The sequence below is a fragment of the Mya arenaria genome, chromosome 5, assembly GCF_026914265.1.
Source record: "Mya arenaria isolate MELC-2E11 chromosome 5, ASM2691426v1".
Classification (NCBI taxonomy): Eukaryota; Metazoa; Mollusca; class Bivalvia; order Myida; family Myidae; genus Mya; species Mya arenaria.
Genome location: NC_069126.1, coordinates 53,118,827 through 53,350,414, shown reverse-complemented (window position 1 = coordinate 53,350,414; position 231,588 = coordinate 53,118,827). Strand labels below are relative to the sequence as shown.

The 231,588-nt window shown below is 33.8% G+C and overlaps 2 protein-coding genes across 2 annotated transcripts; both read left to right on the top strand.

Annotated features, from left to right (window-relative positions):
• The first annotated feature begins 33,317 nt into the window (after nucleotides 1-33,317).
• Nucleotides 33,318-175,325, top strand: LOC128233699 (hemicentin-1-like). The gene is made up of 17 exons (XM_052947503.1): nucleotides 33,318-33,513; nucleotides 70,432-70,752; nucleotides 88,143-88,451; nucleotides 88,868-89,134; nucleotides 91,959-92,231; nucleotides 151,076-151,348; nucleotides 152,231-152,506; nucleotides 154,523-154,795; nucleotides 155,930-156,235; nucleotides 168,098-168,430; nucleotides 168,541-168,864; nucleotides 170,421-170,570; nucleotides 172,051-172,072; nucleotides 173,269-173,361; nucleotides 174,059-174,074; nucleotides 174,255-174,334; nucleotides 174,801-175,325. The coding sequence occupies exons 1-16, from the start codon at nucleotides 33,453-33,455 to the stop codon at nucleotides 174,288-174,290; spliced, it is 3,333 nt and encodes a 1,110-aa protein (XP_052803463.1). The 5' UTR covers nucleotides 33,318-33,452; the 3' UTR covers nucleotides 174,291-174,334; nucleotides 174,801-175,325.
• A 30,536-nt stretch (nucleotides 175,326-205,861) lies between these two features.
• Nucleotides 205,862-226,494, top strand: LOC128235789 (hemicentin-2-like). Its single transcript, XM_052950585.1, has 13 exons — nucleotides 205,862-205,865; nucleotides 206,096-206,368; nucleotides 207,467-207,676; nucleotides 208,278-208,550; nucleotides 209,145-209,450; nucleotides 219,701-220,033; nucleotides 220,144-220,467; nucleotides 222,187-222,342; nucleotides 223,350-223,371; nucleotides 224,915-225,003; nucleotides 225,717-225,732; nucleotides 225,908-225,987; nucleotides 226,439-226,494. The coding sequence occupies exons 1-13, from the start codon at nucleotides 205,862-205,864 to the stop codon at nucleotides 226,492-226,494; spliced, it is 2,142 nt and encodes a 713-aa protein (XP_052806545.1).
• Nucleotides 226,495-231,588: the final 5,094 nt, after the last annotated feature.

The window sequence follows — 231,588 nt, the reverse complement described above, 5'->3', positions numbered from 1 at the left end:
GTGCCACCATTACTGCCTACCACTCCACTGGAGGCGCCACCATCACTGCCTTCCACTCCACTGGAGGCGCCACCATCAATGCCTACCACTCCACTGAAGGCGCCGCCATCAATGCCTTCCACTCAACTGGTGGCGCCACCATCACTGCATTCCACCCTACTAGAGGTGCCACCATCAACTGACTTTCACTCAACAAGAAGCGCCACCATCACTGCCTTCCACTCCACTTGAGGCGCCACCATCACCGCCTTCCAATCCACTGGAGGCACAAACATCACTGCCTTCCACTCCACTGGAGGCTCCACCATCACTGCCAACACTCCACTGGAGGCGCCACTATCACTGCCTTCCACTCCACTGGAGGTGCCATTGACACTGCCTTTTACTCCACTGGAGGTTTCACCATCAACTGGCTTCCGATCCACAGGAAGCGCCACCATCACTGCCTACCACTCCACTGGAGGCGCCACCATCAATGCCTACCACTCCAATGGTGGAGCCACCATCACTGCATTCCACTCTACTGGAGGCGCCACCATCAACTGGCTTCCACTGAACAGGAAGCGCCACCATCACTGCCTTCCACTTCACTGGAGGCTCCACCATCAATGCCTTCCACTCCACTTGGGGTGCCACCATTACTGCCTTCCACTCCACTTGAGACGCCAACATCACTGCCTTTCACTCCACTGGAGGCGCCAACATCAATGCCTTCCACTCCACTTTGGGTGCCACCATCAGTGCCTTCCACTTCACTGGGGGCGCCAACATCAATGCCTACCACTCCACTGGAGGCGCCACCATCACGGCCTTTCACTCCACTTGGGGTACGACCGACACTGCCTTCCACTCCACTGGATGCGCCAACATCACTGCCTTCCACTTCGTTCGAAGCGCCACCATCACCTCCGTTCAATCTACCAAGATTGCCACGGTTGTTCAGTGCGTTAGACGCCTTTACGGCCGCAAACATCATCACGTGGAAAGTTTCGGTAATATGGCGACAGAATACTTAGAAGTGAGAAGCAGGAGGAGGAGAAAGATTGAACTGTGTGTACGTTCTATTTGTATCATTATCATTATTACTTTTATTGTTTATTACTCACACTCTTCTCCTTATTGCTTTTATTTTGCGTGATATAAAATATATGTAAGAATATTATTACTCCTTTAAAAAAAAATCTACATAGTCAATACGTCCCCAACATATTTATGTGATAAATTTAAGATATGAATATAAACTGCTCCACGCTGTAAGAGGCTGATTATGTAATGAATAATCCAGGCCATAAACAATTATTTATTAAAATCAATACTAAATGCAACATTAAATTTTCGGGACGTTCTTGGGGACGTTTTGACCTAAATGATACTTTTGACCATAGGACAGTTTGCCCTGGGGACGTTCTTACTGAAAGTTTTATTTATATCACTTACCGGCCTGGTTGCAGTGACAATTTTGCTAGAGCTATAAAGGTCATTTTTCTATGGCAATGTCCTTATACTTATGTTGTTAAACTCATCTCGAACCGTAAACTTTCTTCTGGAGATAGCTACAGTTTACACACACATTCGCACTGAGCGCCCTACCAGTCTTTGGGGACTGAAAAACTCCACGCACAGGCATACTGGGGACCTTGCACACCTACAACTGTGGACAATACACACAACTATATAGTTATTTAATATTACGTACTTTATTAATTCCAATACTCGGGGTATATAGATTACACCGTTAGATTGTTAGTCTTATTTTTTTATTTATTGTAAATTTTATGTATTTATTGTTCTCTGTGAAAACCGTACAGCTACTGAGAACAGTTTATCTAAAACGCACGACTGCAGTGCCTTCTATTGATAGACTTCTTTTCGAAATCGTTTCTTATACACTAAACTGCCAGCACATTTCTGTGGACATTGTTAGAATTATTTTGAAAGAAAAATGTTGTTTAAAAGCAATTTATTTTGTATGGTGGAACAATACAGAATAAGGGATACATTATGGAGGGATTCTAATATCATTTTACTGTGTTACTTCTACAAAACATTGAGTGATTCTTTAAAACCGACGTGTTTGCGACAATAACCACTTGGCGTTGAATGCTCTTTCTTCTGCAATCCTTGTCATGAGAAATGTCAGATTGATAAGGAGGTTTCATCAACGCTTAATATTGCAGTTATTTCCCACAAATCGGCAAATGGCAACATCACCGAACACCGACTTTTATCGTTTGTTGACTGTAAGCAATGGACTCGATATTTGCATGAACCTAAGTATAATCAGTTCTTTTAGTCATGCAAAAAGTTAAATTATGTTTTTTTCCAATTTTAATATAATCAGTACTTGCTTTAACTCGTACCTGCAGCTTTAAATTTAAAAGAAATTATGTTGCACTAAGTCAGCCATTTTCTTTAGAAAATCTGCGCATGCGCACAATATTGGAGTGTGTTAGCCTAAGAAACAAAAAATACAACAAAGCAAAAATCAACACACAAATTTACGCACCGGACGACAAACAGTACCAACATATCAAATCATTTTATTTCACGTTTCAGATCAAATGAATCAATTCTAGAGAGATTTAAGCTGGAGAAGAGTGAGCACATCCTCACTTTGACATCGAATCGTCATTCGTTGCTGATTTTACTAATTCGAGTGTCATATCCTTGCAACCTCACTCACTCGCTCGCTCGCTCGCTCGCTCGCTCGCTCGCTCACTCACTCACTCACTCACTCACTCACTCACTCACTCACTCACTCACTCACTCACTCACTCACTCACTATCACACTGTATATGTGTTTATTATTAAGAAAAAGCAGTTTTTGCCTTCGACGAAATAGCTTGATGGATTGTAAACGTCAATTAAAAACTACTACTCTGTATTAAACAAGTATGCAATGAATATTAATGAACTTGTTTAAAAAACACAATTGTGTTCATTTAAACGTATGAGAGTTAATCTCTAGTTTTGTTCATATAATGTGTAAACCAGAATGGTTTTGATGATGGGTACACTGGTAATACTATATACTGCATTAAGAAATGCAGAAATCGTATAATCGATAACTATAAAAATATTATCTAGATAGTAAAAAAAGCGCAGAACAATCTAGTCAGATACAGTATGAGTAACTTTACTACAAGGTCACTTCTTACACAAACCGCAGTATAGTAATTTGAACACATAGTCAAATTTACCACAATGAATTCGATTTATTAATCTGTCTGAAATGTTTTTGTACAACTATAGTGATGGCTATACAATATCATAAATGAAAACGCAATGCCATATTTCAACATCATATACTAGGGCTATTGAAGATATGAAGGAATCTTGCGATATATGTGATGTGTTTAATTAAGTATTACTTATGGTGGCTGATTACGCCAATTTCGTATGTCGTACGGGAGACATGCGCAAACCTTTATCAAAAGTACCGCTGTAACGCTGTACATATATCTTATTGTAATGTTTCCTTTCGTTTCAAAATAAACAAAACCACTTTGGAAATACATTTTCTAGATCTGATCAAGCGTCTGGACAGTGAACTGGTACATCTCATTTCACATACAATACTCAAATGACATGAAATACATAAATGATATATTAAATGTGTTCTATACCATAACTTATATTCTGATAGATATGAAAATAACTTACAAACTATAGTCATATTAGAACAAACGCTCAAAATTCAAATACTTGTATTTAATATAAAATAAACAATCTTGTTGACTATAACGCACATACGCAACGTACATTAATAGTTTCTATATTTAGCTATGTCTTGTCAGTTTCACTGATCTGCGCTGAATAACCAGCTTGGCAAAAACACAAATTCCCCGTGTACACTTTAATAACTCCACACATATATTTTATTCGTTAATTTTTTACATTTAAGATAAACACTACAAATCACATTACAGTCCCTAACTAAAAGACTGTCGTTCACGAACGTTATCGTTAATACAAGCATGCATTGCACTTTTACTTAGCCACCGACCATGTCTTTATGTCCTAATGTCTTTAATGCCATAGTTTGCTTTAACAATGACACCATCCTGATGTTAACGAATGGAGACAGTGTATGTATCTTCTACATGAGGCTTAGAAGCATCCAGAAAAAAATGTCTAAGATAAGTGTATGTCATATTCTTATTAATCGCTCTAGTTCGTTAAACATAAATTGCAAAACAAATAGTAAGTATTCGACAGATAAGCTTTGCAACAGGACACATCAGGTTTTGCAAGCATGCCACAAGCACCATCACGCTATTTATCAAAGTTCCCACTATGAATATGACCATTTAAGAAAAGAAAGATACAATGTCACATACATGAATGTTAAATAACTCAGAACTTCTTAAAATACCTCCAAATACTACCCAAAAAGCGCGAAAAATATAATGATTTTCAAAAGTCTACAATCTATCATACATTCCATTTAATATATTTATATTTATTGGTCTTTTTTTGTGTTTTGACTTTGACCAAGAACGTTTTGCTAACTCCAAAAATATTAACTACTAATTAAGAACCCGTAAGAAAATCTAAAGCGAACATTTCATGAAATCATTATATAAAATAAAATGCCATATTAACAGGACTAGTTTATACTTTTTGAATCAAAGAAGCTAAAAAAGTACAACTATCAGAGGATTAGCTGGTAAACTGTTCATACTCTTAAACCGTTACACATCGCCCATTTTATGAAAAGCATGAAAGCACCATAGTATTACGTGACTGGCGAAGCAGGTCCGGGAGCAGGTACACTGTCCTCGCCAAAACGTCCGTCAGTTTGTCCACATCTTTATCATGAATCTTTAAACATAAATACAAATGAAAATAACAAGAACTTTCAAAATACCACTGGTTGTGTACGAATTGTTTTCATGAACATGACAACTAATTAAACACTTATGATTAATGTCATAGTTTAAACAAGATCATGCTCGTAAAAACATATGTTAAACTTCAAAACATAAGGCATTTGGACTTAGTACACAGTAGCCTTCAATAAGTCCATAGTTTTATTATTGTCTTGTTCAATATTTGTTCTGAAAAAACTTATTCTTATTTAACACGAATAATCTCGTCTGATCTTCGGAGTAGTCCTTCTTGTTTTGACTGTTGAAACTGGTTAAGATATTGCTTGTCTCCTATGCAGTAACCTCCACTACTGTAGCGAATATGTTAGCCATCACAAAATGTTCGCCAAACATGTGTAAATGTGATTTAAAAATATGCTTATATTTTATCAACGTGTTTTACGACCCGAACCTCAAGCATTCATCTTCGAAACTTAAAAGTGTTTATCCTTTACTACGAAGAGGGACAATATAAGCATATTACATACATATATTAAATAAACGAACACAAACATGCAAGCAAGAAGCAGGACGAAACAATATTAATAATTTCATTCCTAATACTTAGAACGTATAATTGACTAAAGATAATGACATTCAAGACATGAGTTATGAAATTATTATTAATTGCGTGATGAGCTACACTTTTGTAAAAACAACACACATTGCAGTAGTATTTTGGGTATATATGCATACGAACGAACTGAAGTATGCAACAAGAGCTATTGTTGCTAAATTAACGCCGGAGTGATACACAAGCTTTTGCCGAATGGTTGCGACGACACAGGTGAAGTATTGATTGTAACGGCGTATATTTTGAAAAGATTTGATACACTTTGTGTCGTGTGACAACGGTGGCGTTCTGTGATGATATTACTGCGCGCTGTGGTATGTACATGTGTATATGTTATCGTACAGCAGCAGTGGTAATACGGACGGATCGGATTTTGATGAAATCTCGTGTATTAAATCAGTACATGTAGTTCTGCGTTATATTCACTGCGTTTGTATCTAACATCTAACATTTTGCGAACGCAAAACTAATAGTCTACATATTTTTGAATGGCCCTCGTACTACTTATTTATGAATGTAAAACTATCATTCAGTTAGTACGGCAGTCGGTCAATGTAACTAAGCACAACTGTCTAAGAGTGTACACGAATATCGTCAATGCTTTTAGCTAAGGCTCCTAATCCCTGACAATTAGTTAACCGAGAAAATGGCTCCTGATCAAAGAATCATTTGGAATAGGCGCATTCTTCAATAAATTATGATTTTTTAGCTTATTATGTTACGAAGTATTAAGTTTATACACATTTGAATAGAAAGTTCACAAATAACATCACGGACTTAAAAGTGAAGGTTCGTGATAGCATACATATATTCACCCATTTCATGGATAGGGCAGAACATGGAAAAAATATATACCGTCATGAAAAGTGAATTATAAAAAATAATCACGTGTGCATAAGTTTAAACATACACACCGAAAAAAACACACTTTCTTCTTTAATTGGGAGTGAACTAAATTTTTATGAAGTTTGTCACAAAGTCAACCTTATTTAATGTACCTAGTAACAATAAGGGAGTAATCTCTAACCTATTTGATTAACTTAAAGACATGAAGTGAACACACCAGGAAGTGGAGGTTAGCATGTTATTTTTTAAAGTATGTAATATGTTCGTGCATCTAGGTCCACAAGACCTCAGGCAAGGATATTAAATAATCGCAAATCTAACGCAGTTGTATATAATATCATTGTTTAAGATTGCACACAACGTCACAAGTTAAAACGCCGATGGAATACACGGATACACATTGTATTTTCTTAATTAATCTGCAGTGTACATAAAATTAATAAGCAATAATATAAAGATATTTATACATTCCAAATTGATTCTCCATCCCCAGCAGCTGTTACTTTGTGGAAATCTCCAACTGCTGTTTTCTTTAACTTCTGTATTCTCCACACTGTGTAAAATGGTTGAATATACGAAAATGTACTGAATCCCGTACACCCAACGTGTACGGTAAGTGTACGGGATGTTAAATATACGGGTTCGGACCCGTATATTCATAAATCTCGCATATGTTGAGTATACGGGATTCGATGTATGAGCGTGTACTAACCCGTACATCAGTGTTATAATAAAAAAAAATGAATTCTGTAAACAATTTAGGTCTTTGGGTGTTTAATTTAATAGTATACATGATATGAACGACATTTATACCATTGACTTAAAAAATCACAGTTACGTATGAAACCGGATGGTGTCAGTAAAAATCACCCTTGTAGAAAATGAATGCTTTAATGGGTTTCGACAGCTTTTGGTGAAATTAAAAATGGTCTGAATGATAACAAATAAATACTAGTAAATTGGACAATACTGAGTTGATTGACTTACAACAAGTACTTAAATTATTTTGATGGGTGTACGGCACCGTACATCTCCGTATATCTTGAGTGTACGGGCATGTACGGTCTCCGTACATGTTGAAAATACGGGAAATTATGTTCTTCTGTACATTCATCGTGTACGGGATTATACCATTCCCGTACACGATGAATATACGGGCGTGTACAATTCCCGTATATTATGGATGTACGGAAATATATCAGTTCCCGTACACGCTGAGTGTACGGAAAAGTAACAATTCCCGTACGCTATGGATATACGGAAATGTACTCTTTCCCGTACACCCATGTTATAAAATAGTTTTGAATTTTGTAATCAAGTAAAGTAATTTGGTGTGTTTTTGAGAGCATATATGATATGAACAACATTTAAACCATTGACTGGTATACATTTTTCCGTGTTAAGTAGAGAAACAGCAATGTGTTAGCAAGGGTCACGTTGTGTAGGAAATGTAAGGCTTTTATGGTTTTAACAGCCTTTGATGAAATTACAGCGACATGGTAATGATAAAAAAATTAGATTCGGCAATGCTGGTAGGGTTGATTTACGGCAATTACTAAAGATATTTTGATGAATGAACGGCACCGTACATCTCCGTATATCTTAAGCGGACGGACATGTATGGTCTCCGTACATGTTGAGTGTACGGAAATTCATGCTCTTTCGTACCCTTTGAGAGTACGGGATTATACCATTCCCTTACACGATGAATATACGGGAGTTTACATTTCCCGTATATTATGGATGTACGGTAATATACAAGTTCCCGTAAACGCTGAGTGTACGGAAAAGTAACAATTCCCGTACACTATAAATATACGGAAATGTACTGTTTACCGTTCACCCATGCTTTAAAATTGTTTTGAATTTTGTAATCAAGTAAGGTTAATTGTTCTTTCATTTGACAGAATATATGATCCATGTATGAACAACATTTATACCATTGACTTGCAGAGTATATGTAAGTAAGAGTCACGTTTTGTTGAAATTGTAAATGCTTTTTTGGTTTGAACAGCCTTAAGTTTGATGAAATTAAAGCGACATCTTTATGATACAGAAGAATAAAATTTGACAATGCTTAGTGGTGTGTTTTAACAGCCGTTGAAGAAATTGCAATGACATCTATATGATACAAAATAATTGAATTCGACAATGCTGGGTGGATAAATTCACGGCTAGGGCCCGGGAATGTTTAGTTTCCCGTACATGATGAATATACTGGCGTGTACAAATCCCGTACATTAAGGGTGTTCGGAAATATACAAGTAACATTACCCGTTAAAAACGGAAACACGGACATGTTGTGTTTCCCGTACATGCTTAGTGTTTAGTTTCCCCGTATATGCTGAATATATCAATGGGGCATATAGGTTATGAGTGGAGGGGTTCACTCCTTAATGTTAGGACTAACAGTGAAACTGCGTTCCCTCGAACAAGCGGTCGTTCGAGAACCGGCGTTCCCTCGAGGTCGGAGCTTGGTCCCGAACTTTTTCCTTCTATTTTCATGTAAAATATACCCACGCTGCATCGAAACCTAATTATGTCGAGCAGTCGAGCAATATCCTCTGTCCCAAGTACACAAATCGTGCACATAAACTTATGGCTTCCTCGAGGTCATAATTTCACACTTTTTCCCGAACGCGTGTTCCAAAATAAACAAACATTTGCTAGGTGTTAAAAAATTCACAAGTTGTAAAAATTGCAATGACAGTTGAAACGCAATTTGATAAGGTGTGAAAACCCGTTAATTACTGTTAACGCATGACCGATATTAGTTGATATGGGCATTTGAGATGATAATTATGAGAAGTTAATGACGAGAAGTTAATTGTGAGAAATGTAAATGAGTAATAAGAATATGAATAAACACTACCATGTCGATCTAACATCGGAAGCTATGAAAATCATTGAAAGGTGGCACCTTATATATTTAAGAAGTGTCATCACTGTCTTTTTCTCGGGTACTTTTCAATTAGTGCATGTCGCGCGGAGATCATTTGTTTTCATAACCGCATGGCCAGTGGGTCATAAATCTACGAAACACAAATTAATTTCATCGAAGCTGCGGAAAATATTATTATCATATTATGCATGAATTGAATAATGGTAAATAAATAAATGAATGAATGAATGAATGAATGAATGAATGAATGAATAATAAATAAATAAATAAATAAATAAATAAATAAATAAATAAATAAATAAATAAATAAATAAATAAATAAATAAATAAATAAATAAATAAATAAATAAATAAATAAATAAATAAATAAATAAATAAATAAATAAATAATGATAAAATAAGATCAAAAGAGACCGATTACTTATTAAACACAACAAAAATATACATTAATTTCATGTTTTCTAATTGCATTTAATTAAAATTGCATTAAGTTATAATTTTGAAGAAACCAGATTTGTTTTGATCTTAATTTTATTGAAAATGGCTCTAATTGTTAGCTTACTTTCTTTATAGTTTGATTCCTATTATGAACTTCCTTTTCATTAAAAGTAGTTTACCCTAATCCTCTCATTAGTATGAGGGAGTTGAAATAAAGATGCTCTTTAAAGATTGACAATTTCAACAATTTTTTAAGTTTGGTCTCATCTGATGAATTTGGCATCAATGCCTTCATTTCAGTCATATAAGACACCTCACAGAATAACAGATGTCAACTGTTTTGAAAACTGCCGAAATAAAAAAAATAAAAACGTTTGTATTATTTTAACGCTTTTAGCCTTAAAACATCAATTTTCAAACCTAAATATGAACAATGTTGATCTGATCATTTGTCAGCAGTCTTATATCACTGAATTCCAGAATATTACGCAAAATTGGCTCATTCCAAGACAAAAAAGTAGTCAAAACGGTCAATCTGTGAAAGAGCAGTTTTAATACTCAGTTCTTATTATGTATGTAAAAGAAATGCGGAGGAAGTCAAAATCAATGTAATTGTGTTAATGTCAGTGTTTTTGGCTCTCGTTATTTGTTTAATCTTTCTCTCAATCATAAAGAACTCATTTGTAATAAATATTTAGAAAAAAACGTATTATACTACTGAAGTGCAGATTGTCGGAGGTCATGGCGGATAACAAAGGGCGACTGATAAGGCACGCCTTATTTGGACGCTGATTGGTCAGTCGGGTATTGGCCGGCTAGTTGGACTGACGGCCCGCGTTATGTCAATTAGTGACATGATCATTTGCTTTGAAAAACCACATGGCCAGTGGGTCATAAAACTATACGAAATACAACTAAAACACACACATTTCTAAATCTTATTAATTAATTCGACAGACTGCGGGAAATTTAATAACCGAATAAAATATAAATAGAAATAATGAAAAATAAATACATATGAAAAATAAATACATATAAAAATAGCCAGCTTCCTTATCACACTAATTATTGTATTTAAACAATTGTGACAACTGACTTGAAGAATGCTGATAAAATCCGCTCTGATGTCATATATAAAATAAGAGGCATCTGTTTTTAAAGAAATTAGACTGAATACTTATTAAAATAAAGAACAATAATTATTAGTTTCAAGTTTGCATGGTTTTCATTGATAGCGGTTGACTGATTGGTATGAGGGAGTTGCAATAAAGATGCCCTATCTTTAAAGTTGCACTCTCTTAAGTTTGACAATTGTTACTTATTTACGTTTTGTCTCAGAATCAGCTTAATTTGGCTTTTAGCCATACAACATCATTTTTTCTTTTTTGCTATGCATATTTATGCGACTAAGATAATTTCAATTTACGCTGATATAATAATAATAATAATAATAATAATGATAATAATAATAATAATAATAATAATAATAATAATAATAATAATAATTAAACCATTCCAGAGCGTATAAGCAATAGCCAATCGTAACAGCGGGATGCAGAAAGCGCGAGAATCGATATCATCTGTGTCATTACATGAGCCAAATAGCAACAAGGAAGAATACCCAACAATAATGAGGTAAGACTACGAGCTAGCATATTATAAGATATAATTGTTATTTTTTTTTGAAGGGACACCGATTATTAGTTAGTTATTATATCTGTAAACCGTGCATAGGTATTTATAATTCAAACGTGAACCATTGAACAACCGGATAAACTTTAATTCTGATGAAATGTGGGCTTGGTATTTTAATTAAGGTACAGCATTGTGAGCTTAAAATATCTTTTAATTAGAATAAATGCACATCAGTATTAAGATGGCAATCTAAAAGGTTTGACTTTTGACATTAGATAATTATTGGCTCGCTGGTACAATTTTGAGGGGAAACAAAATAATATATATGTATGCCTTTATGAATTAATACAAGCTATGTATTGAATTTACTTTGATTAAATATTAGTTGGCATACATTGACAATTTTTCATAGAAATGTCATGTACAACACAGGTTTATGTTTATGTATTATCATCACATCTGGGAATGGACTGGATGAAATTTTTAGAGCTGCACTCTCTCAGATTGACCGTTTTGACATAACATATTTTGTCTCAGATTTAGCAAACTTTTGTATAAATTCCTTCAATTCAAGCACAAAGATCACAGTCAATTGCTAAAAAACTGCCAAAGATTACAGTTTTTAATGCTTTGAGAGTGCATTTTTAACAAGTCTAGACTTAGACATATATAGGTTGTGTCACATTTTCTAATGGTTTTTCTATCACGGGGTTTTCTAACTTCATAGTGAAGAATTTGCCATATTGCTGCATTATATCAAATCTGCATTTCAAATGTCTGTACGCCATAAGCTTGTTGTGTCTGTATAATTTATTTTTCCAGTGACCTGATGTCCACGCGCAATTTGACCTAATGCCTGAAGCCAAGAAATTGCGGAATGGAACTCATATTAGTAGTGTAATGTTTTCTGGATGTTTGTTTTAAATGTTGTTTGACAAGACAGTGGAATTTTAATCATACAGCATTTTGTTTGAGCAAATGCTACAATGAAATGATTATGTGAAGGCAGATCTAGAATGACATTAAACATTGATTACTCAAACATGATATTTTTAAATCTTATGAATTTATATAAATAGTAGTTTTTCCTATGTCTATAAATAATGTTTTATAAAAAACAGCATGTATTTCTTATTTCTTATCATTCGTGTCTAAAACAGTCTAACCCTTTTTTTGTCCATCCCGTATAAGGTCCGTACATTCATCCGTGTACGGGTCCGTATTCCAATCCCGTACATGTTGCGTGTACGGAATCCTATATCCATCCCGTACACGGGTCCGTATATTCATTCCGTACACGTTGCGTGTACGGGGTCCGTATATCCATCCCGTTCACGTTGCGTGTACGGGCTCCGTATATTCATCCCGTACACGTTTCGTGTACGGGGTCCGTATATCCATCCCGTACACGTTGCGTGTACGGAGTCCTATATCCATCCCGTACACGTTTTGTGTACGGGGTCCGTCTATCCATCCCATACACGTTGCATGTACGGGGTCCGTATATTCATCCCGTACACGTTGCATGTACGGGGTCCGTATATTCATCCCGTACACGTTGCATGTACGGGGTCCGTATATCCATCCCGTATACGTTGTATGGTGTCCGTATATCCATCCCGTATACGTTGTATGACGTCCGTATATCCATCCCGTACACGTTGCATGTACGGGGTCCGTATATCAATCCCGTTCACGTTGAATATACCGGGTCCGTACATCCATCCCGTACACGTTGCATGTACGGGGTCCGTATATCCATCCCGTATACGTTGGATGGTGTCCGTATATCCATCCTGTATACGTTGTATGACGTCCGTATATCCATCCCGTACACGTTGCATGTACGGGGTCCGTATATCAATCCCGTACACGTTGAATGTAGGGGGTCCGTACATCCATCCCGTACACGATGCATGTACGGGGTCCGTATATCCATATATATTTTGCTAAAACATTCTATGGATAAAATGTGCATTTCTTCAAAAACACGCTAAATAACATAAAAATATTGCACAGTTTTTTTTCGAAATTAAAATATCTCCGTATATCCAAAGATACGGGAACGGATATACGGAAGTCCGTACACGTGGTGTTCCGTATACGTATTAATATACGGGATCCGTACACGTTGGATATACGGGTCCGAACACGCCCGTATATATAAGATGTACGGGACCGTTCTTTCCCGTATATTCATCCTATTTCCGCAGTGCCACTTAGTGGCTTTTCTCAATATAAATTGACTGTAGAATTCTCCAATACAGATATTTACCCAATTGGAGAGCCATTTTTACAAGTTCATTTTTTTTCAATATTTATATGTTTAATAATCATGTACAAAAACCTAAATAGAAATATAACTATCTGTTCCAAATTCAAATAATTGATTATTTTCCAAATATTGAGTTTTTCCCTAATTTCGGCTGATGGAAAATTCTACAATGGAGTTTGCTAAAACACCGCGGCGGAACTCCAATTGGTGGCCAACGGGAAAATTTATTTTCTATTTTTTTATATTAAATTTTTCATACTTCTTAAAACACGTTTTTGAATTTTATTGAAAATATTTTATATTTACAGTGTAAACTAACTTTTTGCCACTTGTAAAGATGATATCATACATTATAAAAATAAGCTTGCAAATAAACGGGTCATACAAACTTATACCGGATGCTGCTACATATAATAATTAGTTTCATCCAAAATCGATTTGACATGTTTATACCATTTAAATGTGTAATGTATTGATAAGTCATTGACCTATAACATACAAAGCTTAGTTTGTCATCATCAACAGTGATTATTGTTCTCCTGAAATAAATCATTGTTGCTTTAATTTAAATTTCTAAAGGATAGATGCCGGTTTCACCATAAAGCGTATATGGCGGTATACTTTGTCTGGTTTTGGTTATTCTGAGAATAAAAGACAGATGAATAGTTTCAATCACACAGAGGTTTTCATACCCCCAGATTTCAGAGGCATAGCGAAGAATTGGTAACACTGTGTTATCGAATAGTTATGAGGCAGCGTCCGATGGTTGTTTTTAGTTAAAAATAGTTTTCATAAAATATACAAGCTGTTTCAGTTAAAAAAAAGTTGAATGTAAACTATTAAAACGCGTTTCCATAAATGTATTGTTGTATTATGTTGTGCTGTATTTAACAATATAGTATAACTTTTGTCTTTTCAGGTCACTGAGTAATCCAAGGTTTCAGGCATCAAGAATATGCTTATGGTCAGTCTTCAAGATACTCATCCCAAGCATTTCACTGTGAATAAGGAGATTGTGACAGAACAGAACTTACCAAGATACCCTGCAGATACCAGACCAAGCAGACAATAGTCTACAAATATACGACACAGACACTGCAATTCCTTGCACATTCGAACACAGAATAAGACTTCAAACTGTTTCATAGGCAGTGAGGCATTTGTGTTTACCTCATAAGTTGAATTTGTTTTAAGTTTGAGGTTGCATTGAAAAGGCCATTAACATTTGAGTTTCCAAAAATATATATTTATACAGTGTCAACTGTGATATCCATTTGTACATATCTTCCACCAAGCATTTAAACAATTTTTAATTATAAAGGAAAATTTAATTGAAACATTTATTGAATCCAATAATAATTTATAAACCGCACATTACCATGGTTGTTCATGTAATATTGCAATGTGTTTAATTTCAATTAAACGTTCATACTTTTTTATCATTGAAATTAAGTGCAGGTTTTGATATTTCCGAATACAAATAAATTGTTGTTGTTTTTTACTTTGAATGGCGCATCTTGAAAAACACACATTTGGTGCTTAAAGTGTTTACTCCAGTGTATGTCATAACATAATATAAAAAGTAGATACTATTTGCATGAAACTCTGAACATATGACCACTTTGAAAATCTGCACCACTTATTAAGATACGTTTTTGTTAAATGAAGTGTTTTGATGAGACGAGCTTTTAAAATACCTTGTATCATCATCATCAATCATCAACAACACCTACGCATCATCATCTCGGCATGATCATTGTCATCATCGTCACATAATGAATAGGATCATTGGCGTTGTAGCATCACCATAATAATAATCATAATATTCGTCATCGTCGCCGCATTATTATTGTCGTCGTTATCGCATCATCATTACCACTATCATCACCTTAATCGTCGTAGTCCTTGTATTATTACTTTTTATATCAACATCGTTGTGTCGTCGCATCGTCGTTACTATCATCATCATCATCATCATCATCATCATCATCATCATCATCATCATCATCATCATCATCATCATCATCAAATTAAAATTCACGTCTTATGGTTTAAATTTTATCAAAATGGATTGTGTTATCATTGGAATACTTCGAATTGCCTTGACGTCGGCATAGGAATTCAAGAGTGTCGAAGATGGAAATGGCTGCCCAAGGTTTTTCGGGATGTCAGAACTTTAACTTCAAAGAAGAAAATCCATCAGGTGTTGTGTTTCCTATAGAGGCTTGTGTACATTTAAAGAAATTCATTATTATTGCAAAAAGAAACCACAAACCAAACATACAGGTTTTAAAGCGGATATGTTAAAGACGCTTTTACCTACTTCGATTCTCTGAAGAAGACAATTCATGTAAATATGTGTACCTTTATTCAGACGTCAATTGAATTTCCGACACTGTTGAAATACTACCAGTTTCATATGGCCAACTTACTTTTTATCAGCATTTTACAAGTTTGTATGTCACTAATACGAAGAAGATCACTCAGTCGTGCTATTCTATAAAGATACATGATAGCTTTTTATCGATATGCTTACTTTTATGTGGCGATGTTCACCCATGTCCAGGACCTGCTAATGGAAGTGATATCTCTGACAATTACAAGGTATTTACCAAACGTGGCCTTCATTTTTATTCATGCTAATGTGCGAAGTCTCCTGCCAAAATTGGATGAAATTCGGATTATCTCACGTCAAACAAAAGCAGCATGTAAATGTGTCACAGAAACTTGGCTGGACGACACGGTTTCGGATGCTGAAGTTTCACTTGATAATTACTCAGTTCAACGAAAAGATAGAAATCGACACGGTGGTGGAGTACTAATTTATATACGCAAAGACTTTGCTTTTTGCAGCCAAAATACAAACCTATCCTGTGTGGAGTTGTATAAAGAACACACAATCAAACAAACATTTTTGGTCTTCTAGACAGTTTTTGTTCATCAACTAGTCATTTTTTCTGAGTATGAAACAATTTTGTTAAGCGATTTTAATACTGATGTCACTAAGACGTCAAAACCATGCACATGCTTTCAGTTCTTTTATTGATATGTTTAATTTTACACAACTAATACATGATTTAACAAGGATATGTAGTACAACATCCTCTACTATAGATTTGATATTAGTGTCAGATCCGAATAATATTTCACAATCTGGAGTTATTGAAACAAGTTTCAGTGATCACAGCATCATATTTTGTTCGCGAAAGGTTTCTAAGTCATTTATTGGTTCGCATAATAATATTACAACACGATCCATGAAAAACTATAGTAAAGTAGTAAAGATGAGTTTCAAGGAAACTTGTTAGCTGCTGATTGGACAAGTATTATTATTTCTGATAACGCTTCTGAAGCTTTGGAAGTTTAAAAAAATACTTTTATATTAGTTGTTAACAATATTGCACCAGTTAAACAACTGCGTTTTAAACAAAGAACGGAACCATTGATAAATTCTGATATCCTAAATGCAATAAAACAGAGGGACTCAGCTTTTGAACAGTATCGAAAAGTCAGAAGTGATGGAAATTATAGTACTTTTAAAGCATTACGTAACAACACACAGTATTTGATTGATTCATCCAAGGAAAGTTTTTTCACTGAGACTCTGGAAGAAAACAAAAATGATTCAAAGGCTATGTGGTCTATTCTTAAAAATCTTGGCTTAACTTCTAAGAAAGGGTTATGTTCTTCAAGTTCCAATATTTGTCTTAATATTGGTGGTGATATTTGCTTTGATAAGAAAACGATTGCCGACTCTTTTAACTCATTATATACCACAGATGCCTCTAAGCTTGTTGACATATTACCAGTTTGTGTAAATAAGTTTGGAAAATCTTTTGTGACAAAATTTTATTCCAATTTAAGCGTGTTGTTAAATAGCTTTTCTTTTTCATTAGTTTTTGAAAATCAGATTTTGAAATATTTATCTCAGATAAGTGCTAATAAGGCTACAGGTTAAGGTATTTCCTTTCGTTTTTTAAAAGATGGAGCTTCTATTATTTCCGAACCTCTTGCTCATGTCATAAATTTATCCCTTATTCAAGGTGTCGTATCAGATGATCTTAAATCAGCTTGAGTAGTTCCCATATTTAAAAAGAATGACAAAACTTCTGCAGGTAACTACTGCCTGGTTTCTATTCTAAGTATTGTATCAAAGATCTATGAAAGGTTGTATATGACCAAGTTGAATCATACTTCAAAGTAAACAAGTTATTGTATACATTTCAGTCTGGGTTTAGAAGTGGCTACTCAACAGATACATGTCTAATTCATTTAACAGATTTCATAAGGATGGAAATAAACAAAGGTCACGTAGTAGGTATGATTCTGTTAGACCTCCAAAAGGCTTTCGATACAGTCGACCAATCCATCCTTCTTATGAAGCTTCGATCAGCAGGCCTTGGTGATGACATTTTAAGATGGTTTGAATCCTATCTTTTAGATAGAAAGCAACTAGTTGATGTATCCAGTACACAATCTACTACTTCTACTATTACATGTGGAGTTCCTCAGGGTTCCATATTAGACCCTCTTTTATTTTTGCTTTATGTTAACGATATGTCAGCCGTGGTTAAAACAAGCTCTTGTTATACGCTGATGATTCTGGCATACTTGTCTCAGGTAAATGTAAGTTTTCTGCGGAAACGTCGTTGAAAGATGACCTGCATCTTGTCAGTCAATGGTTGGTTGATAATAAGTTGTCACTTCATTTAGGCAAAACTGAGTCAATTTTATTTGGGTCTAAACATAAAATAAGGTCAAACTCAACACTTGATACTACATGAAATGGTACCACTATTGAACCAACTTCTGCTGTTAAATATCTTGGCTCAACTATTGATCAGACCCTTTATTTTCCTTCCATGGCTCGTTCCATATTAAAGAGGCAAATGCGATTTAAAATAACTATATCGAAAGAAAGGTTACCTTACACAACACACCAAGAAACTCCTTGTCATGGCCTTAATTCAATGCCATTTTGATTATGCCTGTTCTATGTGGTATCATGGTCTGACCAAGTTACTTAAAACCAAGCTCCAAACCACAAAATATACTTATAAGGTTTGTTTTGGATCTTGATTCACGATCACGGTCTCACATTGGTCCAGAACATTTAAATTACTCAACTGGTTACCTGTCAACAAACGTGTAGACCAGATTATTTTGGGTCATGTCTTTAGAATAAAAAGGCATAGCGCCAAACTATAAGGGAGACAATTTCTTCTTCCAAGATACTGTACACACACACATAGGACAAGGTTATGTCAGAAAGGGGCTTATGCTGTTCCAGAGGTCAAAGCTTTTGGGTTAAAGTCCTTTTTACTTTCTGGTATTTCCTTATGGAACAAGTTGCCATCTTGTATCGCACAGACAAAGAAATTACCTGTTTTAAATTGCTGGTAAAGAATCGTTTTTTAGATAATATGGCATAATTAGTTATGCTATTAAAAGTTTTTTTTTTCATTTATTAATTCAAATATTTTCAGTAAAGGAACTATTTTAACTTAAGCTCGCAATTTACTTAATTTTAAGTACTACATTCTGTCATATTCATACTATAATGTGATAATTATATATAACTTTCTCATCTTATAACTTTATGTTACTATATTATGTAAAGTGACTGTGATACATCTACGGCAATATTTATTTTAATGCATAATGATTAACTTTTAATATATTTGTGCAATATCGATTAAAGCTATATTATTACTTAAATATGCAAAACCTTCCTATGCCATGCCACTAAAACAAAGGATCACAATGGAAATAATAGTTTTCTCATTTTTGTGTCACCCTTGGTTCGGTGTGCCTGCCATGGCTATTGATAATATCATGTATGTATAATGTTATTTACTATACATGTTTTTTTTATTTTAAATGTCTATATATGTGTATTCCTTACTGAAATAAATCATCTATAATCTATCTATCAGCATGCTGCACGTTTGTATTTACTTTACAGAGCATTCATAATACCCGTACTTTAATAATTCACATATGAAATACGATTTTAAACTATAATGACTTTAAAATTAACAGCATGAAACCAATCGTATTTAATTGTTGTCCAACTTTCATCAAAATTACACAAAGTTTTCTAGGGAGTGTCCGGTTTCCCGGTAGAAACATAATCATATCCATCATTCTGTAAAAGTAGTCACTAGCAAGCACCCATTTTGATGTCGTATTCTTAGAACAAGAGCGTCTAGAATTTTCCACAAGTACCCCAACGTATAAGACTTATTAAAAATATCTTTGGCGTTTACCAAGTGCCATTTAACCGGGTATATGTTTAAACTTTTGCTACTGAGCTTGTTTCTGTAGTTTTTCGCATAAATATTTATACTAAATTATGAGGCGGAGTCCGATTGTTGCATCACCCACCCACAACCTTAAAAAAATATTATTATTATTATTATTATTATTATTATTATTATTATTATTATTATTATTATTATTATTATTATTAAAAAAGGCAGATGAGCAGGTTAAGGTTAATATGACGTGACGTCATTTCACTTCAGACTGTGTCACTCGCGTTAACGCTGTACTTTATCGTTATTGTTTCCGCACGACCGGATAGTTTACGAGACGTTTCTGAAACGCCATTATGATTATCGTTAAGTTGGTCGTTATAATGGTCGTAAATTTACGAATATGGCAGATCGTAAAATGTATCTGAAATGCACCCTAGATTACTCATTTATAAAGGGGATAAAGATTATCGAACTTTATTTATCTCCTTACCTCGTACCCATATTACAGGGAAACGAACAAGTTACACAAGCAGTTGTACTAACACATGAATTAAAGTTTAAGTACATAGATAGCAAGACTCTTTTTTATTATTATCTTATACACCTAGCTTTTGAAGTGATTGAAATAGTTTTACGTGATTAATTGTGTCAAAAGCTTTACGGAAGTCAACATATAAACTGTAAACGAAATATATTATCAACCGTGGAATAATTTCAACGAAACCCAGCTTGACATTTATCGATCTTATTAATTTGCCCAGCCCAATTGTAGAGTCCTTTATTAATAACTCCAAACAAAAATCTTATATCTCGTACATGGTATTCGTATATACCACGGTAGTCTCCTGTTACAGTATGTGACCAAGATTCATGAACACTCCTGTTGACAAAATCTTATGGAATTGTAACAAGAGAAATGGTCCTATATCAGAACATGCATATAAAATTGAGACGGAATTCCATCTAACCCTCAGCTTTTATTATTTACTAGTTTGGAAACAGTGATTCTACCTTAGATAATGTACAAGGATTATTAAGTTGGATAGCACTTTTGTCTATAAAAGTATGTACATTTCCACTATTTGGATCAACCAATACTGCATCTTCATCATATAGAAGACTCTGAAATAATCGTGCCAATCATTTGAAGCAATACTAAACACAGTTTTCAGATTTCTTTGTACCAAATTACAATTACTTCCAAAATGATGTAGGGGTTTGCTCTGTTTACCAATTTAAATCTATTCTTACATTGATAATCGTATTGTTTCACATATCAGCAGTTTTTAAACGCTATGTACCTATCTTTATATATTTTAATTTCATTGCTACTACATTATTAGAATGATGAAATGCACGTAGTGCAGTGTTTTTGAATTGTTTAAGTTGATAGTATTCTTCCCACAATGGAGGTTGGTCGGTCACATATTTAATTTTGCTTTTTAACTATTTCAAGCATCATATTATACTTTTGTTAGTTCTTCTGTGCATTGATTTATACCATCGTCAATTGACTGTAAAATAAGAGCATTACGAGAATGCAATACGTTACGTATGTTTTCTATAAAGGTAACACACAAATTATTTTGCAGCTGATATCGATCATTAGTCGCATTCATGCTATCCGCCATAATCGTAGTCTGCGAGTTTCCTCGGACTTCAGGTTTAACGCACATGAGATTGGTAAAGTATCCGAGTCATCTGCATTTAACAGTTTAAAATATGAAATATATTGAAAAAGATCAGAGGATGCTATCATATAATCGACTGTACTAATACCATCATTTGAAAAACATGTAAATTATCCGTTTAAATCGCTCGGAAATCTACCATTTAGAATATAAACGTCAAAAATGCAACACAAAATATCTACTGCTTTTCCAAAATTATTCCCCGAATCATATCCTTACTGTTTTATGGGATTTCAAAATAACTTCCCTCATTTTCTACATCGCCGAATACATATTTAAGATTATCCCTGGGTATACAATCTAAGAAATCATTAAAGTCACTTTATAATAATAATATAGTATCTGCATTATGGTGTCTTATGCTCAAACAATTGTAATATGCCATTTTTATCAGTTTTCCTATCATATAATTATTATGTGGAACCCTCTGGCGAAACATATTATGCGAAATACGTACAAATATCATTACATTGTTATAATGACGATAAGTTGACATGTAAAACAACTCAAAATTCTTAAATATGCGTTTTAATATTTTCAATTCATACAAATACAAATACATTTGTATAGCGCAAAAGTATTGTTCAATACTAGTATTCGATTGCGCTTCACACATTTCATGCGCTATTTTACACAAGACTATATACAGTCATTTACACATAAAATCTGGTAGACTCTTTAATTATAAAACTGTCCAAACAAATAAGTGTTCAGTTCCTTTCTAAAAGTAGGTTCACTTTTAATGTGTTGTATGTCTCTAGGCAGAGCATTCCCCAATTTTGGCCCAACCGCAGCAAGTGATCTGTCAGCAATTCTGGTTCTGGTTGTTTGAACAATAAATTGATTGTCATCAGAAGATCTTAGTCTTTATTTACCCTGAACAAGGTTTAACAAATACCTCAAATAAGATGGAGCTGTTCCCTGCATGAATTTTAAACATAATTCTTGCTCTCACAGGTAGCCAGTTAAGGGATTTGAGGACATAGTTGGATGACCGTATGGTGTGTTGGTTGCTGCTTGGTTCTAAACTTTCTGAAGTCTGTTAATCTGAAAGTCAGGGATTTTCGTAAATAATCCATTGCAAAAGTCAATATGAGAATGAATAAGCCCGTTCACCATTATCTCTGTTGATTTTTGTGAAAGGTGTTTTCGAATTTCTTTCAGATTTCTAAGCTGAGCATGCGCAATCTGACATTTCTTTCTGATATGCATGTCAAAATTAAGAGTACTTTCTATATGTACACCCAAATCTCTGACATTATTAACACATTTTACTGATGATCCACCAACACTCACACTTGAAATGTTAAGTTTTGCTAGCTGATGTTTAGTGCCATACATGATAATTTCTGTTTTTGAGTTATTCATTTCCAACTTAAAATTTTTCATCCACACAATTATATCATTGAGACAATCATTTAGCTGTTCAAGCACATTCGCCTCATTTTGTGCATTTCCAGCTTGAATTCTGAAAGCAATTTTATGATAATCAGCATACCCATAAAGTCCAGCTGGGTATTGTTGTACAACTTTGTTCAGAGCAGCAATATACATGGTAAAATAACAGGGCCTGCACAGGACCCCTGTGGTACACCGAACTGCAGCGTTGTTGGAAGATGCGTTCTCAACAATAACTTTCATTGTCCTTTCAGTTAAATAGGAATTTATCTAGTTCAATGGATTACATTTGATGCCAAAGTCTTCCTGAAGAATTCGAAGAACAATTGGATTATCCACTGTATCATAAGTTGCACTGAGGTCAATCATGACAATGATAGTAACTTTATTGTTGTCAAAAGCATCCAATAAATCGCAATACATTTTCATCATGGCAGATTCTACACCATGGCCCTTTCTGTAAGCGCTTTGATATGACGGAAGAAGTCTGTTTACTTCGATGTGATGAGTAATTTGTTGTAAGGCAGAATTCTCAAGGATCTTTGATATAAACGACAAGTTTGACACAGGCCGATACTTTTTAAGTAGAGGCTTTATATTTATTTATAACGAGAATGATTAATAAATACACTTATTTGCCCGCTATTAAGTTTAGCATTCGCTATCATACATCTATCACTATCAAAATGAAGATATGAATCTAAAAACATATCGAATTCGCCTGTTATCATACTTCATGTTTCACATAAACAAATTATATCAAATGAACTTAAAACCGCTTTACACTGATTTTATCATTACATTTCTTTAGTCCACCAATATTCCACGTGACAATGTTTACTTGTGTGGTTCCACGTGAGTACGTATTGGTTTGCCTCGGCCTAATTCCTAGTCCGTGGTCGAATCGGATAAAATATCATCATCGTTTTTTTCCGTTAAATCGCTGATTGGTGTTGATGGACTACGTGCCCGAAACGTCACGGTCTTCGCGCCGAGTCGTAGCCAATGGTCTGCCCGCATCGAGAAAGGGTTCATCCCCATGTGGTGATCTAGCACGTGGTCTTGAATGAGCTTTTACCAATGAAAACAATCTGATTACTGTTATCATCGTATTTTTAAATAGAATCATTCACATACAACTTGTCATAACAAACGGACGCATATATGTTCTGCTGGCGTTCATGGATCATTCGCTACACGAGTATCCGCCGGTGTCTTTTAACACGATCACTATGGTCCTGTTGTGCTAGATATTGTGGACTGCGCATACCTTTGAAAACAGCGCTTGCTTTGTCAATAATAGTTTGACAGTCCTTGAATTTAATGAAGCTGCTATAAATGTACATGATCTCGGGTCCTTTGATTTAACTCTATGCACACAGTCAATCTCAAACTGTTTAGCTTGCTGACCACAATTTAATGTCGTTTTAAGAAAATACCTCAGTTTTTGTTCTGTAGTATCCCATCTCTCGTTAATATTTCCTGAAATGCCAGTGAATCAGAGGTTATTGCGTCGTGATTGATTTTCAATTTGCTTTCTCTGTAATTCAGACATCCGATTAGGTTTATGTTATCCTGTTTTAATTCATGAAATACGTTTTTAGTTGCTATACCGTAGTAAGAACGTCATCGATGTTGCGATAAATTGCATTAATGTCACTAGAGGCACGTTCGTTCTGAGTGATGATGTCGCTTTTCATTGTTTTAAGGAAAAGAAAAATGTCACTAGGCAGACCTTTATCATTACCCTGTATGATGTGCAAAGGTTCATGTGAACTGTTAACGTTGGGGTTCCAGGCTAATGGTGCCTGCGCTGTTGTATTAGTGGTGTATGCCGATATATGTCGTTGCCGCATCTCCACAATGGGTGTTTCCTTGGATGGTCTGAGGCTTCGGGGCGACTCCCCTTGAGACACTTCCTGCTGGCAACTTGCGGCAGCTCTTCCTGATCCCCTGTTCTGTTTTGTTGCAGCTCGCCGGGTACCATCGGTTTTAGGAGGGCCAGGGTTGGATTCAATGTCACCACATTCCAGTAATATATCCAAGATTCACGTGGCTAACCACGTTATTTTCAGTTTCACAAGGCCACTTGAAAGAACTAAGACCTTAATACTCCTCACACATTTGTTGGGCTGTGTAAAACATCCAATCCGTATACGCCATTGAAAACGAATCAAAGGGACACAACTCATAACAAAAATATTAAAGCAGTAATAGGTGTGTTGTTTTTACAATCATCTTGTTTTTGTTTTTGAAAATAGGTTTGATAATTGCTAGTGAACACACTTAGGTATTATACCCGTTGTTAAATACTGTTAAAATCTTTTAATACAGATGCAACATTAGGTAGAATGTACTCTTTTTGTACTCGGTTAGTATCCCGTCTAACTTATAAGAACCTTTTCGATTGTTTAAATTTTGGAAACATTTTAATGTTGCACTTCGTGAAAAAGGGGCTTTGATGGTCTCACTCTTTTTCGATTGGATTAAGGGAGGCAACTGCTCCTTGCTTGTGCTAGTTTCCGCGTTCAATGATTTAAAATAATTATATAATTATGTTAGTGGAGGTGCATGGCTTCTATTTTAAGTATTACAGAGTTAAGATATTACCAATATGACTTTGGTGTATTTCGTTTAAGAATTCTTAGTTTATTTGAGGCGTTAAATTTATACCTTTTAATGAAATGTTCATTATTTTTTTTTAAGTTCTTACTTTCAATATCTACCCTTTATATATTTTTTTTATATTATACCTTATTTGGTCTTATCAGTATTGTACCTTTTGTGCACTTTATTATAGTTTACCGTGCATTTCGGCATTTCCAACCAAACTAGAGCTTGTCCTGTGAGCTGTTTTTTGGCACTTTGATTCGCATGTGTAGGGAAAAGATGTGTGGGAACCTTCAGAGAATAATTGTGCGATGTCAATGTTGTAATTGCATTAAGATCCGTTTGGGACGGTTGATCTTTAGTATCCAATGTTTGCATAATATTGTTAAGTTGTATGTTGTCAATATTGTTTATAAACTGGTCTATATTGTTCGCATTACATTAAGGATTAGAGTAATTAAAATAATCTTGGTTTAGATTGTAGCCATCGTCTTTTTCCCCTGAGATCACTTTCTTTTATTGCCGAACAATTATTTCTGATTGCAATAGACAATGACCATCAGAATGTTATTCATCTGTTGACAACAGTTCAACATTATATATAAAAGGAAATAGTTTGATACTACTTATCGTGTAATCAATTACCGAGTTGACTATATCTCTATATAGGTAGATTATTGTTTTTGTAAATTTCTAAAAGTTTGAACTCATGTTATTTGTTTTTGTGTTGTTTTTTTATACTTGGAGAGCCGATGATTATCGCCGTAATTATTTTCAAATTCATTATATAAATGTTTTGTTTCATCATCAAAGCTGAATAATTCCGATGAAAGAGTCATCTACAACAACAAAATCATTTTGGTTACTAGGTGTCGCGTAATGCGACTAAAATGTTGAGTATAAATGGTTAAAGCAACATAATCTCTTTTACAGTATAAAGATTAATATATTTCATTAAACTAACATTGATTTGAAAATACATATATTCAATGTAACATTTAATGATCACATTAGTACCGATGTTTATTCAGATCAAATGGGTAATAAAATACTAATAAGCGCATATCTTGGGCATATAAATTGTCAACAGCATATGGTTGTCTAATGTAATGTGACCATTCAAAAACAATAGTAAGAACGTAAAATGTTAGAGTTTAGGACTTTTGACAGTTTATTGTAAACATATGTATAAAGAATTGCTATTTTATACGGAATATGTCGTTTAGAAGCTATAAAAGATTTAATAAGCGTAGGTTAGTTAATATGTCTGTCAAAATATATACTATGGTGAATTTTGTGTATTGAGGTATATTCAGAGTCTTTATACTCAATCGGTGTGTGTATTAGTGAGTCGGGAGTCGAGAGTCCGAAGAGTCCGGGTAGACCGGAGTCCGGAGTGTTGGACTCACATGTTATATAGCTAGAGTTAGGTTTGTGTAAAGACATAGAGAACATTATATTGTATCTAGAATTATATTATTATATTCAGAAGGAATATCTTTATAAAGAAATAACATTTGAACAATTTTTGGTTGAATGAGTTAGAGTTCTGCTGGGTAGACACTTAGAGTTCTAGAAAGTTCTAGTACCTAATATCAATGTATCATCTAAATCTGTAAATATTTTATCAATGGCAAGAAATAATACATATTCAGAGACAAAATACAATATTTGTACATATTCCGACATTTTTCAACAAAGACTCAGATTCCTCCACTTTTTTCTACGGTATTTTTGTTTCCTGGTGAATGATAAGAATATCCATTTTGGAATATTAATTTAATCTAAAGCATCTTATGTGTTTCATACACACAGAATAAATTGTAGATTGTCACAGTTTTAACATATTCTCTATATTCACATTAACGTTTTTATCCACAAACATTCAAACAACCTGTACTCAGTCGTGTTTTCAGTCCTATTTCTTTTTATTTTTTGAGTTTATTTAATGTTGCGATATTGTTTTTTTATTGATCCATGTGTATTTTTCACGAGAGGTGTTCTGTTTGGTCGATGCTTTCAGTCCCCGTGCGCTGCTTGGTTTGCCTGCTGATAATAACCTAGATCTACCATGAGGTGTAACTTGACGGGGGACTTTTGTAGTACTCGGTTTATGAAAAATAGTGGCAATGTTTTGTAACAGGGATGGTGAACTTGGTTTAGAATTATGTTCTTGAGTGTTTCTCTATGATTCATTTATTTGTAGGAGTGCTTTGGAGAAAGTCGGACTACGCTGTGAAGTCTGCACGTTTGCGATTGCACGGTCAACCGAAGTTGAGAGGTTGAGGTGGGTATACATGTACTGTTTAGATTAGCATTGACATATAAACTGGCTGCATGTAGCTGGTCTTGTCTTTGTTGCTGTTGTTGTTGTTGTTGTTGCTGCTTCTGCTCATGTTGGTGTTGTTGTTGCTGTTGCTGTTGGTGATGTTGAGTTGCAGGCCGATGTTCAGAGATAACTTGGGACCTTTGGGGCGCGTTGTAGTACGTTGGGGGCGTCTGAAGTGGCTTGTTGGCTATACTCCAGTCTGGAAATCCATTTGCAATAGTATTGCCATTAAGGGTGACTTTTGCTGGGAATTAGAACTGGGTTTTCCTTGGGCCATGTGTATTTTGAAGGTCTGAGTAAAGGGGCAATAACATTTTCGTTTGGCTACTATTTCCCATGGATAGTCTCTGTCAATGGAGAGTCCTGTTCCCTTAAGCAGGTGTCCCTTACCCAGGATGTGATTTGCGTCATCTTTGGTACCAAACGTACATTTTATTGGACACTTTGGATTGGGTCAATTACCTTGAACCGGCCTATCATTGCTCTTAAATTTGTTCCTTTACCTTTCGACATGCATTATATCAATATCATAGTTCCCAACTCTTAATTTGTCAAAAAGCACAGCTTCTACAATTCCAAGTAAATCGTGGAATGATTCATTATCACCATGAGGATCCTCTTTACCGTTCATTATTACGTTCATCACCTTTTCTCTAACTTTATCTAAATGATACAGTTAGTGAGATGATCTATGTTATTTGATTGTTCTTGTATACTGTTTGCGTTTATTTGTGCATGGTTCGAGTTAATGCTTCGTCGGAGGCCAGTCTACTCAATGAGGATTGTATATGTCCGATATTAATTATTTTCTGAAACTCCTGTAATTGTGTAATTTGTCATATGCTGGAAGCATGGACTTCACTAATGTGTCCGGTTTACTTTCGATGCTACCTGTTGCATTTCTTGTACTTCCCTTACTTTGACTTCGGGCAGACAGCCAATGGTCGTCTTCACCTTCACTTACTCCACCCATTTCAAATATATTCTGAAGTGATATGTTGTACAAATATTTGTGCGTCCTGGGAATGTCCTTGAATTTCACCACTAACTGGATCTTTCTCGAACAAATTATCCATCACTATCAAGAGTACTTTCGAAATGTTTTTAGAGAAGTTCAGTCGAGTATTAATATATTTTCTACCTATTGCCAAACAAGGTGACTGTCCACCATATCACGTGATATCAAGACATCTTGCTCAGGATGAATTTGAGAATGCAATTAATATGGTTTGTCGCAATTATAGTGTTGATGATTTTAATAGACAGTCATTGTAGAACCATCCCTGACCGTTGTATGAGTTTAAATCAGCTGACTCTGGAAAGCTGTCTGAACTATAGAAACGCACTTATCAACATTGCTTTCGGTTATACTCCTAAGAAACCTTACTGAAAGACTCGTTAACGGTACTTCAGGAGAAATGTATGATATTGAAGAACATAGGCCAGTTGTGGGATTTACCTAGGACACTATTAAAATTCCAAAGATGAAAACTACAGGTATAAAATAAATATTTGAGCACATATACAGTTTTTCATTATATTAAAGCATTTATTTCTATATCAAACACAAATGTTTTCATCTTAAACTATATAGTTTCCATTTCACAAATGACTGTGTGCTTTCAATAGTAATGAAACGTCTAAGTGTGAAACACATGTTCTTATTTAGAATGTAAATTGATACAGACAGAAAGTTTTTTAGATATATTGTCCTCCTCATAGTTTACACTTAAATACCTGTACAAGTAGTAGACAAATTGTTATTGCATATTGTGTTTTATTTTCCAGCCCTACGATGAACAAAGACTTGACAGAGCTGACACAGTATCAACTCAAACCTGCTTAAGCATTAACTTTGCATAAAGCTCAAGCAATGACATTATCAAAATACATTTTATTTTTACTTTTAATGTATGTTTAAGAAGTTGCAAGAATCTGTCAAGTTTGAAAAATCACAAATGATGGTGTATTTTTCAATTGATCTCATCACATGTTTGATACACATATATTTCAATTTATAACTTATTATTATTACTTTTAACGAATACAGTAACTTTTAAAGATTTTTGACGTCATTTAAAGCATGTTTAGTTAAAAAAAAATGTCTTCAATTGCTTTCCATTGGTTAACAGAGGTCAATCCCCGCCAGAAGCATGCACAATTTGCTTTCCGGCCTGCACGCGCATTATATGCACAAAGAATTGCACGCTTTTTCTGGTTTCACTTTTATGGTTTAGTGGTGCCAAAAAAAATGCTTTCACTCCGGCCTTGTTCATGTCGCAGAACCTGACAATCGATTCACATTAAGACCCAATACTCGTTAATTAGGGCCTGCACGGTAAAAAAGGACAGTTACGGCATAAAGGGACTCTTGATCTTGACCAGTCTGTGTAACAGGCATTGATCTTATACATAAAATACATAAATCAACAAATATAATCTAACCTGAAGCAGTATTTTATATTTATTTTAGATTCCTGAATCAATCCTGTCACAACACGTATGACTATGGTAATAAATAGGAGGCATTCTACAAAGGCTTGATATGAAAGCCAATTTAGTTTCCAGAAAAACGTAGGGTTATGTGGACATCAATATCACAGGTATTTTTCACAAATGTCAAGGAGATGATCCTGCAAAACGTGTGCAATTACGGGACAAATCAAGATATAAGGCACGTTTGATTTAACAGTGAAGAGAACATACTATCTAGAAGACCTGAACACAGATGTGGTATCACGGGTAGAATAACCATCGCTGAAAATTTAAGCTAATATTTCTTCTAAATCATCATGGAGTTTAATTTCAATTCAAAAACCAAATATTACTTGGATCGGCTTATTTGTCAACCAAGTATCTAAATGTTTAATGACAATAAATGGATATATAAGTGAAATATAAATGATAACGATAGTACTTTTCATGCAGCTATATTTGGATGTATGAGGAACAAGAACAGGGAAGTGTTTGCATTCATTCATTCAGTACCTTTAAAGTTAATAGATAGTGAAACAGCATCCCAATATAGTGAAAAAGTTGAACAAATACATAAATATGTTTCCAAAGAAACACTGAGTATATGTCTGGCCAATAATGATATGGAAATACACCCTCTGTTATAATCAGTTGAATATTGATCCACGTTAGTGTTCTTGTAGTGCTAACACTGTGTAGGAACGGACACCGGATATAACTCAAAAAGTGATAAGTAAACAGACAACTATGCAGTTGTTTTTCTTTACCAGGGGTAAGATCTTGCTGTGTTAACGCATATCTACCGTATCCACAAATGAACATGTGTTTGATCTAATAGCTGAATGCTAAATTTGGCCTATGGTATACTTAGAAGTGCTTACAATTAACAGACCTCGTAATATGTTTCTTCAAATCTGGGATGAACACCTAAAAACTTACAGAATTTTGACAAGTATTGTTATTTTAAGGAAATTTATCGAATAATTTGAAAATCTAAATCAAAGGATTTCACAAGCATAAGCTCAACTATTTTTATTGTAAGAAATGGCAATGTAACTTTGAAACTGTTAAAGATATACCCTTAGAAAGGTTCAATATATTGTACTGGGGAAAGCCGTATTATGTACTGGGGATAGCTGTATTATGTACTGGGGATAGTTTGAAAGTTGAGAAGTGTGTGTCCTGGTGATAACACGTAAAATGGGACAAAAATTTATAGTAACGCTGTTAATATACAATATACATGTATATGTCTATTTCAAACTTTCAAATAATCTGCAAAATGTGAGAGTACAATTTGATGAGAAATTATTGAGCAAACTTTAGTTAACAATGAGTTTGATCCATGCTCTCCTAAATGAACGTATATATGCAAGCTGCGTAAATATCAGGGTTGGTCACAATGCATTCTTTCTCACTGAAGTGAACGAGCAGAGACCATTATTCTGTTCTAAGTAATACCAACATCGACCCAAGCTTAGAAAAAAGCTTTACGTGTTCCAAATATGATCACTATATCTCATTCCCTACTGTTGACTTTCTGTGTGCAAAAACCTACCTACTTGATTTACAAAGCAATACTATATATATGAATAGCAAACACCACATAAATTATACGGCCATATGTTTTGTGTTACTCAATAAATCAGATTACCGGCGTATTTCTAATATTTAGATATTGATGCTTGTGAAAAACACATCATGATTAACTAATATGTATAATGAAACAGTTTTAAGTACATACAGATACAAAAAACAACAACATGTTTTTTGCTCTCATCCCTCGATATGGACAACATCGAATAATTTCCCTCGAGCTCGCGTATAGGTAAATAGCCGTAATCATTATCACAGTCTCGTTATTCTAAATACATCGTTACTATTTTCAGTCTACTTAATAGCTATCCCCTTATTTGCTTCATCTATCCCCAGTACACTGCCAGGACATCAAAAGGTATGAATATCTTCGTAACAACAAAATATATCATATTGATATTTTACACATTACTAGATTATGTAATTACAATGAAATCGCTCGATTCAGTTTTTACTTTTATTTTAAATTTGTTGTTTTATGTTTGAAATCGTACCACATAAATGAACATTTGTGAGCGATCATGCAACTTTCGGCGAGAATTGGGCTATAATACAAAAGAGAATACACATTTCTATCACAGTCGTATATTGCACAGTATCAAGTAATTCAAAACTCTTCGATTTTGTTAAATATATAATAATAAATTTGTTTCCTCCCCCTGTTGTCAAAATCATTATTGTTTAAGTGTTAACTTGGTTCCTTTTGCCTTTTGAATGCTTTGAAATGTGCACTGCATGCACAAAATTGAAAAAGCCGTGCTCTGCATACTAGGTAAAGCACAAATGATTGAGGACTTTATATTCCTGATAAATAATTATTTGCAATGTATGCGAACATTGCAACATACGCTTCTCATAATAATAGCTTCCACTATGTATAAAGTAATTCAAAACATGTGCATGCATAAAGCATTTGCTTAAATGGTATTATCATAATATGAATTAAACATTAATGACAGTAAGCACATGTCATTAACATATACATGCAATTTTTACATTAATGCTCTTCAATACCTATATATACATGATAAAATTATATTTTAAAAAAACACGAACAACACATCACACGAACATAACATCTACCATTGATGTGCATATTTTGAACGAATCATCCAAAATTCCCGTATAATTACAACCAATCAATGCACCCGTTCGATTTTCAAATTGGATTATAAGCACCTATACCGTATCGTATTAATTGTATAAGTTATTACCTTACGGGAAGAATATTGATCATGCCAACCGTTTTACTGAAAAATTATCTAATTCACACTGGATAAAACAGTTAGTGAGGCTTTAAAATATTAAGTTATCGTAAGAACACGCACCACTGCTTTATATAGTGTTAACATAAACTACAACTTTCTATTCTCAATATCGTTCGTATTGTTGAGCAAACAAATCCCTGTTGATATGTATCGAGTAGATACATACGTGATATTATTAGCGCTTGTAAACAGCCTATGTTGAGTTAAAGTCTTCCGGGTTCTCTTCCGGGTCTTCAGTGTGGTATAAGTTTAATAGAAAAAAACGTAATATAGCTAGAGAAACATGGATTATGCTCGTGTAAGATTGAAATGTGTCATAGTTGTGATATTAAAGCTCTATTTCGGTAAGTACAATACGAACACTTTGCAAATATGTTTTTGCTGATTCAATCACAAGTTAAGTATAGTTCAAGTTAGTTTTTTGAGGTTACATATTCATTAATTTCAAATGCCAGCGAATGTCAATCAGAGATATCAAATAATGTGATAACTGAAAAGATCTCCAATTAAAACAATCTGTGATAGAAGGTGACAATTTAAAGGTGCGTTCAATGTAAAAAGGGTAACTATGCAAATATCGGCAATTGAATAACAATTGTTGCTCTCAGATTACAAACATTGTCTCTATGTTTGTATGTTCATGATGAGATGATGTTTAATAAACCTGGACCTTCAACACTAAAATCAATAAGGGTCAATTACCACCAATGACAAGTGTGCATACACACTATTTCTGTGACGCCGACGGCGCGAACGACGCGGTCTAAATAAATAATGACTATGTTTCTGTCATGCTTTTGAGACGAAATTACACAATCGTTAAGGATAAATATAATTTTCTAACATGCTTGTTTATCAATGGTGGAATTATTAAACAAAGGTTCACAAAATTATGGTTTATGAAATGTGTTAAATTTACATAGCGAATAAATATAGCTCTATTCACTTTTATCACAACCTTATAAGTCAGTATGAACATACCACGTGGTTTGTTACGTCACATTTGGTTATAACGTGAAGCCTGTAAGTTTGTTATTTTTATATCAATTTTTATAAAACATAGTGAAGGCTAACTGGAAAATTGTACACTATACTCGGTTACTGAGCGATATGTTGAGCAATTTATAGTTTTTTTTCAAAAATCGTGGGCAAATGATAACGTACAAAATATTGTTTGTAATAACGAAAAGGAAATTACGTTTCTGGTCCAAAAAGTTGTTTATATATATATATATATATATATATATATATATATATATATATATATATATATATATATATATATATATATATATATATATATATTCTCCATGTTCGTCTTAAAACAGAAGGATCGGAATGCATATTCAATCCTCAGGACATATTCATACCTATAAAATGAAGCATGCAATATATAGAAATAGTTCATGTTTATATTTTGCTATGAAGAAAAGCAAAAACTATTTAGTTATAACGAAAAGCAGTTTTTGGTGGAACGATTGCCGACCTTTCCCCTTCTTGCCATGAGCTCAAATAAAACCCGTTTTGCAATATTTGTTTGCATAGACAGTACGTATGAGCATCGGTTATGTTTTGCAGCAATTAAAAGACACATTATATGACCACTAAATGCAACCATAAATGCTTAGTATGTCACTTAATTTATTAAGCAGGACACTTTTTGATTTAAACAACACTTTGCATGTTCTGCATAAACTCGTCTGTATTGTTTTCTGAGTTTATTCGTATATAATTGTGTTTTCACTATAAACGTTACTTAAAGTAATAATCAATAAGAGCAAAATAAAGTTTGAATGATATCAAACTATCTATCATTGATAACAATATTGTTAACGTGTATTGAATTGCTTTAAGGCTTAAATATTAAATGACTAGTTTCCGTAATAACGTTGTGGGGATATCGTTAATGCCATTGACCCCATTTTAAATACTAATTATATAGCGTTAAAATCAAAACGGATAAAACAAGATAATGAATTATGTCAAGTTCAGCATGTAAACAAGTTGCTTAATTGACAAACAACAAGATAGAAAGAAGTGAACATGAAATGGTGGCTTTTGGGGAAACGTTTGAATTCGATTGCCTTGGACACAACCTAATATTTGGAAGTAACACTTTTTTTATCTTTTTTTATAAACATGAATGCAATATTTCTTTTTTAACAAAAATCATGATTAGAACAGATGATCCATGTCTTTCTTTTTGTGTTGTGTGTTGTAGTTTCGATTTATAATTTCCGACATACATTGTGCAAATAAGCAGCATTGTCTGAACACGGTCGGAAGATGGCGGTCTATTTAAAAGTATATCATTTTCAGATGAAAATATCGTGTCTTCTGCATGTTTCTGTTAAAATAAATGCAGTATTCCTTATAAGAAGTCCACAACTAACTTCCTTGTTAAAGACGGTAATGACCACAATCGGCAACATGTAATCTTCAAATTGCAAAAATAGACGGTGTAACTTGTGTGATTTTGTCACTGATGATTTGACAGTGCATTGGATTTGCTTGTGTTATATGTTTTTGAGGTATATTTTAAGAAATGCTGACAAAATACAAGCAATAATGAGATGTTCATGTATATTTATATGCCATGATTCGCGATATTTGAAGATTTGTATATATATATATATATATATATATATATATATATATATATATATATATATATATATATATATATATACACACATACATATATTCCTGTACTGTAAATTAATACGATTGTGTAAAATGTGGCACTGCTTATTTAGGAATAAGAGTGCCTCTTTAAGTAGCCCGATCGTAAATTAACCTTGTTTTAGAATTTATTTTGTAAGATTTCCTTTATTTCGAATCATGAGTTTTTTTCACAATTACGTATTTTATTTGAAAGTTTTGGGTAAAATAATTTTTCTTCAAATATATTGTGATGCAGTGACTGTTTGTGCCGTCCATTGGTCAGTACCTCAGGGTCCTAGAATGGTACGTCTAGATAGGGTCTTACATTTCAATCAAAGAAGTCATGTCTTGTCACTTCATTTCAGGAAAGAAATGCGGGATTGATGTAATTATAAGGGTATGAACGCAGTTTGGCTGCTTAAAATTTATTGAGTGCGTTCATATCGCCGATAATGACATCAATCAAGAAATTAATTACTTTGTATACGCTAATAGTTCATTAATTCATTCGTAACCGGAAACAGTTTATCAAATCACTTATTGAAACACTAATAAAAGCAGAACATTTCACATATCATTAAGATTTTGATTCTTTTTTTCGGGAACTGCTGACAAAATACAAACAATAACTCGATGAACAATTTCCATGTATATAAGTATGCCATGACACCCAACCGAACATATCCGAAAATGTTGCTTTCATCGGAAAATATTCGCGGTTTCCAAAAGGCAGTTTATTTATTGAATGGAAGTTGAGGTGTAAATACATTGTATTTTACAATAATGATTGTATTATTTTGACAATCAAGGATACATCTGAATCGAAGTAGCTCATCGTGTTGTGTAAAATAAACTACCAACATATGCTATCAATGACTTTATTTTAACCATATGTTGACTGACGCACCATTTAGAATGTATATTCTGATTGCCTCTCAAAAAGAGATATCAGTATCTTCCACACAATAAAGTTATCGTTTTCGTTTATATCTTTTCATTTAACTCGAACTAACATTGAATGGTCACAAAATGAATTGAATACTTATATTCACTCCATATAAACATATATCGTCATTCATATGTCAGCAAATTGAAAAAATGGTGATTTTCTTTTTTTGCTCGCCAGCTTTACTTCCCTAAGGCAAGGGGAGGCCGCAACTTTCTGAAAAAAGAAAACATTCAGTTTAATTAAATCATTGCGCCTCTTTATTGTGCCAATACACATGATTTTGCTTCAGTTGTTCGACATCAAGGTTTATCCCTGAAGTATCTACTTTAACATACGTGTATCAATCAATATACATTTAATCAAATTTAATAACGCAAAAATCGAAATGACAACTTTTACTTCAATGAACGTATGTTTAAATTACATTCAATTGTTTTAGGGTTTTCATTGATACACGACAAAGGTTAACTTGGTGCACTCCAAACCTACCGACGACGCATAAACTACATATTTGTAAAAAAATACCAGACAAGCTTTTGACGAACATGTAACGTGTTTCCTGATATATAAAATGAGTGACATACTAATTATATATATACGGTGACCTTAAATTGTCATATATATGTCGTTTAATTGCTGTAAAACCTAACCGATGTTCATACATACTGTATATGTGAACAAATATTCAAAACGAATTTTAATTGCGCTCATGGCAAAAAGGAGGGAGGTCGACAATTGTTCCATCAAAAACTGCTTTTCTTTATAACCAAATAGTTTTTGGGTTTCGTCATAACAAAATACAAACATTTAATATTTCTATACAGTGTATGCTTCATTTGAAGGTTTGAATATATTCTCAGGATAGAATATGCATTCCGAGACTTCCGTTTTAAGGCAAACATGGTGAATTTATATATATACAACTTTTTGGACCAGAAACGTAATTTGCTTTTCGTTATAACAAACAATATTTAGTACATTTTCAGCATTTGCCCACGATGTTTGAAAAATATATACATTGCTCAACATATTGCTCAGTAACCAAGTATAGTGTACATTTTTCCGCTAAGCCTCCACTATGTTTTATAAAAATTGATATGAAAATAACAAACTTACAGCGATAATGCTTTCTGAATCGAGCGGGCTTTTGCTTCACGTTATAACAAAATGTGACGTCACAAACCACGTTGACTAAAACTGCATGATATCAAAATTTGGGAGCAATTGACAGCAGAAGTATTGTTATTTTTTGAAATTTCAACACATACTTGCTTATAATCTTTTAACTTCCTTTCAAAGTAATGTTTGAAATCATTAATGTGACATTAACGGAAATAAGTTAGTCATAGAAATGTCTCTTCCTGTATTACTCACAATCTCCAAATATGGCATAGTGATGTTTTAAGACTCATTAAATTCCCTCAAAGATATATTAGGTTTTTTATTAATTCATTTTTTGAATTGGATGGTTAAGCTTTAAAAAGGGCCATCAATCTGACAAAGTATATGTAATAGTTATCTTACATGTCGTAAACAATAGTTTTGTTAATTATGGTATAACGTATAAAAGAAATGAAAGTAACTAAGAAAAAGGACAGACTTGTGATAACGTTTAAAAAAATATATGCTGTTTTCATGCCATCAATACGCTTAATTACCTATGTGCTCATAATTTGAATGCAATACGTCATAGTAAAGTTATATCGTATACCTGCGATCAAAAGCTGAACAACAAATTACTGTTGATTTTCATACTCTTCATGACCACAAGTTACATTACACTCTGTCAAGAAGAATATAGAAATGTATTAAAGTCTATTCAATAAAACGAGTCCCGCGAAATTGCGACCGTTTTCGAAGTATCCTGCAAAAATGTATCTGAATCTGAAATTGTTTCATGTTGATAATAAAGGTTTTGTACAAAATAAGTTCGCCTGTAGCAACAGTGCATTGTAAGAAAGGCAAACTATATATTGTAATATAGTCACCGTTGTCAGTCTTAAAGCTATATTTTTTATCTAATTGTCCGCACAAAAGCCATGTTCGGTGAGAGTCGAGTCCCTTTATAGTAGTGCGATTTGAAGGATTATTATATATAGCTATCCAACGAGACTGTCTATGCTATGTGCACTCACGATTCGAATGAGATAGCCTGTCGCTTTCCTCTTTATTTCAATTCAAAACCAAAGCGTCTCGGACGGAGCCAATCATGATTTTACAGCGTTACATGTTGTTTTGTTGATGCCACAAACTTGCTTTTATTGACTTTGAAGATAGCTGATACGATCTTCGTGCAAAGATTAGTTCACATCCGAACATATACCAGTGAGATAATCGCCGTTTGACCAAACACATGTCAATTCAATTTCGTCTGTTCTTGTACCCGATGACGCATGCCGGATATAAGGAAATAACGGAGAAGTTCCGAATAAAGTATAGTCAATGTCACGCTTAACATCTATTGGTCAAACAGGTTTAATAAACACTTACAAGAAATGCCAAACACAAAATCAAAGTTCCCGTACTCTTTGGCTATTATGGTCAGTAACTAAATCATGCAAGAACAGAGTTTAAACTGATTTGAAAAGTACGTTCATCACGAGGAGGTGGGCTTTACGCGATAACCGGGTTCATAAGTACATGCGAGGGTCTTACATAATGCCCAAACATCGAATAACCATCAGCTAACTATTAAAATATGTTACTTGTTCGTTATCATCGGATTTTGTAATAACTTTTCTTAACAATGATGAGACATTGCAAGAAACGCATGTGTGCATGTTGCAAGCCGAAGTCAAAGGTAATAATTTCTATTGTATTTCCGGGCTGAAATATGGCTGATTTTGTTTTATTACGCCCATGTACCTATTGACGAGACACTATTCAAAATCAAGGCCAGTTGGTTGTAGGTCATACCTATTTTTTAATTGTAAAATTCCATTCATTGGTGGGTGTTCACGTTTAACCACATTTATTACAATATTTTAGTGTAGCTTATCTATTCATAATAATAAAACTGCCTTACGTGTATAGTCAATGTATATAATTATGTCGTACCGAATAGGATAGACGTTGGGGTCAAAATTCAAACAAGTACAAATATCTTAAATTCTTAAACTTCATGTTACTATGACGATGTCAAATTACATATAGTCATCATTAGGGGAAATTTCCCATTTAAAATGATGTTTAAATAATTATTAATATGAGTTAAGTGAAAATCAAAAGACGCTCGGCTCATCTTAATGCAAGTGAAATTTATTATTATATTCAAGGGAAACACATATGGATTTTCGCTCATTTTGTATTATACTAGATGAACATTCGTCTTCATTCGCTTGACAGAGAAAGTACGGTATGTATTAAAATCAACGTCTCCATTTGGGGTAATATCCTAATTTCGACCGATACTTTTGCATTCTCCGGTTGCGGTTTAACGCTTAAATGACTTATTAATACATTATCCGCATACAGATGAATGTTCACCCAGAGTCGACATAGTAAGATGGTGTGTTACTATCAACGATTTAAAGGTCACAATAGGGAGAAAATGATACACGTTTTACGTTGTCAAGGCTATACATTTATACATAGAAACATTTTGAAAAAAGCGACACGCGATTAACCTAAAAATAAAACCCAAAGCCACATAATCAAGACAAATGTCCGAGCTAATTAGGTGATTTCATATTGGCCGACTTATTTGTCCTCGGTCAGATGTATTTGCCTATCAGGCTCAGGCAAACACTTCTAACCTCGAACAATTAACTGGGCCAATATGAAATCATATAATTAATAACATTTGATTATCAGTGAAATAACAACAAAGAAAATATCATTTTCACTGCAAAATAAGGAGTGAAAATATCAACTTTCAGAACTACTTTCAAAATCCATTGTAATAACTTCCCCTTAATCATAATAGAACACTCACTTTTAACAAGAAAATGTTGGCAAACAAATCTATGGAATTTAAAGAAATGTTACATAAGTTTCGAAATGTTCGAACATTTGCTTTCCTACCATAACAATCAAATTAGAGATAAAACAACTGTTCAAACATAAATAAAATGTTAAATCATCGTTCAAATGTATTTTGAACTACTGTTTGTAGGTGTAATAAGTAATACGAACTTCCCGAAAAATTCACAATAATTAACAGATTAACTGATATTGTTTTTACCCCACCCACGCCTCAAAATGTGTCAACAAACTATCGTGGTCATCACCATTACCTGGAAAACGACCTGTTTTTAAGTGAAACTGACGGTAAAAAGACTGAATATCTATGTATCATGAAACTCACTCTAAAACTATGAAAACTGTTTTTTATCCGCAATTGTTTTGCACATTCGACCTTTCAAATTTTCATTCAATAAATGGCGGCGTAGTAATTTGGTTATGTATTCATGCCCTGTTTAAAAAAAATGCTTTCGTTATTTTTTGGGACAAAGATGCACTTATAAAATTCCATTGATAACTGTTCATAAACTATTTGCGCTAAAATGAGATAATAATAAACTATAAAAAAGAATGTCGGAGAACTTTTCCTCAACAAACCGAAAAGCTACACTATTGACAGGTACACCTCCACCTATAATTGTACGTTTGGGGCGTCCCATGGGTAGCGACGTAAATGACACCCTTTTTTATAATTAAGTAAAACAAATTAAAATACTATAAAACTCGGAAAACAAGCATATAAGAAAGAGAAAATTTACTTATTTCAGTGTAAGATCGCATTTTATTTCACTCGTGATCATAGAAAGCCACTCGTGAAAAAATATTTTTCTATGACACTCGTGAAATAAAATACGATCTTACACTGAAATAAACAAATATTCTCTATTTAATTGTGTAGTTTTTAAAATGTTGACTGTCAGCAATATGATATTATCAATACCAGGTCATCAATCAAGGTCATTGACAATCATGCTCTAACAACGTAATAACAAATTTTCACGCAGTGCTGCTGCTGTCATTATTGTACTTGACATTTCGAGCATATCGTACAAGTTGACTGTGGCAAGGCGTAATTTTCGTTTAGTTTTGATATATATTAAATATATCGTTTCAAGGTATATAGACTGATCGTTTTGCAGTGAAATATAAACTAGGAAAACGTTTTTAGGAAAGTTGGACATTATTGAATGAATGATATGTATAAATCAGAAATTATATTGAACGGCATTGTGCTTATCTCATCAGAAATTGCATCAATAGAAATTTATTGATAAAAATATAATTAGTTGAGCTTTTAAGGTTTTTGATTTGTGTAAATTTTTGAATGTTATTCGTTGATACATCAGGAAATGCAAATTGTTGCAGTGTGCCATTTTGTTGCCATAATGATGCTGTATGATGTTCTATCTGTAATGATGTGCAGAATTAAATTTTAATTACTGTTAAAATGGTTTATGGGTGATATCATAAATGGCTTAATGACTTTAAATTTTTATCCCATTTACCTGGTACAATTTTCAATTTACTGCACTTTTGCGTAATGCTACTGTGATAGTCCAAATTGTTGACATAGTTGTATATTTGTTGTGCTAAAGAAAGTTTATTTAGGGCTATCCCAGTAAAACATATAAACCTTGGGGGTGGGGGTGAGGGGGGCAATTATTTAAATAGTATATGGGTGCGAGTTTTGTTTCACTTATTTGAATCCTAAATTTGCTTCTGTAAGATGGTGGTATATTTGTAAAGAGTGCCCCCACCCCCTTGGGTATATGTGTCAATGGAATAGCCCTTAAATTACTTTTAAAAAAATATGTGATATTTTTATGTTGTTATGTTAATGTCATCATTTGAAGCCAAATTTCCATGCACATGTTTAGAATATGGGTCAACTTGGGTCAAAAACTAGGTATTTAGGTAAAATCTTAAAGCTGAACTCTCACAGATTAAACCATTTGACAACTGTTTTTATTTTTTGTTTTGGAACGAGCAAATTTATTCGAATATGCATGGAAACCAATGATATAAGCCTGCTGATAAAAATCAGATCGCAGATATTTGTATTAGCTTTTAGGTTATTTGATTGAACACATCTCTGATAAGTTTTACATTTGGATCTTATCGGTTTAAAAATAGGAACAAGCCCCAATTTCAGGTTTGCAAAATTGCTTGGTCAAATAAAAAATCCGGCTTGAATGTGGCGTTGCCACATCAGCGTCTTTTTATGTTGTATGTTTACAAATGTGTTACATTTTGGTATATTACCAGAATTAAAAAAAAGAAGGATTTGTTTTGGCATTTCTTTGTTCCAATGACAATTTATATCCATTGCATATATTACACATGACTTGAATTACAGTTGATAGTAATATTTGTACAATAGAATCACTGTGATATTCAGGGCAAAAATGTACAGTCCATCGGCAACCAATAACTTCCAGGTAAAGGTCACAATACTGTATATTTGTTGTTTACTTTTACATCACTAAGTAAGTTTACAGATACATTTGTTTTATTCTTTGCAGCATTTATAAACACAAATAGATCACTAAATATTTACAATTAAAGTATAATGCTATGTTTCACACAAAAGTGTTGACAGCTCGTCGTCGCAGTTCTTGCACATGCACGACTGGTTGTCCCATCCAGGCCTCTATAGCATCTTGGCTTGGGTCCACTACTTGGGCAACGTCCAGTGTTAGACCCTAGTCCAAAAACGTATTGTGCAACCTGGCACATGCCATGAAAATTGCACACGACTTTTCAGGACTGTAACTCAACACACCGCCGGTTTTGTGGAGACATCTGTTAATTGTAAACATGAGGATGATTTTACAGAACGTTACAAGAAACAGTGTCGTCTTATAAATCATTAGTAGATGGGCGAGTGAACATGAAAAGTGCTCAAGTCTTAAATAAGGGTCAACTATAAAGTTTGTGTTCTATGAGGTCTATGGTGATAATTGGAAGGATTGAGATAACCCACCGAAACCTTCCTTTTAGGATTCCAAAACTCAATTACCATCATTCCCTTGCTCTGCGCGATGTTGTACTTTGCTTCATTAGGGGTTGTGGGATTAGCATGCGGAGTTAGCAGGCTGGTAGTTAGTGGAAAAACACTATCCGCCAGCAGCATCCCTGGCCTCTCACTCTCCATGTATTCCTGTGTAAGATAATGGACATGAAGTGAGTTTTAAAAATCAGTATGTTTCTAAGCAGAAAATAACATGTGTCGCGTACACTGTCAAAATATGTGCACCCACATGTTTGAGGCTGTTTAATATTTAAATGATAAACAAGTTCAGTAGTCGAAAGTAAAGTTCTTAGGCCTATCATGATTCTTTTTGTTTTTTCACTAACTTTCTTAACTAAAGCTGCTTTATATAAAATGTAATTTTTCAATATTTTATTGAAATAAGACAATAGTGTATGTTTACCGAAATAGGCTATCGATGATTCTCAATACATGACGTCATTGATATTGACCTTATTTTATCTGAAACTTTGATCAGTACTTTTTGGCCGTTAATATTTACATGTTTGAAGAATTTATGGTGCATTTCATTTCTTGTGGCGAGCCCTACTGATGTTTGCTGGACTCGCCTTCTGACTTTTACTTTATTTCACAATTTGGCTAATCGGATAACATGGATAATGAAGGTATGCAGTTTTTGCAATGGTTTATTTAAAATGCTGTGTCATTCTCATTTCGTTTTAAAGCCTTCATAGGCATTGAACTTCATTGCTCATATACATGATACCTGGTGTATCTTTATATTGGTCTACTTTGATGCATCATTAATAATACTTATAGTATAAAAGCATTAAGTGAATTTAAGTACTAAATGAAATTTTAAATAAAGGTACCAAAGTATAACTGACGGTCTTTTTTTTAAGTACAGTTTACCTTCGTCATATATGATACCGATCGTGACCTGTTTGTAGGGGTGAAAGGTCATTTCTTAGCTTCTCTTTCAAGTAAATAATGGCGATTCGTGAGAGTCTATACCGGTCCCCAACCTCCACATCTGACAGATGATCTAAGGATGAAATGCGATCCTTAAAAGTGCGTTGTTTTCTTCTTCTTTGATCGAAAACGAACAAAGCCGCCATATTTACGAAATTTACGAGAGCGTTTCACCTGTCGTTACTTTAACGTACCAGTTAAGATAAGTAAGTATACGAATCTTAGTAAGAAGCGGTTGCGATCGTAAATTTGACGTACGACAAACTTACGATATTCTGTGCGCGTACGATCGTTGATAATACGCCCCCTGTGTGTATATATTGGATGTCTTTCATTTAAAAGTACATTTACTATTAGCCTTTTTTGAGTTTGTCTTACACGGGTTTATGTTAAAACATTTTGCTACTGAGCTTGTTCCTGTAGTTTTTCACATAAGTATTACAATTTAATTCATGCACACATTGTTTTGAAACAACGTTCTAAAGCAACTATTGTATATAACTGATATCCGATTTTAAAATCAAGTATTAGACGTCAAAATCTAATCATTATAATTATCTGGTTTCTTAAGCTATTCACAAGTAGCACGAGGTCGTTTTGAACTGTTTTTGATTAGACGAGATTAGCTAACAATTTAAACATATTTTTCCGATTTTCCAAAATTGCATTATTTAAGTTATTAAAATAAGACTCCGCTAAAGGAATTACAATAATGTAATAAGAGATGACGGGAAAACAAAAAACAAAATTTAAAAAATAATAAGACTTTCTTGTCTAAATGAGACGGAATTTCACTAAATAATCTGACGTTTTACTAAGAACACATACACACATGTTGCGAATGATATATAGTATAAACACTATATGATACTTTATTAGAAAAAGGTGTACCTCTTATGTGTTATAAAAAACTGATGTTAAAGTTCATACAACATCTATGTCTTATACATGTATTGTAAAAGAACGATTTGTTTTACAACTGCAAATCAATCAAACAATTATGTAAAACTAACACGCCCATTTCAGTGTTTCGTTTTATACTGGGAGTTCATAACTGTTCTAGTTTAATAGCATTAACTAGTATTAGATAAATAGGCGAATATAATATGGCACCAAAATATACACAAGTAAATGCAATTGGGCCCAAAAACTGATTTTTACCTCACTGAATATGTTAAATTCTACACTTCTGGAAAAACACCCATTCAGTTTCAATTACATACAAAATTTGGCACTAACCCTAAATGTTGTACAAAAGAGTGTAGGTTCGGGATTTTCATCATACAACAAGAACAATGAATTAACAAACACATGAGTACATACAGACAAAACAGTAGTAATTTTAGATGACTCTTCTTGAAATGAACAGTACATTTGCTCTTCCAGAACACCACTTCTGATGGTTATTTATATTCAAATTGCACGAAAAAGGCTTGGACACTCTTTCATCGACGTCATTTCCGAAATTATGTAACGTGCATCGGCATATGATAAACAATAAAAAATAAGATAAGATAGCAATATATTTCACCTCGTGAAGACCAAAAGTTTATATTTTACCTGTGTATACGCCATTCATAAAATATAGTTTTTGGTGCCCACTTAGTGGAATTTATAACTATCTTAAACTAAAATGAACACATTAATTGTCTTTTATATAATTGGCAAATTTCTCTTCAGGGACCTAAGTTGAAATCTTAGATGAGAAGGCAGTAAGGTGCATGAACACTATCATATCACAGTGCAATTCACACATCATAAAGTTTGCTCTTATACAAATGGCCTCGATTTCTCAAAACATCTTATTAAGCTTAACGGGTGTATGAAACTTAATTTAATAAGCAAAATACATAATTTAATTGAATTTTGATAAACGAAAAAGAGTTTATTGTGATAACCATAAACATAATTCCTTTTCAAAATCTTATATCTCTTAAAAATAATATTTTACAAATTATAAAGAAACAAAAAGAGCACCGCCTGTGGGTGCTGAACGCTCGTCTGATTTTATCCTACATCTGATAGTGAACAGGTATTCCAAAGGTTGAAAGTGAAAGCTTTGATAGTGTGCATGTAAGTGACCCAAGCACAAACCTTAAATAATCAGACTAGCTAAAACTTACAACGTCCAAAAATACTTAAAAATCCACCTTCCCCCTATATTTCCAAATGTGCGACTCAAACACCCGTTTGATATATTAAAGGCATTTTCCATTTATTGTCTGTGATAAATATTGAAATTGATCCAACAAAAATTGAAGAAGCTATATCCAATTCTCAAAATCAACCAAAATCCATCAAAATTTATGTTTTTTACCCCAAAACACAGGCGAGACTCTGCATATTGATGATTAAATGCTAAGAAGGGTATAAGATAAACAAATTCCCAAGTTTCAAAGTGATAGCTTTGATAGTTTCTATGCAAGTGACCTAAATGCAAAACTTAACCAACGTCTCCGACATCCACGATGACAATCAAGTGACGACAATACCTTGTCATATTTTCGAAAATCAGACGAATTAAAATAGTGAGATTAGCTTAATCCTGTTTTAAGTGACTTTAAAAGTTTTGAGAAATTGGGGCCAGTTGAACACATTTTCAATATTACTGAGAAACCAAAACAGATATTAGTATGAATATTTTCTTAAATTTATGTTCGAAATGTAAATGGTCAACGGATTTTTTTTTCATTTTTATATTCAACATTTTCTTTAATCTAGAGTCTATAGAGGACAGAATACAGTTTTTCTGCTCCATCACCATTCGCAGCTGAAGATTAGCCTTTGCATCCCTTGTTGCATTACAAGAAGCTGAAATTAGAATATAAAAAAGTCATTAACTAAAGATGGCCTAATTGAATGGGTGAGACATTAAAAGAATCAAGAAGAAGTTAAATACTTAAACAGCGGTGCTCACTTAGCTTGAAGAAAATTTGTTTATGACATCGTTTACAAAAGTATCTTTGGATTAGTTTTAAACATAGACAATGACTACAAAAGCAGGTCATAGTTCTACATTGGAGACTGATTTGACATGGTTACTTTCTTATATTCTCATTGACTACATTCTGGGAAAATCGCCTTGTGAAAAGATCAATCTATTTTATTACCATGCTCAAATCATTTCACTTGAACGATCAAAACAGATTTGCATCAAACTATACTATATGTCTTTAAACCTTAATAAAATATCATGAAAACACTCACAAAACTTTCCTGGTGATGAGTGTTCTTTTGAATTTCCTACTGCTTCCTGTTTTGGTATCGTTTTTTTTTTCTTTTTCTATAAAAAATAACAAATGGTTATTGAAATGTATAGTATAACTTGAATACGTAAGAAATATTATGACTTGGCATTTGATACAAACAAATATGAAATAAGTTGAGGGAAACTTAGTAAGCAATCCTTTTGGCAAGTTTTATACTTTTTTTCTTAATTATACAATACATATATTTAATATAATGCAATGACATCATTACTAAACGTAGAATGTTAACTAAGGGGTCATTAAATTTGATAAAATATAATTCATTTTCTCTCAACTATCGTTGAATTACATTCAAAACTGGCAAAATTTTGTCATAGAATCATTGTAGAATTTAGTGTTTGGATCCTATCTTCGATTCTTGCATTGAGGTAACTCCACACTGCATCCCCCCAGGAATTCCATCCACTGACACTTTGGGAATGGTTGTCAATACCTGAAAGGTTTTAATTGTAAGAAATACCACTACAAAAAAAAGCAATTCCATTTATGAAACATATTCAACTTTTTTATAATTTATAATAATAGTTGATGCAAATAGTCTACTATTCCAACAACAAACTTTTAAAGCAATTTGTTAAAAAGAAAGAAAATGTTTCAAATATAATATAAATCTTATTTTCAGCCAAAAAATATCGCCCTGCTATATAAAATTTAGAATTTGAGCAAACTCGGAAGACATTTTACCATTGTCAACCACTGGTGCTCATGTAATGAAACATATATTTTCATATATTTCAACCCTTTATTTTATGACTTAAATTAATAAAAATAACAGTTAATTTAAGTTTATTAAAACATGCAGAATTGTCTGCGAACGTAGCATCATACCAAAAATGACACCATTGAAATTATAAAAAACATAGGGTAAGCTTCAATTCAGTATAGCAATACACTTCTAATAAATTTGAATGGATTTTTACAGTTTAAGAACAAGCACTATTTCATAGGTTTGATTCATATGTTAATATGGTAATGTTTGATTATTGTGGCCGATTATTATAATAACCATTTCCTCCCACGAATCCAGGTTTATCGTTTTAAAACCGTTGCACGTCTGCCGGGATTCTGATTTTTCTTGTTGTGCCTTCCTCTTTACATTGCTCTGTAATTTAACAAACGATAACCTATGTGATATTATAAATTATGGCAAAGTGAACAAAATACATCATATAATATCAAATTAATATAATATAAAACCTGGGAATATTCTGCAGAACAAACATTAATTTGATGGTATATTTAAATGAAGTAAATAAAGCTAAGGATACTAAGATTAGAAATATTTGAAGATAAAAGGAAAGCATTCATACACTAGTGTACTAGTTGACTTGTTAAAGCTGGACTCTAGCAGATAAACCAATTTTCAACTTTTTTATTTTTTGACTTGGAAAGGGCATTTTTTGCGTAAATATCTGCAAACCAATATTAAAAGATTGCTGACAAAAGATCAGCTCGCAGATTTGCATATTTCCGTTCGAAAACTAACGTTTTAAGGCACCATTACTAACGGTTTAAGGAAAATGCATAAACCATTATTTTTTTTAACTTAGATATTAAAATATGCGATCTATTTTTTTGTCAGCAGTCTTATATAACTGGTTTCAATGCATTTTCGCAAAAATTGGCTCTTTCCGAGACAAAAAAAAGTTGTCATAACGTTCAATCTGTGAGAGTGCAGCTTTCAAGCTGCAACCTCACAGATATACCATTTTTACAACATTTTTATTTTTTGTCTTGGAAAAGCAAATTTTTGCGAAAATATCTGCACACCAATGATACAAGATTGCTGACAAAAGATCGGATCGCAGATTTTTATATTTCCGTTCGAAAATTAATGTTTTATGGCTTAAACCGTTACATACTCTTTAAGAAAAATGCATCAAACATCAATTTTTCAAGTTATAAAAATATGCGATCTAATGTTTTGTCAGCAGTCTTATATAACTGGTTTCCATGCATTTTCGCAAAAATCAACTCGTTCTAAGACAAAAAAATAAAAAAGTTGTAAAAAACGTTTAATCTGTAGCGTGCAGATTTAATATATGTTTTTCTTTTACTTCATTGTTAATCTTTGAGATTTTTTTTGTTGTTAACAAAAGTACTAAAAGTATAAAAGTAATTTGTATAGTTTTGGGAGATTGCTTAATTTCAGTCCAATTTCCAGTAAATAAGACATACTGCAAGTCCAATGCAACCAAAATACCCACATGTTTTACATTCGATATGTTACAAGCTGTCTGCTGCACATGATGATATATGTTAAAAACATAATTTTCTATACCACATATCGCCTGTTATATTACTTTATCTAGTACCTTTATATCCGTCCACTTCTTTTTCACCTCATGGGATACTCTGAAATTTCCCCCGATACTGCTCACCCTGCTACATATCAACAAATTTAATAAATTCAATATGTACATATCAATCATAAACAGTTTGCGAGTGCGAAGTAAATGTGTTCATATATTTGATAAATTTGCCCAGCGTATATCGCCCATTTTAAACAACAAAATAATGACTTTCAAAAATTTTCTATAAAATCAATTCATACATTCAATGACAGCAATTCAATCAAAATATCGATTTTTAATTTTCACTTAAAAAAATATTACAAAATTTTAATGAAGTAAGTTATTTTGTACAAATCCACTACGAAAAATATAACTCTTGTTTCTGACTAGCCTTAAAATATCTATATATTTACAGGTGTCGATAAACAGCTTAACAAGAGAGTAATTAAACAATAGAAAAACCTGTCAGTCTCCCCAGTTCATTTTGAGTGAGTTAAAACTGGCCCGGCATAGCTCGATAAGCATATCTCTTCTTCTAGGGTCCAATTTGGCCCTCTTTTCTTATCTTTTCCACTTAAGGACATTCTCTGACAGTGTCAGTTTATACATCAAAGTGACAGCAGACAGCAGACAACAAACATCAAATAAAATACATGTACAACACTTTGAAGAGTTCGCTTACACTGCGCAAGCGTACGGTAATCGTAAGGTTACGAAATACTGATATACTTGCGACAGGTTTGATAAGACGCTCGTAACTAAAATTGTTAACCTGTCGTAAGCACTTACGATACGATTTTTCGTACGACCGTTGATAATACGCACAATCGGATGTGTTAAAAGTAACCGGCTTTTGCACGTTCCCTCGGGTCGGGTGTTTTAATCCACACAGAAAGCACATGTTTGATACTTTTTACTGAATGCCTTAACGATTTCAATGTTTAACATTTTGCGCGTAAATGCACTTGCATATTTGGTTATTGACGTGCCGCTTTTGGATATCAAATGTCGTAAAAAGTCCTTAAGTACATCGAATTTTAACAGATTGTATTTGTGTAATATAATTTGATTCGATTTTGAATATTTTTTAAGCTATTTACTTGATATTGCTTATACATTATTACATATACAAATAAATTAAATGGCGCGTTAACAATTTTTTTATAATGCTGTGGTGGGGAGGGAGGTTGGAATGCCTTTTCCAAAACGCCCAAGTGAAGACGGACGGGCATCTTGACAAAGCGGCAACATATTTGCGCACCTACGTAGTCCGAGGTCTGTCCAATTTCACAATCTCTTTATACATTTGGTCATTATAACCAGAGAACAATGGCGAAATAGCTGAGATCAACTTTCGTATTTATTGTATCCAAACGAAATAGATTGGTGCATGGTAAACGTCAATTGAAAGTCTTCTTCTCTGGGTTAAACAATTATGTTAAAAAGAAGTACATTTATTAACTTCCTGGGCAACAAATACAATTTTTGTTCGTATCCACATGTGCGAATAAATCCCTAGTTAAAGTGATATAATGTGTAAACGTGGATGAAGTTGATGACGTATACACTTGTGGCAATCCATCTTAACTGCATTGGGAACTTTGCCCTATCGTAAAAATCACACTGTAAAAAATCTCTATAGTGGCAAATAAGCGCAGAACAATCACGACCGATTATTAAAAACGTTACCACAGGGTTACTTATAAATGAAACTGCAGGTTAATAATTGCAACACATAATCAAATTTACCGAGATTTAAACGACATTTAATTCGGTCAACAATGTATTTGAACACGATAATGATGTTTATACAATTTTATAAAGGAATAAGCAATCAAATATTTCACAACGAACTAGGTTTATTCAAGAAATATGAAAGGAATCCGACGATGTATGTGATGTGTTTAATAATAAGAATTTCCTAGAAGTGTGTTTGTTTTCATATATGCCTTCCGGTATGCATGCTCAAATCTGTCTCAGACAAGACAAACCGCTGCATTTTCAGCTTTCCCAGGCATTGGTCCTTCCTCAATTTGGGAACACTCATGAATGCTTAAGAAATTTCGCATGCCTACCAAAAAGAGAAAATAGAGTAAAACGCCGTGTGGCAGGGCAAAACAAACGAAATTAAAACAATGCTAAATTACGAAAATGCCATGTTATCTCTATTAATGTTCGTGTGAGGTCCTTTCATAAGAAATTGATGAACATGTACGTGTATTTACTTTTAGTTAAATCCATAACATAACTTAGCCAGATGATCAAGTTTAAAAAGTGGTTATTTGTATAGAGACATACAAAACATTGCATATTTTGATATTCTGTATATCCACACTGTAGTTAGCATATGGCAAGTTTAATATATTTGTACATTGCTTAGATGATTTTCTTTGATTGCCACTTCATTTACTTTTTTTAACTGCACACAACGCTTTGACCTATATCTAATGATTATAAGTATCTTCCACGGCCGACAGTGTAAGATAGGTTCATCCCGAACCGAGCGTAGGGTGTTTTGCAGAAACGAGGTTTACCGGGTTTCCGCAAAACACCCTGCGCGAGGGTTGGGATGAACCTATCATTTTTTTTTCTTTTTCAAATTTGATTCAACACAAAACAACAATGCTATAATACATGAAATACACTTAATCTTTAAATGATGCCGAGATATTCGGCAAAACTATTCTAACATCTGTTTGTGACTTTATGCTTTTTTATAGAATGAGAATAGAGTGATAAATTCATTTTAAAGATATGCATAATATCGATATGTTCTCGTCTACTATCGCTGATGAAATATGCTTTATATATACTATAACCTAGAGTGGCAAATATAAGGTTTAAATAATAATATTCAGGATTAGTAATATTATATCCAAGTACAATATATTCAATCTTTCTTATATTCTAGTTTACCCCGTTTTTTGAAAAGGCATTTGAAAAGATCTGCCAAACAGAGTTGACTGCTAAACAATCTATGAAAACATCTTCATATGTCTCACACGTGTTGCAAATATTGCAGTTTGTTGAGTTAACATACCCCACTTATGCTTTATAACGTTGCACGTTGCTTAAATCTTTATATTTGAATTGTATTATTCTGTTGTCTGGTATGGCATAAATAGTTTTATAAAATAAATCCCAAGCTATTTGTTTATCAAAATAATGTTTCCAAAAGCGATGGACATGAGGCTTGATAACCTTGTCCTTAATCAAATACGAATATATATCCTTGTGTGTCAGCTGTATAAGTGATTTATTATTAATAGTAATATTTTTATTTATTGACACTCTTGATTTTTTTTATATTTCGCTAGAGGTTATTCGTAACCAATTTTTGGGGAAAACATGTTTTAAAATATTTATTTCTGATATCAAATGCTGCCTATAGCGTAATTTTTGAAAAAAAATTCCCCACAAATTACACCGTCTTCATTTAATATATCATTTACATAACATATGTCAGAATTTATCCAGTTAAAAACAAATGAGTGATTTGTTGTGAAATTTTGTTACCCCAAAGAACTTGGTTCCTGATGTCATAAAACTCTTTGGAGATTCAGGTTCAACATTTTTTAGCCTTATCCAAAGAGTAATTAAATTTCTATAAAAGGGAGATGACTGATTTCAATGCTTTTAAGACTATCTAAATTCATAGAAAAAACTAAAAACTCCTTACCAAACTTTTGCATCATATATTTAGGTATAACTTTCCAATGAGCTTTTTCTTCTGACATTAAAGATTTCACCCATTTTATTTAGTGAATGTAAGATTCTAAATCTATCATATTTAAACCACCGTTCATTTTTGCAGCAATAAGCGTCCTTCGTTTTATTTTTTCATTTTTGTTATCCCACAAAAAGCTAAATATGATTTTGTTTAATAGTTTTATCACATGATTCGGAACGACCAATGCATGAAAGGCATATGTGAATTTTGGAATAAGTAGCGATTATTATAATTTGTATTTTTCCATGAAACGTTAATTTTCTTTTTGACCAACCTTGTACTATCTCTTTGCATTGTTCTACTTTATAATCCCAATTTAAAGATGAGCACTCTCTCGGGTTGAGACCAAAATGAATTCCAAGTGCTTTTATTGGTTTATTTGACCAGTTGTTATTACCAGGTTTAATAGAAAAGTCCTTGGCTTTTCCTATCCACGTACCTTCCGTTTTAGTTTTATTAAACCTTAGTCCGGAAAAATTACCATATTCTTCAATTATTTGTAATGCATTTACAATATCATGTACAGAGTTTGCAAAAAAAGTCTAAGAGGGATGAACCTATCTTACAAGAGCGGCTATGGTAGATGCCTTTTCTCCCATCTCAGTTAAACAAAATTCAGTAAAATGTATTTTTACTGTAACTCTTTTGTGCGTAGTAAAAATAAATGCGTATGGATATGTGATAATTCGTGGTTGTCGTGGATATAGTCAAATCGGTCTTTGAATAGTTCTGAGGAGAGTGAAGCATTATTTCTTGATGGTGCGTGAAAACTTTTTATGGTGACATTTAAAGCGAGAAATATTTAATTAGCATTCTAAATATTGCCACAAGACAAGGTTTATATGATGCTTCAGACGACAGTCTTCAACAAGGGAGGTAATTACGATGTGATGACCATTAAAAAGGAGTTCCACACGGGTACTTGTTTTACCTTTGTCCGTGGGCAAGATAAGAATTTCTAGCATGGTCCAATATTTGGATCTACTTATCTGAGGTGGGAGGAAATGCTTTCTTTAGTTTCAAAATTAAACAAAAACACTTTGAAAATACATTTACTATTTATATTTGATTTAGCGTCTGGACAGTCAACTAAATTAAAAGAACGAGTATTTATGATGCACATTATATTGATTCATCTTAGAATAAAAGTCTTGATCCATACAACCAACCACGCATGTATAGGTAAACTAAAAACAAATCGTATTTACGTATTAAATCTCGTTAAAAAAACACTATATTCATTATCAAAATATTCGCACTATCACTAACTTACCGACCATGTATTTTAAAAAAGTCGGTTTTTAATACCAAAGTTTGCTATAAAAAAGTGGCATCAACATCTTCTACATAAGGCTTTCATTCATCAAAAAAAAACTCTCTTAGATTAGTGTATGACATATTCTTTTTAACTTCTTAGTTTTATAATCATATTTCGTTAAACATATATTGTAAAACAAAAAGGAAATATTTGACATATTACTTCAACTAATCAATTGCCTAACATTTTCAACTGGACATAACTTCATGTTTGTTTAAGCAAGCATGACCCAAGCGGCATCACCCCATATCTCAGTCTTACTTCTACCTTTGATTATGGACATATACTAATGAAAAATACAAGGCAACATCTATAAATGTTTAAAAATTCAGAACGTCTTAAACAAACAATGCAAATGCAACCAAAATAAAGCACAAAAAACACGTTGACTTATAATGTTTTCGAATGTGCATTATCTGGAATACAGTCCATTTTAAATATAAATTATATATAATTGGTTCTGTCTTGTTTCTGAGCCTTGACGACTCCAAAATATTGACAACTAATTAAGAATTCGTTTGGAAACCTAAACCAAACATTTGCCGAAACAATTAAAAGGAATGTAATGCCGCAATAATAGGTCTAGGAGTTTTAACTTTTTGAATCAAATAAGCTAAATAAATAGCATCTGTCAGAGTCTCTAGCGGTTAAAGTTTCCCTTCTCTCCAAACCGTTACACAACGCCCATTTATGAAAACGCATGAAAGCACCATAGATTTTGTGTCCGTACTGGGTGCACGCGACTTGCAAAGCAGGTCTGGGCGAAAGTGCACTATCTCCGCCAAGACAGCCGGCAGTTCCCAAACTTCTATTTCATGAATCGGATACAAACAACAAGTACACGAATTACGGCAATACCCTCAATTTCACTTATACAAGGTTTCTAATATAAGTCTATATAAGTGTTTATTCAATAATGTCATTTGCCATTACTGAAATCAATATTTCGTGCATGCATTCATTTGCCATTCTACCATATAACATTAAATGCTTTTTAGTCGATAATTTGTTCTATTAAAGTTCCATTTGGGCTAAAGAAACGTCAAACAAAGCTTATGTTTAACTTTGACACCCTACAATATCTCTTGCTATATCCTTTGTCATTCATGATTAACTTCAATACGTACTACAAATCGTCCAATTTCGCCACCAGTTCTCAGGAAATGCAACTTTACCTAGCAATACGGGTTCCAAAACACCGATTTTTTTGTTTGCAATTTTTGCATTATCATATGAAGCAAACAAATCAACTTATAATTTACCAATTTTCTTCTGAACTAATTTGCAAAATGACATCAGGTTTACTCAAACAATCAAAGTCTGGTAACTTAATCAAATAATCAGCATTCTTATATTTTGACCTAATATCTATTTAAAATAGAGTTGCAAACTTGAAAATACTCTTGCAAATTATCGTTTTATTGACCCTACAACATCAATGTATTTCAAACATTATCTGTATACCATTTACCATTTTGATGCATGGCAATACGTTTTAAATACAAACATGTCTATACACAGCAACTAAACCCTACAAGTGGAACATTTTTGTGGTATTTTTCTTCGACCAAATTACATGCGAAATGTACAGAATTGACCTCAGGGCTGTTATTCAATATTAGTCTTATTTGAATCTAAGAACGATGTAGCTAATCTGATTACTTGTTATTAATAGCTGACCAATAGAGTGAATGGATTCAATGTTGCATGACTATAAGACTTACTTAACTTGAATATTGCACACCACCCCATCTCCCCATAGCGAATGTCACTTGTCGCATCTGAATTTAACACTTTAGGGCCGGCCACAGTGCAAAAGTAAGTGGAGAAGCTCAACACTTAAAATGTTTCAAAAGGTCATGTGTTATCTAGTTTTGAGGAAAGTTCATGTTTAGGAGTAAATCATCATTGTTGATTGGTTAGTCCCGATAAATTTGACTCACTAACATGTTTATTTCGTGTTAAAAAAGTTCGTAAATGCTTTTTTTATTTTTACTCGAAGTGAACTCGAGTTTTTTCGTAAACAATGCTCAACTCCTAATAATCGCTTCACTTGTTGCAACGGATATATGAATTATGCTTGCTAACTATTGAACCTTAAAATGATGTTTTAATCATTATTTTATTTTGGTCCTTCAATCGACGCTTGCGTTGTGGCCAGACCTTAAATTCAGTTTTGTAACTGCTAAAAATCTTTCTTATTCATAAAGGCTTAATTGTAATCCCAATATAGCACTTGCTCTTTACTCTCATTACTGAAATACATTTATGATCCCAAGGACGGGTATTCAAATTTCAATAACGACTTTTTCTCCTCTATATAACATAATTATGTAAAAGATAACTAACGTTTAACTGGCAATATTTTCAAATGGCATAGTCGGCTTTGACAAGCTGTATGTGATTATATTTGATATATAATAACAGGATGAATTAGGCCTCTGAACGATTCTCATTACCCAGCAACAGAAATGCAAAACGTGCAGACATAAATGATATTTTCTGCTTTAGAGTATCCTACAATACTTGTAGGTTTACATTAGCAACAATTTCTGATCAATGAAACATATCTCGGCGACCTACACCTTTAAATACATAAGTGGTCAGTTTAAGTGTTTTTCATTATATCTAAGGTAAGCGACACCTAGATATCATATTCGGGTGTGCTTTCTAGATGTACGTTACATATTTTAAGCGAAATGCCATAAAACATATTCTGAATGCACTTTTTAGGAGTGTAAGGTCCTAATATAAAAGAACTGTGCTAGTAAAATTCATTGATAACCTTACTTTTTTCTATACTCCAACACCAAACTTCTTTCAACTTATAAGGTTTGTGCTTCGGTTTTTAGCAGTTTGAACAAAATATATTGACCAGTTTGCCTTCTTGGACACGCATTTGACTGTCATTGTAGGCAGAATAAAAATAAATTTCTTGCTGTCCTACTAGTGCAACAGATAGAAAGAGTGGTTTCCATAAAAAATGAGTTTCTGTAAAGCCTTTTGTGGTGACCACTAGACTTGTTCCTGTATTAATTCATATACATATTGAACGGGATTCAAAACAGACCAATTTTATTTATGATATTAAACGTTAAATCGTTAGAGATAAAATTAAATACACTCGAAATCATTTTTATTATCGACGAAAAGGTCAATTTTATCCCTCTTAGTTGACTTGATATCTAAAACAACACATCCAACTTGAGAATATTGACAATCCTGAATCCAATAAAAAAAACTGTGAAGAGTAATCGCCTGCACATAGAGATCATTTGTGCAAAGTCTTTGGAACAGCACCCAAAGGATGTTTTTTGGTCTTCTGGACAAGATAAAACGTTGTATATACAGTTTTTGTTTTATTTAAATGTAATCCTTTCGTTGCAGTTGTATCTGCGTTTTGTGCACCAGTCAATTGTATTGCTTCTCCAGGTCAGGAGGTATACCTGGTATAGCGGGGTAAATGGGCCGTGATTTTTGCCTACCAGATGGCCCCACCCTGCCGACTGAATGGGGTGGTTTTGTTTTCGCGCAGTAAATAGCATTGAATTGGGCCTTACCTAGGATGTCCCCGGTGTGTGGGGGCAATAAGCGTGGAGTTTACCAGCAGTTTGTCCCCGCAGGGCGTGAATTTTACCTGGGATTTACTGGACCGAAAGTCAAAGTCCCCGCCATTACGTGGGGACCGTGGTTACAATTGACTGGTGCATAACAATAACAATACCTGCCCTAAATACCTAATGAGAGGGATAAAGATTTTATAGGGTAATTTATTTGGAACATTTACAATGGATCAGCCCCCTTTTGCAAATTTTAAACGCCTTTGATCACTAATGAAAGCGCCGTCTGTTCCGTCACAGTTTCGGTTCTATCAATGTTTACTTTTGGTTAGATTTAAATCAAACGTCCAGTTGTGTATATTAAATTATGATGGTATATTACTGCCGTAAGATAACCTGAAAGCGTATGCGAATTATTGTTAACCACTTATTTTTCGCGATAATTATCTAGCTATGTAGTAAATATTCGCAATACAGTTTTGGTAAGATTAATATCAGAAGACTAAAAACAGGCGTGAAAGTGACAAGAACTTCCACCTATTAAGCTTTTTAGTTATACAACACTAACGGGTTAACTAGTTATGGTTTACGAATTCCACTTCACAAGTAAATTATTAACTGGTTAACTAGATAAGACTCGTATTACCAGTTACCAATGAAAGCATTCCTTTAGAAGATTTAATCTGTTCAGTTATTACATTAAAGTGTGCCCTAGGTGACACTTGAATGGTACTGGAGGTTAAACAGCTTTATTAGCATTTGGTCACAAAAAAGATATATCACACTGTTGTCTTAAACCACTGTCACACTAGGGACGCGTTCCGATGGCGTTCAAGAAAAAATAAGAACGCCGATCTGCGCACTTTGAGCATGCCCAAAACAAACGCCGTCGCTCGGCGTTCTGATAGGAGCGCATTGGGATCGCGGTGAGATTGCCGTATCAGCGCAGTTAGGGCACCTACAACGTCACAGGAGCGCCGCAGGCGCGCACAGAGGTCGCAGTGCGAACGAAATGGTTATCGGTGACGTTTGCCCGGCGATCATTCTGCAATGACAGTGCGCCCTATCGCGCTTATAAGGTGTGTCTTCGGCGCGACTACAGCGCTTACATTTTTTTCTTACTGCGCTCTTACAACAATTGTACGGAGCCGCTTCGGCGATCATTCCGCTCCCAATGCGCTTCTTTCGCGTCAATCGGCGTTTGCATGACTCTAAGCCAACCCAATACTATTTTAGGTATATATTTTTTATATCCACAAAAAACATTCATTTCATCATGACTGATGTGAATCAGCAAGCAGGGCGACTGCATGATATGCAGGACCAGCAGATACAGGTTAATGCTTTGTATCTCATTTTGAGACGACGACGGTGGGGGCCAAAAGACGTAGGAAGATTGACCATGGCTGGACGAAGGCAGACGGTTGCAGCATGATCTCAACTTGTTCGAGAGCAAGTGGAAGAATGAAGAACTGTTGGAGATATCGTTGTAGGCATTGCAAAATAATATCCTAACTATGTTCGATTCTCTGAGTAGATACGCGTTTGGAGTGTTTTAACAAAGCTGGATAAGAGCTTCCACTCAAACTACCATTTGACTAATATCAGTTCATAGAAAAGAAGTCAAGCACTAACTGATTCCCTACCAGAAATGTTTACATTCCCATTATCACCAATATTGCCATAACCGTTATCATCATCGCCGCCGTCACCAGCACCCTGTTCATCAGGAAACACAAATGTTATGCAGTACTGCAAATGTGAAAATAACGTTGATACCGGTGTATTAATAAAATTAACACTCGAAGCAAAGCGTTTGTAAACATGTTATGGGCATCACATGTGCTCTGCATTTTTAAGTTTAGAATAATGCATGCTCGGGATGAAATAATAATTACGCTCGGGATGAAGCCCTCGGGCAATTATTCTTCCCATTGAGGCAATTACAATCCAAAAACCATGGTCAACCATTTATTATCTTGTATTTGATATATGTTCTGTAATTGGTCAATGATTTGAACAGGCTTTCAAAATTAGAATTAATAATATTTTAAAAGTTTGTGGAATAATTAAGTATAATAATGATTTGATTATCATAAACCCTGATGTTTTAAAATATGAGACATAACAAATTTTTTTATGACATTAACTGTAAAAATAAGTAGTGAATTGAAATTAAAATAGCAAACCTTATCTCAGGTGTCATAAATGGTAAAACTAGTTTCACTTTCCTTGCACCGATAGCTCCGTTTAAATTCCTTTAATTTTTTGCTTGTGTAAATTATTTTCCTATTGCATTCATGTTTAGGTGTTTGTCGTCCATTTTTATTTTCGTGAAAATGACGTCTATGTGCTTGTGCTCGTCTTCTACGGGCAATTATGCAATAATCGCCCTGACGTTCCTAGATAATCACACGGGTTAATGAGAAAATAATTATTGCGGAAACGAATTTCTATAGTGAATTGTTTCTGTATAATGTAACATGTGTATTTAAGAGTGATAACAATTCAAGGTAACGTACATATGTCCCATCAATTGACGTCGTCTTTATTGACACCAGGCCGATAGCGATATGGCTACGCATACAGTGTCACTTGACCTCTTAGTAAGGGTCCTTCGACATATACGCAGAAGCCGACGATAATAGAACAAAAGTAATACTTGACTATCAGATAAAAAATGCATGGAGCATGGTAAAACACAGCAATAAAAGCAAGTATAACATTAAATTTGTGCAGTATTATTAATTGTATCCAATCATTCGCGTATAAATAATGTCTAAACTTTAAAATAACTTTTTTTTAATAACATCGGAATTTAGATACAGTAGAATAACAGTCTCCATTTTAAAACTCAAATTTTCGGAAACAAAACTTGAATTAATTTCCTTTCCGAACATCAAAAAACGACGTATGTTAAGATCCATTGACAAAATTCAATGGATTTTGCTTTTTTTTCCGTTCTCCATTTAGAGTAACATATTATATACAAGTGCAATGAATTATTATTATTGATGCAACTGCCTTAATGTTTCTCTCAATGAATATTATCGGTATGAAATGAAATGCAAACCTGTTCTTTCAAGCAAAATAGAAGTAAGAAATGACCATAGTCATTATAAATGCACAGGTTTTTATTTTCAGTTGCGTCATTTACCAAGAAAATATTCGTATATTATGTATGGTTACATTAAGACATTTGAAAAAGTATCTACTAAAATTATCTTGATATCAAACAAATGCAAACAATGCATACTTTGAGCAGCATTTGGGGAAAATGTCAGTATTTCCTTAACTGTCTACTATCTCTCAGTTATAAGAAACAGAATTTGTGTTAAATATATATAAAAAACAGCGTATTTACACTATTGTTGATATGTGCGTATTGTAGCAAGTCATGGCGGATAGCAACGGCAACTGATAAGCCCCGCCTTATCTCGGCGCTGATTGGTCAGTCGGGTATCGACCCGCTAGTTTGACTGATAGGCCTCGTCATGTTCATTGCTACCAGTTTATCATCTTACTCAGCACCGATTAAATTGGAAAAGCTCGTAAAAATCGAGGTTTGTTTATAAATTAGACGCGCTATGCGAGTAAACGTGCTACAGTGTTAATGCTCCTGGTAACCGAAGTTCGTCAAATTCAATGAATTGCCGCCATCAAAGACTTAAAACTTCCTTCCGCAAAAAAATCTTCAAAGCTATGGTTATTTGGAGTGATGTTGGAAGAGCATAAGTCTGAACTTTCCGTTTCTCTATTTATTGGTAAAGCTGGTTGGTACGGAAGCGTATATCGTATTTACTGGTGATGTGATAAACTAGTCTTGATAGTTTACCCTTGGGATAACTTTGTAAATATAAACAGGGGTATATCGCTGGATGTATTTTAGTTTGGCAGTATTTGAGTAAATGATTGACAAATAATATAACAGAAATGCTATAAATACAACTTCATTTATTCACGGCTCCTGAATACCAGCACCACCACTTATTTGTGTTGCAAATAAAATGAGTTTTTGCTACTTTCGTGGTGCAGCTGTGCCATCTGTTTACTTCTACACAAGTGGGTAGCATTTAAATTTTATTTGATTTTCTTTATTAAACGGCCATATTTTGAAATCGAAGTATGTGGAATCGTTTAATTACACTTTAACTGCATGTTGGCTACAACTTCTTTTCAATAATGTTCGAACTTTTGTGCCAGCTGCTTTTCTTCCGAATTTGACTTCTGCATATGTTGAGATCTTAGCATTTCTAGTACACTTCGTTGCACATCGTAAGAACAGATTGGCGCATGCAATAATAACTGTATGTGAAGAAGTACTTACGCTGGCACACAACAAAACTAATAAGCACTTCATAAAAAGGTAAGATGCATATATTTATTTAAGAAGTGGCGCTTATTCTTATTTTAGAATTAAACAAACATGCATTCGTGCAGTTTAAGTTTTTTTTCTGATAGACATTTATCTTTTCTGAAAGACACACATTTCTTTATTACTTTTCTGAAACTGCACCATTATATCGCTAAGTAAACAAGACTGGTTATTGATAGCATACGTAGTAATAATAATATAAGCTTCATCAATATGTCTATATGTACTTGAAACAAATATTTACCCTGGGGCATGTTACCAGAGTAGCCTTGACAAATGTTACTTACTGCCATCCTGCTCTATGCTCAGCAACCTAAAATATTGTGACTGAGGTCCACGGATAGTCCAGTGGCCGGTGGCATCGTAATACAAATACGCGCGCGTACGGACACGTTTAACAAATAATATCTCACGGTTTGAGGACTGTGGGTTCGAATCTAAGTACCGACTATTCAGATGGCACAACTCTGGACATAATTTCTTATACTAGCTTTTTTTCTTAGAACAAAAACAAACTACTAGTAAATCGCTTTTTAAGAAGAACAAACTCTTACAAGGCTTTCTGAAGATTACAAGCCGTCCATGAGTCTTTTTAACATCAATTTGTTGGCTAAACGTCTATCATTTACGCTTAAAGTGTCACTAATGTTCCCAACTGTTTTTTTGTAACTTAAGAGTTGTTAATATTTATGTTGATATATGGATTTTTTTGGTATTTTATCCACTAATTTATATGGGCGTGGGCTTTTCCTTCCGGTCTCAATCATGTCGGAGCTCTGAGTTTCTTTCTTATAACGCAAATGTTTTGAACAGCGAGGTCTTAATCATTTACTTCCAATATCTGGCCAATCTTGACGCTAAGCATGTTTCGGACGGACTTAGACTCACAAAAAAACCCGCAGAAACATCAAAATAAATGAATTCGCATTTACTGAGTCTTACGCATGATCCATGACTTCGAATCATTTATCTGATGTTGTTATTTCGGTTTATGATAATGGTTATATTTCTGTTACGCATAAAGTAATTTCTCTTATTAATTTCTCATCATTTTCTTTTAGAGTGGCCTGCGCCACGTTTGACATTTTCGCTTCAAATGAGCGACGTTGTTAGGCGATGCGTAATTTTCTTCATTTTAAAACGACGTACACGTTCGTAGACATGCCAAGATACATGTTAAAAGCTTGAAATAAATGTAACAAATCAACCAGAATAATTTATTTTCTTAAAAGAACGCCAGGCCACAAAAAGCGATTATCGCAAAATGGTTCGCAAATCAACTTAAATTACACTATGACAAGGTAAAATGCAAAATGATGAATGAAGATGTAAAAAAAGCTGCATTTGCGCTATACTCGTAATTGTATATCTGGTTACCTATAGAATCGTTACATCGTTAATGCTGCCCATGTTTTGGTTACAAATGTTATGATGGCTTTGTTTATTTCATGAACCAATCTAGTGATTAGTTTAAGTAATGGCTTTTTGTGTGATGACTTAAAATAAATGTACTTTGTTGTCTCATCTGTACATTTATAACACGATTCTGAAGACCCTCGAAATATATCCCTCACTTGAAGACGATGTATTTTTACCTTAATTTTATACGAAAAAAACAACTTATAGTAAAAAAAAATAACATGTCTGATCATTGACGCCTATAAAATGCTGTAATTTGAGCTTACCGGAACTGCTTTTTGCAAGGTCCTCTCATCGAACCCTCCCTATCCATAGCTCCACCCTTAAATCGTTCCTACGCACCTGTTATACTAAACAATAGTAGCAGTGAACTTACCTTGACCCAACACCAACAAACAGCAACGTGCAAACGATCATTTTCTAATTTTAGTAACAGTGACCCTGACCCTCACAACCCGAATGCAATCCCAAATCCACGTAAGCTTGCTTACAAACAATCACTCTTTTTATCCTAATTTTAAGTTATTGCGCGGAAACCCTTTTTCTATTAGTATCATTGACATTGACCTGATAACCCAAATGCAATCCCAAGGCACGTCTACGCATAAACTTGCTACATACAAATTTATTGAAAGTATCATAACTCAAACCACCAGTTTAACGCCAGCCCGACGAAAACTTCTTTGAAAACCTGGTTAACAGCCATTGCTGATACGTTAGATGTTACTGTTTAACCTTTTTGAAAACACCAGTGAATGCATAACAATATTGTATGCATGAAAGAAAGCTACCGATTTAGTAAACATACAAAACTCATACTTGTTACGTTATTACATTCTATGACAAAGTTAGGCTTTTTTAACACCTAAGCAGCATGAGAATGACCAACACAGTCATTTTTGGTATGAAATTATAACGACACCAAAGAACTTACTAAAACAACTATTTTTAAGGCCAATTAAGGTGTTGCCTTTAGGAACAAGAGCTGTGACTTACGTCCACTTGGCATAGTAATGGAACACTATTTCTTGAAGGGGGGGGGGGGGGTGTTAAATTGAAACCGATGCACCAAACAGCATTGCATCTGCTGACAATTTCTTATTTCAAATTGAAGTGTAATCTAGACCTTTGACCAAGAAATCACGTATTGGCCAGTCTACATCAAGATAAGTGATCAGTAACCCAACTCTTGTTTAATTATAAATTAGTAAGCATTGCTTAATTTAAGAACACCATTACCTTTAACCAGCAACACCAAAACTTATTGGTCATATCATAATCATAACCAATAGTCATACCAATCACAGAACAAAACTCATTGCAGTTATTGCCTGCAAATTGTTTCTGTAGAGTCACTATTATAACTTCACATAATACTGACTGTGGCCAATCTATGTTTTGTAACCATGAGTCTAGTCGTTCTTCACAGTGTTTCACTGTTATCATGAGTTTCATGTACAACTAACTACATAATGAAGACGAACTGAGTAAGGCAGGATTTTTCAAATATTGTGCATCTCAACTCCCATAGGTCATTCATTACTCATTCTTTTCCTAATTTTTCTTTATCCTAATAAAATGTTGGACTTTCCTTTTAATTTGATGTATGCTTCTTTGCCGAAAACATTTGCACTTGTCTGTTATGTTGTTATCATCATTGTTATTCGGAATGATACCATTTTTAATTCACTATAAAGAACAGCTTCTTCTTGCTTGGTCAATTTTGGTCTTTTCCTGGTGGTGGGTTGGGTGGGTGGTTTATGCCAAACAATTTCATCCTCGGAATCCATATCTGACTCAGCTATGTAATCAGCATCCTAGTAACTGTCATCGTCCTAATCAGGTGCTATAGATTTAAACGCATTTAACAATTGAAACACATTTGAAAAAAAAAACTTATCTCCATGATAAGTACTAAGTACTGCATTTATCAAACATTTAACTTTGGAAATGTCACAATGAATATTGGCATGCATATAAAACCATTTGTCACTCTCTGACAATTAGATGTTATCATTTTTGTATTTATATTTCTCTAGAGAAATGTCAGTTGTTAGTATACACTAAAATATTGGTTTGAGTAATCCAACCCTTAAATGAGTTGGTTCACTGAACTGATGATAATGTTAAAATTGGATGCTTGGTGAATCCTTTAAAATATGAACATTTGAAGGGTATTTGGAGTAAATCTATGGAAATAAAATGATCGTAAGTCCATCGCAAAATTAATTACAATAATTTGTAAACTTGTCCATTACTTCAACTGAAATAGGACGTAAAATGACATTTTTGCAATTTAAAAAAAACAACCTTAAAATACGTTTTTCAACACAAACCCATTCAATTGGTATAAAAAATATGGTTTCACCAAGCATAAAAAATCACATAATTGTGGGTCGAAATCCATTTACCCGGTTTCATTTATAAAATCAAAATTTAAGTCTGTATTTATAAACATTGAAACAAGCTACTAAAGCCTGTTAAGCAGAATTTCTTTTGAGAATTTATTCCTGTGCATTCCTCTGTTTAACTAGAAGTCACAGACAGCTTTCCAATCAATATCAGTAATAGCAGAGGTATGACCTTAGACAGTTTCTTTGATCAAGTCACTTCAGAAACTCTAGCGGGCCAAACCCGGAACTTTCAGACTGGTAGTCCAGGCCGACCAAAGTCAATTCAACTTATGAAGTTTCAAAATAACTTAACTGCACAATATTCAAATATTCATTTAAGAAAACTATTTTTTTAATTAGATCTTGTAAGGCTGATAATTTTGAAAAGTTATGATGTATCCTACCATTAAGATCATCAACATCGTCATCATCCATTTCAGTGGCAGCTCGATTCTGTTTGGTCATGTAAAATAGGAAAGATTTACCTATAATGTGAGGTACAACAGTGTACATAATTACCATTGATTAAAGGTTTTAATACAGCATGAACTGTCTTTTTCTAGACCTTAGGTGAATGTTGCAAACTATACTGAATCCATATAACTTTAGTAAAACATAAGGGTTTTCATTAATACTTTTCTCATTTTAGATACGACTTATTGTAAAAATGCTATTATTCCTTCTTTTCTACTCAGGTTATATACAGAATAATACGTATGTATTGGGCTTTTGAATGTTGCATTTCAATAAAAGAGGATAAAACCCCTTTTCACCTAACTTCGAATTGACGACTTTATATACAATTATTGAAGTTTAAAAATTAAAAAAAATGCTTCAAAGAAACAAAAATCAAGAGTTTGGGCATATTTCAGGTTCCGCGAGGGATTGATACAAAAAAACGACATGTAAAATTTATTTTGATAACGATAGTTTTCCAAAGTCCAGCAGCTCGACTAATCTCATTTAAAAAAGAAACGCTCCATCGTGATGTTAAAAATCAAAGTCCGTCAAATTCGACATGTACGGGAAAAACACCACACATTAATACAATAAAATGAATAACAAAACCATATCATGTTTTGTTATTCATTTAAAAATAATTCAACAGAGGTAACGTAATGTATACTTTATAACTTTTGTTAAAAGTGTGTGATGTTTCATTTTTGTAATTAAACTTTGTAAACAGAAAAGTTCGCTAACTAAAATTTGTTTTTGATTCATTCATTCATTCATAGTTTATCAAAATTGCAATAATTTTACAACCTTTAAATATACAACTTAAATAGCAGCATTTAGTCAAGCATTAATCAAATCGGAAATAATCGAATAGACATGTTTGACATCGTAATCGAATCGAACACAAAGTGAATTGTTGCAGCTCTGCATTTAACATATTGTGGTAAAAATGACGGAGGTATAAAATGTGTGTTTAAAAACTGACAGAAATACTTATGGGTGCTGATGTTGGGAGCCAATTGTCTTGACAGCTACTCACGCTTATGATTATCCAAGTTCAATAGTTATGCAAAAAGCTACAGAAAAAAGCTCAGTAGCAAAAAGTTTAAACATACACCCGGTTTAAAGGCACTTGGCAAACGCTAAAGACATAGAACATAAAAACAAAAAATCACAAACAAGAAACACGGAAGAGCAGCACAAAACTCCACAAACAGCACAGCGCATACATACTATATATATAAAACTAGGTATGTTTATCAAGGATTGTTAGGTACCGCCTTGGAACGGTCAGTAAAAAGTAAATTTACTGGGGGTTTAAACCAGTTTGTGTGCATAACCTCACTCTCAAGACCTGACAGACAGTTGACATGCATTTTTGTAGCCAACTGTATGCTAGAGTTTGGCTGACTGCATACTGCTTTAAGAGCACACTTTTTGAATGTATACCACAACTCCAGATAGCTTTGACCCCCTTGTTTGTATCGGATTTGCCACATTGTCCTCGGTTTCTCAAAAGAATGTCTAGAGACTACCATTTCAAGTGTCAGGGGGATTGAAATTATTTTGTTTTGTTTTCCAAATGTTTCTACTAGCTGAAGTCTGAAACAAGAAAACGATTAGTTCATAGTAACCTTTTCTTAATCTTCATGTGTTTTCATATATAGTTTTCATCAAGTATTTATTGTAGCGTGAATTACGGATAAATGTTTTTAAATTATATGCCATAAATATTTAGTTTCAGTGATACTTCGTGAATTTTCCAGGTGCAATAACTGTTTAAATGACAAAAACTAGATTGAGTCATGCTGTATTGCACAGTAATGAAACGTACGTTCCTGTCAAATGTATAACTATTCTTAATGTATCTACAAAACTATCCATTTTAATTCGGATGTGCCGATCAATAAATGTATCTGGTGTTTCAATATTGATTTTAATTGGATTATATAGGTCAAACCCGGCCCAAAACATGTGCAAATTGCTTGCCGCACTTAATATGAGCAATTAATGACAATCTTGTCTGTATCCCATTTTTATGATTTAGTGGTGCTCCCAAAAAAAATGCAATCATTCCGGCAAAAACAGAAGGAATCCCTTTCAGGTCATTGCCGTAGAAGATCCGTTTGAGTTTGTTCAAGAAATGTTACGGAGACTGATGTCCGATATTGTAAACGTGCATGGAACCCCAAAACATATGTTACATTCTCTAGTTTGGCCAAGGTGTGTGTTTATTATATAGTATAATTAATACATAACATGTTTAATTAGGCTTCTTGTCGTAGTTTGGAACCTTTCGCAATACCTTACTTCCTGGAAGCAATACGTTTTGACACAAATGTCTAAAGTGTTCAATAATGTATGCACTTTTTAATGTTGATAACTTTCAAATGCTGCGACAAGCAGTTGATAAGGTGCTTGAATGTAGAATCAAGGACCTGTTGGTCATATTCAGGAGCTAGGTTTATTTTTACTTTTCTAATTCTATTTTAATAATTTTATTATAAATTTCATGTCCTAACCTCTTACTTTCAAATGTTTAAAAAAATCAGAAATGTTTGTATTTTGATTGAGAACCGTATGTACCCTTTAAATCTTACAACCTATTTACAATGCCAACAATTATTGATAAATTTAAAATTAATGCAAATGTTAAGTAAGAAATTTCAAATAGTTTTAAAATAGCGTCCGATGGAGATATCGTTACGATCCACAGACTAGTGAGCGTACTATATCAATTAAGATTTTACGGCCGATTTTAATAGTTACAACACTTGATCCAAATATCGAACGTTTGTGTATAAAAAAGAATAAAAAAAGATATGCGTTGCACTGGCGTTACATATTTATAATGTTTGCAGCAAAAACGCAAACGGCTATTTTAACTTATACATATTTTATTTTACAGTTAATTGTCAAGAATGCGAGAGACTTGTTTCATTACCAGCCAAACAACCCGTGATAAGGTTCGATTTTGACTTTTCAATACCTGATTCATATGTTCGACTAGAAAAACCTAATGGCAGTCCAATCTTTCAAGCATTTTGCGGCAGTAAAACATGCTACAGTGCCGAGTACCTGAACAGCACCCTTGCCTCTACTGGCGACATCGCCACTGGAAAGTTCCACATCAAGCTCGACAGTTTTGGGGACGGACAGCAAGGAAACTACACATTTAGGACTAGCGGTGGAGAAACGGTGTTGAAATGCATCAAATTGTACTTGTTAGGTGGGTATCATACCATTTGCCTGTTAGTTCAAGAAACCGTAATTATAGTTTTTCATTATTGATGATAGGTACATTTTTAAAGTCTTACATTATACAAGGGTCTTTCAAAGAAAAGTAGCCACTGTACATAAAATAAAACAAATAGATGTCATAACCATGTGTATTCATAACACAAAAAATGTTGGAATATTTTCTCGTAATGTACCAACCATCATTCAGGTTAAACGATGTAGTTATATAGGTTATGTAGATCAAAACGGTCCGACCAAATGCCGTCATAAAGCATTGATTTTATGTGTGGCAAACACCATTCTTGAAATAAAATTAATACAATTACTTTCGTTTTTCCAAATTAGATTTTGACTTCAATAAAAATATTGATACAGTTCGTTTCTAAAATAGCATGTGTACATATCAGCCTGACACGCTTAGATAACGTTGTATATTCTTGTTATTTAAATTGCACTAAGGAATGTTGTTTTGTGGACGATAAACATGCATTTTTTTACAAATATAACGGACGAGTGCAGTTAATACATTTAAGACTAAACAATGGATAGAAACTTTATATTTAATTGTTACATTTTACGAACAAGTTAATATATTCTTGAAAACTAAAAACATAATTTAGTAGGTGTGATACATTTACCTATTTTTGGAACTGTAAAGAACTGTTTTGAACGTTATTTTTGCTTTCCAGTTTTTCATAGCATTTTTTCCAAGCAATCTTATTGAATAGGGCTCTTGGTGAGCAAACAGAAACATTATTTTCTACATATCTTGCATATCAGTATCACTTTGACATCCACTTTGAACATAATCGCTAAATGCTTTCATATACAGGTCATTCAAGAATATCGCGTTATTCTTTTTCTACAGCATTTCTTGTTTTTAGCTGATTGTGATATATGAAAGCTGACGGTAAATATTAAAACAAACACTATAAATAGGATTTTTTTTTTCAAAAAGGCGGTAGACTGCCATACAATTTGTATTTCAAATATAAGAATGAATAAATATTTGTTTAAGTAAAATTAAATACCCTTTTATTTTATTCAGCACAGAAGGGTTCATTCAAAGAAGCTGATTTCATGCTAGGAGATCAAATATTAAAGGCTATTGTTGAAATAAAAAGTTCACCGATATTTCACCAAACAAATTCTTTATCATTTTGATAAAATTCTCATTTATTACAGTGAAGAATTTGGATTCAATACTTGGTCTGAGGTTGCAAAAGCGAGGATTAATGGAGATAAAACTACATTATTTACGCGTATAATATGTCAAAATATACAATTAATGCAAGTCCTAACAAAACAACACTGGGCTTCGAAAGTGAGTGTCACTTTCGCAGTTAGGGTTTTTACAAAGCTTCGTTGAATCAAGGAGAATGGAATACTTAATTTATTTTTACTCATTTTATTCAAATTTTAAAAACAACTATACATGAATGAAGTCAATATTTACAGAACATTTTTTTTCAATTTTATGTTAAGCGAGTACCTCAACAAAGTAAACATACCGAAATACAGAAATGCTCAATATGGAATAGGCTTGTCATCACAAAGGTTAGCTGTGGAAAATTGAATGTGGAATAATCATGAATATATACCATAACACGAACGCAAATGTATTACATGCGGGTAATTGGAAGATGAATATCATTTTGTTTTGGAAATGCGCTAGTTACAAAAATATCCAGAAAAATATAAACAATGTATTTTGGCGTAATCAAAGCTTCTTAAAATTTATGCAATTGATTATTGGTGAAAGTTCAGTTGAATTAAAACATCTTGTCGTTTTTCTTTCCAAGACTTTTGAAATAAGACGCCATTAAGTAACAGGATGACGATCTTTTTCCCTTATTGATTGAAACGAATACATGTTGTCCCTCCCGTATGACACGAAATTTGTCCCTTATTATTTTATAAAACCCCAAATGATAATGATCTGCTGTTAATATTGTAAGTAGTTATTTTGTCAAAACAAGCTTGCAAATTCATTAACGTAAGTCTCATATTGTTTTTTGAAGATATTTTATAAAATTATTATCCCAGATAGAATATAGCTTTACCAGTAAATCATTATACTTGAATTGATGTTGTTTCTTTTTTGCTACGGATCTTGTCAGATTTGTCTGAACAATAAAACCTTCTGTTTCTTCGTTTCAAATTCTTAACACAATAGTTTTTTCTCTGCATATGGAATTATATTTAACTTTTTTCTGACTATCCTGTCAAATGATCAGTTTAAAACGTTCATTTAATTCTGTTTTAAAGAATATTCAACTATCTATATCAATTATAACAGACACTTTTTTATCTGTCAACTATTAGCGGTATCCAACCAGTTTGACCATACATATTGACATTTGGCGCATGTTTTCCAGTGGAAAGGAAAAATACCCGTCATAGATCTGTATAGTGTTATTTAACACCCTTACGGACTGTCAGGCGCAATATATGAATATAACAAGACAAATTTTGATGCCAACCATGAATGGCGTTGCGAATGTTTTTGAAACATGACTAAAAGGAAGCAGATGCATTAAATCAGAATGCCAAGTTTGAGGTACGTGGATATAAGCATTCTTCAGTGATTGAACAAAATCGGATTTTTAGCTTAAGGTTAGCACGATCTTGACCTTTGACCAACTGACCTAACAATAGTTACGTACTGGTAATGTTTGAGGGATCTCCACCTAGTTCGAGGTCTCTTTGTCTAAGCGTTTTTGACTAGAGCACTTGTGCCATATTTCGTAGTGATGCACACGTGATCTGCAACTTCAGGCCGCATAAAGGGGTTCACTGATGTAATGTTTGCCTACTCTGTATTTTGATTGTATGTCCGTTAGCAAATTTGAACATGGCCGAGGAGTTTCGAATGCGAATTTGAATAGATGTGACTAACAATGTACAAGAACGTGAGAAATAGTTCTCCTAACCTGGCATTCTGAAACTGATGAATGTGAATTTAATACGTGTTCAATTGAAGTTATGTATCAATAAGGTCGTCCATGGAATGATTACCATCATCACAAGAATTTATCTAATCTTACCGTTGGTAGCTTGGATAATTTGACACGAACATTACATGCAATACGAAATCGTTTGATCCCGATCGAATATGGGTCAAATGAAGTAATTTCATATTTGCATACGGATTGAGATTAGAAATTTCAAATATGCGCATAATTATTCATAAAGTTTGTTTTCTAAATGAAGCCAATGTATGACTTTGTGTATAGCACCTAGATCATGAAAATGATGGCAGTTAACTGGCGCTGAGTTCTGGCTTCGATAACTTCGATGTAGATAAACAATTGTGCTGTTTACTTTACATTAAAGTTACGGCGTAACCCTTATTACAAAGTCAACCAGAATCAACTGACTACGATGATCTCATTAAATGACTCACATTACCGTGATGACGACGACTGATTCTAATTTTATCATCGACTTCACATTGTTTAGTAAGTTGAAACCAATTGCAGTTAGGTTGAAAACAAATATAAAATAATAAAAACAATAAATATATTCCAAATTTGTTATCTGTTTAATTTCTTATCATTCAAAATAGAAAAGAAACAGCAAAATAAACTTTACATTTGTTAGATCAAATCTAGGTCATATGGGTATTTTCTGAAAATCGTGTTATCACATGATTAGATTTCAAGCACAAAGATGACCTCATTGAGGAATGTTTATAATCTATTAAGCGTGTTTTTGTTTTAAAAATATGTTTGTGAACTACATTTTACATCTGATCATTTACCCGATAACATAGTTATTTTGTCTATAAAATGCATACAAGTGAAATAACAACGTGATATAAAAATGTCACGAATTCTGTTTGGGTTTGTATGCGGCGTTCTCTTCAGCAAACACGTCTCAAAAGGTAATATATAATGTGTTCGCTGAAGTTCTTTTGCTCACTGGCGCCTTGAAAAGACTTCGGAAATATTTTCAGTGTATCATATTCATATTTACTTCATACATTGTACACATACATTGTGATAAGCTATCGCCACTGGTTAAAAGGTCTTGACTGCTAGACTTGGATTCATTCTGTTAAAAATTGTAAGGCGTTTTGTCCGTCTGAGTGAGTTTCCATGTTACACGTACAAACGAAATGAATATTGAACCTGGCGATAGTCATTGTAAATTGCCATCAAGGATTTTTCATGATGTTTAGCTTTTCTAATACATGGCTTAACATCATTTAAAAGAGCCTGGACCGCATTTTAAACTAATTTACCTGGCTTGCGCTTTCAGATTGTGGGTTTGGATGCGCAGTTGACAAATTAACTCAAACCCAACAGTGATTACCCCTACTTTATCAGGTGATGCCTTAATGGTAAGGGCAATCCGATAATTGCTTAAAGGCAGTAGTTTATAATATATAAATTATACTTGGCAACCATATAAAACAAAGAATTGAAAAAGGAAACCTGTATCAATAAATGCAAGTTAACATTAAATTAGATCATTATTAATCATTATGTAATGCGTTTTCGGTTCAGGTAGATATATATTAAAACGGTAACATAATTTATTACTTGATAACATCAAAACTTTGTAACAATTTGGAAAGAAAGCATTTATTTTGAAACTCAAATTCAGCTCGGAGTCGGATTTCATTGGTCTCTGTGTCAGGTGTTAGGTAAACAAAACATACATTAATTTCCTTATGAAATTAAGTAAATAACCACATATGTTTAGAAAAAAAATCGTTTTCTTCTTTTCGTCTTTTATTGAAAGAAACTGATGTTTTCAGTATTACTTTATCTACACATTGTACTTAATATCATTTGTGCCAGTTTACATTTCATGCACATTAAAGATGCGAATCTTAAGGTTTCATCCAAATGTAAATACCTCGCAGGGTGAAAGTTATTTGTAAAGATGGTACTCATTTAGGCTATTAGAAAGCTCTTGAAACTGCAGGCACTTGTTAAATGCAGTTTGAAACCTGGATAATTAAAAAAATCTTGGCAGCAGACGATAACGATGAAAATATTTGATAAGGCACAGGCACTATAAGATTGGTTAATTCAATAAACAACGAGTGATGCCGATACTGTTATTCGAAGAAGAACAAAATCAAAACAGTACAAAATGCACAATCTGCGAGATAGTGTGAGAATATCTCACATTTATTAATTTTAATGCGATTCAGACAATTTTCATGCGATAAATCATAAAATTCGCTCTCAAGAATTAACCAAGTCACAGTCAAAACTCACAATCAAATTTCAATATTCACCTTATAGTTTGTTTTAAGCCATTTTATGATGAAATGATCTGATTTTTAATTAGCACAATATATCCTTTGTGTTACCATACCTTATAATACATCAGCTCATTACTTTAAATGTCAATTTGTTTTATTCAATTAAATGTTAACTGACCTTCCTTGCCCCTAAAGGTATGTGAACAAGTATATAAATAATGCTTGGGATTGGACACTTTACATGTTCATTAAAGGGATACAAATTTTAAATATATAAGTATAATACATCGCACAATGTCATCCAAATTTAAACACACACATGTTCTTCCATATAAAATACATGATATTTTCTAGTTTAAGTCTATCGAACATTTTACATTTACTATATGTCATAGATAGGTGAATTTTCTGGCGAAACATATACAATGTAGACAATCACGTCTTTCATTAAATCAAACATGCTTGATTTTATATAGAGAACTACACAGTTCTCAAAATCACTCAAATTTTGAGAAATAAGACCCGATTCAACTAAGCCCGATTTAACCAAAACACTAACGCCCCCATTATTTCGAAAACAATTAGTTTGATTTGTTCTGATATGGTCAAAGTGACAAAATTGTGCAACAAATGATCAAATTCACTTTTAAAATCACTCCATGTTTCAACTATTCCTATTATGTCAAAGCTTTGTAAATATTTAATGATTTCATGATCTTTGGTGTATTTATGTGATGTTGTTAATTCGTTGAAAATCTTCTTGACTGAAACCACAGGGCGTCTCCCCTGGATGTTTGATATGTAGCCTCATGGTTAGCTATATGGTATTTGAGCCTGCTAGCTTAACCCCTTAAGTCATAGTTTCATTATTCATGTAAATACCTGGGTTTAAGAGTGTATTGTGCCAAAAACGTAACACTTTAGAGTGTAAATGTCATTTATTTTATAAAATGACGTAATATCAAAATAATGATAATATCAACTAAACAAAATTTTATTTTGCTTAAGGGGGGACAACACCCTGCCCGAAAATGAACATATGAAATTTATAAAAAATATAATAACTTTCCAATTTGAGCAACGATAACAGTACTATATTAAATCGTTAGTTAAAGTAAGAAACTAGAAGGAGTAGCGGGTGGGGGAGAGTGTTTATCTTTTTCCTCCGTGCAGAATTTCAGCAATGGCGAAGCGAGATCATGTGATCAAAACCCTCGCTAACGGTTAACGTACAATGATAATACTTGCCGATCGCTGTCTCAAACGCATTTAGCTCCTCTAAATACAATTCGAGCCTGCTATCTTAACCCCTCAAGTTCTCATTTCATAATTGATGCAAATATCAGGGTTCCAGAGTTCATTGTGCACAAAACTAACACTTGAGTGTAAATGTCATTTATTTTTATAAAATGACGTAATATCAAAATACATATTTATAGAATATGAGAACAGCACAGTGTCATCAGCAAAAAGCAATAAGAATAGTTGCAAGTCATCAATAGTAAATACATTTAGAGTATCATCTTGCATAAAACTATACATATCATTAATAAAGAAGATAAATAATAATAGTGATAAAACGTCACCCTGCTTTACACCCATATAGCTATCAATGTAGTCTGTTAGGCTACACTGTACTCTAACGCAAAATTTAACATTTTCGTACATTGATTTTAACATTTTAACAATTTTACATGAACATCCATACATAATTAAATTATACCATATACCATCTCTATAAACTAAGTCAAACGCCTTCTTAAAATCAATAAATGCATAATATAACTTCAGGTTTTCATTATTTATCATTTTGTTAATAATAGAGTTTAAGACAAATGTACAGTCTACTGTGCTTTTTCCAGAACGAAATCCATACTGAAACTCGGCTAGCAAACTGTTGCCCTAAGCCCATTTTCTGAGACAATTATCTTACAGTGCCGAACATATGTTTAAGAACATACTGGTTAAAGTGATTCCTCTATTATTAATAATAGTTATTTTCGTCATTTGGATTTCCGTTTTAGGCACTGGAACAATTATGCTCATTGACCAACTAACAGGATTTAATCGGTTATGATACATATGGTTAAACAATTTACATAATGTTGGGGCTAATATATATCTTTGCAGTCCAAGAACATTTCTAATAATAATAAATCAACACCCCACATTTTACCACGCTAATGGCTAACGAATATATTGCATGAGTTACTTCAATAATAGAAACATCTATATCTAGCTTTTCAACTACGTTCTCATCAAAATGTTCCCAAGAAAGTTCTTTATCTACTTCATAATTCGAGAAAACATTATCATTGGAAAATAACGTTTTAAAATGGTCGAAAAACACCTGTTTCCTTATACAATTTCCATTCTGTTTTAAATTTTTAATTTTATTTATTTTTTCCAAAAATGTCGTCCTTGATTTTTTTGCTAAGATATGTAACTTATTTTTCTGATCGATTTTTATTTTATTTCGCGCTCAACGTTTAGCCATATTAAATATGCGCCGATTTGCTACCATCAGCTCTCTGTTTACATGATTGTTTAGTTTTATCTCCTATTTGAAACCCTGAAATCACGCCTAGCAGATTCACAATCTTTGTTATACCACGCACTAGAGAACTTGCGTTTTTGTTTATTACTGTTGGAGCGTGTCTGTCTAGTCCGGCCAAAAATGCTAAATGATTTATCATAAAAATGTTTAGAAATGTTTTCAACGCCTGTATATACATCAACATTTAAAGACAATACATTTTTAACAATAACATCAATATTCTGAATTTCAGATTTTATGACTTCACGGAATACATTTATTTTTTCATTGTCCCAGTTAATATAATTTTTTCATATTGTTACTTTGTTCTTTTGTAATAGACATACTTGTGAGCAAGTTCATTTGTAAAGGGGTATGCGTAACACAAGATTGAAAATCATGTATAATAAAGTTATCAACAAAGGGAAAAAACTCATACAAACATAGAGCATACTCAATTAGGCTACTACCATTTCTTGACATAAATGTGAGATTACCTTCCCCTGCATCGGCACCCTAGCGACCATTAAATATGTTTTATATTGCTACTTAAACACATCTCAAGCAGTTTTAACACGGAAAAATTAATAGTATTATTCATTGAAAACCTGTATGGGATATTGCACATAAAATCGTTGTTATCATCCTTGTTTATAACATCTCGCATTTAAATCACCAATTACTGAAACAACACCAACTTCGGAGTATTTTCTAATATTTTGTTCAATTATTTTAAAAAAGCCAATATCGTGCAAAAAAATAAACACATTCGTCCATGCCCTCGTTTATATTTTGTTAATAACTTTTCCTTTTTAGGTGACAAAATTATATCACAGCCTTTTAATGTGAATTTATCATGTTTTCTTTGCCAAGTTTCACTAAAAATACAACATGATATCAAAACCATTTACAAAATTAACAAAGTCTTCATCATCCAAACAAGATTTTAACCCTTTTACATTCCATGAAAGTATAGATAAATCAGACTTTTCACTCCCGCCCTAGTCCGAGTGAATCGCTGATGAACCTTGCGTGTCTAGCCTATTGCCAATGAACAGTTTGTCTCGGACAAGCACTGCTCGTTTACCCTCCGATCGAACCTTAAGCATCGCAGGTATACGTTCTTTTCTGCGCTCTTTAACTTCTGTAGGGTACAGGTCCGACACGTTATAGTTAGATTTTCTCAGATCGACCTGTTTAAGGGCTTTTTTACAACAAAGTTTGGACGCAGTGTCCTTGAACTTCGCAACTATCGGTCGAGTTTTGCCTTGTTCAAATATGCCTATTCGGTGGGCGCGATCAGCACATGTTTACAGAATGTAAAAACCTTTGCCTCACAATTCTCAGAGACAGACAACGCATCTTTAAAAGTTGGTGGTTGATTGTTCAGAATCGCTGTTCAATTACTGGCAGGATCGGTAGTGGCATTGAGATGTTCAGTAGTTGAGACTGCTCGGCCGGATGGAGTACCCAATTCCCAGGACTGACCTTCAGGTTTACCAAAGAATAGCCTATTGTCTCTCATTGACCTACATTTGAGGTATAAAACATCATCTGTTAGCGACACATTTGCCTTGGACAGTGTTTTGTTTGAAGATTTCAAAGAAGCAACATCCTGCTTCAATGTTTCTATAGTTGATTTATTTGTAATTGTAGACATATTGACAGTATCGTATTGTTCACCTATGAATTTTTGGCATGTCTCATTATCATTAATTTTCTTATCCATTTTATCCAAACGTGATGTTATTTCATTAACAGTGGACTTGATGTCACTTAACTGACCAAGTTTCTTGTCCATAATGTCTAATCTTGTCGGTATCAAATTAAAGGCATCAGACTGTGAACTTTGAGGTAAAGATGGTAAAACAGGGTTTATGTATGATCCACTGTATGGTACACTGTACTGGTAAATAGGTGGTGTCACATAGTTCGTATTTTGACCAGGAATGTTCATAGTCTGCAGTGTACCAATACTATTACATTGAAATGGTACCTGTATGCCACTTAACTGTGCTGCAGGTGTAGTAGGTTGCTGAATAGGTTCATTTGCCGCCAGTTTGGTTTTTCTTTTAATCTCTTTGTTGTTTAATAGAGAAAATGTAATGGGCAAACGCTTATCAAGGCGTGTTCTGTGAAGTTCTATTTCTCCAAACCCTTTTAAGAATTGTTGGACTAGGAATGATCACTGATCCTCATAACCAAAGCAAGTGTTAACATACGCAATAGCAGAAATGAATGATACAAAAGTGTTTGCACTGAAGCCTTTGAAAGTTAAAGTTGACAAAAGTCCAAAAGTGGACATGACTTAAGGCAGTTTCTTCCACAAATTTGTTAATAACTCTTCCAATGAGACAAGTATAATCGTATAGTTCTTTTACGTAAGGCCATAGATAATATAGATTGGGCGTGCAAATTTATTCCGTGAGTAGTCAATCTAGGCACTGTATTGGTGTTGCTTTCAAGTGTGGAGAAGTTTGAATGCCTCCTGAAATTTAGATCGTGAAAACTGATCTGCTGGGATGTTTTTAACTCCAGTAATATGCTTAGTTTTAAAGAGTATATTGAACTTCAAACATAGCAGCATTAACTTCCTAAACTACACCATCAGTTATGGATCCCGGGCAGTTTGTTTGCTGATAACCTCGACTGTAGCAGAATTTACAGAATACAACATTATCTTGTGATTTTTCATCTTTTCACAGCAAATATGTACAGCATTAACTATTTGAAAAAAAATCCATGGTATTGATATGGTATGGTTTTAAACTATCTGGCCATTTTTGGCAAGCCATTCTGTACCGAAAACAGCGGCAAAACCTTCAGTTGATGCAGCACCAGTGTGTAAATTGAGCACGTCTGATGTTAGCCAAGCCTCATTAATAAAACATACATGATCCATTTAAAGAACTGATACGAACTAATGAAAGTAAACCACAATTCAAGGTCAGCTCTGACCTCCTTAGTCAGTCGAATAAAATGTTGAGGGCTTGTGAAATCTTTTGAGGAGATCAATACGCCTCCTACGACTCACGGTACTTAGTTCACTATGTATAATCCTTATTTTGTCATTTGGAAGTTGAGTGATCATAAGATCTGAATCGACTTCAATTCCGTATATTATTATTTTAATAGATGACCGCGTGGTTTTCTCTTGTAAATGAAAATTTCCAATGTGTGCACAAACCTCAATAACAGCATCTAAGGAATTATCTCAAATATCAGATTTACTAGAGCCTACAAAAAAATCGTCTATGACATGACTCATGACTGCACTAATTTTGCTTTCCATTTTCCACTGTATGGCATTTGTAAAACGGATGAACAATGGACAAGACATGCTAAGGCCCATAGCAAGACAAGCATCCTGAAAATACTGATTTTAACCTTGAATTGTACATGAAAATCTTAACAGTAATCTATCATCCGGTTAAAGTGGAATCAACCGGAATGCATTTTCAATATCGGACTTGGCCATTCAATCGTGGCGGCCAGATTGGTTTACCTTTTGAGCCACTGCGTTGAAACCACTGAATTGAGTCATAAGTTACCTGAGTAAATTCTTTCTCTATTGAATCATTGATGGAATGGCCTTTGGGGAAATATAAATCATGTATCAAACGGAACTTGCTGTGTTATTTTTGGGGAATACGGGCTAAAGGAGAACGTTTAGTAGTAGAAGTTTTTTTGGCAACCGGAATGCATTTTTAATATCAGACTTAGCCATTAAAGCGTGGTGGCCACATTGTATAACCTTTTCAACCATTGTGTCAGTTGAGTCATAAGCTACCTGAGTAAATTTTTTCTCTATTGAATCATTCATGGAATGGCCTTTTGGGAAAGATAAATCATGTATCAAACGGAACTTGTAGTTCTTTTTGGGAATACGGGCTAAAGGAGAACATTAAGTAGTAGGAGTTTTTTTGGAAAAAGGACCTTCAATGCGCCCATACTTAAGTTCATCTGGAATTATTCATGCTTAATTTCACATCTCGCAAGAGCAAATGGGTGATTTCGCTCAATATTGTGATAAGACATATTTTCTAATTTAAAAGGAATTCGGAAACCATGCTGAAAACCATTAACCAAAAACATATTTCTGAGACATCATATCCACTAAGATAATGCTGCAAATCACTATTTTTCATTGGTGTAGGGACCAATATTCGATGCAGAAGTTTTGTTGTTGTCAGCTTTAACTGAGTTTGGATTGTTTTGACTCTGCAGTACGTGACAACAGAACTGGGGATGACCTTTTTTGAAGGTTCTGCAAATGTTAGGGTAACGGCATGATTTGAACTTGCACCCAGCTGGCTTGTGGAATTTGAAACAGACCGATGGTTTAGGCGTAGTATTGCTACTTATCTTCCCTGCTAACATAGTGTTTTGTAGCCATAACTAATTGTTGGTAAGACCCCAAGAAAATAATTGGCTTTGTCGCAGGGCCCTAAATTGTCATAATCATAATTGTTGATTCCATGCCATAGACCCTTTCTAGATCACGGCTGGTATTCATATATGTTAGAAGTGCTGATGTCTTAGCAGAATACTTCTGCAAATACATATCAGTATATTTTGTAAATGCAGTTAACCAAGTGTTAATGGAGAGGTTATTTTTCGATGATTGTGATTTAATAGACAAAGAACCATTATAGCTTATAGTCAGACTTAATACTTTGTTGGAATAGTTCTTGCATTTCCACAAATTCAATTTTCCATATTTTACGTTTTATCTTGTCTGGCACTACCGCTGTAAGTGGTGACATACCAGGAGCAGTTGCTGTTATGGATGGCTTGTCGCTGCTAGCAGGTAGATGATCGTCCTGTTCAGGGCATTGAACAAGCAAGACTCTCTCAATAATGTCACTATTGCTTTGACTGTCTTGCCTTGTACCAGTGTCACTATTTGAAGCATCTGAGGGTATATGGACCATAGGTGTGGTTGTGACATCTTTTGATGTGTCAGTCCTAGCGAGGAAGACACGAGATTCCAGTTCGTTTATCAGCGCTGTAACAGTTTTGGCAACCATTACGTCTTCGGCAGAGCTGCTGGAGGCAGTGACCTTCTTCACTTTTTTGGAAGGTCCAGTGTGGCGACCCACACTTGGTGATTTTCGTTTTGGCCCCATGTTATCATGTGAATCAGCCTGAAAAACATATCAGACTTATTTGAGACCAAATGTAAATACAGTACATACACTCATACTATTTGTTTCACCTGCAGCAGAGCGGCCAACCCATCTGATTTAATTTTGTATATTCTCCTTTTAATACAGGAAGAAACAAGTGTAAATGGTCAATTGATGCATCATTTTGTACATTTTGCATAACAGGATATAGCCCATAACAATAATTTCACAACCGATAAGTCATAACAGGCTTAATATGTTATTATATGGTAAATGTGTCATAACCAGCTAATAATGCCATAACACGGTTAAAATGCCATAACAAACAAATCCTTAAAATTAAAATTTGTCACAATGGGCTAAAATTGCTAAATATCAGCAGGGCAATAAAATATAAAAATGCCATGACCGGCAAGCCATAGAAGGCAAAATGTGCCACACAAGCCATAACAGGATAAAAAAAGAGGTTAAAATGCCAAAAGAGGCAAACCATAACAGGCTTAAAATGCCATAAGAGACTCGCCATAATAGGCTAAAAATGCCACAGAGGCTAGCCTTTACCGGCTTAAACTGCCATAAGAGGCAAGCTATAACAGGCTACAATATGCCACAAGAGGCAAGCTATAATTGGCAAAAAAATGCCACATGAGGACAGACAGAACAGGTGGAATTTGCCATAAGGGGCTAGTCATAACTGACTAAAACTGCCATAAGAGGCAAGCCATAGCAGGCTACAATATGCTACAAGAGGCAAGCCATAATTGGCTAAAATACACAACAGGCCAGCCTTAACAGACTAAAAATGTCATAATGAAGCAACCTATAACAAGCTTAACATGCCATAACAGGCTAGAAATGCCTAACCTGGTAAGCCAAAACAGGCTTGATAATGCCGTAACAGGCAAGCCAATGAGTGGCAAAATGTGTCATAAAAGGCTAAAACATTGAAACCATAATCGAAAAGCCCTAACTGTCTAAAACGACAAACAAAATCCTGAACAACTGCTAAAAGAAAAATTTGTATTAATACATCAAAGTGTCAACAGCGAGCTACCCTTATTATACAGTCACGCAAGCTTCCGACATACTTTGGATAACATATTTTACTGGACAAATGAATGCCGTCACTACTAAAAATGACCTGATCAGAGTTCAACATTCCTCTATGCTTCCAAAAGAACACCGGTAATTGGGTAGTTTTGACCATGGCTTGAACAGCAATATTTACGTCAATGACTTTAGTATACACATGAAAAGGTTCCGTTGATCGTCTTTAAAACTGTAAAACTTCCTTGACTCCTTATCCTTTCAATAAAACAGAAGCGTAATAGTAATGTCAAGAGGAAATTAATTTGGATCCATATGTGGGTTACACAAGTCATTTGAACCAATATCAAGCAAAACCATATCTCTGTTACACATAAAACAGTCAAATGAATGAATACAGCCGGACTGACGCAACTTCAACCCAGAAACACCTTCAATTTCAATCTGCACTTTGGTATTATTAATTCCAAGATTAGATTCAACATCATTAGTTTCAATCATTGTTTGAATCGACGTACAAAGCTATTGCCAAAAATTGCATCTTGTAAAGCCATTCTTTTTTATCAAATTAAATTCGACTTTTACGTAAGCAACAAATCTAAACAAAGGAATTTGTTTTCAAACAGCTTTTTCATCGTATTGGTGCTTACTTCAAAAATATACTGGCACCAACATATATAATGTATTAGCCACAACTATTAAAACACAAATACAGCAAAAAGCTGTAAAACGTTATTTTCTTCATTGTTTATATTGTTCCTCCGTGCAGGATTTCAGCAATGGCGAAGCGCGACCACGTGATCAAAACCTACGCTTACAGTTATCGTACACTGATAATAATTGCCGATCGCTGTCTCAAACGCGTTTAGCTCCCCTAAATGTAATGTTAGTCCTGTAGTGCTTTTAACTACCTAAAAACAAGTGACTTCCTTAGCAAGGTATGACTACTTTAGCAACCAACAACCTCCATTAACAACAAATGTCTACCTAAGCAATCAATATCTTTATCATTGACCACTTACTCACTATGCAACCAATGATTCCTTAGGAATTAATGACTTTCATCGCAACCATGTTCTTCGTCAGCAGCCAATGACCTTTGTTTCAACAAATGTCTTCCTAAGAAACCACAACTATAGCAACCAATGACTTACCTTTAGCAACCAATTACCTCCATGAAAACCTTGACATTCTTAGCGACCACTTTCTCCTTTAGCAACTTATACCCTCCTTAGCAACCAACAACTTCCTTAGCAACTACCTACTTCTATAACGGCAACTAACATCCATAGCAACCGTGACTTTCCTAGCAACCTCTGACTGCCGTAGCTACAAATGATAACCTTTGCAACTACGTGCATTCATACCTTTACATATCAATCACCTCCTTAGCAAAACCTAACTTCCTTAGCCTTCCAAAGACGTCATTGGCAACCATGACTACGTTAAAAACATTAAAAACATCATTTATAGCAGCCAATGATTTAGGTTTTGAAACATTATTGATAGTTTTCGTCAACTTTCGAGGATCTAAGTTTCATTACATATTTCTTTTTTTAACAAGCTTGACTGTGGGTATAATATAGGCATGTCCGCATTCAGCTCTCTAAGTGCTTTGATGTATGCATGTTTTTTGGGAAATGTAAATCTAATTATAATGATCATTTATTGGAAATAATCTAATACACATATGTATGTATACATTTCTATGCATCTCTTTTTGAGTAAATATCACTTCAAATCAATTAGACTTACCTTTAATTTTATCACAAATATACAAGATACAACATTCAATAATTTTTATTTAAAGTCGGGTACATTAAAAAAATATAGCTGAATGAGCTATTTTCCGACATGAATAACATACAAACATAATATATCAAAACATAACAATGAGCTTGTGACCTGGAAGTTAACGCATATAGTTTAGAATAGGTAAAATACTGGAAGATGTATTTCCAAAAGCTTTTCCTTATTATATTCATGCATACAATTACACAAAATAAGATGGATTTGAGCACTGAAGACAGTGATAACATCAACTAGTGTTCTCGGTTGTATGGGTAATCCACACGCGCATGGTTCCACTAGTTGACATACCATTGTAAAATGGTCAGTTCTTTCAAGAGTATAACTTAATGGATAATTGTATGTATGAATTTAAAAAGCAAAATTGTAAGTAGAATTGTATACATGGGAATTATAAAAATCTTATAATAAATATAGCTTGAAAGGAATAATGTTTGGAAGGTGTTATTAAATGGAGGTATTGAACATATCGTATCATTTAAATACTGTTAGATTTTGCTGATATTATCAGAAATAGTAGTTTAAAAAACATGGTTTCTCCCATGTTTAGGTCAATTCCTACCCACAGGTAACCACCCAAACCTCTGCCCCGGTTACTGTTCTGATAGTATCACCACTTAGAATGTTAATATGTTGGTTTATGTTATACACCAATCAGACTCAATACAGTATGAATTTAAGCCGCAAAAATCTCTTTCGCATACTCGATTGTATACACTTATGAACATTTAATTGTTTTTCATTTTTTTTGTTTTCCGTCAATTCCAACGACCCTTTTCACAACACAAGTTTTTCTTATGGGTAAAACCAAACAGGAAGTATCTTAACTGAAATTCATGTGGTTGAAAAGCTGGCGCGTTATCGTGTGAGCCTATGTAATTGTTGGGTCACGTACAATTCCTCATGATATCATTGATAGTGTTCTATGTAATGAATGGTCTTTTCAAGTTTACCTATTTATTAAAAATTAAATTATTCTAAATAAGAAAAACGTAGTTCATAGATTTGTTGAATCAGGTTCTAAGGTTCGTAAACCAAGATTTAAAAATACCATATCCTACGGGTTCGAGGACAAGTTATTAAATACCCATTTAATGTTTCAAACGGTTTGTTATAACGGTATGAGAAAAACGTGTTTTTGGTTTCTTGATGTTTCATTTTTTCTTTAATCATTTAGACAATAGGTTGTTTTTTTATCAAACATACTATATTTTTTTTATTTTACAATAATAATGGTGGCTGGTCCATTTTGATCACGTGATTTTCCATGGTACAACACGAAGACCTATCCCAAACTGACGTTTCCACGCGACGTCAACAACCTTTTGTACATAAAGAAAAGTATAAGTTACCGATCCCAACCCAGCCCGGAGGAAAAAAGCAAAAAACCAAACGAAAAACAAACCAAACGAGTGTTACGCAATGAAAAGTATACGCGCTAAATTTTGTAAAATCGGATCCAATTACTGCTTTGTTGAACTCGCACGATGACATTTTATAAAGTGTGTGCTTATCTCGGTTTGGAAATCTTAAGTTATATTTTAAATTAAGATTTATTGTTCTAGAATTAATTATTAATTCTTTATTTGAATGAATTACATAATCCTTTTTACAATGATATTCTATCATATTCATAGGGAAACCTCGCCCGCCAAGCATACGCGCCAACAGAGAGCCGTACGAAGGCGGAACAGTGATATTGACCTGCCATAGTATATCTACAACCGACCCCCCGGGACACGGTCTGGTTATGAGTTACACTTGGACTAAGGATGGCACGAAGGTGACATCAGGAGGGAGGTTCAACCTGCTGCCCAATACAGCCGCTACGTTGACCCTCACCAAGGTTCAACGAACTGATGAGCTGTCACAGTTCACGTGCACGGCTACGGAGGAAAAGAGCCTGACATCTGACAACAGCACGGCCTTTTATCTCACTGTTTATTGTAAGGAAATAGAATGCATATACAGCTTTCAAGTAATTTTGTAAACATAAATTAATTAAATTGCACTCGCATTTAACTCATTTTACTGTTTCTTGCATGCGTTTCGATGCTTTTTAGCAGTGAAATATCAACAAAGAATGTCATTTGCGTGTAGTCCATTTAACGCAAATGTTATTGAAGATGAATTCCATTTATCTTCATTTGTCCTTTGTACCAAGACATTAGATAGAAATATACAAAACGTTACTATAAACTACGACCTAGTGTATTTAAAAGTGTAGTGTTACTATCATATCTGAAATATTTACGTTATGTACATATATTTGATGTTTTTAAATGTATTTCAATGTTAAAAGATACTATTTAGTTTACGTGAATAAAAAAGGTTCTGTTCTGTATTAAATTGTGTCATTCAGATGGTCCCGACAATATCGCCTTCAACTCGACCGGCATTTCTCAAACCCTTAACGAAGGGGATAGGTTTTCCCCGGTAGCGTGTCTGGCACACTGCAAGCCTTCCTGCACCTTCAGATGGACAAAGGGTCAAACTTCTGTAAGCAACTCGGCTGTCCAAGACCTCGGAAACGTTGGAAGCGATGACATGGGAGAATACAAGTGTACTGCTACACATTCCGTCTATACGACATATAATGACACCAAGACCTACTCAGTCACTGTCATACGTAAGCTGTAGTTTCAATTGGTTACCTGTTTTCGAAAAAAGAGTCTTAAACAACACTTATAATTCAGGTGATATCATTCGTATGAACACTTTATTACATACATACTAATTTCACAGTTATTCTATAGTGTAATGTTTTTGTTCTCAGAGATGCCATTCAGTAGGTACATTGTTCATGATGTTTGAGGAAAATGTGTACATTGTTCATGATGTTTAAGGAAGCTGAATACATTGTTTCATAATGTTTAAGGAAGCTGGGTACATTGTTCCATTAAGTGTAAGGATGCTGGGGTCGTTGTTAACGATGTTTAAGGAAGCTGGGTACATAGTTCCATGATGTTTAAGGAAGCTGGGTACATTGTTTCATGATGTTTAAGGAAGTTAGGTATATTGTTCCATGTTGTTTAAAAAAGATGTGTACATTTTTTCATGACGTTTAAGAAACCTGGGTATCATGATCGATGCAGTTTAATGAAGCTATGTTCAATGTCCCGCGATGTTTTAGGAAGTTGAGTACATTGTTTCATGTTGATTTAGGAAGCTGTAATCATTATTTCATTATGTTGAAGGAAGCTAGATAAATTGTTACATGATGTTTAAGGAAGTTGGGTTCATTGTGATGTTTAAGGAAGGTAGGTACATTGTTCCATATTGTTTAAGTAAGGTAGGTACATTGTTCCATGATGTTTTTATTAAGCTGTTGACATTGTTCGATGTAGTTTACGAAAACTGGGATTATTGTTTAAGGATGTTTCGAAAAGCTGGGTATATTGTTCCATGATTATTAAGGAAGTTGGGTACATTGTTACATGATGTTTATGAAAGCTGGATACATTGTTCCATGATGTTTAAGGAAGCTGGGAACATCGTTCCATGCTGTTTGAGAAAGGTTGTTATATTAGTCGAAAGATGTTTACCGAAGTTGTATACATTGTTCTATAATGTTTAACGAAGCAGTATACGTTGTTCCATGATGTTTAACAAATTAGTATACATTGTTACATGATGTTTAACGAAGCAGTATACAATATTCCATGATGTTTAAGAAAGCTGTGTACATTGTTTTCCTGATGTTTAAGGAAGCTGGGTACATTGTTCGATAAAAAAATAAGGAAGCTGGGATCATTATTTCATTATGTGTAAGGAAGCTGGATACTTTGTTACATGATGTTTAAGGAAGTTGGGTACATTGTGATGTTTAAGGAAGTTTGGTACATTGTGATGTTTAAGGAAGTTGGGTACATTGTTCCATATTGTTTAAGGAAGTTGGGTACATTGTTCAATGATGTTATTATTACGCAGGTTTTAATGTTTGATGAAGTTTAAGGAAGCTGGGTACATAGTTCCATGATGTTTAGAAAAGCTGGGTATTTTGTTCCATGATGATTAAGGAAGTTGGGTACGTTGTAACATGATGTTTATGGAAGCTGGATACATTGTTACATGATGTTTGTGGTAGCTTGGTACATTGTCCCATGATGTTAAAGAAGTTGTTGATGTTTAAAGTAATTATGTACATTGTTCCATGATGATTGAGGAGGTTGGACAAATTGTTCCATGATGTTTAAGGAATATGGGTATTTTGTTCCATGATGTCTAAGAAAGTTGGATAGATTGTTCCATGATTTTTAAGTAAGTTGGGTACTTTGTTCTATGATTTAAAGGAAGCTTGGTTTATAAATCCTTGTTATTTAATAAAGCTGCGTCCATTGTTCTGGGATGTATAATGAAGCTGTTTACATTGTTCCATGATGTTTAAGAAAGTTGTGTACATTTTAAATGATGTTTAAGGAACCTGATTACCTTGTTCGATGAAGTTTAAGGAAGCTATGTTCAATGCCCCGTGATGTTTTAGGAAGCTGGGTACATTGTTTCATGTTGTTTTAGGAAGCTGGGTACATTGTTCCATGCTGTTTAAGAAATGCCGGCTTAATGTTCCTTGATGTTTAAGGAAGCTGCGTCAATTGTTCTATGATGTTTAAGAAAGCTGTGTACCTTGTTCGATGAAGTTTAAAGAAGCTGATCATTATTTCAATGTGTATAAGGAAGATGGATACATTGTTACATGATCTTTAATGAAGCAGAATACATTTTTCCATGATGTTTAAGGAAGCAGTATCGTTGTTCCATGATGTTTAAGAAAGCTGTATACATTGTTTTCCTGATGTTTAAGGAAGCTGGGTACATTGTTCCATGCTGTTTAAGAAAGGTTGTTATAATTGTCCATGATGTTTAAGGAAGCTTAGTTGTTAGTTCCATGCTGTTTAAGGAAGCTGGGTACTTTGTTTCATGATGTTTAAGGAGTCTGTGTTCATTGTTGCATGATGTTTAGAGCAAGCTGGGTACTTAAATATATTCTTCTATTACAGACTATGTTCATATTAGATTTAAGTCGCTCTAAAACTAGTGGAAACTATGGAAGCCACCTTACCTGTGCTCAGCAGAAAGTAACACAAAAATTATCTCGTTAATTTTTCGACAAGAACTTTTAATTGAAGCATCGTACTTCATTACACCAAACTATTATTAAAACGGTACTAGACTGTTTTATTCCACTGACTATGGAAAAGTGATACTTCATTTCGAAAATAGTACATATATAATACTAATTCTTCATAGTTAACCAATACCAACAGGAGCGGAATCAGGCATTGACGTTTATAAGAGGGTGCTCACTTAGGATTTGCGATGGGGATTGCAAATTTGCATGCGCACCTTTCCCTGACTTAAAGCCGAAAGCACGTGGTTACCACCATTATTCTCCACCAACGTAAACTAATAATGTACATTTTGTGTAAACTAAACCGTTGAACTTTCATTTTTAGATGGTCCAGACTCAATTTCCATATTCCCGCTTACATCCTCGTATACAAGGACAGAGGGTGACATTCAAGAAGATATTACCTGCTCCACAGTGTGTCACCCGGAATGTGCGTACACTTGGTCCAAGGTCGGTACTTCCGGAGTGGTACGGAATAATTCAATCTTAAATCTTGATCAGCTAACAAGACAAGAGGCAGGGTCGTATATTTGTTCTGCTACAAACCCGATTTCATCTGCAACAAGGAATGGGTCAACTGTGGTTGTTGAGGTCATATGTAAGTCGTGCAATTGAATACGTATACTTTAATATCTTTTTATAAACATATTTGATATATACCGAGTGGGAATTTTTTATTTTGGGTGTGTTTACTTTTCGGGAGTAAGTTCACGATGATTTGTAACGGCACTGACATTTCCATCTGACGTCATTATGGAAATACGCGCGGAAAATCGTCATTTTCATTTATTGAATTAATATGAAAGTATGCGCACTTGTTTTTAGTCGGCAATAATGCCGCGAATTTTTACTACGCTCATAAATTGGTGCATATATTTCCGTATGATTTGAATAATTATAGGTAATTAATTTACATCAATATATATATGTACATCAACCGATTAGTCCAGAAACCCTGTAGCTGGAAATGCAAATAAAGAAAAAAATGCACAGAAATGACTTTTGCATTTTGGTCTTGTTAAATAATATTCTGTGTGTGGAAAATATGTATAGAAAAATCTAACGGTGTAAACTGGTTTTATGGGGTAAAAATTGTAAACAAAAGTATGAGTTTTGGATCTTGTATGTATCTAATTTTGATTTAGCAACAACAAATCCAGAATATATATATTTAAAACATTTTATACAACATCATAACATATATAATGTTTAGGAACATCATATATTGTTAAACGTGATTTTGGAGGTAAAATGTTAAAAAAAGGTAAGACAAAGTATAAATTTCTGTGATTTGTCTATATCAAAAGTAGATCTAGCAATATAAATATCTGAACAACTATAGCTCGTTCATGATATTTGATGAAATATTGAGTTTTATCAGTGAAATAACAACAGTGAAATCATCTATTTGCACTGCAAAATAAGAAGTGAAAATATCAACTTTCTGAACTACTTTCAAAATCCATTGTAGTTACTTCCCCTTGATCAAAACAGAACTCTTCACTTTGAACCAGAAAATGTTGGCAAAAAACATATTTAAAATTTAGAGAAATGTTACATAATTTTAAATAAAGATATATTTGGAAATGAACAACTTATCGTTTATTAGAAAAATGGTTATCCATTTTTTAAAACCTTTTCTTGATCTTGAACCTCAATGCTCGAGCATTTGCTTCAATACCAAACCAATTTACAGACGATAACAACTGTTCAAACATAAATAGAATGTAATATCATTGTACAGTCATTATATGACATGACCTCACACTAATTGCAACAAAATTTCTTTCAACTGGTTTATTCACCTTTATATGTCCCGAATATCATATAAAAAGTCCTAAGGAATCCAAGTGGTGGAAAGTATTGAAAAATACGAAAATCGGTGATGGCATTTTTTTTCCCGTAAGCGACCATGTTAAAAAAGGTGATTTTTGCAATCTATTTGTATGATGCCCACACTAATGATTTAGTTCTATCCACAATCTACCAGACACTTTGGTTTATATTAGATGTGAAGCTGGGTGTCGCGCATTGCATGTTTCGGTTTTATTTTCCGGTCAGCTCCTTTTTTTACACTTCGCGGATAAATTATAGTTTAAGCACGAAAAACAAGATTTACAAGATTTTCAAGACAACAACTACAACACATTTAAAAGGCAGCCATGTAAGTTCATACCTTCTGTACTTTATAAGCTGTTTTAAACTGTTGTTACAATATCTTTGTAGTTTCCTGTCATTGCATTATGTTTGAAAACATATACAAGTCCTTACAACACTTTGTATTTTTTGTGTCAATATAGCCGGATAGTCATACTTTTCGGATACATGTTCTAAGTCTCATTTTTTGAAACATATGATTAACATGTATGCCCATTTATTGTGTTTTAATATTCAACTGATAAATGTATGGTTATTTATGATAATTACTTCGTGATTTTACAAGGTTTTGATACATTTTTTTATTTTATAAATGATTTAGAAAACCTTTTTTGGAATTTCTTGAAGAAACATTACATGGTCTTCTATTTATGAGTTAATAGTTTTATTGCAGCATTCACATTATTTCCATATTTGATGATGCCAGTAATTTGCAACTCAACTAAGACAAGTCCAATGACATTTTTTTGTGAACTGACACCACACAGTATGAATAGTCATGATGTTTTTTTTATTGCAGTGCCATCACATCCTGAACAATGAGTGACTCTCAAAGGTGTGCAATTGTAAAGACCCTGCAAAGGGAGGTGAGCAGCTAACATCTACCCTGACCGTGAAGGGGGGGGGGGGTGATGCCATCAACCAAGCAAGTAAATCCCGAAATGATGACATTCATACATCCTGGAGAACTGGTTCATCAGATCTGCCGCAAGAAATATACCAGTCAACAACAAATAGCCAAAGCAATTAATGAGAAAAGACAAGTAGAAGGACAAGTCGACAAGCATGTGCGACTACGTTCAGCTGATGAAAAGGTATTTCATTATGACAGAGACTGTATGTTCTGTGGGAGGCTAGCACATGTTGGGACCAAGAGAAAGAGTTCCGATTGGACTGTATTTTCAGTGAGGACAGTTGGGTTCAAGGACATGATATTGACATCTTGTATTGAAAGAGGAGATGCATGGGCAGACAGTGAAAGGTCGTGTGTTGCATGTGCATGACCTGCATGCTGCTGACGCAGTGTATCACCAAGTGTGTAGCGTCAATTTCCGTTCAAATAAGCAAATGCCAACAGATCATCGCAGGACTACTAGCGAAACTGAGGTTAAAAAATCAAAACTTGGTCGGCACAAGAAAAGGAAAAAGTTGATGACTTTCTTGAAGTTGCGAACTTCCTTGAAGAAAATGACGACGAACAGATCACGATCAATGATCTTGTTACCCAGATGAAAAACAATCTCAAAGGCTCAGAACTTCAAGCATATGGCTACACTCATATGAAATCCAAATTAAAGGAACATTTTGGTAACAGAATCATCCAAACTGAGATTAATGGAAAGACGAATGTGCTTACCTTCAGAAGCATTGCCAAAGCGAAAGACTTTTATGCTAACAGGAAAGCTGATCCAGAAACAGAAAAGAAGCGGATTATCGAAACTGCTGCCAAACTCATCAATGATGACATCAAATCAGTGGAAACATCCCATGATGTAAATCCTGACTGTGACACACTGAAGTCTGAAGAGGATGCCATTAATTTTCTTCCGGAAAGCCTTAGGCTTCCACTAAAAGGGTCGCTTGTGGGCAAAAATGTCGTCATGAAAACTGCCTCTATTGGACAAGCAATCATGCAGGCGACCCGACCAAGAGTTATTGTGGCACAACTGCAAATTGGATTAGGAATTCAGGTTCACCACCACTTTTCATCACGCTTCTTGGTCGATACTCTTCACCAGCTTGGGTTCTGCTGCTCCTACAAAGAGGTGCAGACTTTTTTGAGCAATGCTGTAGTGTCACATAACACTAACATTCCTGGCTTCTCCGGTGAGTTCATCCAGTATGCCGCTGACAATGTGGACCACAACATTCGAACCCTCGATGGCAACAACACCTTCCATGGCATGGGGATGATTGCTGCTGTAACACCAGCTACCAAATCCACTCATCCAATCCGAGCAAATGTCACCCCTCATGACATATCCATGGCGGGTAAAGTTCCAATCCTGTTCCACAAGGAAGAAGGTCAGGGAACAGACACAGTGACGTATCAAAAGCTTGCCACTATGGAAGCACAAGACCCAACAGCAGACATGGACCTCATATGGAAGACATCCATCCTGTTTGCCTCACCAAGGCCGGCATGGTCTGGGATGATGCAGTTTGTAATGCATGGCAACCATCCAGGGAAATCATCCTTCGTCTTCCTCCCAATGATTGACATGAATCCCAGTGACGCCACATGCATCTTCTCCACACTTAAGTTTGTAAGTGAGCTTGCCCGCCGCCATCATGTCAAACCGATCATAACTTTTGATCAACCACTTTGGTGGAAAGCCCTGGTGATCATTTGTGCTGAGCCAGAAGGAAGCGACTTAAACAACATTGTCCTGAGACTTGGAGGCTTCCAAACTGAGATGAGCTTTCTGGGTGCCATTGGGCATTTAATGGCTGGATCTGGGTTGCAAGAAGTTATGGAACTCATCTATGCAACCAATGCTGTGGGGCATATGATGACGGGGAAGGCAATTTCACGGGCTGTGCGTGCACACCTCCTTGTCGACGGAGTTCTCAATGCAATGATTGCATATAATGCACTTGATGTGGCTCTCCCTCAGCAGAATGGAGAGCCAGAAGAAGTTAATGGTCTCCCTCAGCCTCGAGAGCCAGAAGATGTGGCTCTCCCTCAGCATCCTGAAGAGACAGAAGATGTGGATCTCCCTCAGCAGCCTGAAGGGCCAGAAGATTCAGATTCACAGGAAATCATTGATGTTCACATTACATCAGATGAAGATACCTTAGCTAGAGATCTAATGGGAAACCATGATATCGATGAAGTTGCTTTGCTTTATGCACATGTGATGGATGGATCATTGCCTGCCGAGGAGGCTTGTCGGGCTGATGTTTTACTCAGAATAAAGGAACTGCTCAGAAACAAAACCGATTTCCTGAAATCCTCTAGTAGGACTGCTGCCCCCTGGTTGCAGTACATGGATACGGTAGACATATTACGCAAGTTTCTGAAGGCAGAACGTACCGGAAACTGGGCACTGCATATTGCGGCAATATCAGAAATGCTTCCTTTCATGGCAGCATCTGGGCACAATCTGCATACGAAATCTGCTCGGATCTATGTACAGCAAATGTGCAAGCTACAGAAAGAACATCCAGATGTCTACCAGAAATTTGAAGAGGGATACCATGTTGTCAGAAGAAGTGATCGACTATGGGCTGGCCTCTCAGTAGATCTTATTATCGAGCAGGTGCTGATGAGGATTATGAAGACCAGTGGTGGCCTCACAAGAGGACGAGGTATGACCGAGCAGCAGCGTGTAACATGGCTTCTGGCTATGCCAGCTTGTGCTGAAGTCAACAATGCCATGCAAGAGCCAGCAGGAGTTTAATACTGGTGAGCAGAACAAGGACATGACAGTTTAATACTGGTGAGCAGAACAAGGACATGACAGATGCAAGACAAGCACGTGACATGAAGGACACACAAATAGTTCTGAACTATCTCCTTGAAAGAAAACCCTTCTGCCAAGATCCAAGCTTGCGCAGTGTCTCGACTGGGGTCCATGCACACATTTCTGTGAATGTTGATAAAGCAAAGACCATCGGGAACACCATCTTGGCCAGGGTGGATGGACACACCATTGCTGAGTACTCATTTAAAAAGAAGGATCATCAGGCAATCACCTTGAACACTCAATCATCAGTGGAAATTGGTGGCGAGGTAGTACAGGTGGATCCTCAACTTCTTTTCCAGCGACTCACAGTTGCTGCACAAGCATCACAGGATCTGGCACCAGTGTTCAAGTATTAGCTTTGCAGTCATCCACCAGCACTGTTTGACACCTCACTATTGCTTCGACAGCCACAGAAACCAGTGCTAGCTGATGCCATATGGGCACTTCTCACACCTGACATTCCAGGGATCACAGGCCAAGTTCAGTATGTGTTGGATGGTGGAGCACTTTTTCAACGCATCCCATGGACACGTGGATCTACATACAATTGCATATGCAGGTTGTACACCGAGTACGTCACGAGGAAGTATGGAGAGGCAATTGTTGTGTTTGATGGTTATGAGGGCACATCTACGAAGGACATGACGCACCAGAGACGAGCAGGTGGAAGGACTGGAGCAACCGTGACTTTTGATGCGGATATGCCTGTTACCATGAAGAAAGAAGAGTTCCGCACAAACAAGCAGCAGTTCATTAACATGCTCAGTGGTCAACTGCAGAGGAATGCCTGTCAGACTTTTCATGCCCCAGGTGATGCTGATCTCCTCATAGTACAGAAAGCAGTGGAGTCTGCCACCACAAGAAACAATGTGCTCATTGGTGACGATACAGATCTGCTCATACACCTCATCTACCATACCAACCTCGATACGCATGACCTCTTCTTCAAACCTGAGCCAAAGAAGAGCACGAAAAATCCACGTGTCTGGAACATAAAGGTTCTCAAGCAGCAGCTGGGTCCAAGTTTGTGCACTCACATGCTCTTCATGCATGCGATCCTTGGGTGTGATACGACATCCCGCCTCTATGGCATTGGTAAAGGAGCTGCCATAAAAAAAATCATAACCAGTAATGACTTCCGTCTGCAAGCTACAGTGTTTGGCACATCGTCAGCATCCACTGCAGATGTCGTGGCAGCAGGTGAGAATGTTTTTGGTGTGTTTGTACAATGGGAAGCCTGGGGAGGGACTCAACTCACTACGGTACAATCGTTTTTGTGTGAAGGTGGCAACTAGCTCTTCTTATGTTCAGCCACAAAGCCTACCACCTACATCAGCAGCAGCAAAATATCATAGTCTACGAGTGTACTACCAAGTGCAGCAGTGGAAGGGAACCGTTAATAATCTTCTGCCACAAGACTGGGGATGGAAAGAGAGTGATGGGTTGCTTTTCCCTGTCCAAACTGACTTACCACCAGCACCTCAGGAACTCCTGCAGGTCATCAGATGCAGCTGCAAGACAGATTGCAGCAACCTGGGGTGCACATGCAAGAAGCATAACATTGAGTGCTCTGTTGTATGTAGCAACTACAAAGGATCAGGGTGTGCTAATTCATTTCAGGAAACTGAATGTGAGAACAGTGAATTTGACGATCATGAAAACAGTGACTAAGCAAGCAGACAATGTCTGACATATTAACAATTTGTGTTGTCCTACTATAAAGTAAAACTGATTTTTTCTTAATATTGAAAAATATTGTTTTCAAAACAAACAACTTTTTATCATTATAATTTATTTTTGTGTTGAACATCAATGAACATATGTCAGGTCATTGTAAGTGGAAAGTCTTATCTGGGGTGGTATTCGTTATTATACTTAAGTAAATCGTATGGTCATACATGATTGATTTCATTCACTCTATTGGTCAGTTATAAATAACAAGTAATCCGATTAGCTACATCGTTCTTAGATCCATTTAAGATTAATATAGAATACCACCCCTGATGGCAATGGTCATTTCACTAATAAACCCATACCATCTTCCTATGCTAATATGTGTTTAGCTATTAATATATTGTTAGAAAGTCGTTAAATAACCTATTATAAAGTAGCAAGAACTGGTACCCAAGTAGGATTAAGAAAATTTATTTTTTAATACTTTCCACCACTTGGATTCCTTAGGACTTTTTTTGGGGTTATATATGACACTTTAATGAGTAATAAACTCTTGTCAGATATTCTGTTGCAATTTGTGGTAGGTTTGGCCCTTATTTGTCACAAAATGACTGTAATATCAATGTTCAAATGTATTTCAAACTGTTTATCGTTGCAATACGGAATACGAACTTTCCAGAAAATTCACACAACAATTTATAGATTAACTGATATTTTTTTACCCCACTCACGCCTCAAAATGTGTCCACAAACTATCGTGGTCCTCATCATTACCTGGAAAAAAGCCTGTCAGCAATCGAAACAGACTGGTCTTTGACAGTTAGATGACTGAATATCCATGTATCATGAACAACACTCTCAATCTAAGAATATTTTTTATATCGAATGATTATCCGCAATTGTTTTGCTCACACATTCGGCCTTTCAAATTTTCATTCAATAAATGACTGCGTAGGAATTTGGTTGTGTATTCATGACCCGCTTAAAATATAAGTATTTTCGTTATTTTTTGGAAGATAGATGATGCATTTATTAAACATCATTGATAACTGTTCATTAAATATTTGCACTGAAAACAAGCGAATAATATACTATAAAATAGATTATCTGAGATCTTTTTCCCAAACAAACCGGATATGGAAAATTATCAGATACGTCACCCGCTATAATTTTATCCGAGGGGCGTCCACCGGGTCGCGGCGTAAATAACGCCTTTTTCAAAAAGTGGGTAATTCAGAAAATAAATTAAAATAATGTACTGTAAAATTTCAAAAATAAGCATAACTGAAAAAGACTTGTTTTTATTTCAGTGAAAGATCGAATTTTATTTCACCAGTGTCATAGAAAATCATAATTTCACGAGTATGATATTTTGGGGTAATATGTTAAAGAAAATAAATAAAGTATGAATTTCTGTGATTTGTCTATATCAAAATTAGATCTAGCAATAGAAATACCAGAATAACTATATTTATTAGATAGTATACAGCACCGTAACACATCGATAATAATTTTTGGCTAAATCGTTAAAAAAGTATGTACATGTATGTCTGGAATACAGTGAAACTAAATTTAGTAATAAAAATTCAAGAATAACGGAATTTAATAGATAGCATACAGTACCAATACATACCTAATGTGTATGTCATTGTTTATAGCTTAATATGATATTTGGGGTAAAATGTTTAAAAATGTAAACAAAAATATGAATTTTTGGAATTTGTCCATATCAATTTTTTTTAGCAATAAATGTACTGGAATAACTTTGTTAAATACTTTTTATAAAGCACCATAACATACCTTATACATTGACACATCATCTGTTGTGAAAGGTGAGTTTTAAAAATGTTTAAAAGAAGAAATAAAGGTGATATAAATAGAAATATGACATAGACACAAAAAATCGGACGTATTAAAAGAGAATCTGGATCACAAGTGATACAGCCTATTAAAACTTGTGTAATAAAAATATAGTAATGGGCAAACATAAAACCTATGCCATTATACGGGGATTTGGCTACTGAGCTTGTTTCTGTAGCTTTTGATATAAATAATGTGTGACTCAATTAAATATCATATAGAAATTTATTATTGAGACCGTTGAACTATAATAAACCTGTATGTGATATTTAATCATGATGTCTTAGTAACTGAGCAGATGTTAATGTTGAGTGAGCAGATGTTAATGTGAAGTCTGAAAGTGTTGGAGGTCCCACAAGGGGCGGGAAAGAGTGAGATTTAAAATGCTGTTTGGATTCTGTCGCGACCTACATGCTCTGACATTAACGAAGATAGAAGCTTGTCACACTGCACTTGCTAGAAAGAAAATGTGAAGCCGATAAGAAGAGTATAACCAGTGGTGTTGCATCATATAAGGGTAATGCTAATGAAGCAAAATAGTTTGGTTAAAATTTGGTAGCAATAGTGGTTGGCAAAACTATGACAAAACACGTTCAGAAAGAAAGACACGGTTGTACTAATGAATGACAATGCCGGGGCCAGAAGTGATGATGAAGTATCAACTGTTAAGTTTTACTGTTTGCGGGTATTTTTTCAAGTTCAGGACTGAAAAGGACACACTGTTTTAAACCCGGTAGAATGGGGTTGAGAAGTAGTGAGTAACAAACTATTACATCCGATGACAACTGAAATAGCACAATTTCATGCTCATATTATGAAGTTGTACAATACGCTTGTCAAACTGGCTTCCATCCAGCATTGCGGCTACAAGAAGGTTGGAATTGATTTTGTGAGGCCTGCTCTGCATGCAAACGCTGTGGAACTGCCATCAGCGTTTAAGGTTGTGCATATCTTATGCTTCATCAAGGCACTGGCAAATTGCTACTCTAATCAAATAAAGACAGAGATTAATGTATGCAATAAATAACCAATTATACAAATTTTACAAAATATGTACAATTTCACTTTAAGTATAAAACACGGAACATACAAAAGTTACATATTTTGGGCTTGTATTCATTGTTTGTGATCAATTTACGAAAATAAAAATTTTCGTTTATGCTTTAAAAAAGACACGTTTTTATCTCAAAACCACATGTCTTGTTTAATCTGATAGATTAAAGTTTTCGAATGTTATTTTCTACGCAATGAAGCTTATGTCAGTTCTTCTAAATAGTCATTTTTGTGCCAATAATTGTTCAGTCTTTGATCCAGGTACAGGCAAATACCAGAAATTCGCATTTGTTTTATTTACGTTTTGTGTGTGTAATATTTTACATAATATTTAGCCAAATAAGCTGTTATCTTCAAAGTAAATTGTTTTTCAATATACGGCATACATTTAAAGTAAGTTTTGTGAAGGTTTATGTGTTAATTGAACAGGCAAGTGATTTTTCTATGTTTTACCCCTAAAATCGCACTGCATCCACCACAATGTGAACATACTAAATGTATGTTATACTTTAACATAATAACTTATAAATTATTAAATCTGGTTATTTTGTTGCAAATTTGACCCAGTTATTGACAAAATCCTGAAATTCTCATTTCTATCTAATGATTCAAACATTTTCAGGAAAAATCACCTTTCACATAATACGATGTTTCAATACTTAAGGTTTGTTATACTGTAACATATTACCTAAAAAGGAAGTTATTATGGCAGTTTTTTTGCAAAATTTAACTAAAGCATTTGGCAAAATCCAGATATTCTCACTTTTATTTTTTTTCAAACATTTTACCCCACAAATCTCATTTCGCACTCCAAAATGTTTCTATACTTAAGGTTTGTTATATTGTACTATAATATCTATTAATCCTAGTTATTCTGATAAATGTATTGCAACAATAATTACAATTCTTAGCAAATTCCAGAAAATCTCAATTTAATTTATTTTTTCAAACATTTTAACCAAACATTAATATTTCTCAAAATACGATGTTTTTTAACTATCTGTATATTAAATTGTATTAAAATATCTAAAACATACAGTAATTCTGGTTATCTTATTGCAAAATTATTGCAAAATTGGACACAGTTATTGGCAAATTCTAAAAATTCCCACTTTTATTTCTTGTTTCAAACATTTTACCCCAAAAACTGAATTAAGCACAATGTGATTGTTCTATAAATTTAGTATGTTAAATGCGATGCCTGATATGACACAAATCCACCACAATAAAATCCGTGTATTTTTCCCCATTGGATTTTTCCTGTGTTATTGTTCTTTCTTGAATCATTTTTTATGAGTTTTGACATATTCGACTTTGTCTTACTATAACAGAATAATCAAGCCTTACGCTTCGCAGAGCAGTAGTGTTTTTCGCAGTAAGAAAATTACTCTTTTAACATCATTTTGTAGCAAATGAAACTGCCTCTTTTTTTCTTTACTTGTCTTCATGCAGAACTAAACCATACACATTTCTTTTTATTATATTTCGTATTCTAACGTTTCGATGAACATGTTTTACCATGTTTCATAAATGAAAAATCGGAAATAATATCAGATAATGTATTAAAAGAACTATTTGTATATATTTCAACACTATAGAATTAAACATTTAAATCTTTAAACAAGTACCTTTTACCTTTGGTCAGACAATGTAATAAGTTCATTGGGTTTGGATACATCTCAGATCAATTGGCCATGTATTATATCATCTCGTTCTAAATTTGTATTCCTGACTTTCATTATAAATTCAATGGGACGGTGGTCCGAACATTCTGTAATATGCAAAACTTTCGATTGAAACGTCGAAAATAAATTATAATTAGAAAAAGCATAATCTACTACGCTGGCTCCAGCAGAATTTCTAGTACACTTTAACACGTAAAAGTACCAGGTTCAATGCGCCCATTGACAATACAAATATTACATTAGTAGGTGTTTATTTCCAAAGCTATTTAAGTGTTTAACTGCGGATAACGTGTCGTAAATTACCAGTTGTACTAATGTTATCGTCATCAGGCATGCTAACATATCTCTGCAGCTTTATATCTTCAACTTCGTCTGACCGTTGTCCTAGTCTGGTGTTAAGGTCACCAGCCAAGATTACGTCCACAAGTAGGTTATAACAATATTAGTAATGCTATCATGAAATCGATTTCAAACAAAGGAGAGAGTATTTTTTTATAAATGGATGAATCTTCGGGGTTAATGTGAGAGTCCATAATAAACTCATCATAAGTAGCTCCAATATGATATTTACATAATTTGATACACAAAAATCCTTTTTCATTCAGATCAATGTGTTCGATATTTCCAAAATACTTCTTCTTATAATATAATATATACAACTAAACCGTCAAAGGCTATTTTACCTTTCTTATTATTTACTGGTCTGGGACATGAGAAACGCTCACAATTATCTATATAAATTATCATAATTGTGTACAAATTGTGAAAAGGTCTGAGTCATCAAGTTTAGATTTGGGACACTGAACGTTTCATAGAATAATGTTTAGTTGCTTCTCAGAAAGATTCTAGCTGTTTACGGGACGGCCGTCTCGCGGTGAACACTGATGTCTATCGGCTACAGCTCGCGATGAGTTGCCGGAAGAGATATTTCCTTGGTTGCCGAAAGTTCTCTGTGCGCCACCACGGGTTGGGTTGGCGTTCGTGCGACCATTGTGTCAAAACACTTTTCCTTGACAACCATTTTGACTCAATAGATATTAACTGTGTTAATATAACGACCAATGCGATGGGCCCGATCGATCTTGAAGCTTGCGAGGGCATCTGCAATGGCAAGGTTGTGCTCACAGAAACACTTATTTTCTCAACAAAGTTTTCGTTTTTTTTTCTTTCTATGACGGTGGCTTCCTAATCGAAATTAAAAAAAAGGATTATCCCTAATATAATGCGATTTTAAGTCAATCACTTCATTTTAAGTGAGACATTTTCAGGCTTGAGGTTATCAAGCGATTTACCAATTCAATGTTTTTAAACATTTTTGCCTTCAAATTATTTTCAATATCAATACCCTTTTCATTCAGCTCGTCACATTAAATGGTATCGAAAGCTTGACTTTTCTCTAAATATTCAGCCTCTGGTCTACATTCGAAAATTTAGTTCCAGTGTCACTTATTTTTGGTTCTTCTATTTCTTTTTTTATAAATGTTTGACACATTCGTTTCAATTTGGAGAAATTGAGTTAAGCGATTTTTAATAATTTTTAGTTTGCCAATATTGTGTTGATTACTGGTGCCCTGAGAAGGACAGCATAGTGAAGCGTAAGTTTGATGGAGTTAAGTAATGAAGATGCGGTGGGTAGAACTGGTCAAACATCTGCTGCTACAGAGTCAGCAACGGCTATGGAACACACTCGGCTCCCGGAAGAGGAGTGAACGGCCCACCCTGGTCTGTCAGGGCTAACGGGGGTGACAGACGGAACATAATAATGTGTTAATACGGTTGCTCGCTTTGAGAATCCTGGGATGTTTCGTCCTTTGTTCGTTTGTTGGTTTCGCTTTTATGTTTTGCCGTTAATTAAGTTGTACAATCAAACGTCAGCTGATCATGCAGGTAGACAGGTAAAGCTCTTCTTCAAATGCCTCGAAAAAGGTTCAAATTTTGTGTTGCGTGATCATCAATTGTTTTATTGTAGTGTTATATTGATATAGCACGTACTTATTCGTTGATCGCATAAAATGGCTCCGTTAAGAGTAGATAAACTATTGACCCTTGAAGACAAACGAATGTCATGTGTCCCCAAAATATTCACGTATATCCACAAATATTGCCTTCTTCAACTAAGTAAGATGCAGATCAAAGTCAAATGAATTTATACCACATACATATCCTGTCAATGAACAGCTATAATATAAAAATACTACACAAGACAAAAGTTGCCTCTTCATATACGCTTTTACAAAAAACCATGCCGCCGTACACCGTATTGTGCACTTGTAGCAAAGACATAAACATATTATTAAACTGCGTTAAAATGTATATTTTTGATACAAAAACATATGGTTATGTTTATTCATGAACACCAAAACTATTCAGTGTATTGTATTTCAGTTTGATCCGTTTGTCAACTTAACCTCGTGTACAACAGATGTATGGCTGGACATTATAGGCTAAAAAGTCATTTTTTGAAACCTATAATATGGTTTATTTTGATTAAATGTTAACATTATAAAAATAACCATAAACACGCATACCTTAATCATTAAATGGCCTTAATTAAAAAAGTTAAAATCAAATAAACTTTTTGTGTTCATACGTATGTTCTTGGACCACGCATGAAAACTACATGTATCAACATATTTTTCCGTTTTAGTACATAAATTGTTTAATTTAAATTACATTAGAACAGCTTTGAATGAGTGTACACAAAGGATATAATCAATACCAATAATTATGAATGCGAAAAATAAGTGTGACTTCTGTTTTAAGGGGCTGTTCACTACACCTGAATTTTTTATTTTCCTTTAAGTTTGATCAACTACTCCAGCGTTTATTTCTAGTGTTGTTGTTTTTGTTTTGAAAATTAAACATAACTGTATGTAAATGAAATAAATTTACACTTTATACAAAACCGTACATAAAGTCGTGATAAGTTTGCAATATCGGGGTACTAAATTGTTTGCCAATATTTCATTCATGGAAATATATTATAGAATTCTCACATATAATTCAATTTTCAAACAGTGGCGTTATATACAACCCAGAGCATGATCAGTTATCACTTCAATTGATCGGAACGGTATATATTAAATACGATGTATTCTTTCCAGCTTAGACGTGTTATATTAACACAGACTGTAGACCACATTTGTGTGCACCAATACCATCAAATCATTGGCAAATGCATGAAAGGCACACCTAAAACTACATACATAACAACTATTTGTGTCTAACAAAGTAAATATTGTTGATGAAGATTATACTGCAACTTTTAAACAATGACACTGGCAGGTTTCCTAGTTAAATTTCATTTCATATGTATTTAAATCTGATTTTTGACAGCTTCCTCATTATTACATTTAATAAAAAAAAAACACAAATCTCACCAAGGTTGTAACAGACCACTTTGAGAGTGCATTTGTTCACACATTATATTTAGGAATAAGTGTTGGAACTTGATGATCTTGAAAACATTAAAAAATAAGACTTTTTCGATCTAGCTGATAATCACCAAAAAAAAAATGAAGTATTCGTTTTGCTTTTAGGATGAATAAAAATGGAATAAACAATTATTTAAAACGATACGTTTCTATAGAAAACATATAAAGCATCCTAAATTATGCTTGTAAGCGGTGTTTGCATTATAAAGTAGTTTAATATTGCTGTTAAAAAATGGTCAAAACGGAAAAATCTGTCAAATATTTTCTTTAATATATTCTTTACATCATTACGTTTTGGTAATTAAACATTTGAAGGATTTATAAATTGCGGTTTATCCAAAATACTGTATCACTTGCTTTGTCATTATTTCAGACATTGAGAAATTTTGAAACTGTTAAATTGATATACTTGTTTTCCTGAATTTGTGCAATTTACAAATCTGATTATTCTAACAAACATCAACTATAATACTGCCATGGTAGTTTTCTCGAGAAACCTGTTTGTATATGTATACTTTCACAAACAAAGGGTATATTTTACCCTCGAGAGTCTCTGCATCGGAATGAGTATTGTAATAACTCATGATCATAAGATACAATTAGGTCTCATATAATCGCATTAAACTTGTACGGTTGGTGTCAGGCTCGATGTAGTATGAACCAGTTACGAGCTATCCTCGGTAAAGATACGTTTTTCTCGTGGTAGATTTGGACAAACATTCCATTTTTCATGAGTATGTAAAAACATTATCTTGGATCAATTATTCGCTTACACTTATTTCATCAAGTTTGTGTTTTGGAAACAAGGTTTTACATCTATGGGGTGTTTTGATATACGTAAACATTTGTGATGTTTCAACCTGTTTTATGTTAACAATGCTTTAAAATTATTTTATTTTCAAAAAAATGTGTGACATGATTTGGATGATTATTGCGTTATTGCTTAATCTACCGAAAGGGCAAACTTCCAATTGTGACTGAAATATCAAGGGCAACATATAATACATTATTGCATATATGTTTTGTACACCTGTAAGGTAGTGCAATGCGTATGTAGATAAGGAATTTAATAAACATGACAAAACACGTTTAATAAATGCTTCAGTCAAACATAAGAATACAATTTGCATATTAATGCACAAATTAATCATATCCGTCAATTGGCCAAGAAACGACCGATATTTTCTTTTTGAAAGAGCTTTTAGTTAAAAATAGTATAGTATCTTCGATTGCAAAAATAAAGATTCGTTACCGTAGGAACTTTATGTAAAATATGGTAAGACTATGTCTTCACATTTCAATATATCAAAGTTCAAAGTTGTCGTTATTTTAAAGTATATTTAGAGTGTAAAAAGCACGGTTGTTGCTTAAGAAAGTTTATCTATTGCAAGAGTTGCATTATGTAATAGGGACTAGACACAAGATGGGTTCCAAAAACGGCAAATATGGTATTTCCTCATAAAATCCCAGAATTGTCAATACGAGCTAGTATGTGGCCGATAATACATAATCTTTTATTATTTAAAGAATAAACGCAACAATTATGTCGCCGTACACGCTGTTTCAGCTGAGTTTGCCCGTTTAAAATCGTGCGGAATAGTTCTCCCGTTCAAAAATAGCGCAGACTGTTTTTTTATCCGAGCACATTGCAAGTCATGTGATCGTTTCACAACCTAACCGGTCAATAAGCGTTTAAGCTAAATCGCAGTCATTTTCAGCAGTGTTAATCTGTTTAAAAAAATCCGTCAATCAATTTCCTCACCTGTGTTTATCTGTCGGGCTCCGTGTCTACGTTGTTTCGCAGCAGTTTTCCCCTTCCTTGCACCGTCTGTCATTTAAGGAAGTCATGCAGTGTTTGTTTTGGCAATTGAAAGTCGATAAGCATACCGTCCAAATTTACTGTGTAGACAAACCCAGTTGATTTAGAATAGGCAAGATAACTGAGAAAGATGACTGCGTCGTAAGCTATGTGATACACTAGTATGTAAAATTCAATGCGTTTTACACAACGATATCAATTTAATGCAAGTTTCTTAATGTTTTCATTTTTAGTGGCAATTGTATCGTCTGGCCCAATACATTGTTCGTGATGATTAATAGTCATTCTTGTCCTTTTAAGCTTAACTTTTCGATCTACTACATTGTTTAACAATATATATGACATATGTGACGTAAATAATTATATATATTACATACGCACCATTAATTTTTATTTATCTACTATTCACAAGCTTCCGATATTTTTTTAGCTCATCTTAGCCGTAAACTTATGTGTATCAAATGAAAAAAATGTATAATGGCATGATTTAAGAGCAAGGAAATGCTACAATTGCAAATCCACGTTACTCATATATTTAAGTAAATTAAAAACATGCAAATTTAATGCAATGTATACATAAACAAGGTTAGATGCGTTTTCATTGGCTCAGCAAAAATGCCTTACATGTATGGATCAAGTGATAGCCCTTGCGACGACCTTAGCAAATATAAACAGCATCCGGAATAAGTTTGCAAATCCGGAATTTTTGCAAACATAATTTCTTTGTTTATCACCCAATTTTTTTATTTTTGTATTTTTGAAATGGGTTCGATAACGCTAATAGGAGTTATTGTTTTGATTCCTGATAATTGCTTAAGAGTCATTTTTTCCAAACGGATTCTTATTGGGAAATAGCTTTTTCAAGGTAATCCCATTGGAAAATTGGCTCGTTTTAAACTGTGGGAGAAAATGGAACAAAATTTTTAAAATAGAAATATACTGTCTTTTAGAAATATTTTACACTAACTACATACAGGTAAAATAATTTATTCATTAAAAATGAAAAACCGATATATTAATTTAAGGCAGTTTTATGCGAATCCTCTCGTGAATACCTTTTACCAATTGGAGGATTCCCTTATTCAAGGTGGGAAAATTATGAACATAGGAAAATTCCAGTTGGAATATTTGGTTATTTTATGTGAAAATTCCAATTGGAGAAAAAAGTTCAGTTTTATAATTGGAATTTTCCAATTTGAAGGATTGGTAAATTTGTGTAATGGGAACATGTAGGAAATGGGAACAAAACAAATTATTAAACATAAGCAAAATGACACTTGTTAATGCACCAGTCAATTGTATCCACGCCCACCCCCCCCCCTCCCCCAGGTGCGGAGGTATAACGGGCATAGCCGGGGAAATGGGCCGTGTTTTAACCTCATAGGTGACTCTGCAGTACAGGGGGAATGCGTTTTGTCCTCGCGCCAAACATAGCGGGAAATGGACCTTACCTCGGGTCCAAAGGATGCGGGGGCATTTGGCGGGGATTTTACAAGCAGTTCGTCCCCGCAGGTCGGGGATTTTACCCGGGCTTGGCTGGCCCGAAAGTCAAAGTCCCCGCTTTTCTCCGGACCTGGGGAGGCCGTGGTTACAATTGACTGGTGCATAAAATAAGTTAAATGTTTTTACCTGTCAACTGTACACTAATCCTAATCCATCATCGCCGTTATACAATACAATGGTTAGCATTACGTTTAACAATCGCATTTCTTTATTTACCCTGTTTCGGATAGCACATATTTGTATTCGATTGAGAAGAGCACAAACCAAATAAAATCCATTTTTTTTTTAAATTGTCACCAGTTTCAGTTTTGTTCAAAAATCAATGTCATAAAACGCTATTCGTTAAAAACACTTGTCGTTTAGCTTGATTACATCTTGTCGTTTAACCGATCATTTGCGAGGTTAAAGGCAACTTAAATTTTGTCAAGCCTTACTTAGCATTAATACACTTCTTTTCATTATAAAGATGTGTTTTTTTTGCTGTTTTTTTTCTTGCATAATGCCAGGGTTGGCAAAAATTTGAGTCCCTTTCTGCATACATATCGCTTGAGTCCCGAGTTTCATATAAAAAGCCACATGCGAGAAGCTGCCTAAACGCGAGTACGCTGCTGAATCCACATGATTCTGACAAAAAAACAACAACATTCTAGCCAAAGTTAATGTATTTATACTCGACTATGTGTATGCTGTTACGGATATATGGACATTAAAAGATTTTATTATACAGTTCAATGGCAAAAGGACAGAACATTAGACTTACGTTAGACAACCTGAATGTTATTATGATAATTGGGGCTTACATGTATTTGTTTTAGATATAAACATCTGTCGAGTGTTTATGAAGTGATTTATTATCTAAAACTATCCATTTCAAGTTCTAATTAAAGCACCTCACAACGCCCACAATGCACAAGATTGCCACCATTGTTTTCATAAAGTTCAGGGCATGGGGCGTAACCCCTGATCCCCCATAGGAAAATAATAAATCCACACGAATAGATGGCTAACTGTGCCGCTGCCTTGAATAGTATGTTACGAACAGATCAGTTTCAGCCACAATCGATGCCTTCCTGCAATATGAAGTTGAAGATATAAATTACACTTGTTACGACATGATTATTTTTGATACAAATTATAAAGGAGTGGGAGAGGTAGTGGTTGGGGATCTATTGTATGTGAATACTAAGTTAATGTTTTTTTTTATGAGTAAAATTAAGTGAAGGAACTACTCGCATATGCTGTCATGTTTTCGTGTAATGTGCTTTATGAAACCGGTGATGATAAATCAATAGTTTTGAAATTAAAACATATCTGGCATTTTGAAAAATAAAAGTCATTCACCATGCAATGTGCCAGACCGCAAATGGTATGTTAGTGGACATATTAAAAGACAACTAAGATATCACATTTTGATCCCAGAAAGTAATATGAAAACTTGTCACTGCCATAGCTAAAAAAGTAAATGCAACGATGTAGCTCAAGGGAGTTGGTCGAAGTGCCATGTTTCAACAAGCTGGGTGACATTTAATAAAAACCTGCTGTTTCTGCTGTGAATAAAACACGATTATACTTGACTAATTACTAGAAGAAGTAACCTTCGTTCTCGCGCACCAGAGCGCTATTGCAATGCGTGTCACAGAATTGATACCCTGCGTGCTGTTAAGATTTAGCATTGTCAAAAATTTAATGAAAAGGAATTTTAGCTGATAGCTATTCCCTTAAGTTTGAAGTTGGTAAAGTCACTAAGCTTAAATAATCACCCTCAAGTTTTTTTCCTAGTCCTAATTTTGAGAGTCTACGAAAAATAATCCTGTCGGGTATCGAACCGACCACCTTTGCGATGAAAGACACAACTACATACATGCTATATTTCTGAGAGGCTTCTGAGGGGATTTTGGTCTGGATTTCAGGGGATTTTGGTCTGAATACAGGGGATTTCAATTTTGGACCAGAGGTATTTTACCGAACGAATTTTAGCACAATATCAACATTTATAATATAAGGCTAAATACAGAAATCTGAATGCGTATAATTTACTTACATTGATTTATGCTCTTATATACATACAGTAAAAGAATAAACAAGAGATATTTGTCAAACATTATGTCCCCACCTCTAAGCGCCATGTTTTCAAGAATATTTGGACAATTGAATGAAATATGCATGGACGGAAATGACAGCTGATTTGTCATTGACATAAGATGCTATTGAGGCAGTTTAAGATTATGACCATCATAATGTGAGGATAGTAAGTACAGTTTCAGATGATGACTGATAGTTGCTGATAAACATGTATTCACGCAGGGAATAGGTAACTGACATAATTTGAATGACCATTATGAATTGTAACTTTGACCTTTGTCCTCAAATCCATCCCAGGAGTCATCTTCTGGTAACCCCCATCCTATATGTCAAGTTTGAAGACCTTGGGTACAAGCATTGTCGAGTTATCACACATACAAACTTAACGTCACTGTGACCTTGACCTTTAACCCGATGCCCTATAAATCTATAGGGATATCTACTAGTCAGGCCCAACTGTCAAGTCAAGTTCGAGGGCTAGTGGTGCAGGCATTCTCCAGTTATCACTCGGACAACCTTTTCACATTCAAGGTCGCTGTGATCTTAACCTTTGACCTTTAACCGATGACTCCGCAAAACAATAGGGGTCATGTACTGGTCAGACCCATCCTCCATACAAGGTTTGATAACCATAGGTGCAGGCAATGTCGAGTAATTACTCGGAGAAGCTATGTCAACCTTTACGAACTTAATGTCACTGTGACCTTGACCTTTGGCCCGATAACCCCTTTAATCAATAGGGGCCATCTACTGGTCAGCCCCAACCTCCATGTCAAGATTGATACCAATAGGTCCAGGAATTGTCAGGTTTGCTTCCAAGGTCACTGTTACCTTGACCTTTGACAATTGGCCCCTAAAGTAATTGAGTGTCATCTACTTGTAAGACCAAACTACCAAATCCAGTTTGAGGGCCATGGGTGCAGGCATTGTCCAGTTATCACTCGGATGATTTTTTAGCGTTCAAGGTCACTGTGACCTTGACCTTTGACTCGATGAGTTCTTAAATCAATAGGGGTCATTTACCGGTCAGGCCCAACATCCAAGTCAAGATTGATGGCCATGGGTGCAGGCATTGTCCAATTATCACTCGGACAACCTTTTAGCATTCAATTACACTGTGACATTGAATTAGTCTTCGAAAGGGGACATAACAATATATTATAAAACCATCATCAATTGTCAATTCACAGCATAAACATATAAGACATCAGCATTATATAACAAAACCAGACACTTCACTTTCCACATTCACTTATTATAATAAGTAAATAATCATAGCATTGTTCAAGATAATAAAACCCTTTCACTATTCATTTTATCAGCCATGAAATAATTCCAGCAACACATTCGATTTAAAAGATTTTGGGACTTAGTCAATATGGTCTTTGATGGTACAAAAAAGCTACAGATTGTGTGTTAATTGAATTTTACATTTTACATAATTTTGTATTTAAATAATAACTCCTTCCATTTTTCTTGCTATCTGTAACATCAGATAGAACTTACTTATATCACCTATACCATTTGAACCAAGATTAAACAAACAAGGAACTGTTTCATAAGGTCAACAATTCTTTTTTTTACTTCATTAGTTGCTTCAACATACACTTCTTCTATTCATCCTCATATGAAATTCAAACAACACACAGTCATTGAATTATTCTACCTATTGACAAACAAGTTATTAAAATAGTTCATATATGCATTTATATGTATTTATTTAAAAAGCATTTGATATCAATAAAATATAGTTCTAACAAATCATGTACTGTATCAATACATGTGTAAGTAGTACGAAATGTGCAAAACAAAAGTGTACAATTTTGAGTGTACTTAAATACTTCCTAAAATTCATATATTGATTAAGCAGGTTGCTTCATAATTTGGATATAAAAATAGTGAAAAATGTATGTAAATGTATACGTTATATTTCTTTTCAAAAACTTATCACTCTTGTTTGTTTATTATTTATTTACAACCGGTTTAATTAATAAAAACATTAGCCATGCATAATTATTGTTAAAAGGTATCAGTGAGACAATGAGATTATCTACTTGAAAAGTGTCAACCCTAAATGGCCTTCAGCCAATAAACAAATACACAGGAAAATGGCCCCTATTGTCACACCAGTGCAATTAAAAAGAGATGCACAGGATGTGATTATAATGCCAAACATTCCTTAAACTAGGCCTTTAAGTCCAAGCTTCTCTAATTATTGATCCGCAATCAATAGGTGTCATCTGCACTGGTCATGATCAACGTCTTTTGTAGCCAAATACAAAACATACTCTTGTTATAAATCGGTCAAACCTTTTTTGTGTTCAAGGTCACCTTCAGCCACCCTACCAAAGTTTTTGATCCGTAGACCCAAATCTTGTCTTGTAATCAACTGGACATGGTTTGGTCCATTAAGTTTTGGGCAACGGACAAATCGCAGACCGATTGACAAATTTTTATTAAGCAATATAACCCTTACTTTATGAAAAAAACCCATAGAAATGGAAATATTAAGACCAATAAATATAAGGATGACAGTTTTTTTATAGTAATGATATGACAATTACAGCCGTTTGTACAATATTTACACATTAAAATTGTTTTATTAATTGTCGATTTGAAAATTTATATAGATGTTTATAACTTATAGAACTTAAGTTTGAATATCAGAGATCTGATTTTTTGTCAGCAGTGTTATATCACTGGTTTCTATGCATTTTCGCATAAATTGGCTCGTCCCAAGACAAAAAAAAACAAAAAACAAAACGTTCAATCTGTGGGAGTGCAGCATTAAAATATAAAAATATGTGGGGTAAAATGCCAGTTCAACAAAAAAGGCTAAACTCTGTACTTGTGTACTTACTCACTTGAAGAGAGTACTTTATAGCAAGGGATGCACCATTTTTCATATTGGTTATTCTCTCTTGTTCAATAAGAATCATTAATGGTCAAATCTTAATTCATTTTCACATGGCTTTTTGTTGGTGAATTTTCTGAACTTGTGACAATTTTTTGTACACTCATTGAAACATTTGCCCAAAATAAAGGTACAATAAGGCTGCATATATTAAGTATTGAATCTTTTACAATAAAAGATTTATTTTATATATATAGACATTTTCAGTAATTTCAAAAAGTTCTTACTATTATTTATAGTATTATTCTACATATATACACATTATTTAGTTTCAACAATATGCAAAAGTATGTACATGTAGTTGCAAATCATTAATTTGCTGTGATGCAAACAATGGGAATTCCATCAGTACCTATGAACCTCAAATCAGCCGGACAAAAATGGAGCCTTGTTACTTCCTACTGGTGTGTCTCTCCTGGAACAACTGGGCTATCCTTACCAGTTTTGTTTCTATTGGACCATGTTGGTCAGAAATTTCTGGTATGTAATCCATCAAATCCAGACTGTCCAAACTGGAATGTTGGACCAGTTTAAATACAGGTGTTATTTTTACTTCCTACTCCTTAAAAATGATTGGTTGTGACATGGAAATTCCTCAATCCAACTTCTGTAGTGACTTCATTTATTCTTTTAGGCAAATACGGTCAGTGTGAGATGTTAAGACAGTCGCTCATGTGACATCACCTTTTGTAAAGAATGTCTAGCATAGGTATGTATTGTCATCTAATGTAGCTGGCAGCCTGCTCAGAAGCTTTTCCACAGCCCCATGTGTTTGGCCAGTCAATTCCATCATCACAATTTTAATCTTAAAATAATCCCAAGAACATTATATATATGCATATTTAAAATATTATATCCGCTCCTATACACTTTACTTCTATAGGATGTTCAAACAGGCTTGATGTGACAATACCAAATGTGAAGACAAATGAATAGTGAGATACTACAAGTATATTGAAATACTCTGTCTGATTTAAAATGATTAATATAAACAGGGCAGGTGAAACTTTCTATTTGGCAAATATCGTTCTCCAATGCCATTTCTAAGCATTTTTTTAAGATTAGATTATTTAATATTTCACATCTTAACTACTCTCAGAAATTCTAACAATTAAACTAAAACTCACAAGTTACATCAAAATTCTCTTCTTAAAAAGAAGTTCAAGAGCAAAATATAGTATTCATATGTATTACAGGCTGCTTTGCATTACAGGTTAAATATTTCAGATATTTGCTTTAAACATTTTATTTTAAATTTTAAATCACCTATTTTTAGTTTTCAGTTTCCCTCTTGTTAATGTTAATGACATGTTAATATTAAAGGGGTCTCATGTGTTTTTAATATTGAACCATAGTCTAATGTTAATTGAACCAACTGTTTGTTGCACATCTATACCACTTATCTAAATTATACTTTTAAATGGATAAGCTAGAAATCTTTCTAGTATTTGGCTTCAAACTTTCAACAAGCCTAAAAACACAACGTTTGTTTCGAGCTACCAAACACTACCTACGAAAAAGTTGCCAACCTACTGTTTTATTTAGTCTGTTGATATTTTAGATTATTAGATTATGTATTTTAAAAATTTAACGCTTTATACAAAATCTTTCTTTAACACCATACTCCGATAATGAAAATAACATTCTTATATAAAGCCTAATAAGATAAAAACAAATGAAAAAAATATGGCTACCTAGTCTTCTCTACCTGTTTTCTAAAGGATGAGAGCTTAACTAAATTACTTTTTGACATAAGCGACCGCGAACCAAGGTAGTGAATGTTTAAGGTCTATGAAAAATACTTGATTTAAACGTATCTGATATTTCTTAAATTCGATATAGTGGATATTAAAACAGAGTATTCCTTGCGCAGTGTGTGGATAATTTTCTGGATAGAAATAGGTGCAAAAAAGTGTTATATCAGTGAAAATGGATACTCTAGTGAATGACATTAGTAAACAATATGACGGACCTCCCATTGTTTTCATGCGAGAAACAAGTTTGTTTAGTGAAAGAATGCCTACAAAACAAGAATGGCTAAAACATGAGGAGTTATATGAAGCACTGGCTGATGTAATTGTCTGCACCCACATTACAGGGCTACAGAGAGTTCGAGGTATGTGGCGAATAAACGTCGAAAATATCGACGATAAAGTTTCATTGCTAACTGAAGGGGTAACATTAAGGGGGAAAATGATAAAGTTGCTAAATACCAATCCCAATCGCTTAGATGGTGAGCAGACAGTTAGAATAAGAGTAAAAGATATACCACTTTCCGTTGACGATAGTGTTATACTAAGATCTCTAGTTGCAGAGAATATAGATGTTATCACTATCATTCGGGGAAACTTCGTGTCAAGTGTAAACTAACGAATTGTGAGAATGGTGATAGGCTGTGCATTGTGAAATCCATCTCGCTCTCAGCAACCCTGCCGAAGTTTATGGCTTTTGGACATTTTACGGGTCGTGTATTTCACCCCGGGCAAAATTCTGAGAACAAAGAACTTAAATGCAGAAAATGTCTAGAAACTGGGCACAAAATGATTGACTGTGAAAACGACTGGCGATGCCTTGATTGTCATCAAATTGGTCACAAAAAGGGCGAATGCGAAAGTAACCCTTCGAGCACCCCTCAACAAACGGAACACGGTGAACCGTCGAGTCCACGGGAAAAGAAGAAAAAGCAGAAAAAGGCGATTAAAGGTCAAAAGCCGATTGACGCTTTTGTAGTTATCGGAACGGATAGTAAAGAGACACCAAACAAAGGGAAAAAGCCCATTGCATCGGAACGGTCACCGCCGACTCCCGCAGAAGTCTTAAACGATGAGTCAAAGAAATCTAGACTAAAGGATTGTGAAACTCGTCTATAACTTTCCATAATACGATCACATTTGTTTAATGGACTTAGATTTTGCTTTACGACGTTATTTGTTTTATACGCATTTTGTTATGATCTATTTGATATATATAACTTATTCAAACACAACAACAGATGTTGTTTTTTACAACATATATGTTTATAATGTGATTTATATTGTCTAAATAGGAATTATTATTGCACTAGAAAATGTATTGCACTTGTGATATAATGCATTACACTACTATAAGTATTTATACTTGTATATGTGTGTATTACATTGTGTATATGTTTATGTATATGTATATGTAAGTATCTGTGTATATGTATATATATATATATATATATATATATATATGTGTGTGTGTGTATGTATAGGTATATATATATCTACTTAGGGCATTAAGGAGACCGTATATATTTTACGGCCTTAAGGAGACAATTTTTTGTTTTAAACTTTATTTTGCTTTTTTGTTGATAATTTAGTATTGAAATGATCATTTATTATGTGTACAAGATTTAGGCTTCTTAAATTGATTAACAAAAAATATACGTAATTTGCGGTCTCCTTAATAAATTGTAAGTATGTTGCAGGTTTTAAGGGGACAGGTATATATGTCGAAGGGTTTATGGAGACCAGTGTATATATTATATTATTTTTAAGGCATTAAGGGGACCATCCATATTTGATGGCATTAGGGGGACAAATTATATATATCTTTCTTTTGACAGTGAAGGCTCCCGTAACATTAAGAGACAACTTTGTAATAGTATTTTCTTATAATTGTGTGTAATAAATCCATAAACAATGACCAGTCGAAACGGGAGGACTGCAAATTTCTTAGGATATTCATCGGAAATCGTTTACAGACCATCTCATTCATTAAATGAAATTCAGCTTCAGTCACTTGGTATGTGTAACGTTTGATAAACAAAATATATAATGGCCAGGGGCAGATCCAGGAATTGTCGTTAGAAGGGGGCGTTACTAAGGGGCGTTTGCAGGAGGATTGAGGGTTACTCAATCAAGAAAGTTTTAACAATTTGTAGTCGGAAATGATGCATTATGTGCGTATTTTATTATTTTCTTCTCATATATTGACACAAAAAGTAAACTTGGACGATTTTTAAGGGAGCGCACGCCGACTGCGCCCCCTTCTCAATCCGCTAGTGAATGGTGACTTAATATTTGATATATTATGGTTAAATATAACTTTCATTTGAATTAAATAGAAACTGTAAATGCTAAATACAAGTTCTGTGCTTGTAAAAACAATAAAAAGTTTCGTCTGCACACGAATGTGTCTGTTAACGCTTGTACAGTTAGCTCATGATTAAAGAACATTGTTCATTGGGTTCATTGTGACCCATGGAAGTTTTTTTTATTAAAATCCCAACTTCCCCTTAAATTTTACTTGCCTAAAACTTTCACCTAAGTCAATCAGGGACCATAACTTGTATTAAGGATATGGAGTTATGTAACCTCATTGGGTGATGGTACTGAACAATTGTGTGAAGTATTAAGTCAATTGAATGAAGGGTATAGGACGCCTTAACCAATAGGCTACGGAGACGGTTTTAATGCATGTACTCAATTGCAGATTCAGGGGGAGTTGGTGGGATCGGTCCCAGCGCGCGCGCCGTCCCCCACCCCTTTGAATTGTCCGTTTATAATACGTTCTCAGTCAATATCGGGAAAAAATATAATATTAAGATAAAAATGCACTATTTCGGACTATAAATTAGGGGCGTTTAACCCCCACCCCGGTCCAACATTTTAAGCCATTCAATTTCTGTTCTGAGGGAGGGGCGGATGTGGAAAGATTAAGCCCATGAGTTTCACGTACCCCTTCTTAAGTCAATTCCTGGATCTGCCACTGATATCTGTAATCAGATTTGTTGTTTCATAATGTTATAGTTCCTTTTAACAGTTTAAACCTTTTATGACATCGAAATAAACAGACGCATGTTCAGTAAAAACATACTCTGTACTGTATACAACGTTCTCGTACTCCAGAGCGATGACGCTATGCATTATATTTATCATCATCTGACTGAGTACTGCCAAAACTTTTCCGTTTAAAGAGACTCTCTCATGTTTTGGCACCAAACATATTTTTTCTCGTAATGCATCTGAAAACACTTACATGTATATTTATTTTACTCCTTGGTACTGAAATTGCAGAAATAATAGTAACCAGGTTGATTTTCTTTTATACTTCAATTGCATTTTTAAAAAAACGATTAAAGTATTAAAAATTAATCTTGTTAAAGTTGGGAGCAAGCACATTGGGGTGCAGATAACACATAGAATAAAAAACGGGTCGCTTATCTGCTCGCCCACAGGGACTCATACTAAGGTGTTGAATATTTTAACCTTAATGGAAGTTATTGGTTTATCACGTGATTATGTCAATCAACTGATTGTGCAACAGCCTTTTGTTGAGTCGGGTTTGAAACGCATTTCAAAATTTTGGACTTCAAAGACTATATTTTAGCACATATCAACATTTATTGAAGGGTTTCAGCCAACAATAGCTTAGCTTTAACACTTCGTTTGATTGGCCATACTATAAAATCCAAGTAGAAGATTCATTTTCAAAACCCTTAACGCTTCGCTTATATTCACTCAAAAACTCATGTTCGAAAGATATAAAAAAAGTATGTCATAATCATATCCTCATTAGCGGCTGAGTTTCTTGATATTTAAATCTCTTATAAATTTGCCAAATAAAATTCAACATGGGTAAACATTTATAACAAATAACGTATTTTATGTATTGCAACATATTTATAAAAAGATAAAGTCAATTGAATCAAATGAACATTTTCAATGTACTTTCTTTCTCGCGGAAAGTGGACATTTCATCTTACTCCAACAAGTGTGGGGTATGGTTGATTCTCTTCGTGACTGAAATCAACTTTTTTAACACTTGGTGCATTTCAAATCTAGCCCCTTCAGATTCTTTGACGATTGCATTTCCATGGGAGATCACTGCGTAGGATAAACATACAAGTGTTGTTTAGCCACACTGTGGTTTCAATTATGTCAGGGGCGTAGCTACCCCTCTATTCATGTGGATTCATCAATGGGCTGGGGGGTTCAGGGGCGTGCCCCCTCAGAAAATTTTGAAAAAAAATAATTTAGTACTGGAAAATAACCAGTTTTAGATTCATGTAGTCAAGTTCGCATACTGCAACTTTGATTGATTTTTTTGTCAGAATCATGTGGATTCAGTCGCGTATTCACGTATAGGCGGCTACACGCCTGTATGATGTGCATATGAATGTATAATTTGGTTTAAATGATGCATTCTTAATGTAATACCTCCTTGCTGCTACACCAATAGAAACTTCATTTGATGTTAATAGTAAAAGAATTAGCACTGACGTTCCCATTTTTGTCTGGGTCATTTAAATAATAGAAAACAAATTACAAGATAAACAAATTTGTTTTGACTTCTTTATTGAACTGTATAAAAACATTGTACAAAGATATCATGACACTTTTAAACAATAAGTATGGTTGTCAATTAAACAGTATGCTAGCTTTAAAGATTTAGGCAAACCATTGGAATTTTACAGCGGTCTTAAAAGGTGTATTTAAAGCTGCAATCTCACCGATTGATCGTTTTGACTACCGGTACTCTGTTATTGTTTGTCTATAAATGGAGTATTTTTTTTGCAGAAATGTCTAGACCCAATTTTAAGTGATATAAGACTGCTGAAAAAGATCTGATTGCATTTATCATATTTATGTTAAAAAAATGATGTTTTATGGCTAAAAGCATTACAAACAATTTAATGTAAATGAAATTTCCGGCAGTTTTACCAAACATTTTTGATTGGTTTTATTGTGAATTATCTAATATGACAGAATTAAAGGAATGATAACCAAATCAGCCAATTTTGAGACAATGTTGTGTCTAAGCTGACAATCTGTAAGAGTGCAGCTTTAAATGCTGATCTAAAGCTTCATATATATACACATTGTTATATTGTCAATAACTGTTTAAAAGGTCTCATGTACTAAACAAGATAATAATTTTCATACAATATCTAAAATTGATTAAAATAAATAAAGTACCATTATATCTATTTCTTAATAGTGCCGTTTCTCATCTGACAATACCATTCAAAGCCATCATTTCAACTATGAATTTATTTTTAACTTTCAACTTTTCTATAGCATATGCAACAAAATATACCAAAAATGCAAGCCATGAACAATATGATTGTTCAACTTGCATTATCTTTGACCTTTTGATATGACCATTTTCCAGTTTTGTCTATTTGTAAGTTGTATCCTGAGGAATAAAGTATGACTGTATGAATCACAATAAAGCAACAAAAACACTAAAATTATGCCCCAACCCCTGTAATTTCTAATACAGTAGTAAAATCAAGCAATTAAACATTTAGAGCTGCACTCTCACAGATATACCGTTTTCACAACTTTTTTTGTCTTGGAATGAGTTTTTGCGTACTTATTTTCAAACCAATGATTAAAGATTATTGACAAAAGATCAGATCGCAGATTTCATATTTCCGTTCGAAAATTAATGTTACTAACGGTTTAAGAAAAGTGCATAAAACATCAATGTTTTAACTTAAATAGAAAAATCTGCGATTTGATTTTTCGCAAAAATTGGATGGTTCCAATCCAAGACATAAAATGAAAAAAGTTGTCAAAACGTCCAAAGTGTGAGCGTGCAGCTTTAACGTTTGAAAGTAACTCTGTTTGCCTTGTGCCCCTAAACAGGGTTTAGTTATATTTTATGCCCAGTGGGCTTGTCCCTGTATATTTGATTGTATGATTGCAGTAATGGATACTGGTCTAATTATCTTCTGACAATTTTTTCAACAATTTTAAAGAAACAGAAAACACATATTAAGCTCATATAACGCTGTACAATTTAATCTCATTCATTAGGTTGAGAAAAATTCCCTAAAATATTAATTGTGGGAACATATTATACTACTTACAGGATTATCATACCTCTTTTCAACCAAACAGCCAAGGATATTTCATGGATTTCAAACAGTAAAATATCATTTTATTACACTATAAGTATCTTCTATGGCCAAGAGTGCAAGACAGGGTCATCCCGACCCGAGCGTAGGGTGTTTTTCGGAAACGAGGTTTTCCTTCGGACTCCACACACATTGACCAACCCAATTGCGTTCATACCCCGATATCATGACATCAAGCCCGCAATTCATTCCTTAAATGAAGTATAAACTTAAAATGAGTACAGAGATATCTTGAAGTCCAGATTTATCGCTTACCTGAAGTTCGTAGGGCTACAATTGAGAGCTTTGCTGTAAATTGCAGGAACTGTCCCCATGAGCCTTTTGTCTGTTAGGGAAATGGTGGCTTAGGTGATTGGTGGTACCACTCTGCATTTCATATCCACACACAACACAGTGTATCTGTAAATGACATAGAATGGCCATGCACTTATGAAAGCTATGCTAGAAATACGCCGTTATGAGTGCTTCAGATGACACACAGAAATTGTGAGGCATACAATACAGCAGTACTGACATCAATGACGAAAACATATATATCTGTCATGGAGCAATGCTGGTTCTATGGCGTCAAAACCAGAGCATCTAGTTACTTTGAGCATCTATTTACCTAGAAGTAGCCTCATTAAGATCTCAAATTAACAAAAAAGTGTATCCGAAAGCTTTCAAATACTGAACGAAGTGCAACTCTGAGGCGGGCTGCGAGCAAATATTTTCAAACATCAATATAGTTACACAGGAAAATAAGAAATAGCTTTAAACTCTCTCACATTCATGGCAGAGTGTCTGATGACGGTCCAGTATGCCAACCAGGACGGACAATATGTGAAGCATGCACATTCTCACACACCTTTACAGTCCAACATTTGGTTATGGTTTCACAGTTATTTATTTACACAAACTCATAATCAATCAATCAATCAATCAATCAATGCACACCCACCTGGTACGACATCCTTTGGAAGAGATGAATCTTGCAGTCTGGTAGACGGTTGAAGACTTAACGTTATTGTCCCAAGCAGCAACTGCAATTAGATAAACATGTTGATGTTCGCACTAAAACAAAGCTTAGTATTGAGTAAAATTAAAGATTCAGCTTGTTGGCTGGGGTAACATATCTAAATCCCCAAATGGATGATCTGATCCAAGCCAACAGATCAGCGAAACACGAATTGTATTGCGTGTCCGGGGGGGGGGGGTCCCAAGGATATCTTGACGCAACTTACCATAGCTGCCTTGCGTTTTTGTTCACAAAGCCGGCACACACAGTTCATTCTCAGTTTGCATGTTGTGTACTGAAACGTTCCAGCTTTCCATGACACTCGCAATAAACCTATCCATGAATTAAAACAAATTAACAAATAACTACCAGGTAGTTATGGAAAATATTTACTTAAATTATTGATAAGTACAACTTATATTGCAGTCAAACTGGATGAAATATCAGAAAAATGTGTCCTGTTCCAAAAAGTGTGTTGCAGACAATAGTCCAAAGACCAAGAATTTAAGTGTTCAGACAGGGACAGGCAAATCTTAAAAAAATGTCAAAATTTTAAAACTTAAATAAAACTATAATTATACAAACCTTATATAAATCATGTGTAAACTTGAAAATACATACAAGAATACAATGTACACATAATCAAATGCTACCTGAGAGAATCATTTTTTTCAAGAACTACTTGAAGTGGTACTGCAACCCGCAAACATTGCGTTGTGGGCCGACACCTTTAAACCTCTTTCCTGCACATTAATTAAAGTTAAAACACGTCTTATGTTTTGTCAGTGCCAGTTTTGATGACCAGTATAAAACCAAAAGCAGTTTTTCTGCCAATATTTACCCAAATGATTTGGATGAACTCTTAACAAGAAAGTGCAGTGTACACAATCAAATAAAGTATTTAGTGTTCCAGAAATGATGAGCAATCTGAAATATGACCCCTTACATTTTTTAAATATTCACAAAGTGTTAAGTTCTAATTTAAGCAACAAAAATCACATTCAAGCAGAACAATTTCAAGCAAAAATGAACAAGAAATAGAAACCAACTGAAATTTATTGTATTTTTAAATGTTTCATCCGTGTTTGTTTGTTATCATTTTATGATTCAAATGGTAACAAAATGGTGCACATGTGAGAAGCTCTGAAGAAGAAAACTGATATTTTAATAGAAATAGTGATGAAATCACTGACATTATGTTTACTTAGCAACTAAAGCAACAGACCAACCATACCTACCAGTATGCTAATCTATATTTAACTGCTAAATTCTAAAAACCCAAAACATACAGATAAGATCTGTGGCGCAGTTGTTTACATTGTGTGATTAAAATGCATATATTTTTGTTGGTGATTAGTTTAAATCCAACTGAAGCAATCTCTTATCAATATAAACCTTAGTTCATCCAACAAATTAAATATTGGAATGTTAGAAGATTTGTTTTCAGAAGATCAGCAATAATGTTTTTTCTTTAATTGTCTCAATGAAAAATGTAATGTTCAAGTTCATACGCGCTGTTTTATCTGAGAATTTCCCTGGGTGTGAACCGCTTACTGTGTCCAAGTTATCCAAGCTGGATCTAAGACGTTACTACAATATGGGCAATTTGCTCTGCCATTTTTTATAGATAATTGTGTATTCCAAAGGTATTCTTTTGGTACATTGAACTCACGACAATATTTGAACTCCTGACGTCCAGCACCGCTGTCAGATTATCTAATCCAACCACTATGCCATTGCATGCTCTTTACTGAACGAAAGATAAATGAATACTCACAATTTTGAACAGTATTGTTTTGGTCACAGATAGCAACCTTTTAACCCCACTTAAACCTGTCTTCCCTATTTGGCAAACAGAGAAAATTTAGAAAATTTGTCATCTGATGATCCTGTAAATTTTGTGTGGATAGACTAAATACTGTTCGAATTTAGCAAATAAAAACTAACATTTTGGGTTTATTCAGTGTAGACCCTAAAATATCAATTTTGATTTATAAGAATGTAGGTTTATTCAAAAGCTCAGTACAGCTTACTTTACTTGTTAATTAAGTTATCCAATTCCTGTAAATAAATATTACTAAACTCAACTATAAAATACTGTAGAGGGGCGTGTCGTAAAGTTAGTAAAACAATCCAAATAATACAACAGTCAATTGCAGCATGGTCCTGCTAATAGCGGGGACTTTGACTTTCGGTCCAGCCAATCCCAGGTAAAATTCCAGCTCTGGACAGACAAACTGCTGGTAAAAGCCCGGTCAAATGAATTATGGTCATTTCGCAACCTTTCCATTTCGTAACCACTCATTGTTGGTCATTTCGTAACCATTGTGTTAGTCAATTCGTAACCGTTAAGAATTCGAATGGTCGTATCGTAACCGTTGACTCCTATATGAGGAATTAATTTAATACCATTTGAGTTTACAAAATAAGTTTACTGTAAGTATAAAACATTAAAAATTGACTTTGAAGTTAAATCTAGTAGTTGTATTCCTTCTTATTCCTAATAGTGTAGTGTGATTTGCCAATAAACTCTGAAACTATGACAAATAGAAACATTCAAACTAGCTATTTTTTATGTTGCGAAGGAAATATTATAAGTAGGCTGAGTATTAAATGTATTTTTTTTTTAATTCATAGATGTTTTACCATTGAGAGGAATTGTGACCTTAAGCCAATATTTTTAAATATATAGACCATATAACTTTAGACTTTTATGTTTTTTTTAAATTGTATAGAAGCATTGTAAAATGTAATGAGTATGCGCTTTTTATATGCTTATTGTATTAAACATGTGCCGATATGTTTTATTTTGTATCTTGTTATTGGAAATTAATACTTTTAGGCTTTTTTTGTCAGTTTCGGATATAAAGTATGCAGAATGGAATATGGATGAATTGACAAAAGAACAGAACAAACTTGTGTTCGTTTTAAACAATTCAAACAAATATAGTCAATGAAATAGATCAAGAATGACCCTTGATCATTTATGTAAACGTAATTTTACTCAAAAATACATCGCGATCAGTCTTAAATTATTGTTTATAAGTAAGCAAAATGTAAGAAAATAATTAACATATTTAGGTAGTATAACCAATCATTTCTAATTTACCATGATATAAATATATATATATCTAATTACTATTGAGTAACGTAAATTATTGGCTTGTTATTAGCGAGAATTTGAGTAATGTCTCCCAATTGGTGTCTTGGTTGCTGTGCCATATACATCCAGGTTCAAACAATACACTTAACGAGGTGCTAAGTGTACTATTTATCACCTTGTTAAATGGTGGTTACCATATAACCAATTGATTTCTTGACAGTTACGAATTGACTAACAGATTGGTTACGAAATAACCAAGATTAAGCGGCTACGAAATGGTAAGGTTACGAAATGACCTGATCCCCGTCAAATGCCCCTGGGGACATCCTAGGTTAGGCCCATTCCCCGTTTTCGGCGCAAAAACAATAACACCGCATTCACTCAGCACTGCCGGTCCACCTGGAAGATAATAACATGGCCCATTTCCCCTGCTATCCCCGGTATAAACAAGACCTGGGGGCCATGGTTACAATTGACTGGTGCATAACTGTGGCAGAATAAGGGAAATATTTTATTGTTGAATTTATTATCAAATATGAGAATTTAAGACACATGCAAAAAGCCACAATACGAATGGGTGATAGTGTTCGTTCTGTTCTGCTATTCATAGGTGATGGGAATGACTAATGACATGACATTGACAAACAAAATGTAAGGCATTTGTATCCTTTCGTCTTTTATTTATTAAAATCTGAGATGTTAAGGGAGCAAATCCCTTTTTAGATCGGAACTTACCAAATAATAATAAGCGACGATGTAGTGGTAAAACAGGTTTGCTAGAAATCAATCGAGTTTCTCCAATATACAAGCCAAAATTAAACCGGATGTTGATTCTAGTGATTTAGTTTCGGATTGACAAAATCCGGATAACTCATTTGCTTTTCATCCAAAGGGTGGACGATTTATACTACTGTCCAAAAGTCATAAAAATAACCGAAAAAACGTTGAATATGTATTTTAAACACTTACCAAGTTACCATTCTCTTTCCGTAAGAGATGTACGCCATACTGCATAACTGCACGGATATGGTACCACGGAGATACCCGAAAATTTCCGTTATATTCCGAATAGTTAAATTTCTGTATACTGGAAAATTTGGATGCTAATGGTACACGATTTATCGAATTTCTTGTTTCTGTTTTTTTATGGAATAAAACTTCGGGATAGTGTACAATAGGCTTTAACTAAAGTAAAACAAATAAAAAATGCTTAGTATATAGCCATTTTTGACCAAAATTATGATTTTTTCCCTGGTCGCCTTAATAGCTATTTTTATGGATACACAAATATACTCACACAAAAGTTTAAGGATATTTTTTTAATATTAAAAGAGAATAAGATTTAAAACAATGATATGATCTCGTAAATAAAGATTCAAGCTTATCAACTTACTGTCAATGGACATTTTTATTGACATTTGATACAACAAATCGGGACTGAAAATATTAAGGAGACCAATTTTTGTCGCCTTAATCCAGCGGTCCCCATAATGCCTAGTTTAATATATATATGGGCACCTTAATATCTGCAGTAGATATATATATATAATAATGCTAAAACGTAATTTTTGATCCTTTTCTTTTTATCGACTCAGGTTCATAAATTATTTTGAATTTATTAAAGTGCGCTGTATCACAAGGTGTGGCTCAGCGACACTAATATACGACCACGTGCTTTTTCCACAGATCAGTGATCTAAATAGCTAGTATGTATCTTCATAATATCGAAAAAATACTCTTGAATTAAAATATTACAAACAATAAAATAATATCATAAATGAATGATAAAATATTACACTTAATATCCCTGAATACACAGGGCCTTAGAGATAAAAGTAAAAGAGCTAGACTGCTTCAGTGGTCACTTCAACAAAATGCAGATATTTTGTTTTTACAAGAAACGCACTTCACGCAAGCGATAAACAATACGTTAAATTCAGAGTTCAAACACTGGGAATCACATCATGCATATGGTAATTCATCCAGCAGAGGTTGCTCTATAATATTAAAAGATAACTTTATCTATAAAGTCATAAATACAACATTTGACAAAACCGGTAGATATATCAGTATGAATATTGAAATCAATGAGACTATCTATACCTTAATAAATTTTTATGCTCCAAACGATAAAAAAGAACGTCATATGTTCTTTGAAAAAATATTTAAATTAGTGCAAGAGTTATCTCAGGGGTTAAACGTCATAGGTGGAGACTTTAATGATACACTAGAAATCCAAGGTAGGGTATCACGTACACACGGAAATCACAAGTCAAACGAAAATCTTCAAAAAAATATTTAATCAAACCATTTAGACGATATTTGGAGGTCATTAAATAAAACTAATTTACAATGTACGTGGAGAAGAAAAGGTAACGTTGAAAGAAGCAGAATCGACTTCTGGTTAATTGACAAAAACATAACTCCATTAGTGTATTCTACGGATATTAGGCCTTCCTTGATTAAATATACAGATCACTGAGCAATTTCATTGAAACTCAGGTCACCAAGTACACGGGGTCCTGGTTACTGGAAATTAAACAATTCTTTATTAAAAGACCTTCATTATTGTAAAAATATAGAGGCCATTATTGAACGCTCAAAAACATTAAATATCAACTCTCTGCAGACTAAATGGGAAATATGTAAACATGAAATACGAGAATATTCAATCAGTGTTTCTAAACAAATGGCAAGAAACAGAAATAATCATTTACAAAATCTTAAAAAAAAACTAAGGGAATTGCATGCAAATGACAATATCAATCACCAATCAAATGATTATGTAATACAACAGCTAGAAAATGAATTTCAAAGTATTTGTAATGAAAAAGCAAAAGGTGCTCAAATTCGATCTAGAGTAGAATATCTTGAAGAATGTGAAACTAATTCAAGTTATTTTCTTAATTTAGAAAAGTCTCGTCAAACCAGGAAAACGGTCACTTCATTAAATATAAACGGTAAAAAAATTACTTGTATAAATGAAATACTTAAAGCAGAGGTTAAGTTTTATAAAAATCTATACTCTTCTCAAGCAGTGTCGTCAAACATAGTACATTATTTTGAAAATATTGAAATAAGTCCAAAACTCACAGAGACTGATGCCGACTTATGTGAAGGTCATGTCACTCTGAACGAGTGCACGGACGCCCTTAATGATATGAAATTAAACAAAAGTCCTGGCCTCGACTGACTTACTGCGGAATTTTATAAACATTTCTGGTATACAACTGGTAATTTTTTAACGGATACTTTTAATGAATGTTTTGAGAAAGAAGAACTAACATACTCCTCAAAACAATCTATATTTTCACTTCTGTACAAAAAGGGAGACCCTGAGAGTATGGAAAATTGGAGACCAGTATCATTATTAAATATCGACTATAAAATTCTTGCAAAAACATTAGTAGCCCGACTTCAAAAAGACTTACAAAAAAATATTAGCCAAGACCAACAAAGGTACATTAATTTTTTTTATTGGAAACAACATCAGACAAATACAGGATATTATAGAGTATGCTGAACAGACAGATTTGGAAGGGGCAATAATATTTCTAGATTTTGAAAAAGCATTTGATACGGTTGAATGGCCTTTCATGATGATTTGTTTGAATAAATTTGGGTTTAAAGAAAATTTTAAACAATGGGTAAAACTTATCTATAAAAAACTTTAATTCACGCGTTACTAATAACGAATGGCAATCTAAATCTTTTAAGTTAAGTAGAGGCATTAAACAGGGATGTCCAATCTCTGCTTTGCTATTCATAATTGTTGTCGAAATTCTCTCGTTAAAAATCAAGGCTAGCGAAAATATAAAAGGCATTAAAGTATCAAAGAATGCATACATTAAGATAACACAACTTGCAGATGACACTACAGTATTTGCAAAAAATGAAAATGAAAAATGTTATTTTAAACATAATTAATGATTTTAGTCGCGTTTCCAGTTTGTATTTGAATAAATCCAAAACCAAGACAAAATGGATAGGTAAACTTAGAGGATGTAAAACTGAAAACGTTTCTGGTATCCAATTTAAAACATATATTAAAGCACTATGTGTTAACTTCGGTACGAATCTAACCCAGATGCAAAAACTGAATTGGAATAACAAGATAGAAAAAATCAAAGTAAAAATTAATCAATGAAATAAAAGAACACTGACATTTTATGGTAAATTAACGGTAATAAAATCAATTCTTATATCTAAAATATCATATATAATGCAATCCCTTTTCACACAAAAGAAGGTACTTGAAGAATTAAACACATTATTTTTTGAATTTCTCTGGTACAATAAAAGTGAGAAAATCAAAAGAACAACACTTATCGGTAATAAATTAGATGGGGGACTAGAAATGGTTGATATTTTTTACATTCTACAAAACTCTTCAAATTAAATGGGTTAAAACACTTAAGAATCAAGAAATAGCAAACTGGAAAATAATACCGCAATTATATCTTAATCAATACGGCAAGAACTTAATCATATTTAATATGAATATAGACAGCCTAAAATCTCTGCCAAAAGTAAAATTAGAACTACCACTTTTTAATAAACGTGTTTTGGACGCTTTTATTGAACTAAAAAAAACTGCTTTTGTTAATCTTCCAACATCCTTTACAGAAATAAGAATGCAAATAGTATGGGGTAATCGCTTTATTAAAGAGAATGGGAAATCCTTTGTATTTAATAACTGGATCGAATCTAATTTTATATATGTTGACGATATATTCAAAGATGGAAAGATCAATGAAGCATTTATATTAAATAGATTTAAATCAAAATCTAATTGGATATCTGAAATACACAGCTTAAAAAAGCTATTCCAACAATTTGGAAACAAACATTAAACACGCATCATTCAATAAGAGCAAACGTTAAAACAGACTGTACTATAGTATTACCGAACAATATTAAGTTCATGAATAGCACTAACAAATGCATAAAACAACTTTTAATTGGCAAGAAATCCACAAAACCATACACACACAAGTCATGGGAAACAGAATTTGATGGTACTCATATTGAATGGAATTCGGTTTATTTTGTGTTGAATAAAAAAAATATTTGATAATCGAATCAAAGAATTTAAGTTCAAATTGATTAATAGAATAAAAGCTACTAATAAAAACCTATACACCTGGAAAATAAGATCTAATCCAATGTGTTCCGTGTGTAATGAAATGGAAGATTTCGACCACTTTTTTATTCAATGTAGATATGTAGAACATTTCTTGAATGTTATAACTGGTATATTTAAGAGTTGTTATTTTGAACATTCATTAAAATCACTTCAATATATTGTTATAGGATACAAAGTATACAGTAAAAAATATAATGATATCAATATACTGCTAGCCTACATTGAATTTGCAATATATAAATCATATATGAAGAGTAATAGACGCAGTACAAATATAAGCATAATTAACATTCTTAAGGCGAGTTTAGAGACGCTTGTTTTATACTTGCACAAAAATAATGAAAATCATAATATGATATTTATTTTTTTCGAAAAGCTTAAACGTTTGTAGTAAAATGTGTTGTTGTTTTTATTGTGTTTTTTTAATTATCTTCCGTTGTTTGTTTTTTTTGCTTTTTTCTTTTCGATTGTTGCTACTATTTCGCTTTTGTAAGTAGACATCGTGAGAACTCCTATAATTTCAGTAGATATCATACTCATTAAGGACTTCTATGTTGATAAAGATTTCCTTCTAAAATGAGTTTTTGTTTTGTTGGTATTGGTTTCTTTTTTTTCTTTTCTTTTTTTTCTTTTTTGATTTTGCCTTATTTTGATACCTTTCAAATTTCCTTAATCAATCGATTTAAATAGCAATATATTATTAAATAATATGAACGACAGTATGTTTTATTTCAAGACACAAACACAAAAAGTTTTGATACTTACTAAATGTTTAAAGGTTAAATGTCTTAAATGTATTCCGATTTGATATCCATTTGAACCAATAAATGGACCATCGGAAATTGTTCCAAAAAGAAAAAAAAATTCTTTGGACCTTCTTAAAAAAATTAACAATTAAGCCACACAGTCCTGAATGAGAATGCACTTTAGAATTGCAGGGCTTATGGGCTTGTGATCATTTTGATCACTGACATGACATCATTGACATAATAAGGCGTAAAACATTCTTTGTTTCCACCCTTCCTGACCGTATATTTTATCCTTCCAATTTTGTTTTTGGTTTTTTGATCAGTATGTGTTTTTTAAGTAAAGACCTATTTTTGAGATGTTAATGGAAACTAAGAATACTTTTTTGTGGCCTATGCAACAATTTAATTAGAAGACAGTTTACACTGTATTGTCTGGGAATAGGATAATGGATCTGGAGCTGTATTCAATATTGATCTTATCCTTATCCTTAGACATGCCTCAATGATTCCATTCAGCCTATTGGTCAGCTAAATATACAGGCCAATCAAAACACTTAGATTCTAATCTTAAATCTAAGTTCAATCTAAGTTGGTTATTGAATACCGCCCTTGATATTGGTCCAAGGTATTATGGTAATTATAATTCCAGGAAGTTTATTCAAGACTCTTTGCAAGATGTGTCATGTTTGGTGTCATCAGTATGCTTGAATTATCATATTTAATATTTTAAGTTTTTTTCTCAGTTTTTAAGATCCACCTACATTGCATGTCCGTATTTATTTAAGCTCCGCCCCTTTCACTTGACCTGACATCGCCCCTTTTACTTAACTTAATCTACTTTAATCTGATTGGCTGAATGAATTTGCCTTTTAAATCTGCACTCTCACAGATTGAACGTTTTGAAAACTTCTTGGTTTTTTGTCTTGGAACGTGCCAATTTTTGCAAAAACTCATGAGAATCAGTTATATAAGAGTGCTGACAAAAAAATAGATCGCAGATTTTTACATTTAGGTTCAAAAATAGATGTTTTATGCATTTTTTTAAAACAGTTAGTAACGGTTTATGCCAAAAAACAACAATTTTCGGACGGAAATATGAAAATCTACGATCTGATTTTTTGTCAGCAATCTTATATCACTGATTTGCAGATATTTACGCATTTTTTTTTTTTTTTCCAAGACAAAAAATACAAAACTTGTAAAAATGATATATCTGTGAGAGTGCAGCTTGTAAGGCTTCCTTATTACTGACAGTATTATACAGGGAAAGCCTGGTAATTTGTGACAATCACTATCTTGTTTCTGAAAAGGCTTTGTTAATATCCTTAAGTGGTATAAAATGTTAAAAGCAAAATGTAGCATTTTACAGATTGATGTAATTGCTAATGGGCATGTTGACTTTCTCAAAATAATAACGTTAACAGAAGCTTTCTGCTTTGTGTAAGGTTTTATGAATTTAAATGTTTTGTGTTCAAGTCTCTTAAAATTAATAAATAAAAAGAACTGTCCTCCGATTCAGTAGTAGGTAGCATAAGATGTAATTTTGAAGAAACTATAATTTGTTACAAAGATGGTTTAACCAAAACCTAATGAGAATCCCACATTGATATGACATGTGTGTGCACTTAAATATCAATTAAGCATATTTGTTATCACACTCATCTGTTATATGGGGGGATTAAATTTCTGTTCACTGTTATACAGATTATGATACTCATTATCAAAATATTATCCTGATAAGTAAGTTGTTAAGTGAAAAACCTTTATTTTCTTATTTAAATTGAGACAATATTTCGGATGATATATTAAGTTTTTGAAATATTTAATACAAAAGTTATAAGTAGTCTTATTATAATTGTTGATCTTCCAAACAATTAAATTGGCATGCCTAGCATCATAAGCCATTCACAGGCTCTGATGGAATTTGTAAAAGACCATAAATAAATATTTACTTTCTTAGTGTTGACTGCGAATTGTTGCCATGCAAAAGATACTGTGCCCAATTTCTAATATTGAGTGAAACATTCTTAATATATGAAACTTATTTTCATTTGCAAAATAATTAAGATTACTTGAACTTGATTTTAAAAAAAATATGTTTTTTTTTTTTTATCCTGACTTTATATTTATTCTTAAAAACAGACTCTCAGACTCTTCCCTTTTAAATTCTAAAGTATTTAAAAGATAAAAAAAACTACATTTATACCGATAATCTATGGTGTACTGTTCCTATATATATCATTATCAAGTTTCGGGGTTAGTAGGTGACCCGATATGGGATATACGAGGCAAAGGAAACTATATGGGGTGAGAGGGAATATGGTTTCCTGCTCCCCATATATCCTACACCTATTAGCCCCGTAACGTATATATCATGTCAACAACCTGTTTACATGATTAAATGTTTCATTTATTCATCGGAATCGGAAAAAAGACACCACTTTGGTACAATATTATTTTAGAGACCCAATATGGCAAAAATATGGGGTCCTCGACAAATGGCGTTGTGTTTTTTATGTTGGAGGCGTGATAAATAATTTTGACTAAAATCCTTAATTGAAAAAAACTGGTCTGTTTTCATAATTATCTTAGTAAAGTCCAGAAAGGAACTTAATGTCCTATTTTTCATTAATTTGCTAAATATTTGAGAGATCGAAATTTAAGCCAGTTTTAAAATGAACGCTTAGTCCGTAAGATGAATCCTGTTGTTATTTGTTAACTAATTATGTGGGTAAAAGCTATACATAGCTTATGTTTTAAATGTTACATGATATCTGACAATAAACGAAATAATATTGCCATGGCTTGACTTGATCAATATAAGTTTTATAATATGATTTGCACCATTCACATTACTGTTCATATATATACATTTTGTATGTGAATCTTAGTTATGTGATAATAGATCTAAATCTAAATTTGTGATTCAATTTATTACTTCTATTTTTTAAGTCTAAACAAACGTATAACATAAATATATATATATTTATAATATATACTTCGAATCACACTATACACACAATACATATTAAAATGGATAATTGTACTCACAGTTTCTTAATTTAAGTTTATTCATCAATTTTTGCCACTCTGTCTCTGTATTATCAGCATCACACGTCAACTAAAAAAACAAAAGTATTATAACAAGAAAGGTTCAAGTAGTTATCAAATATTTGGGCTGTCATGAGAAATAATATAACAATTTACCATGACTCCTTGAAATATTTGCACAAACTAGCAAATCCGAACTCTTTAGAAGTGTTTTTTTTTGCATTCCCTGAATACCATTCTATAACCTCCTATAGAAAACAACAAAATCAATAAATTTAATAGTATTATTTTGGAAGTCTCAGAGAAGCCCTTAAAAACCCGATGAAGACAAACAACATGAACTTGCAACATGAGCAAAGTATGTCAAGTGAACAACATGCTTGACAAAAAATGAAAAAAACTCAAAAACCTCTGCCCGTTTGGCATCCAGATTTACAGGATTTGTCTTGTACCACTAGAGGTCGTGCCTCATCACCCATAAACTCCTCAACAATGATGAAAATATATATCATTTAGATGATTTATGTATCAGTACTATATAAAGTTGTACAAGTGCATATTACATCGCTATGTTCTTTGTAGACGAGTGAAAACAAATAGATCATTCATATGATGAAATTGCATAATAACAGTGAAATTTCACAATACAAATACTTATAAATTTATCAATTGAATCGACGTGAACGTATCGGTTCCCCAAAGCTGAATGCCTTTACATTAATATGCGCACGAAATACTCGTGCGTATTATAACTCGTGCTTATTAAACTCCACCTGACGGTTATTCCATTATAAACAAGGGAGAATAATTTCCTTCTTATTCTTTTTACTCAAACGTAGGAAATTATATATCCCTGAATACCATTCTATAACCTCCTATAGACAACGACAAAATCAATACTTTTCAATAGTACTATTTTGGAAGTCTCAGAGAAGCACTTGGGAAACCGATCAAATAAAAAGGACGGGAAAGCTGATATAAATCATCAATTATTCTTAATATGATGACCTTTTTTCAAATATACCCATTGTTGATTGGTAATGGCATTTTAAACTTCGGTTTACAAACTTCATGCCGAAAAAAAATATTAAAGAAATCTTTACACATATTTAGTTTTACTAGATTCACTTAAACTTCTGTCCTTAACTCCATTGTTGACAATGTACGTTTCACCAGCAGATCTTAATCAATGTTCACTATATTTCTAAATATCGTCAACATGAGTAGCAAGTGTCGGAATAAATGGAATAAATTCATCTCATATATTCGTTTAAGATATTAATGAACAGCATAATCATTTGGATACACATATCCTTCATTTCAGATCAATGAATCTGTTTTTCCACAGTAAAACTTTAAATAAGCTGGAATCATCAAAAGTCACTACACACTTGCCCTTTTAGCACTTCGTATTAATGAAAATAAATATATATATTGCAAAAGTAAAACATAAGCAGGCAAAATATATCTTCTCCCTAAACCGTAAATTAAATCCTACATTCTAACTGAAATAACTACTTCCATATTAAAGAATAACACTTGTGGCCATTCTGTAGTAGGTCCGGGGGAAAATCCACTTTGCCCGCCAAGTCTTAGATAACATAGACGTATACACAAAAATATTTCTACAAAACCATCATTTATAAGTTATTCATATTAATCAATTCGGTTAACACTCATGGCTTATGAATTATTACATTCGTATGAATCAATAAAACAAATTTTTTACATATAAACTAGTACTGATGATGACATCGTATACTTTCGCATATCATCTCTGGCGATTCCGCCATGAATCAGAAATGCCGCTTTTTATAGTTTTATAACAATATTTACATATACTAGTACTGGTGATTCCACCGTGTAGAATGTACAATATGATTCATCTCTGGCGATTCCGTCATGAATCAGAAATGACGTTTTTTATAACTTCATTTTGATATTTACATATAAACTAGTACTGCTGATTCCACCATGTACAGTGTACAATTTTATTCATCTCTGGCGATTCCGCCATGAATCAGCAATGCCGCTTTTTATTGCTTCACTTTAATATTTACATATAAACTAGTACTGGTGATTCCACCATGTACAGTGTACAATTTGATTCATCTCTGGCGTTTCCGCTATGAATCAATAATGTCGCTTTTTATAACTTCATAAAAATTTTACATATAAACTAGTACTGGTGATTCCACCGTGTGCAGTGTACCATTTTATTCATCTCTGGCGATTCCGCCTTGAATCATCAATGCCGATTTTTATAAGTTTATAACATTAGTTGCATATTTACTCGTTACTGGTGAAGCCAACGTATACTATGATAAGAATACAGCCTTGATTTATAGCAAACGATAACAGTCATTAAGTGCTAAGATTAACCATTAAGAATTTTAACTGTCGCGCGTGTTAAAAAGTACACCTTCTGCCACTCATTTATTACACACTCACTGCATCTTGGACAATGTGTAAACAAATGAGGTTGAAACTCAGTCTGTCCCTTCTTAATCATTAATAATTTACTTCATGTCATCTAAGTATTACTCTGGCGTTTCCGCCGTGAATCAGCGATGCCGCTCATATACTCTTCAGATTATTTTCCTTATTTTTGCATCAATAATGCAATCATTTTGTAGTACAGTAACATAAAGCTTTTAAATAACATAACTGTGTACAACAATCTTTAAATAACACATCTTTACTATATCATAAGAAAACTCATCAGTCTAGTAATTATAATGGCAGCCAAGCCAAATGTACTTGTTCAATTATAAAAACAATATCTGTATTTATAAGCAAATACAGAACAAATCACTGAATCTTACATAAAAAGTTTTATTTATCAGACAACGCGAAAACTTTTTCTTCTTCACAGGACATTGTGACAGGTAAACACTGAAAGTTTACCTGTCGCACCAAATTTTTACCTGTCGCAATGTTACAAACAGTATTCAGTTACATCAGCCTAAACCTTGATTTTAAGCCTCTTTTTTAAATAAGTTTTGTAATTCCCCATTCTAACAGGTTTAGATCTTTTTGGTTAGATTTGTCCTACAGTACTATAATAAATTACGAAAAAACCCAAACATCATGTAAAAAAAATCAATTTTCGGATCTTATGTCATATTTTTTTTTCTTCCCTTGCCTCCCAAAAAAAAACTCTGGTTCGTCTACCCATGGAACAGCTAGATTTTACTCTTTTAATTCATCTCTAAATTAAAGATACAGTACGGTTATAAAATGTAACGAATTGTGCTACAAGTCAAACTCAGGCACAACATTTGTGCAAAAACGAAAGTAGAGTTCTCGGAAAAAAGTCAGCTCGGTATATTAATCATCATATTTAAATTAACACGATTGCCGGGAACCACTTCGCCGAAAATAAATACCTACGGAATTTTGTAATTTCCGAACATTTCCGTAAAATAAAAGTATAACAGGATAGTACGAGCTGAAATCGGAACCTTACGCGTTTAATCGGCTTTTACGAAAACATGTCGAAATAAAGATACACGGATTAACACGCTGAATAATCATGATATAATAGTTAAAAATAACTCTGAACATTTATTTAGAAACTGAAAGTAAATTTTCCGAAAATTAAACGGTGCTGACTTTAATTTTTCACCGGACATTGTGACCGACCAAAAAAAAGTTTCGTCGGTCAACATGGATATATACCGGACATGTCCGACTGTCCGACGGACATTCGCATTGTCTGATTTATCTCTAAGTTTATTAGCAACTCAACTTATATGATATAATCAAATTAGTATTATTTTAATAAAAACTCATTTTTATTCCAAAATTTTGAATTTTACATCTCCTGAACCCAAAAATCCAGAATTATTTCCGCAAGGTGTGTAATACATTTTCACTGTTGACAAATCAAACCAACTAACCAACCACATTCACAGCCAATGAATGACAATATCATAAATATTCTTTAATAGTATGTCAACGAAACACTCACTTTCTAAGTAAAACTAGAAGCACTTAATATAAAAGTAGCTAAAATAAATTCCTCTTACACACATTTATTGATGCCTTTTTTAAACAAAAGAAAAAAATTCTGACTGATTACAGATTACGAATAAACTGAATGAACCCATAATTTCTACATTTTTCCACTGCATATTTTGAATTATCATGGAAATGCAAGTATTTGTCATTTCAAATACATACAATAAATATACTTCCAATACGAATTACCCCATGCAAGAGGATTAAAACCATGCTTTGTCCGGTACCTTCAGTAAACACGGACTTCTGCCTACTGCCCGGTACGACCTCAAATTTAACAATCAATGGAATCTATGTGAACGTTTGGGTTCCCCAAAGCTGAATGCCTTTACATTCATATGCACACGAAATACTCGTGCGTATTAAACGCCACCTGGCGGTTATTCCATTATGAACAAGGGAAGATAATTTACTTCTAATTCGTTTTACTCAAACGTAGGAAATTATATTTTTTTGAGAGATTTTGTATGAAGCATCAATTTTTGTTAATTTACCACATTAGGATTAAAATATATTGTTTTCACTGTACTTTTATATAGCTTGATTTATTTTTATAAAAGTCTTATATGTTGGTCATACTAATTGAAGGGCCTCAAATATGCTCGCATGACCTGTGACATTTTGACCTTTCAGCAGATTAGAATAATGAAATGATTTTTAAGAAATATAATTTACGAAACAGGATGAAACTTCAGAGGTGGTAAGGGTCTCTGTTTATCTATATCATGAAATTAAATTATTGTTTAAACTTTTGGTTCAGGTTACCCGACCATTACATATGGTATACTGGGGCTGACCCTACTGTTTGTATAGTCCATTGGTAAAAGAAAAGAGATTAAAAAAGAGAAAAAAAATGCAAAGTGTGTGGTTAAGGTAGCACACCTCTAACGAAAACCTCCACTTGAAACGCTTCAATTTCAATGTTTTATCCTGTATTGTTAAGCACAGGAATGACATCTTTTGTGGGTTCATGGGAGCAGTTCAAAGCAACCCAGAAGCATCTGTTTTTCTTTCCATTTCATGAGCTAACATTTTTCTACAGTATTTTCATTAAAAATAAAATAATTTTGTTTCTACACATAATAGAAATATGTGTTTGGGAATTTCAAACCCTTATTTCCTTAAACGAGAACGTAAAACATACTGTTTTTTTGCATTTTGCATAAAATTTTAATCGCTTTATATATTGCTATTTCAGTACAGTTGTATTATATTTGTTGATTTAACAGTAAATTTCTTTTAAATTTTTAAACCAGGAAATGATACACATTAAAAAATTATCAAGCTAATCTTAGTTTGAAATGATGCCCATTAGGAGTATGCTACCTTTAAAATATACATGTAGTTTAAAAAAAAAAACTTAAAAGCTTGCTATGAATATTACCTAACCGCAATTCTTCTATGCTGTTATTAAATAAGCCTAACAAAAAATAAAAATAAAACAGCTTTCCTCGCTGTTTTTGAAAAAAATATACAACCCTTACCAAACCAATTCTTTTTTTTCTTTTTGGCCTCACCATAGAAAAACTTGTGATTTATTAAATGTTCGGAATTTTTGGATTGTTTGGTTTAGACCATTAACCAGTAGGATTATGACAAAGACAGGAATCTTCGCATTTAAAAAACAACAACATAACGCCCAGTTCAAACATGAATAAACTATCATCGACTAACCATGATTCGCGGATCTAACGAGTTAATCAAAAATAATAAAGTTGAACGAAACAATGAAATAATTTAATTACTATTTTCAGACATGCCATTTATTCATCCATATTTCGACAAGTATTTAAGGGATGTGCCTTAAACAGAAATTAACATTCAATAATTTCTTTATTTTGACAATAAGACTATGGCTTATGTAAACACATATTTTAATTTTGCTTTCCCTTACTACAAGAATTTAGGTCACGTGACCGTCATTGATGCATTGTATACACAGCAGACGAAACGACCAGAGACTTTTTAAGGATGATTTGTGGAAAATATGGTTGGTTTCTATGGCAATTAATTTGGGATTAGTAAAACTACGTTGTTTGCAGTGTTAACATTTGTTTGTAGTGAATTTGTCAGTTTTTAAAGACATTTTTTTGCGAGTTTCAAAGCATCTACTCTAGGAATTAGTTCGTAGTAAAAATGACGTCATAGCCTTGCAGATACTCGCAAATCCCGTGATAACCCGGTAAAAACAAAGATGAAGATGGCCGCTAATCAAGGTTTGTCGCGATTTTAGGGACTATGACGATACATAAAAATGCGAATCATATGCATATGAAAGTGTGTATGCTAATTTTATTACTTTTTACAACTATATCAAATAAATAAACTTTAAGATAATTTTAGGGAGGACGCCCCCCCCCCCCCCACGAGCCGCTAGTAGGGATCAGAAGAGGTCTGTGTGAACGTACTTTACGAGTTGTCCTGACTGTCTATATATATCCAAAACGCAATACAAAAAATATATATGACTTACCAATGGGTGTTTGAGATATCAATTTGGCATAAATTTAGTACCATTCAACGTCCTGCAAAGCTCAATGAAACAAAACAATTCGTCTTGAACATTCGAAATTTTACAGCACATGGTATAAATTACTGTGACATGTTTGTGTTCAAAAACTCAGAAATAAACACAATGAATGCACAATTCAGGGGCGGTTCCAGGATTGACATTAGAGGGAGTGTCATGTAGGGGCGTAAAATTTGACTTTAACTTTGGCTCTATACAATTTATAGTCCAAAATGGTCCTTTGGCTGTTTTATTACTCTTAATTCCCTATGTTGAAATGAAAAAAAGTTAACTTGGACGAGAGTGAGTGTGGGTGGGGGAATGTGTGTGTTTGTCCCCCCTCCGTCTGGCCCGCTTGTGCAATTGCGAAAATAATTTTGATGTGTGAGGGATATACGTAAGCCAGGATGTTAACCATTGCTTCACTATTTATGCATGCAGATGTATGTGATGGCGTTTTGCGTGCATGTACTACCTCAAAATAGCTCAACCAGGTATGAGTTTATTGTTTAAGTTTTAGTGACTTGTAAAATGTGTTTTTTACAGAGTTTTTTTTATACGAAATAAAATGTATCAAAACATCAGCAGTGTTACAACTAAGATACTGACAACTAGAACCCTTCAACAAATGTTGATATATGCTAAAATATTGTCTTTGAAGTCAACGATTTCCAAAACCCTTGAATGAGTTCATTGTGTAGGTAAATCCAATAGATTGATAACATATTCTATTCCAAAACCGTTTAGCAAAACAGCAAAATGCTGAATCGTGATCTGTTAATTGACATTATCACGTGTTGCTTTCAAGGTATAAATGACAAAATATCTAATAAATTATGTACGAGTCCCTTTTGCTGAGTGGTAATGCTATCTTTTTTTTTCTTAACGTAACAAGCGAAGGTTCGCCCCCGATTAAAACCCTACTTTATTTTCATGCTTTCAATGTATTTTGTTCTGCAAATTTCGGTATCAGAGAGTTAACTAATTATTTCAGACACATTAGCTAGCTAACAAGAACAAATTATTTTACTGAAAATTTGTAAACTCCATTTTCACATGTACAAGATGATTCACATACAAGTATACATCATGTGTGTGTTTTTGCTTCTCTTCTATCTTGTAGGATGACTGGCTTAGATACTACAATATATAAAAGTGACACTATGGCATTACCAATATCGTTTATATTGTGATGCAAAATTCACTATCCCAATATACAGTTCGGTATTTTTCTAAAACATATCATAATCCAACTTCGATTATATTTGTGTGGGGTTGGCATTTCATGGGCACATGATGAATGTTGTCATTCGAAAATGCCTTCCAAGGTTTTTAACGGTGTTTAGCTTGGACCGTCTCAAAATCAAATAATAGAGGTTGAAAAGTCTTTGATTTAGGTGTTGAAAGGTCTACATTATATCTATTAAAATAATTCAACTAGGGGTTGAAAGTTCTTTGATATAGGGTTTGAAAAGTTCAAACAGGTAGGGGTTGAAAAGTCTTTGAAATAGGGGTTGAAAGGTCTAAGGGTTTAAAAAGTCTTCGTCTTTAGAAGGGGTTGATTAATCTTGGGGTTGAAAGGTCCTGCTCCCCTGCAGAACAGTATCTAATAATCTGAAATATTCCAGAGGGATATTGATAGCATAAGTACTTGGGCTGATAAATGGTTAGTTACCTTTAGCCCTGCAAAATCTATGTCAATTTTGTTTTCCCAAAAACGACAACCTCGTTTTTATCCCGAGTTAACTATGTATGGTCAACAAATTTCAGAAACTAACTCGCATAAACATCTTGGTTTGGTCCTTTCCAGTGACTGCATATGGCACGAGCACTTTGAGTACATTAAAAGTAAAGCCCTCAAACGCATTTGCATCATGCGAAAGCTAAAATTCCGTTTGTACAGAAAATGTCTAGAAATTATCTATTTTTCATACATTCGCCCAATTCTTGAATATGCTGATACAGTGTTGGATAATTGTACAGACTACGAAAAAAATGAACTTCAAAAGATAAAAAATGAGGCCGGTAAAATCGTCTGTGGGGCTACAAAGCTTGTATATATTTCTGTTCTTCATAAGGAACTGAGCTGGCCAACTCTTTCATAAAGACGACTCAATCACAAACTATGTCTCTTCTATAAAATGGACAACGGCCTTGTACCTGGGTATTTATCATCCCTTACACCCCAAGCTGTTGGTTCTCAGATTTTTCAACTACGCAATGCATCTAATACAAGAATACAAATACAAATACAAAGGATTTATATAGCGCAAAAATGTATAAAATATTCGGTTGCGCTGTACAATATCAGAACAAAACATCGCATACATACATACACAAAATTAGCAATAATATTAAAGAAATATTGTATGCGATATGATTTTAAAAGCACTTCGTATAGTCACTCTTGAGTTTAGTATATTTGATATAGTCATTTACACAACATTCTAATTGTTAAACCGCCCAAACAAGTATGTCTTTAGTTTTGACTTTAACTGCTTTTCATTAGCAATGTCCTTCAAATAATTTGGTAATGAGTTCCACCACTGAGGTCCAACAACTGCTAGAGATCTATCAGCAAGTTTAGTTTTTGTAGTTGGAATGTCAAAGAGATGACTTGACGAGGATGATCTCAGTCTCTGTCGGTATTGGTTTTTAGATGAAATAAACATCTCACAAAGGAACGAAGGTGCTATGCCATTAAAAACACGAAACACAGTCACAATCACTTTAAACATAATTCTGGCACGAATCGGAAGCCAGTGTAGAGATCTAAGAATCTCCACACTAGGTTGTTCGTATGTGGCACCAGTAACAATGCGTGCAGCATGATTCTGTACACGTTGTAATTTGTCCAGTTGGTAACTTGGAATACCAGTAAATAGACCATTGCAAAAGTCCAGATGTGAATGTATCAGACCATGAACGAGTATTTCTGCGGATTTCTGAGTAAGATGTTTTCTGATTGTCTTCAGATTTCTTAATTGCATATTTGCTATTTGACACTTTCTGGATATATGCTTATCAAAACTCAGAGTACTGGTCATCTGTACCCCCAAATCTCGAACAGTATCGACACAGTTGACTTCGATCCCACCAACGTTAACACTGGTTATGTTCAACTTGGACAGTTGTTGCTGTGTCCCATAGACAATTATTTCTGTTTTACTGATATTCATCTTTAGTTTGAACTCAGTCATCACAATGTCATTAAGGCAATCGTTGAGTTGTTGAAGAACGATTGTCTCACTTTCAGTATTATCAGCGCTAAATTTGAAGGCAACTTTATGGTCATCCGCGTATCCATATAGATCTGCTGGATACTTCTGCACTACTTTGTTAAGGGCAGCTATATATAGAGTAAATAGTACTGGGCCAGCACAAGAACCCTGAGGGACACCGAATCTCAATGGTTCGGTATCAGATGCCGACTGCTCAATGACAACTTTCATTGTTCTGTTGGTTAAATATTACTCAATCCATTTCAATGGGATGCCTTGGATGAAAAAGTAATCATGTAAAATTTTAAGCAGTGTTGGTACATCGATGGTGTCAAACGCGGCACTGAGGTCAATCATAACTACAATGGATACGCGGCGTTTATCAGCTGTATCTGAAAGGTCACTGTACATTTTCATCATAGCAGTTTCAACACTGTGAAATTTACGATATGCACTTTGGTAAGATGGTAGCAAGTTGTTGGATTCAATATGACAAGAAATCTGTTTCATTGCCGCTTTTTCAAGAATTTTGACAGAAAAGTAAGATTGGACACCGGCCAATAGTTTTTCAGTTCTAGAGGTAGGCCTTTCTTTTTCAAAACAGGCTTGTTAACGGCACTCTTCCATTCCTCTGGAAACACGCCAGATGATAATGACTGATTGACAATTTCAGTTATTACTGGTGATAATTTTGACAAGTGTTCTTTAAGCTTTGGTGTAGGCAAAATATCCAGTTCACATGCTGTTGATTTTGAATCTTTCACAATTTTAGTTATGTCATTCTCGCTTAATGGCTGGAATTCTGTTAAAACATGGTCACACATTTGTCCACGTAGCTTGTAATGACTTTTGAGTGTCCATATTGTCCAGTTCGTTGCGAAGTTTTGTAATTTTGTCATTGAAATACCGTAAGAAGTCATTTGCCAGGTTTACTTCGCTTGTGTGAGGTGGAAGTGGATTATCCCTTGACCGTCCCAGTAAGTCGGAAGTGACATTATACAGTCTCTTCACATTTCCCTCTGCCTCACCGATTATGTTTTGATAGAACTCATTCTTTGCCGATGCTAATGCAGCAGTATACGAGTTTCGTACATTCGTATACACCTTTTTAGTAATGTCAGACCTGTCCTTAAAGAAAATGTTCTCTATTGCCCGTTTAAACTGCTTAAGATGTTTGAAATAGCCAGAGTACCATGGATCAACATGTAATCACTCTTTCTTTGAAAGGGGCATGTTTGTCCATTATGCCAGCTGTAGACTTATAAAATTCAGAAACAAGATCATCGACCGTGGAGGATTTGTCTGTCAAATCATTCAGTTCTCCCAAATCCTCTTCTAACAGTTCATTAGATACACGCTTCCAGTTACGTGATTTTATGCTTCTTGTTACCAGTGGGGGACGAGATTGCTCTATGTTACAGGTCACAAAACAATGATCAGAAATGTAATAGTCTGTGAGTAGGTTGCTGATACTGGCAAGTTTATCTTCCTTTTTCGTGACTACTAAGTCAGTGATATGCCCACCGATATGCGTAGGTGTGTTAACATGCTGAATCAGTCCAAATGTGTTCAAACATTGAAAAAAAAATTGGTGTAACAGTTCGATGCAATGTCTATGTGAATATTGAAGTCGCCAAGGATTACCATGGACCCCGATTGCGCCGTGGCATGTTCTAGATACTCAGTAAATTCTATCATAAATGTAGCCTGAGTTACCGGGTGTTTCTCGGAATATGGTGGTCTATATATACCAACCTCGAAAAGAATGAAAGTGTGGATTGATATTTTCCATTCAACACACTCAAATGACTGAAAAACTTTGCTAGAATGTTTAGACACTTTAACATTATCTCTGTACAAGATGCCTACTCCCCCACCACTGCGATCGGGTCTGGGACTGTCATCAAAACAGTAGCCATCCTGAGAAAGTTCACCTCTAACAACATCATCACCATCAGGCCGAAGCCAAGTTTCAGTTAGCACACAAAAGTCAATATTTTCCTCAAAGATGTTCTGGAGAAGTTCAGCAGATTTATTTCTTATTGACCTTGTATTTACGGTAGCAATTTTCAATTTCCTTTGTCTATGTGAATTTTTGATAAATGTAGGGTCTAACTTAATTTGCACTAAGTTTGCCAAATGAATGCCAGCATTACACTTTGTCCTTGGCCGACCAGCTCGTTTACCTCTATATTTCAACAGATTATACTCTTTCAAAACTGATAATGTTTCTTCATTTGGTAGTATGGTCCCTCTAGGTGCAGATCTCAAATCCAATAATTGTTCTCTATTATACTGTAACAATAGGTTAGTCATTACCATGTGTGAGATGTTGTTCACAAACACTATGGATATTATGAAAGTATAAATCCAATATCTCCAATATTTATGTATTTTCAATTGTTTCAAATCAATATATCTCAATATTCCAATAATAATTCCACAAAACAAACTCAGCAACATGTTGGTCACAAGTTCATAGATATCTCTACCAAAATTCTAAACTCTAGAGTCACTCCTTTATGCAAAATTATCCAAAAGTTGAAGAGCACAAAAATTGCAGCCTACACCTGGCGCACACTATGTCAGAAATGGACAAGTTACGGTTATATCACATACTAGTTCTTACTTTTCCTCTTTCCTTCCTTCTTCTGTACGTGCATGGAATGAACTTTCTCGGGATGTGCAGGACAGCCCTTTTATTGCTTCTTTCAAGAGATCTATTTTACAATCAATCTTCAGTCTGCCCTCCTTACTATTACAACGGTAGCCGTCGCTTGCAGGTACTCCACGCTCGACTGCGTACTACTTGTAGTGCCCTTAGCTATCACCTGTTTTGCAAAAATATAATAATTTATGCTCGATGCGAATGTGGGGAAGTTGAAAGTAGCACTCATTTCTTCCTGCATTGTCTCTTGTATACGGATATTCGACAAACTTTAATTCGTGATATGTCTAGAATCACACGTGTTGACATTGATATAATTCTCAATGATGATCCCACCCTTAACAACGAGACCAACTAAAAAATCTTTAGTGTTGTTCATAACTTCTTACAAGACTAGAAACGCCTCTGATTATACTATATTCCCAGACTTGGCCCTTTCCATTAAACGGTATAGGTACCCAACTATCATCAAACTTACATATATTCTCACTCTGTCTACTTTTGTTTGCATCCATGCTCTCTTTTCTTCTTTTTGTTACCGAAATCATCATTTTTATACATAAATTCAAACGCATTCTTCCGTTCTCTTAAGATAATATTCTGCATGTTTTCATTAACAACATATACATGTAATTGAAATTGTCTAACCTTCTCATTATTCTGCATAACGTGTAACTTACTTATATATATATATATATATATTTTATTCCACATGTCTATGTATCTATATCTATATATATCTATATCTATATCTATATCTATATATATATATATATATATATATATATATATATATATATATATATATATATATATATGATAGATAGATATAGATATAGATAGATATAGATACATAGACATGTGGAATAAAATATGTTTAAATCAACACTGTCTATGAAATAACCTATTATCTCAGGTATAACATTGCATATGGTCCACCATAAATTAATTATATCTTCATTAAAAATAAAGACAATGGTACATTTTTGTACAAAGGAATCGACAACCGAAATAACGTTTGCAAAAGTAAAACTGTCATAACTTTTGTCCCAAAATGAACAAATTCTTAGTCGCTTGTAACCACGTCTTAATCGATTCAAGAAAAAGGACGTCTGAGGAATAGAAATTAGTTTAAATATATTTAAAAAATGGAATTTGTGTCACTGGTTGAGTAATAAAACTTCAGGCAATTTCTGATATTATTTTTTGTGTTATAATTCATTAATATTCTTAAATCTTATCGCTAAGACATTGGCACAGAAGTGATAGCATGGAATTGGATACAATGTCAGGACACAGGTTAACAATAAAAAAACAACAATATATTTCTAAATAAATCAATAGAAATTCTTTTAAGAGATTTAGGTAAGTGATTTTTTCCCATTAACATTGATTGCCAGAAGCTCCAATTGGAATAGGTCCATTACCAATGTTTTCCATTGGAAGATTCTAATTGGACAATTTTCCAATTGGAGTTTTCCAAATTCCTGTTTTTTCCCATATTTAATCATGGGAAAATTTACTTGGAAAAATTGGTCGACGGGATTTTTTTTCGCAAAAAATGATAAATTGTGCTGTAAACGCACTTTTTCGAGTTAACATTATAACCATTGATGATAATGATTGTTATTTATCACTTATTATATTTTGAAAAATGTGGGAGAATTTTCCAACAAAATCTGTTGGGCTGATTTTCCAATTGGAAAAAGAACTTCCAAAGGGAAAAGCATTTTTTTTCAATGGGAATCCCATTGGAAACCTTGACTTTAAATGCAAATAAAAAATTTCTAAATCAAATATCAGGAAACAAAAAATATATCTTATTAGTATCACTGAACCCATTTCAAAAATACAAAAATAAAAACACAGCATTGGGTGAAAAACAAAGAAAATACAATTCAAGATTTGCAAACTTAATCCGGATGCTGTTTATGGTGTTTTCCCATTGCACCTTTGTTTTCAGCTTGGTGATTTTAAGGACGTATTTTCCTTTTTGATAGAACTAATTACCTACTTTTTTCTCTGGTACGCGTATGTCATGCAAATGTTACCGAATTGGTATGCATATATATGCAGTCGAAATAGCGAGATGGAGGGCGACGGTATGGGATAGATAACCTGCTCCGCTTTCTGTAACCCTAATATGCGTACACCTTGTATAAACTATTTTCAATATTAATGCAGATGGTCATTCCTCTACAGCAATTTTGAAACGTAACCAGGATAGCAATAACATTCCGGAAATGTATATATATGTACACTTTTAAAATCGAGTGTACATGCCATTGCAGACGACCCTGAAACGATTTCCCTATCTTCTTCAACACAATACAACGACAAGGGATCTTTATGATTCAGTTCCTGGTTCACAGTGTGTAACCCGGAATTTTTACACCTTTACACTTTTATTAACATTTGCAAATATAATTGCAGATGGTCCTGATAAAATGTTATTATCTCCTCCTACAACCTTGTATATGAAGACAAAGGGTGAAACCCTAGGAGACATTACCTGTACAGCAAGTTGTCACCCGGAATGTGCGTACACTTGGTCGAAAGTCGGCACTACAGGAACTGTACGGAACAATGCAATCTTAAATCTTGTCCACCTACGAAGTGAAGAGGCAGGATCATACATATGTACCGCTACAAACCCAAGCACATCCGCAACACAGAATGGGCCGATGGTGGAGGTGAAGGTCATATGTAAGTGAGAATTAAACTATTCGTGGATGATATTTTTGCGACTTTGATTGAAAACTACGACTCTTTTGCAACCACATTAAAATTTATTTTAAAAATTGATGAATTAGACATAGGAAACACAGTTTATTTCACCAGATTACTTCTTTTATTAATGTCCTCTTTAAACCGAGCCTGCATGTTCGTGGAAACGAACACAAATCAGCAGGAGAACTCTTTCGGAATTGCTTCTTTAGGAAATAGAATGCTTTCCTAAGTAAGTATGATATGCTCCATATGTTACTTTCGTTTTAACACCAGTGTTTCATACGCTGCACTCAACACGCATTACTATGCTGATACAGGATCGGAAAACGAAAGTAGCTTGGTATGGATTGTTCAGTACAGCGTGCTGTACTTTCTCTTCCGTATACAGCAAACAAAATCTTCCAAACGAATAGCGGATATATTGATCACGTTTAATACATACACATATTTCAATATTTAACAAGTACTGAAAAAGGAATTCCTTACAATCGCAATGACCCAACACTATGTCAATATATTTTGATATTATATAAGAATGTTGATATGTTTGGTTGCATCACTTCGAGTTGCTTGCGTTTTGACATTATCAAATTAGAACTACCGTATTCCTGGTACAATGTTTTGTTTTCAGTCGCCATTCCAAACGAATAGAGGATATATTGATCACGTTTAATACATGCACATATTCCAATATTTAACAAGTACTGAAAAAGGAATTCCTTACAATCGCAATGACCCCACACTATGTCAATATATTGTGATATTATATAAGAGTGTTGATATATTTGGTTGTTTCACTCCTAGTTGACATTATCAAATAAGATCTACCGTATTCCTGGTACAATGTTTTGTTTCCAGTCGGCCCGAATACGGCGTCAATAAGCCCATCTGTGGTGAGTTACACAGTAAACGAGAATCAGCCCATCATCACGATAGTTTGTAGTGCCAGCTGCTATCCAAGCTGCACATATAACTGGAGAAAGACGACACCCACCCCTTCCTCCGCGTCAAACAATCACAACCTTGCACTTGGTGAGGTGACGAGGAATGAGGCAGGAACCTACCAGTGTGAGGCAACGAATCCTACATCTAATGATAGGGCAGTCAGCGTAGTGGTGAACATAAACGTCAGGTGTAAGTATTTGCATCTGATGTGTAAGTAAAATTGGCCAAATGACTGGAGGATGTAGTATCTATTTTGAAACGAATCACCTGGTAAACTATCAAGTGAGTTTTTAACATAAACTTCAAATTAAAATTCAACATGCTTTCTTATCACACGTTCGGTATTAAAAATTGCTCCTTGTTCTTAATTAAGCCTGAGAAGGGCTAGTAATCAGGTAATACTTTTCCAGGAAACATGTTTCCGGTTGAGATTAGGTCAAGACGTATTCATGACGATTATTGCAAACCAAACTTCATTAACAGTCAAAGGAATTTATTGTTGGTGTAGTGTGTATTATAAATAAACACTGTGCCATTTAATATTAAGGCTGCTGAAGAAATACTCAATCCCTAAACGAGTGTTTACTGTTACATTAATTCACATATTACTGAATATAATTTATCAAACTACTATACCAGCACATAACGTTTTTTTCTCCAAAGTCAATATTTAAGAAAATAATTATAGATTGGGTTAATACACCTTTTTATGCTCGTTGCCATCTGTAAAGGCCCGTAAAATGGTCTACAGCACGAGTGCATTGCATCATACTGGATCACTTGGATTATTTACGCATAATAACTATCGGGTAATCGATTTATCACCGATATGTTTCTACTCTAACATAAATATGTTTTGGCATCTAATTAGAACCGAATAACATTGCGCAAAAGCCACTTGGTCTGGATTGATAACTTCCATCTTTTAATACTCAGCATCAGAGAAAAGAAATGATGAACATTTTGTTGTTTATTGTAAACGACGTAATGGAAGCATCTCAGATTAGTCTTTTGTTCTGAATCAAATTGACAGAAATATCATCAGTCGGGAGGTGTTTGAATGAAATTACAAACTCTGATCGCTCAGCGTCCATTTTTATGATGACCGCCCTGAAAGTGTGAATGTTAAACAAAAAAGACGATCGTTAACGGGACGTGAATTGACTGAATAATGCACGTTTTCTACCGATGTCGCTCGGTTTTTGCTCTTTAACACACACCTATCCCAGCAAACAATTGACGTTAGTTAGACTTTGTATATTGGTTAAAAATGTTTTTAGACATCAGACTCCGACGTTGAATCAACAAACGGAGTTACGACGTTGGAACAACGTCGTGATAACGACCAAAATCAAATGTTTAATCGTGTTTACCATACTGAACATTCATTATGTAACATTCAACTCGGATTATGTACAAGTTTTTTTTTTCAAAAAATGAACAAGACTTATATCTATATCAAAATAGAGATGGTATTGAAGAGAACAATAAACATTGTCTTCTCACACAAAATAGTACGAATCGGCGCGATGCCGAATGATGACGAATCGGGTTGAATTAAATGTGCAGTTTTATTATTTAACAGTAATTGGATATTTCTCTATCGTCAATATTCGTACACCCAGGTGATCAATAATGCGGATCGAAATGGGTTCAAAATTGCGCGTGTCAAAAGGAAACGTGCATTTTCTTCTGAATTATCGAAACAACACGGTGAGAAGCTATCGAATAAACTATTTCTGCAAAGTTTTGTTCATCTGTATCAATTTAAACAATATGTTTCAAAAGAAAGAAAAACGTCTGTACAAATGCGAGACCATGCGGAAATTCCATTACAGAAACCATAGCCGCAAACAAAGGAAGCAACTTGAATAAATAAAATGATCGAATTAATTTGCATCAGTATAACGATTATTCGAGCAACTACTTGTCACATAATATGTATAACATGTATTAACTTGATAAAATACAACTAAAAACAAACTATAACCAAATCACAACGTCGGCGGTTCAATGTCTAATTGCGACATCGGACACTGACATCGTGATGTCGACGCTGATACAAAGTTGTATTTAAGTCGCCGACGTTGCGACCTAAATTCAACCTTTATCCGAGGTTGATCCAACGTCATATGTTTTCTTGGCACAACGGACCGAAAACACACATTTTATACAGTAATAACAAATACGAACTGTATTCATCAGATGGACCCGACACCGCTATATTGAGCGTATCCTCTAAGTACACAGCTTCGGAAGGCGACACTCTCCTGAACGTAACCTGCTCTTCTGACTGCTGGCCGGGCTGTTCCCACACCTGGAGAAATGTGACAAACAACGCTTTAATGTCCTGGAATGAAAGTCTGAGGTTTGTTTACGTCGATCGCTTCATGTCAGGCGAATACAGATGTGATGTTGCCAATATAAACACGACCTTAACTAAAACAGCTAGAAGTGGATTTCAGCTTCTTGTACAATGTAAGGTCCATTACTGAATCTGTTTTCTCGTTACGTTTTTAATACATTGCAAATGTGTACATAACACAAATTAAAAGAGCTCTCCTGTAATGACCAAACGACGATGTAGTTGATATAACAAAATTTCGGTTTACCCGCTACGTTGAAAAAAAGATATATACGTAAGCATCACTATGTCAAACTGTGTTCCTTGTTATATCGTTAGGCTTGAAAATATTCAAAATAACACCAATAAACACAACATTAAGAAGATCCTTGATCAACGATAAACGTCTCATCCAAATATCAAGCCGACAGTATTTTTTCTCCATTAATGTTTTTGTATCAAGGGTCGGCTGCGATGCAAAAGTCGATTGAGGGACCAAATTTTTAATGTTTTAAATATTCAACTTCTGTTTAGTTGTGAGGGTCAATATTTTACAATCATGTCTCATAAATCCGATGCAACATGAAAAGCTGTAATTAGGAGTTGAGCATTTCTTAAGAAAGAATATTTTATCAGATTTCCAATCAAAAAACGTTTTTCTCGGAAATGATTTAATACAAAAAAAATTGTTAGTCAAATTTATCGGAACTGCCCAATCAACAATGTCTTATGGCTTTGTGTTGATAAAAGCTATTCAAAAAAAGATATATGTATTTTTCTAACCCGGAAACGAATTTCATCCACGAAATTACATTATTTTCCTGAATAATTTTATTATTTGACAATATATCATCAAGATCTCTCAAGGCATTGTTGAATAGTCGGGAGCATTTTAACATAAAAACGAAGTACTAATGTCGACAGACCTTTCCGTATTAATGTGAATGCTTTTTGATACAAAATATGTTAAAATATTTTTTTGTAAAATTTGTTTAACTCCTAACTAACCAAAAACATGTCACCAAGAATAAATGTTTCACTCCCAAAAATGATCGTTCTTCAAAGCTAAAAACACATGCACTTTTAAGCGTTTTAGTTTTTGACCTTCCCCACCCACTTTTGCATCGCTGCAGGCCATTAATTTTGAGATAAATTGCGTTAGATATGTATGTAACGTATCTATGGACAAGAACATACATATTTGATAAAGATACAATCTATACTTAAGTAAGTACAATGGTAATTACATGTTTTTAAAATGTTAATAGATGCGCCTGAAGTGTCGATCGTTCAATCGGCGTCATCTTTAACGGAAGGTTCACCGCTGATCCTCACTTGCGCAGCCAATGGTTATCCACCCTTGTATACATTTACTGGCTTTAAACAGACGTTCGGAAAAACAGTGATTCCAAACAACAACACAGAAAAATCAGGCGTCCGGGATAATACTCTTGTTACGATCGCTTCTCTGTCATTGGAAGATAAGGGTCTCTATATATGCACGGTGCATAATAATGTCAAAGACATCGATGGGATTTTGATTCAGTCTGCTGCGAAACGGATAGATGTCAAAGGTTTGATGTATTTTAACTGTTATCCCTTCATCGTACAAATAGTCGTTGAATAACAGCCCATTGTACACATCTTGTTGTATTTAACAATGTTGATATAGCATCGGTTATTTTTAGTAACGAACTCGGCCAAAACTAACCAAGTACATTATAGTACATCGTAACAAAGGAATCGCTGAAGTAACACCTTATTTTTAAGTGAACATATCTAAGATAATTAAATCCATCAATAAGTATTTTCGATCTTCAGGAAGACACTAAAACTTGTTTCGAGGGTTCTTCACGTCGTTGTACTTCCAACGTCTAAACGTCCATAAATATTTTACTTTAAAATGAATCAAATAACCAATTAAACATGTCACAGAGATCATTTAATTCAATGACATAACATTCAACTTGGTGCTGACACGCAGTTAATTCAACTACGTTGTTTGATGTGAGTATTTGCATGATAGCATTCAGTTAGCAATCAGATAACAAACCGGCAAACATTATAATATAAAATAAAACACTCACATCTTTTGACGATTTTGACATTTATTAAGTGGAATTGTACGGAACTTTTTTTCAACATGCTACAATACACGATCTTGCACGTTGCAAAAAAAACAAAGCGCTGAAAGTAGTTGATGAAGGAGTGTTGTTATTTTCTGGAAATTTAAGAAAAAAATGCCAAGGCTCGTGTTTTTATATTTTCTTAGATTCAAATAATAACATAGTATTCGACACTAACCGAGTAGTCTGTATTTAGTGTTATCTCGGAAAAAAAGTTCAAAGTCTGTAAAGGGGTAGTTAAGTCACACATATTACATACCCAAAATAATTGGCCTTCTTTAAAACGTAATGGAGGAGAATACCAGCTCTCGGTTTTATTTAAGAACTGATCCCTTATGGACAACAGTTTGTATAGCAAATTACAAAATGTCATAAACATAAGGAAACTTGAATATTAAACAACAACATCTATTAAAACAATGATATTCGAATGCATGTTTACAATATGAATACAATATGAATACGTGAAAAATTAAACCGTTTTAAATGCAACTGCAATAACACATGTTTCCAGCTATTAACAAGGACGATGGTCTACTTGCAGAACTTTTCTCGCACACTTGGATAAAGGATATCAAAGACAGTGTTTAAAACAATTGTAAGGGGTTCAAGGTATTTGTGACTTAAGTGAAAGGTTGAAATTTATTTATTTTCATCAACAACAACAACAAAGACGACGACAATTACTTTAATTGCATAGACGCTCAAAATATCGTACAGCAAATGATTGCTACAATTTAAACACACACATGAGGATACCAAAACAAACCTACACAGGTTCGACATAGATAAACTACATTCCATAAACACATGTGGTATTGAAAAATCCCTACGGGAACAGTAAAAAAATAAAAATAAAACATTGAATAACGTTAAAATACATTTATTTATAATGATTAAATTTCAGGTGTTACATTCTTTATATATTGAAAATAAAACAGTTCCATATTTGCCTTATTATCACGAGTCGTTTCGTAATTGAAAAATATTAAGAATTAAAAAGTATACTATGGGAAAATAGACGGCATTACATAGCACATAAGTTTGCAAAACGACTTGTTTGTTTTGAATTCAACAGAACAAGTATGACATCCTACAGGTTACCTAATCGACAAACATTGTGATGGATTCTTAAAACAAAACATATATAAAACTTCATACAGTAAAACCAATATCTGTAATTGTTTGGCCTTAATGTTTGGTAAAAGGTGAATCGTGACAAAAAAGTACGAGGACCACGGGGTATTTCAAAAGTTTATGAATGAAATTTATAATTGGAACACTTAACAGGTTAAGATTATATTAAATTAAATCTTTATGCAAAACCACCGAAAGTTAAAAAAAAACAGAGAAAAGAACGAACTAAACAGAAAACAAATGTCGAAATGTCCACGTCGTTTGGTAGGGTTTAGAGCATCAATTAGTTGTTCGTGTACAAATGGATAAGCGAATCTCCATATTGTGATGTGATCTAGATAAAAAAGAAATCATGCATGGAATATCTACACAAAATTAAGGATATACTGATATGTAAGTGTTATTTGAAAGTTTTAATAAAATAATCGGCTAATGCACCCAACTTATTTAGAACTATAGGATTATTCGATTGCAATCATTCCCTATATTTTAATATATGTGTATGCGTACGGGAATATCGATTTATGAACTTTTATAATAACGTTGACCATTATAGTAGATATCAACACACAAGGTATTTTTATGAAGGTTTAAAACTTGAATATACGTGTAAGATATCTATAGTTAATACATGTACTGACAATCCGTTTGTGTCTTTAAAATATCAAACTGAATGTAGATAAAACAACAAAATTAAAATACATCACATGAGCATAACATATATTCGAATCAGCGCTTTTAATCATATGAACAAAATCATTCAAAGAACGCAAAATCACAGTTTTAATTCTTAGTATGTCTGTATTGCAATCATAACTTAGTATAAACTGTTTCTAAATATAATGTGCTCTGATATCCTGTCACTAATGAAGTCAGTTGTATAAATACAATAGCACATTTGACTTAAAACTATATTGACATAAATATATTCTTAAAATTTTATTAAAAGAAATAAATGGATTGTCAGTTTTGGGAACTCCAAAAAGCATAAACAATATTATTTATATAATATTATATAATTTACATCTACCCATATATTCCCTAATGACATATGCGTAACTAAGTCATGAATTAAAAAGATAACATAATAGGAGATATATGCTCCATGCTCTCATTAATACAATTTTACATTTTTCGTAAAAGTAAAAATCATATTTTTGAAGTAAATAGTTTTGCAGTTTTTCTAAACCCAGCCTGTTCCCCATATATGAATCTATAATCGTTTAAAAATATATTAAGTTTTTTTTAAATAGAGCCGTAAATAATCTACCTATACAAATTATTATAGTTATTCTCCTGTTATTGTTATTGCCAAATATATTAAGTATCATATGGGCAGATTTCCTGTAAATAAACAAACAAATCTTTCACAACTGATTCAACTCATTTCACTGCATCTTCTTAATCGCTCATTGATATATATATATATATATATATATATATATTTCTCTCCTGATTCCATCATTGAAAGTGAAGGCGGTTAACCGTTCAAGCAAATTTTCGCAATTTGACTTCAGATATTTGAAGATTCTGATTGGGATACATGCTGTAATAATGAAATACGTGTAGATATTTACACGAATTGGTTTACCAATCAACTCATGTCGTTTTGTAAGATATGTATTCTTACTAAATGTGTAACGATGCGTACACAAACTGTCCCGTGGTTCCATACTAAAATCAGAAAGGCATTACGACATAGAAGATGGGTTTACACGCAGGTGAAAAGAAAAAATCTGTATAAACACTCGTGCATTTACAATCAACAACGCAATAACATGACTCACCTTGTCAAAACTACGAAGCATGTTCATTATGAGAAACTTGCTGAAAGCTTCGCAAAACCATAACATTCTCTTCTGGAATTTTCTAAAACACTTCGTCAACCCTTCTTCTCCGTCTTGGGAGCAACCCCCATTCATTCATGGTATGGTGACTGAAAATAAGAATCCAATTCCGACAAGGCCAATCTTTTGAACACGTTTTCTTTCCAATCTTAATCTATATTGAGTGTTCCGTATAGTCATACTAGTAACATAAACACTTCTGAAGGGGAGAGTCCAACTATGCCTGACTTCGATATATCATGTCAAGATGTCATTGCTTCAATCTTTGTTCTAATAACTGGCTTACGACAGGCGATTATTCTGTAAATAGTTACTTCAAGAAATTGCAGACATAGCTCATTTCAATCGCACAATTTAAACTATTCTCTCCGCTGAGGTAAGGTACCCCGTCTTTTAGCTAAAGAATTTCCGCGAACACGTTATATATTACCTTTTGGGACATGTTCGCTGAAGAGAACGCTGTATCCAAACCCTACCAGAATTCTTTACATTTTTATGTCACGCTGTTATTTCACTTGTATGCATTGTACAGACAAAATAACTATATCCTCAGATAAATGAAGTAAAATGTAGTTCACAAACACATTTTCAAAACCAAAAAAACGCTTTATAGATAGTTGATGTATCATATTAATAAATCCGATTATAACATTCCTTAACTAGGTCATAGTTGTGTTCAAATTTAATCACGTGATAACAAGATTTTCAGAAAATATCCATTTGACCTACATTTGACCTAAAAAATGTAGTGTTTATTTTGCTGTTATTTTTTCTATTTCAAATAACTAATAACAAATTTGGAATAAATTAATTGTTTTTACTTATCAAAAGGTATTTTCAACCTAACTGCAATTGGTTTCAACTTAATGAACAATGTGAACCAGATGCTAAAAATAGAATCCATCGACGTCATCATGGTCATGTAATTGCAGAGCCATTCAAGTGCATGATCATAATCCGTTGATTTTGGTTGACTTTGGTATGGGGGTTACGCTGTAACTTTAATGTGAAGTAAACATAAAAAATATATATATCACCATTAAAGTTATGGAAGCCAAAACTACCCGTCTTTGAAACTAGCAAACGTATAAGATATACATTAGACCGCGGATCCCAAAGGCGTGGGCAATTTTCGTCCGATTTGCCTGCTAAGTATGTTCAGCAAAGTTCATGAACGTATCATAAGAATATCTTTACCTGCTTTAGAACAAACGAATACCTTACACATATTCAGTCTGGTCTCATTCCAAACCACTCCATTGTCAATCAACTTTATGTCACTCATCTCTTCTTGCTCTTTAGGAATAAAGGGCAATCTGACATTTCGTTTTCGACCGGGCTTGCCACAATGGTCAAACTACGGCAAGAAAACATTTTAGGATCACTACTTTCATGGCTTACTGATTATTATAGCGTAAGAAAGCGTTGTGTTGTTTTATCGGGCACCAAATCTGACGCTGTATCTGTAACAGCCGGAGGTCCTCACGACTCTATTCTTTGTCCGCTTTTTTCTAGTATATTTAAATAAAATTTTGCAGGCAATTAGGATTCCAATTTGCTTTTTTGCATATGATGCAAACTTATACATCATTTTTGATGACCCTTTTGCTGCAGCTGGTTTACGTTCTGACGATTTAGCAAAGATGTATACCTGGGCAAAACATTGGCTAGTTTCGAATGATAAACAAACCACTAGTTTTAATGAATAATAAACAGGTCAAGGAAGTTACTACACAAATACACTTGCAAATTCCTTCTTTCTTAACTCAATACATTGAAACTGCCCTAGGACCGCATAAAGATAGAAGACACAAACACAGGTTTACCCTATTTTACAAGATGTTTAATTCAATGACTCCGACTAACTAGTCGTCCAAGATACACCTTCCACCCGTGTTGGAGATACAATCTTCTGCCATCTCCGGAGCTCGCAAAATATTCGCAACATCCCATGCAACTATTGTCTTCCTTTTACTGTTTTTTTTCGTGAAATTCCCTTTCTAACGAAACTCGATCAGACCCATCTCTTCCAGCTTTCAAATGCTAAACAAGACCAACCAAAACTGTTCCTCAGTTTTCTTACGATGGAGATAAAAAGTAGAATGTGCAAGGGCACGCATGCATTTCAACTCTCTTAATGCGCGCTTGTTTTCTAACAATATTGTAGATAGTCCATGTAGCCTGTGTGGGAATTTAAAGACACATACCACTTTTCCTTTTCTGTCCATTTTACCGGGATATAAGAGCACTTCTACTTGACAAGTTACTAACATCAAGGCCGATGAAACTTGAACTCATTCTGTTCTTTTAAAAAAAAGCAAATGTCCAAACGAATCTTCAAATGCGTCCAAACATTTATCAAACAGACCAACAGATTTTGACTCATCAACAACATAATTTGCCCTGACTTCTACCACTTACATCTTAACATGTTATTTCTCTTTTTTTCTAAATTACTCGTATTCTGTTTAGTTCATTAAATTTTCATACTCCCTTTTCACGTTTATTCTCTCGTTATTTACTCAATTTAAGACCCCTTAACACTTTGCAATACAATTTCAATATCACTTACACTATCCAATATTGTTACTGCAATACACTTCAATTCACGTTGTTTACATCAACCGTTTTACATCTTACAAGCTTGTTAGAATGGCAGAAACAAGACATTGTATATTAAGATGTTAGTATTTCGACCAAAATTGAACATTTTCAATATAATTTAGCTTGCGTTTTCACTGATACTGGATTGATTAAGCGTAATGTTTGTAGATATTATGTTGTATTGTTTATGTGAATGAATTAATTTTCCAACCAAACAAACCAAATATAACAAAGAGCAGACTTGTAGGTATAAGACTGTGGTCTAGCGATCATATTGCGGTCAAAAGTCATTCTTTATTTTATCTTTAGCGGGTTCGAATCCAAATTCTGTCTAACTTTTTTCCAAAGAAATTCCAAAACACTTTTAAAGATGAAATAAGTTATTTATAATTACTGAGCATTAACGTTTGGTCTTTTAAATAGTGCTTTTTATGCCCCCGAAGGTGGGCATATTAAAATCGCATCGTCCGTCCGTCCGCCTGTCCGTCCGTCCGTCCATCCGTCCGTGTGTCCTGCTCAATAACTCGTGTCCGGGCTGTAACTTTCTCTTGTATGGAGATATTTTAAAATAACTTGCCACATGTGTTCAACATATGAAGAGGACGTGTCGCGTGCAAGACCCGTGTCCCTACCTCTAAGGTCACACTTTGTGTTATTCACATTGGAATGCTGCATATATAAGGACATAGAGTATAGGTTGTCTTGTCCGGGCTGTAACTTTTTCTTGTATGGACAGATTTTAAAATAACTTGCCACATGTTTTCAACATAACATACCAAGATGACGTGTCGCGTGCAAGACCCATGTCCCTACCTCTAAGGTGAAAGATACACTTAGTTGTTTATTCACAATGGAATGCTGAATATAAGGTCATAAGAGTGTAGGTTGTCAAATATGGGTGGTATTTTTTTATGTTCAGAGGCAATTTAAAATGACTTGCCATATGTATTTGACATGTAAAGGCAAGATCAACTTTTCATATACTGACCTTGTTCATAGGTCAATGTCACATTCGGGGGGCATTCGTCACATACTGTGACAGCTCTTGTTAAGTCATATTTTTACTGATAATAAAACAATACAAACTTGGCACCATGATCAAACATCTACAGAAGTTTAAATAAGCTCAATTTTTAAAAATGTATTGGAGAATGTAACAAGGATGCTCTATTTTGCCGAAAAGCGTATGTAACGCGATTAAAAATTGTATCTGGCAGTTGCTCTTTGGTCTTTGTTCATGAAAGCAAGTAAAATATCTCAGTTTCAACAGTTTAAAAAGTGCCAACATAAAGTATGTGATCGAGTCCTTTTAAACAAAGACGTGTTTTGATTTAAACTGTTTATTTTAATTATCAAAGGTTAAACATGTATAACATATTTCCGTAATGTTTGACGAACATAGCAAGTTTTTTTGTCAATTCTTCAAACTTAATAATGTTTGGGTGTTTATAAATAGTTTGGGGATCCATTTCTTTCTTGCATCGATAATTCGGGGCATGACAAAATAATAATGAAATTCATCACCGATATCTCTTTTACAATAATATTATTTCTTTTCATTTACATCAATATTTTTGCATCTTCGCATTTCAACTGGAAACTTATGGTTTGCCGATCTGATTATTGTAATTTCGATCATTAAAGAAGGATTCAGATCCTTTAAATAAACTATTCATCCTTTATTGTATACATATAAACCAGTTGTATCAACAATTTATCTGACATGTTTATACCGTTTGGAGATGTATTGTGTTGATAAAGTCATGGATTTAAGCCTTAAATTTTATTTTGTAATCATTACCGGTGAGTATCGTTCTCCGGAAATATATCATTTGTTTGTAATTGATTTTCTAGAGAATATCTACCGGTTAAAGCATGTATACTTGGGTACTTTGTTTGTTTGTTTTTATTTCTGCGTAGAAAAGACAGATGGATTTTTACGATTATACTCAGGTTTTCAAATCCCCATATTGCAGAGGCGTAGCAAACCACAAATTGTGATTTTGGTAAGCTGTTATTATAGGTAAAATAGTAAATCAATAATTTGTTTACTTCTGTGAAGTAGATCTAATGCTGTTGCATATATAAAACTTCCCGAGGTACTTAAAACATGACAATTGTGTTTTTTAATTGTTTATCTTCTAAATATTGAGCTACGAAAGACATAAATGTGTCTTTGCTGTTTCCTTTTGTTCATCTCCTAAATACAATGTTTACTTTGAGTGTTTATTTGTGTCGAATATAAGTGTTTGTGTCAATATTTACATTTAACTTAATCGCATTGAATTATGTATTAAACATATCAAATGTGATCAGGATAATCTATTTCACCTTTCTTTTGATCAATTTTACCTTTAGACAACTTTTCAGGTATATAATTCATGTATACTACACTTCTTGACTAGACCGATGCATATGTAATTTTAATAAATTACACTTAAGCGAGACCAATACTGGTTAAATATGGCATTTCAAGCTATTGCTTTATAGATGACATTTTCGATTCATTCAACCAACCGCCTTTTCTTCATACGTAGCTCAAATCAAAGGTATTCTTTCAAGGTTTTAGATATCCTTCCGGAATTAACTATACTTATCTTGCTTTTGTCCAGGTTTTTGGGTTACACCTCTTGCATTAGGTAGATCACAATTATTTTCATCAACAACATTCTAGACGTATTTGGACTCCGACATGAAAATTATATTGTTCGGTGTGTATCTATTAGCAGTGCGTCTAAATCCAGAACACCGAATGAACACATGTTAATATTCCTTGGTTACTGAGCGCATAATCAATTGAACAACCCTTAGTATTTGGGAATGAATCGTTATACATATCATTGTCAAATCTTCTATAAGCATTATAAATATCAATTGCATTGTACATATTAATCAGTTTCAAGCTATAAGTATCACATGATTCATTGAAATGTCTTATACCTAACTAAGATTGCGATGTTCCACGTTTTTTCATGGGGCCTCATGACGTCTGACAAAAAATCCACGTTTGCATTCAAATCGCCAATAGAACAAACGTGACAGTCACCAGCACCATAACACAAATAAATTTTCAATAGATTCACAGATATCAATAGAACATATTTTAAACGATCTTCCGACAGCTCGCACATACAAGCAAATGCTTATAGGCACTCTGGGAACTCAAGTTCACCTCACATCAATACTAATTTTACAGTATCGCCTTCGTCCAGTTTGAATTCAACAACATTATGTTTTTGAGAACGTTATATAAATCTGGAAATATCAACTTATTCATCAAACAAAACACATTTATAACATTAGCACAGGAGTTAAATTGTAAAAAAAAATCAACAGAAAAATAATTATTAGCATTACTGGAATGATAAGTAGAATGATCATCGAGATCACAATCAGTGAATTTGTCTCGAGTTCGAGGGACCACCACATTCCATTCAGTTTTACTCGTACTCTACAAAGATCGCAGTTTTCATAAACGTTGCATGGAAGACACGCGTTACCTTTATAAATATAAATTATTATCATCGTCTTTTATTTTGCCTATAAAACATAAACAACAAGACGCATGTAAAAAGGTTTTAATCAAGATTTATAAGTGTATAAGTTTTTATATCACCCTGTTTATTTCGTAAATATTCGATTAAGCCATGACCAAATGTATTTGAAAAATATATTCGTCTGTTCAAGGAACTGATTAAACTCTTGAAGTATACTCATCATAAGACAACAACTTTATCTTAATTCAGATTACAAACCTGATAATAATATCATGTTTATGATAACTATATTCATAATCATACCAAATAAACACACATGTAGCATAACACTGGCACTTAATAGTGAATTAACGAGTTAATGACACTCGTTTTATATTCTTCGGTCGATCAATATGAAAATAATCTATATCCCTCTTTAATTGGCCTGGATTTGGGCATGTGCTTTTCCTTTTTCAAAGGCATTAAAGGTCTATATTTCAAGACACTTGCAATATAAGATTTTAGAAAATGAACAGGTCTGGCCCTAATATCACACAAATACTCTAGTCAAATCTCAATCTCAATTTCAGCTCATTTTACCACATAAAAACATAGTATGATTATAAATCTTTCATGGTTTTATACTTGTTAAAAACTGATTTTCCAATAAAATGTGTTGATAAAAAATTATGACAATAATTCAGAGAAAACTAATTCTTATGCAAACAATATACTTGAGTAATTGTTAAAATGCATTGATTTGTACTCAAGTACTATTTTGGCCGAATATTTTTTCCCGTTGAATATAGACCAAAGGTTTTAATCAATATGTTCAATTATAGGATGCGCTTTTAAAAAGTGTAAAAACATATATTATTTTCAAAAACTTTTGATGTTGTGTTGTAAAACGAGTTGAGACTGAGATTGAGATTAGACTTAAGGTCTGTCTCTATAGTGTAACGGTCCGCTGTAGGCGGCGGATGTGCGTTACGCTTCTATGCGCTTGCTAGAAAGCTCAGCTGTCCTGTGAGGCATACTTAGTTGGTACTTCAACAATATTTCAGAGAAAACTCTGCTTTCCTGATGGTTAATATTCCGTATAAAACGGAAGTACGTTCATACCGGATGCAAACTTGGTTGGTAATATGCAAATTAGCAAAGCCTGGGCTATGTGAGAATAGAAAAGTTAGTGTATATAAAGACCAGTGGACCCCTTCAGGGTCGAGCATGCTTTTCCCTGAAGGGATCTGTTGGTGTTTGTTTCAATACGCCAGAAAGCTCGGCTATCTGGTGTTTAGTTGCAGGCGCACTTTACAATAGTATCTCCTTATAAAGTTACAGCGTATACACATTTACAATGTATCACATGTTGTACATAACCATTCTTCTTTTGGAATGTTTCTCCATCGTCTGGTCTCAATACCGAGCCGTTGTGAAGACAAATGTATTTTTTTCAGTGCTATTCTATATCTCTGAATATTAACATGGTTAAGATATGATTGTATTTCAAAAATTCCAAATACTTTATGAAATGTTGTTCTTGTTGAGTTTTCTAATCTGTCCAATTTTGAATAGAGTTTCCTTAACCCTACACTTAAAAATACGCTAATATATATTGTTTTGTTGCCAGCACCCTATGCTATCCGAACAAAATCCGAAATTGCATAACATATCATTCACCATAACTGCACAGTTGTTTTTCTAGGGTTATTCTCAATTGTTTTATATATAATACTTAGTTCGTATTTTCGTTCACTACAGAGTTATACCTTGAACCAATATCTTAGAATATTTGTCAATCGCATAGAATGAAAAAAACGGCCTAATTTCTCTATCTCCTTTTATATGATTGTTTCATATAAATTGATTTTATATATAATAGTTGAATCTCATAACATGTTTTTTTATTGTACGTACTTACCTCCCTGAAATACATATAGCAGCTTGTATAAGTGAAACATTGCAGTCGGAACGTTAGTGAATTAGTTTAAACACATTGAATTTAGTTCAATCTAGATTGATTCTGACGACTGTGTATGCAATATGTCTCCACACTGTATGAAAATGGAATGAATTGCGATTTTACGAAATCCCACATGAGAAAAGTTTAATTCCAAACGTCATTCACGCTGACGCCATGGCATATAATACCTAATTATCCAGTTCCCACAATACGTTTAAGCCCTAACTTGTAATAATAAAGCGTGCGGTTTTGTAAGGTATTTTTGTATATCTTTTTTTTTTAGTTAAACCACAGATATTTCTTGCCGAAAATCGTTTCGCAGGACAGACAAGAGGACAGGTGAACATCTCAATACCGATCTATAGCAATCCTGTGGTAAATGATTATGGTTTTCAACGATATGATGGCTTCTATGTAAATGAAGATGACAAATACGAATTTACAGACAACTATGCTTCAATCCAAACACAGTTTTATGGCACATCTGTTACTCTCCACGGACGTGTATTGCAAATGACTATTAAAAACCTTACTAAAGAAGATTTTGGATCATACACGTTTTGGCTAAAAAACGAAATTGGGAGCACGTCTGTAGCTGTAAACGTGAGTGTAAGAAGTAAGTCATTTGCTTTATATATTTCAATTGGGATACAATTGAACGTAATACTACATATAGTTTCGGTGACCTGAGCAAGACTATTTAAAAGAGCATACCTCAAATTGCAGGCATACCTTCACTACCAGTACAGTTATATATAACTGTCGTGGACAATGTGCCAGTCTTTGAATGGAGGAAAGGATTTAACGGTGGCTTTGTACAAACATTTTTGCTGCAAACCTCGCCTACATGGAATGAAAAGTTGTGGACTAATCGCACTTCTATAATAGAAACTGATACCGTCTACTTAAGTGCGACAGGTTTGTATCGGGTCAATATAACAGGATTAGAAGTTGGACATTTTGTGGCCAGACTTACGGCATACAACAAACTCGGTTATGCGGATCCTGTAAAGTTTCCACCCTTCGAGATCATAAAAATATCGGGAAAAGGTATGAACTTTTTTAAGTTTGTTAGTTCGTTGTTATTCATGTGTTGACATCGTGGCATTTGTCGCCCGACGTCGCCGGCGTACGTTTGAACATGATTACATACCACAATAATAGAACTGTTGACTTTTGCATATCGAAAAAAGTTTCCGTGTTTGACCGGATTAGAAATTTAGGGTTACAGAAATATGACTCACATCTAAAATCAACAATGTTTTGTTGTATATTTAGTGGGTTAAATACACAAGCGCCCATTTGCTTTTATATAAAGTATACTCATTTGTTAAGACAGTTATAACCTGCTACTGGTATAATTCACTCTCGAGACTTCTGGGAAGACGCAAGCACAAGGTTTGTTTTAACAGGTGTGCTCACAAGTCAACTTTTAAAAAAGATAGCTCTTTTCAAAAGCAATATAACAAAGATAGGTTACCGGAAATAAAACAAAGATAAGAAACACTAGCATTTGTCGAATAATTTAACATTCAGAGTGAAAAAACAAACATTTTCTCGTCGACCTGCGTAGTAGTTGTATTACACTCGTGTATATTGTCTAAGATAGGATGTATAGCATGATTTATGTAGGAGTGGTTTTTGGGTGATTCCTTTGGAAATTTTGCTTTTGTAAATATGTAAATGTTGTTATAATTACTCTTTCACATGAATAATTCAAACAACAGAAAAAAGGTCACACCAAAATAATTTCTGTTACACAGATTTTTGCCAAATTAAATGGAGCGAGCGAGCAAAGAAAGTACATGTTTTTCTTTTTTATAAAAATCGAGGCGAGCAAATAGCGAAAAATGTGTTTTTCTTATAATCAATATAAAGATAAATATTAACATATCTGCCCTATGACTCATTCGAACACACTCTTGTACTTTATCTTTATTGTACATTGGAAAAATATAAAAGAGTTCGAACTTGGACAAGCGGCAACTTTTCTTTTATCATTATGACAAGAATATCAGATAATGTTTGCCTTTTTAGCTTAGTTTTGTTTCATTGAGATAGCAACAAATCAACTCATTTTGAAAATTGCAATACATACTTACCGAATTTTATTGTTTGAAATAATTGACACCAAACGGTTAATATATCAACCTCAAATATAGGGTTATTTCCCTTTACAAAACAACTGTGAAATTGCCTAGAAAAGATATAATCGATTAAATTGCAGCTATTGAAAAAGCTAATTTACACCAAATAATCCAATATCCGTTGAAAATATAGCTGCGGTCTGAGATTTGTTTATTGATTTTTAAAAAAAGGTGTGGTAAATCAAAAGAACGAAAATTAATTTGGTGCGGTCTAGATAAATAATTAACATTTTTAAACACGTCATATTTTCGTAAATGTACAGGAAAGCTTAATTTCGTATACAAGAATAACGGCAACACTGAATGAAGAAGCATATGGTGGATAGTTGTTAACACTCATCAAGCAAATTAACACTGTCGCACATGTTCACTATTTAGTGTAATATCAGTAAGTGTGGGTTGTTTACCTTCAGCGATTCTAAGGCTACTTTAGAAGTTTTAACTTCATTTTTATTTCAGAAGACGTAACTCCAAACAATGCTCCTGTTATTGGCGGATTTGTTGGTGGAAGTCTTGTGGTAGTTGTTGCTGTTATCGTCCTTGTGTTCGTTCTGAAACGAAAGTACTCATTGAACTGTTCCTGTAACATGTCCGTTTCGACGAAAGAAGGTATAATATGTGTTACTCAGTATTTAGGTATGATATGTAAAATTCATAGTAAATAGCTTTAAATGACTTCCCTTCTGCGTACATGCCAAAAACATCAGCCAATCCACATATATTCATCTTAAAAGGTTTTATTATGTATAACTTTCATCATAGGTATACTGTCCTTGGGATGTTTGATGTTTTTTGGTTTGAATGACTTTAAATGCATACTTGAGAAATCAAACACTATTTAATTATAATACACAATTAAAACTAGAAGAACAAACAAACTAGCCCACCAAACAATGAGGAACATGACGAATGTCTTACATGCAATAAAAATAGAGAAACACATTGTAGAAAACAAAATTGTGTCTTCTAATAAAATTGTATTTCAATTAATTTTCTACATTTTAATATCACAGTTTAATTTGTTTAACAATTTATAGTGTTTTATGTGTATTGGTATTAGTTTTATATAGCGGCATCCAAAATCACCCTTTTTCGTACGCCGGATTCCGGTATATATTCGGCAGTATGCATGGTGCTAAGGTATGGTAAGCCAGATTCCAATAAACAGGAAACTGGATTCGAATTCGACATGAAAACAAGTCATCATCAATTGAATAATTGAAATGAATTTCATTTACAAAATATCGTAAACCTGTAACCGTTTTCTTAGACTACATGCAAACACATACTCGAGGAAGTGCCCCCCCCCCAACTCACACGTAGATAAGTTTTTATTTGGCTAATGGGAAGTGGCATATGTTCCGTGCGCATTGACCCTTCTTCAGACTCATCGCGAAGATCATTCCAAATAATATGTAATTTTGAAAAATGTTCATAATCAAACAGATCTCTAAGAAATAAAAAAAAACATGGATTAAATAATGGATAAATGCAACTCGGCCTATATATGATATCGTTTCAAATGTTCCCTTGGCAGAGATATATGTAGTCTTGTATGACATGTAGGCCCGTTCCATTCTGACTTAAGTGTTTCAACATAATCAACATGCAATTAAACTGATTTGACATAATATATAAGGGTGTGTGATATGCACATACTTTCGGTCACAAACCACATTCGCACTCTTTAATTTCTTTTCGCTCGCTTCACTCGCTAGACCTTTGTGTTATGTAAACATTATATTTTTGTTATTCGTTAATAAATATATTTTTCGATACGGAACTGTGTGCGCTGGATTTAACGTATCATGATAATTCAATTTAGGATTTTAAGACCAGCCTATATGGGGTTTTATGTGTCTTAATACGCCAAAAAAATGCTCTCAACGTATTAAAAACAACCCGGAGCCCTATAACATTTTTGGCATATGAATCTATTTTCGTCTTACTGATTCCTATCCCGAAATAAGCCATAATCCGGACTACAGCATAGGGTGTCATCCTCAGTGTCTTGTCATAGGAGTGCTCTAATTGATATATAACTGAGGCATTTAAACAATTGTGTATAAATATCTCTATTTATTTTCAGTTGTTGATTCAGCTCAAACTGGGTAAGTTTATGTATTTGTGTTGATAAAATACCTTGTACAGTCTGCGTTAAAAGTCGATCTACTGATGTCCGATTATAACCCAACATGAAGTACATGTTAAAAGGCGGTATATCTCGGCCCAATTGGATAAACAGCTATTTCAGGGTTATAAACCTTGAATTTCGTAAATGACACAAATCTTATTTTGTCCGCGCTGTAAACCGATCAGCCGATCTTCAACGAACTTTGAAAGTATGGGTATGATCAGGTTATCTCAACAAGGTTGGATAACCAGCCATGTTGCCAAACTTACTTTAGAAAATTGGCACTAAATTTCTTAAATTACACACACTTTATGTTAACCATTTTATATTCTTTCCAAACTTGGAGATTTTGTTTATTGGTAAAGAACATAGTTCTAAAATAGAAGAAGAATCCTGTAATCAGTCATTGAGACCTTTAACCGTCAGACTATTTTACAGTTGTAAAAAATGTATTCGCTCGGACAATTTTATATAGGAAAATAGGAAGTACCTTGAAATGTATGTAAATGACTGAAAAAAATTCAAATTTGGTATGTAAGAATGTTATAAATTATCTCGATTAAGTATGATAACAAGGCGGAAGGTCCATGTCAATCTAGAGTTATGATCATTTATGTAAGGGTGAAAAAGACTTGACAGTGTCCACCCTTTTACTATGGCAACATTGAAATGCCTCAAAATCATTATCAAGATATGTCATGATGTTTTGTTATGAAAAAATTACCCGCAAATAATTTAATAAAAAGCTGGAAAAGCCAAATTATACTAAAGTAATGGCAGTTGAACTGACATAAATACTTAAACTTGAAAAACAATCCCCTTGGTAATAATGTTTATGGTACAACTAGATTGAAAGTCCCATTCACCCCCAAATTATAACCCTTGAATTAGCAAATAATGTATTAGGAGTGTTTGCTTTTTAAATTCGATATGTAAATCGCTAATCATTTAACCTAGTGTCATACAAATGGGACGAACGTATTTTTCGACGCATGGAGCACTTATTCTGAGATACAGAACATGACGGCAAAGATTTTAATTTTATTTGTGCTATGCTGTTAAAATGTCACACCGACAATAACTTATATATGTAGATGGCGATTATTTGTTGGTCATTTATAAGTATTGTGTCACGATTTAAAACAAAATTTTATTTTAATCTATCTTTTCCAGCCATGACGCCGACGACCCAGGAAATGACGCTGCAGTAACGTACGAAGTTATGTCAACGAAAAACGAGACGCCAGTTTACGTTGCTCTAAGTAGGTAAACAATTCCATTGTATCTTCTTGGTATGTAACTTTCTCGTTCCAGTGGTTCTTATCTGTTAGTAGTAGCATTATTTCTCAATATACTTTATCCAGTTTTGACAAAAACGTGTTAATCAAAAAGTTAATGTTGGATGGTTCCCACCGTCTTTGTTTAGTTTTGAATGATTTATACTGATGACTCTTTGTTAGGTATCAATATCACACCATTAAGAGGATGTACTATGTATTTTGGGGTCGTCAAGGTCAAAGTCGGGGTCGCTTTTATCAAAATTAGGAAAACATATGTTGTTCACTCAATAATGTGTGTTAGGTATGTATAGAGATACTCATTTGTATGTAGCGCGATCATTAAGTTATATATCATTGATATATTAAATAATTAAAGTTAAGGTCATCTTTACTATGCGATTAGAAAAGGAGTCCTCGCAGTATTATAACTTGAGTTGAGGATGATAAATTGCAATGAAACGTAGTACGTGACAGGCCCAAGCCAAAACATAGCGCAGGAATACATTATGAGATTGAATATCAAGGCCAAGGGAACTGCTACTTGATATGGCTGCTTGTTTATTTTTTTTTTTGCAAAGGCTTACATATGTATAGTATTAATCCTGTAGGCTGATTTACGCTTAAAAATATTGTGAATAGAAGCAATCATGTTGAATTACAGTGTTTTATGTTTTTGTTTTCAGATGTTGGAAACAATGTGTAAGTAATTTAAAACAGGTTGAGACTACAAGGAAAACAATGCTTAAAGTAAAACGATGGCTAAATAAGAACTAAAGTAGTTCATTTATAGCTAATCAAAATAGTATTTAAAACAGATCGTATATATTGATTATATTCGAGTTAACTTACATATATTTTACATTCTGGAATCGCTTTCAGACCCGACAATTCGCACTTGTACACGTCGTTGGATGATTCCAAGCCAAAGTCACATATTTACTACGAGAATACTAAGAGAGGTACAAGTTAAGTATACTTATATAGATCTACTCCACAGTAAAGAGCCTGCTCTATTAAGAAGAATTAAATAGCCTTCATGACATACATATATATGAATGAAATATATTGGATGTGAAATTCTTTGGAAGCACGAACTATATTACGTAATTAAAAATGACAGTTGAAGTTTTCGTGAGATTCTCATTGGCATTTTCAGAAATGATAAGTTACATGAATGTATTATACATTACATGTTTTAATCTAATTAACTGCATAAAATGCACACAGGATACAATGTATGCAGTGCATACATATATATATAACATTATATCTTATTAAAATCGATACTTATCACTTTACTATTTGAAAACTCTAATGAAATACATAATGTCTTAGCAACATTCGAAATTATTTTGTTTTAATAAAGTATCATAGTGATGTTTTGAGATAGTTATTTGTTTCTAAATCCTTTATTGTTGTTTGCAGAGTATCCCGTCTACAACAATTCAGGGACGAAAAACACAGTACAGACAGTGCTTTGAGTTGTCAAATAACTGGAGCTCATACGAGAAATTATCTGCATTTTCTTATACCTATCTTAACCTGGAATTTATATTCTGATAATTAAATGTATTTAATAAGGAATATGTACTGATATACATAATTAACTATAAGGGAAGTAAGTTAGCTTTATGACAAACCTTTACGAAATATATCACAATAAACCGTTTGATTTGTTATTTTTATTGACGTTCATGTTAAATAAAACCAATCAGTTGTGGACGTTAACCTGTCTGGTAATCCTCATTCAGAATATAACAATTTTAATATTTGCCTTATATTTGATTAATACAAATAACATAACTGTTCATATTTGGTGTATTCGTTGTTTTATTTTAATAATGAAAGGCTTATTAGATAAATGGTGAAATAAAGACATTTTTTCAAAATATGTAGAGTACGATGTATATCTGCTATGTTATACCAAACCAATAATAAACAAAAAAACTATGACTTGTTCAAAATAATTATGTCGACTTATGAGGAGTATGGGGAAGAAGGGAATAAGTCGACGACGGCTTCTGCTTAACCTTATTTTTATTACCTGGTCTTTCACATGTATTCCAACATATTCTATAGAAAGATGGAAGGAGCTTGTTTGTACAAGAAAGTAGATAGTAATGATAATAATGTCATTTGTAATCAATGTGTAGACATATACCTAACAAATTCCAATACTATACACCGTTTATTGTTTAGTAAATGAAAAACAGAACGTTTCTGGAAAAATATAATCGACTCATTAGTAAATATCGTAGCATTTTAAACACAGATTGTAAAAGGCAGAACTTAACACACTTCTCTCACGTATCAGCCAACGCCAGTAGCGTGATATGATACTGATATTTCGATACGATGCGCTGGACATTCAATATTTGCTATGAAAAATAACTTCATTAGCATTTAATAATGCATCATTTAAACGGAATACGCATATGCATGATTATACTCTTAAATTTATTTTTTTTGGAATTTGATGACACATTTAATACGCATGTAAAATTATTAAAATGGAATGTAATAACGCGATCGAGTTTATCAATGCCATAAGTATCAAACCAAATAAATGCTAAGGAGAACGATCAAAAGCTTAACAACAAAAAAATTTCAGATTACACACGTCTTTTGACTTCCTTATTGCATTGTATTATTTGTATATTTAAAAAGCATCTCTAAGAAACAATATCGTCCAATTCAGTTTTGCCAAATTCAGTGACGGGTTAACAGCAAACGGATGTTAACAGGGAAATCGAACATCCTGGTGATGTGAAGAAATTGCTTGGTTATCGACTCTTCAATAAAAATTGCTTAGAGCAAGTTGAAAATCAAAATATCATTGCCATCTTCATGAAACATAATATTAAATACTTTTTAGAAATAAAATATCTTAGCATTAAACTGAAGTAACACAAATGAATATCATACAACTATAAAAATGTTTTTAACAAACGATACGAAACCATCAGAAATGTTAAGTGTTACATACACATCTTGTGTCTTGTCACATTAGCATTGCTGTTAATCATTTCCAACAAAAGGGCGGCTTTTTCTTTTTATCAAGTTTCAATTTCCCAACTTAAATGAAATGTTGTTTGCCGACGGGAGTCATTCTCTAGCGAAAGCTGAGTCATAGATGCACTGAAACGCTCCAGGTATTGGCATCGACAGAACGATCAGGGATTGCAGTTGGAACAAAAGTTGAGAACGGCTCAGTGACGATTGTTGAGACAACATCTTCTTCGTGCTAAAACTACAAGAAATGTTGGTATGTCATGTGTATTAAGCTGTAGATATTGCGTCAATGTCGATGAATTTGTGTGAAATACTAAAATAAAATCGCACAGACCTTACGGCCGACCCGTTTAACACGAAGAGAATAGGCTCGGAAGCTTCATGGCATGGGCTGGATCTAAAATAACTTATAATATTTATAAAAAAAATGTCATGTGTTATTCCAAATTACCCTTTTTGAAGTAAATGTGTCAAGTTTTGCAATTACTAAAAGCTATTAATATATAATTTCCGATAATAATAAGCCATACTAAGAAATTGCATCCGTTGTCTTTTACTTGTAAGCACAAGAAATTGACATATAGGTTCAATATGACCCTGTCTCATAATATGGCATAAACCATTTCATTAGTATGACAATATTCCCCTTAGCCAGATTGATGGTCAACTTCTCTTCTGTAAGTCGATCGAAGAATGCCCTGATTTTCTTAAGATAGTCATTTCATGCGTCGATGTGGAAAATCACCATATTTTAAAGCAGATGAAATATAGATGGCCAGTTCATTTTTGCAGATGGTATTATATTGAACTGATATAGACCATCATTTGTTACAAAGGCTAATAACTCCTAAGCTTGGTATTTAAGTGCAACTTGCCAGAATCCTTAAAGGAGATCACACTCAGTGACATATTACGCTTTTCCCACGTTTTTCCATGCACTGATCAATTTGTGGCATTGGAAAAGAGTCAGTTTTGGTAATATTACAGATAGATAGATTCTTTAATTCCTCCAACAATGGAGAGCATTACATAATTATAGCATACAATACATGAATATACAGTTGATATATAATCATAACATAGAAAAGAATAGGAAAATGATATGCATGACATCAATTTCAGGGTACACAACAATACAAAGAATGGGAAATAAATGACATGTCCCTACATTACACATCGTCCTGCATTTTAGATAGAGTTATGACAATGATATAAAAGGAGTGATATTTATAAGTAAAGTTAACATAGTGAAATAGATAGTTACTTTTACAAAAAAAAAACCCAAATGAACAAGACTTCAAAAGAGGGTATGTTTACACACATTGTACATGTAATTACATATGCGGTTAAAATGAGCCAGTGGCTTGCTGAGAAAATGTAAGTATCGTAGTACCGTCTTGAAAATATGTACTCGACTGTGGTCGCTGAGCGTAAAAGATCGGAAACCGGACATCATTTCTAATAATTGTTCGGAATAATGCATTTGACAAAATTCGTCATACTGATTTACTGTGAACATTAAACTTAATTTTCGCCAAAGGCACTGCCTAGTAGTATCGTTCGAACGACAAAATAACAAAACATGTTCTGAAATGAAATACGTTTGATCAGAACATAATGTGCACTTAGTAACGTAGGGTCTACTGAAAGTTTTACTTAGAGCTAGAGCCACCGTCCTGCAATATTTGAGTTGTTCGCGATATATTTGACTGAACCTCCATATAATACATGGTGATATTTCATTATTTATAGACAGAAAACCACGCAAACTGTCTTCACTCAATAGCCTTGATTGATATTCTGCGTTAGCAACTTCGTAGATATATTTCTTAACTAGGTTTTTCCACGTACACATTTCTGGAAACGTGCCATGTTCTAGATACTGGTTTACGTAAAACCAAAAAATTGTATTTGCATAATATTTTGTATATGTCGGGGAAAAATCCTGTTATTTGACTTGGATTCTCGAGGAATTCAAGAAGTCTGTATATGAATATTCGTTTAACGGTTTTCGCGGGGTCCAGTTTGCAAAGTTGTCCGAAGAACAAAAGTTTTCTTTTGTCTATTATGTAGTTAATAGATAAAATACCGATAGAGCCTAGTGCTACGTCTGATCTACATGCGCGTGAAAATCCTTGAATCGACTTAATACATTGTTTATGGACACGATTAAGGGAGTTTAGTTGTGTTATTGAAATATTGTACCAAACCTCGCAACCGTATAAAGCCTTTGGAAGTACTATCGTTTCGTACAAATGTTTCATGGTTAGGGGGTGTAGACTTTGGTCATCTGATGCCCCACAATCTGTACGACCGAAATAGGTTTTTCTTAATTTACTGCATGCATCTTCTATACTCTTATTTAAGTTCATATACTTGTCGCATAGTACCCCGAGATGCACGTAACTAACTGTCTCTTCTACACAGTCTCTTCCTAAATACCACGATCGTTCACTACATGTGAACATCGACTTTGATTCGTTAAATACAACTACTTTTGTTTTACTAGCATTATACTGATATCGTCCTTTGATTGAATTAGAATAACAAATGTTCATTAGTTCGCTCAGGCCATTTTTGCTCAGCTAGAGTAGTACCATTTCGTCGGCATGCGTTGGATAACCTACACTGGCGTCTAATATAGTCAACGAGTTCCTTTATTTCTCAATTGTGTGCATAAGATTATTAATGTAGAGGAGATACAAAAATGGACTCCAGCACTGGCCCTGTCTCGTTCCTTGTTGTATAGGGAACCATTTGGATACCCATCCTTGTGTTCGTACGCAACTATAAACGTTTTCGAACATATTAATGCAAACTTATAACAAATATGGGTTAACACCGGCATCGTATAACTTTGTAAGCAGAATTGTTAAATTAACATGATCAAACGCCTGACGAACATCAAGTGAGCATGTATACAGCTTACTATTGTTTTCTCTTGTGAAATATATGCTTTCACGAACAAGAAATGACGTCATAATACAACTAAAATGTTTTTGAAAGCCACCTTGGAGGTTATTGCACGTAAGCCAGTCTTCATCTTTCATGTCAAATAGAATTACCTTTTCATAAAGTTTCAGTACTGTATAGCACAATGATATAGCACGATAGCTATTCGGATCGCTTTTCTTTTTGTTCCCGCCTTTGTATAAAGTCGTGATTATGCCTCTTTTCATGTCAATAGGGAAAAGAGCAAATTTTGTAATATTGTAAAACAGACGTTATAATAACAGAATTGTTTTTTGTCCGCCGTATATTAAGTGTTCATAATTAATTTTGTAATAGCCACTTGCTTTTCCTTTTTTGCAAGTTTTCAAACATTGTAAAATTGCTTTTTCTGTTTGATGGAAGTCAACATAAGTTCCTACTGGCAGATTAGATTTGATGATGTTCAACCTTTCTTCACACGTTAAAAGGTGTTCATAATCAAAACTCGGATCAATGTCAGTTCTGTATAGATCAGAAAAATGTTCTTCCCAACCATTGTTTATATCTTGAGAATTATTACATCTACGGTCGCCAAATGTCATTTCAAACACTTTTTGGTTAGTTGTTGACTTGCGACGTTTGTTAATTAAGCGCCAAAACTCATTATTGTCAATTTCAGCAGCTTGATCAATCTCTGCTTCTAGTTTTTCAATATAACTTTGCGCGCGTACTCTATGTTTTCTTCTAAACAGAGCCTTTGCATTTTTGTATTCGACGTACGTATTAAATTCATCCCCCCTTGGTTGATTCTCATCTATCCATTGTTTTCGTCGAATTTGCATATTTTTATGTAAAACAGCCAAAGTCTGGTCCCAATATGGCTTTAAATATGGTTTATATCGTGGTTTGGGGATGCACTTTTTAGAAATCGTATGTAACGTTGATACAAAGGTACGATACAAATAATCAATGTCATCTGTTGTGTTAATATTCTTTTCTAACAAATTATTTAAAATTTCACTATTCTGCACGCACTCAGTATACTGAGTTATATAAGAACCTTTTATGTTCTTCCAATTTTAAATATCGGTATTAATTTTTCTCTGTACTGTTACTTGTACTTTCATGTTTATAATGATAGGACGGTGGCTTGATACATTAATACAATTATCATTTGGCATTTTACAATATACAACATTATCAACATTCTCAATTTGAATTAACATATGGTCAATAAGAGTTTCTCTCGTACTATTATATGGTACATTACTGAACTCCGCTCCTGTACAAATCGATAAACCATTTACAGCGACTAACTGGTGTCGTATCATTAAATCAACAAGTTTTTTACCCCTCGAGTCTAAGGTAATTGATGTTTGATGCCTGGAGGGGAGTTCTGTATTATAATCTCCCATAACATAAATATTGCCTCTATTTATGTAACTGCATATTATGTTTTCAATATCATCAATGCAATTATCAAATAGTGCTGTATTGTGGTTATTACAAGATATATAAACTTGAAATACAAATACATAATGCCTTGGGCTAATATTAATTTCTATGCCTATAATATACTTCGAATTAAGCACAAGCGGTGAAACAATATCATTAAATCGTTTGTTCCATAATATTGAGAGTCCTCCTTTACCAACACGTCTCTTACTTACAGTTAATAAATTTAAATCTGCCACTGAATAATGTGAAAAGTTACTGTGTATACAGCCCATAAATTGTAAATCCTTGTGAAACAACCAATGCTCAGAGACGCCGCATATGTCAATATTATTCATTGTAAGAAGTTCATTCAAATAGCTTGCACTAGACATTATACCTGTTGCGTTCCAGGTTGCTATATTTAATGTTTGTAGTGTCATGATACAAAAGAAAATGTTATTCAATACTTAACACCTCGTATTGGTTACTGTCAAAGAAGCCGTGGTTTTGGAGGTTTTCGTTTGAAGCCAGTGGTCCCCGTCGGTTTCCGGAAGTGACGTCATTTTCATGTGGGCCCTGAAACCTATTCGATCTCTGCCTGGCCCAAGGCCGACACGTTATACCACGTGGCCAGAACTCCGGGTCGTCCGTGAGAAGAGAGGCCGTATCATCGTCTTCTACGTTAACGCGCACCACGACTTTGTTGCAACGGCGGCTTGGAAATATAGCTACATGAGTAACCTTTGGGCCGGGTTTATTGATATAGTTGGCAATTTTGTCTTCGGTTATGGATGGTTTAAAACCACCTATATATAAATGTTTGGTTCGCTTTTGAACATATTTCTCGAATTCGCCATCACTGTCGCCCACATCGGTGTGCTCAGCGACGTCTGCGTCATACATTCGACGACTGTTATGTTTATTAAATGTATGGTTTCGGCGTTCTTGTATCCTAGAACGTTCATCGTTTATTACATCAAAGTTGATGTTCGGAGCCGTCGATGCAATGTCTTGATTCTGATGTTTTGGAAGTGCTCTCTTCTTGTAGGTCGTTCTGGCGGAAACACGCGTCGGGATGCGCTTTGGATCCGACCCATCACTTATTGTGTCATTTCTGCAATACGCGTTGTCGATAGGACTCTGAGGTGTTGTTGCTGTTTGACTATTTTTAGCAGTCATTTGATTGAAATTGTCTATACGCTCAGCACTGTATCTTGGTTGAGCGGGCACATCAACGTCAAAAGAAGACTGGCATCGACTGTTTTCATGACGTCTCTCTGGTTCATTGTACGTTTGGGGACAGTGTACCCTGTCGTATGTTAGTGTCGAGTTGGTGGAATTTGGTTTGTATGAAACCTTGAATATTCCCAATGGATGTTTGAATATGCGGCAACACAGCGTTTATGTTTAGAATGCTATGTTGCATAGTTTTAATACACTCCGTGTCTGAAAGTGATTTTTTTCTTACACCTGGAGCGATCATTAGAGAACCGGGAATCGAGATCTTGTAAATGTTTCGTTTGTACACGTAGCCGACATATACATTTCCGAGTTATTCATGGTTTCTTGCATTGTGTCGACAGACTTTTTAAGCGATTTAACATCTGTTGTTTTATCGTTGTCGATCGTTGCTTGCTTCTGTTTAATAAGAAGCAATTCAGCTTGTAGAGACTTAACAGTGTCTTTTAGGACCTGTACATCGGCGGCACACTAACACGTTGTCGTCCCTTGAGACGTCGGTGTTTCGAACGTCGACGGTCGTGATTTATGCTTCTTTGGGTTGCCAAGGAGTTCGGTCAATAAATGGAATTCGTCTCCCTCGATCACTGAAGTAATAGTATGTATATCACGTGCCATTTTACGCAAGCGCTGTCTCCGAGGCGCGAGTTCATTTTTCGCTTCAACTCACGATTACGTTCAAACATCTACACTCTATTCCCCGAATAAGTCCCGAAAAGGGCAGGAAAACTGCTAAATTAGAGTTTAAGAAGCACCTATATCTTTTGGTTCTCTAATAGGGTAGGTGGTTTTCAAAATCTCCTCGCTACTTCCTGAATCAGGCCTGAAAAGGGCGGGGAAAATGCCAAAGTTAAGTTTAAGAGGCTCTTGTATCTTTAAGTATACTAATACGGGTAGATGATCAAGAACTTTTTAAAGTGAAACAAATTAATCAATGAGTAAAGGTTCAAAAACAGTAAGAATACGTTTGTTTTATGATAAGCATATGTGAATTACCATATGTGTACGGGGTAGAAGCTCTTTTGCAAATTTTGAGCGTCATTTATGGGGAAAATAGTGAAATACACGCAATATTTTCATCTTACTCATCAAATAGAAAGCAAATAACACTACGCTTTTTCACAACAAGTTTTTGACACTTATTTACCATACACTCGCAACCTGAATGTGCCATGTGCAGTAAGACCGTGCAATATACTTCCAGAAATTATTTTGTTATATAAATGCATTAAACTAAACGTTATAGTAAAATAATCAATCTGCCCTGTTTTGTCAGATAAAATAATAAGACTTTATTTACATGATATAAAGATATTTTTGTTTAAAAATATACATTAATAACAAAAGTTTGAATATAAAAAGCGGAATACACCAGCATAAAGTTCATTGTATTATATCGTTGTAATAATATTAACTGAACTCTCCCTATGACATTACACCGATCGGTCAATCATAAAATGTATCAGCTCAGAAAATGCTCTTATGTTCTTAAGTTTGATGACCTCTTAGTATTGATGAAGTACAAAAGGTAGCTCTTTTAATCAGGAAGTAAATACATTATAAAGCACCTTAAATCGACCTACCACTAATGAAACTCGATTTTTAATATAACAGGGAGGGATTAGCTTAAAGAATTTCTGAAAACCTTTGAAAAATCCAATCAACATCGAGATGGCGTTCTTCCCATTTGCCATCAAGATCACTGCTACATTTCATAAAGGGGTAAACTGACAAGTTTGGTGTCCACTCCAAACCTTCAAACCTTCTTGTTTGTACTTTGTCCCCTGCTCACATGCCTTCATTTCTTTCAGAGGAATTGGAGGTACATTGTATAGTAAAAAGGTCTATATGCAAACACAGGTAAAAGTTGGTTTCCCTCACTGGTAGTGCAGACGCCGTTGTCAAAGACTGGTTTGTACTACTGTCCATCTGTCCATATACTGCTGTAAGGTCAAAGTGGGCATTTATAGTCACTTAGGGAACACACATCTGCCTGGGATCCACCCACCTGATAGATATGACATGGTGTTTCACATTCCACAGTTGATAGAAATGAATTAACATGTCAGTTGTGATGAAACGCATACAAGTAAACCGGTTACTGTATGTTTATGCATGAGGTGAATGTCGTATTTTTTAATAAAAGCACCTATTCTGTTCAATTATCGCTTTCGAAAATGTTTAACCTTAAAATTTGATTGAATCTAGCACAGCGTTACAACAAACATTACACTTTCATAAGAGTAGTAGTAGTAGTAGTAGTAGTAGTAGTAGTAGTGGTAGTGGTAGTGGTAGTGGTAGTGGTAGTGGAAGCGGAAGCGGAAGCGGTAGCGGTAGCGGTAGCGGTAGCGGCAGCGGCAGCGGCAGCGGTAGCATAGCGGCAGTGGCAGTAGCAGTAGTAGTAGTAGTAGTAGTAGTAGTAGTAGTAGTAGTAGTGAATGGATGTAGTGATATTGGTAGTTGAGATAGTTGTGGTAGTGGAAGTGGCAGTGCCAGTGGCAGTAGCAAAAGCAGTAGTGGTCGTAGTAGAATTATCATTAATAAAAAAGACAGGTGCTGTTATCAGATTTATATGACGTGGCGTCATTTCACTTCAGGATGTGTCATTCACTTGAACGCTGCGCTATCGTTGTTGTTGTTTTTTCTAAACGACTGGAGATTTTCTAAAACGGCTTTGTTATTGTCATTAAGTTAGTCGTTATTATGATCCTGCATTAACAATAATGGCAGATCGTAAAAATGCTCTGAAGCGCACCCTTGCATTCGACATTTTGTCACATAGAGGGCTAGTTCTTCTCTGTGCATGCGCGCCAGAAGGCGATAGTACGATGATGAAAACGCGATAATATAATGATGAAAACGCGACAGTACGATGCTGAAAACACGACAGTACGATACTACGATGTTAAAAACGCGAAATCACGAAACTACGATGGTGAAAACACGACAGTACGATGGTGTAAACACGACATTTTATCGCATTGTTATCTTCGAACTGTCGCATTACCGCGTTTTCGTTATCTTAATGTCGCGTCTTCATCATCGTACTGTCGCGTTTTCACCATCGTAGTTTCGTGATTTCGCATTTTCATTATCGTACTTTCGAGTAACGCATTTCAGATCAACACATTCACCGGCAATTGTTCTAGCGGCATTCCGTAAAGTACCACCCGGTGTTGAAACACAAAATAAACTTGAAGACTTCTGAAAAAGAAATTAACATTGTCTTCATAATTCAAATTTGTCATAAGGGACAATTGAAAGCAAAAACCCAAAACATATTAGTTGAAGCCCACCAAGGAATAGTTTGGGTCTTTGATTGAGCAAACTTTCGAAAGTACTTTCGAAAGTGTACTGGCTTATCAAAGGGCAATCATCTACGATGAGAACATTACCTTTTTATATTGGCCACAACAGTATGAACTTCCCTATTGTTTAAAGGAGAATTTACAATGTCAGATGGTCCATGCCGACAATCTTTTAAGTCAACAAATATGTGACACCTGTGATGGGACCAGTACTTTTCCACAAACCATATTGATCTCGTGTATGCCGTACACCAAAACGTCATCAGAGTGTGACGAAAGTGCGTTCGGTCGTTTTCGTCATCGTCAAATCCGCCGTTTTCCAATCGTGGCGACTCGGCCATCTTCGTGTGACGTGAAAATATGATGGGGCCGCCGTCGATTTACACCATTTTCAATCGCGTAAAGAATGTTCACATTTGAACATTTAGATGTTTTTATAAAGATTGTAAGCACACAGAAAATGTACAATACAGTAATCGAAATCAACATAGTCCATGGCATGCATAAGATTATATATCCCAGCAAACAATTGACGTTGGAAAGACGTTGTAACAACGTCAGAAACTGACGTTGGATAAACGTTGTATATTGGTTGAAAATGAAAGTTTTTTAGACGTCGAAATCACGACGTTGAAACAACGTCGAAGTTACGACGTTGAAACAACGTCGGAGTTACGACGTTGAAACAATGTCGTGATAACGACCAAAATCCATAGCATAAATATGCATACCACACAGGTAACAGTTAATTAGGAATTACCGCAGCATTCACCTACATTCATTAACAAACAACTCAGAGAATGTACAAGTTTTATTTTCACAACAAATCTGTACAGACACTAAAAGTATTGAATGATAAAGGCACATTAAATTAAATGACACATGGTAAATTAATAAGTTTAGAGATGTATGTTAATTAACTTGTGTAAACAGTTCGTCGTCCCCCACCTCCTTGTCTGTCTGGAGCGTACTTCAGACAGGATCCAATTGCCCCATCAACCTCATGATTAGTAGCAGAAATCACAGTGACAGTAACTGTTCTGAAAAGTTTGAAAAAGTGTTGTTTTTTTCTATCTGAAATAGCGGGTTACGCGGTTACATTGGTTACAACCGGTTACATTGGTTACATCGAAAATTTTCCAATTTCAACATCAAAATCGAGTTTTCAGGTCGACATATGATCAGAGTTATGCAGTTACATTAGTTACAATGAGTTACAGCAAAGTTTCTGAAAAGTTTAAAAAAGTGTTGTTTTTTCTATCTGAAATAGCGGGTTACGCGGTTACATTGGTTACAACCGGTTACATCGGTTACATCGAAAATTTTCATCAAAAATCGAGTTTTCAGGTCGACATATGATCAGAGTTATGCAGTTACATTAGTCAATGAGTTACAGCAAAGTTTCTGAAAAGTTTGAAAAAGTGTTTGTTTTTTTTCTATCTGAAATAGCGGGTTACGCGGTTACATTGGTTGCAACCGGTTACATCGGTTACATCGAAAATTTTCAAATTTCAACATCAAAAATCGAGTTTTCAGGTCGACATATGAAACAACATTTTTGATGTTGAACTTTGAAATTTTTTAATGTAACCGATGTAACCAGTTGTAACCAATGTAACCGCGTAACCCGCTATTTCAGATAGAAAAAAACAACACTTTTTCAAACTTTTCAAAAACTTTGCTGTAACTCATTGTAACTAATGTAACTGCATAACTCTGATCATATGTCGAACTGAAAACTCGATTTTTGATGAAAATTTTCGATGTAACCGATGTAACCAGTTGTAACCAATGTAACCGCGTAACCCGCTATTTCAGATAGAAAAAAACACTTTTTCAAACTTTTCAAAAACTGTGATGTAACTCATTGTAACTAATGCAACCGCATAACTCTAATCATATGTCGACCTGAAAACTCGATTTTTTGTAGTTGAACTTTGAAAATCTTCGATGTAACCGGTTGTAACACAATTTTCAGCATACACGCCTTACAATAAGGCGTGTAACCACTGTAACTATGGTCTTATAGGCGTTACAATATCCGATGGTTTCATTTTATGGGCCCATTTTGTGCCCTATCTCTTGAAAATCATCTAATATTATTTATGTTCTAACTTGAAATGTAGATACTTGTGGAATACAGTATGTAACCATTCATCCAGTTGAACACCTTATATTTACAGATAAAGAAAGTAATTCTTATAAATATAAAGCAAGATGCATTGCAGAACTAAACTGGATTAAATGCTTGCAAACTCCATATCCACTTGGACTTAATGATAATATATTTAATGTAGGTAATATTTCGAAATGTAATAACATTGATATTTTTTTCATTATTTAAAGAAAGAAAGCGTAAGACAAGATCACATGGCAAGCAAATTAATGGAAACATTAAAAGAAAACAACGTAGAACAATTGATATGCAGCAATGGAATAGTATCTTGTTACAAAATGGCAAACATCGGCTTCTTTCTACTTTATGTTCCCTTTCATTAACTTCTTTACGGTGTATTGATAGGGAAGCTGATAATATTATTTTAAGAACTGATCCGAAGTATGAATGCGCTTGTATCGTTAATGGATATACTAAACATTACCTTCATCCCACTATTGAAAATGTTGATACTAGCAAAAGATATCGCATTCTTTTAGCAACAAGGGTATATATCTTCTTAATCTAAATAATTTATTTAAGAATAAAAATGTAGAAAAATGTATTCCACAATACTTTAAGAATAAAGAAATGCCAATGATATGTTACAAATATAAAAAGCCTATTAGAAATTTCATATTTAATTATAATAAAGTAGTAACAGAAGATGATATTTCCGGAAATACAACTTTTTCATGAGATTGTATTGACTCCATGTACCGCTACGACCCTGTTGGGCATATTGTTACAGGGGATTTTTCTTTTATTAAAAATAATCTTCTTAAAAACCGCTTAATAAAGGTCCTAAATACCGGATTGCATCTGAAATTAATGTCCATACATGTAAATTAGAATTGACAGACACTTTATCCAAATATAGTAAAAGCTGGTGCAAAAGAGAAGGGGTTGAACCAAATGCCTTATTAACGTGGATGAATAAAATATTGTACCTAATAGATAAGAAAATAGAGGTTTCCATCAATAATCCGTTGGCACTTCCCCCAATGTCTATTTCGATAACTCCAAAGTTGATAATGGATATCAAATCCCTACATAAAAAAACCTTGTATTTGTACCAGCTGATAAAGCAGCTAATAATGTAATCATAGTTTGAGGTTTATATCATGTAAATACTATTATTGGAGAGTTACAATCTTCCAGAACCAACAACTCTAGCCAACTCGATGAAGAAAGTGTTATTAAAAATCATATTGATCATAATGCTAAATTTCAAGTTCTTTTAAATGATGATCATAAAAACATTCCTACAATACACTGGTTGCCTAAGATGCATAAAAATCCGTATAAATCGCGATTTATTGTTAATTCTATTTCTTGCTTTACTAAACAAGTTTCAATTTTACTTACATCCTGCTTAACTGCTATAAAGTTTCATGTGAAAAAATACTGTAGTAAAGTTTATGAGAATTCTGGAATTAATCTCTTTTGGTCTATCAATAATTATTTAGATTTAGTTAATGATTTTGAAAATAGAGGGTATAAAGTCTCAGTACTTAATACTTATGACTTTTCAACGCTCTGTACATCTATTCCACAATCTTTAGTTACAAACAAATTGACTCCTCTTATCGAAAAAACTTTTGCGAGGGAGAAAACTACTTACATGGCAGTTAATGTTAATAAGGCTTTTTTACTAATGATCGCTCAGATAAATATATCTATTGGACATGCACAGATGTCATTGAAGTTTTAAATTTTGTACTCAATAATTCTTTTCTTAAATTTGGTAAATATTTATATAAGGCCACACCAAATTGATCACTTGTTCATCGGATTTTTTCCAAAAAATAATGGGGCGAGCGAGCGAAATAATAATAAAAATATTTGTTTTGCATTTAGCAAAAAAGAGGAGCGAGCGAAGAGCGAACAAATATATATAGTCATTTAAATCACTTTTGCTCACATTTTATTCACTTATTAACTAAACAATGATATTGTAAACAGTACAAGGATAACATCCAGTGAAAGAATGATAACACTTAAAGATAATTATATACAAATATTAGTTTTGAGATCAAACAAATGCTATTTGAGATCAAGCAAATGTATTTCTTTAAACTATTTCATAAATGAGAGAACCCAAACCACAGTTTTCCATTTTTTTAAACCTTTTTTTATATATTTTTTTTCAAAATACCCTATGCATGGCTAAGTTAAAGCCTGGACACAAGCGCCAGTGGTCACATCCACCTGCCTGCCCAATGGCATATCCAAATCTATTAAGTAGGTTTTCCACTTTTCCTTAAGAAAACTTGGTTAAAAAAAAATCTCCATTAAAATACATAGTCATATCTCATCCCATGGAAATAACTAGACAAGGTGACTTGAAAAATAACTCACAAAATGAATATAATCATTTGCAATCAAACATAAACTACATCTATCACTCTTGCTTTGAGTACACGATTGGCATTGGTAGCCATCTAAGTTCGAAGAAAAGAATTTACAAAAAACCTACACCGTATTGTAAACCATTTCAGCTGAAAATATGTCACAGATAATTCCAGCCAGTGCCAGATTGATTTTAGGCTTTCTCAGAATTTAACGCCTATCTTTTTTAAACTTGCAGATTTTCCTTATTTTTTTTAGATATCTTGTTCAAATTTAGGACAAGTAATAGAAAACATAAACATGTATACAAAAGACACTTTTACTTATGTTGTACTGCAAATACTGATTGTGTCAATTTTCATACATAGCAAAATAATATTTCAAGAAAATACAAGAATATGCAATATTTTTTCATAGACAAAAACCAATCAGCATAAATATTTAACACTTGAATGATTTCCATATATAGTTTAAATATACACATGAACATCTAAAACATCTACAAACATTTATTCGCAACACAAAGTGTGATTAATACCTTTTCCAATCACACAGTCTGACACCTTTTTTATCCTTTTTGACTAATATTTACAAAATATACACAATCCGGCTTGTTTGATGTTTTTTGTGTGAATGGTAAAACTCATGGGATTGCATGAAGCACGCATGAATATCAGTCAGGTTAATTTTTAGCGTCATCCTACTGTCCACGAACATTGACTCATCGGCGACCAAGGCCTCCACCCCAAGCACGCCCTCGTTGCCTCATGCGGACAGGAATTTCATGATCCGCTGCGTCGGAGGAATCTGAAATTTTAATAAGCAATATTATACATAAATGTTCATTGTAGTATAATGCAGTATGCATTACTGAAACAGTTTGATGATAACACAAGAAAGGTGGTGCTCGTTTCTTGGCCGAACTTTATTTTTCTATTAATGTACATGCATTGCATATAAATTAAATAAACACTATACTCTGATCTGTAGCAAAATAAAAACAAATATGCATAAATCATAAAATGTATATTTTTGAAGGAACAAATAATACAAAAAAATACATCATATTTGCTATATTAACAGCAAAACAACAAAGAAGTTAAATACACACCTGAAGTTTTACCTGGACAGGTCTAGAAGGTATAGATGACCGATTGGAAACTTTCTTTTCACTGTAACGGTCATCCGAATTCCCGTCAAACATGTCCGAACCAAATTCACTGTCATTCACGATAAAATTCAGCAACTCTTGCCCAGTATATATACGTTTGCTTTTAGCGGGAGCCATATTAAAACAAACACATTTGTCCAAAATTTAATCAAACTTTAAATGGTGGTAGAATTGTCATTTGTTGAAATGTTGACGTAATTTTCAAGAATCAGGAAGTGTTTTTGTCTCGGTCATCTAGACGCTTGTATCTGGGTCTATATCGTTCATAGACTCTTATTAGAGCGGCTGCATGATTGAGCCGGTGCATTGATGATTATTACGATCGAATACGACGCGGTGATAAGGGAAAAGGCTACATTCCACTAAATAAATTAGCGCTCGTAAAAAAAATTTTTTTTTTTGCTTTTCTGAAGAAATAGGTGCGGGAAATTCGATGAACAAGTTATTAATTTGGTGTGGCCTAAGCAAACTATTGGAATTCCAATGGGAGCCAATTATGCACCTTTTACTTGCAGACCTCTTTTTATACTGCTATGAAAGTGAATATAATTATGTTAAAATTATTTAAGTCTGGAGATCTAGCTCTTGTTGATAATTTCAATAGCACGTTTAGATATATTGATGATATTCTAAGTTAAGATAATCCTGTGTTTACAGATAACATTCATTCGATACACCCTTCACAATTGCAACTTAATAAATCTAATACATCCGTTTTAAAAGCATCCTATTTAGATTTGCAACTAGACGTAAAGGAATATATATTGAGCATCAATCTTTATGATAAACGTGATGATTTTAATTTTAATATAATTAATTACCCTTCTTTAGATGGTGATGTTCCTATTTCACCATGGTATGGTGTTTTTATTGCACAGTTAATACGATTTGCTAGAATATGTACAGATGTAAAAAAAATCTCTCGCAGTAAACTTATGACCCAAAAACTTCTAAAACAGAGTTTCCGATATTTAAAATTAAGGAAAAAGTTTCTCAAAATGTGTTAATGGTCATTATAATCTCATATCAAAGTACAATAGTAGTCTTAAATCGCTCATTGCTGATAGTATTGCTCATCCCGATTTTTATGGTAATGTTTTAAAGAAAATTCGTAAAATTAAAATGTTTCCAGCAGGTTGTTGGGCAGATAGACTTAATGAATTACTTGGATTTTATTCAAACCGTGGATATAAAGGCAATATTTTGAAGAGCACTTGCCTTCTTGTTTGTGAAGATGAATACCTGAAACAAAATATTGGGTTGAATATAGCATCAGAACTAAACTTTCAGTGCTTTGATTTTTATAAAAAAATTGCTAATTCATGTTATCTTTAAAACCGTTTTTGGCGGACACTTGTTGACTGACTCCGAGTGCTTTGGCTGTGACTTAAATTTCTTCAAATATTTTACATTTTCAAATCATTTGGAAGGAGAGAATAGCATATACTATCGCTTTTATTCTTAATAATGTTTTTCTTTATTTGTTCCCAGTTATAGTACAATGATGCTTTTTATTATGAAACTCTATGATCACACAGTTTTAAACCTTTTTATTTTATAAGGCAGACTGTGTGTGATGTTTTTGGTTTCTAACGATGACTGCATCGTATCTTTGAAAAGTATTTGCAGAAGGTGCTCTGAATTGTTTCCATCCGTCTGCAGAAAGAGTTGGGATCTCTAATCATTGAAGTACTTGGGGTTTACCTTTTCGTTTTTTATTATTATTTGTTTTATTGATAAGTTTCATCAAGTTAATGCATACTTTGATAAGATTTATCTTTTTCGTTTTATCTTTATTAAGAATTGCTGGGATAAGAGTGAGGTTTGTGCACATAAACTGGTTTAAACCCCTAGTAAATTTACATTTTACTGACAGTTCCAAGGCGGTACCTAACAATTCTTGATAAACATACCAATTATTTATATATATAAATATAAATATATATATATGTACTCCGTCTGCAGAAAGAGTTGGGATCTCTAATCATTGAAATACTTGGGGTTTACCATTTCGTTTTTTTATTATTATTTGTTTTATTGATAAGTTTCATCAAGTTAATGCATACTTTGATAAGATTTATCTTTTTCGTTTTATCTTTATTAAGAATTGTTGGGATAAGAGTGAGGTTTGTGCACATAAACTGGTTTAAACCCCTAGTAAATTTACATTTTACTGACAGTTCCAAGGCGGTACCTAACAATTCTTGATAAACATACCAATTATTTATATATATAAATATATATATATATATATATATATTTATATATGTATACATATTTATAATATATAAACTCACACACAATATGGTATGAACCCCAGCCTCCCACATCAACCTCGCATGCAATATTTTATATGACAAAACATCCCCCTACACCCACTCAAACACAACATACCCCCAACACACACTATATAGTATGAACCCGAGCCTCCCAACCCCTCGCACACAATATTGTATTTGATAGGAAAATAACATTACATTTTATTGGTAATTAAAATAATTTTTGCGAACATTTTTTAGTACCTCCCACCTCTCCAATCCCCTTCAAAACGATTTACCCAACCTTACACACCATACAGTATAGACCCCGGCCTCCCCCACCCCTTAAACACTAAATTATATGTATTTATAGAACTTACAATGATTTACGGAAATTAAAGTAGCATTAAAAACCTTCAATATAGCCCCGCCCTCACACACGATTTACCCACCACACACACGCTATTTAGCATGATTTCCAGCCTCCCACATCCCGCTGCTCACTCTCTTTTACTTAATTTGTTAAATATTACTAGAACCCAAAAGCCCCTCACAAATGAAATACCCCTTCACTCTCACTATAGAATGAACCAAGCCTCCCTCACCCCTTGCACACTCTTTTGTAAATATCAAAGTGGTTTTTTTTCGAATTAAAGTTGCATAGAAGACCTTTTCATATCACCCCTCGTTTCCCATTCCCCAAATAGCGATCCCCTTTTCACATACAATAAAGTATACGGATATTAAAATAGAAGTATATTCCGGTATTCAAATTTATATGAAATACACTTTTGTTGGCGCCTCCTTCCAGCCCCTCAAACACGCCATAGCCTCATCGCAAACAATATAGTATGGATCCAAGCTTCCCCCATTGCACACTCATATGCATCTGTCAACTATAAATCAGAGCGTAGGTTATTTACAAAAGGAGAAAGATGTCAAATTTTTACTCGTACATCCGGATACTTGCAACTGTTGTACCGAGCCTTCCAGAAACTGTTGAAGCATGTACAATACTGTATATGCAGTATTTTCAGGGTGTTTCGTTTTTTTTGGTAATATCACCAACCAAGAGACCAATAAGCCCCGTTTTAATTAGGATTTCCACAGATACTTTAAGCAATTATTGATATTGTCTCACAATTCTCTTCGCTAATGTAATTTCTGATGCAATGGTAAATTCCATTGTGCCCCCCTCCCAAAATAAAAACTCAAAGTAGACCTTATAGTTGAAGGGGAAGGGGTTGGTAATCAAAGGGGCGAAGTATCAGTGGCTCTAAGCGTCAAACCGAACCGTTTTGATTTTACCGACACTTTAGTTTAACGGCAGGTTCGACCGTTAAATCAAGCCGTTAAAGTTAACGGAACTTTTGAGCAACTCAACAATAATGAACGTTAAAATTAACGGACGTAAGCTGTTTAACGGTCTGTTAAGCCTAACGGAGGTTTTCAGCAACCGGCCCCTGACGTTACTTCAGTTTCAACTCAATACACATTCCATTCACGTAAGACCCCATCGTCGGCAACCATAATACATTCTTCTGTTACACTTCAAACAGACCGTGGGAAAATTGATTGAAAGATTTGGATATGCATGAGGTAGGGGACACAACTCGTCTTCTAATAGAATCGCGTGTTACTGTAAAATACTCTCAATAACACTAAATTGTCAGTTGTATCCGCAGGCTGGTGGTGTAAGTGCAACGTTAAAAAAATGTAGCGATTAGGCGGACTGAGTTAAATTGGAAATTTCGCAAGAATACATATACCACTGACGTCAATATTGAGACATCTGACATTCTTTTGCGTTACAAGATACAAGATACAAGAATCTTTATTTAAAGTCGGGTATGTGTTAACAATAAACATTAGCTCAATGAGGTTTTTTTACATGAATAACAGACATAAAATATCAAAAGAAATAACAATGAGCTCGTGACCTGGAAATAAAACCATTGATGGACACATGATAGAGCAAGTATTTACAAAAGCCTTTCGTTATCATAATCATGCATATAAAATTCAAGTAGTAACATTGGATTAAAGCATCGAAAAACAGTGATAGCATAAACAGGTTTTTCCGGCTGCACGACCAGTCCACACGCGCACGGTTCCACTATTTGATATACTACTGTAATATGGTTAGTTCTCTCAAAAGTATGACTTAAAGAGTAATCATATACATTGAAATAGCAAAATATACAAGGGAATAACAGCTTTATAGATTGATGTGTAGTTGGTAAAAAACTTAATAATCAATCTAGCTTGACAGGGAAACACTTTGGAAAGGATTGCTAAGAGGAGGTTCTATATTTATCCTGCTTTTTTGATATTACACATTTCACTGTAAAACAATGTATATTTAAAAAGTAAAGTCGTAACACCTAAACAAAATACTTGCCGAAAAAAAACACAAGTAGTTATATGTGTTCGACAGATGTTATATAAATTTGGGACAATCATAAATAGATATTAGCCAATGTTATTTGATTGAAGTTGTTATTGTATTCTGAAAGTCTGCTGAAATCTCTTCTGGTATTTAAATGTCATATCTTGTCCAGTGGGTGTAAGTCATCCCACTGAAAACAAAACTCCTTTTCCGTTAAGACAAAGGATAAAATATATTTAGTGAAACATCTTACAATTCTCAAATTCTTTTATTTTTAAAGCCAAAAGGTATTATTTGCACATTGAACATTTACGATGTCCATTAGAACTGCGCCTACATATTAATTCTCATCAAGGGCTTTTTTCCAGTCTTCCACCAGCCTTAAAAGTGTAGTTTGACATCCAAATCTGATTCTGAATGCTGTCCAGAAATGATGAAAAATGTTATCAAAATGACTAATACGTCGTTCACTTATGACCCGTTCCTATAATTTGAACATTGATGGTAAAATGCTGATTGGTCTATAGTTATTTCCAATAAATGTGTCATCTTTCTTGAAGATAGGGGTAACTTGTGCTAGCTTAAGGCTATTTAGAAATGATCCTTGGCTCATAATTTCCTTGGCCATGTTTCGGATGGGAACCTGTAAAGTGTCTTTGCCAGCAATGATGATTTTGGAAGGAATCAGATCTATCTAGTTGCTTTTTGGGGATTTAATTTGTCAATGTATTTTTTTCGGTGAACGGGGTGTACTGAAAGTCAGGTGGAATTTGGCAGTTTTACTTTGTTTTGTCAAGACTAGGGTGTTTATCTTTAAGCTGAGTTCCAGATATTCCAATATTTACGGCTATATTAATGTAAAATGAGTTCATTTTATTGGCCACCAGGTTTTGATCAGAACCCAAATTCCCTATGTTGTCTTTGAGTATTATTTGATTATCTGATTTATTCGTGGGTTTCTGTGAGAGAAAAGGTTTCATTGTTGGCCAGAAGTCCTTAGATTTGGGTCCTCCACTACACCGTTCTTGGAAATAAACAGTTATATATTCTCTTTTCACCTTGGTTTTGAGATTTCTGAACTTGGTGTTGTTTAACCAGATGGCCATGTTTTGATTTGCTTACAGGTGTTTCTTGCTTGGCGAGCCGTGTAAATTAGTTTACGGTACCTCGAGTTCATATAAGGTAGTGGATTCCTTTTTGGGGTTTTCTGTTTAACTGGGGCATGCTCGTCAAACTTGTTTCAGTAGGCGTTCGTGAGCTCAATAAATATCGTCCATGTCCTCAAAGATATGGGTGAGATGGAACGGTACATGAGAAAGATGTTCATAAAATGATTTGTTGTCAAAGTTCTTGTATAACCTGAAAGTGACCTTTTTATAAATGACTCACATTGTTCTATGAGACATAGCAACTACCTTTATAATTTTGTTCATGATAATTTGCAATGTTTTCAAAACTGCAAAAATATATTAAAACGTAGAATTAAGGTGTTTTTAACATATTTATAAAAACATAAATTGATTAGAATCTGCTCCAGGTTAATCTGCGCTCTTGATGTCGCACAATATAACTAGGCTTCAGAACCCGTTGACAAATGTCCATATAATTTCAATCATTATAGGTTGTTAGGTTGCTAAAGTCATTTTAGGACAATCACGTGATCGATATTCGGAATGTACGTGTATGTGTGTGAACATGTGCTTTAATCAACAAGCGGGTTTTCATAAGTAGCTGTAGATCACTGTTGACCTGCTTTTAAAAATTCCATATAGAGCAAGTCATACAATGTTCACACCAAAATGAACAACGATAAAAACTGCGTTTTATGAAGTTCATTTCAAATAAAAAAAATCGAAGACAAAAAGGAATCGTCATTTGAATGTCATTTATAAATGAATTGAATGCTTGTAGTGGAATTTGAATTCATCCGTACCGAAAGTATACTTTCAGCAGAGGAAAGCGCACACTTTTAGAAACAATTATCAAAACAATTAGTACTGCAACCGATTTCACAGTTAACACGCCAAATATCAAATGATATCAGGCACTTGTGAACAATAGATATGTTATAGGAAATTTATTTTGATGTGCAATTACTCTTTATATTCCCAACGCAACAACCACGTAATGAAAACATGGCTGTAGTTTAAATTCGCTACCAAATACTGTCTGAGCATTTGAACGGTAAATGTAGGCTACCCTCAAATTTCAAAAACAATAATGAACAATGAACTTTATTATTGTTAACATCCATAATTGGAGGGAATCATATGCAAACTACACATATCTTAAAACAATGATGAGCAAACAAATTTTAACATTGACAGTTACAATATACACTTACATCACATGTTTTTGACAAAAATGCCTCTCAGTGCCTTTTAGTATTATAAACTGCATTCAAATGTACAACTTGGATACAATAATTATGGGATTCATTCCCAGCCCCCCCCCCCAAAAAAAAGCCGATTCAACGTTCTTTTACCGTAATAATTCAATGATACTGAGCACCAGGCTTTAATTAGTGTACACAAAGGTTATCATCAATACCAAGAATGATAAATCCTGACAATAAATGTAAACACTGTGTATACGGGTCCTGTTCACAACCTCAATTGAACAGTTGTACCCTTTGACACACTTCTCAAGAGTGTATTTTTAATATTGTTCGTGCTTTAAAAGTAGCATTAGTGTATTTAAAGCAACATTTTGTATGGCATACAAACATTAATGAGCTCATTATATGTTCACCTGTAGGCTATCGCAATGTGTATGTAGATGAGCAATTGTATAGACATAATATCTAATGTAACGTTTAATAAATGTTTAAGCAAAACAGAACAGTTAAGTATATTTTGGTAATGCTTATATCATCTTAGACAAATACATCATTTATGTCACGTGTCACAAAAGCGATCTTTATTTTATTTTTGATAGGGCTTTTGTCTCAATATATACTACCTTAAAGAATCATAACCTAAGGACCTTTTTGTGAAATATTATTAAATTGAGTCAACAGTACTTTTATATATCAAACTTTTCCAGAATGTTCTTATTGTTTATTTACATCTTTAAAATAATATGTATATATAATGTAAAGGCCAGAGTGTGAAGATTTCATTTATTGCTATAGATAGTTTGGTTATTGTTAAGGAAGCACTCTCACAGATTTACCATTTTTACAACTTTTTAATGGTACCAGAAGTGTTTCAATTTTACGTTTTTAAAGTGATTTCAAGTTTTTGATCTTTTCCCGCGTTATTGTGAGGTCATTTGAAAAAACATGTCTCCGGTTATAGTCGGGTCGTTCTATTTACAGAATGGGTAAGAACGGATTACTTAAAGGTTTTCTTAAATGAAATGAAGAATTTTTTAACAATTCTTGAATGAAATAATGAACTATTGGTGTAAATATAAGGAATGAATGGCGGGGTTGATGTCATTATCGGGGATATGGACGCAATTGGGTTGGTCAAAGTACGCGTGGAGTCCTTCGGACTCCACACACATTGACCAACCCAATTGCGTTCATATCCCGATAATGACATCAACCCCGCAATTCATTCCTTAAATGTACGTCAAGGTTGTCCCCTTTCAGCTTTGCTTTTTATTAAAGTAGCTGAAGTCTTATCAACAAGAAACTGTGAAAATTATGAAGGTACTAAACTTGCTGATGATACAACTGGGTTTTTTAAGAATCACAATTAAATACCAATTGTTCTTGATATTATCGATCAGATTGGAAATTGACTAGGGAAAAACCCCAAGGTCTTTGGATTGGCAAATCATAAAGTAATATAAGTGACATAAAGTTTACGTCAAGATACGTTAAATCACTTTGGAGTATATTTTGAAAATGATAAACATGAATACATAAATTTAAGCTATAATAAAAAATAGATAAATGTAACCAATTGATAAATATTTGGAGTAAAAGAAATCTAACTGTCTTTGGCAAAATAACTGTTATAAAATCTTTACATTTTCCAAAACTTGTATATCTTGCTCATGAAATATGGTAACGCCTGAAGACTATAAACTCCCTGGTTTTTGAATTCATTGAAGTGGAAAAAAGGTTAAAATCAAGCGTATAACAGTTAAGGCGAACATACTTGAAGGTGGTTTAGAGATGCCAGATTGTGAATACTATTGTTTGTAGTGATCACGATAAAACACGTCGTGTAGGTTAGTTTCCTTTATTTTTTTAAGTAATACATAGAATAACAATAAAACAGGAAGTTACGTTACGTAAGTGTCATACATTTAGCGCGTTACGTCACTCCCGTACCTTGCATTACGTCGCGCCAAATTCCCAACAACTTTTCTAAAACATTGACATTAAAATGGGTGATTAATCTGCCAAATACAGTTGATGCCAATTGGAAAATTATACCATCAGTATTATTAGAACATTTTGAAAATAATTTTCTAATAAATCCTAATAATTTAGACTCCATTAAATCTATACCTATTAAAACAAACAAAGTCACTTTGTTCTATAAGCATTTGTTATTATATTGGATTCAGTTTAAACAACTTCCAGTTAATCAAACAAAAACACCTAAACGTTACTTCAATATTAGAAAAGAAATAATATAGGGTAATTAATTCATAAAAAATTAAATAAAAGTCCTCTATTTAATTCCAACATACTTTACATAAACGATATTCTATCTAAATCGGGCAACTTCGGAAATTGTATTCTTTATAAGCTCAAAAATAAACAAAACTAGATTGCAGAAGTAAATATTTTAAAAACAAGCAATTCTTAACAGTTGGAAAGATACTCTTAAATCGGATATATCTACAAAAAAACGACTATCCAAAATAAACCCTTTAAATAATTGACGAATAAGCAAACATATCAAATCTATATAAACCAATTTTATGAAAAGCCTTGCATTCATGGTTATTGGGATCGACGGTAACAAGAGCATAGTTGCTGGAACTCTTGGTACTATATTGTTCATAAGTCCATTGTGGATGATAAAGTAAAGCAATTTAAAATAAAGTTTTTGCATAATCTTGTAGCAACGAATTTAAATTTATTTACATGAAAGTTGAAGGATTGCCCTTTATGTATTTATTGTAATGGAAGACTCGGACCACTTCTGTATTAAATGTCCATTTTTGACAACTTTCTTGAATGATTTACATGAGATCTTTAAAATATGTTGAATACAGAAAAAAACACTAAGAAGGAAAGTTAAAATTCACAATAACATCTTAAATGTTGTTTTGAAAACTACGGGTAACTTAAAACGAGATAGATTTATAAATGTAAATTCAAAGTTATATATATGTATTCAATACACGACTTACATAAAAAAAAATATGACCTCCACAGCCACAGTGGGACCGGTTCGTATTGTGGATGAGCTCGGGTTTGCAGCACTACAGATGTACGACCCTGCGTCTTGTCTAGTTAGCTAACCAAGATTTAAGAATGCATTGTTCCGTTCTGTTCCAGTAGTCCCGACCTTCGACCAAGTGTACGCACATTCTGGGTGACAAAGTGTTGAGCAGGTAATGTTTCCTAGAGTGTCACCCTCTGTATTCGTATACGAGGTTGCAGAAGGGGATAGGGATATTGCGCTTGGACCATCTGTAAATAAGTTGTTTGGTTTATTTTCCGTCTGTTTGTTGTTGTTGCAGAAAGAACTGTTGGAGACCATGTGCTGTCGGCGTTACGTAATTTAGAGGTATCTACGACTGCAGCGTCGTTTTGATATCCGTGGAACAATTATTATGTTTACTGCTCGACACTGTACCATTTTAGACTATATTCTCGAAGGGGAATACCCCAAATCCCTTATATCAACGTTGAGACTTATTTGTGACGTTCTTTTGGGGATGGGAAGCACGCTTAATTGCCCCACCCAAGGTGAACACTCTCAAATTAACGTACCATCTTGGACCTGAACCTGAACTGGTATTGTTTCAATACTATGGAAGATAACCGACTTTCATAGTGATAAGTTTATGCCTTTAATAAAATCACCTTAATCACATTCTTACTTTATTTGCTGTCAAAATTGGTGCGTATTATACCTTAATTATTTTATGCTACATCGGCTCAGATAACAAATGAAGACATGACTCAGTGGCTTTTCAAAGTTTTACATCAATATAGAGTACCGTCAACAAGAACGTAGTCAATATGACCTCAATATATACGAATTGAATAAGAGACAATTGTATACAATTATTGACTGATTGTGAGATTTGTTCTATATAAATCAGGCCAAAATAGCTAATATAATGGAAAATATACATGTTTGAGCTCTTTTATGAATATAGTATGCTGTGAAAGACTAGGTCTTGTCCACATTATGTTTATATTTCAAGAAATTCATTGCCTTTTAATTCATAAACGTAATCGGCATTTATCAGATAGGGAAAAAATTATACAATTTTGGGAAAAATGGACAGTTTTCGCAAGGGGAAACAGCCTTTAGAAGGCAGTAAATTGCACACTTTTGCATAAAACGTATAAAAATAATTCAAATAAAAGCAGTAATATATTGCAATGACGTGTGCTTTTCTGCCTTTCTATTTATTATAGCGATTTTGATGAACACACTCATAATTATAAAAAATATACTCACGAAAAAGGTTATATTTTTATAAATGACAACTGATTCATGTTAATGCTTTGAACAGAGGTTTTTTCTCGATTCCGCAACTCGTTTAAGTAATATGAATAATTTTATTTAGAATTAACTAGTTTTTGATATCACCACGTAGGATAAACATACGTAAATTGAATTCCCGATACATTTCTATTGTTCACATGTGTCCGTAATCAACTTTGTGTCAATTTCGCGGGACTACTTTCACTAACCTGCAGAACGTCTCAGACATTTCCATCAGACTCATTTTAGATAAACCAGCGAAATGTCGTCGTTTTCAAGATTAATCGGAAGTGAAGTCATGTCAGTTGCCACTAAAAACACATCCTTTTAACGTGAAACACATTTAAAGAGAACTACCTTCCAAATTTTGTTCATGATAATTTGCAGTGTTTTCAAAACGGCAAAAAAATATATTAAAACGTATATTTAAGGTGCCTTTGTGTTGTTTTAGCATATTTATAAAAAAAAAATGAATTGATAAAAATCTTTGCCAGTTTAATCTGCGCTCTTGATTTTGCACAATATAACTACGCTTCAGAACTCGTTTATGTGGGTCCATATAATTTCAATCATTATAGGTTGCTAGGTTGCTAAAGTCATTTGTAGGGCAATCACGTGATCAATATTCGGAATGTACGTGTATGTGTGTAAAAACGCGCTTTAATTAACAAGTGGGTTTTCATTAGTGGCTGTAGATCACTATTGACCTGCTTTTAAAAATACCCTATCGAACAAGTCATACAATGTACACACCAAAATGTACAACGATAAAAACTGCGTTTTATGAATTTCATATAAAAAAATCGAAGAAAAAAAATCGTCATTTAAATGTCATTTATAAATGAATTGAATGCTGTAGTTTTTTTATCCGTACCGAAAGTATACTTTCTGCTGAGGAAAGCGTACACTTTTAGAAACAATTATCAAAACAATCAGTACTGCACCCGATATCAACAGTTAACACGCCAAATAAAAACATGAAAACATGACTGTAGTTAAAACTCGTTTACCAAATACTGTCTGAGCATTTGAATGGTAAACGTAGGCTTCCCTCAAATTAAAAAAAAAACAATGATGAACAATGAACTTTATTATTGTTAACATCCATAAATGGAGGGAATCATATGCAAACTACACATATCTTAAAAAGACATGATGAGCAATCAAATTTTAACATGCACAGTTACAATATACACTTACAACACATCTATTTGACAAAAATGCCTCTCAATGCCTTTTAGTATTATTAAACTGCATTAAAAAGTACGGCTTAGATACACTAATTTATGTTTATTCATTCCCAGCCCCCCAAAAGGCCGATTCATCGTTCTTTTACCATAATAATTCAATGATACTGAGCACCAGGTTTTACTTAGTGTACACAAAGGTTATCATCAATATTAAGAATAATAAATTCTGACAATAAATGTAAACGCCTCGGTCCATATACACCTTCGTTGGCTGACTGGCTGGTCCTTATAATGTCATATGACCTTCAGTGGTGTGTAATATTCCTTAAATATAATGTGAAGGCCAGAATATGAAGAGTTCATTTATTTCTTTAGATAGTTTGGTTATTGTTAAAGCTGCACTCTCACAGATGTACCATTTTTAAAACTTTTTTTTATTTTTTGTCTCGCAACGAGCAAATTTTGGCATAAATATCTGCAAACCAATGATATAAGTTTGCTGACAAAAGTCAGATCGATGATTTTTATATTTCCATTCGAAAATTAATATCTTATGGCTTAAACCGTTACTAACGGTTTAAGAAAAGTGCATAAATAATCATTTTTATAAATTAAATATAAATAAAAATTTGCGATCTTATTTTTTGTCAGTAGTCTTATATAACTGGTTTCCATGGTTTCTCGCAAAAATTGGCTCGTTTCAAGCATGATTATAAACGGGAAATCAATCTACTTTATTGTAGAACATTATTCATGATATATAAATAATACATTCATATATATATATACATACGCTCGATTCATTCCCTAGATATTTCTTTTGTTTACAAGCGTCGGATATCTTTAAAACTTCTGGTTTCTCTTGGTCTTCCAAAAAGGGCACCAGTACTGGTTTCTACCTTGTAAATAGACTAGTTGTTGCTGGTAGCTTAAAGTAATGAGAGTTAGTTTAATAACGTTAACTGGTACGTGTTTACACTATTTCATGAAATTACATTGGTTGTATTAAAAATAATTCACTATAATTTATTTTAGGACGCTCTATGCTTAGATGAAACTGAACACGTATGTTTTATGTTGTAACTTAAGGAAACCATGCTGACACGGGCGAAGGGTAAATAGGCGTCCTGTGAATAAAGATGACAAGTACCCAAATAAAAATTCGTACATTTATTGTCAAAGGTGACTTGACCATATAACATATTACAATGAAAATTGATATTAAAGTTAATCAGCATAATAGTGTAAATGCATAAATATATGACATTTGACAGCATTAACAAAATTGAGAAACGTTCTTGCAACAATATTAAAGCGACAATATTCATATCATCAATAGTTTTAAACAATGAAAACTCTCATACTCAATATAAGGACTTACTTAATCCGATTTTAATAATCTAAACTAAACTAAATCTTATTTCTAGCTCATTATGGCAAATGATAAATGAAAATATTATAACAACAGAAACAGAGAAAAACCACATACGTGTGAAAAAGATGAAAAATACCCAAATACGGCTTCGTTACTTTATTGTCTAAGGTGAATTGACTCTTGGAGTAATAAATCATCTATTTAATTACTAACTCGAAGAACAATCCAACGCCATACATGAAGTTAATTATTCGAACAAAAACACCTTATCATCTGAGAGATTTACTCAAGCTAGATTTACTTTCTATTTACTTTTTGAAATAGCATAATACCCTTTGTCCATCTTAAAGCTATCATAGCTTTCCTGGCTTGTGTTGATTTGTAAAACTATTTCTAGTGATTAGCCAGGAAATAGAAGAAGAAAAATGCTTAACATAGTGACAACAATCAGATGTAAGAATTAAGTGTTTGCTTAAATAAATAAACTCTGAATAAAATTACTATAATTTCGATATAAAATATGCCTCATGAAATTAATGAAAAGTTGAATAAAACGCCACAGAACGAATAAACATGAAAACGTATACCGTATTAAGTTTCAAAAAGTGAACACATGCATATGATAAACTAGGTAGGATATTACGCAAATGCTCAAGAAATTGAAAGCAAACAGATTAAATTGAGAAGTTTAGTGAGGTACGTTAAATAAACTTAAGATATTAAAAGATCAGGGAAATATTGATGACCTTCATTGACGAAATCCAACTGTTAACGACAAAGAATCACATGAAATTTTACAAATTACATACCTTTCGTATACATGACTGTTCGCGTATGGATTAAGAATTAAGTCCATTGCACATGGCTCGTCCAATAAGTATATTTCTTCTTTCAATCACTAATAAAAATACAGATGGCGACACTATGGGATACATAACCTGATCTGCAGTCGGTTTCCCGGGTTCACTTATGCGTACATTTTTGTTAGTCATTACTAACGATCCTGGTATCCCGATCTCCGTCTACATCCACTTATGGGTTAGTCTTTGAAAAATATAACAAGCACAACATTTATATTCCGAAATGTATGCATACTTTCATTAGGCATTATAAATGCCATTGTATATGGTCCTGAAACGATAGTCCAATGTTCCTCGACAACTACTGATACGAAGGCAGTGGGTAACACACGTGGAATCATTTCCTGCTCCACTTTTTTAACGAGAAATATTGCTATACTTTTTAACTATTACCAATTGTTATTGCAGATGGTCCAAGCACAATATCCCTATCTCCTCTTGCAACCTCGTATACGAAGACAGAGGGGGACACTCTTAGAGACATTACCTGCTCCACAGTTTGTCACCCAGAATGTGCGTACACTTGGTCGAAGGTCGGCACTACTGGAACGATACGGAACAATGCACTCTTAAATTTAGGTCAGCTATCAAGACAAGAGGCAGGGTCCTACATATGTATAGCTACAAATCCAAGATCGTCCGTTACACAGAATGGGCCCACAGTGGATGTGAAGGTCATATGTGAGTGGAATTTCGTTTAGTTTGGTTGTAATCGAATATAACTTAAAGCAACTTTTTCACTGTAAAGTCTGTGTGCAATCGTATTTGACATGCAGGCGCAATACAATATACACATAAAATTATGTAAGTCAGTTGGAATAAAATACTGGTTGACAAATGTTTCCGGTGTTATTGAAAAATCCGATCTAAGGGTAAGTGTTGATATGTGGGGTTGTATTTATTCAAGGTGCTTGCATATCACAAGAGACCGAAGGACTACCTTAATGTTTCGTTTATTTCATACATATATATTCTTGTTTTAAATAAACTAGCAACTGTTTTCTTTACAAAACATTGAAGCTGTTCCAGCACTTGTTTTGCGTAGTATTGCAGAAAGAAAATTTGTGCAAGCTGACTAGTCTATATCACACTGATCAGAAAAAAAATGTGTAATACGGACATTCTTCCCTGTGCCTATTTTTATATTCAAATAATGCAGTAATTTAGATGAAGATTTATAAAGTATGAAATAAATGGATTTAGTTCATTATATCTGCAAAAAAGCTTGTTTTTCGGTGGTAGTAAGAAGCTAGCGAAGTATTATAACATCCTAAATTATGTATGTTATTGTTTGTAACGGTGAACTCATCATCATGATTACTATTTCAATATAAAGATATTGTTGGCTTTTTTCGTGTGAAAAATAAAAGCAAATGCTCAAAGTGCTCGAAATCAATGCCGATATGATGTCATTAAGCTTAATGATGGCGCAGTTTTCCAATTAAATGACAAAGTACTATAATTTAAACGATAAAAAGCATGAAGATGGTTTGTAATAGAGTATGATTGAAATATGTTCCAGCTCGTTAGCTTCTTAAAGGTTGAAGCGAAGAAACATTTATCTTGAAAGTATCAAATAGCTTATACGTAAAAGAACAAAAAATATTCCATATATTTATGCGCTTAGATAATATAAATGTATAGGTATTCTACTTTATTTAAGACTAGTTCTCGTATTATTTTTTTATTTAATAAATGGGTAACTTCATGCATGGAGTTGCTTACGTGACGTTATTTAACACAAAGTATTGTATTCCTGCAATTATGTTTTGTTTCCAGTCGGCCCGAATACGGCGTTAATAAACCCATCTAATATGAACTACACGATAAACGAGAATCAGCCCATCATCACGATAGTTTGTAGTGCCACCTGCTATCCAACCTGCACATTTAGTTGGAAAGAGACGACACCCACCCTTTCCTCCGCGTCTGACAATCACAACCTAGCACTTAGTGAGGTAACGAGGGAAGAGGCAGGAACCTACCAGTGTGAGGCAACAAATCCTACATCTAGTTATAGTGCAGTGTACTGCTGAATGTCAACGTGAGGTGTAAGTTTTTACATTTAGTAACATAAGAAAAATGTTAGATATTTGCCGAACGCCTAATACTGAGTAGTTCAAGCATCGTTTCGAAACAAAATAACAGATACATATCAACTAAGTTCTTGACATTAACCTAAAAATAAGTTTTTGTATCTTTTATTTTATCACACATTTGGTATTAAGATTGTTCCATGGTCCTTATATAATCTGGTAACGGCGAGGACTCGGGATATACTTTTCCGGCAATGTGGCGGTAGGAGGAAATGGAAACACAATGAATGGACAAGTTTGCTGAATAAACCTTATAACAATCAGATCAAAAGGAATATGTGTTCGATGTACATGTAGTTTGCTTTAGATATAAAACTCGTATCACTCCATGTTTAGGCTACCTAAGAAATGTATTGATTTTATACTGTCACACTATTTTAAACATTAGCTTACATACTATTTAATATCATTATAAGATACAATTAACATATAAATATTTCTTTACCGAAAGTCAATACTGTGTAAGCATAACTTATACTAACTGTCATAATCAGATGGACCAGATACAGCTGCATTGAGCGTAATTTCAAAGTACACAGTGACAGAAGGCGACACTCTCCTGAACGTTACCTGCTCATCTCACTGCTGGCCTGGATGTTCCTACACCTGGAGAAATGTGACAAACAACGCTATCATGTCTCGGAATAGAAGTCTGATGTTTGGTCCTATCGACCGCTACATGACAGACACATACAGATGTGATGTTGCCAATATCTACACGCCCTACACTAAAACAGCTAGAAGTGAATTTCAGCTTCTTGCACAATGTAAGGTCCATTACTGAATGTGTTGACTTGGTTCTTTTCTTGTAATAATGTTAGGCTTAAAATAATCAAAACAACACAATTATTCACAACTGTAAGGAGATAATTCACGTCATGGATCAAAGATTTAAGTCTGATATAAATGTATAATCGACAACATTTTACCTTTGTTGTTGTTCCTTTATTATTTCTGCAAACATGACATATATGGTCGTAACGTATGATAATGCACGTATGACTTTTTGGTGTACAGGAAATCACTGAAAGGTCCCTCAGTCTTGTACATATGCGTATATAACACTTTAGTTAAATGTGTTTTTAACTCGAGCGTTGCTGCAACATATTGCTCATGCAGTAATGTTTTCCAGCCATTTACATAAACTCAAATAAATTTTACAAGGGGTGGTTATATTTGTTCATGTAGGATCATTTATTCAAAATGGTTTTGTAATACGACAACCAATACCGTTGATTATTTACGTTGATATACGTCTATCACTTTGTATACCTCTGAACAATAACCTGCATACTGTAAAGTAAACACCTATATTTGAGTACTTATAACGATATTGACATGTTTTTTTTTAATGTTAACAGATGCGCCTGACGTATCTATCGTTCAATCAACGTTAACATTGACGGAAGGTTCAACGCTGATCCTCACTTGTTCAGCCAATGGTTATCCATCCCAATATACAATTACTGGCTTTAAACAGACAGTCGGGACAATTACGATTCCAAACGACAACACGGAAGCGGCAGGCGTCCGGGATAATATTTCTGTGAGGATTCCTTACAATATATTGCAGGACACGGGGCTGTATACATGCATGGTGCATAATAATGTCAAGGACATCGATGGGAATTTGTTACAGACTGATTCGACACAGATAGATGTTAAAGGTTTGGCGTATTCTTTTTAAAGTTTAATCCCATCATCGAGCAAATATATTCTGAATTACCGCCCGAAATATAAAAAAATAACATTGTTGATATAACATGGCTATTTAAAGTAATGAAATATATGTTCGACACATAGCCGACAAAACCAAGTACATTATATAACATTGTAACAAATGGATATGCTCAAGAAACGCCTTATTTTATAGTGAACATGCCTACTTATTGTTGGATAGATAAATAATAAATCCATTAATAAACTGATTCGATATACACAAAAAAACAACACAAAAACTACCTTTAAGCAAATTAAACATTTCCACCAATGGTCGTTAACATGCTGATTATCGCGGCGTTGTACTTCCACTTCTGTCCATATTCCCATTAAACATTTGAGGGATATGAGTCAAACAACCCATTAAACATATCACAGATATCATAAAATTCATCTCTACTTACAACGGTAGCCAGTTTACTGCACTTGTTTATCTTACGTCACGATTAATTAGGTTTTATTCCAAAATTGGATGCAATGATATAACATTCTTGCTTTAACAATATTGTTAAAAAACATAGATAAGTGAAAAATTGATACAAATACAAAAGTTTTTAACATTGTACTTTAGAAACACAAAACGTTGTTGGTTTACATTAACTTTTATATTCAATATATATCAATTAGAATATGTAGCATTATGTGTACACTGCAAACAATAAATGCTCCAGAGAAATAACTGTGTCATCGGCATACAGCATTCTCATTCATCAGAGGTATATTATGATAAATCTTACCTCTGATTTAATCGCTGCAAAATCGAGTGCAAAACTAGAAAAAGATAATTTCCATGATATCATCGTCGACCAATCAAACCGCTCGTTACATTAAGCAGCACTGACCAACGATACGCCTTTTGCCGCTTATTTTTTTTTAATTGATTTTGTAAAGTAAAGCACTTTGCTTTATATGTATATGAGGTTGTTCTTAATATTAAGTATATTTTTTAGCGTTTAAACATTAACACACAGTGCCGTTAGGTTTTTAATTTCATAATGCATAAATATTTTATGAAGAAATGATTTAAATACCACAGGTCATTAATAAAATATTGAAATAAAGCTACGCAAACATAATAATAAGCTGCACATATTCGACAATTATATATATGATTTACAATACCAACATTTTGTATGTCAATTTGATTTAACCTTTATCGGGACTCCACTGTGGGAGGTGTGTTAGTCATTAAAGTGGCATGTGCATTAATCAAATGATGCTCACAATTCATATATAAATGATGATAACATCCGGCCCATGGGGCTTAAAATAATGTCAACATTTCTCTTAAGCAAATGGTTCTTAGTGCAGGCTGTTTTAACATGTGTGTACTATTAATAATAAAAGTAATCATAATAATTTCCAAAAAAAAACGAACAATTAACGTGTTTATCTAACTTTCTTCAGTTAAATGAGGATACTTGGTCGTTTATACAATGTTGAAAATTATAAATGTTGAATACAAAATTTAATGACACGAGGCATAATGATACAAGCGTAAATGTTATGCATATAGTGTACTTCTTCTTAGAGCATAAACTTTCACAGTGTACTTCGCTAACTGCCTTATTTTGTCATTTATTAGAAACGCTATTTTTTCAACGTCAGTAAGATTAGTGAGATGATCTTCAGAAAACTCAAGACCAAAGCACAAGATTCTTGTATTAGTATACAATGCACATTTTAATACAAAATGACACTCATTCTCAACCTCTTTGGCATTGCATAGCCTACCAAGTCTTGCATCCAAAGGTTCGCCTAAATACCACCCAGCTTCTATTCTCTAAGATAATATACCAGTGCGTAATTGGGCCAGTTAGCTTTCGTAGCTTTCGTATTTAAAGTATCGCTTGAATACCTCATACGTTCTTAATTTCGGCATAGATTCCTCTGTTGACCAAATGTTTATATAATGGTTCCGCACAGCATATTGCACATCGGAGTGATCAACAGATGATTTGTTATTTAATCTCTATTAGCACTATGTATGTCATGATCTCCTTAACCTCGCTTGACCAATTACAAGCACAAATGTTATAGTCCATTTCAAACACATGGGCGCACAGTCTCTTTCGGTTTATGACAAGAGCCGGTTTCAGAGGCATACCATGTTATTACATCGGTGGTAAAGGGTTTGGATCCATGCTGTGTCGCCAGTAAGCGTGGGAAATGGGGCGAGTCTATGTTCATCAAGGGCGTATCTCATTGCACGATTTTGGGCATTGAGGGATGGAACTGGCTGAATCCCCCCCATACTGAGCTACAATAATCCATGACAGGTACAGCACTAGAATTATATAACTTCTCATATGGTTCGAAACCACGGTCTCTCAGGTTATGCACTTATGTTGATTACACTTTCTAGAGCTCTATCGGACCCTTTGGATAAGCTTTCGAATGTGGAATTAAAATCGCCTTTGTCCTGGAAAACAACCCGAAGGTATTTGTTCTTGTTTACTAGTTCAAGTTAACTTTCGCTTATTCGGAATGAGTTGTGTGTTCGCTGTGTGCGAATTGCATGCATTTCGACTTACACGTATATTCAACAACACACCAACGTTTGCCTCAATTGTTGAGGACGACGTCAAGGATGTTTTGCAACTTTTCTTCACTGTCAGCCATTAACACTATATCGTCAGCGTACATGAGAATTGAAAGTTGTCTGTCCCCGATATCTATCCAAAATCTTGAGTCGTTGATTTCCTTAACAAAGACAATAATTGCAAAAAGGGTCGGTGACAACGTACAGTCTTGTTTCACCCCAGTGACACAATCAAACTAGTGCGTTTGAGATTTGTTTAACCGGACAGATAGAAAACCGGCGTTAATGTTTTTACTGAATTATAAAACTTGCTGTCTCTATTGCTAAGTATTACTAGAGCATATCCCTATCAATATAATCAAAACAACGTCGCAAGTTGACGTGCACTGCAAAGGCATTTGTTTGTTCCGTACAACACTTTAAAGCGTGACAACATGAGCTTCACAAGATCTATTGGCCCGGAATCCATTTTGCTCGTACGCAAGGATATTTTATTGTTTGAGATATTTTAATTGTCGTTTGATCAAAAACGCAGTGCACAGCGTACTGATGCATGATAATAAACTAATCCCTTTTTAATTCAATGGTGTCCGTTGTGAGATAGGGATTCCTTCAGAATTGAGAAAATGTGTTGTTGTTTTTCAAATTGTCGAGATTATGCTAGTGTCAACGATTAATTGAAAAATTGCTGTAGCACGGCGATCACTGGCGTGTTTTCCAAAGATCGTACGGTAGAGTGTCTACTACTACTACGCATACTGAACCAGTTTTACTTTCCTATATTATAAAACCAATCTTCTCTAAACATTTATCACCATTTAATGAGTCATTTAGAGATATTGACTGATATTGTTCTCCAATACAACTTTATGAATTTTCGAGCGATTGTAATGGTCATCGTCGAAAATGTTGAAATCCCGGCAATTTTACAAAATTTTAAAGTCCTCTCTCCCTCGCTCATACACTTTTTTTCATCGTTGGTAAAGGGGCCATCTGATCCGTATACTTCTGATGGATTGCGCGAGTCTTTTCGTGGCCCAAGCATTTTATTCCAAAATTCCTGTGGATTTTTGGCCTGAATGGTCTCTTTTTCTAAGGCCATGTCCCTTCTGTATGCACGCTCTGTTCTATAGAGCATCTAATCAAACGTTTTCCGTCTCATAGTCTTTTATTCCATGCACGTTAGGTATTTGTTTTCATTATCTCTTCAAGTTTATTCCAAAGGTTCTGTAGCACGTCATTCCAGATGGTTGAAGTGTGCTTTAACCTTCTTAAAGTTTTATTTTTTTAAGTGACAAACGGTGTTATCTTATCAATTCGACAATCAAAACTTAACCGAGCTTTTTATACATACAGTCGATATTTTCTTGAGTTTCTCTTGAATTTTCAATTTTGTTTATGAAAAAAGCAACGCCTTTTTCAAATATCCATTGTCCATAAAGTCTAGGGGGATTAGCCGAATAAAAATGAGGGACACATATATAATTCACAACAGCTTCCCATTTTTTCTGGGAAACGACCATTTAACATAAAAATTCAATGAAATCACGGCCGTGCTGATTGACAGTTCTATCCATAGCTTTCCCTTCTTGTATGGAATCACATTCAGATTAGATCGGCTATTGAGCCAATCCGAACAAATAACCATCTGTTCACAGCCCGACTACGCGTATATTTGCGCTAAAGGGTGAGCAAAGAAGTCCTCGATCCTTCATGTGGCAAGTAGCATGAAAATACTATAATTCAGCTCTATTAAATCCAAACCACGAGTTTCCTTCAAATTCGATCATATTTTTCACAAACATAGTTAAAATCAGCCTCAAATGAGTTCTATAGTACAACACGAACATTTTCGTTTTCTTTTGTCCATCCACAAAAGTTTATATGTACAATATTAATCGTCAATTCAATGGGACGGATGGCCTCTTATTTACGATCACATGGGGCAGCAAGCTGTCGGTTAGGACGAGCTAGGATCCGTCCATTTGCGTCAACCAGGTAATCGGCACCTTGTGTGAGCTGGCGAAGAATGGCCATTGCGTGAAAGTCTATCAATAGTTCTGCGTGAGGTTTGGTGCTCTGGTTTTGTAAGGAAACATATGCGGAAATTCTCACGGTCTTTTCATTTTTAATTTCATATCTTAGAACCAGCACCTTTTCCTAAATATCGTTTAATCTGAATTTCATTGGGCCGGGTATCTAGGATCATGCGTGAGAAGTGCACCGTTCCGTTTATTGTCACACGGGTTCGAACTTCTTCGCCCAACGCGTGTATTAGGTTGTTAGCCGTTTCAAGAAGATCCTCGCCGTCAAGTTTCTGAATCCCAGTCGCAATGATGCAGAGGTAGTTTTGGCAGTCTACCGTGTGCCTCACAGAATTTCGGTCACCCGCAACTTGTTCTCCATATTCAACAGCTCCTAGGCGTTCTTTAGTGTCACTCATTGAGAATTTAACTCATCAATGCGGCTTCACTTCTTGCCAATATTAAGCGAAATCTCGTTTCTGAATGATTTTAATTCCGTGTCAATACTCTTCATCATTGAATTCCTTAAACTGTCTAGTTTTCATTTCTGTCATGACAGACAGCACTTTATCATCTTATCGCCATGTTTCTTCCGCTCTGTGCGATGATACAGTCGCCTCTGTGCTGATCCTCGCTGTATAGAACACCGTTAGCGTCGTTAATGACCTCGCTTACACTCAGATTAAAGTATGTTTCGCTGTTTTCTATATTTCCTCGCCGCCCTTGCTGAATGGTTAATCCTTCGTCGCTCGAATGCTGGGTATTTTTTTCTTTACGCGTATACGTTCTCTTTGAAGATATGAAGGCTTATTATACATTTAATCGTTAGTTATAATGACGGTTGTCCAATGAATCAAATGACTGAAGTAGTGAACTTCGAGTGAACACTTTTTAAGGCCATTAAGCGTGAAGAAATATTGCCATTAAAGGTGTGAATTTCAAAAAGACTTATTTCGTACTCCACCAATGATCTACTTCAATATAGATCAATGTAAATGAATTCATAGGTAAATCAAAGTCATTAAAGTCTCAAACACATACCGATCAGAAACCTAAGTATCCATTTGTCACTTCACTATTCACAAATCATGATTATTATGTTTATTTATCTAGAAAACACAAATATAATTCACAAGGGAAAACATTGCACTGCACTTCACATACCGAAACCGGAAACCCTCTATTGTGTGGGGGGGATATTATACGAGTAGTCTTCGGGGTTGAGCTTTTGAGAGTGGTACATTGACGTTGACACAATTAATCATTCACAATCACTTAGGATTATCAAATACATATATTTATGAAATATTTGGAGGTGCAGTAAACCAATACTACGCATTCCAATGCACCAGTTCAATTAAGATTGACATAACGTTTTTAACGGAAAAGTGTATTTGAAACTACGAATTACGAACTTTCAGTTTCACTGGATCTTAATTAATCAGATAGTTTGAAATACATGTATATATGATATCGAACAACATATGTATGCGTCTCGTATCGAAGGTTTTCAGATACACCTGAAAAGAGACAAAAATGTAAATATCACAAGAACATTAAAAAATCGAATTAAATAAGACATATATACTATCAGTATCACAGAAACTGGGAAGATTTATTATAAATAAATGAGCTACGCCGGTTTAAATATGTTTTTTTTCTATATGGGTTTCGTATGAGGCAATCTATTGGATAATTACTGGTACGTCAAAGTTTCGTCATCGTCGCCATATTGGAATTTTAAGGATTGTGCTGTTCTTCCATGTTTCTTGTTTGTAATTGTTTGTGTGTTCTATTTCATTAGCGTTTACCTTGTGCCATAAAACCGGGTTTTTGTTTAAAACTTTTGCTACTGAGCTTGTTTCTGTAGTTTTAACATAAGTTTTGAAGATGCAAGTACAAAATATGCGGTGAACGTTTCATTTCATTCCATACAGTCATGCTGAGATAAGAAAAAAAGCTTTTTAAAATTAGTTCGCGGTATTTTCTTAAAACATAATTTATGTTTGAAGCAGATCGAAGTGAATATGTATACAATGTTTGTTTTTTTTTATTATGAAAAGGTAAGATTTTTTTTAACGTAATTGTTTGACAAAAAGTGTTTGTCAATTCATTAGTTAAAAGTTAATAACGTTCGAGTGTTTAAAGTGGTACAAAGGGGTGTTTTTCTTTCTTGTATCAAAAAATTGGAGCATGACAAAATATAATGAAATTTATCGGATAAATCACTTAACAATAAATACAAATATATTTGTGTATATTTCTGTTTGACTTGATACTGATTGTTTGATGTGCTGATTTTTGTCGTCTCGAACAGTAAAGTCGTATCATTATTTAAAATAGAGAGAAGGCTTTCTTTTTTTATCTGCCATTTTTATCCTGACAGTGTTTCGAATCGATACAACAAATGATAAAAAAATGCAGATAAAAGCTCTCTCGTCATTTTAAATAAGGTGCCTAAGAAAGTAAAGTGTTTTTCTTTGGTCTAGATTTCATTTCATTGCAGTATGTATTAAGAACATTCGATGTTATCAGTTATGCCACTTTTCTGATATATAATACATTACGATAACTGTTCAGGTATATTGTGTAGCATACTACAAGATGAAACCGGACCGATACATATGTGCTTTCTTTTATAAATAAAGCAAAAGCAGTCAATAATGAAACAATAGGGCATTTCTAACCATTGTTGTTATTTATTCCATGGATATAAATTAAGAACCAAAAAGGTTGATTTTTAATCCACGATTTGTGTCCCCCGAGTCTTTTACAACTAACGATGCTCATCTAAGCTCCAGCAATTATGCAAACGTATGTACATTAAAAACTGTAACAACAAGAAATAATGGTCGTAATATTAAATATTTAGAACGTCATTCTATCTAAAACATTTTAAATTATACTGATTATGACAGAATCAAGAAGGAAATAAGCTCACGCTACCTATGATTGGTGTACATGAGGACGTGAAAGTGTCATGTACATGTATGTTGAAATTGTTAGGTGAATGAAATAGCTAGATTTCATAAAGATTATTTTACATAACAACACTAGATGTCATGAGATTGGGTCTTTGCTTTGGGGATAATTCAAAAGGTGTAAATATTGTTTTAACACAGAATTCAAATATTTTGGTTAGCCAAAGGTTGTTATTGACATGTTAAACTGTCCCGTGGCGTCCTGCGATCCAAAACCTGGTCGAACAAAATAAGTCGTATATCATGGAAGAGCAGACAGATGGTCTATTTTATTATCATCTTGTTTATTCACAATCGCCGACGATGCTCGAAAAATACAGATTAGATGCGAAGTGCAAAATTAGAAAATATTAACTTTCAAGTTTTCAACTTTGTTCTTTAATTTTTTTAGATCCACTTTATGCGGACAACAAAAGCAAAACTATACACAATGAAATATTTAAATCATGTGATCCAGTAGCAAACGGCTATATATAAGAAGTAAAAAAGAAAAGCTAGTGCATATATTAGCAAGAAATATTTGTAATATTAATTTGAAAATGGATTTGCATCAAATAGTTGTTCTAACATAATTATTTTTCCAATATGCATCTAGTACATAAAGTGTAATGTTCCTTATCCGTGTTTGTAGATAGATTGGAAAATATATGTGGACAATACATGAAGCATTCTAACATCTATTCAAGATAAATAACATACATAAGATATAATACTAGTGGTAACGTCAACTAGCTTCCCTGGTTAATAATGATTACTATGTGAAAACTGCGATTCAACTACAATGAAACAAAACGTTTATTAATATATGACAGTGTAAAGGTGTTTTGTTGTATGTGTTTGAGTTTTTAACAATACGACAATAAACGGAAGATCAAAAAGGCTATTTGTATCAAATTTTTAACATTGGTGCTACAATTTCGTTATCTACCGAAGCAACTTTTCCGTTAAACTGTTATATTATGACAATAAATACGTGCGAATAGTGTTCCTTGGTTTCACTATTAAAGGAATCTTTTAATTTGTATTATTATGTCTGTTGTTATAATATATAATTACGTTTTTAAGTCTATCATTTACAAAGTTATTGCATGTAAGCAAATAATGAATCCCTTTACATGTAGATTTGCATTGAGTACATTTTCATTCGCCGATGTGGGTATTATTCCATCATCCTATGTCGATCGGCATCCTCTGATTTCTGTTTATAAAAGACTAAAACCTGAAGATAGATGTGTCAACAAGTCTTTTATTTAACTTTTTCTGAATAATTTTACAAATTTTAGAAATTTTTACACCTTATATTGCACTTTTCAGATTTCCATCAATTAACTTGATTCGTTTTTGGAAGGTTCCTCATAGCCTCTTATGTATCTGAACAGTTGTAATGGAAATGCAGCTGAATACATAAAATAAAGATAGTGGCTAATAACATTTGTTTACCTTGATGTTTGGACATAGCTTTGCCACAATCTGCAGAATGTCTTTACTTAATGCATCTATATGACGCTTGAACAAGATTGTGAAAGCATATGAAATCGCACTCGCAGTCAAATACCAAAATACCTCATCTATGGCTACATATGAATTGGAACTGTCAACAGTTCATTCTGGTAGCCCTAGATCGTCATACATATCATCATCAGAAGTAAAAATAGTCTGTGTTTAATACGTTGTACCATCTTGGAAAACAGTTCACAATTGTAAAAATAATCATAGAAGCTATTTGTGTTCGAATTTTAAACATTGCACTCTTGATGACCACATTTCTACCAAAAAAAGTTGTTGTTTTTTCAATGGGCGGAAATGGTTCAGAATACCACTTGTAAGTTCAACTGCTTAATGTCTTGATATCTGTAAAGTCTGGCCCAAGAATTCGTCATAGAATCTCTGAATAAGCTAGGCAAAATGAGACAAAAATGTGAAAACTGTGGTGAATTAAACTGATTCCGACAGATTGGCAGTCGAACGCTTTACCAGTCAAGTTATTGCACCTATAGTCTATAGCGGTTTTATTGAAGTATAAATCAATTTTACGGCTCAAAAGCCCAACGGAGTTTACCGAGCGCGTTAAATTTTACCGGTTCCGATTTAATCAAATACTGTTACTGAAAATAACATTGAAATGATATCTACATTTACACATATACAAATACACACCATCTAGATAAAACTAGTAATATAATACATAAAGAACAGTTAACGTATTCAAGTATTTTACCTATTTAAACTTCATGTAGCGTTCAGAGATTTTCACTTGCAAAGTATTAAAAACAAAAACAAAAACATATTTATACGTATATTTCAGGAATGAAGTTCTACTTTTTAGCTTAATCGCCCATCTTTTGATCACCTGATATATCTGTGAATCGATTGTAGTGTTCCGTCAATGTAATAACTCTTTCAAACCGATACTATCGTTATTTTTTTGTTTAATTCCACAATTGCCCCTTAAATATCACGCAAATGCGATAAGGTTGGTTTTGCCAGAGCGTAGGTCATATTGTAAACAACCTTAAACTTAATGCGTGTTTTAGAGCACTTGTCTATTTTATCAAAATTATTGTAAAGTAGGCAGCAACCGAATACGTGTGTCTGGGACAGTTTACAACATTAAACATCACATCACTATTTAACACACGTTTTCGTTTTAGTTAAACCACGTATATTTCTTGCCGAGGATCGTTTCGCAGGACCAACAGGAGGACAGGTCAGCATCTCGATACCGATATATAGCAATCCAGTGTTCACTAATTATGGTGTTCAACGATATGATGGCTTCAACTTAATTGAAGATAGCAAATACAAATTCACAGAAAACGATGCTTCAATCCAAACGCAGTTTTATGGAAGATATGTTACTCTCAACGGACGTGTATTGCAAATGACTATTCAAAACCTAACTGAAGTTGATTTTGGAGAATACACGTTTTGGATAAGTAACGAAATTGGGAGCACGTCTGCTTCTGTAACACTGAGTGCAAGAAGTAAGTCATTTGCCTTATAGTTTAATTGAGTTAAACTTGAATGTAACACTATATATTGTTTTAGTAACCTGAGCAAGACTAGTTTTAGTCAAAGCTACCTTCCATCACAGGTATACCTTCACTACCAACCCAGTTAAATGTTGCTGTTCTGGAAAAAGTGCCAGTCTTTGTATGGAATGAAGGATTTAATGGAGGCTATGTACAAACGTTTTTGCTACAAACATCGTCAACATCGCATGAACATCTCTGGACCAATCGAACTTCGATTTTAGAAACTGATAACGTCTACATCAGTAGTACAGGTTTTTATCGAGTTAATATAACAGGATTAGAAGTTGGACATTTCGTGGCCAGACTCATTGCATACAACGAACTCGGTAATGCGGATCCGGTCAGTTTTCAACCATTCGAGATCATAAAAATATCGGCTAAAGGTAAACATTTGTTTTTATTTTTGTTTGTTTGATATTCGCTTGTTGATTTCGTCGTTTATCTCGCTTGATGACGTCGGCATACGTTTATACATTCTAACCGACCAGAACAGAATTTTCACCGTGCTCCTATCTAAACTAGGCTTCGTTTTCGACCACTCTTAAACTTTAAAAAATATGATTTAGCTCTAAAAACACTTGTAACCCTAATGTGAAGGCACACGTGAATGTTATGTTGTATTCTGACCGGATGAAATCCACAAGCGCTCTGATGCACAGTTATATATATACACGTAAATATACTGAAAATAAATATGTTTCCAGCATTGCACACCTCTTTGCCTCTCAATAAAATCACACGTACTTGTTCTACCCCAAAACCGGTCTCAAGAGTGGACCATTGCAGCTTAAATCTGTTTAACAATTGGTATACATATTGTGAAACAGTTTTAAGCGTTTTAGCTATAGTATGAAAAATAGTTTGGTTTTAGTGGGGTGCAAACTAACACCGGCAAAGTAAAGAAAAAATACCTAAGCCACAAGGCCACCAGGACTTTTGTGGTAGATAAGAAGTGGTAGATATTTTTACCTCTTAACAATACATTGATATTATCAAATGATAATGTCTATCAACAAATCACACAACAACAAAGCTGGCGTTAAGTGATTATTAGCGTTGTTAACACTTGATGAAAATTTTGACTTTCAAAGACGAAATTCTAGCAATAATCCACATTTGCTGTATGGATCATGTTTTGGGAATCTTAGTTTTATCACTCCTAAAGATTTGACATATTTTATTTCGTCATTAACGTCAAGAGCATTTTACAAATACATGAGCGAGTACGAACTTCATAAAATTATTGATGCCATGATTAAAAAGTAAACTATTTATGATTGGAAAGCGTACAGTGTTAAAATGGGAAAGTGATTAAATATCTTATTGTACAATCATAAGAAGTTAACAGGATTTCCAGGAGTTAGAATTCGACGACATCATAAACATCATTTCAACATTATCACGTAGGAAATCCATTATAAAATTGTAATTTTAAGGATTCTTGCCAAAGCGGTAGCCATTTTATTGCACTTATTAGCTAACAACGCGTTACATTTATGTGCCTGAACTAATCAAGATGAAATGCCAGGACTGATATAACTTAGTGTAGGAGAGTTTTTTCGGTTTATATTTGGATATTTTTGACGATAATCGAAGGATAGAATACATAGTATACTAGATTTGTGCTGGATACTATCAAGTTTATAATATATCCGAGTAGTCTCTATATCTACTTAGTCAGCTTGAATATATGTTAAATAAAATACAAAACATACAAACTTTAAATCATATACTAGTATATATTGTAATTTTAACAGTAAATCATGGCACCAAGATGTGACTTTAAAATTTATAAAAGTGCATAATAATAGAAACTCTTTCACGTATTAAAATTTAACATCTGCAATAAATGAAACATAAACGAACAAACAAATAACCAATAAATAAGAATATTTAAACATTTAAACTCTTCATTTTTTTGTAAGGGAAATGGGATTTCTTCTATACAAGACTATTAATGAATATATGTATACACTCATCAAGCTACTTAACACTGTCACACATGTTAACTATATCATGGCACTTAGTGGGGGTTGTTTGCCATATATGGTTGTATGACATGTTTGTCTGCTTCAAAGTTATGATGTTTATTCTTATTTCAGAAAACATTAATCCAAACCATGTTCCGGTTATTGGTGGCGTAGTTGGTGGAAGTCTCGGGGTAGTTGTTGTTGTTGTTGTGATCGTCTTAGTGTTCATTCTGAGACGAAAGTACACATTGAACTGTTCCTTTAACATGTCCCTATCGAAGAAAGAAGGTATACAATTTTTACTCAGTAAATAAAACTAAATTACAAACCAAAATGAACAAGTCATTGTGAATAGCTTCAAAGGTATTCTTTCTTCAAAATATTTAAAGCTATCTTTTGTTTGAATGACATTTAATTTAGGTTTTAGAATTAAAACAATGTTTGATAGATTGAACATGTACTAAACGAGAGAATCATTGTACAAAAACTGTCAGTAGATATTAATAAACTGATGTTTTCAAGTTTCAAAGTTCATTGTCTACATTTAAGTGTCAAACATTGTTTAACTCGTTGCACCAATTCAATGTACATGAAATTAGTTTTATATAGCAGCATCTCAAAATCAGGCATGAGAGTGTAACCCCCACTAAGCTTTTGATACGCCAGACTACGGCCAATATTTGCCGGACTTCCGAATAACTAGTTAAAAACGCCCAATATTACTTATAAAACAAACTGGATTCGAATTTCATATAAACAAATCATCATTGTTGAAGACCCAGTAATAAAAATGTCTTTCATTTACAAATAAATCGTAGACCTGTCACGATGTGATATGCTCATACTTTCGGAAATAAATTACATTCGCATTTTACTCACGCGATATTTATATAGTTTATACATTATATTGTCATTATTTGTTGATAAATATAGTCTATTATACGAACTTGTCGGCGCTGGATCCAACGTATCGTGGTCGTTCAACGTATGCTTTCAAGAACAGCTAATACATTTCTTGCTTGATCCTGCTTAGAACGCATCCCGAAACCCTATTGCCTGGCATAAAAATATATTATATGTCTAGCAACGGCGCGTGGTAATATCTACAATAAAACATATTTCGGATAACAGTTCCACATTATGCGGTATACCAGATTCCGGTCCCAATATTAGCCACATTCTGGACTATAGTATGGGATGACACCCTCAGATTATTTATTTATGTATGCTTTAGTCGAAAAAAACTAATCCATCTCATAAATAGTACGTAACGAAGTGTCTCCTTTCATTTTCAGATGTAGATTCAAATCAACTTAGGTAAGTTTCTATGCTTGTGTAGATAAGATATTTTAACCCAACGTGTTAACAGGCGGTACATCTCGGCCGTTATAGATAACAAGCCATGCCGCCACAGTCACTTCAGAGTTATGGACCACGATTTTCCCTAATTACACATCTTTTAAATTATCCGCGCTGTTATTCGATTAACTGTTGTCCGGCCATCAACAGACTTGGAATGTATATATGTTATTAGAAAAAAGCTTCGATACATTTAGATTTGCCAAAATCACTTCAGAGAAGTATCCGTTCATTGTTTTATTAACACAACCGTCATGTTGTCCAAACTCGGTACAGGATTTCTAAAATTATGGATAATCCGGAGATCAGTATTGAGAGCTTTGTAAATTCAGCCTATTTCACAGTTGTAAAGATTAATATTTGCTCGTAAAGTTTAATAATTATTTTGATTAGTATTAGTAGGAAATACCTTGAAATGTAAGTGACTGAAATCAATTTCAAAGGGATACGTCTTAGACCCTTTACGCTGGGCATGAATCTCTGATTCTCAAACTAGCCCGGCTTTATCTCAGGATTGAAAATGACCAGCTATTAAAACACCTAACATTGTCTCGGAAAAAATGACAACAAGCCGGGAAATCCAAGTATTTCAAGAATCATGGTCCTTGAAGTGACGAAAAATAAAGAATTGAGAGTGTTTGCTTCCAAACTTTGGCAAAATTGTAATGACTCATAAATAAATACCAAACATTGAAACCAAGTAGTAGAAAATTGAAAAATGAAGACTGTCTAGGGGCACAAGGCAATAGCATAGACGACAATGAACTATATACACATATATATATAACATCACATACACAAATACAAACACTACAAACAAACCATGTCCTCACCAAAATTGTTTTACCGTTAACTGATGGGATAACCACATTCGAACGATCAGTGAAAGAGTTCACTGGAACACGAGTCAACAGGCGGCGTAAACTAGTTAGCATGGCACACTTGTGATGTTTTATTTTGATAAAATTAACGTGAACGTCCAAATAAAACCAGATTGATGGCCATTGAATAAACATTAATATAAAAAATAAACAATCACTAACCTTTGTTAACAAGTGTATGGCAAAACTAGAAGAAAATGCCCAATCACTGCAGTGTTTTGACCCTTGAATTGTAAAAAACAACACCATTTATTGACGGTGTCTGAATTTAAATTTGCCTAATGTATTTCGCTTACCACAGGACTTGGTGTCATTCAATTACGACGGAAGATTTTTTTTGACAGTTGGTGCACTTGATCTGCGATACAGAACATACTGACAATCGTTTTAATTTGATAATTATGTATCATACTGTTACAAATTTACGAAAACAATAACTTGTATACGTAGAAAAGTGGTTACTTATCAGTCGTTTTGATAACATGTATTTGACCAATTTTGTAAATTGCGTCCCGATTTAAATAAATTTATTTCAATTATCTTGCAACGGCATTTACAAATAAAACAATAAAAGACCTTGAAGGATGTAAGCTTGTGTATACTAGAAATTTATTTTCCAGAAATAATGCTGACAATGCAGGTTATAACGCTGCAGAAACATACGAAGTTGTGTCAACGATGAAAGAGACGCCAAACTACGATGTTTTAAGTAGGTAAACATTTTCATGTAATGCAACGGCAAGGTTTGGTTTTGTGTCTCTTTTATCCTCTTTGTATGTAATATTTTCGTTTCGGTGATCCTTGTTTGTAAAATTTCAGAAGGGCGGGGAGCTCCTCAACATAACCCCTTAATATACTTTAACAAGGTTTGACAAAGCACGTGCTATTCCAAAAGAGGGTTTTGACTGGTTTCCACTGTTTTAAGAGGAATTATCAAATTCATACCAAAAGGAAGACGTTAAATGTATATGGGAGTCGTCACGGTCAAAGCCGAGATCGCTATTATCAAAACTAGGAAATAAATTTCAACGTTAGTAATGTAAAGTGATAATGCTATGTATGTAGCAAGAGCATGTTATGATGTGTCATTGAATATCAAATGAATTTATAAAAGTAAAGGTCATTTTTCTAAACAATACGTAAAGAGAAGCTCGCAGAGTATCATAATTTGAGGGAAAAAAGAAGTATCGTAATGAAACCTTGAACTTGACGAACAAAAGCCAAAGCAAAATTTTTGATTACGTTCTTGGATTGTAGGATCACGCACATGGGAATTGTTACCGAATATTGCTGCTGGTTTCGTTAACTTGCGAAGGCTTACATCTTGATAGTTTTAAATTATTAAGCTTATTCATGTTTTATTAGAATATGAACAGGAACATTTAAATTTGAATTACAGTGTTTATTTTGTTTTGCTTTCAGATGTTGGAAACGAAAGGTAAGAAATTTTCACCAAAACAGTATAAGACTATAAGTAAAACAATCAAAAATGGAACATTGGCTAAATAAGAACTGAAGTAGTTATTTATAGCTAACTTAATCCTATTTTAAAAATCCTATCTATATTATTCGAGTTAATTGTCATGCAATATACGTTTCGAAATTTCTTTCAGACCCGACAATACGCATTTGTACACGCCGCTGGATGAATCCAATTCCAAATCCCATATTTACTACGAGAATGTTAAGAAAGGTAATAATAATGTATACTAGTTTATATATACTTCAAAGGAAATATCTTGCTCTATTAAGAATTATCATGACACACCTACGTACACTACATTCTAAAAGCGACATCCCATGAAAGCATAAACTTTAGCATACTCTGGAAAATGGTGATGTCAGTTTGTTTGAAACTAGCCATTTGTTTTAAGTTACAATACAGTGTAATAACTTATACGTTTACGACTATTAAATTTGTTATAGTGCATGCATACGACACTGTATGATCATTGCATAAAAACAACAACATTACATTATCTAATTAGAATTGACATTTTTTACTTAGCTGTTTGAACACTCTAATAAATACATACACCATGACTTAATCACGTTTAAAATCATTTGGAATTAAAATATAAGCAATTTGTCGTTTTTAAATGAAAACACAAAAAAAAGTCTAAGCCCAATATTTCTGTTTGCAGAGGACCCTATGTACACCAACACGGTGCTGAAGAACCCAGTGCAGACAGTGTTTTGAAGTGTTAAAAAATGGAGCTCATACGAGATATTATATTTTTACAATTTAAATATTATTATATTGTTATTGCGATTTATCTAAATTTCCCAGTTATATTCTGAAAATTGTTGAAATGTGAAAAAAGTGAACAGGTACTAAAATTTATATTTTACTATACTTATTTAGTACTTAATAATAAAAGGCAGGAGGTAAGCTCTATGGCAGATCTTACAACTAACCGTTTGATATGTTAATGTTTATGAACGTTTTACTTATATTTAACCAATTAGTTGAAGTTTACCGGTCTGGAAATCTTCATTCGGAATATTCAGCTTGCAATTGGTTAACACATATACCCGCTCATGTTTGATATATCCATAGTGTATGAAAACAAGTTTTTTTTATGTAAACAGAATTGTTAATGCCATTTTGTCAGTACATATATACTACGAAATGTATCTGTGTTATTGACATACACTGCATATATACATTTGATTTCCTTCGGGATTGTGAGGGGGAGTGAACCAAATAAAGGCTTCTGCCTTTTTTATAACTCATTAGCTGATCTTTTACATAAAATGCAATCTTTAAAATTAAAACGTTGTTAACCGCAGGAAAATCTTTCGAACCAGACTGTTTTAAGCGATAAGCAAGCGTTATCAACAACTGCTCACTATCATTTTGTCTAGTTCCCTCAATTTACGATAAAAATGAAGTCATTTCAATGGATATGTGTGTAGACATATTGCTCACGATTTCACACAATAGACATAATAGACGCCGTTATGTGTCCAATGCGAAATTTCCGTGAACGTGTTTAAAATGATAAACTACACAAAACGTGTGACAGTTTCAAGCGGAAGTAAAAGCTGTACAAGTATCAGGGACTGATGATAATGAGTCGTCAACTTAACGATTCGAACACGTTTAAATGTTATTAAAACATCGACATATATTAATATATACATAAATATTTCGGTAAAATTATAAAAATGATTGTTTTTACTCAGATCGTTTATGTTTATGTATATTAAATGCTTACCAGGCATCTAGGCATCTACATCAAAAGATCCAAGGTACATGTAGGCTTCATTTCTTTAGGCATTGTTCTACGTGGTTGTTTTCACATAATTTCAACAATTTAGAAATGATGTTAGGGAAATATGATAAGTATTCTGTTGTTATACTAAAACAATTCAGGGACTACTAAAGAATACATTTGTATTTTGCTGATTTGAGAAATGGCGCGTTCACGACGGATGTTTCTTATTATATGAACAATTTATGAACTTGGCAAGTGCCGTTAAAACGAATTACCATGATGTTTTGAAAAAATAAATACTATTATTCATTTACTAGTATCCATTTTGAGAAAAGGTAAACGAACACATATTAAGCATATATACAATCTGAAAATAAATTAATTGTATTTTAAGTAGAATTGAATGGGCAAAACTCAATTTAAATATGACGGTAAATCATGACCAAACATTTACTCAATTACTGATAATAGTGAAACAAAAGAATCCCTAGCCCCAAAGACTGTAGATATTATTGATTGTACATGAAAAATATGTAGCCAAGCAACTCTGACACTACATCTACCAAACATTTCAGGGAGAAAACAGAATATTCTTAATTGTCTGTTACCAAAATAACAGAACAACACAAAATTACAAAAACTGATGCAAAATGTTGAAAACGAAAAAAAATGTGTTGTGCGGATTATAAAGGTTAATAAAAATACAGCATTCATTAAAACAAATACAACAGAATGATCTTAACAATGATTCTTAAAACTTTTTTAAAATACCTGAACGTAAACTGAAGTGTTTGAAATGATAAATAAATTGGACAAACATTATGTTGAATAATTAAAATTAACTAATTTCAATTCATTAATATTTTAAACAGGCTGACTATAATCAGACATATTTTTTTAAAGAAATATGTTTAAGACATTTTATAGTTAAATATGCATGTACATATGTATTCATTTCAATTTTAGATCATCCTCTGTGACCCTTTCGTCTTGCTTACCAATAAAAAGGTTTCATGTTTTATTACATCTGGTGAGAAACAGACCTTGAAAGGCCTAATATGTCTTAGTAATATAAACTTATCTAAGTGTAAGTATATCCTTATTACCTATCTCAACCTTTTTTTACATATTTTAATCCCTTGTATAAAAACAAACAATACTTTAATATTGAATCAGTGTTGTATTTTCAGAAAAAAGCAGCAATAGCCCTTTGGGCCAAACGACAGGAGTGACTAACATCTTCATTCTCTTGAAAAAAAACGGATTTAGTGCTGCATCGACTCCCGGTTTTAGATTGCATGACCACTCCAGACTGCTGGCAAATTGGAATCCGCAAATAACAAAAAAAACAATGTTTTCAACAGAATAAAACTACCATCTTCTACAGTTAAGGTATGCATAATGCCTTTAAACAATTATTTGAGGCATACAAAACTCTATATGAAGTCATAAATTTGATAAATACGGCAGATATTATGCATTCAAAAATCAGATTGATAAATTATAGTATGCTTGGATATTTTGCAATAAGTATTAAACAGCTCTATGGCAAACCCAACTTATTGACTAAAACGAAGCAGTTTGGAGGAGTCAAAACAAAACTTGCTTAGAATCTCTTCTTAATCATAAACCAAATTTTATTCTCTGTAGGCGGTATGGAATTCTGGCATGACCTTTCTTTGAGCAGCTCAGATATTTGTCCTTGAAAATTCCCTCTTCGCTTCCAGGCAGCTAAAAGAAAAATAATAAATACATTTGTGTTTTAACAGAATGTTTAAATGTATGTAGTTGTATTGAGGGAAAAGGCAATAATCTTAATATAACCAGCATACTTTTTATCCGAATGGCTTTGAAATAAGTTTTTCAATTTAAAACACTGAATGAGTGACAAAATATTAATGTGAGTGAGTGAGTGAGTGAGTGAGTGAGTGAGTGAGTGAGTGAGTGAGTGAGTGAGTGAGTGAGTGAGTGAGTGAGTGAGTGAGTGAGTGAGTGAGTGAGTGAGTGAGTGAGTGAGTGAGTGAGTGAGTGAGTGAGTGAGTGAGTGAGTGAGTGAGTGAGTGAGTGAGTGAGTGAGTGAGTGAGTGAGTGAGTGAGTGAGTGAGTGAGTGAGTGAGTGAGTGAGTGAGTGAGTGAGTGAGTGAGTGAGTGAGTGAGTGAGTGAGTGAGTGAGTGAGTGAGTGAGTGAGTGAGTGAGTGAGTGAGTGAGTGAGTGAGTGAGTGAGTGAGTGAGTGACCGAGTGACCGAGTGACCGGGTGAGTGACCGAGTGACCGAGTGACCGAGTGACCGAGTGACCGAGTGACCGAGTGAGTGAGTGAGTGAGTGAGTGAGTGAGGTGAGTGAGTGAGTGAGTGAGTGAGTGAGTGAGTGAGTGAGTGAGTGAGTGAGTGAGTGAGTGAGTGAGTGAGTTGTAGAATTATTTTAAAATAGAATTTTTTGTTTTATTTTGTTGCCATTTTCAAAGTTGATGGGTTTTTCCAAAAGCGAAATCAAAAGTATGGTACTGTATATAAATCATAAATCTGCATCATAAATGAAGTAAAGATTGTTAAACTGCTTTTAGAATATGTTAAAAATGGAAAACTCAAATAAAAGAGCAGACATAATAGTTTCACAGAACAGACCAATGACCAACACTAAGAGGTCGTCGTTTCATTAGGAAATTATATAATTTTAAGATTGAACAACGGCATGAAACAAATTCATTACGGAATGAAACAAACAGGATTAATAAACTTAGATAATGAACTTACTCACACAATGCTACAGTTTGGAAACATTTCCATAATATAATTGTGCAATAGTAAAAAACTTACCGCATGAGGTCGTACAACAATTTAAGTTTGGGTTGCTGATCTGTCATCCCTCCGACCTGTTGAAAACAATAACACTAGTTATATAAAGTTATATTAAGGAAGTGCTCTAGTTTTCCACTGATCAACTTGGGAATACACTTAACTTTTGACAGTCCTTTTCCACATCAGCTTACTCGGTAATGAGGATGGATTAACTAATATATTATATAGAGACGGTTTCAAATGTCTGTAACAAAAATGTTTCGTATTTTTCATTGACATGATGAGAAAGACATTATAGCTACGAATATAAATGCTTCGACATGTAAACTTAAAATCTATAAAACATATTTTATGAAAGAACATAAGCGTTCTTAGAGTGGCTTCACAACTAAGGTTTTGAAGGCTTACCATTGACGCACACATATCAGATCGTGCCCGTTTATGCAAGACCTGTAGATATTAATACAATAATGTTGAAATTTATTTATAAGGTACAAATAAAGTGCATTTAAATAACATCAGAGCTGAGATAAATATAACGCACTTGGCTTTATTAATTACCTGAATAAATGCAAACTAGAGGATTTATACCATTTGGGAGCACAAATAGCTAAATGCGTTTCTAGCATTCTGTAACCTTTCTTGGATTCGCATGCCATGTGGTCTATTTCAAATAAGAGTCATGTCGTATACCCAAGCTGGCCGTCGTGGCATATCGATTCGAATGCGGCTGTCTGGAATATACATGCAGTATAAGCGTTACTTCAACCATCAATCAGCGCGTAGATAGTTTCTTGAAAGTAAAAGGCGGTATTGATGCAGCTGAATCCTTTTTGGAAGCCAAGCTGCTGTGTCGGAGGAAATAATAGATTTTGAGTTTTTACTTTTCTGTTTTTTTTTTTCTGTTAAGTTAATTCCTACATATATTTTGCAGAAACTGGGACGCAGAGAGACGGGTCTGTAAATGTTCAGCTTATTTTTTATTTTCCCTTTAATAATATTTTGTACTATTTCACTGTGTAGCACAGAAATACATAATTTAATTAGTGCTTCTTAAACTATCGCTCCTTAATAAATTACATTCTCATTGAATATATTGTCAATTAAATAAGTTCCAATATCAGCTACAATTGAAGGGTCTTATGTATTGTCATTACGTAAGTAGTCTTTCACACATTTCACGATATTTCCTCTATGATTTTGATAGTAAATAATTAAGGTCGAAAAAATATTTCTGGAACCCATTTGCAACGTTCTCATTAGTATACTTTAC

Excerpts from the sequence above, each read along its gene's own strand:
- LOC128233699 (XM_052947503.1), top strand. The coding sequence starts at position 33,453 with ATGGATTATGCTCGTGTAAGATTGAAATGTGTCATAGTTGTGATATTA. Across the intron at positions 168,431-168,540 it reads TGTAAACGTGAGTGTAAGAA|GCATACCTTCACTACCAGTA; the intron begins GTAAGTCATTTG and ends CTCAAATTGCAG. Across the intron at positions 170,571-172,050 it reads GTCCGTTTCGACGAAAGAAG|TTGTTGATTCAGCTCAAACT; the intron begins GTATAATATGTG and ends ATTTATTTTCAG.
- LOC128235789 (XM_052950585.1), top strand. Across the intron at positions 207,677-208,277 it reads AGAGGCAGGAACCTACCAGT|ATGGACCAGATACAGCTGCA; the intron begins GTGAGGCAACAA and ends TGTCATAATCAG. Across the intron at positions 220,468-222,186 it reads CATAAAAATATCGGCTAAAG|AAAACATTAATCCAAACCAT; the intron begins GTAAACATTTGT and ends TTCTTATTTCAG.